This window comes from Acinonyx jubatus, chromosome E3 (assembly GCF_027475565.1).
Source record: "Acinonyx jubatus isolate Ajub_Pintada_27869175 chromosome E3, VMU_Ajub_asm_v1.0, whole genome shotgun sequence".
NCBI lineage: Eukaryota > Metazoa > Chordata > Mammalia > Carnivora > Felidae > Acinonyx > Acinonyx jubatus.
This window is the reverse complement of record NC_069398.1, coordinates 28,741,114-29,011,805: the sequence shown is the minus strand read 5'-3', so window position 1 is coordinate 29,011,805 and position 270,692 is coordinate 28,741,114. Positions and strand designations below refer to the sequence as shown.

General features: G+C 50.5%; 19 protein-coding genes and 2 long non-coding RNA genes across 81 annotated transcripts in view; 11 read left to right on the top strand and 10 right to left on the bottom strand.

Annotated features, from left to right (window-relative positions):
• LOC106987438 (paired immunoglobulin-like type 2 receptor alpha) overlaps positions 1 to 8,757 on the top strand; it is a 17,311-nt gene extending 8,554 nt beyond the window's left edge. The window contains exons 3-7 of one of the 2 annotated variants that reach the window (XM_027042117.2): positions 2,947 to 3,141; positions 7,036 to 7,066; positions 7,593 to 7,642; positions 7,872 to 7,903; positions 8,073 to 8,757. In XM_027042117.2, the coding sequence (XP_026897918.1) occupies positions 2,947 to 3,141; positions 7,036 to 7,066; positions 7,593 to 7,642; positions 7,872 to 7,903; positions 8,073 to 8,207 (443 nt within the window). In that variant the 3' untranslated portion in view covers positions 8,208 to 8,757. The remainder of the gene's footprint in view (positions 1 to 2,946; positions 3,142 to 7,035; positions 7,067 to 7,592; positions 7,643 to 7,871; positions 7,904 to 8,072) is intronic. The other variant, XM_053213727.1, reaches the window with a different exon arrangement.
• Positions 8,758 to 8,947: 190 nt separating this feature from the next.
• Positions 8,948 to 40,058, bottom strand: ZCWPW1 (zinc finger CW-type and PWWP domain containing 1). 11 transcript variants are annotated; one of them, XM_053213723.1, is made up of 20 exons: positions 39,554 to 40,053; positions 38,032 to 38,078; positions 36,959 to 37,006; positions 33,490 to 33,548; positions 32,526 to 32,749; positions 32,026 to 32,104; positions 31,090 to 31,177; positions 30,423 to 30,580; positions 30,119 to 30,241; positions 22,847 to 22,963; positions 21,987 to 22,107; positions 21,152 to 21,227; positions 20,629 to 20,733; positions 20,463 to 20,546; positions 19,376 to 19,459; positions 18,462 to 18,528; positions 17,923 to 18,023; positions 10,629 to 10,689; positions 9,969 to 10,103; positions 8,948 to 9,440 (listed from the first exon to the last, which is right to left on the bottom strand). In XM_053213723.1, exons 4-20 carry the CDS (start codon positions 33,515 to 33,517, stop codon positions 9,112 to 9,114), a joined length of 1,980 nt encoding a protein of 659 aa, XP_053069698.1. In that variant the 5' UTR covers positions 33,518 to 33,548; positions 36,959 to 37,006; positions 38,032 to 38,078; positions 39,554 to 40,053; the 3' UTR covers positions 8,948 to 9,111. The 11 variants fall into 11 exon arrangements, with proteins under 11 accessions (XP_053069698.1, XP_026897910.2, XP_026897909.2 ...); XM_027042109.2 differs by lacking the exon at positions 38,032 to 38,078 and having other exon boundaries at positions 30,119 to 30,238; positions 39,554 to 40,058; XM_027042108.2 differs by lacking the exon at positions 38,032 to 38,078 and having other exon boundaries at positions 36,922 to 37,006; positions 39,554 to 40,054.
• A 166-nt stretch (positions 40,059 to 40,224) lies between these two features.
• Positions 40,225 to 45,999, top strand: MEPCE (methylphosphate capping enzyme). The gene is made up of 4 exons (XM_027042105.2): positions 40,225 to 43,180; positions 44,751 to 44,969; positions 45,148 to 45,274; positions 45,397 to 45,999. Exons 1-4 carry the CDS (start codon positions 41,510 to 41,512, stop codon positions 45,447 to 45,449), a joined length of 2,070 nt encoding a protein of 689 aa, XP_026897906.2. The 5' UTR covers positions 40,225 to 41,509; the 3' UTR covers positions 45,450 to 45,999.
• An 818-nt stretch (positions 46,000 to 46,817) lies between these two features.
• PPP1R35 (protein phosphatase 1 regulatory subunit 35) lies at positions 46,818 to 48,046 on the bottom strand. The gene is made up of 4 exons (XM_027042120.2): positions 47,704 to 48,046; positions 47,371 to 47,623; positions 47,156 to 47,292; positions 46,818 to 47,069 (listed from the first exon to the last, which is right to left on the bottom strand). Exons 1-4 carry the CDS (start codon positions 47,938 to 47,940, stop codon positions 46,896 to 46,898), a joined length of 801 nt encoding a protein of 266 aa, XP_026897921.1. The 5' UTR covers positions 47,941 to 48,046; the 3' UTR covers positions 46,818 to 46,895.
• A 2,635-nt stretch (positions 48,047 to 50,681) lies between these two features.
• On the bottom strand, positions 50,682 to 68,105 carry SPACDR (sperm acrosome developmental regulator). Of its 9 annotated transcripts, XM_053213736.1 has the most exons (9): positions 67,779 to 68,105; positions 67,274 to 67,597; positions 63,301 to 64,433; positions 59,854 to 59,982; positions 58,016 to 58,232; positions 56,577 to 56,705; positions 53,973 to 54,193; positions 53,178 to 53,278; positions 50,682 to 52,663 (listed from the first exon to the last, which is right to left on the bottom strand). In XM_053213736.1, exons 1-3 carry the CDS (start codon positions 67,830 to 67,832, stop codon positions 64,200 to 64,202), a joined length of 612 nt encoding a protein of 203 aa, XP_053069711.1. In that variant the 5' UTR covers positions 67,833 to 68,105; the 3' UTR covers positions 50,682 to 52,663; positions 53,178 to 53,278; positions 53,973 to 54,193; positions 56,577 to 56,705; positions 58,016 to 58,232; positions 59,854 to 59,982; positions 63,301 to 64,199. The 9 variants fall into 9 exon arrangements, with proteins under 9 accessions (XP_053069711.1, XP_053069708.1, XP_053069709.1 ...); XM_053213733.1 differs by having other exon boundaries at positions 53,178 to 54,193; XM_053213734.1 differs by having other exon boundaries at positions 50,682 to 53,278.
• Positions 68,106 to 68,122: 17 nt separating this feature from the next.
• Positions 68,123 to 69,148, top strand: LOC128313693 (uncharacterized). The gene is made up of 2 exons (XR_008294736.1): positions 68,123 to 68,277; positions 68,977 to 69,148. It is a non-coding gene; the product is annotated as an uncharacterized LOC128313693 (long non-coding RNA).
• TSC22D4 (TSC22 domain family member 4) lies at positions 69,085 to 79,608 on the bottom strand. Of its 2 annotated transcripts, XR_008294735.1 has the most exons (6): positions 79,117 to 79,608; positions 77,644 to 78,677; positions 75,370 to 75,536; positions 70,373 to 71,893; positions 70,161 to 70,209; positions 69,679 to 69,766 (listed from the first exon to the last, which is right to left on the bottom strand). XR_008294735.1 is itself a non-coding variant. In XM_027042113.2 (5 exons), exons 2-5 carry the CDS (start codon positions 78,403 to 78,405, stop codon positions 69,557 to 69,559), a joined length of 1,188 nt encoding a protein of 395 aa, XP_026897914.1. In that variant the 5' UTR covers positions 78,406 to 78,677; positions 79,117 to 79,602; the 3' UTR covers positions 69,085 to 69,556. The 2 variants fall into 2 exon arrangements, 1 of the variants encoding a protein (XP_026897914.1); XM_027042113.2 differs by lacking the exon at positions 70,373 to 71,893 and having other exon boundaries at positions 69,085 to 69,766; positions 79,117 to 79,602.
• Positions 79,609 to 82,592: 2,984 nt separating this feature from the next.
• NYAP1 (neuronal tyrosine phosphorylated phosphoinositide-3-kinase adaptor 1) lies at positions 82,593 to 91,162 on the top strand. 4 transcript variants are annotated; one of them, XM_053213238.1, is made up of 7 exons: positions 82,593 to 82,749; positions 84,025 to 84,176; positions 85,735 to 86,090; positions 86,562 to 88,079; positions 89,002 to 89,220; positions 89,433 to 89,542; positions 90,125 to 91,162. In XM_053213238.1, exons 2-7 carry the CDS (start codon positions 84,109 to 84,111, stop codon positions 90,380 to 90,382), a joined length of 2,529 nt encoding a protein of 842 aa, XP_053069213.1. In that variant the 5' UTR covers positions 82,593 to 82,749; positions 84,025 to 84,108; the 3' UTR covers positions 90,383 to 91,162. The 4 variants fall into 4 exon arrangements, with proteins under 4 accessions (XP_053069213.1, XP_053069214.1, XP_053069215.1 ...); XM_053213239.1 differs by lacking the exon at positions 82,593 to 82,749 and adding an exon at positions 82,801 to 82,984; XM_053213240.1 differs by lacking the exon at positions 82,593 to 82,749 and adding an exon at positions 82,992 to 83,807.
• A 10,970-nt stretch (positions 91,163 to 102,132) lies between these two features.
• On the bottom strand, positions 102,133 to 128,953 carry LOC128313656 (uncharacterized). 2 transcript variants are annotated; one of them, XR_008294655.1, is made up of 4 exons: positions 128,268 to 128,953; positions 124,180 to 124,327; positions 104,373 to 104,501; positions 102,133 to 103,218 (listed from the first exon to the last, which is right to left on the bottom strand). It is a non-coding gene; the product is annotated as an uncharacterized LOC128313656 (long non-coding RNA). The 2 variants fall into 2 exon arrangements; XR_008294656.1 differs by lacking the exon at positions 102,133 to 103,218 and adding an exon at positions 113,552 to 113,697 and having other exon boundaries at positions 103,475 to 104,501.
• Positions 128,954 to 129,474: 521 nt separating this feature from the next.
• On the top strand, positions 129,475 to 151,083 carry AGFG2 (ArfGAP with FG repeats 2). 2 transcript variants are annotated; one of them, XM_015085716.3, is made up of 13 exons: positions 129,475 to 129,856; positions 137,761 to 137,854; positions 138,724 to 138,839; positions 139,905 to 140,058; positions 140,640 to 140,805; positions 141,486 to 141,611; positions 142,328 to 142,360; positions 147,204 to 147,324; positions 147,488 to 147,570; positions 147,742 to 147,822; positions 148,829 to 148,957; positions 149,515 to 149,600; positions 149,892 to 151,083. In XM_015085716.3, the coding sequence occupies exons 1-13, from the start codon at positions 129,636 to 129,638 to the stop codon at positions 149,949 to 149,951; spliced, it is 1,470 nt and encodes a 489-aa protein (XP_014941202.1). In that variant the 5' UTR covers positions 129,475 to 129,635; the 3' UTR covers positions 149,952 to 151,083. The 2 variants fall into 2 exon arrangements, with proteins under 2 accessions (XP_014941202.1, XP_014941203.1); XM_015085717.3 differs by lacking the exon at positions 142,328 to 142,360.
• A 2,672-nt stretch (positions 151,084 to 153,755) lies between these two features.
• Positions 153,756 to 157,815, top strand: LOC106987435 (insulin receptor substrate 1-like). 2 transcript variants are annotated; one of them, XM_015085718.3, is made up of 3 exons: positions 153,756 to 155,730; positions 155,943 to 157,075; positions 157,438 to 157,815. In XM_015085718.3, exons 1-3 carry the CDS (start codon positions 155,334 to 155,336, stop codon positions 157,444 to 157,446), a joined length of 1,539 nt encoding a protein of 512 aa, XP_014941204.2. In that variant the 5' UTR covers positions 153,756 to 155,333; the 3' UTR covers positions 157,447 to 157,815. The 2 variants fall into 2 exon arrangements, with proteins under 2 accessions (XP_014941204.2, XP_026897888.1); XM_027042087.2 differs by having other exon boundaries at positions 153,757 to 155,730; positions 155,943 to 157,815.
• Positions 157,816 to 157,963: 148 nt separating this feature from the next.
• On the bottom strand, positions 157,964 to 159,829 carry SAP25 (Sin3A associated protein 25). 7 transcript variants are annotated; one of them, XM_027042092.2, is made up of 6 exons: positions 159,363 to 159,829; positions 159,087 to 159,187; positions 158,881 to 158,987; positions 158,630 to 158,807; positions 158,413 to 158,510; positions 157,964 to 158,331 (listed from the first exon to the last, which is right to left on the bottom strand). In XM_027042092.2, exons 1-6 carry the CDS (start codon positions 159,827 to 159,829, stop codon positions 158,044 to 158,046), a joined length of 1,239 nt encoding a protein of 412 aa, XP_026897893.2. In that variant the 3' UTR covers positions 157,964 to 158,043. The 7 variants fall into 7 exon arrangements, with proteins under 7 accessions (XP_026897893.2, XP_026897898.2, XP_026897896.2 ...); XM_027042097.2 differs by having other exon boundaries at positions 158,413 to 158,471; XM_027042095.2 differs by having other exon boundaries at positions 158,630 to 158,783.
• On the bottom strand, positions 159,345 to 171,330 carry LRCH4 (leucine rich repeats and calponin homology domain containing 4). 6 transcript variants are annotated; one of them, XM_027042079.2, is made up of 18 exons: positions 171,028 to 171,329; positions 167,340 to 167,484; positions 167,045 to 167,171; positions 166,557 to 166,662; positions 164,409 to 164,545; positions 164,148 to 164,263; positions 163,906 to 164,005; positions 163,571 to 163,661; positions 163,403 to 163,479; positions 163,209 to 163,270; positions 162,973 to 163,098; positions 162,773 to 162,886; positions 162,570 to 162,682; positions 162,355 to 162,438; positions 162,057 to 162,142; positions 161,786 to 161,923; positions 161,610 to 161,687; positions 159,345 to 160,280 (listed from the first exon to the last, which is right to left on the bottom strand). In XM_027042079.2, exons 1-18 carry the CDS (start codon positions 171,245 to 171,247, stop codon positions 160,176 to 160,178), a joined length of 2,025 nt encoding a protein of 674 aa, XP_026897880.1. In that variant the 5' UTR covers positions 171,248 to 171,329; the 3' UTR covers positions 159,345 to 160,175. The 6 variants fall into 6 exon arrangements, with proteins under 6 accessions (XP_026897880.1, XP_026897881.1, XP_026897878.1 ...); XM_027042080.2 differs by having other exon boundaries at positions 162,773 to 162,841; positions 171,028 to 171,328; XM_027042077.2 differs by lacking the exon at positions 159,345 to 160,280 and adding an exon at positions 160,651 to 161,295 and having other exon boundaries at positions 171,028 to 171,330.
• Positions 170,506 to 181,776, top strand: FBXO24 (F-box protein 24). Of its 6 annotated transcripts, XM_027042083.2 has the most exons (11): positions 170,506 to 170,724; positions 171,660 to 171,808; positions 174,017 to 174,115; positions 174,220 to 174,403; positions 175,433 to 175,671; positions 175,914 to 176,148; positions 177,197 to 177,355; positions 177,617 to 177,738; positions 178,003 to 178,134; positions 180,670 to 180,840; positions 181,173 to 181,776. In XM_027042083.2, the coding sequence occupies exons 2-11, from the start codon at positions 171,770 to 171,772 to the stop codon at positions 181,533 to 181,535; spliced, it is 1,743 nt and encodes a 580-aa protein (XP_026897884.1). In that variant the 5' UTR covers positions 170,506 to 170,724; positions 171,660 to 171,769; the 3' UTR covers positions 181,536 to 181,776. The 6 variants fall into 6 exon arrangements, with proteins under 6 accessions (XP_026897884.1, XP_026897883.1, XP_053069466.1 ...); XM_027042082.2 differs by lacking the exon at positions 170,506 to 170,724 and having other exon boundaries at positions 171,410 to 171,808; XM_053213491.1 differs by lacking the exons at positions 170,506 to 170,724; positions 171,660 to 171,808 and adding an exon at positions 171,986 to 173,687.
• An 843-nt stretch (positions 181,777 to 182,619) lies between these two features.
• On the top strand, positions 182,620 to 187,786 carry PCOLCE (procollagen C-endopeptidase enhancer). 2 transcript variants are annotated; one of them, XM_027042089.2, is made up of 10 exons: positions 182,670 to 182,904; positions 183,725 to 183,833; positions 184,277 to 184,535; positions 184,760 to 184,834; positions 185,437 to 185,561; positions 186,112 to 186,248; positions 186,539 to 186,786; positions 187,037 to 187,114; positions 187,247 to 187,417; positions 187,549 to 187,786. In XM_027042089.2, exons 1-10 carry the CDS (start codon positions 182,810 to 182,812, stop codon positions 187,713 to 187,715), a joined length of 1,464 nt encoding a protein of 487 aa, XP_026897890.1. In that variant the 5' UTR covers positions 182,670 to 182,809; the 3' UTR covers positions 187,716 to 187,786. The 2 variants fall into 2 exon arrangements, with proteins under 2 accessions (XP_026897891.1, XP_026897890.1); XM_027042090.2 differs by lacking the exon at positions 184,760 to 184,834 and having other exon boundaries at positions 182,620 to 182,904.
• Positions 187,787 to 187,938: 152 nt separating this feature from the next.
• On the top strand, positions 187,939 to 192,844 carry MOSPD3 (motile sperm domain containing 3). Of its 4 annotated transcripts, none has more exons than XM_053213499.1 (6): positions 187,939 to 190,248; positions 190,742 to 191,006; positions 191,243 to 191,318; positions 191,548 to 191,777; positions 192,354 to 192,518; positions 192,618 to 192,844. In XM_053213499.1, exons 2-6 carry the CDS (start codon positions 190,805 to 190,807, stop codon positions 192,647 to 192,649), a joined length of 705 nt encoding a protein of 234 aa, XP_053069474.1. In that variant the 5' UTR covers positions 187,939 to 190,248; positions 190,742 to 190,804; the 3' UTR covers positions 192,650 to 192,844. The 4 variants fall into 4 exon arrangements, with proteins under 4 accessions (XP_053069474.1, XP_014941221.1, XP_053069473.1 ...); XM_015085735.3 differs by having other exon boundaries at positions 187,939 to 190,264; XM_053213498.1 differs by lacking the exon at positions 187,939 to 190,248 and adding an exon at positions 190,441 to 190,511.
• Positions 192,845 to 195,613: 2,769 nt separating this feature from the next.
• On the bottom strand, positions 195,614 to 210,236 carry TFR2 (transferrin receptor 2). Of its 6 annotated transcripts, XM_053213485.1 has the most exons (19): positions 210,203 to 210,236; positions 209,038 to 209,098; positions 208,544 to 208,793; positions 208,246 to 208,432; positions 204,281 to 204,421; positions 204,097 to 204,208; positions 203,868 to 203,990; positions 203,378 to 203,494; positions 203,107 to 203,246; positions 202,602 to 202,765; positions 201,484 to 201,593; positions 200,864 to 200,980; positions 200,717 to 200,780; positions 200,551 to 200,618; positions 200,388 to 200,464; positions 200,222 to 200,306; positions 199,906 to 200,133; positions 199,413 to 199,553; positions 195,614 to 196,370 (listed from the first exon to the last, which is right to left on the bottom strand). In XM_053213485.1, exons 2-19 carry the CDS (start codon positions 209,068 to 209,070, stop codon positions 196,086 to 196,088), a joined length of 2,442 nt encoding a protein of 813 aa, XP_053069460.1. In that variant the 5' UTR covers positions 209,071 to 209,098; positions 210,203 to 210,236; the 3' UTR covers positions 195,614 to 196,085. The 6 variants fall into 6 exon arrangements, with proteins under 6 accessions (XP_053069460.1, XP_053069459.1, XP_053069461.1 ...); XM_053213484.1 differs by lacking the exon at positions 210,203 to 210,236 and having other exon boundaries at positions 209,038 to 209,335; XM_053213486.1 differs by lacking the exon at positions 210,203 to 210,236 and having other exon boundaries at positions 208,544 to 208,766; positions 209,038 to 209,335.
• Positions 210,237 to 210,589: 353 nt separating this feature from the next.
• On the bottom strand, positions 210,590 to 223,545 carry ACTL6B (actin like 6B). 3 transcript variants are annotated; one of them, XM_027042091.2, is made up of 14 exons: positions 223,394 to 223,544; positions 222,847 to 222,923; positions 222,477 to 222,642; positions 222,097 to 222,197; positions 216,832 to 216,929; positions 216,067 to 216,161; positions 215,894 to 216,000; positions 215,157 to 215,246; positions 214,939 to 215,000; positions 214,712 to 214,826; positions 214,493 to 214,573; positions 214,301 to 214,396; positions 213,994 to 214,080; positions 210,593 to 210,892 (listed from the first exon to the last, which is right to left on the bottom strand). In XM_027042091.2, the coding sequence occupies exons 1-14, from the start codon at positions 223,416 to 223,418 to the stop codon at positions 210,812 to 210,814; spliced, it is 1,281 nt and encodes a 426-aa protein (XP_026897892.1). In that variant the 5' UTR covers positions 223,419 to 223,544; the 3' UTR covers positions 210,593 to 210,811. The 3 variants fall into 3 exon arrangements, with proteins under 3 accessions (XP_053069469.1, XP_053069470.1, XP_026897892.1); XM_053213494.1 differs by having other exon boundaries at positions 210,590 to 210,892; positions 215,894 to 216,161; positions 223,394 to 223,545; XM_053213495.1 differs by lacking the exon at positions 222,847 to 222,923 and having other exon boundaries at positions 210,592 to 210,892; positions 215,894 to 216,161; positions 223,394 to 223,502.
• Positions 223,546 to 230,528: 6,983 nt separating this feature from the next.
• Positions 230,529 to 235,753, top strand: GNB2 (G protein subunit beta 2). Its single transcript, XM_027042098.2, has 10 exons — positions 230,529 to 230,693; positions 232,996 to 233,141; positions 233,363 to 233,401; positions 233,520 to 233,626; positions 233,957 to 234,020; positions 234,104 to 234,266; positions 234,361 to 234,427; positions 234,699 to 234,900; positions 234,991 to 235,207; positions 235,276 to 235,753. The coding sequence occupies exons 2-10, from the start codon at positions 233,085 to 233,087 to the stop codon at positions 235,380 to 235,382; spliced, it is 1,023 nt and encodes a 340-aa protein (XP_026897899.1). The 5' UTR covers positions 230,529 to 230,693; positions 232,996 to 233,084; the 3' UTR covers positions 235,383 to 235,753.
• A 318-nt stretch (positions 235,754 to 236,071) lies between these two features.
• Positions 236,072 to 247,213, bottom strand: GIGYF1 (GRB10 interacting GYF protein 1). Of its 6 annotated transcripts, none has more exons than XM_027042071.2 (27): positions 246,546 to 247,211; positions 245,647 to 245,808; positions 245,506 to 245,566; positions 245,285 to 245,396; positions 245,061 to 245,190; positions 244,857 to 244,952; positions 244,581 to 244,692; positions 244,360 to 244,468; positions 243,957 to 243,997; positions 243,564 to 243,734; positions 243,059 to 243,312; positions 242,830 to 242,938; positions 242,207 to 242,344; positions 241,944 to 242,041; positions 241,567 to 241,738; positions 241,266 to 241,432; positions 241,048 to 241,148; positions 240,847 to 240,960; positions 240,663 to 240,763; positions 240,424 to 240,506; positions 240,173 to 240,316; positions 239,835 to 240,062; positions 239,371 to 239,558; positions 239,109 to 239,269; positions 238,857 to 239,014; positions 238,635 to 238,764; positions 236,072 to 238,541 (listed from the first exon to the last, which is right to left on the bottom strand). In XM_027042071.2, the coding sequence occupies exons 4-27, from the start codon at positions 245,317 to 245,319 to the stop codon at positions 238,489 to 238,491; spliced, it is 3,093 nt and encodes a 1,030-aa protein (XP_026897872.1). In that variant the 5' UTR covers positions 245,320 to 245,396; positions 245,506 to 245,566; positions 245,647 to 245,808; positions 246,546 to 247,211; the 3' UTR covers positions 236,072 to 238,488. The 6 variants fall into 6 exon arrangements, with proteins under 6 accessions (XP_026897872.1, XP_026897874.1, XP_053069453.1 ...); XM_027042073.2 differs by having other exon boundaries at positions 239,371 to 239,555; XM_053213478.1 differs by having other exon boundaries at positions 240,847 to 241,148.
• Positions 247,214 to 251,444: 4,231 nt separating this feature from the next.
• On the top strand, positions 251,445 to 261,482 carry POP7 (POP7 homolog, ribonuclease P/MRP subunit). Of its 3 annotated transcripts, none has more exons than XM_027042101.2 (2): positions 251,445 to 251,713; positions 260,799 to 261,482. In XM_027042101.2, exon 2 carries the CDS (start codon positions 260,809 to 260,811, stop codon positions 261,229 to 261,231), a length of 423 nt encoding a protein of 140 aa, XP_026897902.1. In that variant the 5' UTR covers positions 251,445 to 251,713; positions 260,799 to 260,808; the 3' UTR covers positions 261,232 to 261,482. The 3 variants fall into 3 exon arrangements, with proteins under 3 accessions (XP_026897902.1, XP_014941225.1, XP_014941224.1); XM_015085739.3 differs by having other exon boundaries at positions 251,445 to 251,814; XM_015085738.3 differs by lacking the exon at positions 251,445 to 251,713 and adding an exon at positions 260,368 to 260,561.
• The last annotated feature ends 9,210 nt before the right edge of the window (positions 261,483 to 270,692 follow it).

Below are 270,692 nucleotides of genomic sequence, written 5' to 3'. Positions count from 1 at the left end.
ATCTCATGAAAAGGACATCGAATGCTGGACTGTCCAGTAAAAAGGAGAAAACAGGGGTGTGAGAGTTCTAAATCCTTGATTTCAATGGTAGGAAGTAAATCAACAATACTTCCAACCATTCAAGCAACAACAGTGTATGCTTGTGATTTAGAAATACAAGGTTAATGCCGAAAGAAACAGCTAAAAGGTTTTAGCACTAAAAGGTGCTAAAACAGTTGACTCTGTAGAGTGGGAAGGGGGTGAGAGGCTTATGCAGGGGCTGCTGTCTTTATATACTATGGAATGTGTGGACTTTTTAACTTACGTGCCTATATAACTTTGATAAACATTAAATTTTGAAAATAGTAAAGGTACTGGTAATACTTATACTGCCTTTTTTAAAATGTTCAAACAATACAGAAGGGAGTCGAATGAAAAGTCTATTCCTCCCTCTGCACTTTATCTCCCCAGCCACTACTTCTTTCTGCGGAAATGTCCTCTCTCACAGATACAGATACAGATATAGATACATAACACAAACAGAATCAAACCACATTACTATTCTGCTCTACAACTTATTTTTATTCCACTATCTTTCCAGTTCAGTACATGTACAGTTATGCTTTTTTTCTTTTTTTAAAGGCTGCAGGGAGGTGCAAGAGTGGCTCAGTCAGTTAAGTGTCTGGCTCTTGATTTCAGCTCAGGTCATGATCTCATGGTTTGATTCCTGGGTTCAGGCCCCACATTGGGGTCGCTGCTATCAGCTCAGAGCCTGCTTCAGATACTCTGTCCCCTTCTCCCTGCACTCCCTGCTTGCATTCTCACCCAAAAATGAACAAACACACACACACACACACACACACACACACACACAAAGGCCACAGAATGTCTCCATGCCATAATGTATCACAATGTATCTACTTACTCAGTGTCCTATTTAAAGATGTTTAGTAGGAATGCCAGCTGGTGCAGCCACTCTGGAAAACAGTATGGAGGTTCCTCAAAAAACTAAAAATAGAACTACCCTAGGACCCAGCAATTGCACTACTAGGCATTTATCCACTGGATACAGGTGTGCTGTTTCGAAGGGACACATGCACCCCCATGTTTATAGCAGCACTATCAACAATAGCCAAAGTATGGAAAGAGCCCAAATGTCCATCGATGGATGAATGGATAAAGAAAATGTCATATACAATGGAGTATCACTCAGCAATCAAAAAGAATGAAATCTTGCCATTTGCAACTACGTGGATGGAACTGGAGGGTATTATGCTAAGTGAAATTAGTCAGAGAAAGACAAAAATCATATGACTTCACTCATATGAGGACTTTAAGAGACAAAACATAGATGAACATAAGGGAAGGGAAATAAAAATAATATAAAAACAGGGAGGGGGACAAAACAGAAGAGACTCATAAATATGGAGAACAAACTGAGGGTTACCGGAGGGGTTGTGGGAGGGGGGATGGGCTAAATGGGTAAGGCGCACTAAGGAATCTACTCCTGAAATCATTGTTGCACTATATGCTAACTAATTTGGATGTAAGTTTTTAAAAATAAAAAATAAAACAAGTAAAAAAATAAATAAATAAAGATGTTTAGCTTGTTGGGGCATCACAAAGCTGCAAGGAACACCCCTAAATACAGGCCTTTGGACACTTGCCCAGCATTTCCACAGGATAAATTTCTAGCATTGAAAGCACTGGGTCAAAGGGCACACCTGGGTATGTTACACTTTACAAATGCACTCCCAAAGGTTGTACCTACCTATCCTTCCACTGCTCAATTACTGGGTATTTTCCTCCACTCAGATCAGTAAAAAACCCAGCCTTTTGTTGTTTCAACCTGCATTAAAAAATATAGATAGATAGATAGATAGATAGATAGATAGATAAATTAGCATCAGGGTTATGTTATCATTTTATGAAATGAATTAGAATTGCCTCTTTCCCATATTTCCCTGTGTTCTAGAATCCATCTGGGAATTACTTGTTCTTTAAATTTTCACTAGAATTTACCCATAGGGGCAGCTGGGTGGCTCAGTTGGTTAAGCATCTGACTTCAGCTCAGGTCATGATCTCACGGTTCGAGAGTTCAAGCCCCACATCAGGCTCTGTGCTGACAGCTGGGAGCCTGGAGCCTGCTTCGGATTCTGTGCCTCCCTCTCTCTCTGCCCTTCCCCTGCTCACAGTCCTGTCTGTCTGTCTGTCTCTCTCAAAAATAAACATTAAAAAAAATTTAAAAAAAAAGAATTTACCCATAAAGCCTCCTGAGCTTGGAATCTTTATGATAGGTAGTTTTTAATAAGGCTCTCATTTTCTTTTGTTTTTTTTTTTTTTAAAGTTTATTTACTTTGTTTAGTAATCTTTACCCCCAGTGTGGAGCTCAGATTCATGACCTAGAGACCAAGAGTCACCTGCTCTTCTGATTGAGCCAGGCCAGTGCCCCAAGAGTCCTCACTTCTTTGTTTACCTATCAGTGAAAGTGTCTTACTTCTTAACTCCATTTTCAGAAATTTTTGTTTGTTTCAGAAAATCATCCAATTCAGAGTTTTTTTAAGTTTATCAACCTATAATGAGCATACACTCACAAATGATTTCAACAAACTCTTGTTAGGTTTGCAAGAGTCTTGTCTGTTTTATTTCTTTCTTGTTTTTTGTTGTTTGTTTTTCCCCTAAATAACCACTCCCTGCACTTATTATTCTCTCTGTTGTCCTGTTTCTAATAAATTTATTCCTACATAGGTTTCATTAATTTTTTCCTCTGAGTTTTCTTAGGGCTGGCTTCTTTCTGGTTTTGGTACTTTTTCTAAGGAATTGACTATTCCATTCATTTTTTTAATTTCTTCTCGGAGTTCCTCCCCACCCTTAATATTCCCCAAACTAGGGAATGAGATATAACAGTTTCATCCAAATACCTCAAGCCTCCAGAGGAGAATCTGCTAAATTCTCGTGTCTTCTCAGCTGCCCAGGCGACCACCAAGGGCACCACCACCGCAGCCACCATCACAGCTGACCTCAATGTCGTAGAGGACAATGGGAGCTCAGCATCTTCACCCCTGAGTGTGGGAGCTGCAGTCGGTGTGGCACTGGCTGGTGTTGTGCTCATAATAGCAGTTTTGGGACTGATTGTCTTCCTCAGGTGGAAGAGAAGCAAAGGTAAGTGGTTCTGGACTATGCCTCCAACTTGTCCCCAAGTTTCCCAACTGAATGTTTCCCAGAACCCCAGGTCATCCTGCATTTAAAAATGCAGATCCCTGCTGGCCTTGAGGTCTGGGCTTGGGAATCTGCATTTTTAAAGATCTCAACAAGTGGTGTCTATGTGTGATCCAGTTTGAGAACCATTGCTCCAGACCAGTCCTGCCCCACAAATCTGATCATTTTCTAGTTTTTGTCTCTTGACTTAATCATTTATCATCAATCTTCATCTTTTGTTTTTTTTTTTATTTTTTTTTTAACGTTTATTTATTTTTGAGAGAGAGAGAGACAGAGCATGAACAGGGGAGGGGCAGAGAGAGAGGGAGACACAGAATCGGAAGCAGGCTCCAGGCTCTGAGCCATCAGCCCAGAGACCGACACGGGGCTCGAACCCATGGACCGCAAGATCGTGACCTGAGCCGAAGTCGGACGCTCAACGGACTGAGCCACCCAGGCACCCCTAATCTTCATCTTTTGATTCACGGGGAGGGGAGGGTCAGCTCTTGGAAGAGTAAGGAGAGAGCAGAAGGGAAAGGAAGTTGGCTCAGCTCAGCAAGCATTGGTTGAGGGCTTATCTTCCAGGGTCTGGCTTATAATTGGAGATACAAGTGTAAATAAAGTGTGGGTCCTGCTTTCAAGGAACTCAGTGGCAGAGGGAGAGGAAAGGAAATGACTGCCTCATTTGGAAAGAGCTGTGGTAGTCTAGGACAGAGGAGGGGAATCATGGAGAACTTCCCATAGGAAGTGACACTACAGAAAGTCTCAAAGAGTATAAGAGAATTAGCCAGGCAAGTGGTGAGGGTGGTGAAGATGTCACTGTCCCTGCAGGTACGGGAAAGCAGTGAGAGAACTCTAAGCAGCTCCATGCAGTGGAGGAGGCTAGAGATGGGAGAAGAGAACCTCGTAAATCACACCCAAGAGCCTCTGCTCCCAGAGGCAACATGAAACAGTTCATGCAGATACATAAGTATGGGGTAGAGGCGCCAGCGGTGGGCCAGGCCAATCTAAGGCAGTAGCAGTGTAGGTGGAGGGATAGAGCCAGACTCTGGAAGAGTTCAAGAGAGAAAATCAGTAGGATTTGGTGATCAGGCTGGTGCAGGGGCAAGGGAGTGGGAAGAACTTGGATGAAACCACCAAGCAAATTAGAGAATACAAGAGGTCAAAGACCATGTTTGGGGGCGGAGGGTGGGTGGGGAGTGGGGAATAATGATTCTTTAGCTTGGGACATGTTAGACATACCTGTGTGGCATCTGAGCCTAGAGGTTCATCAGAAATTTGGATGTATGCATTTATAGCTAAAAGAGAGGACAGAGCTAGAGACATTAATTATTTACACCCCAACACCCTCCAATACTAATTTGAAATTCCTCTAGAGAAAGATTTCAGTGAGAGGAGATTAGCCCTATCAGATATTAAAGCACAGAGGTGAGCAGCATAGAATCTAGACTGCCTGCACTCAAATCCTGGCTGGGGAAACTCTAGTGCAATGGTTGTATTACTCTGTGCCTCAACTTACTCATTGGTAAAATGAGAATAATAATAGTACTCACCCTGGGGGTTGTCATGACAATTAAATGTAATTCATTGAGAACAGATTCTGGCACAGAATAAGGACTATGTGAGCACTAGCACCTGTAATTATTAAGCTGCAATAACTAAAATGATTCGATGCTGTCATATTCATACACAGATAAACCAATGTATTAAAAGAGAAAAGCCCGAATATAGGCAGGATAAAACAGGTCAAAATATATTCAGGAATTTAGTAGGTTAAAATCTGGCATTTCTAATCAATGGGGAAAGATGAGTAATTCAATACATGGTGATGGAACAATTGAGCAGCCATCTGAGAAAATAATATTATCTCATAATTTGCACCAAAATAAATTCCATGGAGATCAATCAAAGAGTTAAATGTGGGGGGAAGAACCTAGCACCAGAAGAAAGCATGTGAGACTATTTTATAACCATGGAGTGTTGATGAGCTCCCTATATATGACATAAACATAAAAGCCATGAATAAAAACATTGATAAACTCAAAGGTATAGGAATTGTTTTTAATTCTGCAGAGGAAAAATCACAGTGGTTGTCTCTAGAGTCAGGATGCGGGTTAGAGATGAAGAAAAATGTGACATAGTCATTGAGGAAATGGAAGACAGTATTTAAGAATTCAACTCAGATGAGAAGCCATAAACTGTGTAAAAGCATCACCGCATGTTTTTCCTCATGCAGGTTAGAAGCCTCTGGGACTTGTTCATTAGGAGTTACGTTCACCTGCTGGCACCAGAGACCAAAAGTAACAGGGCTTAAATAAGACTGAGTTTATTGTTTTCCCTCATATAAAAGGATGAGGAAACAGATAGCAGAGGCCATTGTCCTTAGGCACTCAGACTTCTATTTTCCTGCTCACTATCCTGGCCACTGGCTTTTATCCTGAAGGTTGCCTCATGATCCAAGATGGCTGCTCAGACTCCAGCCATTATTTTTGAATCCAGACAGGAAACAGGAGGAAGGAAGGGAAAAAAGACTATGCCACAGCTGTCTGTCCTCCTTTTAAAGAGGCTTCCTGAAAATCTTACCTCCAACTTCCCTTTGAATCTTACTGGCTAGGATGTACTCCTGTGTCCCACATCTATCAGTAGGGCAGCATACTGCCACCCCAAATAAAATCAAGGTTCTGTAACTAAGTAAGAAGAAATGAATGGTGGGGCACCTGGTTGGCTCAGTCACTAGAGCATGTGCCTCTTGATCTCGGGGTTGTGAGTTTGAGCCCCACGTTGGGTATAGAGATTACTTAAAAATAAAATCTTTTTTAAAAAGTAAGAAATGAATGGATATCAGGTAAGCAAATAGCATTCTCTGCCATCAGCCACATCCAGAATTAGAGCTGTGTCACCTAAGTGTGGCATAAGGATAGGGGAACACAGGCAGTCAAGGAGCTAGTGAAAGGGCAGGAGTAGAGAGTAGAGGATCATCAGGGAGTTTGGACAGCCCAAAAGAAAGTGGATTATCAGAGGGTCAAAACAGGCTGATGGTAAAAGAGAGCTGGAAGGAAAGAAAGTTGTAGCATAAAAATGATGCTGGCATTTAATATTTCAGAGTTCTCAATCCCAGGGATAAAAAGGAGTCCAGGGTATGGCTGAGTGGAGTGGAGGTCACTAGAGTTGGGGGGACATAGGAGTCCCCTGTGTTCAGAGGTCTGTCCCTGTCAATGATGGGACCTCCCAGGATAGTGTTGGGTGGTGGAGGGGATGTCTGTGAACCAGGGGCTGATCCTTGGGAAATGCTGTAGACAGACTCAGAAGGACAGGAGGGGAGATGGTGGCAGGGGGACAGCAGAGGTTTCAGTGGCAGAGGGTGGAGAGAAACTGGCTGCAGTGCAGACACAGATTCCAGCCATGAGGTTCAGGAGAGGGGAGAGAAACATGGAAAGCCAGTGTATCAGGGCATGAGAGAGCTGTGAGTCTATGATAAGGGCCAAAGGAGGGGGAGGAGGAGGTGGGTGGGCCAGGGCTCAGCAGTGGAAGGAGCAGGTGGAGGGATGGGTGAGGAATTCAAGGAAGGGGAAAGGAAGCAAAGGGAAAGGCTGAGAGAGAGAGAGAGAGAGAGAGAGAGAGAGAGCGCAAGCAGGCAAGAGCGATTCTCTTGATTTAGTGTTGAGGACAACCACGGAACAGGGTTGGGCAGCCTCAGAGTGCCAGCAGGTGCCACTCAAGAGTCCCAGGTGGGTCCAACAGAGCTGTTCCGCTGCCCTGACCTGTCTAGGGGTGGTCTCAGAGCACACAGAGCAGGAAGGCAGGGAGGAGAGATGCCTTTTGTGGATGGCACCCTGACATGCTGCTGTTTCCCTACAGGTCTGCAGACTAAAGCCAGAACCGTAGCCGGGTGAGTGCTTGTCCTGTTTGGGAAACAGGAAGGTCCTTATGGGGACAGCAGCTCTCCTCCTCACCTTCCAGTGGGCACCTCTTTTCTCAGAGCCACTTCCCTCCTCAGCTTCTAGCCTCACCTCTCTCTCCTCCACCACCAGGCCTTCTCCCTCTTTCCCTCCCTCCAGAGCTCTCTTCTTCATCCTCCCCTTTCCTCCAGCCCATCTTCCCTATTCTATTCTTTCTTTCTCTCAGCCCCTTCCCTCCCCTCTCTCCCTTCCCACCTGGGCACCGGCCAGAAGACCATCACCACCTTCTGATGGCTCTTCCAACAAAGCCGCTTCTCCGGGATGATCTATCTTCAAGGGAGTCTCAGGACCTCTACTGGCTACACGGCAAACTGCCTCTCAATCTTCTCCCAGGCCTCCTGAGAGCCTCAACCCTTGGCTCACCTGAGTGTCAGGGGGTTGCAGAGCTCCCACAGAGGTTTGAACCCACTTCTGCCCAGCCTCTAATGCACTTCCCGCCCTCTCCTTCGCACACAGGGAATCGGTCCAAAACACTGAGGAGAAGTATGAGAACATCGGGATTACAGGTAAATTCTTACTGTGACACTCCCCTCTCTCCACCTTGGTTCGCCCTTCCTCACACACCCCCTGCCCACACACCTGCCTCAGCATTCTCCTCTTTCCCTGTCCCACCCATCCCTCTGGCCTGACCCTGGTCTTGACCTAGCAGATGATCTCACTCCCCAAGGCCCCCCGTGCATCTCTCTGCCCTGGCTGACATGCCACCTGACCCCAGCACACCTTGAATTTTTCTAGGACAAAAAACAGAGCCCAAGCTGGACCCCAAGGTAAGCAGCCCAGACTAGAGCCTAAAGGAATTAAAAAGAAGTTTGGAGAAGGTGGGGTAGATGGAATAGAGGAACTGTGGTGTTGGTGGGGCACTCAGTTACGGGGTTACTGCTCTAAGTTGGGGACAGCTCCCCTTCCACTCACGCCCTTCTTCTTCCTTCTCACCAGGGTGAAGCCCAGGATGACGGTGGCATCCTCTATGCCTCCCTCACCCTCTCCAGCTCGTCACCAGCAGCCCCTCCCTGCACCCCTTCCAAGGAGAGCCCGCAGGAGACCCTGTATTCTATCGTAAAGGCCCAGTGAGCGGGATTGAATGGGGACTCACTGAGACTAAGCTGCACAGAAGGTCACAGCTTCTAGTAATAACCCTGGCCAGACACAGACAAAAGCCAGTGGGTGTGGAAGGCCACCAAGGACCAGAGAGAAACAGAGCCATCTGCTTCCATTCCCTCTTCAACTGCCCAGCCCTTGCCCACAAAAATAAAAGTACTAGTAGGATTTGCCTGAAGGCACCTAAGGAGAAACTGATGGCATCTTCTGTCTTTTCCTTCTCGCCAAAAATGAGCTGTAAAAGTAGCTCACACCCAAGATCCCTCCTCCAGGGCTGGTGTTCAGTGACTGCCTTCAGGCCAGGTGGGGGACACCAAACACTGGCAGCCAGCCCAGAGCCCAGACTCTGCCCCCTTATCTAACCATTCTACTTCTGCTACCATAACATGTACCGCGTTAAGTGCATGACTCATGTAAGCATCACCAACAACCTTATACAGTCCTGGATGCACTCACCGGAGGCGTGAAGAGAAGACCCAGAATGGTTAGTGCTTTTCTCAAGGCCACACACCTAGTAAGTGGCTGAGCCAGGTCTGAACCCAGACCTGCCCTTCTCGACGGCCTCCTCCCAGGACTTGGGTCTCACTGCCTTCCCAGATCCCTATACTGTGCCGGCCTCCCACCAGAAACAGGGACATGCCACAGGGATGGGGGGGGGGGGGGGCGGAGAGAGAAGCCAAGGGAAGCATGTGGTTAGAGACGAATGGAACCACTTAAGCCAGTAACCTGTTTTATTAACACATAAACTGCAGAGCCGTGACTTTAGCCAATTGACCTGTAGCTGAGGAACAAACCCCACACGTAGTAGCTTCTCAGAGACCCTCTGAGGGGCTCTCTCTGCTGCTCCTGTGGAAGTGGGTGAGGCAGGAGCACACAGCTATTCCTCAAAGAAGGTCGTGGTGAACTCCCCAGGGTCATCTCCACACTGTGGCTCCTCCAGCTGCTCCGGCTCTTCTCCAACATCTTCCAGGAGTTGCTCCAGGTCCAGGTCACTGGAGGCTTCATCGTCATGGAGGACACTTCCAGCCTCCTGAGGACACTTTGAGCCTTCTTTCCCCACCATGGGACAAGCCCCAAGATGAGCTGGTGGGGTCGGGCCCTTTGGCTCCATCCCAGCTTCTTTGTCCTCAGGGAAGTTGGTTCCTGCAGCTTTGCTCTGGGGAGCTTTAAATTTTTTCTTAGGGCCTGGATGAAAAAGTGATAAAACTGAGAGCCCTATTAGGCCATCTGTCCTGGCTTTTTACAAGTCAAACCCCTACATTCCTGTTTACAAAAATATCTCTAGGAAATATGATCTTTCTCAATAGAAATAAAATGGGCTTTGAAGTCAGAAAGACCTGGATTCTAGCCATATGCTAGTCATATGCCTGTCATGGGTCTTCAGCAAATTATAAACCCTTTGGGCCTCAATCCCCTTATCTCTAAAATGGCAAATGTCCAGTCACAGAGATATTGAAAGATTCAAGGGAGCCAGCAAATGTCTATCTAGCCAGCCCACAGCAATACTCGATAAATGTCTGTTCCCCCCTCCTCACCATTCTCCTGTGCTTGGATCAAATCAAACGAATAACCATTACGTTTCTACAGTGTGTACTGCACTCTACCATCTGAGATGCTTAATTCTTGTTCTTTTTAAAAGTAACAAAAAGCTATGAAGTTAAGAAATGATCCAGGGAAGGGAGACACAGACTTGAACCTCATTTCCCATAGTTTTTCCCAGGACTTGAGCCTTACCTGGCTGGTCAGGCTCTGAATTCCTGTGTCCTTCTTTCCTTCCCATTATGCGTACAGGCGTTGCTGCAGATTCATTTCCCAGAGATCTCTTCGTTGTCTTCCTTTGCAGGATCCCATCTCGTCCATCTGCTATGCCTGCATCACCCCACCAACAACCATGAAGGACATTTGTTTCTCTCTCTCTAAATGACAGCTCGGCAAGGGTCCATAGACTTCCCACAGTTAGTCTGTGCCCCACATCCTCTGCTCATTCTCAATCTAGTGAGTTTTTTTGGTTCCTTCCTTTTCCCCAAATATTTCTCTCTCTCTCTCTCTCTCTCTCTGTCTCTCTTGTTGTTGTTTGTTTGTTCTGGATCTTCTTCTCTTTATATTTTTCCTCATAGACTGCCTTCTCCAGGAAGCCATCCTTCTTGGCTAAGAATTTAAGACATTCTTTCCACCTTTAATCTAATATTTTATAATCAGTGCACAGAAGCGAGGAGATGTACTCGCTTGGCAGAGGACAGCTTCCCTGATGACACAGTAGGAGCCTTGACCATTTTTGCAGATTTTAAAGCTGAGACAGGCAGTTAAGATCCTGTGACCTGCAGACCCTTCCCATTGCCTATTTCTGCCCTGCCTTAATGGTAGCACATACCTGTTCCCAGCTGGCTTGCTTACCTCTTGCCTTGGGGCTTTTTGTCTGAATTTTGGCTGGCTTGGGACTGGGCAAAGTTGAGTCCTGAAAATGGGAGAGAAAAATAAGAAAATATAAATTAAGTCACATAATTGTGTTTTTAATAGAGTGGGATGCTACAGAAATGATGGGTGGGGTAAGGGAAATCAAATTGGATTCTGTGAGCCTGATACTGTTTAAATCAATGAAAACAAAGATAAAAATGTTCATCTTTCCCAGGGTGCCTGGGTGGCTCAGTCAGTTAAGCATCCAACTTCAGTTCAGGTCATGTTCTCATGGTTTGTGAGTCTGACCCCTGAGTTGGGCTCTGTGTGACAGCCCAGAGCCTCAAGCCTGCTTCAGATTCTGTGTCTCCCTCTCTCTCTCTACCCCTCCCCTGCTTGTGCTCTGTCCTCAAAAATAAACTTTAAAAGAAAAATTTTTTTAATGTTCATTCTTCCCATTCTATTTGATATTAGTCAGTACAAGGCTTTATGTACAAGAGAAGGAAATAAAGCTAGGCCATTAGCATGGCCTGGTAAATTAGGGGCACATGGGTGGCTTAGTCAGTTAAGTGTCCAACTCTTGTTTTTGGCTCATGTAATGATCTCATGGTTCATGGAATTAAGCCCCATGTCGGGCTCTGTGTTGACAGCACAGAGCCTGTTTGGGATTCTCTCTTCCCACCCCCTCTATGCCCCTCCCCTGCTCGTTCGCTTGTTCTCTCTCTCTCTCAAAATAAATAAATAAACTTTAAAAAATGCTGTAATAGAAATGAAAAAAAATGCCTTTGATGGGCTTATTAGTAGATGGAACACAGACTAGGAAAGAATCTCTGCACTTGAGGATATCTCAACAGAAACCTTCAAAGCTGAAAAGCAAAAGGAACAAAGAATGAAAAAAAAAAAAAAAGAACAGCATATCCAAGAATTGTGAGACAACTATAAAATGCATAATATATGCACAGTGGGAATACCTGAGAAGAAAAAAAGAAAGAAACCCAGGGCACCTGGGTGGCTCAGTCGGTTGAGCCTCCGACTTTGGCTCGGTCATGATCTCACAGTTTGTGGGTTCGAGCCTCGCATCAGGCTCTGTGCTGACTGCTTGCTCAGAGCATGGAGCCTGCTTCGGATTCTGTGTCTCCTTCTCTCCCTGCCCCTCCCCCACTCGTGCTTTGTCTCACTGTTTCTCAAAAATAAATAAATGTAAAAAAATAATAATAATAAAAAAAGCAAGAAACCCAAGAAATATTGAAAACAATAATGACTGAGAAGTTTCTCAAATTAACGTCAGACACCAAACGACAGATTCAGGAAGCTCAGAGAACACCAAGAAGGATAAATGCCCAACAACTATACCTAAGCATATTATTTTCAAACTACAGAAAATCAGAGATAAAGAAAAAGCCTTGAGGATTAAGGTGCACCTGTTGTGATGAGCACCAAGTGATGTACAGAAGTGCTGAGTATAATAATGTGTACCTGAAACTAATATTACACTGTATGTTAACTAACTGGAATTTAATAACTTAAAAAAAGAAAAAGAAAAAAAAGAAAAAGCCCTGAAAGAAGCCAAAGGAAAAGAACACCTCACCTGATATGCTAAGGAAGGGGAGAAAATGGAATTATATAAGGTGCTCGATTAAAACCACTTAGGGCAGAAAAAGAGTGGAAGACAAAAATAGGAAGAAAGAACAAGGGCAACAAATAGAAAACAGTAACGAATATTATAGATATTAATCCAACTATGTTAATAATTACTGTGAATGTCAATAATCTAAAAGCACCAATTAAAAGACACAGATTATCAGGATTAAAAAACAAGACCCAGCCATATGTTGTCTACAGGAAGTCTACTTTAAACATAAAGCTATAGAGGCGCCTAGGTGGCTCAGCTGGTTAAGCGTCCGACTTTGTCTCAGGTCATGATCTTGCAGTTTGTGGGTTCAAGCCCCGCGTCGAGCTCTGTGCTGACAGCTCAGAGCCTGAAGCCTGCTTTGGATTCTGTGTCTCGCTCTCTCTCTGCCTCTCCCCTGCTCATGCTCTGTCTCTCTCTGTCTCAAAAATAAATAAAACATTAAAAAAATTTTAAACATAAAGCTATATATATATATATATATATATATAGAGAGAGAGAGAGAGAGAGAGAGAGAGAGAGAGAGAGAGAGAGGGAGAGATTATAAAAGTAAACAGAAAAATACACCATGCTCGCACTAATCAAAAGAAAGCAGGAGTAGCTATGCTAATTTCAAACAGAGCAGACTTCAAGACAAGGAGAGTTATCAGGGATAAAAAGGGCATTACATAATGATAAAGAGGTCAATTCTCTAAGTAACAACAGCAGAATACATATTCTTCTCAAGTTCACATGTAGCATTCGCCAAGATTGACCACATTCTGAACCATAAAACAAAACTTAATATATTTAAAAGAAGAGAAATCATTAAATGTCTGCTCCTGGACCATAACGGACTTTAACTAGAAATCAATAACAGAAAGATAACCAAAAAATTTCCAAATACATGGAGATTAAATAGCATACTTCTATATAACACATGGATCAAAGAAGAAATCTCAAGAGAAATTTTAAAATATTGAACTAAGTGAAATTTAAAATATGAACTAAATGAAAAGGAAAACACAATTTATCAAAATTTGTGGGATACACAGAAAGCAGTACTGAGAGGGAAATTTAGCACTGAACACATTCATTAGAAAAGAAGAAAGATCTAAAATCAACAGTCTAAGTTTTAACCTTCGGAAACTAGAAAAAGAAGAACAAGTTAAATCCAAAGTGAGCAAAAGAAAAGAAATAATAAGAACTGGAGTAGAAATTGATGAAATTAATAACAGGAAATTAGTAGAGAAAATGAATGAAACAAAAACCTGGTTCTCTGAAAAGATCAATAAAATTGGTAAGCCTCCAGCCAAGCTAACTAAGAAAAAGAGAGGAAACAAATGACTAAAATCAGAAAATAAAAAGGAGGTCATCACTACAGAGTCCAAGGACATTAAAAGGATAATAAAGGAATACTATGAATAATTCTTTTCTTTTTTTATTAAAAAATTCTTTTAATGTTTATTTATTTTTGAGAGAAAGAGACAGAGACAGAGACAGAGCACAAGCAGGGGAGGGGAAGAGAGACAGAGAATGTGTAGCAGGCTTCAGGGCCTAAGCTGTCAGCACAGAGCCCAATGCAGGGCTCAAACTCATGAACCACGAGATCATGACCTGAGCCAAGTCGGACACTTAACCAACTAAGCTACCCAGGTGCTACTAAATAATTGTTTTCAAACAAATTTGATAACCAATAAGAAATGGACCAATTCCTTAAAAGACAATCTGCCTAAACTCACACAAGAAGAAACAATCTGAATAGGGTCTGTATCTATCTATTAACAAAATTGAATCAGTAATTAGTAGTTATCCTTCTAAGACAGAAAGCACCATGCCCATGGATTCACTGGTAAATTCTACCAAACATTTAGGGAAGAAATTCTGCCAATTCTCTATAATCTCTTTCAGAGAAAAGGAGCAGAGAGAATACTTCCTAACTCATTCTATGAGGCCACCATTACCTGAACATCAAAACAGAGACATTATGAGAAAAAAAAAAAACTACAGAGCAATATCTCTTATGAAAAGAGATGCAAAAATACTCCATAGTGATGGCCAAAAATATTAGTAAATTGAATCCAACAATGTATAAACAATTATACACCATGAACAAGTGGAATTTATTCAAGGTATGCAAGACTGGTTTAACATTTGAAAATCAATTAATGTAATCCATCATAACAGGCTAAAAAAGAAAAATCACATAATCATATCAATAGATACAGAAAAAGCATTTGACAAAATCCAACACCCATGCATGGTAAAAACTCTCAGTAAACTAGGAAAAGAGAGTAACTTCCTCAAATTGATAAAGAACATCTACCAAAAACCTACAACTAACACTATACTTAATGCTGAGAAACTAGAAACTTTCCCACAAAGATCAGGAAGAAGGCAAGGATGTCCCTTCTCATCACACCTTTTCAACATCATATTGGAAGTTCTACCTAAAGCAGTAAGACAAAAAGAAATAAAAGGTACAGATACTGGGAAGGAATAAATACAGTTGACCCTTAAACAATGCAGGGGTTAGGAGTGCTGACCCTTTGCACAGTGGAAAACCTGTGTATAACTTTGGACTCCCCCAAAATTTAAGCACTAGTAGCCTACTTTTGACTAGAAGCCTTACCAATAACAGATAATTCACATGTATTTTGTCCATTATATATTATATACTGTATTCTTAGAGTAAAGGTAAAAAAAAAAGAAAATATTAAAACCATAAGGAAGAGAAAATACATTTACAGTACTCCAGTGTATTTACTGAAAAAAATCCACACATAAGTGGACCTCCATAGTTCAAACCTGTGCTATTCAAGGGTCAACTGTAAAACTGTCTTTGTTTGCCCATAACATAATTGCCAATACAGAAAATCCAAGAGAATTGACAGAAACTCCACAGCTATTAAGTGTTTATAGCAAGGTTGCAGGATACAGATTAATATACAAAAGTTAATCACTTTCTTATATACCAACAATGGACACGTGGAATTTGATATTTAAAAACACAATACCATTTTTATTAGCACCGAAAAAATTAAATACTTACATATAAATTCAACAAAATATGTACAAGATCTATACGAGTAAAACTACAAAACTCTGATGAATAAAATCAAAGAACTAAATAAACAGATATTCCACATCTGTGGATAGGAAGACTCAATATTGTTTAGTGTTCATTTTTCCCAGCTTAATCTAATAGGATCAATGCAATTCCAAACAAAATCCAAGCAAGCTATTTTGTAGATATCAACAAACTGATTCTACAGTTATGTAGAAAGGCAAAAGACCCAGAATAGCCAACAAAGCTGGAGGACTGACCCTAGGCAACTTCAAGACTTACTATAAAGCTATAGTAATCAGGACTGTGGAATTGGCAAAAGAACAAATAGGTCAATGGGACAGAATAGAGAGCCCAAAAAATAAACCCACATAAAAACAGTCAGCTTGGGCACCTGGGTGGCTCAGTTGGTTGAGTGACCGACTTCAGCTCAGGTCATGATCTCATGGTCTATAAGTTTGAGCCCCGTGTCAGGCTCTGTGCTGACAGCTCAGAGCCTGGAGCCTGCTTCAGATTCTGTGTCTCCCTCTCTCTCTGCCCCTCCGCTGCTTGCTCTGTCTCTCTCTCTCAAAGAATAAATAAACATTAAAAAATAAAAAAATAAAAATAAATTAAAAAAACAGTCAGCTGATCTTTGACAAAAGAGCAAAGGCAATGAGTCTTTTCAACAAATATGGTGGAACAACTAGACATCCACACACAAAAAAGTGAATCTAGATATAAACCTTACACCTTTCACAAAAATTAACTCAAAATGTAGTATAGATCTAAGTGTAAAATGTAAAACTATAAAACTCCTAGAAGATAACATAGAAAATCTAGATGACCTTGGGTATGACAATGACTTTTTTTTTAACGTTTATTCATTTTTAAGAGAGACAACATGCAAGGGGCAGAAAAAGAGGGAGACAGAGAATCTGAAGCAGGCTCCATGCTATCAGCACAAAGCTCAACATGGGCTCAAACCCACAAACCGTGAGATTATGACCTGAGCCAAAGTCAGACGCTCAATCGACCAAGCCACCCAGGCACCCTGACAATGACTTTTTATATATAACACTAAAGACATGATCCATGAAATAAATAATTAATCGGCTGGTTGGTAGAAGATACACCTGATAAAGGACTGTTATCTAAAATATACAAAGAACTCCTAAAACTAAAAAAAAAAAAATAAACAACCCAATTTAAAAAATGGACCAAACACTTTAATGGACAACTCACCAAAAAAAATATACAGATGGCTAGTAAGAATATGAAAAGATGCTCCAGATCATATGTCATCAGGGAAACGTAAATTAAAACATCAATGAATACCAGTACACACCTATTAGAATGGCTAAAATCTGGAACACTGACAATACCAAATACTAGCAAGGATGTGGAACAACAGGAAATCTCATTCAATGCTGGTGGGAATGCAAAATGGTATAGCCACTTTGGAAGACAGTTTGGTGTTTTCTTACAAAAGTAAACATATTCTTACCATACAATCCAGTAATCAAGCTCCTTGCTATTTACTCAAAGGAGTCGAAAACTTGTTCTCACAAAAACCTGTAAGCAGCTGTTCATAGCAGCTTTATTCATAATTGTCCAAATTTGGAAGCAACCAAGATATCCTTCAGTAAGTGAATGGATAAATAAATGTGATACATCCAGAAAATGGAAAAATTCAGCAAAAAAAAAAAAATATATATATATAATATGTATATGTAAATAGGTATATATATTATGTATATATACACACACAACTAGCTATCAAGCCATGAAATACATGAAGGAAACTTAAATGCATATTTCTCAGAAGCCAGTCTGAAAAGGGTACATACTACATAATTCCAACTATATGATGTTCTGGAGTGGGCAAAACTATGGAGACAATAAAAAGACCAGTGGTTGTCAGGGGTTGCGGGGTGAGGGATGAATAAGTAGAGCACACAGGATTTTTAGAGCAGTGAAAATACTCTGTATGATACTATAATGATGTATATGTATCATTATATATTTGTCCAAACTCAGACTATAACAACACCAGAGTAAACCCTAATGTAAACTATGGACTTTGGTTGATTACAATGTGCCAATGTCAGTTCATCAATTGGAAACAAATGCATGACTCTGGTGGGTGTTGATAATGGGAAAGGCTATGCATGTATGGAGACAGGGTATGGAAACTCTGTACTTTCCTCTCAATTTTACTGTGAACCTAAAACCACTCTTTAAAAAGTCTTTAAATATTTTTTAAAAAATCTATATTTCATATGCTTGAAAATACCCAAAGGAAACAAGTGAATGAATATCTTAAGTGTGTACACAGGGGAGAAGAGAGTGTAAACAGAGGCACCCTGCTATTCTCTGAAATTGCTCTAGTAAGAACCAAAAACTACATTAGGAACTGGGATGATAATCAAGAAATAAATTCCTAGAAATGTGAGACATTAGAGAGAATAACTGAGGAAAAAAGAGGGTCTTCTTCCCTGAAGACCCCTAGAAGATAAGACCAGCTAGTCAGGTCCACCCTGAGGCAGGAATAGGATGGTTCCATAGTAAATATAAATCCATGCTAACCAGACGTCCTACAGAAATCTCCTAAAAGGAATCCCCAAGATCACTCTTACTTTTTCCTCTTCTTCCTCCTCCTCCACCTCCTCCAACACGGCCTCTTCCCCTTCTTTCTCCAAGCGGGAATCTGGGCTGTTAGCCCCAGTAACCGTTATGTCTAGAACAGGAATAGGAAAGAAAGGCTAAAGAATTTATCCAATAAATTAGATGATGAGTTAATTGAGCTGATCCCAGAGAAGCAGTCTTCTAACTCTGCCTCTCATGTCCCAGTGGCATTTCTTCCACAAAACACGGCCCTAGGTTATCATGGTTCCCACCTTTTCCAAACACCCACCACTCTTTAACATGTGCCCTCCCTCCCCATCCTCTTTTTCTCTCCATTCTTCTCTTCACCCATCCATTTATCCATCCATCCCTCCCTCCCAGATACTTGGGTCAATGGCATTCATGGAGAGCCTCCTATTAGAATCCAGAACTAGATGGATGATATCGGATATAAAATGAAGTTTCAGTTCTGCCCTCATGAAGGACCATCTCCCTCTCTACATCTTCTCCCCACCTCCTTCACTAATCCTTATCCTCTTACTGATCCTACCTTTTCCTTCCCGACTATTGTCAGATCCATTGTATCGGCTCCGGAAACCAAATAAGTTAACCCGTTCCTGAGGGAACCAAGAAACAAAAGCATCATCCACTATTCTCCCAAGGATGACTTTTCCCCTCTGTCTTCAAGACTTTAGTTATGGGGGTGCCTGGGTGACTCAGCTGGTTAAGCATCTGACTCTTGACTTTGGCAAGATCTCACAGTTTGTGGGCTTGAGCCCCATGTCCGGCTCCGTGCTGACAGCACACAGCACGGAGCCTGCTTAGAATTCTTTCTCTTTTCCTCTATCTCTGCCCCTCTCCTGCTTGAGCTCTCTCTCTCTCAAAATAAATAAATAAACGCTAAAAAAAAAAAAATACTTTAGTTACACACTTTATATTCATATTCCATAGCATTTTCACTTAAAATTTCATATTCTGTTTATCTAAATTTTTACGAAGATTAACTATAATACATTATAACATTATTTTTATATTATATATTTACATTATGTTATATAATTATATGCTGCAATATATTCTTATAATAATCTCTTTTTCCAGTTTACTTATAATTGTAATTCTCCACTGCACACCCAAAGGCAGAATTTGAGGGTAAACACTGCATAAAAGAGAGGTTAAGACTCATACATCTGAGATCTAAAGTTAAATACGGAGGTGGGATGCCCCCTACTACAAACTGTCTCTATGTAGGATGAGAGAAGATCCCATTTGCCCCAGGGGTAGAAAAAGAATAAATGATTTAAGGAGCTAAAGTAATCTGTCCTGGAAAGAAAAGACTAGTTCTAAGACTAAGACTGGATGATGGGGAAGGACAAGCCACTTTTCTTTAGTAGACAGTATATGGTTTGCTTTGTGTCCCAGGTCCCAAAGAGGAGCAGGTATGTAGTCTGAACACTCTCCCACCTGAATACTGATCTGTTCTGCCTCCTGAGCCATCGTCAGGGCCACTCCCAGTTTCTGACTGCAATCCTTGTTCCTGCACCTTTTCTGAAATAGAAGATTAGAGTCAATGATAAATAGTAGAGAAATAATTCCAATAGACTGCTACTCACCAGACATGATCTTTTCTGGCTCCTGATATTGACATGATACTCCCATTCTTAATCTTTTGAGCTTAGAGACATAATCTCCCTTTATCACCCAACACACTTTTCACCAATTCCTAGCAATATTGTCAACCAACATTTTGGTGGCCTCTCCAAAGTAAATCTCATGGAAATGTGAAAAGGCAAGATTAAAGGAACTCAGGTAATTCCACTTTTGAGCTTCTCACATGTTTCTTCAGATCCAGCTGCTTGATTTAACACTCACTGCCTGATTTTCAAAAGCCCCAGAGCTGGTAGGCCTCTTCTCATTTCTTTCTTTTTTCTTTTTTTTTTTTAAGTTTATTTATTGAGAGAGAGAGAGCACAGAGGAGGGGCAGAAAGAGAGGGAGAGAGAAAATCCCAAACAGGCTCCATGCTCACAGCACAGAGCCCAAGTGGGGGCTCAAACCCATGAACCATGAGATCATGACCTGAGCCAAAATCAAGAGTCAGATGCTCAACTGCCTGAGACACCCAGGCAACCCTCTGCTCATTTTTAAGGCTGACTGAATCCAAAGTGATTACAGGGAAGAAATATTTTTAGTTAATATTTTTAGTTTCTCAACCAGGAGAGGTTTTGCCTCCCAGAAGATACTTAACAATGTCTAGAGACAATGTTTTTGGTTGTCACGACTGAGTCCAAGGGCAGTAGCACCCTTTGGCTAGACACCAGTAAAGACCAGAGATGCTGTTAAACATCCTAAAATACATAGGACAGACTTCCACAACAAAGAATTATCTGTCCCAAAATGTCAATAGTACCAAGACTGAGAAATCTGAGTTAACCTGTCCTCATTTCTGCCACACCTGCCTTGGCTAAACTGTAGAAAACCACAGTCTTCAGGAAGGCCCCCCGCCTGCAGGCAAGGAAGGAGACTATGAAAAATCATTATCCTGCTGCAAACCTGATAGAAAGAAGAGTCCCTCATGAATAACCTCACCCTTGCACACTTGGTCAGACATGGGACTTTCTCCCAACACAGCTTCTCCTGGAACAAAATCAGGTTTAATATAGGGCAGATTTAGTTTTCAAGTTACCTGTATCACAACTGACCCCCAAGGGCTGCTTACCACTCCAGCTAGCTCCAGGGACAGTTCCTGGAAGTTCTTCAGCATGTTAACTGGGATCCAAGCACGAGAAACTGTCTCTCCAAAAAATGTCACGTGGTACTTAGACTGAAATAGAAAAATGGTTTTCATATGGCCCCTAGTCCTTCTCTTTGCTTTGGCCCTCCAACCCGAAAAGGTGGAGGAAGAACTGAGGATTCACAAGGAAAGAGGTGTTGGGCTTCATCTGATGCCATAAACCTGACCCACCCACCTCAGACTGCTGTTCTTCCATCCTGACATCAAGAATCCCAACCAAAGCATATTTATCACAATCATAAATGTCCTGGTAATGACTAAATAATTAGATACAAGTTTGTATTCTATATGTGGGTACTTGTTTCTGTGTTTGTCACTCTAGCTAAGTGTCGGTTTCTACTCATGTTTTCTGGCTATGTCTATGTTTCTAACTCTGCACATCTATTAGGATGGATTTGTTCATTATTTTGGCCCGAGCACCTACATACCCTAAGCCAGGAAAACTCACCGGCAGGGAATCAAGATGAGAAGCAAAAAGAAAATATTCCCCTAGGTCAGGATCAGATTCTACCATGCCTGGCCACCTGGAGAAGACAGATGGGTTTAGGGAACAGAAGAGGAAGGGTTTACATGGTTTAGAGGAACAGAACACAAATTCACCAATACACATGTACATAAAAGAGCAATATGTTTTGCAAACAAAGGATCTTAAAAATAGACCTCCACCCTTGGTGATCTCCCCCAGTAGTCACTACCAAATGACTAAAGTGACTTCTATCAGTATACAAAGAAGCTCAGAATCTTCCAAGTAAGAGTATATATATATTTTTTCCAGTAGGCTCCATGCTTAGCATGGACCCCAATGTGGGGTATGAACTCAAGACCCTGAGATCAAGAGTCAAATGCTTGACCAACTGAGCCACCCAGGCGCCCTCTAGTAAGAGTATCTTAACCTAGGCTTTCCATCAACCCTGAGAAAAAATCTTCTGACTAGGACATCTCCAAAGAAGAAACTATCCCACCCTTCTTTGTCCTCTCTACTTTATATATCTCTCATATCTCAATGTTTTAAAAATGCCATAAAGCCACCTTCCTTTTTCTTGCCCACCCAGAGTAGAATTGTCAGATGCTTTTTTCCAGGGAGATACCACCTCCACTGTGAAACCTTTAGAAAACACGTTCTTTCAAAGCCTCCCAGCTTGGTACTTTATCTTTTCCCTCATCCCATGTTCTTTCTAAGGCAGGTACCATTTCCATTATAAATGCTTTCTACTTCTTTCCCTCTTTGCTTGAATCTACCACTCCCAAGTTCATGAAGGATGTTCTATGCCATGGTGCCCTACCAAGGATAACCATATTGCTTGGCCCAGATGATAGATCCTGGAATGTAGGAGGCATAGGCCACATCACTCTCATGCCCTATCCAGGACTCCTCAGGGATGTCACAGCGATTATACTTCAAGTCTGCCAAAAAAGAGAAGGAATGAAGGGAAGGAAAGAACCTCATCAGGTAAAAATCTAGACGAGGGCAGGAGAGAGGACAAGAGTATGCACCAGGTGGGACCAAAAGGGCACTGGGAGACAGGTATGGACAAAGAACAAAGACCCATGGAGGAAATGCAGCTACAGCTAGAATAAGAGTGCTGCCTCCATGTACGTTACAGAAAGAGATTCCAAACTTCTGCCTGACCCACATTATTTGACCCTGCTTCCATCTACATAACATCATGACAGCAATTTCTCTGAGACTCTGTTACCTCATCCTTAAAATAACTGGGCTGGGTTAGATCATCATACTCTTCCAAGTGGTTTCAAACATTTTAGAATTCTAAACCACTGGCTGTCTCTCTCACCCACTTTTCCCCATGGATCCCATATCCCTTCTTATCCACCAACCCAACACCAATAACCTAATCAGGACCAGCAGGGTCAGACTAATGCTGAAGAAGATGGAATCCACTTAGAATGTACGTTTAGATTCCAGGCCCTTCCCACAATATAACTCTTCAGGGTGTTTTCTTCTAGCCCATTATGTCAGATTCATCTTGATATGACAAGGAAGATCCCTTCCTCTCTCCCAAACACTACAAGGACCCCTGGGATTATAACTACATCTATGACATATTTAATCTAAGGGATACATACAGAGAAAGAAAGGAAAGAATAAAAACAAACAAACAAAAAACTCTCCAGTCCATTCTACCTGTATTCTGATCACAGGACCAATTATCTGGAAGCACTGAGGGGTCAATGTTCCCACAAAGCCGCCTCCACTTCTCACAGTTTGGGGAGGAACACTGGACCCAGACGAGACACTGACCTGCAACAGAAAAAAAAAAAGTGAGACAAAAATATGCTCTTCCTTCTTCAGTCCAACTAAAATCAATATACCTTCACTAAAATCATAGAGCCTTAGGGGCCAAATAGTCTAATCCTAGATTTATAAGTGGGAAAACTAAGCTCAGAGAAGATAATTGACTTGCTGAAGATCAATCTAACACAGTGGCAGAGCTGAACTTGGATCCCAGGTCTCACATCTCAATCTTTCTCCTATACCATACTATCATCTCTCCTTCCCCCCAGGAGAAAAAGCAAGTGTTTCCCATATTGACAGTTCTTTTTTTTAATGTTTGTTTGTTTGCTTGTTTGTTTGTTTTTTTATTGAGAGAGAGTGAGCAGGGGAGGGGCAGAGAGAGAGGGAGACAGAGAATTCTAAGCAGACACTGTGCTGCCAGCATAGAGTCCGATGCAAGGCTCAAACCCACAAACCATGAGGTCATGACCTGAGCTGAAACCAAGAATTGGATACTTAACTGTGCCACCCTCGCACCCCAATGTATTAACAGTTCTTGAAAAGGTTGGCTGGCACCTTTCTGGCTCGTGCCTCGTTCTCCACTGGCCTGTCACTACTGGAAAGTTCTTTTGAAGGGCTAACCAGCATCTTTCGTGTACAACATCCAGAGTTACTATCTGAATCTCAACTGATTTACCTGTCACCAAATCACTGCAGTGATTGGTAGCAGTCTTTGGAACCAACAGTCCTGAGATTACCCTCCTCCAAAAGACAGAGATAAGTCTATCAACTCAATCAACTATTTACTTCAGGCCTTGATCAAAGGCCAAGCATTCCTTTTATCTATTACCTTCCAAACCATTATCCCCACCAACATCTTCTAAGTTGACCCAATTTTCCTCACAGCCTCCCCTCTCTCCATCCCAAACCTTTCCACTATGTTCTTTGGAATTCTAGACAAGAGCAACAAAAAGTCCACATATCTTCAACTTTTCTGAACATCCACCTCCTTTTTGAAACCTGGTGATGCACCGATGACACTGCCCCTGCCCAACTCCACCCCACCCACAGCTCTCTAAGTGGAGTCTGTTCCCTCTCACACACCCCAGGCCAGAGAGTGGGGTCAACATCATCCTTACTCCTCATCACCACTTCCAGACCTTTACTATCCTTCCCATAAAAACCCTCCCTCCCTTGAGATCTATGCCATGGGACTATGTCACCCTCTCATCTCCCTTGGAAAGATGCTGGCATCTGGTTCAGCCTTCTCCTCCTCCTTCCACCTCCTGCCCTCATTCCAGACAGCCACTGTTTTCATAGGAGTAACTCAAAAAGCACCCCATTCTCTGAGTTCCTTGACCTTTTCCTCTATGCCACCTCAGTAACGCACTCCACTTCAGTGGTGCACTCCCCCTCCTGCATGCCCCATCCACTCATCCTTAGAAACCATACACTCCCCTGAAGCACTGATCCAAACATTCCTCTCTGATGAAAATGCATGGTTTCCCATCTCACTTGCTCAAAGACCCTTATAGCGACTTTCACTTTACCCAGGTCACCAATCTACTGGCCTCTAACTTCCTGCCAATCTAGTGGCAACCTCCTTTCTTCACTCTGTTCTTACTCAGGTTTGACTCCTTAGATTCTAGTGCAGACATCTTCAACTCTCTTGCCCTCCACTTTTTCTCCCACTCAGCTGGGCAAACACAACCCAGAATGAACACATGCTACCTTGTCTGTGCCTACATTCATAGAAACTGAGCATTGCTAAAGAAGCAGAGCATAACCATGCACATAGGTATACACCCTAGGATCATAATTAACAACACCAACCAACATGTTTCTCCACGTAAGTTCATTCTCCCGCTGTCAAGTTTTACCTTAAATGCCTGAACATAAGGGATGCCCTCCATTCCACTGAAATCATCCTTCAGAGAAGCAGCTGACTTACATTTGGGTCCTTTCAAAGTATCTCATATTTAAGGTTTTGAATTACTTTATTTTGAAAAAAAAAGTACCGGTTGAGAGTGATACATTAGTCTGAAAAGACAGCTGCCCAGCCCGGGATGCATACATGCGTGCAGCACCACAGCTGCCACTGGGGGCCACGGAGACCCACACCTCCCAGGCTGCTCATAAGCGAGGCCTGCAGCAACCGGCAGCCAACTGTGTCACTCCAGGCCTGCCTTCTTCCACGCTGCTGCCCCAACCCGAGATGGCAAGAACATCCAGCCCAAACAAATCTGTACCTTCTGCCTCAGCAACCAGAGAAAGTTGATCAAGGACCAAGACAGAAATACTATGATTCAGAGTTGGAAGCTAATGCGCTGGGCTACCCAAGAGAGCCCCCACGGACCTGACTCATGCACAGGCCTCCTGTGAGGGCGGCCACCAAGCCACCCACCAGCCCTGCCTCTGGACCAATGGACAGACAAGTGGCAGCAGGACTCTCACTGGCCAAACTGGCCCAGGTCCACTGGAAGCTTCTGTACTGGCTCCCTACCTGGTTTTCTTCTGGTCACTACAGGCTGGCATCTTGTATCTTTGATATGATAAATATAAGTCTGGAAACTTTGTATACTTAAAAGCAAAACAACACTGTCCAAAACAAAACAAAACAAAACAAAAAACAGCTCCCAGTAACTGTTTTTGATGTTTATAGAAGTGATCTACCAAGACTAGAAAAAAAGAGTGGGAAAAGGGGCCAGAGACCATAAAAGTAAACACAGATCAATAAAATAAATGGTTGGTTGTGAAAAGAATGAATATTCCTGAGAAAATGAATAGGAAAAATGAATCCTAATGAGGTAGAACTAAGGATTTGTGGCTTGAGATAAAATTTCCAATAAAAGAACACACAATTCTTTAAAGTTTCCTTTCATGGGCTCCTGGGTGGCTCAGTCGGTTAAGCGTCAGACTCTTGATTTCTGCTCAGGTCATGATCTCATGGTTCATGACATTGAGCCCCACCTCCTGCTCTGCACTAATCGGAGTCTGCTTGGGATTCTCTCTCTCCCTCTCTCTCTGCCTCTCCTCTGCACTCCTGCACGTACACACACTCTCTCTCTCCCAAAATAAAGAAATAAACATAAATAAAATAAAGTTTCCCCTCAAACAACTTAGAAGAGAGGATGATGTGCTCCAGAAAACTGCTTGAGGCTCATGACGCAGTTCTATGATAATGAAAACTGATGTCACAGACAAACTACGAGTATTTCAGTTGACACCAGTTTCCTTGGGTTCTATGATCTCCCCCTTCTTCATTTCCCCGCTCCCCCCATTTTTCTGGCAGCTCCCTCCTCATTCTCCATTCCGTCTCTAAACCCTGGGGTTCCAAAGCCCAGTCAGGGCCTTAGTTCCCCATGCTATACTTTTCCTGAAGCAAACTCACCCACTCCTATAGGTTTGAAACCCATCTTCATGTCTGACCACATACAGATGAATGATGCATCTAGCTTTTGTTCTGAGTTCCAGATTCCTACAGCCACTTTACTCTTTGAAATCACCATTTGGATGTGTCACAAAGAGCTCAAACCTAATGGGCCCAAACCCAAGTGCTTGATCTTATCTCACAAATTCGTTCTTTCTCTACTTTTCCTCACCCCTCTCAAGTAACTGCTCAAGCCAGAAACTGATCATCTTAACATATTCTTGCCTCTCTCTCACCTCCCCCCACATCCAATTCATTACCAAGTTCTGACAAGTTTACATACAAAACATATCTTAAAACCATCCACTTCTGTTTCCACTTTCAACATCCTCATCTAAGCCACCAAAGTCTCTAATCCTAGGACTCACTTGTCTACTCTTGTCACTACATACTTCATTTTTCAATTAATCACAAAGGGAGTCTTTTAGAACATTAATTTGATGATGTCAGCCCCACTCGGAGCACCTGGGTGGTTTAGTTGGTTAAGTGTCCAGCTTCAGCTCAGGTCATGGTCTGTGAGTTTGACCCCCGCACCAGGCTTGCCGCTATCAGCACAGTGCCTGCTTTGTATCCTCTGTCCCCTCTCTCCCTGCCCCTCCCCTACTCACTCTCTCTCTCTCTAAAAAATGAATAAACATTAAAAAAAAAAAAAAACACCTCATCAGTGGCTCCCAATGCACTTAAAATTCTTACTTTGTACATTAATCCGGAGCCACTTTCTTGCCTTACTTCCCCTTGGTCTCTGAACTCCAATCATACTGGCTTCCTTTCAAAACCTGGAATATGCCAAACTGCACCTTCCCTAAATTCTTTCTCCGCATCCTACTCCTCCTTCAGATTTCAGCTTAAATGTCATTTCCTTACAAGTGTGTTCCCTGACTGGCCCAATCTTGATTAGGTCTCTGTTATTTCCTGCCATGACATTCCATTCTTTTCCTTCACTTCACCCAAACGGATTGTATTTATCAGATACCGCCCCTTCTATTTCCTACTGTGGGAGGACTCATCTCTCCCTGACAACTGTAAGAAACAGGAAGAGTGGTTCATTTATAGCAAGAGGCTTACACATTCACGACAATCACAATTCGACTCAACAAGCACTGCCAAAGGAGTGGACTTTCCATCTCCCAGTGAAAAATCCAATCCTTGCCCTCATACCAAGAGGTGCAAGAGATGGAATGGCATCACCCAGGCTGCCCAACTTCCCAAATTAGACGTACATCTCTGGCTCCTTATGTTACCATGTTATTATAACACACAAAGTAGTTTATTGCCTTGGACTATCTTGTGTGATGTCTACATAGTCTTCCTAGAGTTTTCTTTCAAGTATGCACAAGCCTGTTTTTGGTGCAAGCCTGTTTCCCCCCAGATTGTTAAGTGTATTTATTTTCAAAATTTTAAACTTACTAACATATTGTCTAATATATTTTATTTCTCATTTTAAAATTTCCCAATACTGGGGCAGCTGGGTGACTCAGTCAATTAAGCATCCAATTCTTGGTTTTGGCTCAGGTCATGATCTCACTGTGAGTTTGAGCTCTGTGCTGGTAGTACAGAGATTCTCTGCTTGGGATTCTCTCTCCCCCTCTCTCTCTCTCAAAATAAATAAAATTTAAAAGAAAAACACTTTAAAATTTCCCCATATTACCATGGTTATTTTCTATATTTGTTTATCACCTGAAACACTAAAATGGTAAATTCTATGAAAGAAAGGATTATCTATTTTTTTCACCACTATATTTCCAGTACCTAGCACAATGCCTGGAATAGAACATAAGGCATTAATAACTATTGTTAAAAGAATAAATAAATCTATATCCATGTTTATCTGCCCTCCATCCAATGTCAAAGGCTAAGGTGTCCTTTCTGAGTAAGAATAAACCCTCTGGCTCTCTTCTCATTCCCTTCACTCTCTCCTCCTTTATAAATAATTTTCCCTCAACTTATTCATATGCTCATAACACACAGGCCAAGTCTCTTTTTTTTTTTTTAAAGAAAGCTTAAAGGGGTACCTGGGTAGCTCAGTCGGTTAAGTGGTTAAGCATCTGACTTTGGCTCAGGCCATGATCTCACGGTTCGTGACTTTGAGCCCCGCATCAGATTCTCAGCTGTCAGCGCAGAGCCCGCTTCGGATCCTCTGTCCCCCTTTCTCTCTGCCCCTCCCTCACTCAATCTCTCTCAAAAATAAATAAACATTAAAATATAAAATAAATTAGGGGCGCCTGGGTGGCTCAGTTGGTTAAGCATCTGACTTCAGCTCAGGTCACGATCTTGCCGTTTGTGAGTTCAAGCCCTGCATCAGGCTCTGTGCTGACACTTCAGAGATTGGAGCCTGCTTCAAATTCTGTGTCCCGTCTTTCTGACTTTTCATGACTTCCTACCTGTAATATCGTTGAGCATTTTCAAATTTTTATCCTCTTTGATGTCTCTGTAGCAGCACAAGGCTAAACACTCCCTCTTTCTTGACATTCTCTCCTCCCCTGGCATCTGTGATGCCATACTCTCCTAGATTCTACCTTTCTGAGTTTTCTCTTAGTTCTTAGTTTTCTTCCTGTGCAGCTCTTCCTCTGCTTAACCCTAAACATTATGTTCCCCCTAAACATTATGGGTTTTCTATTCATTGCTCTTCTCTTTGCACTCCACACCCTCCTCTTAGAAAATTTCATCCATTCTTACTGATGCAGATGATTCCCAAACCTGTATTTCCAGCCCAGACCTCTTTCTTAGATGCAAAAGCTCATCACAGACCCTCTAACTTGTCCAAAGCTAATTCACTGTCTGAAAATGTGCTCTTTCTTCTATATTCTCCATTTCAAATAATGGTTCTTTCAAGCACTTAGGTCAGAAAACAGGATCATCCTCAGATCCCACTGGTAACCATATCATACTGATCTTTCCTCCTAAAGATCTCAAATGTGTCTCTTCCTCTTCACTGCTACTGCCTATCTTCCTTGTTTAGATCACTATTTCTGTGGTCTAGTCATGCTCCCACTAATCCATCTCCCATGCCAGTGGCACAGTGAGCTTTCTAAAATACAAATCTTACCAACTTTCCCCTAAAGAGGCCAATGGTTCCTCTTTAACTTTAAAATAAAATTCAAATTCCTTAGCCTGGCATGTAAGGCCTTTTATGATCTGGCCCTTGCATACCTATAACCTTATCTCCCCCTACAACATTCTATCCCCCGCAAGGTACCTAAAAGCTACAATCATTAGCTCTCCTCCATAACTTTGCCAATAAATATCACTCTGACCTTCATCCCCACCTCAGTTCACCCTACTAAATGATACTTCCAACACATGGCTCAAGTACTATCTTTTCTTGTTGCTTCACTATATACTAATTTGGATATAAATTTTAAAAAATAAAAAATAAAGTTAAATCAAAAAAGAAAAAAGTAGTATCTTTTCTTGGAGACTTTTTCAAATCTACTCCCACCTTGTAGCTTTCTTTTTTGCCTTCCTCACAAGCCTATTTCCCTTCCAACAGGCATATATTAATTTATTCTACATTTACTCAGCACATCCTAAAATGCCTGGTACACAGTAGGCATCCAACAACTATGGATTATATGACTAAATAACTGAATAAATGAAAGCCTTCTCTTCCACAGCAGCGTATCTCTTACAAGTAGCTGTGAGAGATAAATTATTGTGTTTGCAGAATTTCCTCTAGCAACCTAACCCTTGCCTCTGTCCTCCATCTCCAATTTTCAAGCCCAGGTAGGTTTTCCAAATCATGCTGAACTCACCAAAACCACTGCCTTCTCCTTTTTGTTGGTTTCTGATCTGAGAATGATTTTGAACTGTTTTTTTCAGTTGAGCTTTCTGTCTGGGCTCACGTCCACTTTGGGCTTTCTCCATTTTCTCATCTTCTGGGAAGATAAAACAAAACACTCTATAGATAGTGAGGGCCAGTGAAATAAGGAAGAAGGATCATAATCTAATAGTTTCAAGACCTGGGTTGAAAATTTTCAGCCTGCCCACTGTCCCATTCCCTAATTTTGTGGAATAAGTACTTGAGCCAGATGTCAAAGTATATCTGACTATACTTACGGGCTCCTTTCTTTCCTTTGTTTAAGGAAAATCTATTGAATTTCTTCTCAGAAGGTGGAGGATCTGGCTGCCCTGGCTTAGGTGTCTCTATCACAGAGGTCACTCCAGCTTCCTTAGTGGCTGAAATCTCTAGAATATGAGGTACCATTACCTTCTCTCTGAAAATAAGATTTTCTTTTTAATGAAAAGGCAAAAAGGAGCCATTTGTCATACCTTTGTTTGAAAAAACCCAAGGATAAAAGTCAGGAGTATAGAAAAATCCTAGGCTCTCCACAGCCTCCAGAGGCCATCTTACCCATCTATCTGCCTACTCTTCCCAGTTCAAACAGGTATCTGTCCTGAGCTGAGAGAAATCCATAGAGATACGAAAATGACTAGATAGACTTGGATCACCTGGGTGGCTGTCAGTTAAGTGTCTTACTTCACCTCAGGTCATGATCTCATGGCTTGTGGGATTGGGCCCCGCATCCAGCTCTGTGCTGACAGTTCAGAGCCTGGAGCCTGCTTCAGATTCTGTGTCTCCCTCTCCCTCTGCCCCTCCCCTGCTCACGCTATCTCTTTCTCTCTCAAAAATAAAATAAAATATAAAGAAAATGACTAGATAGACAACCATTTACCAATGCTAAATCTACCCTGTGATCAACTTGCCTCACTGGGATAAACTTACCCATCAGCATTATCATTATCAGTAGAAGAAGCAATTCCTGGTTCCTTGTCTAATTGGGTACGTCTTATGGGCTGGGCACAGGAAGTCTCTGAAAAATCAAGGCTAGATCCCATCTCTCCCAAAACAAAATACTATAAGCAGAGAAGCAATTAAAGAAAATAATGACTCCATTATTTCCAAACTGCAACCTTCCGTTAAAATGATGCCTAGAAGAGTCCATCTTTGGAGTTTTGTCCGATAATAGACCTTTAAGCCTTAAAATTCTCAGGAAAAACTACAAATCTGTATCTTTTGGCAAGTCTTTCCAGATTGATCCGCCTTGCTCCAGGATAGCCAAGTAATGTCAATTTTATTTTGTGTACATAAAAGAAATCTTATGTAATGTGTTTTAGACCATTTGTTCCTCAAACTTTCTCTTGGAATAGAAGTACACCTAAGAATAGCTGAAAACATCAGACTATTCTCCTTAGCCTCAGGACATATGGCAAAATCCTCAGGGTGTACACTGTAGAGTTCTTTATTCCAAAAATCAAATCCCTGAGCATATGTTAAAACAGTATTGGAAACAAATACACAAGGGTAGATGGAAACTAAGTTCTTCAAATCTAGTAAATACAATTTATCTTTTCTAAGTAGATTGTAAACATGTGAAAGTGAATTTAAGTTACACTTAAAAAAACTATCTGAGACTATATTTATATTCTGAAGTCAACGTAATCTATTTCAACTTAATCTATTTTTCTAGAAGTCTGTACCCCGTAAGGTAGTTTAGCTATAGTCCTGTTGATAGATGAAATATTTAAAAATATTTCAAAGCCATCTAATATTTCCTTACTTATAGGAAACTGGAGGGAAGGAGAAAAGCTGTCAATTTACTCTACCCCTTCAGATAACAGTTTGTCTAACTGAAACTCTTTCTCTCACTATAAGCCATACCCAAACACTCCTGGAGGGACTTCCGTAGCACAATCTGGACAATCTCCTCAAATTCTGCATTGGTGAGACTTAATTTTTCCTGCAGAGATAAGGGCAGAGAAGGAAAACCATTCATCTTTTCCCAGGTCTCCTCTCTGACCAGCCTTTAGATCAGCCAGTAAGTTCACAAGGCTGAGAGCATGAAGGTATTGTCCCTAAGGATTCTATAAACTCTGTCTCAGATTTCCCGGGAATAAAGGAGTCAAAGAAAAGGAAAATTTTATAAAGCCTCTGACCACCATTTACTTTCACCTCCATTCCACCTCAATCCCTACCCACCTATTATTTCCAGCTAAAGGCTTTCTTCAAAACATTTTTCACCTCTTTAAGAAAATAGAACCCCCAAGAAAGGAATAAAAAAACTTAAAAGTACAGGGTAAAGTTCCCCTACATGAAAAGACTGTCTAGACTGGATGTCTAGAAGAAACTGTCCCACTAGAACCCATCAATGAGACTGATACCTTTGCTTTCTTCTCTGCTTGCTTGTCTTTAGCCTTTCCTTTTTTCTCCTGGCCACTGCTTGGACCATTTTCTGTGGTTGCTTTCTCCTCCTTCTTCTCTAACCTGTCCTTTGAGGAACTGATCCCCAGGGTCTCCTCCTTGGGTGAGTTAGGGCTATAGCACATCAGGCTATGCATTTTTTGTACAGGTGGGGCGAAGGTTTTCTTTGACCCCTTCCCATGTTCTGAAAGAAATTTGATCATCAAATGGATTTATGAAACATAGAGTCTAGCACAGAAAATGTCTGCACTGCCCATTGACTGGCCATATCAGAATTACCTGAAGAGAGCTTTTAACAAAATCAGATTACTAGGCCTCTCCTTTCCCACCCCACCCCACCCCTTAAATTCTAAATAAACAGTTGGGAGTGAGGCTGAGGAATCTGTCATTTTGCAAGGCCACCTAGATTATTCAGCCAAGTTTACAAACTACTGAGTAATTAAAAGGTGACAAATATAAACATACAGAAAGCTGAATTATTCAAATGTGAAATTTTAAAAATTTGTTCATTTAACTTTAAAGAAAATTTTACAGGAAATCAGGAAGTTGAAAGAAAAAAAAAACTAGTGCAATGAAAATTACACTGATCCTCCCAGGTATAAACAGTATCTCTTTCTTCTGAGCTTCCATAACATTTAATACTTCTCTGCTGGCATTTATCACATTCGAGTTTGTATTATAAATATTTAAATGTCTTTTGTCTCCCTATGAGTTTATATATTTCTTGAGCTAGACTGCTTCTAAGTTGTATATATTTCACTCAAAGTTTCTAGAAAAGTAGTAACTTTAACAAAGTGTATACCAAATATATATAGACTGAGCTTCCCTTTGGTGGGAAGTGTATCTACATTACCAGGGACTGAGAAAGAAGGAAAAAATGAGGGAAATGTACAAAAAAATGAATCTCCCTCATCCTTGACTCACCTTCTTTACTCTGCAACGTTGCCATCATTTAGCTCAGAAGCTACACTTTCTTTGTGCCTCTGTTAGAAAAAAGAAATTAACTGCTGTGACTTTGATTGAACTTGATTTTAAACTTTCTTCTCTCTCTATCTTGTTGGGCTTAGGATCTTTACCTGGGACTGCTGTACTACATTTTCTGCCCTCTTGTACTTTTACCTCCTCAGCAGTGCCAATCACATGCCAGGGGATAATGAGAGTTACTGTTTTAAAGATTAGCAACATTCCTTCATGTTTTAAGTGCCTAAAGTCATGTCCAATGTAAGGTCGGCACTTGTCAGTAGTGGTAGTGATGTGTTAAAAAAAATTCACTGAGTAAATGTTGAAGATCTTATTGGCTTCATTCAGTGATTCATGAATTGGGAAGCATCTGACCTAACAGACAGAAAGAACTCTGAGGAGCTGTACAAAATGAAAGACTTTTAGGGGCACCTGGGTGGCTCAGTCGGTTAAGCATCCAACTTCGGCTCAGGTCATGATCTCGTGGTTTGTGGGTTAGAGCCCCATATTGGGCCCTGTGCTCACAGCTTAGAGCCTGGAGCCTGCTTCAGATTCTGTGTCTCCCTCTCTTTCTGCCCTTCCCCCGCTCATGCTCTGTCTCAAAAATAAACATTTAAAAAAAAATTTTTTTAAATGAAAGAGTTTTTACAGGCAGAAGGGAGCTGGAACAAGGAAGTTACACTAGGCAAACAAGCAAATTACCTATTGCAAGTCTACTTTCCTATAGGAGATGATAGGGGTCTATTAGGCAGATTACCTAAATAGTGCTGATCAAGTGATTCCTGATTGACTATAAACCAAAATTCTATTTCTGGGAGAGCCAAAACTGTTTAGTCTTCGTTAGAGGTCCCTATGCATAAAGAACCCCCTTTTTAACCCCCTTTTTAACATCACTATAATCTTTACTTAGATCTTCTAGTCCAATAAATTTTCCAATGTGCTAGATTCTAGCAATCCCTATTCAAGGATCAGAAATATTTGGTAACCAGCAGCCATCCCCAGAGAAGCTAGTCATAGGCATCTAATACTTTCCACTCTATATCCTGAAACTATCTATCTACTTGCAGATGTTCTATGCTACATCAGTATGCTTCATTATCACCATCAAAATCGTGACTAATAATAATAGGTGACACTTACTGAGCATCAACCATATTCTTTATCCTTTACATATGTCATCTCACTTAATTCTCCCAGTAAATCTATGAGATAGGTACTTTTTTACACTTGGAGAAATTTAGGCTTAGAGGGACTTAGAGATAATAAATAGGTAACTGATAAATAGTAATTCAGGATTTGAACCCTCCTGATTTTATTTTTTTTTTAATTTTTTTAACGTTTATTTATTTTTGAGACAGAGAGAGACAGAGCATGAAGGGGGAGGGTCAGAGAGGGAGACATAGAATCCGAAGCAGGCTCCAGGCTCTGAGCTGTCAGCACAGAGTCTGATGCGGGGCTTGAACCCACGAACCATAAGATCATGACCTGAGCCGAAGTCAGACACTTAACAGACTGAACCACCCAGGTGCCCCTGAACCCTCCTGATTTTAAAGTTTACACTATTAACTATGGTATGCTATATCCCAAGAGTCTAATTCAGTGCTTCACAACCATTTTTATATTATAGCACATGTGGAAAGCACACATTAAAAGTACACATTGAAATACACAGAAAATTCTGTTTCCAGATACTTTGGATTTAAGGACCAGGCCTTTCACAGTGATAGACAACTGAGGGTTGGGAATGGGGAGACATCTAGTCAAACAAAAGGCTGAAGAGATTTGTCTTCACACAGTTATGAGCCATTCGTGGCCCAGCAGAGTGCCAAGATTCCTCTTGTGAAGTTGCAATAATTTATACATTTTTTTCCAGTTTACACTTCCACTATTGATACTATTTCTACTAATTAGAAGAAAAATATGTTTGTTTTATCAGCTTAAACTTCTTATAACTCTTCTACCCAGTTTTCTTTAGGCTTAAAGCATATAAGCCATTCTTATTTTTATAACAAGCATTGTACCTCTGGGAGGGTCCGCAGAGGTCATAAAATGCCAGCTCACCTTTTTACAGATCAAAAAAATAGGCAAAAAGCAGTTAAGTGATTTTCCCAAAGCCTCAGTGTTAATACATGGTAGAGACAGGATGAACCCAGACTTTTGCCTCTAAATTCTACTAATAACACATCTATTCCTCTCAATGATCTTATTTCTGGCTGTTGGTTTTGAGTAATTTGAAGGCCCTGGACCTGAAACTCAGTCTTCCAACTCTATCATCTCCCATTAGAAACAGACACAAAAGTAGCATAAAATGGATCTTATATATGAGATATCTATCTATCTATCTATCCATCTATGTCCCTTTAAAGGTGAAAAATTTAAGACCTTCAAATGACCAAATTATAGTGAACATTTGGTTGCTCAGGGTATAGAGTTCCTCTCTCTAGATCCCAAGGTGAATTCAAAAGGTACTGGGGGCTTGACTTAGTGTGTCCACAGCATGGCTAAATGTATTTTCAAACTATCTTTTGATATTTTTTGTTCCTTGTCTTCTATAAATGTGAATAATTCAGATGTGCTGTTCTGCAGAAACTACCTTTCCTATATATTGAGGGCAACATATTTTTTTCACTGTTTCCATCTTAACTCATCACCACCAACCCCCTAAGTCTATTTACTCTAGGAAAAAAGGCAAGTGGGATATTGAGGGAGAAACACTGCAGCAAATTGGTCTTCTTTCTGATAATTCTAAATAGAAGCTAAAAACTGAATACAGTTAGGCTGAAAATGAATATTAATTTGATCAAAAATGACAAATACATTTTCTTCCAGACTCCAGAATTCTAAAAAAGATCATGAGAAGTCCCTATGAAGGTAATATAAATTACAAGATGAGCTATACTAAAAGGGGAAAAGCAAAATGAAAATTAGTGTATTTGAAATGACAAAATTTGATGTTTTTAAATGTATATCTACCTAATATGCTTAAACTTATCCACAAACTATCTATGGAAGAATACACAAGACACTAACCTCTAGGGAGTAGAACTGGGTGGCTGGGGGTGCTTTTTAACACACCCCCTTCTATATCTCTAGCATTTTGTAACATGCCTATATTACCACTTCAAAAGTGATTTTTTTTTTTAATTCCAAATTCCTTAGAGTGTTTTGATCCACCTAAAAATGCAAAAATTTTCCAGTATTTAGGTTCAAATCATTATCTAAACCTATACTGACCTCTCTAGGCCAAAGTGTGTTACTGGAGCTCCAACCAACTGGATAAAATCATGGATCCTTAACAAAATAAAGTAAATCTATAAGCAGTGATACATAATAGTTCCCCTTAATCTAGAGTGGAGGATGTGATGAAGAACATTACTTTTAAAGAAAATCTCTAACCTGGTTAATAGAGAAAGAAAAGCCAGGAGTCACTCACTTTATGACAACTCAAGTCTCTGGTCCTCTGTTCCAGATGAATTTTCTCCTTCCACATAAGGAATATTAAAACAAAGCACAAAGAGAGAGAGATATTTTTAAAACCAGACAGTTAATAAGCACACAAAATACCACCAACCTTCATTCTGACTAGATACTAAATAACTGGGGGCTCTAGAACATTTGAGGGGTTTTGTTTTTGTTTTTACTTCAAACGAAACAGAGAGGGAGAAAATTCAATAAAGTTTTAAGTATGAAAGTAAAAGAAAGTTCCATAAGTCAGATCCACCACTCAACATAAGAAAGGAGGATGAATAAGAACAGAAAAAGAACTTAGAAATAATGAATAAAGGGAACCAAGGTAAGGCGAATGAGGTGTTCCAAAAAAGAGTAAGTTTTCTTTCGCTTAGAACACTTGAAAGCCATCAGTGATTTTAAGTTGAAATCATCTCCTTCAGCAGTTTTCAAAGTGTGATCCAAAGACCCCTGGGGGCCCCCTCCCTGTTCCAACTGCTTATCTGTATTAGGCTGGATTTTCTCATACATTTCAACCAAAACAAGATATCATAACAGACTGAAATCAGAAACAGATGAAAATCCAGCTGTCTTCTATTAGCCAGACATGAAAGAGACTTGCAAAACTGTAAAACACCACCATTCTTTGCACTAAATTTTCTTTCATTTAGGAAAAATATGTTTTCCATAAAGTTATTTAGGTCAACATATCATTACCATTTACTATTAATTATAACTTATGACTTTAAAATAATTTAAAATTTTCCCCGTTTATTATAATATGTTAATATCAACATAAATAAAACCAATTATTAACCAATTATTAACCAATCTTTGGAGTCCTTTGTAACTTTTAAGAACACAAGAGGGTTCTGAGACCAATAAGCTTGAGAACTGATCTAGCTAAACAACAATTCAGTCTTGTCAATATTTTTCCAAAACCATTAATCCCCCTCCCCCCACTTAGAATGTGTTCACAAATTTCTCTCTCTTAACTACCCAGTTATTCCCTCTTTATATTGTTCCTGGACTCCTTGGTTGAAGAGAATAAAAGCAAACCTGTTAGAATTGTCCTCAGACACACAGTCCACACAGACTCCATGAACCTAGAAAAGTATATTTAAAATCTCCTTTATGTTTGGGCGCCTGGGTGGCTTAGTCAGTTAGGCTTCCAACTCTAGTTCATGATCTTGAAGTTCATGGGTTTTGAGCCCTGCCTCAGGCTTGTTGCTGACAGCTTGGAACCTGGAGCCTGCTTCAGATTCTGTATCTCTGTCTCTCTCTGCCCTTCCCCCACTCATGCTCTGTCTCTCTCAAAAATAAACATAAAAATTTTTTTTTGAGTCTGATTTCCTTTTGGCATTAATGTCCAATGGCACGTGGACTCCTGCTTACTTTCATGCCACCATTAAGGGTCTCATACTCTTCTTACCAACTGAGCTGGTCAGGCAACTCATGCCACCATTAAGAACCATAGAGTTTATTTCCTTCCCCCGCCTTTCCTTTTTTTTCTTCCTCAGCAAGCATGATTTCACAAGAGTGTAAAAACAGGATTCCAGCTACTTTCACTACCCATACCTAACATAACAAGATATTTACTGTGGTAACTACCTGAACTAAACCTTGTACAGAATCCTATCAATAAATTAATGGGAGGGGGGGGTGCCTGGGTCGCTCAGTCAGTTAAGCCCCCCTCCCTAGATTTCGGCTTAGGTCATGACCTCACAGCTCATGAGATTCAAACACCCTCCACCCCACCTCCCCATCCTCACCTCAAGCCTGCTTGGGATTCTCTCTCCCTCTCTGCCCCTCCCCCACACGTGCGCCCACGCATGCCCTCTCTCAAAATAAATAAGCTCTTTAAAAAATAAATTCATGGTGAACTAAAGCTTATTAGTTCAAAGGGCAAGGAAGCACAAAGATATGGCCACTAAGCACCAAAACACAGGCTTTCTTTCCTGAGTGCTGATATTCTAAACCTTGCTGTCTGCCGACGGCAACACTTCCACAGGTGCCCCTTACCCACCTCACATCCGCCTTTGTGTGTTGTTTTCTCATTCCCAGGAACCCCTAAATCCCCGCTCCATCTCCCCTCACATGGGTGCCAAGGTCTGAAACTCTAACTCCGCCTTTCAAACCTGCGGTTAGAACTCTTGGTGATCCCCATTTTCCCTCTTTTCTCTCACCAATTCTCTCTTAAGGGCAGCAATTAATATCGGAGTTACCAGAGTCAAAAGTCCTTGATTCCCCTCAATGGGTAAAACAGTACCTTTCTAGCTTCTCTTCCACCTCAAGAACACCCCGCCCCAGGAGATTATTTCCCTCAGCTTCCCGCCTGCGCCCGCACCCCCACCCCTGGAGGAAGCACCAGGATCCTCATTCCCGCTCACTCCGTCCTTGCCCTCCAGGATATTGGATTACTTTGGTTTGTTGAGGGTAGGTTTGCGGGCGGGGGGGGGGGGGGGGGTGGAGATTCTAAGGAGGGGTAAGAGTTCGTTGTCGCCCTCAAAACTTCTCCTCAGGAGACAGAGGACTAGCAGAGCCCAGCCCTTTCATCTACAACCAGAGAAGAGCCAGCTACCTTCTGGAGCAAGGAGGGCCTAAAGACGAGGAGCAGAGTGAGCCACTGCAGCAGTTCTGCAAGCCCCCCAACCTCGGCTCAGTTTTCCCGCCAACAAGGTAAGGCGCGAGGCCACGCACAAGCACCGTTCCCACCCCAGGGGAGTGGTCCGGGGACTGAAGCGCAAGCGCAGCTGAAGCTGCTTCTGCGTTTGCGCAGCTGTCATTTCCGCCATCTTCCAACCAAATGACACGTAAAACTACAAATCCCATAATCCTCGATGGCCTCACTTTCTTAGGCGACAGGAGCAGCGCCTGATCGTTCGTGAAGCACATCTTCCGTTTACTAACTTTTCCGTCTGTCCCATACTGCCTTTTCCTTCCTCCTTTCGTTTCTTGATTCCTAATCTAACTTTTAGTTTCCTCCACGCCCTATATTGATATTTTAGTTGAGACTATCCGCAAACCCACTCTCGCCTCTCCCGCTTTCTCTGCCACCAGGACCCGCTCCCTAAGCCCTGGCGGCAGGGAGAACGCGCAACCTGTGGAAAGGGCGCCGAATAGCTTCTTCCCCATTGGCCGAGGCAGGGGGCCCAAAGCAGACCAACCCTCTTCCCCGCCCACACTCGTTTTTATATAAGGCTGCACGAAGACACCGTGTGCTTGGGAAGGCCTGCGTGCGAGGTGGCGGTGGTAGTAGGGGGTGTGCTGCTATTGGTGGCCGTGGTGGGCGTCGGGTCGCAGTCCGAGGGCTGGGGGGATCGCACACAGGCGTTGGGTGGTGGGAGGGGGTGTTGGTGCCAGGGCTGTAAGTGTGGAGGCGAAAAGGAGGGCGTGGTGTCCTCAGGTGATCGCGATTGGGGAAAGGCGGAGGAGCGAGAGAACGACTCGGCCGTTTCGGGGGAAGAGGAAGTTGGACAACATCGGCTGTTTTAGTGCCTTTTTTTTTTTTTTTTTTCAGTTCAGCAGAGAATATTTCTCAGGGGGGTGAGTTACAATGACTTATTGTATTTCGCTGAGGACAGTTTGTAGGAAAGCCGTCTGTACGCTCCTCTCCTTCTCTTCCTCTACTTTTAGGTTTACCCCTCCGTTCCCTCGGAAGCCTTTCTAAGTAGGTAGGCGGGGGTGGAGGGGTGGGGGGGGACCAAATATGAATAATTCATGAGGTCCGCCCCGCTCTTTTGGCCACGCCCCTTCTGATCGTGCTGAAGCGCTTGCGTGAACCAAATCTGAGGAAGCGACGTAACAGTTCCCGCCTCTAGGGTGGAGGGCGGGGTGTCATCTCCAGCACGTGCTGTTTCTACCCGCGCAAGTCCAAAGGGTGTGCGCAGGCGCTGCCCGCCAGGGGGAGGAAGGAGGCGGGGTAGGGAGGTTGCTGGGTTTAGAGCCGGGCGGAGACCGCTGAGACTCATTCCTCAGGAACAAGGGTCGGGTGTCAAGGAGACCTTTTCACACCAGCTCCCCGTCCCCCGCCTACGGTGGGTGGGATCGCGCGGCAGAGACAAAGGATATCAGTAGGGACGGACATAGCTGCGAAGGGAAGTAGGGTGTCAATTTGGGGTGGTGGGCTTTGGGGAGGGCTGAGGTGGGCTATATTTAAACTCCCAGAGCCGTTAAGTTGGTTCGTACTCTGATGCGCGCGCAACCAGGGTGGTGGCGGAGTGCGCATGCGTGGTTCAGGGGCAAGAGGAACGCGCTCTAGCAGTGCGCGCTCGCGGCGAAGCGATAGTGGTAGAGGAGAAAGAGCTCGGCGCACGCGCGGTTGACTCCTCGAGTTGTTCGGTTCTCGCGGGCATCTTGTTTTGGTCTCGCGGGCGAGTGGGGCGCGCTTCGGGGGAGGCGCGAGACCAGGCGAGAAGAGCAGAGCTGCGCGCGCACTCGGGGAAGGGAGGGGGGAAGAGAGCGGGCTCTAGGGAGGGGGTTAAGCCCCCTAGTCCCCTCTTCGTTGCCCTCGCCTGGGACGGAATAAGGGGAGGAAATGATCGAGATGGCGGCGGAGAAGGAGCCGTTTCTGGTGCCGGCCCCGCCGCCGCCGCCGCTCAAAGATGAGTCGGGCGGAGGGGGCGGCCCCACGGTGCAACCGCACCGAGAGGCCGCCTCCGGGGAGCTCTGCGGCGGGACGCAGCGTGGGCCGGGCCCGCGCGCTCATTCGGCGGGGGCCCCGGCTTCTGGGGCTGGCAAGGAGAGTCCTGGGGCTACATCCACTCGGGGAGGCCAGTCGCAGCAGCATCGAGGGGACAGCCCCCAGGCGCAGTCGCACGGGGAGGCCCGCTTGTCCGATCCCCACGGGCGAGCCGCTCCCCCTGACGTCGGGGAGGAGCGACGGGGAGGGGGCGGAACAGAACTGGGTCCCCCTGCCCCTCCTCGGCCCCGTAATGGCTATCAGCCCCACCGGCCCCCTGGGGGAGGTGGGGGCAAAAGGAGAAATAGTTGTAATGTAGGAGGGGGTGGTGGAGGCTTCAAACATCCAGCCTTCAAGAGGCGCAGGCGGGTTAATTCGGACTGTGATTCTGTGTTACCCTCCAACTTTCTCCTGGGAGGCAATATCTTTGATCCACTGAACCTGAATAGTCTCCTGGATGAGGAAGTGAGCCGCGCACTCAATGCAGAGACCCCTAAGTCATCTCCACTTCCGGCCAAGGGGCGAGATCCAGTGGAGATCCTCATCCCCAAAGATATTACTGACCCGCTCAGTCTCAATACTTGCACTGATGAGGCCCAGGTAGTACTTGCATCGCCACTCAAGACTGGTCGGAAGCGGCATAGACACCGGGGACAGCACCACCAGCAGCAGCAGGCATCTGGAGGGAATGATAGCCACTCTGTACTTCCCACAGCCCCCCTCACTCCCTCACTCCATGGGGAGGGCGCCACGCAGCAGCAGCGGCATAGGGGCCAGAACCGGGATGCCCCCCAGCCCTATGAACTCAACACAGCCATCAACTGCAGGGATGAGGTCGTGTCTCCCCTTCCATCTGCCCTACAGGGTCCCTCAGGCTCCCTTTCAGCCCCTCAAGCTGCCTCACTTACCTCTGCACCCCCGTCTTCCTCCTCACGACATCGCAAACGTCGCAGGACTTCCAGCAAGTCAGAGGCAGGGGCCAGGGGTGGAGGCCAGGTTCCCAAGGAAAAGGGCCGGGGGAGTGGGGGAGGCCGCCACCACCACCACCTCTACCCACTACCTGCAGCAATCTTCAAAAAGCAACAGTGCAAGTTCCAGTATGGGAATTATTGCAAGTACTATGGTTACCGCAATCCTTCCTGTGAGGATGGGCGCCTGCGAGTGTTGAAGCCTGAGTGGTTTCGGGGTCGGGACGTCCTAGATCTGGGCTGCAATGTGGGCCACCTGACCCTGAGCATTGCCTGTAAGTGGGGCCCATCCCTCATGGTGGGCCTGGATATCGATTCCCGGCTCATCCACTCTGCCCGCCAAAACATCCGACACTACCTGTCAGAGGAGCTGCGTCTGCCACCCCAGACTTCTGAGGGGGACCCAGGGTCAGAGAGTGAGGAAGGGACCACAACCGTCCGAAAGAGAAGCTGCTTCCCAGCCTCACTGACAGCTAGCCGGGGTCCCATTGCTGCACCCCAAGTGCCCTTGGATGGAGCAGACACATCAGTCTTCCCCAACAATGTTGTCTTCGTCACGGTAAGGGGGTCTGAAGGCTCTTGGGATAGGGGCCAGGTGTGAAGATGAGATTAAATAGGAACAAAACAGAGGAAAGTTATGACCCAGAGGGATTTCTGCATGCACTCCTTGCTGGGAGAACCAGATCAAGAGAGGGGTCTGAATCTATGACTGCCTCTGCTGAGTGGCACTTTCCTATAGTCTGGAAAGCTGGGGGCTCTACCTGGGCTCCTTTGTCATGACTGCTGGCCCCAAGATGGGGTCTGACTCCTTTTGCCCTGCTCCCGGTCTGGCCTGTAATCCAGACTGAAAGTTTGCTCTCCAACCCACAGAATGAAGGTGCATGAAGGGATAGGTGTCAGACATGGAATGTCTTGGGGTGGGAGGAGGAGGAGGGTAGTGGCTGACTAATATTTTGAGAGGGACTTAGATCCAGATTTGGTTGAAGAGTGTTGGTGATCAGGACCCGAAGTGTCTTGGCCTTAGATCATCTCATGTTGACCCTAGATGGTGGAATGGGGAAGAGTCAAAGTCCTCTGCAGGAGGAGGGGGGTATTGTGTCTTCAATGTCTGTCTGCTGACTGCACATAGCTCTCCATAAAACATTCCAGTTAGGCCGTCTGCAGGAACAGTTGGCAATGTGTTGGGTTAAGCCTGCAAGAATGGACTTTGCAGAGGGTGTTGATGAGCTTATCATCTAGAAAAGGTTTCCTAAGGGATGGGGCTCTTCACTTCTCTCAGAGAAAGGAAACAGGCCTGGAACTCTGCCAGCTTCAACTACAGGGAAGGAACTACAGGTTCCCTTTCAAACCTGAGTTAGGTCCTTTTGCAATGTTGAGTCACTCAGCTGACTTGAGTGGTCTCCCAGATCAATGTTTGGTGGGAATAAGTACTGGATGGAGTCTCCAGAGAACCTGTGTTTTTTCTGTGAAGTTTCACACCAGTTTTGGAGACCTTGTGGGTAATTTGCTCAGTTTAAAATTATTCAGGCTCCTTTTTTATGTTTGGCTTACCACCAACAGAAAAGGGCAGGAGGGTGGAAAGCAAGAAAATGAGACTTGGGGCCCCCAAGCTGGCTCAGTCGATACAGCATGGGACTCTTGGTCTCCAGGTTGTGAGTTCAAGCCCCATGTTGGATGTGAAGCCTACCTAAAGTTAAAGAAAAAAAAAAAAAACTTGGGGAGGGGGGCGGTGCCTGGGTGGCTCAGTCAGTTAAAGTCTGACTCTGGAATTTGGCTCAGGTCATGATCTCACAGTTTGTGAGTTCAAGCCCCGTGTTGGGCTCTGTGCTGGCAGTGCAGAACCTGCTTGTGATTCTCTCTCTCCCTCTCTCTCTCTCTGCCCCTCCCTGCTCGTTCTCTCTCTCCCTTTCTCTCTCAAAATAAATAAACTTTACAAAAAGAAAAAAAGAAAATGAGACTCAAAGAGGGCACCATTTGGGAGTTAGTCTCACAAGTGTCAGAGAAGATTGTGGCCAAGGGCTAAGGTGAGGCTGTAGGACTTTCTGTCTTAGAGGCTACAGGGTGGGTTGTGTGGGGGCAGTGGTTCTTTTATTGCCTCTGTTGACCTTGCTCCCAATTCTTGCCCTCAGGGTAACTATGTCCTGGATCGAGATGAGCTGGTGGAGGCCCAAACACCCGAGTATGATGTCGTGCTCTGCCTCAGCCTCACCAAGTGGGTGCACCTGAATTGGGGAGATGAGGGGCTAAAGCGCATGTTTCGCAGGATCTACCGGCATCTACGTCCTGGGGGCATCCTGGTCTTAGAACCCCAACCTTGGTCATCTTATGGCAAGAGAAAGACTCTTTCGGTGAGTTGGGATTTTGGTGGAAATTGGGATATCCTTCCTTTAGTTGAGACAAGAAAGACCTCAAGGAAGCAGAAAGAGAAGTACTTTCTGAACGAGGTGAATAGGCCCCCTGGGTGGGCATCATTCCACGCCAGGGAAAAGCCAGCAAACTGAAGTGGTCCCCTGCCCTTTTCCCTAGGAAACAATCTATAAGAACTACTATCGAATCCAGCTGAGGCCAGAGCAGTTCACTTCCTACCTGACCTCCCCAGAGGTGGGCTTCTCCAGCTATGAGCTTGTGGCTACACCCCACAACACCTCCAGAGGTAAGGTTGGCTGATTGGTGAGAATGGGGAGGGATGTCGAGGCTGGCCCTGAAAGAAAGCTACAGACCCTGTGGAGTCTTGAAGTCCTGCCAACCCCTACTAATTGCATACTCTCTCCTCAGGCTTCCAGCGTTCTGTGTACCTGTTCCACAAGGCCCGTTCCCCCAGCCACTAAGTGGCCCCCTGAACAGAAAGTGTGAAGAAGCTACCCACTGCTCTTAAGGACCTGGGGGAAAAGGAAAGTACCCCAAGGTCTTTCCTTTTTGGCTCCAAAAATCGTTTCCTTTCTCGGATCTACAAAGAAAGCTTCTCCTATGTTGCTGCCCCAGCCTCCTCCCTCCACCTCTGCAGCAAGCCCATCCGTGCTGGAGTTACTGACATCTTCCTCTCCACCCTTCCCCACCACCCCCCAGCTTACTGGGCTGGATGGCATGGACTGTTTGCTGACCTGTTCTCCTCGGGTATGGGAGGTGGGGGGTATCAAGTTCTCTAGCCTCTTCCTTCTGTTCTCCAAAGGAGATTCCCATTTCTCCTCAGCCCTTGTCCCTAGCTGCGTTTCAGTGGACCACAGATAGATGGACTGAGGGTTAAGAGGGGGAAGTTTGGCAGGGAAGCATGCAGGTACTGTGAAAATCGTTCCCTCTGCTGACCCCCATTGGGAGAGGGGGTTGGGTCTGGAATGTAAGAACAGCACAATAAATTGATGTTCAGGGCAGTGGCCCCCACGCTGGTTTCTGGCACTTTCTAGTTGGTGGGGAAGGGATGGTGCTTCCCAGTAGAACCTGTGCTTCCTCTGCCCAAATAGAGTCTCAAGGAAGAGGACAGAGTTTTCAGTGAGTGTTGAATGCTAGTGACATCCACACACACAACTCTAGTCTGGAAGAAGGGGTATAATGTGAATTCTTAAGTGGAAATTGAGAAAAGAGGCCATCTCCCCTCCCCAAAAAATCTCATTGACAAAAATTATTTTGTGGGAGCTTTGGACAGAGGCAAATTTACAACTTAGGAAGAATGAACAGTGGAGTTGAAGTAGAACTAGAAAAAAGGCAGTGTGGACCAGACTGCCCACCTGCTCCAGGATTACCCACCCACCTGTTTTGTAATGTGCAACTAGATGAATAGGCAATTTAACATGAAGCTCTTTAGCAGCTTGTCAAGCTGTTTCTGGAACTTGGAATATTCATTCAACAACTATTGAGCTCTCGTGGATGTGGTGAAACAAGCTGAGAAGGCTCTAAGAGGTAGAAGCAAGGAATTAATTTAAATAACTGGGTGTGAATGGCTAGTTGCCTTGCAGGCTCCTTGAGTCTTTAGGGAAGAAGGCCTCCCTAAAGGGTTACAGACGGAGACCCACATGTTAAAGTGACCCGAAATAAGTAGCGCAAAGGAACAAATGCAGTGTCTGTGACTGAAGGGGGTGGGGAGGGTGGGACAGTGTTAACTTGCTAGCACTACCAAGTTCCTTAAAGACCAAAAACTTGACTTCCAGACAGCTTCCAACCTGAGGCTTGACCTCATTTTAAGGCTCCCAAGAAGAGTCCCATTTGTTAGCAAAGCCACTTTATTCTGAAAAAGGTTTTAACACAAATATACGAACTAGCAATCCCGGGAGCCTTCACGTCTACGCTTCCCATCGCCTCAGTGTCCGGTGCATGAGGAAGGTATCTTCTGAAGGGCGGGGCCGGAGTTGGAGACGCAGAGGAGGCAGACCGTCCACGGTCAGGTGTGGAGACTCATAAAATAATGTTTCTGGGTCACAAAGGATGGTCATGTCTGGCCCTGGCCCAGGTGGCTCCTGTTGGGAATTGGGAGCCCAAAGTGAGGTTACACTCGGGAAGGGGAGGAGGGCACAAGGCCGAAACTCAAGCCCAGGTCCCTCACCTTTGGGGGCGGGGCTCGGGCCTGCGGTGGTAGGAGCGCCAGTTTCTCCCTCAGCGCCGCGTTCAGAACCTGTTCCTCTGGCACCTGCAGGCTCACCAGGTCTCGGAAGAGCCGCTTGGAGCGCGGCACGTTCAGCCCTGAGACCGCAGGGGGAGCGGAGGTGAGCGGCGCCTCTCAACCCCACTCCCGCGCCCCGCCGGCCGTCTCTCTCTCACCCTCGGCCACGCTCTCCTCCAGGCCGCAGCGGGTCTGGAACGACTTTCTCAGCTGTTCCTCCACGGCCTTCGCGGCATCGAACTGGCCCTCGGCTGCAGCCCGCGCGGCCTGCAACTCGAGACTCAATGCCAGGCTGCTCTGCTGCGCGGGCGCCCCCAGGTCCTGCGGCGCCGAAAGCTTCTCGCTGGGTGCGGCGGCGGCCAGCAGCGGCTCGGACCGCACAGGGGAGAGCGGTGCCAAGCGAAAGCGTACCTGGGAGCAGAGAGTGGGGCGGTGAAGAGGTGAGCGCGGGCTCGTCTGTGGGCTGGCGGGCAGGCCTTCCCCCAGCTCACCTGCCGCCCCTTGCGGGCCCCACCCCGCCGGTCCGCCCGCCCCTTCCGCCGCCCAGGGCTGCAGGTCGGCCGTTCGGGGGTCTCGGACCGCGGGCTCAGGCTCAGGCTCAAGTCCAGGCCAGGCTCGGGAACTGGGGCTCTGGGCTCCGGGGCGCGCGGTTCCGGGGGTGGCCCTGGGGCCGCCACGGCCTCCTCCCCTTCGACCAATTCCAGCCCTGGCTCCTCACAGCCCATCATCTTGGTCTGGCTACCAGAGTGCAAGGTCTCTGGAGGCCGGGGGTCACAGAACACAAACTCACCGCCCCCTCTCCCCCGCCCCTCCCCTTCCAGAAGCCGCTACCGGAAACCGCTTGCCCCTACCCAAACAGGGCGGAAAGACCAGCCCCTGCCCCACCCCATCGGCGCTTCTAAGCGTCATTTCCGTTACTCCCCTCCCTGTCTCCCCGAGGGCTTCCGCCCACAAAACCTCGGCCCCACCCCTAAGCCAAAGTTTCAGAGCTGGAGCCCGTGGAGGCCCTACGGGTCCTCACGAGGACCATTTCTTCTTTGGAAACCTGGATGTGGCGTCTTTTTCCTGCAGTCTTGATCTGACTTCTGCTCGAAGCCGGAGTGTGCGTGTGTTAAGTCTTTTATGCCAAATGGGACAGCTTTAACTAAACGGTCAGGCGCCCCAACGTCGGCCCTCCCTACTCGGTGCCTTCACAGCATCTCCGTGTGTTTCGTCGCCTGCCAACTGCGACGGGAGCTTCCCAGTATGAGTGAGGGAGAAGCTCTCTGACCCCCCAGACCCGACTTCTTCCCGGGACTCTGGGCGTTCATGGTTGCCTCGGCAAGAAGTGCCTCGTTCAGCCTTGCAGCCGTTTGTGACTTTTTCCCCTTCGAGGGCTCTCTAAAATATTCGTCTCTTTAAAATCGGTGTCTGTAGGGGCGCGACCCACTCTTGATTTCGACCCAGGTCATGATCCCACGGTTGTGGGATCCAGCAGGGGTGGGGCTCTCCGCTGAGTGTGGAGCTGCTTGAGATTCTCTCTCTCCCTCTGCCCCTCTCCCCTCCTCGCGCACAGTCTCTCTCTCTCTCAAATAAAAAATAAATAAATAAAAATAGTTACCTGTATGTTGAGTACAGTTTTTAAAAAGAAAAAAAAAAGGCTCGGGGGATTGCAGGGCAGGAGACTGGATTGCTTGCCCGTTTCCTGTGTTCCTTGGGGCAGGTCCTCTCAGTTCTGTGAGCCTCTTTTGTCTTGTGTGAAATGTGCTAAGTTGGGCTCATGACTCTTGAGGTTCTCCCCAGATGGGTTATTACTCCGTCAACAGGCACGTTTGTCTGCCACTTTGCAGTTTGAGTGTTTTCACATGCTTTATCTTACTGAAAACTGCTGTGGAAGATCCGGTAGAAGGCATAGATAGCTACGTGCATTTAAAAAAAAAAAACGAAAAAAATATTTCTGAGGATCTCAGGGGTGAAACACTAGAGGCTATCCTGTCTTCAGCAGGAAAGTATACAAATTCCTCTACTATTCATTTGTGACAGGGAGTGGGGAGGTACAAATGTAAATTCCTGCGTTTTTTTTTAAGTGGAAATATAACTCAAAAACTTTGTAAGAAGGAGCGAACAAAATGAAAGCAAAAGAGGCTAGACTTTGATATACTTTGTTTTGTGTGTTTGACTTTGAAGCCTATGTTTTCCATAGCTATATGACAAAAATTAATTTTTAAAAATCAGTCCCTATGGGGCATCTGGGTGGCTCAGTCCCTTAAGGTCAGACTCTTGATTCCGGCTCAGGTCATGATGTAACAGTTAGTGAGTTCAAGCCCCACATCCGGCTCTCTACTGTCAGCACAGAGCCTGCTTTGGATCCTCTCTCCCCATCTCTCTCTGCCCCTCCCCTGCTCATGCATGCTCTCTTTCTCTCAAAAAATAAAAAATATGTTTTAAAAATCAATCCCTAAAAGTTGAAAGTAAAATGAAATAAATGAACCTAAATGTGATTCTACATGGTGGCCTAACTTAATACGGAAGGGAACTTTTCTGAATGACTTGAAAACACATAAATTTAACTGTACATCCCAAAGATCTACCCTAAGGACAAAATTAACTGCCATTAAAAAAAAAAAAAAAAAAAAAAAAAAAAAAACACACCTGCCCTAAAGTCTTAAGTTATATTCAGTAGTCATGTGGGAGATAGGTAAAAATGTGTAGGACAAAACATACTTATGTTAATAGTATCAGAACTGGGATTTTCACCTAGTAGAAAAGAGATATAAAATCAATGATGTCATGCAAATTCTCTGCCATATTGAATTTAGGAAGTATCTTATGAACCCCTGGTGTATTGTGGTTTAAATTGAAAAGTGTATCCTAGTTCTGTCCACTGAAAAGCCGTTAGAAACAATGATGGACCCAGTAAGCACCCATGGCCCCCAGAATGTGGTAGCTAATTCCATAGCCCTGAGCACTTCAAAACTCATATACATGGTTATAGCAGCTTTATTCATAATAGCCAAGAACTTGAAACAACCCAAATGTCCTTCACCAGGTAAATAGTTAAATTATGGAGGTACCTGGGGGGTTCAGTTGGTTAAGTGACCAACTTCGTCTCAGATCGTGATCTCCCGGTTCATGAGTTCGGCCCCACATTGGGCTGTCTGCTATCAGCCTAAATAAACAAACAAACAAACAAATAAATGTTAAACTATCGTATATCCATACTATAAAATGCTACTCAGCAATCAAAAGGAACATACTATTGGTACACAACAACTTGGATGAATTAGCTAGGTTATGCTGAGCCAAAAAAATAATAATAAAAGCTGGGGTGCCTGGGTGGCTCAGTCGGTTAAGCATCCAACTTCAGCTCAGCTCATGATCTCACGGTTTGTGGGTTTGAGCCCCACGTTGGGCTCTGTGCTGACAGCTCAGAGCCTAGAGCCTGCTTCAGATTCTGTGTCTCCCTCTCTTTCTGCCCCTCCTCTCTCAAAAATAAATAAACATTTTTAAAAATGCATCAAAATCTCCTGGATGGCATGTTAAAACACAGAATGCCAGGCTCCAGCAAAGAGTTTCTGATCCAGTAGGTCTGTAGTATGGCCCAAGAAATTGAACTTAAAAAATTTTTATTTTATTATTTTTTTAAATGTTTATATATTTTTGAGAGAGAGAGAGAGAGAGACAGAGCATGAGCCAAGAAGGGGCAGAGAGAGAGGGAGACACAGAATCTGAAGCAGGCTCCAGGCTCTGAGCTGTCAGCACAGAGCCTGACACGAGGCTCAAACCCACAAACCATGAGATCATGACCTGAGCCGAAGTTGGACGCTTAACCAACTGAGCCACCCAGGCGCTCCCCCCAAGAAATTGCATTTCTAATAAACTCCCAGATGATGTTAATGCTGCTGGCCCTAGCCCACATTTTGAGAACCACAACTGGTAAATGGTGATGCCTCAGCCTACCTTGGCCCCAGGGCCTGACTACCCAGGCTCTTACCCATAACCCCTAGTGCTTCCCAACCTGCAAGTGGGGCAGGTGGCATGAAAGAGGTCTTTGGGCAAATACTATTTGGGATGTACAACTTGGGGAGAAATGTGGCAGTTCCCCCCAGACTTTGCTGCTCCCCCCTCCCACTCCCAGGTAGGCCCACCCAGAAGCTACTAAGCCTTTGGCCTAGGGCTAGTCCTGGGCCCTCTCCTACTTCTCAACTCCTTTCCTGGCTGATTTCCACAGCTCCTAGACCAAGCGATCAACAACTGTGAGTGTGTGCATTTGGGTGAAGGGTGGTGTAGGAGGCTGAATAATGACCTCCCAGAGACATGAGGCCCAATCCCAAGTCTCCTTAAAAGAGGGAGGCAGCAAAGAGGAGACAATGTGAGAGAGATCAGAGTGGCCACCAGAGGCTGGACGAAAGCAAAGAATGGATTCTCCTCCGGAGCCTCTGGAGGGAGCACAGCTCTCCTTGCACCTTGATTTTGGCTCAGGGAAACTAATTTCAGACTTCTGACCTCCAGAATCATGAGAGAATGAATTTATGTTGTTTTAAGGCATTGAGTGTGTGGTAACTTGTTATGGCAGTCCCAGAAAACTAATACAGTTGGGGGAAAAGTCTGGGCAGCACCTGGGGCTTGGGTCACCGTGTTCCCCAGGATCTCACCCACACTCTCACCTTGGCAGCATCCCCATCCCTTGGGGGGCTGAGATTGGAGTCCCCTTGGTGAGAAGGATCTGGTCATGAAGGACCATCTTGTCCTGAGAAGGCTTCCCCAGGCTCCAGAGAGTTACCAAGGGAAACAGGTAAAGACAGGAGAAGGAAGAGTGGGACGCGGGAGACAGACAGGTGGTGTATTGGAGGCACTGGGAAGGGAAGCCTGGTGTTGGCATTATAGAGGAATGACTCACTGGGGTCCCTCCATGTAGGGAAAGGGATGGGGGCCATATCAGCACAGAGGGAGGGGCCATTAGGGGAAGTCTTGTGTGAAGAAGTTAATGGTGAGGGTCTCTGTCCAGCAATGCCCATCCAATGGCCTCCAACATCTCAAGGTCCAGGGAGTGGCCACACAGCTGGTCACTGATCATGTCCAAAGCATCAGGCAACCATGGCAACCAGGAAGCGTGCTCAAGAAACTGAGGCCTTAGATACTGAGTTTTAGGAGACCAAAACCTGGGCTGCTAGCAGAGCCCTAGGAATTAGGACCCAGCCCCCACCCTACCCCTGACAAGCTCCTCTCTGCCATGCACTGTGTCAGTCCTTAACCCAAGAAAACCCCCAAATGCCCAGCACATTTCCTATCTGCATCCTAGGCTGAAGAAAGGCGTGTTGCTCTGGCACCAATGAGCTGAGCAAAGATCTGGAATTGGGTTGGTTCTAGGCTAGAGGGATGGAGGGGCCACAAGCAGGAACCAGGTAGTCCAGCAGGAAGTGAACTTGGCAGAGAAAGAGGCCTTCCACACTGCTGTCGCCAAAGATGTGCCTGTGGGCACAGATATCACATCTGCTGCCCCAGGTCCATAGTCCATGCTTAGGGACAGAGAGAGGAATAGGAGGGACTCACATCCCAGAGAGGACTGGGCCTGGGTCCAGAAGCCAAAGGACTCCCCCCCACCCCCACCCCCTCCAGCAACACCATCTCTTTCCTCTTTAGGCCTTAGTCTTCTCATTATTAAAGGTGGAGGTACTATATTAGTTGATCTCTGAGCAGCTTCTGTTCCAGGCAGTACATCCCCTCCCCCAAACACCACACACACACACACACACACACACACACACACAGAGTTCAGTCTTTTGCCACCACCCAGGGGCTGGTCCCCTCCCCTTGGCATCTCCTGCAACCAGCCCCTTCCTCTCTCCTTCCCAAGCCTCTCACTTCTCCCCAGGACTCTAGCATCTCCCCTCCCCACCAGCCATGGCAGCCTCCCCAGTCAGCCCCCAGCCAGGAGTGGCAATTCAGGATGACTGGATAGATGTGTCCAACCAGCCAGGCCTACCAGGCACCGCAGGAAGCAGCGAGTATCCTGATGCAACTTAAAAGTGGCAGGTCTGAGGATGGATGCTGGAGATCAACTGCTTCTTGGCAAAAGAGAAAACCCTAGAAGCATAAAGTGGGTGCAGTGAGAGCTGGAGCGGTGGAGCAGGTCAGATCTCCTGCCAGGAGCAAGCTCTGTGCTTTGGGAGTCATCCAGTGAGCAAGGAACTGAGGTAACACAGGGCACAGGTCAAATGGAGGAACAGGAGAAGCCCTGGAATGGGAAGCCATCATTCCAAGAGAGCCCCACCATGGCCCGAAGCTAAGCTGGGACATTGGGCACCAAGACCAGGGTTCCCCAATCTGATCAAAATCTCCTCTTCCTTCTCTACCTTCAGGCCAGTGGTCCCAGCTCAGGGTGTTCCCCTTACCCAATGCAGCCTAGATATCTCTCCCCTCCTCCACTTCCAAGAGACTGGTCCTCCATATCCTTCTCTTCCTCTTCTCTAGATCCTAGGCCAGCTTCTATCACTCCACTCCCAGCATCATCTCTGCCCCACTTGGCGCTGGAGGCATCCATGCAGTGAGCTGGATGTTCCTGAGACCATATCCATCCTCTCCAGATCTTCTCTGCCCACCCTCAAATCTGCAGGGTGCCCAGTGTGGTTCTGGGAGGGTGGGGGGGAGTCCTCTTCATAGCCCTTATAATATCAGCTTGGAGGATCAACATGCCTGGTTCATAGGGCTCATCCATTTGTCCTGTACTCCCCAGAAATCCCACCAGGAAAATCTCATCTTGCTTACAAGACACTCTCACCTGCAAGGGGTAGTTATGCTTTGGCCGATGAGGTGACCCCCAACACACACACATGTAAGCATGTACTTGTTAACAGGTACAGGTCCCACTGAGGAGCAGCATCAGGTCATGTCACAGAGCACTATCCATCAGAAGAGAGTAGATCCCTTGGGCCAGGCTCTATGAAAACCTCCATGGTCCTGTAGAAAGCCAAATTCGGTGTAGGATGGCAGATGCACCTGCTGGGAAGAGGAGGAACAAACTTGGAGAGATGGTGCAGGGACACTGGGGCAGCCCACAAGGCAATTTTGTGCAAATTAGAAAAATGTGCCCCTTTCCTGAAGCCCTTTACTGCTATGTGGTGAAAAATTGCCCTAATGGTTCCATACATGTCTGTTGATTGTAGAGTTGTGCAGTGCACAACCGACACAACAGTAACCGTTGGCCCTGAAGGACGGAGAGAGAAGGAGGAGGGGCCCCTAGGTTCAGTCAGGGAAATGGGGAAAGCAGTGATCAGTGACATCCAATATCACTAACTGTGGGATCTTAGAGGTGTTACTGAACTCCTCTAAACCACAATTTACTGATTTGGAAACCAGCAGTGATGGCCTTAGGGCCTAAGAGACAGTCTGCCTTCAGGACTAAATGAGGTGATGGATGCAAAGCTCTGTTAGGCATGAAGTGCGAGCTCCGGTGATGGTGGACATGGCAGCAAGAACAGTAGAGCAAGAGGGCGAGAGAGGCTAGCTGTTCCCGGGCAGGGGACAGGTTTCACTAGCTTGTTGAGAAGGGGTGTGTGTCTGTGTGTGTGTGTGTTGTGTTGTTGTTTTGGCTTTATTTGAGAGCGCGTGCGCGCGCGCGAGAGAGCTGGGGGTGTGGAGAGGTGGGGGGTTGGAGCGAGGGGCTCGATCCCAGAACCCTGGGATCAAGACCTGAGCCGAAATCAAGCCTCAAGACGCTCAACCCAAGCCCGGAATTGTTTTAACTAGAAATTAACTGTCCGGTGGAACCAGTGTCCAACGGCCGAAGTTACCACGGTGGGCGGACCCCGAGGACACAGGGCAGGGGCTCCGTAAGGGCCGCGGCGAGGAGGGGCAGGGGCTCGGGTCTGAGGCTCACACAGGGACGCCTCCCTGTTCGCGGACACTGCCAGGAGGCCCTCCCGCCCCTCCGCCGCCGTGGCCGCCGCCCCTCCAGGCCGCTGCCAGCTCCTACCCTGGGGCCGAGGAGCGGCGAGAGGGCGGTGGCAAAGCCTCGGCGGATCGGGCGTCCGCGCACGCCAGCGCCACCTGGAGCTCAGGAGAGCGAGGTGGCGGATCGCGCAGGTCCCCCAGCTCGGCGGCCGGCTTGGTGCCGCGCTGTCGTTCCACCCGGACATCCCACCCGGAGCTTGGTGCCCTGGGGCCGGGTCTCCCCGCACCTATACCAGTCGGACCGCGGGAGGAGGCGGCAGAGACCCCCGGGGCGGCCAGGGCCTCAGGGGTTGTGGGGTGACGTCACGGGGTTGGGCCGGTAGCCAGGTTTGGCACGCACTGCCTTCATTGTGTACCCTTCCTCCCCTTTCCTCAGTGACTTCAGGGTAAAGTGCAAATTCCTTCAGTTTCCAGCTTTATATCACCTTTCCCACCCAAAGGAAGTCCCCAGGACCCCAGGCTGGAGCCTTCAACTACCCAAGGGGCCTTCCATGACCTTTCCCCAGGGCAGCTTCTGGTGCATGGCCCCCCCCATCCAACCCATCTCAGGTTAAAATATAATTCCCAGGCCTCACTTCAATCCTGGCTTTGAGGCCAGGGATCTGTATTATTTTTCTCCTTTTTAATGTTTATTTAGAAAATTTAATGTTTATTTATTTTTGAGAGAGAGAGAGAGAGACAGAGTGTGAGCGGGGGAGGGGCAGAAAGAGAGAGGGAGACATAAAATCTGAAGCAGGCTCCAGGCTGTCAGCACAGCCCAAGGCAGGGCTCCAACTCACAAACCATGAGATCATGACCTGGGTTGAAGTCAGATGCTTAACCGACTGAGCCACCCAGGCACCACAATGTTTATTTATTTTGCCCCTCACAAGCAGAGGAGGGGCAGACAGGCGGGGGGCACAGAGGATCTGAAGCGAGCTCTGTGCTGACAACAGTGAGCCCCATGTGGGGCTCGAACTCAGGAACCAGGAGATCATGTCCTGAGCTGAAGTTGCCCACTCAACAGACTGAGCCACCAGGTGCCCCAGAATCTGTATTTTTAACGAGTTCCCAGGTGATTCTGATGTGTCTGAAAGCTTCGGAATCTAATGGTCTGCATTCCTGCTCAATATGGCAGTGGTTCTCAAACTTCGTCTGTCTTGTTAAAACAGATGGGTGGGACCCGCCCTCAGAGATTCTGATTCAGTGGGTCTGGGGTAGGGCCTGAGAGTCTACATTTCTACCCATTTTCAGGGTGCGGCTAGTACAGCTGGTCTAGCACCACACCCTGAGAACCACTTCTCTAGTGTGTTTAGAAGACCTATTCACCTGCTGCCAATTCACCATGTATCAAGCCCTGTGCAAGGCACTTCACATTCATGCAGCCGTGTGACATTAACTATTTACTGTATTTTCCAGATAAGGAAAGTAAGATTCAGACAGGTTAACTCACTTGCTCAAGGTCACACAGCTAGGAAGGATGGGTTTTTCTGAGTTGGCTGTATCTCTTGTGCACTGCTAATTATCTGCCCTCTGAGGGTTTTGCTTGTCTCTAGAAGTCAACCCCAGCACTCCGTGAAGCCTGAAAAGGTACAGGAGAGGGCTTTGAGTCCCGTTCCCACACTGCCCTGGGTTCAGGGGACTGATTTTGCTGGGTGCCAGGTTCTCTGCTCAGAGAGTTCATGAGGAAGGGACTGAGAAGCCACCTTGTGTAGTGCTGACCCCTACTGCCATTGCTCCCGCTCACATCGAGAATGGAAGATCCTGACTTCTCCCTGATTGGCTCCAGAGTCTCCTGGACATTCACCAGGGAATGGGAGGAGGGAAGGACACAGAAAAGGATGGAGGCAGGGCCATCAGAGAGGAAAAAGGAGAGGCAGTGCCGCACAGGTGCCCCGGCACCTGTCAGTACTGCCTGGAGGTATTGCCCCAATAAGTCCTGGGTGGCAGCCTGTCCTCAGGGGCAGGGACACACAAGTGGAGCCATAGCTGTGGATGGGGTGGAGAGGAGAGCAGGTAAAGGACAGTGTGGTGAGGGAAAAAACAAATCTGAGTAGGCTGTTAGGGACGAGGAGAGTTCTCACCTGTGACTCCCAATTCCTGTCTATTTCACACCGGGCTTCTCCCTGGTCACCTCTGAACCCCCACTTTCTGTGGGGTAGACCTGAGACAAGGAGTCAACAACCCGTCTGGACAGTGCTTAATCTCCCCTGGCTCTTCCTTCCAGCCCCAGACTTTGTGTTTCTCCCTGCTTGCTTCTGGGTCTTAAAGGTTTTCTTGGGGAGGGGAGCACAGTCAGGGAGCCAAAGGCAGGACCCCAAAGGGAGTGAGTCTGAACCCTGAAGCCCATCGAGTGGACAGGCCAGGACCAAGTAGTGCATACCCAATGAGTCAGCCTTCCCTACCCCAAACATCCATTGAACACCTCTGCGTGAGGGGCACTGTGCTAAGGTAAGCCTGGGACCCCGGGACACTGCCCAGGGAGGGGGCGGGGACTCAGGGAAGTCTTCTCTGAGGGAGGGGGAGAGAAGCTCTGAAGGGGGAATGGGAGCAAGCCAGGTGAAGAATGTGGGGGAACAACTTTCAAAACTGAAGAATCAGCATCTGCAAAGGCCCAGGGGCAGGAGGAAATAAATGGAAACCAACTAAGCACACTGGAAGTGACAGCAAGGGGAAACCCAAAGAGATGAGGTCAGGCAGGTGGACAGGGACCACCGCCAGGAGCTGAGGTAAGGGGATTGGATTTCATCCTAAGGGCTACAGGACACCCTGAAAAGGACTTACATGAAGAGACGACATACTCCAAGTTGCACCGCAAAGATCTCTCTAACCCCATGTAAAATTCCAAAACTGTATTTGTTTGGTGAAAAATAAGAGTAAATAAGCTCACACCTGTCAGAATGTCTGCCACCAAAAAGACAAGAGGGGTTCCTGGGTGGCTCAGTTAAGCGTCCAACTTCAGTTCAGGTCATGATTTCTCAGTCCATGAGTTGGAGCCCTGTGTCGGGCTCTGTGCTGACAGCTCAGAGCCTGGAGCCTGCTTTGGATTCTGTCTCCCTCTCTCTCTCTCTGCCCCTCCCCCACTCACACTCTGTCTCTCTTTGTCTCTCTGAAAAATAAACATTAAAACATATTTTTAAAAAGACAAGAGACTATAAGTGTTGGTGAGGGTGTGGAGAAAACACAACACTTGTGCACTGCTGATGGGAATGTCACTTGGTGCAGCCACTATGGCGAATGGTATGGAGGTTTCTCAAAAATTAAAAATAGAACTACCATGTGATCCAGCAATCCCACTTCTGGAGATTTATCTGAAGAAGAAACAAAAACACTAACTCAAAAAGGTATCTGCACCCCCAGGTTCATCATAACATTATTTTTTTCATGTTTATTTATTTATTTTGAGAGAGAGAAAGTGAGCAGGGGAGGGGCAGAGAGAGAATCCCAAGTAGGCTCCACGCTGTCAGAGCAGAGCCTGATGCAGGCCTTGAACTCACCAACCGTGAGATCATGACCTGAGCCAAAACTAAGAGTCGGGTGTTTAACTGAGCCACCCAGGCGCCCCCATCATAACATTACAATAGTCAAGACATGGAAGAAACCTGAAGCTCACTGATGGACCAGCTGAGGTAAGGGGATTGGATTTCATCCAATATATATGATGGAATATTATTCCACAAAAAGAAAGGAAATCCCGCCATTTGTGACACCATGGATGGACTTTAAGGTCATTGTGCTAAGTGAAATAAGTCAGAGAAAGACAAATACCATAAGATCTCACATCGATAATGAATAAACTTTAAGAAATTAAATATATGTCAAGTAATTTTTTAAAAAGTGCCATCTCTATGTGGGAAAGCTGAACAAATGGTATATAGGCACTCAATATTACATTATTTCTGATGACTGCATGTGAATCCACATTCTTTCAAAATAAAAAGTTAAAAAAGAGGATTGTGTTAAAACATTTGCAACTCATATCACAGAAAGGCTTAATGCCCTTGATATATAAAGAGCTTCTAGATATCAATAAGAAATAATAATAAAAACAAACATGTATTCAGCACATACTATGTGGCAAGTACTATTCTAAGATTTTTCTGTGCATTAATTCATTAAATCCTCACAACATTCCTACATTACCTCCATTTTGCAGATGAGGTGACGGAGACACAGAGAGGTTAAGTAACTTGCCCGAGGCCATACAGCTGGTAAGTGGTAGAGCCAGGACTTAAAATCTGGTAGTCTGGCTCCAGAGTTAAGGCTCTTAAATTCGATATTAAACTCTGTGGGCCTCTAGAAAGGACCCATAACCCAGCCGAATAAACCTGTCAGGGCATATAAATAAAGGAAAAACAGCTGGGCCTATTTTTACCACATGGGTAAATGTAGAGGCAGAGAGAAAGCCAGAGAAGGGTAGTACAGACCTGCCCCTGCATCCTGGGGACCAGCCTTCTTAGGGCCTCATCTGTCCCAGCTTGGGCCAGACACTGTCACACCTCAGTTGTGCCCTTGCACAGACTCCTTCAACACAAAACATTGAGCCTGTCTTGCAAAACCCGCCCCTCTACAGCCACTCACTGCAGGAGGCACTGAGGGAAAGGGAAACAGGCCATGACTCAGCTTTCGCAGGGATACAGCATCCCAGGTGAGGTGGGCAGACAGGTGTGGGACAGGAGGGCTCAACTCGTGAAACAAAGAGGTCTAAGAAGGGAAGAGGAGATCCCTACCCTTAGGCCATTCCCAGCACCCCAGAATGACCCCACGGGACAGATAGGCAGCTCCAGCAAGGGGCAGACAGCATTTTCAGCCCTGGGATGTACAATCTTCTCCTTCAGTTAATCTCAGTCTTGCCGCTCCTGAGGGAAAAATGGAAACAAGTGAAAATATAGCTACAGATACCCGCAAGTACATACAGGCACACACATCTGTGTACATGCAGCTACACACACACCCTGTCTGCATGTCTGAGAATAACTGAGGCCAAAGCCTTCATGCCTGTAGGGGAAGTGAGGGCTGGCTCTCCTTCCTCAGGGCTCAGATATGACAGCGGATGAGGGTGAAGCAGGGAGAGTGATGTGGGTGAAAAGAAGATCTGGTGTCCAGGGCTGAGACTTTTGTCTCTGGGTTCAAAGGTTTAAACCAAGAATGTTTTCCTTGGGTTCAACTCTCTTCGCGGCAGCTTTGGCCTGTTAGGAAACAAGGTTGAGGGAAGTTGAAGGCACCATGTGTCTCCCCAACCCTGAAGGCTATGTGGTGGATAAAGAGAGCACAGGACTCAAAGCAGAACCCCTGGAAGCTGGCAGGGAGCACAGCAATCAGTTGCTTCAATCCATTATTTTCTTGGAAGAGCCTGAGGCCCAGTGAAGAAAGGTGACCAGCCCAAGTCCTGCGGTGAAGTGGTAACAACACTGAGTCCAGAACCAATGGCTTTTGACTCTCTGTCAAGTGCTCTTCCTGGTACTCGCTGCACATGGCATTCTTGGTCATTTCCAAAATGGCATGGTGCCCACAAGACAGCTGGTGGGAGTGTGCTTCCCACATAATAGGTGAAGGTTTACTTTCTGTTTTATTCAGTACTGTTTGGGGCCATGGGGATGGTAACCATACACTGTCACTCTTAACTGTTACCATAATAATAACAGCCTACATTTATTGAGTCCTTATACTGTGCTGAGCATCACTTCCTGGATCTTCATGACAACCCTGTGATACAGGTACAACTGCTTTCCCCATTTTACAGATGAGGAAACCAAGGCTCAGAGAGGTTAACAGATTCACCCAAGGTCACACACAGCTGCCTCGCAAGTACACTGGTAAATAAATATAATTTCAGATACTGTTAAGTACTAGGTAAAGATAAAGCATGGTGAAAGGCAGAAGATGGCCAAGACGGTGGGTCTTTCCTGATCTCTAGGTTGTCAGGGAAAGGGTTCCTGAAGACGTGGTGACATTTGTACAGAATCCAGACTGGCAAGGAGCCCACCGTGCCAAGATCTGAGAGGAGGGCATTTTAGACAAAGGGAACAGTTTGGATTTTCTTCCAAGAATGATTGAAAACTACTGGAAGGTTTCTGCAGGGGTGTGACACGTTTTGCTGTGTGGCAGAGCTGGACAAAAGATTTGGAATCTTCAGGAAATCCGATGATCTTGGAGGAGAAGGGGAGATGGGGCAGAGAGCAAGGGCATGTGGGACCAGCACTCCCATTTTGCTGCCCAAATTCCCAGGGCCCTTCTAATAGGATGGGTAAGCTTTGAAAAGAAAGAAGGACGGTGGTCCCAACTCAGACTATCCCTAGTCCTACCACATCTGCCTCATGGGGTGGAACAGATTTGATGGAGGAGAAGGGCCTGGGGTCTGATGGGGATGGGAGGGGAGGGTGTCCAAGGTGGGAGTTTTTCACAAGACTGTCATCAGGAGGCAGATTTCTGTGGAGGTCACTCTGTCCCACACTTCTTTTTGCCAGGAGAGGGCTGGGGTGAGTAAGCATCCTTCCCCACAAATCACTACCCCCAGGAGATTACTTCTGCTTCCCTCCCCATTGGGAAGTTCCTCTCCAGGGCTCTAGGCTGGATTATTTAGGATTTGGAGGAAGGAAGCCACTTGGGTGCACTGAGACATCTGGGAAAAGCAAGTTCTGTGGACTTGTCTTCCATCCCGCCCCTTTCTCTCAAGCAAGTCTCTGTTCCCCTGTTTGGCCAAGTCAAGACAGGACTCCATCATGTCTGGGGAGGGACAGAGTGGTGGGAGGTGCAAACAGCTCCCTTGGCTGCTGGCTGAACTCACCTTCTTCCTTTCCTCCCCTCCCACTCCCAGGATGTTAAAGAAGCCAAAGAAAAATGAGAGCAGTATTCCTTCCCACAAGCCCACAGGCTCAAGGCTGGAATGGCTCCTGGGCCTGTAGCTACTTGCAAGGCTATTTGCCAGTGACCCTCAGGGGCACCATTAACCCTGCTCCACCACCCTCTCACTGAAACCTTAAGGTCCCCAGTAGGAAGAGGACTTGGAGGGGCTGATCCTGAATCTTAAACAGTGAGGCAACCATTCCAACCTCTGGACACAGACCCTGTACCAATGCCATTCAGGTCCAGAATGGTTCCTGGCACATAGGGAGATGTGAGGAATAACTGGTAATTGAAAGCTCCAGAAATGAGCCACTGTGTATCAGCCCGTTTTGAGGCCACACCTGAAAACAGGTTTTGACTTCATGCTAACTAAAGTCCAGACAGATTCCCAGTGAAGTCACTTAATGCACTGAACACCTGCAGTGTAACAGGTATGTGTGTGTATGTTTAACATGTATGTTACATGTCCCCTCTGAGCTGGACTCATTAATTGGATCAATGAAAGCGGCATGATCTTATTAAACATGACCCTTCTGTCCCTGGTTTCTCTTACAAAAAACGGAAGCAATAATACCTCACCATAAAGCTGCTATGAGAATTACTTAGAACAGGACATAAAAAATAGTTGCCATAGGTGCTTAATAAGTGGTGGCTGGTATCACTGTGGCTGTAAAGGTTGAGGTGCGGCTGACAGCTAATAGGCTCAGGGTAGCAGAGCTATAGGACTGGGCAGCCAGGTGCAGTTCCCGACTTTTGGGAAAGATGCCCCGGATTCCCAGCAAGGGGGCCCAACTCCTCCAGAGCAGTGAGGGATCGGGAAGCGGTGAGGGGAGTAGTTTGCTGACTCTTCTAGTGAATTGGGCGCTTCCAGCAACCCTCCCCGTTGCTCCTCACTACCCCCCGCCCACCCCCTATCCCCCAATCCCCGCTTTGCTCACGCCCACCGCCTATTCACGACTAACCTCTACGTGAGCAAGACCTAGCAACACAGCCAGCCGTACCCTCCCTCCTCCTCCCCTTCCCCCCTACCACCCCGCCCCGGGGCCTCTGCTGTCATCCTTTCCTCCTTCGCCAAGCCACCCCCAAGGCCCGTGAACACTGAAATCCCCTAATTTTGCAGACTTGTGACATATCCCTGCTTTTCCTTGGGGAGCCACCTCTGCGCCTCCGCGTGGACCAGCAAAAGGGCGGACTAAGTCCGAGAGGGGACCTGCGGTTCCATGGTCTCCTTCCTCTTGCCTCCCGCCACCCCCCCCCCCCCCAAGCCTCCTCCAAACCGCCTCGACCTCCCGCCGGGTCGTTCGCCCCGGGGCGCCAGGCTGACACCCTACCGGGAAGCAGGACTCTCGGCCCTGGGGCGCCTTTGCCCAGCCGCCGCACCACCCCAGGTCTCCCCTGCGTCCCCGCGCCCCCGCCCCGCCCGTGGCACCGCTGGGAACCCTGGGAGGTGTAGTTTTGCGCCGCTCTCGGCAGGGGCGCGGCCAGCTGGGCCTGCGTGCCTTCCCCACCGTCTCGTGTCCGGCTCCCGGGTAGGAGTCTTCGGACCCACCAACCTCGCTGCGGCGGAGCCCTCGAGCGCCAGAGGGGCTCGTCAGTGCGCTGGCCGCTGGAGCCGGCAGTTTCCAGCAGATCTTTGCCCTCCGGCTTTACACAACCCACTTAACCTCTGCAAAACACCCATCTTGTAAGATTGCCCGGGAGAGCATGGGCTCAGGACCTGATGCGAGGTGGCGTGTCTCTGTAAAGGGTGCTGCTGCACTCCCGGCCTGGCAGGGTTGCCAAAGGCAATTCAGCCCCTGGAGGTGGGTTTGGGCCTAGGGCCTGGATGTGTTGATCCCCCCAAAGCCCCCTCCCCCAAGCCCACAAATTTCTCCCACGCATATTTGGGGCAGGACCTGAGGTGCCCCCTCCGAGTTCCCCTCATTGCTTCTGGCTATTCACAAACACACTCTCCATTTACTCAGAAATATCTGATATTTATTTCCCAACTTTTGATAATTTTTTTTTTTTTTTTTTTTTTTTTTTTTTTTTTTTTTTTTTTTTTTTTTACAAATTGAATAAATTGAATGAAGGGGAATAAGTGGGACCCCACACCTGGGCTTAGGCTCCCGATGAGAGAGGTGACAGTATGAAAACTTCTCACACACAACTCCTGGCCTGCTGTCCTAACCTCTCCTATCAACCTTACCTAAGACTGAGGTGGGGCTTTTTGAGGATGTGGGGATCCCCCCTAAAGGGGACTCCGGGCATCCTGTTTCAGGCCCTGAGCCGTGTCAGGCTGGGAGCCAGTGTGGGCCCGGATGTGGCGCCGCCTCCGCCTCTCCTGCCTGCGGGCCAGCTGTCGCAGTTGTCTCCGAATGACCCACAGTATCAGGTACACTTCCCGCAGCATCTCAGCTTCCGACGTATCCACCGGGGACCCAGAACTCATTTGGGAGGAAATGGAGGTAGAACTCACAGATGACTATGAAAGAGAGAGAAATGTGCATAAGTAGCTTGGTCTAGGGAGAAACCGCTGCTGGAAGCACTGCCAGATAAACAGCAACCGCCTTTCTAGTTCCACCTCCTCCATCGGACCTCGCTCAGGCACTGCCTCCTTCAGGAAGCCTTCCCAGACTGCATTGGATGGTCTTTGTCTCCACCCTTATGTTTGGCCCATCTTGTGGCATTTCGTACACTATTTGTTCTGTGCACCTGTCTGCCTTCTACACTACAATGTGAGCTCCTGAAAGACAGGGACCATGTCTGACTCACCGTGGAGTCCTCACTAGGGCTTCATGGGGATTGTGTTCAAATGAAGGTCAGAATGGCACCCGATCTCTATCTCCAGTCCAGAGCTCCCTCCTCACCTCCAGGCCTGTATATCCCACTGCCTCCTAGATACCTCCGTGCAGATGTCCTACTGGCATCTCAACTCATCTTGTCCCAAAGCCCTAAACTCCTTACTTGCTCCCCTGAGTGTGCTCTTGCTCCTTCATTCTCCATCCCAGTGAATGGCTCCAGCCTGCTCTGACTTCTGTCTCTCTCCCTTCACCATCATCCAGTCAACCAGCTGGTGCAACAATTCTACCTCTTAAAAAAATTGTTTTCTAATTTTCTTAATGTTTATTTATTTTTGAGAGACAGAGCATGAGTGGGGGAGGGACAGAGCAGGGTGGGTAGACCCAGAATCTGAAGCAGGCTCCAGGCTCCGAGCTGTCAGCACAGAGCCCGATGCAGGGCTCGAACTCACAAGCCGTGAGATCATGACCTGAGTGGAAGTTGGACACCCAACCGACTGAGCCACCCAGGTGCTCCCCCCCAAAAAAAATCTTTAATGTTTATTTTTGAGAGAGAGAGAGAGAGAGCTCATGTACAAGGCAGAGGAGGGGCAGAGAGAGGGAGACAGAGGATCCGAAGCAGGCTCTGTGCTGACAGCAGACAGCCCAATGCAGGGCTTGAACTCAAGAACCACGAGATCATGACCTGAGCCAAAGTCAGACACTTAACTGACTGAGCCACCCAGGTGCCCCAACAATTCTACCTCTTAAATATCCTGCCTCTCCTCTAGTCCTTTTCTGACCTGCTCTCTCCACAGGGCAGCCAAGTGAACTTTATTATTATTATTATTATTATTATTATTATTATTATTAAATGCTGTAATACTTCATTTAAGGCCAAAATAAATTGGTTTGGTAGTGATCTAGACACTTCCCTTTTTATTATTTTTTATTTTTAAATATTTTATTTATTTATTGGGGGACGAGGGGCAGAGAGAGGGAGAGAGAATCCCAAGCAGGCACCACACTATCAATTCAGACCCCAATGCAGGGCTCGATTTCACGAAATATGACATCGTGACATGAGCCAAAATCAAGAGTTGGATGCTTAACCAACTGCACCACCCAGGCGCCCACAGGCACTTCCCTCTTTAAAATTAAGTTTCTGACTTTGAGATAATTATAGTCACATGCAATTGCAAGAAATACCAGAGTCCTCAGATATTCTTTACCCAGTTTGCCCTAATATTAAAATCGTGCAAAACCACAGTATAGTATCATAGTCAGGATACTGACATCCATAGTCCACTGATCTTATTCATATACCTGCTCCCCCACCTGTTGCTTGTACTCATTTGTGTGTGTGTGTGTGTGTGTGTGTTGAATTCTACCTGATTTTATCTCACATACACAGGTTCACCTATCGAACTGCCACAGTCAACATACAGAACATTTCTATCATCACAAGAATTCCTCATGTTGCCATTTTATAAACAACCTACCTCCCCGCCACCTCCGCCCCCCCCCCCCCACCGCCAAACCCTAATCTCTGGCAAGCACTAAACCAGGAATCGAGTCTTCATTTCTACAATTTGTTATTTCAAGAGTGACATATAATACAAATAGAATTATACAGTATAGCTATAACCTTTGGGGATTGGTTGTTTTCACTCAGACTAATTCCTGAGACTCATCTACTTCAATAATTTATTTCTTTTTATGGCTGAGAAGTAGTCCACAGTATGGATATATCACAGTTTAACTGTTCATCCAGTGAAGGACACTGGGGTTGGTTTGGGCCGTTATAAATAAAGCTGCTAGGAACCTTTCATGTAGAGATTTTTGTGTGCACATAGTTTCATTTATCTAGAATAAATGCCCAAGAGTACAATTGCTTGGCATAAGATAATTACATGTTCAGTTTCATAAGAAACTATCCAACCGTTTCCAGAATAGCTACCACATATGACAGCAGGCAAGCTTTCTAAATTAAAATCTGATCGTACAAGGGCTCCCATTGCTCTTAGGGTCAAAGCCAAACTCCACAGATGGCCACTCACTCTGCCTTGCACAAGTTGGCCCTTGGCCCTAGGATTGCCCATACCCATCACCTTGGGCCAGCACCTCCCTACCCCAGCCCACTTGCTCTTCTGTCTTCATGGAATGCTCCCCCCACTCCCTCCTCAACCCACCTGAGGCAGGCCCAATCCTTCAGGCCTCAGTTTCACCCTGTCTTCTTCTAGGAAGGCCTTCCTTGACTTCCCAGGTCTGGATGAGATGTCCCTTCCCTGGGCTCCCGCAGACCACTGAGCTCCCATGTCACACCCTTAAGACACTGAGCCCGCAATGCCTATGACTTTGTCTGTAGCTCCCTTGGCTCCCTTAGTCCTGTTCACCTTGTATTCTCGGTTGCCTGCCTCAGTGCCTGGCACTTAGGAAAGGCACACAAAATAAATGCTGAACAAGTGATGGGAGGGAGGAATGAGTCATAGAGGCTCTGGGAGGGTGGGAGGACCATTGGGAACTAGGGAAATATGGTGCTAACCTTCCAGCTGCACATTTGCCAGCCGCTCTGCAGGGCCGAGACCATGAGCATGGAGACAGACCTGACAGCTGTCCGGGGCAGCTGCAGCAGGGATCGGGCCCTATGACCCGGCTCCACCTTAGCCCTATCTGTTGCTTTGGCCAACTCGCAGGCATCAGCCACCTCGGGGGACTCCACCATCTTGGAAATCTTAGCCTCTTTGCAGGGCTCAACCAACTTGAAAGTCTCAACCACCTTGGGAGTCTTCTCCACCTTCAATACACTTTTCTGGGAATCATGGTGTTCCAAGAAGGTTGACTTAGCTTTTTGTTTCCAGAAGAAAACCTAAGAACCAAGACAGGGAGAGGAAAGACAAGAGGGGCACAGTGGTTGGCAGAAAGGCAAGCACAGAAGGAAAGGGGCAATAGGTGTCCCGGCCTCCTCCCCAGATGGGTTCCCGTGACCTCCAGGAGCAGCGCCTCCAACCCCAGCATGTCATGAGGATGGAGCATTCTCTGAAACTCACCCAGCAAGTAATCTTTCGCCAAATCCATCGGAAGAACCTCATAACCACCGCCATTTCTCCCAATACACAAGCACCAAGTAGGGGGCAGGACAAGCATTTGGTACAAAGGGTGGAGGGGACCAGGTTGCAGGCCAGTGGCCACCACCTAAGGGGTCTCTTGGAAGCTTCAAGTGCAGCCAAGAAGAAAGAAATGGAGAATCTAGGGGGAAAACTTTCGCCGACAACTCATCCTAAGCCTTTCCTCCCCTCCCTGAGACAGGGAGAGGAGTCAAAGTGGATGAGAACTCAGAGGAAGGCAGAGTTCTAGCCCATTGTGAGAGCCTACCTACCCCTGACCCCACCCCCCGAGGCCCTTCCAGGATCCCTGGAACCAATCCTGGAGCCCTCAGTTCTCCTTCCCCCAGGTCCAGGGAAGGGAAGCTAACATTTATTGAGCACCTGATACTCACTGGGCATTTCCCAGGTATGATGTCATGCAATCATCACAGCAACCCTTCCGGTAGGTATTACTGTCAGAGCCATTTTACCCGTAGGGAAGCTGAGATTCAGAAAAAAACAAAGAACCTGCCCAAGGTCATAAATGCAGGGAGCCAAAGGGTGGGAAGTCCAACCTGGGTCGGCCTCCAGTGTCCCACTCTCCCTCCACAGGTCCCCTTTGGTCTGGGGTCAGGGTGCTCTGAGACAGTTGGCTGCTGCTTCTCCCCCTTCCCCACTAGATGGGGTCCTTCTCTCTACCTGTCTCCGCAGCCTGGGATGGGAGCCCAGCCCAGGCTCTCAGGGAGGGGCCTGCTCACCCACAGGGCCCGTCCTCAGCCAGCTGGGGGTGGAAGCCACAGAGGCCAGCCAGGCCTGGCGAGGGCACCATGTGCCCGGGGAGCCTGGCCCACACCCAGCGCTGAGACAAGGGGCCCATTCAGGGCCCCCGGCCCCGCCCCCAAGCCACCACCGGGATCCAGCCCGCAGAGGGGACACGCTGGGAAGCTGGGGGTGGATCCTGCACAATTACCAAAGGCCTCATTGTTTCCCTGCCCCCCCCAGCACGTGGGCTGACGCCCCCCTCCTCCCCCCTCCACTCCTTCTGTCTTGCCTGCCTGCCCCTTCCCAGGACCCGGGCCACTGGCTTCCCCACCCTCCCCTCACCCCCTTCCACAACTCTTTTTCCGACCACTCTGTCTGAGCCACATTCAAACCTTCCCAGTCTGCACAAGATCTCTAAGGGAGCCCACAGCCTCAGTCTTTCCCCCACGAGTGGAAATGCCACTGCAGGCCCCATCTGGACACAAGCAACGAGATGCCAACCTCCAGATTCAAGTTTCTTCGGATTTTTTTTAATTATAATTATTATTTTAATAACAACCTGAATCCCAGAACTCGCAGACTGTCCATATTCCCTCCCCTGGGCAGAGGAGAGGGGGTACTTTGAGGGAATGAGGTGGGGATGGGGTGTCTGCCAGGGAGACTCCAACGCCCCCAGCCATCTACTGCCAGGGGTCCCAGAACACTGACACCTCGGGAGGGAGGAGGGCTCCATCTAACACCCCATCCTGAAGCCCTCCCTCCTCCTTCAAGGCCTGGAGATGCCGCAGCTCAGTCCCTGGGCACTAGGGGGAGATTGAGGAAGAGTTGTGGGGGGCGGGGACAGGCCAATTCTGAGCCTTCAACTCCCATCCCCAGGGATCAGGAGGCATTAAAGCTGCATAGGAAGAGGGGGCAGGCAGCTGGCACAAGGCCTGGCAGCTGTGGGAGCCCCCAAAGGCACATTGTGAGGGAAGGGAGGCTCAGACGGAGGGCCCATTGGGCGCAGGGGGCCCAAGCCGCGGGACCCCCGAGGAAGGCAGCTGGGCGAGCTGCTCGGGGCTGGCCAGGGCACGCAGCAGTCCATTCTCCTGCTCCAGCGCGGCATTCCGCTCGGCCAGGTCTCGGATCTGCTCCTTCAGCACCTCCACCTCTTCCCGGACCGCAAACATGAGGTGGGACTTCACCAAGTCCTGGGGGCCCGGGACAGGCAAAGGGTCAGGGGTCCCAGGCCACCCCAACTGCCCAGTGCTTCCAGGGTCTGGGTGTGAGAGATGCCCCTGCTCCCAAATGATGAAGGACCACAGGAGAAGCAGCAAAGCAGGGAAGCGGTGGGGAAGGCGGGGGGCACGGAGCGGAAAGAGGGGACAGAGACAAAGTTAGGGCTTAAAGACAGAGATGGGGGCTGGGTCAGAGACCAAGGGAAATCAGGAGTTCAGGTGGAGACAGGAGGGGGTGAAGAACCCAAGGGAACCCAGCTGGGAGTCAGATGAGGAACTGGGAGTTAGTATTCCCTAATGAGGACAGCAGAGGAGGGGCAGCAGGACATGAGCTGGGACTACCTGGGACCAAGATGGCTTCTCTTACCATGGCTTGTTCGATCTTGTTGTCAATGCCAACCAGGCTTCCGGAGCCGCTGGGGAGACACAGGGAGATGAGAGGTGAGGGGGAAGAGCAGGTGCCAAACCAGGTGTCTGGACACCGCAGCCAGCTGCCCTCTGGGTCCTTCTCAGAGCAGGCTCTGGCCTCCTCCACAAGCCCCATTCACTGCAGCCTCCCACCCACACCCCTGTCTGTACCTGTGACAGTAGAGAATCAGGGAGAGGAGGGTTTTGTCCATCCCCCGGCGGGGTGAGGGCCGCTGTCCAGGCCCCCCCAGGCCCCGGTGAGGCGGGGGTGCAGATGCCCCTCGGATGGGGGATGCTCCCCGAGGAGAGCAAGGAGAGGAGACACAGCCCCTTTTCCGGGGAGGCCCTGGAGCCATCCCCACCACTCGGGTCTCATACGATGACACCAGGGACTTGACAGAGATGCCTGGCTGGGCCATTCCCAAGGGAAAGGGCTTTAGGCAACCCCCAGAGGGAGAGGGCTGTATCAGATGGACTGCCTGGGGGGCTCAGAGCCCCCCGGGGCAGAGCGGGGTCTGGCTGGTGCCAGGCAGACGGAAAGGAGACAGTGCCTAGGGGGTGCTGGTCTGAAAGATATACACCGCCCCCCAGGGCAAAGCCTGGCTGCTATTGGCTCCTCAGGGACACGGGGACCCCCTCCCACCAACCTCCATGGTGGGCGGGAATTCCCAGACACGATCAGTGCCAATGTCCCCTTCTCACCCTGGCACCAATCCCAGAGCAGAGGGAAGGGGGCAGGCTGAGGGAAGTCAGCTGGTGGGCTGGGTCGGGGGAGGGACTCTGGGGCCTGAGGCTTGGGTCAGAGAGGGGTGTGAAGGGTGAGGGACAGCCTGGCCTAGGGAGACGTCCCCACTTCTCCACCCATCCCATCCCCTCTGAACTAACACTGGTCTCCCTCAAGCCCTCAGCTCCACTCTGCTGGGATGGGGGTGGGTGGTGTGGTGTTTCGGATTAACTTGTCATCTTCCTTGGACTTGTAAGCACCCCCTGCCCCAGACACAAAGCCCACATCATGGGTGACCCTGGGGCCTGGCCAGAAGGTCTCTGAGGGAGAAGAATGGAAAGGTTACCAAAGCAATGAAAACAGAGCCCTGATAAACAAGCACAGCCTATGGATCTGGAACCGGGGTCTCGGGTCTGGGGTCTTGGAGGGAACAAAGACTTGAGGGGAGGTGGGAAAGTGAGGCTGGAGATGGGACATGGAGAATTGGAGCAAGGGTTTTGAAGGCCCTTGGGAGCCAATGATAGGGGAGAGCAGACCTGGCTGCAGTTTGTTAAGCGGCCACCAGAGGTCGACTCAGGCCTGGCCGAACGGTTCCAGGGCCGGCCTCAGGATCCCTCAAGCAAGTCTTGCCCCTCTGAGGCCAAGGGAGGCCAAGAGTCTGCACAAGTCTTTCCGCCTCGCCCTATCCCCTAAGTCTCCCTCTTGTCACCACTTGGGTCTCAGCCTCCTGCTTCATGCCCTAGCTCATGACCCGCACCTGACCAACCTCTCCCTCAGCCACCTCAGCCCTGGGGCCACCTCTACACCCAGGCCCGCCCCCCCTTGTGCTGCAGGATCACCCATGATCCTGTCCTCCAGCCCTCAAGCTTTGCCCCCCTCAGAGTGGGTGATCTCAACATGTGGCATCCTGCACTCCTGTGCTCCGGTTGCAAGCCCTTTCTCCTGATGGTCGGTTCCAACTCGCTTCCCTGTGGGGGGAATTAGCACTCAATTCAAGGTGACCCTTGGATGAGGCCCTGAAGCCAGGAAGGGAGCACAAGGGAGCTGGGAATTTTCCATTTCCTGTCCAAGCTCTGGGTGCAGAAGGCGCTGACAGGTGGAGTAACCAAGGGGGTGACAGGGCCTGAGAGAGCAGGACAGGGTGGGATGGGCGAAGGACACCAGGGACTCCTGGGGTTGGGGGGACAGGACAAGTTTAAGAGTGGAGGGTGAGCCAGCCAGCTGGAGAGCCATGGCAATTTTCAAGCTATTTCAATCTGAGACACCTGGGTGGAGCCTGGGCCACCACAGGTCACCGCCCCCTGCCCCCCTCCCCAGTACACACAAGACACACAGAGACCAAAGAGGGGAAGATTCACAGGAATCGGAACACTGGCCTTGCTTGGCGGACACTCAGGTAAAGATGCCAAGTAAGTTGTTTGTTCTTGCCAGAAATAAAGGAATAATACAACAATAAACATTTGTTGGCTGATAGATGACTATCTCCTGTTTGTCTAGTGCCGGAGAATTTTTGACAGCACTTTCCACTGTCACATTCTAACGTTAATACTTCAAGGGACCAGGACTCTGGCCGGCAACCCAAACGCTCCCCTTGAGAGCGCCCAGAGCAAGCAAGCTGCAGGCACTGTGCCAGAATCCCTGGGCAGGGCCAGGACCAGGAAGCTTGAAGTTAGCTGGGTGGGATCAGCCCCCACCACAAACCCAAAAGGCGACTGTGTGAATTAGAACAAAATGCCCCCCTTTTCAAGACACTTAGTGCCATCTTTCAGAAAACTCACATGACTTCCAAGTTTTGACGACAGTGATTTCAAATGTGAGTGGCGCCCCCTGGGGTTGTGCATGCATGGTATGCACAACTGAGGACTCTGGCTCTGTGGGACCCTTGGGTCTTGGGGCAAGGACAGCCCTAGAGGCTGGTCTTCCTTTTTGAAGGTCAAATGAAACATCCTCAAAATGAGGACCAGATGAAGAAGCGGGACACCTGGAAGAGGTGGAAAGGTTCTGATTCTGGGGACAAGGGCCAGCTCTACTCCCTAGCTATGTTCGGAGGAGCCCGCAGGGGATGGGCCTGAGGCCAACAAAGTGGCATCCGGCTGCCCTCTCTATACTCCCTCCCGGATCTGTGGTGCCTTTGGGGTGGGGCCAGGCCAGAGTGTGGGGGGGGGGGGGGCAGGGGGGTTGGCTCCTTGCCCAGCTTGGGAGAGCTGTCCCTGCCTCTGTCCTGGAGAGAAAGGGCATCCTAGAGAGGGCTGCCTCCTCCTCTTCTCTTGGGACATAGGCATCCCAGTAGGAGAGTGGAGAATGTGGCTTTGGGGTCAGACCCAGGCTCCGAATGCAGTCCTGTCACTTACTAGCTCGGTGACCTTGAGTAGGTTTCTAAAACCTTTCTTCTCTGAGTCTCAGTTTCTTCATCTGGAAAGTGGGGATCATGGGGTTGCTTTAGTGAGGTGAGAGGTAGCACCTGACCCAACGGAGGCACTAGATAAATAAATGTACTTTTTCTTTCCCAAGTCCCTGGGATTCATTCCCTATAATGCCTGGAATCCCCATGCTGGCCATCTACCCACACATTCCCTCATCCACCCAACTATTTATCCATCTATCCACTTATTCAAGTACCTTCCAACTGCCAGGCCCTGTTGTGGACACATGGTTCTTGCCACCCAGCAGTACATGAGCAGTCTGAATTCACCAGGCACCCTCTGTTCTCCCATCCCCAGATTCTGAGATTGGCAGGCACCCCCCATTCCCCATCTGAGATCCAGGCACTCAACTCCCCAGCCCACTTTCTCTTTGAAAGGGAGGTTCCATGCCACTCAGACCCTGTTCTCCTGCCAGCTCTGGGCACACCAGAGAGGTGAGGTGGGGGCCACATGGCTCATCCCAGGGGACCAAGGGGAATGGCCCAACCCAATCCTACTGGCCCAGCAGGGTGGGGCAGGAGAGGGGCTGGGCTGGGCCAGAGCCCCAGAGGCTTGGAGTGGAGCAGGATAAAGTGAAGCCTGGGTGCCTGACCGGTCAGACTGGGGTGTGGGGAGGGAGTGGGACAGAGGGAGGAAGGGAGGGAGGGGACAAGCCAAAAGAATAGAGCTGAGGAGGCTCCTGGAGGCAGAGCCCTCTAAGAAGGAGAAGTAGGAGGTTGGTTCTGAAATCAACATGGGTGGGGAGGGACAGGGAGCCCTCATGCCAGGGAACCTCCCAGTGGGAGGGAGTAAGGGTGGGAAGCTCTGAGAATAGCAGCCATGGGGGCAGGTGACTCCCCGGCCCTGGCCAACCTCACACCTCTCCTCATACATTCCTGAGAGCGGGGGAGCCCAGAAGCAGCAATGCCCTGCCCCACTGTGTCCCTCACTCTGGAGGAGCCACCACCAGGCCCCTCGCCCTCCATCCCACTGGCTCCTGGCCACCCCTTCTCTTTCCTCTCTGCCTCCTGCCTCTCCCCAAGGCCACAAGCCCTTTTCTTTGGTGAGACTTAGTCCCTGATTCGGGGTGGGGTGGCGCCATGAAAGACACAAGCAGGCACGAGAGACTCCCTTCTAGAATAGGTCTCCCCATCACCCATAAAACTCAAGGCTAAGCCCCACCCCTTATTTCCTTCCAAACAGGAAGTCCCTCCCCCCAGAGCCTCAAACAGGAAGTCCCACTCCTCCCTCCAAAATAAAAGTGGTGACTCCCCAGCCTTTCTATCAGTCCCCAGCCAGAAGGGAGCTGCGTGCCTATCTGACTCGCAATTTCGTTCCTCCCTTTTCAGCTTGCTGACATTCCTATGTTGAAACCTGGCCCTCGAAACAGGAAGTTCTGCCCACCGTGCCGCCAAACTGAACGCACATTCTCCCCTGAAGGGCAAACTCCTGCAGATCCTGCTCTCCTGTGCCTCCCCTGTGCCCCACAGCCATCCTCTCCAGATTCTGGCTTGGTGGCTGCAGGGAGGACTCAGCCCTCCTGGTGTTCCGAGCACAGAGAGCAGAACCTCAGGGACGTGCTTTCTTGGCACTAGAAGTCCTAGGATCCTAAAGTAGTGTACACAGTGTCTAAGGATGTTACCTCCAAAGGCTGGCGTTCCATTCTCCTCAGTAGGGAGAAGGAGGTGGGAACCCAGAGGAGACCCACTCCCTATTTGCCTCTCCAGCGCACTTGCCAGTAAATTCTTAGGGTTGGCCAAATGATCGCTAAATCTGCAAGAGCTCTGGAATTTGACAACAATGACTCCCTTCAAACTCTAAAAAAAAAGTCTATGATTTGACAATCCTAAGCCAGGGAGTCCCACCCAGCTCTCTCCACAGAGAGGGAGTGGGTCCCAAATCAACTTTGCCCAGTGGTTGTGCCCAGGCCAGGTTTCACTGTTGAAGAGGTCCTCTCCAAGTTCAACTTGGGGGAAGGACACCTACCAGGCAGTTTCATGCAGTTGGCCCAGGTGCTGGGTGGAGATCCAGAGCCCACCTACCTATCATCATCGCTGTCCAGGTGGCCACTGATGGCCAGCATGGAGCGGGCCAGGCTGAGGCTCTGGGCTGCTGCTGCTCCAAAGGGGTCTGGAGACTTGTGAACCAGACTGGCATCGGGGAACAAGTAAAGGGCTGGGGAGCCGGGGCGAGAGTCGAGTGGGGGCACCTGGAGGCAGAGAGGTAGGAATCATCACATCAAGCGCAAGAAAAGAACCGGCCACCTTACAGCTTGCCTAGTAGTCTTCCTCATCTCTCCCCACATACATCCGTTCTCTTCCGAGGACCCAGGAGTCCTGACCCAAAGCCCTTCTCTCGCGCCCAGGTCTGGTGGAGGCATTAGGCAGGTATCAGAGGCAAGGGAAACAGTGTGCATCCCTAAGACTGGGTGTGAGCAGCTTCCAAAAAGTGGCTCACGGGGTACTAGAGTACTAGAGAGGGGGTCTGGCAGGCACTCCAGTACCCTTCCACCAGCTGAACCAGGACCCCCCAATCAGAGGCTAGTCGGAGAGTGTCTGGGCCTTCTGTCATCTGACTTACTAAAGCAACTCAAATGTCACTTCCTCAGAGAGGCAGTTCCCCATCACTGGACTAGTGAATTCCACTGAACTGTTCTATGTGTGTTTTTTTGTTTGTTTGTTTTTTTATAGCACCTAATAGTATCTGAAATTAAAGTATTTTTGCCTCCCTGCTACTAAAAGGTAAGCTCTAGAGGGTAGAGCTTATAGTTTGTTCAATAACTATTTGTAGAATGAATGAATCCTCAGAAACTGGTCCTCCCCCCCGCACCCCCCCCATCTTTTCTAGTCTCTACTCTCAAACTTCTCAGATTCAGGTGAGGTTCTGCTCCTGCACTGGGCCCTGGGGGTGGGGGGAGTGGTTAGGTTGCGGAGATGGGGGGGGAGGTGGAGCCTGGGCATGGACCCACACAGCCCAACAGGCGCTGGGGGTGGCTGCAAAAGGGCGGGGGCCACAGGAACAAGACGCCTCTGTGAGGCCCCAGGAGGCCCCTGCTTCTCGGAAAAGCCAAGAACAGAGAGTCCAGAGTGGTTAGAAGGACACAGCAGAGGAAGGGGGCCCAGGTGGTGTCCCCCCGCCCTCCTCCCAGCCTCTCTCCTGAGAGAGGGGAGCCAGACTTCGGGGCACGTGCACACAGGATGTGGGTTGAGGAGAGGGGTCTGGGGGCACTAAGGACAGACGGGCAGGGTCTGCAGGTCCAAGGGAAGCTTGGCCAGGGCTTAATGACAGAGGGACTGGGGCAAAGGGGACTTGCTTTGTAACAGCATGGGGACAGGGACCAGTAAAGGAAACAGCATCTTCTCCCCTGGAGTAAGAACTGACTCAAGAAAAGTAGGGGGCGCAGCATGAGAGATGTGAGCTTGAGGCCAGGAGGGGGTGGGGGAGCCGGTCCTGACCGGTCCTGACAGGGCCCAGACATCCAGTCCCAGGTTATTTTTATACTGTGGTTTGTGCCCAAGGCCAGGAAGGGGGAAAAGTTCTCATTCTCACACTCCCTGCCTTTTCTTCTGCAGTCCAAGGTGTTATTTTCTCCTTCAGGACAGACACATCCATCCCCCACACTCCTGGCTGCCCACCCCCACCCCAGGGACCCAAGTGTCCTGCCCCCCAGCCCAGACTTGTTCCTCTTTTGGAGACAGGAAGCAGAAAGAGCAAAGGATTTAACTCTCTCTGGGCTGCTTCCTGCTTTTCTCCCATTCCCCAGTGGCCACCCCCAGTTATCAGTCGTGGAGAGGCCTAGATGCAGGGTCCCAAGACACACAAGTCAGCCAGGGAGACAGTGGGACAACCACTTTCTACCCCTCCCTGCCAACCTCGGAAGCTCCCAGAGGCCCAAGCACCCAGCCCCACCTAGGACCTCCACCCTCAATGCCTGAAGCCAGAAGGGGTGAAACCAAGACAGAAGGTAAGGGCCAAAGTGAGGAGGCCACATCTCTGTGATGGAGAGACAGGACTGGGCTATTAGGAAACGGAGACCTGGGCCAAAGGTAACAAATTAAAGGCTAAAGAGAAAGAAAGAAGGTGAAGAATGTAGGGGAAGAAGGAGCCTGAGAAAGAAAAGAAAGGCTGTGTGGGGAGAAGGATGGGCTTCCCAGGGAAAGGGCAGGAAGAGAAAAGAGAGGCTACCTGATGGGACAGACAGGTGGAGAGAGGGTGGCATGGAGGTGGAGGCAGGAAGGCCCAGGCTGGGGACCCAGGCTGAGATGGGCAAGCACCACCCCTCAGGTGTCTCCCCCACCCCAGAACCCAGCTCTTACCTGCCCCATCTCCTCTGGAGCGACCAACTCCATCCTCAGCCGCAGGGCTCCATCCTTTGACCGGGACAGGGGAGGGGTCCCTGTTGCTGAGCCTCCAGCCTCCGCTTCCACCCTCAGGGATGGCAGGGGCGTGGCAGCCCGGGATGGGCCCGCGCTATCCCCAGTCCGGGGCTCTGGGGGGCGCTGCTGGGGTGGGGAGGCTGACAGTGGGGGTGTCTCCACCTTGGCCTTGCCAGGCATTGCCAGCTGGCCCAGCCCCCCGGTTAAGGAGCGGGCCTGAGGTCCAGGGGAGGTGGGGGGCGGACGGAGCCAGGAGGTGGGGCCCTGAGACAGGCCTGGCTGTGGAGTTGGGGAACCCAGGCCCAAGCTGGCCAGCTCCAACCTGGAATCCAGAGATCTGCCCCCAGTGCCTCCTGAGGCCCCTCGAATTCCCTCCAGGAGCCGGCCAAAGCCTGGGGGCTCCAGGTCTCTCTCGTAAACATCCACACACGTCCAACGGCCTCGGCGGTAAGGCTCTCCCAGGCCGTGGGGCAGCTTTACCACCCGGAAACGGGAGGCAGGGGCCCCAGGCGGTGGGGAGCCATTCCGGGGGGTGCTCTTGCCCCCCTGCTCGGGGTTGGGCTCCCCATTAGGCAGGCGGGGTGGGGGCCCAGTGGGGGTGGGCAAGGCAGGGGGCTCAGAACCCCCTGGGCTCCCTGGGCCCTCATAGTCCGTGGTGACGCTGGTGATTTGGAAACTACTCTTCTTCTTGCCCCCACTCATGGTCCCTGGGGCTAGGACTCGGCCAAGGTGGGCGGGGGTGCAGCTGGGGCTCCTCGAAGGGGCTCAGGCACCCCTGGAACAGGGGGGCCACATGGCGGGGGCATCAGGGCCCCTGGGGACATCTGGGTCCGACATGGCCGGAGGGCCCTGCAGGAACTGGGGGTGCTGGGTTGGTGAAGGGAGCACAGGGCAGGGGAGGCGGCAGGAGGTGGGGGCAGGGGCAGGTTTTTCCTGCCGCTGGCGCTGCCCAACTCCAGAGCTGAGTTTGCAAACTGGAAAAAGAGAGAGAGAGAGAGAGAGAGAGAGAGAGAGAGAGAGAGAGAGACTGTGAGAAAGCAGTGGGCAGGCCACCTCTGGGGCTTCCTCTCTGGGGAGCAGAATGGGGGAGGAAGGGGAAACCGCCAGAAACCCAGAGACAAAGAGACAGAGACGAAAGAGACCAGGAGATCCCAGCAGTCCCACAGAGTAGGAAGAGGCAGCCCAGACCCAAAGTTGGGCATTTCTTCCCTGGGATTCAAACTCGCAAGACCCAGTTACCCGAGGGCGGGGGGCTCCAGAGCCTTGGTTGAGCAGGGGTGAAGCAGTTTTTCAGCCTGGCCCCGCCGCTGAGAGGCCTCTGCCGGGTGTCCGGGCCCCCGCACCCCAGCTCCCCCATCCCGGGGGCAGGCCCTGCCCTGCTGCCCCAGCGCCCCGCCCAGCCCAGAGCCATACCTCTCGGCCTCGGCCACCGAGCTGGGCCGGGGGTCCCGGCCGCCTAAGATGTCGGGTTGTCCTTCCCCTGGGGCCTCTTGGCCCCAGCAGCGCGGGGGGCGCCGGCGGGAATCAGAGGCTGTCCAGTTCTCTTCGGGGACCGCACTTTGCCCCACAAGGCATCTCGGTAAAAAGTTTGCTCTCCGGAAAAGAAGGATCCCCCGCCTCCTTGGTGGAACCCAGGCGCGGCCTCTGAAGCCCCAAGGGTCTCCAGACCGGTGCGGGAAGAGGCGGCTCTGCCCCCCCCTCCCGCCCCCCGCCCCCGATCCTCCAGGTGGAGCCGCCTGGGTGGTTGGGGCGAGTGGGTCTCCCAAAACTCCTCCGCGTGGCACGGCTGGGTCTCTCTTCGCTTCTCGGCTCCTCTCGGTTCTGTCTCTCTGCCTTTCTCTTTCTGGGCTGTTGACAACCCCCACACCAGGAAGTCCTGCCTCCTCGGGCCTGCTGACTGCTCCTCTCCTCCTCCTCCTCCTCCTCCTTCCCCTCTTCCTCCCCTTCCTCCGCCCTCACCGCCTCCTGGGGCTCCTGGCCAGCTGGCCCGGGGCCAGGCCTGCCAGCACCGCTGCTGGTGGAGTTGCTGCTGCTGCTGCTGCGGCGGCGGCGGCTGCTGCTCCCGGGGCCCCCAGAACCGGCTTAACCCCACACCTGCTGGGCCGTAGCCCAGCGCTTCCTCGGAGGGAGGGGCTGCGGAGGGCGGAGAGAAAGGGGAGGAGCTTGCGGGTAGGCCAGGGATTCCCTTACTTGTAGGCACTTGCTGCCATTGGCCTACCGATCCACAGAAGAGTGGGAAGGAATTTACCCGGGACTCTACTGGGTGCCACCCCATGAGCACCCAGTCAGTGTTTGGGTGCTGCTGCAGCTGTTAATGTATCTTTACTGGTTTCTACAGTAACGGTATGAGGAAGGTCCCGTTACCCTTCTCTGTCCTTATTTTAAAAAGTGGATTATTATGACAATCTGCAAACATGCCCCCAAGTAGAGAGAATGTGATAAAGTCCCAGGTACCCATCATGCAATTTCCACAATGATCAACTCACAACCAACCTTGGTTCATCTATACTCCCAATATCTTTTGTTGCATTGTGCTGGAGTATTTGAACCAAACCCCAGGCACCGTAGTATTCCTCTTTTTGGATGTGGATATTGAGACCCTGGAGGTTCAGAAGGCTGTCAGTGGTGCAGCTGGGACATCCTGCACACTCAGGTGTGCCCTTGTCTGGCCCTCCCGTGGAGAAACAAAGATGTGCTCAGAAAGGTGCCCACTTGGACTTGCACTTTCTCTCCAACCCTGGTCACATATACATGTGTGCGTATGCACACACAGCTACCCACACAGATGCATCTGAAGACAAACCCAGGGGGCCTAAAGCACCCCACCTCTCCCATCCCCTCCCTCCTTCGCCATGGAGAATCCTCACACAGGCTTGAAGGGTTTACTGAGTGCTAGGTGTGAAAAAATAAGCCCCCAACCGCCATTTTCTCTTTTTTGGCACCCTCAATCAACCATCTGAGCAAAAGCAGTGTCTAAAGGCCACAACTGCCTTCACTCTTGGGCTCATTAGGAAATGGATTCTGATTCATTTTGGTCAAATAGAACTATTCTTGAGCACATTAAAAATTCCTCATATTGGTCGGCTTTACATAGTTATCTCATGGATTTTCAAAACATGAGGCTAAGCTGCAGGGTTTAGCTCCAGTGTTTCTGCCGAGGTAACTGGGGCTCCTAGGCATTCGGTTATCTGCCCTAGGCCTCGGAGCTAGTATTTGATGGCATGGAGACCAGGACTGGCTGACACATCCCCTTCTTCTTCAGCTTTAGCTCATGGAAATTTTTAACCACTCTTCAGGGTTAGGGGAAAAAAATAATGCCTCCTGCCTCCACGTTTATATATTTATTCTGTATTTCTTTATTAAAATGCATCTGCACTCTGCCTCTATCTCTCCATGGTAATAATAGCTACCACAGCCAGGTCCCAGGTCCTTCCAAGTCCTGAGGTCCAGGAAGCAGCCGCCCACACAAACCCCCCACTCCTCAACTCTCTCCCCTTTGGCAATATTCAGAACACCGCCCTGCTGCTCCGCCCCCAGATCCTCCTTCCTTCAGCGCTGACTCGCTACAAACTATTCGAAATTTATCTTTGGACGCTCCCCGTCCTACCAACTCAGACACTCAGCCTCAACTTGGACTCCTCGGTGTCTACAGGCGTTTTTTGCATGCTACAGTGTTTATTGCATGAATACATAAAAATTCATTCACACTAAGGTGTAAATGTGAAAGGGCTGTTATGTATTTTAATGGGTTACCTTTTGGGGGGGGACAATAATACCCCTTTAATGTATTTTACGACTTACAAATCTCCTTGTATTAATTCTTTTGCTGCCCCAACAACTTTATGGAAGTAAATATGAGATGAGGCATCTTTCAGAGAGGTTGTGTGATTTGCCCAAAGCCACACAGCACATCTGCAAAGATCTGCCATATAAGGTAACGTGCACAGGTTCCGGAAATTAGGGGTGGATATCTTTCGGGGGTCCCTTTTTCAGCCACTTAGGGGTAGAACCCAGGTCTTCTTGCAGCTAATGTGTGGCAAAGGGATTTCCGAGGGAGGATTCCTCCGAGCTGAAGAGAAATATGATGGGGGACTGAGGAAGTGGGCGCGAGCTCGCGACCCTGAACGGCCGCCTCGTCCGCACCCGGACCGTTGCTACGGTGGTCCCAGTCAAAGGTCGACCCCTGGGGCACCCAGGACCTGGCGGGCGCCGCTGCCGAGTCAAAAGTTACTGGGGAAGGATGATTTGGGCTTCGGGGGCGGACTGGAGTAAGCCTTTGGGCTCAGGCGGTGAAACGAGGTCCGGGCGCCCGGGAGTCTTCAGGGATAGGCGAGTCAGCTCCGGTGCCCTCCCCGCACCTGGGGGGGGGGGCGGCAGGAAGATGGGGTGCAGCCAAGGGAGCTCGCCCCCTGCTGGGCAGAGACTCGGAGGGTCGGGCTCGCTACTCTCCGAGCCCCTCGGCCTGGAAAGCGGCACCCCCTGCCGGCCTCGTCACCCCACTGCACTCAGGGCCCCGCAACCGCAGCCTCGCCCCGGCCCCACGCGGGGTGCGCACCCGGGAAGCGCCGAGCGCGCACGGGGTACGCGCGGGGGTGCAGGACCCGGGCTGCCACCGGGGGGCGCCGCTACGCGCTGCGCCCCACTTTGCTCCGCCGGGGCTTTGGACACCGAACCAAACACCGCCCAGCCGTGCAGGGGCAGAGGGGCAACGAAGAGCGGACGCCTCAAAGCGGGGGCGGGCCGGCGCCAGGTCCCCCGCGCCCTTTCTCCGAGTCCCCCCCCCGCAGGCTCCGCGGGCTCGGCGTCCCCCGTGCCTCCCACCCCAGCCTGGCGGCGCAGCGCGGCGCGGCCGCTCCCACTCCGTCCTTGGAGGGTGTGGAAGGGTGGGTTTGGGGCCGGGGGCGGGTCTGGGGGCGGACCCGGAGGCGGGGCTGTCTCTGCGGCAGGGCCCAGCTCGGCTCCCCCCGGTCTCTCTCTGTCTCTCCTCCTCCCTCCTCCTGCTCCGGGCGGAGCCCGGCATGGGGGGGCCGGCGCCCGGCAGGCCAGGTACGGTGATGTGGAAATTGGGGAGCCTTGGTGCGGGGAGGTTTGATGGGGGGACAGGGAGTAGTGAGGATTGGCGGGGCGAGAGACGGAGAAACCCAGGGTAGCAGGACAAGGGAAAGGGGAGGGGTGCCCGGGAACCTGGGGCCCTTGGATGGAGAGGGGAATGAAGCCGCCAGGTTTGGAATAAACAGGGAAGGGAGAGGACGGCAGTGAGGAGGGGCGCCTAGGAGGAGAGGTGAGGCCGACGGTGAAAAGGAGAGTGTGTTTGGGGGGAGGGAAACCAAAGCAGGTATGGAGGCCGCAGCTCAGAAGGTAGCTGTGGGGCCAGACTAGAGACCCCGCGGGTGGGATTGAGGGCAGGGATTGGAAGAGGGAAGCCGGGAGCCTCCCAGATCCTGGAGGAGGAAGAAGGTGATTTGGGCCATCATGGAGAGAGGTGGAGACGGTCACCGAGGGGCCAGGGTTGCAGGAATAGGGGTGGACCGAGGCCCGGGCCCAGGAAGAGGACCGGAAGGGGGACCTGCCCGCAGGGAATGGAAATAGATGTTTGGGTAGTATTGTAGATACCCAACTTGGAGTGCCCCCACCCCTTCCCCAGCATCCCCACCCTGCCCTCATGACACCCCCTGCCTCGGGGCCCAAGACGGGGTGGGGATTCAGACTGTCCCCCCTTCCCCTGTGGGGTGTGATGTACGCAAATAGGCCCCAGTATAACTCCTTGTCTGTAGGTATGTCCAGTTCTGTGTAGCCGATCTGTGTGTGTCTGGAGGTCTCTGTGTGCTGTGGGTGTGTCGGGGGTGTTTATGTCTGTATGTGTCTGCCTGATGCTAGGTTGTGTTTACCCATGCCGATCTATGTGTCTGGTCCTCTGTTTGTAGATATGGGTTCTGTGGCCTAGTGGTTTGTGTGTCTGAATGTGTGTTTGTGTGGCTGTGGGGTTGCTGTACATTTGTGGGGCCTGTCTGTGTGGTAGATCAGGATGTATTTACAGGATGGGAATCTGTGTCGAGCTGATCTCTCCAGAATGTGTGTTTGTGGCTCTGGACATCTTTGTCAGGGTGTGTGACTCTGTGTACACATGTCCTCCTATGTCTGTCTGTCTACGGGTCCTAGAGGCAGTGTTGGGTTTTCTGTGCTTCCATCTGTTTTCCACTCTCTGAGGACCCAAGTCACATCTCCGCTTCTCTCTCTCTCTCTCTCTCTCTCTCTCTCTCATTCATTCCTGGCCCCCACCCACCCCACATCTTCCTTTTTTTCCTTCTCATCTCCACCAAGTGGATCCGGGACCCAGGGAGGGCCGCCCCCCGGGCCTGGTGGCGCTGAGCAGGGCCCCCCAGCCCCCACCTCCTGCCCCACGACATGAACCTCCTCTACCGAAAAACCAAGCTGGAGTGGAGGCAGCACAAGGAGGAGGAGGCCAAGAGGAGGTAAGGCTGCGGTCCCAGATTGCCCTCTGGGCTGTCCCACACCTCTGCTTCCCTGGTGGCTGGACCACATCCCTCTGCCCTTCCTGGCTCCAACAGCCTCGTCATGAGTCTGATCTTAGAGTCTGTGCTCAGTACAGAATTGCTGGCATTGCATACACCCTGTCCCCACCCTGCTCCTGGCTCCTGGCTCCAGCCCTCGTCCTGGCCTCATGGGGGGCTTCTGGCTCAGGAGCACCCTGTTGGCTCTTCCCCACCCCTGGAGGCCCGAGTCACCCCTTCCTAACTCACCTCTGGCCTGTAGTCTCCTTTCTGTCAATGTGGGGCTGGCTCCAGGCGCCCCTGTCACCTGACCTTGGTAGGGGCAGACCCTGCTACCGTCATGGTCCAGGGACTGAGTCATTTCAGGGGCACCAGAGAAGATCCATTTGCCCCCCTCCCAGCCTCCTCTGCTGGGGGAGATGAGGGGGCCAAGCGACAGGGTTTGTGTGTGTGTGTGTGTGTGTGTGTGTGTGTGTGTGTGTGTGTGTGGTGGGAGACGTGAAGGCTGGGTCCTGCAGAAGAGCCAGGGCTGGGGACCTCTCCCTGCTTGCCCTCTCTCCTTGCCCTCCCAGGGACCTGGATCCTGGCCTCTCTGCTCTCGCTCCCCTCTCTCTTCATTCCCATTGACTGCACAGCCTCTTGGAGCCTGAGTCAGAGCCACCTCCCTGCTCCCTTCTCCCTCCTTGAAACTGTGGAGTTTAATTCTTTTTGTTAATTAGATTAATCAGAGCTATGACTACAGTGATCTCTCCCTAATGAAGGGTTAGTAGACCGGGCCTTAATGAGAGCCCACCCCACAGTGGCTCTCCCCTTTTCCCTGCCAGCCGCCCCTCCCTTCCCTCACACAGAAGCTCAGGGACAGTGAAAGGGAATGGGGGTGAGCCTGGGAGGTTGACAGAAAGGACAGCACCGAGGGAGAGGAAGAGAGAGGGGAAGGGAGGAAAAGGATCAGCAGGAGGAGGCCGATGCGGCTGTACGGCCCTCATCTGGGAATGGAGGCGCGGTGTGGTGTGGGAGCACAGGCCGTGGTAGCCGGACGTGACGGGAGGCCGGAGACCAGGTGTGGGCCAGCATGAGCCTGGGAGGAGCAGGGCCGTGATGGCAGGTGTATGTGCCAGACAGGGCTGTGCTGCCTGCGTGTGCATCTCTCTACCTGTGCATGAAGCCGTCCACACGAGTGCCGTGTGCCAGATATACCCAGGCTGGGATCACACAGCTCCAGCGATACTCCTCTGCACACATACTCATCCCTTCTCTCATCCCTGCTCGCCTCTCCTCCCCAATCTCCTTGTCTTTTTTAAAGCCTAGGGATTCTGCCTGATGTTTCTAGTTTAGTGCCCTGGACCTTCGGGCAGCCTCCCATCCCTACCCCAGGCCCCTTCCTCCTCTTCCTTCTCCTCGAGGCTCCTCCTCCTCCTCCTCCTCCTTGGAGGCCACAGGGTTGCACACCCCTCTTACGGTAGAGGAGGGGGAGGCCCAGGCCTGAGGCCCAACCTTTGTTCCATCTTTCTCTCTCCAGCTCCAGTAAGGAGGTGGCCCCTGCAGGCTCCGCAGGGCCCGGGGCCGGCCCAGGGCCTGGGGTCCGCGTGCGGGACATCGCCTCGCTGCGCCGCTCCCTCAGGATGGGCTTCATGACAATGCCAGCCTCCCAGGAGCACACCCCCCACCCCTGCCGCAGCACCATGGCCCCACGCTCACTCTCTTGCCATTCAGTGGGCAGCATGGACAGTGTTGGGGCTGGGCCTGGGGGGGGAGGTGGGGGTCTCACAGAGGACAGCAGTGCCCGAAGACCCCCTGCCAAGCCCCGGAGACATCCTAGCACCAAGCTCAGCATGGCAGGGTCGGGGGCAGACATGCCCCCAGGCAAGAAAGCAGGTGAGATACCCCCAACCCTTCCAGGGAGCTGGGGGAGCTGGGAGGATCCATTCCAGGCCAAGAGAGGCCTACAGGGGAGGGTCCATTCAGGGAAGAACCAAGGAAATGGAAGGTTCCATTCTCAGAGGGAGTGGGGGGAGGGTTGTTTCTTTTTGGAAGGGCCTGAGATGAACCATTCAAGGGTAGGGGAAGCTCCCTGAAAAGCCCATTCCTGGGGAGGGGGTGGCCTGGAAGGGACACGTGAAGGTGGAACAGAATTTAGGGTGGGAGCTGCAGATTCCAGGGAGTTCATTGGAAGGATGACAGAGCTGGCTGGTAGCAAAGGAACCTATGTGCTTTAAGTTGAGGAACGTGGGGGAAATAAAGAGGCAGATATGTCCTTGCAGATGGGGTAAGAGATGAGAGGGGGTCTGCCCATCTCCTTCCCCCACTAAGAGCCCAGTTTATTTTTCTCTTTCCCATTCTGCCCAGGCTCACAGAAGCCAACCCCAGAGGGCCGAGAGTCCAGCCGGAAGGTTCCTCCGCAGAAGCCCAGGCGAAGCCCCAACACTCAGCTCTCTGTCTCCTTTGATGAGTCCTGCCCCCCAGCTCCCTCTCCTCGAGGGGGGAATCTGCCCCTTCAGCGCCTCAGTAGGGGGTCCTGCGTAGCTGGGGACCCTGAGGTGGGTGCCCAGGAAGAGGAGCCCGTGTACATTGAGATGGTGGGGGATGTCTTCAGGGGAGGAGGGCGAAGTGGAGGGGGCCTGACTGGGCCCCCTCTTGGGGGCAGAGGCCCAACCCCTCCAGCTGGTGCCGACTCGGACTCGGAGGAGAGCGAGGCTATATACGAGGAGATGAAGTACCCACTGCCCGAGGAGGCAGGGGAAGGCCGGGCCAATGGGGCCGCTCCATTGACCGCAACCTCCTCGCCACACCAGCCTCAGGCCCTGCAGCCCCACACCCACCGCCGGCCAGCTTCAGCCCTCCCAAGCCGGAGGGATGGGACACCTACCAAGACCACTCCTTGTGAAATCCCCCCACCCTTCCCCAACCTCCTCCAACACCGTCCTCCACTCCTGGCCTTCCCCCAAGCCAAGCCTGCTTCCCGAACCCCTGGCGATGGGGTCTCAAGGCTACCGGTCCTCTGCCACTCGAAGGAGCCAGCGGGCTCCACCCCAGCTCCCCAAGTGCCTGCCCGGGAGCGGGAGACGCCTCCCCCGCCGCCTCCGCCTCCTGCTGCCAACCTGCTGCTGCTGGGACCCTCAGGCCGGGCCCGGAGCCACTCAACACCGTTGCCACCCCAGGGCTCTGGCCAGCCCCGGGGGGAGCGGGAGCTCCCCAACTCCCACAGCATGATCTGCCCCAAGGCGGCAGGGGCGCCGGCAGCCCCTCCTGCCCCAGCCGCCTTGCTCCCTGGCCCCCCCAAGGACAAGGCTGTGTCTTACACCATGGTGTACTCGGCGGTCAAGGTGACCACGCACTCCGTCCTGCCAGCTGGTCCGCCCCTGGGTGCTGGGGAGCCAAAGACGGAGAAGGAGATCTCAGTCCTCCATGGGATGCTGTGCACCAGCTCGAGGCCCCCAGTGCCTGGGAAGTCCAGCCCCCACAGCGGGGCCATGGGCGCAGCAGCTGGGGTCCTCCACCATCGTGGCTGCCTGGCCTCTCCGCACAGCCTTCCGGACCCAACCGCAGGCCCCCTGACTCCCCTCTGGACCTACCCAGCTGCAGCAGCTGGGCTCAAGAGACCCCCTGCCTATGAGAGCCTCAAGGCTGGGGGGTTGCTGAATAAGGGCTGTGGAATGGGGGCCCCATCCCCCATGGTCAAGATCCAGCTTCAGGAGCAAGGGACCGATGGGGGTGCCTTTGCCAGCATCTCCTGCGCCCATGTCATCGCCAGTGCAGGGACACCAGAGGAGGAAGAAGAGGAGATGGGCGCCACGACATTTGGGGCAGGCTGGGCTCTACAGAGGAAGGTCCTGTATGGAGGGAGGAAGGCAAAAGAGCTGGACAGTGAGTGAGGGGTAGGAATTTGGGGGTGGGGGACTGGGGATGCCTGTGATGATTTCAGGGAAGTGTTGGAAGGGTTATTTGGAAGCCACAACCCATTGTCCTGAAGTGGGAAGTTTTCAAGGAGACCAGAGAATAAGGGCATGCAAGAGACTGAGGGGAGGGGGTCCCCACATGTTCACTGGAGGGGCAAGGAAGATCTGCAATGGGAAGGGGCTGGAATCTGGCCCCAAGAGTAGCCTCCTGCCCGGTCCTGCTCTACTCCCTGCCCTTCCCTTTGCTAGGCTGCAGGGGTGTGTGTTTGTGAGTGTGCGCACACGAAGGGCTAAACACAGCTGCCTCCCAGCTGTTGCCATGGCAACCCATCCAGACAGGAGGGAGAGGAGAGGGAGGCCCCTACCGTTGCCTGGCAACGCAATGCTCTGCCAGGCCTCCTCTTGGAGCTGAGCTTAGTTCACTTGCAGCCCTTCCCCCAACAACCTCCCCCTTCCCACTTCCTGGCTCAGGATTTGGGATCTCCCCCTCCTGGGGAAGACCAGGGCTCCTGGTCTCTGTTTCAGATGGTGGTCATTCTGGCCCTATCAGGCCAGGAGGGGCTCTGGGGCTAAAGCTGGGGCAGGGGAGTCCCCTTTGACCACAGAAAAGGGTTTGACAAGAGCAAATATCTGCTTCTCAGCCCAGGGATGGTACCAGTGGGTGGAAAGGAAAGTGGCAGTAATGGGGTCCTGTGTGTGTGTGTGTGTGTGTGTGTGTGTGTGTGTGTGTGTGTGTGTGTTTGGGCAGTGTGAGGTAGGGTCCCTGCCTTCCCAGCTGTGACTTCTAAAGGGGCAGTTACTTCTGGTTCCTGCATGCCATGGTGTGTGTTGCTGGGGGGACAGCAAGACCCTTCTCATGTGTAGGCACTGAGCTCCCCTTGTCATCCCAGCAGAGATCGAGGATGGTGCCCGGGCCTGGAACGGCAGTGCCGAGGGTCCAGGCAAGGTGGAGCGTGAGGACAGGGGCCCTATGGCATCAGGGATCCCGGTGAGGAGTCAGGGGGCAGAGGGCCTGCTGGCCAGGATCCACCACGGAGGGGACAGAGGAGGGAGCCGCACAGCCCTGCCCATACCCTGCCAGACGTTTCCTGCCTGCCACCGCAATGGAGGTGACACCCTTCCCACACCCGGACACAGATGGGGCTGGATGGGGGAAATCTTTCTGGGTCCATGTCCCAGGCCCTCCATTTTACCACCACATGTCAATTCCCTTTCCTCCTCTGCTCAGTCCTGGGCAGCCTGGAAGGGGCTGCCCTCTGGGAACTTTGGGAAGGGAACCTGGAGGCCCCGACCCCTCCTCACTTCTCATTTTCCACCTCAGACTTCACGGGAGGCTACCGCCTGGGGCGCTCCGCCTCCACCTCTGGAGTCCGGCAGGCCGCGCTCCACACACCCCGGCCCTGCAGCCAGCCTAGGGATGCCCCAAGCCAGGTGAGGAGGAGGAGGACGGAGTTGGGTTTTCTTTTATTTGTGAAGGAGCAGGTAGAGAAGAAAGCCTGGGTATGGAAAGAAAAGTAGGAGGTCAGCCTGGGGCTGGCACAGTCTAATAGGGGTTCAGAGGAGAGTTGGGGCAGGGGGGGAGGCAGTGATCCTGGGAAGAGCCTGTGTTAATCAGATGGACAGCCAGGCAGGGCCACCACTGGCCTGCTGTGTGCCTCTGTGCATTTAGGAAAACGTGTCTCTTTGGGGTGGGATGGGGCGGGACCAACTCAAAAAATGCATTCTGCAGTTTGTTAAAGGTGCCCATTCCTCAGGGTGAGACAGGCCCAGCCTGGCCGGTACCCTGTGAGGCCAAGGGTGCAAGGACTGGGTTCCTGTCACCCACTCCCCACCCCCAGCTAGAGGGGAGAGGACAGAGGCCTTGGGGGGCATGACATGAACTTGTTTCTGGGGAAAGGCATCGGTCTTTGCAGTGGGGGACAGGACCTGGTCACTCTGAGGTCCTTGACCGCCCCCCCCTTATTCCTTTCTCCCCTCGTCGCGGGCCGGCGGCGGCGGGAGGAAGGGCCACAGACCCACCCCGCGCTGCCGCTGCCGCTGCCCCTACCGCCTCAGCCTGCCCGTGAGCGCGATGGCAAGCTGCTGGAGGTGATAGAGCGCAAGCGCTGCGTGTGCAAGGAGATCAAGGCCCGCCACCGCCCCGACCGAGGCCTCTGCAAGCAGGAGAGCATGCCCATCCTCCCCAGCTGGCGGCGGGGGCCCGAGCCCCGCAAGTCCGGCACCCCACCCTGCCGCCGGCAGCACACGGTCCTCTGGGACACTGCCATCTGAGGAGGCCGGGAGGCCGGGGCACCGGACTGGGGAGCGGGGCGGGGGTGCCAGAGACTTGCCTTGAAAGAGGGACACTTGAAGGACCAGGTGAGAGAAAGCCAGGGAGAACCCCTGCCTTCCACCCTAACCCCCGGAGACGGGGAGTGCGCCAGGCCCACCGGGCTTGGGGCGCCAGCCGCGCCCCCTGAGATTTGGGGGAGGAGGGTTTGTTTGAGGTTGGAAGTGAGGGCCTCCGCTGCTCTCCCAGCTGGGCGAGGTAGACTCCTCCTCCTGAGAGGGCAAAGGCCAAGCCAGAAGTCATCGTTGGGGAGGAGGGAAGGGAAGGGAGGAAGGAGGGCGGGTCAAGTGAAGGACGGGGCTAGAGTGTGAGGTAGAGGGGCTCTTTTATAAGAGCCGGGAGTGGGGAGGGGGTATTTATTTCATTATTTATTTTAGTTGGGAGGGCAATTCTGGGCCCTTCTGACCTACTCCTGGGCAGGGAGCAGACAATGGTGGGCAATTAAAGGGAACCAAGTTGGCGCTCTCCCCAGTGCCTGAAGGCCCCACCATCCGCGCCCACCCCCAAGCTGGGGATCAGTCTGGAGTGGGGAGCCCATTGAGAGAAGGGAGGGAGGGGCTCCGGTGAGCTGAGGGCTGCAGACTCATTACAGTACTTACTAATGGCCAGAATTTGGTAGTGAGTGTGGCCTGCTGTGAAACAGGCATCTTATTTAGCTCTGGGGTGAGGGTCTAGCACCAGGGATGGGCGGGATGATGGGGAAGGAGGGACATTTTAGCGGGTGGGGGGTGGGTAGGGTATTTATTTAAATTTTAAAAAATCAGAAGAGATGTCAGGAACTTTTTTTTAATTCCTTTCTTTTCAGAATAATATATTAAAAGACTAACGATCCTAGAACTGGCTTCTTCTATTTCAGTGTGCTCCGCTTTTCTTACACCTGTTTCTTTTCCCTCTTGCCTCATGGTTGGTGGGAGTTGGAGGTGGTGCAGGGAGGGGTGAGTGGCTGTGGCAAGTAACAGGGAGAGGTGGAGTTTGAGGTAAGTCTTTGGGAATGCCACCATGCTGTGATTCAGCAAGCATTTACTGAGCCAGCATCTGATATGTGTTTGGCAATACACTCATACAGAAGGAATATTCAGACTGAAGCCTGCCCTCAAGCAGCTTATAGTCTACTCAGGGGGAGGAGACACCTGGGACAACACCGGACAGTGCTACAGCAGTAAGGGGGCTGGGAGTGGCTGGAATAATCTAAGGCTTCCTGGAAAGTGAGCCTAAAAGGACAGGTAAGGTTTGGATGAGCGAGGGGGAGGAGGGACTGTCCCAAGGTCACAGTATGATTGTCTGCAGAAGAGTAGGAGATGGAGGTGGGGCAGGCAATGTGTGTAAATAATGCAACGGGCAATGAGTCAACCATGATGAAGATGGTTCGGAGAGATGGGCATCAAAGCAAGATGCTCAGCCTCAAGAAGCAATCACGGGAGAGGATAAAAAGTGTCTGGGAGAATGGAGGGCAAGGGACAGTTTGTAAGATGCAGCTGAAAGAACAGCCCCTGGTGGGGAATGAAGGAGCCAAAGGGGGGATCCTTGAAGCCCAAGTTTGGAGCTCCTATGATTGGGTAATGAGCACCTTGACAGAGCAAAGCAAGATTCTTTGGAGGGAAGAATTTTGGATTGGAAGCAATGGTTAATATCCAGGCTGAAAGGTTTGTTACCAGCTAGAACAGTGTGGTGGATGGCACAAGAGATGTTTTTAAGCAATCTGAAGATGAACATTTTTTTTTCTTTAAAAAAAAAAAGATTTTATTTTTAAGTAATCTACACCCAACGTGGGGCTTGAACTCACAACCCCAAGATCAAGAGTCACATGCTCTACCGACTGAGTCAGCCAGACACCCCAAGAAGAACATTTTTTTTAAAAAGCTTTAACAGTTTTCTATTTATTTTCATTCCTATTAGAGAAATTATAACCAGGCACATGAAAGTATTTGTTATTTCATGGATATTGTTGCACAAGATGAGGCTAAATTTATTTCTAATGAGTTGGTTTAAAGAAGAATGTTAAATAATGGTACAGGTATGATACACAGAATATGGAAAATTATGACAGAGTATGAGAAATTTTGGAATTTGGGAAACACCGACTTAGAGAAGAAATGACAATAGTTTGGGAGAGATGAGAAAACTGTAGATAGTAGGAGTCTTCAATATAGAAATAATACTCAGGGCTGAGACTGAGTTTTATACAGGAGAGTGTGGATGAAGATAAGCGTTAAGAAAATATGAACAGGCAATAGCTTTTTACATTTTTTTATTTTCTAAATTGACATATATCAACATATAACATTGTATTAGTTTCAGGCGTCCAACATAATGATTTGATATAGATATATATTGTGAATATTGTGAATATATATTGTGAAACGATCATCACAGTAAGTGTAGTTAACCTCCATCACTACACTGTTACAATTTTTTTTCTTGTGATGAGAACTTTTAAGACGGACCCTCTTAGCAACTTTGAAAGATATAATGCAGTCTTGTTAACTATAGTCACTATGCTGTACATTACAACTCCAGGACTTACTTACCTTATAACTGGAAGTTTGTACTCTTTACCATCTTCATTCATTTTGCCCACCTGGCCAACACCACCTCTGGCAACCACCAATCTGTCCTCTATGTTTGTGAGTTTTGTTGGTTTTTTTGTTGCTGTTTTAGATTCAACATGTAAGTGAGATCATAGAGTATTTGCCTTTCTGTCTGACTAATGCCCTCAAGGCCCGTCCATGTTGATAGAAATGTCACGATTTCCAATACCTTAAAAAAAATTTTTTTTTAATCTCAGAGAGAGAGAGAGGGCAAGCCAGGGAGAGGGGCAGAGGGAGAGAGAGATTGAGAGACAGAGACAGAGAGAGACAGAGAGAGAGAGAGAGAGAGAGAATCCCAAGCAGTCTCTACACTCATCATGGAGCCTGATGCAGGGCTCAATCCCATGACCTTGGGACCACAACCTGAGCTGAAATCAAGAGTTGGACACTCAACTGACTGAGACACCCAGGAACCCCTCAATACCTTTTTAATAATTAGTTAGAAAATTAATGTAAGTAAACAGCCTGCTTATAAGAGCAACCAAAATCATAAAGTATCTTGGAGTAGCTTTAATAAGAAATGTGCAGAACTTCTATTTGATCAATCAATCAAACTAAAGTCCTGGGATGCCCGGGTGTCTCAGTCAGTTGAGCGTCTTACTTCGGCTCAGGTCATGATCTCACAGTTTGTGAGTTTGAGCCCCGTGTCAGGCTTTGTGCTGACAGCAGAGCCTGGAGCCTGCTTCAGATTCTGTGTCTCCCTCTCTCTCTGCCCCTCCCCCATTTGCACTCTCTCTTTCTCAAAAATAAAGAAACATTAAAAAAAATTTTTAAATAAATAAAACTAAAGTCCTTTGAGTTACTTAAACCAGGAATATTTGCATAAGCAGAGCAATAACTTGTCAGTGAAAAGACCGCAATATAAAAGATGTCAGTTTTCCCTAAACCCATGAATTCAATGCAGTGTCTAAATTCCAAAAGGATAAGTTGAGAAACTTGACAAAACAATGCAAAAGTTCATCCAGAATGATAATGAGAAAAACTGGAACATTCTGAAACAGATAACTAACAGGGGAAACTGGCCTACCAAATATTAAAAGTTGAAACAAGAGCACAGTGTACTGAGATTGGTACAGGACTGGCACACCCATCAGAATAGAATCCAGAAATAGCTCCAAATGCACATGAGAATTTAGCATATATATGATAAAGGTGGTATTTTAAGGATGGGGGAAAAGATTATTCAGGGGTGTTTTTTTAAACTTTCTTAAATGTTTATTTATTTTTGAGAGACAGAGACAGAGAATGAGTAGGGGAGGGGCAGAGAGAGAGGGAGACACGGAATCTGAAGCAGGCTCCAGGCTCTGAGCTGTCAGCACAGAGCCCAACGCGGGGCTAGAACCCAAGAACTGGGAGATCATGACCCAAGTCGAAGTCGGATGCTTAACCCACTGAGCCACCCAGGTGCCCCTAGTGGTTGTTTCTTGAGCAATTAGCTACTCAAGGGAGAATGGGAGAAGCTGGATTTCTATTTCATTCATTATGCCAAAAGATTTAAATGTAAAAACAAAACATTAAAAGCAAAAAGTGGATGAACATTCTTATAACCTTGGGATGAGGAGGTCTTTCTAAAATGACATGAAAACCAGAAGCGACTGAAAGACTTTTAAGTTCAAACACGTTCTCAACTAAAACTTCTATCTGGCAAAACTAAACTACAAATATTCAACTGGGAAAAGGTTTCTTTTTCTTCTTTTTTTTTTTTTTAAGATTTTATTTATAGGGCGCCTGGGTGGCTCAGTCAGTTGAGAGATGGACTATTGATTTTGGCTCAGGTCATGATCTCATGGTTCAGGGGATCGAGCCCCACATAGGTCTCTGTGCTGACAGCACGGACCCTGTTTGGGATTTTCTCTCTCCCTCTCTCTCTGTCCCTCCCCTGCTGTGCTCTCTCTCTCTCAAAATAAATAAACATTTAAAAAATGAAATGAAATAAAACTTAAAAATTTAAATTTTATAAACAATTTTTAAAAGATTTTATTAGTAAGTAATCTCTACACCCAATGTGGAGCTCAAATTCCCAACACCAAAATGAAGAGCCATGAGTTATACCGACTGAGCCAGCCAGGCACCCCATGGGAAAAGATTTCTAACACATGAAACAGATTGATTCAGTATGTGAGAAAGATGTGTGACTTGATAAGAAAAGGAAAAAACAACCCAAACAGAGGACATGAGCAGATAATTCACCAAAGGCACAAAAATTACCAACACACATGTGCAACTATAACAGTACATGATGCAAAATAGAGCAATAATCAAATTTTTTTGCCTGTCAGACAAAACTGAAGAAAATTCATAGCATCACTCTGGTTATTATGCAGGAAACAAGCACTCGTTTGTAAACATAAATACAGCTTTTCTGGTGGTCAGTTTGATACTATTTATTGAAATCTAAATGAAAAAAAAATTTTTTTGTAATGTTTATTTTTGAGAGAGAGAGTCAGAGTGTGAGCCTGGGGAGGGGCAGAGAGAGAGGGAGACACAGAATCAGAAGCAGGCCTCCAGGCTCCGAGCTGTCAGCACAGAGCCAGACCTGGGGCTCATTTCTGGAGGGCATCTCAGTGGTAATTGTTATTTTTAATTTTTAAAAAATGTTTATTTTTGAGAGAGGAGGAGCAGAAAGAGAGGGAGACACAGAATCTGAAGCAGGCTCCAGGCTCTGAGCTGTCAGCACAGAGCCCAATGTGGGGCTCGAACCCGCGAACCCTGAGATCATGACCTGAACTGATGTTTAACTGACTGAGCCACACAGGCACCCCAAAATTTTAAATGTACATAGTTGGGTATTTTTTTGTTTGTTTTTGTTTTTTTGTTTTTGAGAGAGAGAGAAAGAGAGAGCACCAGCAGGAGAGAGGTAGAGAGAGAGAGAGAGAGAGAGAGAGAGAGAGAGAGGGAGGGAGAGAGAGAGAATCCCAAGCGGGCTCCATGCTCAGCGCGGAGCTCAACTCAGGGCTTGATCTCACCCGGGTGAGATTATGACCTGAGCTGAAATCGTCGGACACGTTACCAACTGAGCCACGCAGATGCCTCTAAGTATCCATAGTTTTGACTCAGATTCCATTTCTACGAATTTATCCTATGGAAATAGTTACACAAGCATTCAAAGCTAAATGCACAAGCGTGCTAACTACAGCATTGTTTGAAATGATAAAAAATTGGAAACAACCCCAATTTCATCAGTATGGCACTAACTTATGGTAACAATGGAATATGAAGCTGTTAAGTAGAATGCAGAAGATATTGATGTTCTAAACACAAGAAAGTTCACAATAAATTAGTAAGTGAATAAAGAAAAAATTATTCATAAGTTGCAAATTTTTAGAAAAATCATTTGTAAATTTTTGTGTAGATCTGGAAGAAGATACATTAAATAGTTGATGGTGATTATTTGAGGTCTGAGAAGATAGGGGGCTTAATTTACTTTTTAAAAATTTGTATTGCTTAGGGGTGCCTGGGTGGCTCAGTTGGTTAAACATCCAACTTTGGCTCAGGTCAGGATCTCACGGTTTGTGGGCTTGAGCCCCGCATCAGGCTCTGTGCTGACAGCTCAGAGCCTGAAGCCTGCTTCGGATTCTGTGTCTCCCTCTCTTCCTGCCCGTCTCCCACTCACCTCTGTCTCTCTCTCTCTCTGTCTCTCAAAAAGAAACAAAAAAATAAAAACGTGTATTGCTTGAAGTTTTATGTGTATATCTCCATTCTGAAATCAGAAAATATATTTATCATTAAAAAAAATAAGTAGTTTTAGGTGTTTAAGAAAGATGAAAGTGAGTGAGTTGTGCTCAGTGACAAGAGGCAGAGGCAGGCATGAAGCATCAGCCTCACGGAGCTGGCATGTGAGTCTTCAAATCCCAGATCAGCACTCAAAGCCAAGTTTCTTGCTTTCAGATAGCATGCACCTCCTTGAGGGGTAGGGACAGAGATCAGAACATCAGCAGAGCTGGAGGAAGGGCAAGAACCAACAGAGTTAGGGTAGGAAGGGCTCAAGCTACGGCAGGTGCTTGAGGCTGATGTGAGTCCTTACACTACCTAAGATTGGAGACCTGTGAAGAGTCAGCAGTTTCAAGAACTTATGCTGTGCTGGCACTATATAAATTTCACATGAAGGATGGAAGGATGAACACACCCTGGGTAGTCAGCCCAGACCCAGCCCTGCCTGCCTGATACCTGGTAAAACTCACGTGGACTCACCTGGGACTACATGTCCCCTCCAGGAGTCACAAAGGCATTTCCAACACTGACTTTCTACCCTTGGAGACCCAGCACAGCAGGGAACTCTAGGACAGTACATCCAGAGGTGAGAGGGGCCGGGAGCATTCAAGTCAAGAGGGAGACAGGAGCTGCATGGAGAGACCCCCCACTGGAGAGGTAACACATTCAAACTCCAGGGGAGAGAAAAGAAGGACTTCAGAAATAATATTCTACCTTATTTCTCATGGCCCATATTGCCTACTGAGATCATATTTCAGGTCGAAGAGAGATTTCTATCAAAGGTAGCTAGGGTCATGTCAAAAAAACCTGGGAGCAAATTTGAAAAGGCTCCCAATGGTCAAAGGATGGGATAATTTGAGCATCAAGAAGGGTAAAAACTACAATGGAATGAAAGACAAATAGGGTTAAATTCATTAGCTCATATTGACACAAAAAAATTTCTCGCCTTTGGAGGGTGTTAGAGAATCAATTCATTATTTTGAATTATAAAGCTTCTCTATACAGAAATATCCCAGCTAATAAATGAAGACAGAATTTTAGATTTAGAATATCACCATGAAGTAATGGATCCCAAGTTTTAATGTTGAGTTTCAACAACAGACAACATCCCATATCACATGATAAGAGACAACCAGACTTTACATGCTTCCTGATGAAAGAATGTGCCTATGACACCTATGAAGTGTCCTCACCCACACCCCCCAAAACTTAGCCTAGAGATATGATCAAAGCCTGTAGATGCCACCATCAATTAGGGGAAAAACAGAGGAGACAGGAACGTGTTGAACACCATCAAATGCAATCAACAAAATTGAGACTGTGGGAAACGCCCCAGGGCAAGCTACCTGGGTTCTTTAACAAATATATTACCAGGGGAATAAAGAGATGGAGAAGCAAGCTGTAGATTATAAGAAACTAAAAAAGACATGTCTCCCATTGCAATCTATGGACCCTATTTGGATCCTGGTTCAATCAAACAAACTTAAAAAAACAAAACAAAACAACAACAACAAAAAACCCCAAGAAAAACAAAAAAAAAAAACCCTAAACAAATAAATAAACAAACTAACACTTGCTCCTTGCATTTATGAGACAATTGGGAAAATGACCACTTGGGATTTTGATGATATTAAGGAATTATTATTAACTTTTTAAGTGTGCTGGTGTATTGCAGTTATATATTTTTAGAGTCCTAAGAGAGATAATCCTGAAATATTAATGGGATAAATCTTTGGGGTCTGGAATTTGTTTCAAAATAAAACGGAAATGGAGAAAGTACATGCCAGAAAAGACAAAACAAGAATGGTCATGAGGTGATCATTGTTAGGCTGGATGAATGTTCTGTCTGCACTTGGGTCTATTTGAAAGTTTCCACATAAAAAGTCATGTGTGTGCGTGTGTGCGTGTGTGTGTGTGTGTGTTTTAAGTCAATGTGATGAGTCAAAAATTTTCCTCTGAAAAAAATGAGGGTTGGGAGCCAATGTTCTAGGAAACCCCTCCCAGAACTTATTCTCTCTCCAATTAAAAATAACCTTTTATTTTTATGAAGCAATATTCATTGTAGAAAGTTATCAAATACTGAAAAGCAAAAATAAAACATCATATTTCTGCCACCCAGAGGTTACCATTTAACAGCTTACTGTATAATGTTACAGGATTTTTTCTATGCATATGTTTTTTAACAAAACAAGATCATCCTGCACATGCTGTTTTGAAAGCTGCTTTTCCCCATTAGTGGTCTCCACCTCTCCGTATCAATAGATTTTCATCTTATCTAATACCCAGGCCATATATACATTTTCCTAATTGTGCCCCAAAGTGTTCTGGTGTCTTAATGTGGCTGCCATAACAAAATGCCATAGACTAGTTGGCTCAAACAACAGATGTTGATTTTTCATGGCTCTAGAGGCTAGGAAATCCAAGATCAACGTGTTGGCCAATTTGGTTCTTGGTCAAAGTCCTCTTCCTAGCATGCAGACAGCCACCTTCTTGCTGTATCCATACATATCAAAGAGTGAGAGAGCAAGAGAGAGAACAAAGTGGGGGGAGGGTCTGATTTTTCTCTCTCTCTCCTTTTTTTTTTTTTTTTTGAGAGAGAGAGAGAGAGAGAGAGAGAGCGTGCGTGCAAGAGAGCACATGAGTTGGGGGATGGAGGGAGGGGCAGGGAGAGGGACAGAGAAAATCCCAAGCAGGATCCACACTGTCAGCACAGAGCGAGATGTGGGGCTTGATGTCATGAACCATGAGATCATGACCTGAGGCAAAATCAGGAGTCAGACACTCAACTGACTGAGCCACTCAGGCGCCCCTCTTTCTCCTTTTAAGAGAACACTCATCACATCATTAGGGTCCTACCCTCATGACCTTACCTGAACCTAATCACTTCTCAAAAGTCTTACTTCCAAATGCTATCACATCAGAGGTTAAGGCTTTAATGTGTGAATTATCGAAGTAGATTCTATCCAGACCTGGGAGTTGCATCTGGTTGTTTGGTTCTTCCTCCCTTCTAATTTGTCACATTCTCTTTGCTTCTTTTGCTCCCATAACTCTGACTTGTAAGATAGCCCGGTCCATTTGTATTAAAGAATGCCACACTCCCTGCATATGCTTAGATGCCTCCTCTGGGTACCTCTACAGTTTACAGGTACTGGGGATTGGGGCCTCTTGTCCCTTCTTAGTCAGACCCAGGTGCCCGTAATGCATGTGCCTTCAGAGCGGCAGACCATTCTGATGCTCTAGTTTCCATTGGTCCTCTGCCATCTCCAAACTGCCCCTAGGATGGAGTGAGGAGCATGTTGGCTGGGGACTCATCTGCCCCAGGGCAATTTTCTGCCACCAAAAAATGGCTGTGAGTCAGAAACCCTGGGCAGGAAGCACCAGACATGGTGTCACCGCCATCTAAAAAAAATTTCCACTGACCAAGTGGTGACCTTATGCTGATTGTGTGTGACATTCCTGCCTTAAAGCCCAGGGATGGGTGGGACGGTGCGATGTACACATTCCAGAAATTTCAGAGTAATGAGGGGAAACCTTCTGGAAAAATTAGAAGCTAGAGGGAAATTTTTAATTATATGTGTTATTGATTTCCCTGCCCGTTAAGATCTGAAGTCATTTTGTTCGTTGAGTAACATAAAATGTATTCTTGTATTTGGGTCATAAAACTGTCATGGTTGGTCTACTTAGAGATATGTAAATCTAAAAGTGAAGAACATACCCCCTCCCCCCATTTTGAGGTTGGGGCTGAGTGAGAAAGTCAATGGGAGAAAAGTATTCCCCTCCCTCTCCATTTTTCGGTCTATCTCTCCCAGCTAGGAGGCCCTATGGTAAGGGAATAAAGGTGGTTCTAACAGGAACTTTTTAAGGGGAAAAACCCACATGCCCAGGGTGGGAGGGGGTCCCTGACAACAAATCAGACCTGGGGAGGGACAGTCAGCTTCTAAAATTCTCTCCTGGGGTGTGGATGTGAGTCATCCACCTCTTTTCCACCTAACCTTGCCACCCTCCATCATTGCTCTGAAAGAGGCCTGCCCCCCAGCCCACACCTTCTGCCATGGATGGAGCATTTCCCTTCCTTTGTCATTCTGAAGGAGAGGGAGGGGGCATTGCCCTGTCCACCAACAGACCACCGCTCTTTATACTCAGGAGGGGGAACCACTGAGAATTTACAGTGTTGGGGGTGGAGGAGGGTACAAGAGGACAGCAAGGAGGCCAGCCATTGCTCCTGGAGGTGCAGATGAGGAGGCAGCACAGAACCACTGGACCGGGTGCACGGAGAGGAGGACTGACAGGGCGCAGTGATGGAAGTGCCCTGCTAAGGAGGCAAGCAGCAGCCCCTCCCACAAGGGTGAGTGGGATGAGCCCAGTTGGCTAGAAAGTGACCTAGGGATGCTTGGTGCCCTGGGTGGGCCCAGTGGACACGAGTCCCCAACCCTGCTGGTATTGCAACCCAAGAGAAAACTCTACCACTCGGGTGGTGTGCTAATCAGTAGTTAGAGCATGGTTCTCCACTTGGCGATTTTGCCCCCTAGAGGACATCGGGCAATATTATTTGTTGTCACAACTGAGGATGGGGTTGCCCCTGACATCTAGCAGGTAGAGGCCAGAAATGCTGCTAAACTTCCTACAATGCACAGGACGGCCCCTCTCAACAAAGAAGCATGTGGTCTGAACTGTCAATAGCATTGAGGTTGATAAACCTTGACTTTTGGGGTCAAGAAGCCTTGAGTTAGAGTATCTTGACACTTTGAACATGGTACTTTGACAGGGGTGCCTGGCTACTCAGTAGGTGGAGAATGTGACTCTTCATATTGGGGTCTTGAGTTCAAGCCCCACATTGGGTGTAGAGCTTATTGAAAAAGTAATATATATTTTATATTAAATTATATATGTATTATATAATCATAAATTAAAAGCATATATTATATAATAATAAATAGAAAGTATATATTATATATACGTATACATATATATATAGAGAGAGAAAGAACATGGTACCTTGAGATTTCTACTGTAAAATCTAACATCTTTATTCCATTCACAAATCTGTGTGTTTTTGTTTTTGAGTGTGCCAGTAAGACTTCATATTTCTTTTCTTTTTTTTTTTTAACATTTATTCATTTTTGAGAGACAGAGTGCAAGAAGGGGAGGGGCAGAGAATGGGAGGGGGGAGGGGAGGAGACACAGAATCCGAGGCAGGCTTCAGGCTGTCAGCATAGAGCCCGACGTGGGGGTAGAACCCACGAATTAATTGTGAGATCATGACCTGAGCTAAAGTCGGACGCCCAACCGACTGAGCCACCCAGGCGCCCCAAGATTTCATATTTCTAATTCAGACTGTTAGGGATGAGGAATTACACAAAACCTTCCTAAAGTTCCAACCTTCATCATTTGACTGGCACTTGAAGTTTACATTATTTTTTTGTTAACCATTGGCTATTGACCCCTGATGGCAGGCACAATGCAAGCTCTAAAATCACATTTCTACTTTTAAAAGTCAGCTTTATTGACTTATAATTTATATACAATAAAATGCATGCACCTGAAGTCTACAGTATGATGAATTTTGACAACTCTATATACCTGCAAACATAAGTTTAAAAAAACTATGTTTAGATTTATGGAGTAACGGTTAGAAACACAGACTTTGAAGTTGATCGGACATGGGTTCAAATCCCAGCTCTGCCTTCTAAGCCTTGGTTTTCTCATCAGTAAATTGGACTAATAAAATCCACCAAAGGGGTTATCCTGAGGATAAAAATGACCCGCTTGAAGTGTTTAGCTCAGGGCTTGCCTGGCACGTGGAAAAGTGTGTTGTCAGTGGTCATAATAGGCATGAGTATCAGTATCCTCACCATTTCCTGATACACTTGGCTAATAGAATCCTTTTTTTCTGTATCTACGTGTCTTCCCAGGATGAGCACACTTTCCCCATGGTTACAGTAATTGTAATTGTATATACACGTGCAATTTCCAAACTAATATTTCCAACTTCTCTCCTGGGCTCCAGAGGAACTGGGCAGTTTCCCCCTAGGCCCACCTCAAAAACAACATGTCCCCTCAAACCACCCATCGTGACTTGGACTGTCCATCTCAGTCAATGCCATCCCATCCAGAAATCTCTTTGCAGAAGTACCTGGTTCCTTTCTCCCTCACACACACCGCTCATTCATTAGGATATCAGTTTAAGTGCTTCAAAAGAGACCCAAACAACAATGGCTGAACCTAAAAGGGAGGTTATCTCTTGATTATATAAGCATCTAGACATAATCAGTCCACAGAGGACCTAGATGATCCAGGATAATCCAGGCTCTTTCTGTTTGGTTGCTCTGCCTTCCAAGGGTATTGCCTTTGTTCTACAAGGTCTGAGTGACTCACTCCCAGGTCTAGTTTTCATGTAGCAGGATGCTCCTTGCGTACAATGCAGCAGACTGCATTTAATCCTCATGTCATATGAGAGGCAGCGGTTTTGTTAGGTTGAGCTGTGTAAAATTGCCATTTTTGTTGGTCAAATATGGTAGGTTATTGGCAATCTTATTCAACCTCATAGTAGCTCTACTTTACAGATAAGGACTCTGACGCACAGAGAAGTCAAGTAATTTGCCCAAAGCCACACAGCAAGTGAATGGAAGAGAAGGAATTCAAATCTAGAGTCTCCCTCAAAGCTGGGCCAATGGAAGATTCTTCAGAATGAGCAAGGCTCGGTTCTCCTGTCCCCAGTGTGCAACAATGAACATTGGAAAGCTACACAGCAGTTCAAGACAGAAACAGCAACAGCTTAATATGGCTGTGTAAGAATGTCACAAGACCATCTATGAATTTTTTTCCCCAAATGAGTGATAAGACAAGACATTCTTTTTCTTGAAGAAACAGAGACAGAGCAATGGTCCCAGAGTAGTGTGGCTGAGAAGACTCTGAACAAGAGGGGAGATTTCAATTGAGTCTTGAAAGCAGAGGAGGGTTAGTTCCATTGTGTGTGTGGTGGTGGGAGTGATGTTCAGTGGTGATAAGCTCATTCTAGGATATTCTACAAAAGCTTGAGATGTCATCTATGAAGATTTGAGTCTCCATCATTATTTGATTGTGTGCGCACACATGGGAGTGTATACCTCCATGCGCACACGGGTGTATACACTCCCATGTGTATCTGTGGATTTCTTCCTGTAATGTCTCCCCACGTTGTCACTTTGCATGTGTGTACCTAGGTTTGTCTTTTCGTGTTTCCCTCTGTCTTTCTGTGTCTTGGTGTTGTTTTCTCTTTCTCCCTGCCCTTCATCCCTTCCTTCCTTCCTTCCTTCCTTCCTTCCTTCCTTCCTTCCTTTCTTTCTTTCTTTCTCTTTCACAAACTCTCTCTCATCATCGGTCTCTCCCAGTCTTTGCTTTATAATTGGTCTCATATAAATCCTAAGTACATTTTTTTACTATTCATTGCACATATTAAATAGTTTGATGTGCCCTGCCCCTAATTTAAAATGCAAACGGACAGAATGTTCTATCCTTCCACCTAAATTTCTCTTCCATTTTATTGTTCCTTCCCCTGTCCTTTTACTGAATTAATTTGTTTTTATCTTTATCAAGTCAGACATGCACAGGATTTTAAAAGTCAAAGAGTAAAAGACAAGAAAAGCAAGCTCACCTCATTACACTCTGGACCCGCTTCTCAGATTTAATCGTTTTCAAGTCTTTCAGCCATTTCTACTGGTATGTACCTCCTTGTTTCTCAGTAACATGCTTGTACAGCCATTTCTTGATTTTTTTCAGCTTTCTGTACAATTTCATAAAACAGAAAATGAGAATTTAACTCTTATACTTCCATCCCCAAACACAACTCTTCCTCTTCCTCCCTGAAAAAGTTACCCTCGGGTGCCCCGCTGGCTCAGTGGGTGGAGCATTCAACGCTTGATCTCAGGTTGTGAGTTCAAGCCCCATGTTGGGTGTAGAGATTACTTAAAAATAAAATCTTCAAAAAAAAAGTCATATCCTAGTTTTTAATCAGAGAAGAATTCAGTGTTTGTAATAATATTATTATATACATATTATTTAACCTGAGCCATGTCATAGACTATGGTTGTATTTTCTTTCTTGGAGTTTTCTTTCCCTAGAGTTAATTGTCTCAAGTTTTTGTTTGTCTGCTTTCTAGGAACCTAACAGGAATTCAGTCCCCAGCAGGTGATCCATCAGCTTAAGCTTTTTCTTGGAGACCTTTGTCCTACAGCTCTTCATCTTCCTGTTACACTCTAGAAGGCCTGTCTGTCTGCTGCGACACAGCTCTCACCCTGGGACACCAGTTACCTCTCTCCCTGCTCCTATTCCTGAGTCCACGGTTCCTCTTTCTTGGATTAGTCCTTCAATTTATGGAAGCCCATACCCTTCCTAGGAAAGTGCACCAGGGAGATTTTTTTTTTTTTTTTTTTTTAGATTTCACATACCTGAAACTGTCCTACCCTAAGTGGATTGACAGTTTGGATTGACAGAATTCTTGGTGCGCAATCATCTTTCCTCAGAATTTTTTTTTTTTAATTTAGTAATCAGTCTCTTTAAACAATAGTTTTTCAACAAAAATATGCTAAAACTAATATTGTGCTTCTCCATGGAAGGTTTGCTTTTTAAAAATTGAGCTATAATTGGGGCGCCTGGGTGGCTTAGTCAGTTAAGTGTCTGACTTCCGCTCGAGTCATGATCTCACAGCTTGTGAGCCAGAGCCCCATGCTCTCAGAGCCTGGAGACTGCTTCCAATTCTGTGTCTCTCTCTCTCTCTATCTGTCCCTTCCCCAGCTCACACTCTGTCTCTCTCTCTCAAAAATAAATAAACATTAAAAAATATTGAGCTATAATTGACATAGAACATTGTATGAGTTTTAGGTATACAACATAATGATTTGATGTATGTATATTTCCTCAGAGTTTTGAAGGCATTGCTTTATTGTCTTTCTTTTTTAAGTTTTATTTATTTAAGTAATCTCTACATCCAATGTAGGGTTTGAACTCACAACACTGAGATCAAGAGTCACACACTCTTCAACCAAGCCAGACAAATGCCTCTACTTTTCTTTCTTTTTAAAAACTGTTCTTTTTGTATGGAAACCAATTTGACAATAAATTTCATATATTAAAAATAATAATAATAATAATAAAATAAAAAATAATAAAAAATAAACACACAAAAACTGTTCTTTTACTTTTCAATAATAAAATAAAATAAAATAAAATAAAATAAAATAAAATAAAATAAAATAGTTCTACTTTTCAATAATATTGTTGAGAAGTCTGAAGTCATTCTGATTCCCTATTATTTCTCTCTATACACTTGCAGGATCTTTGATTTGGCTTATGTGCTCTGAAATTTCAAGATTTCTTTGTCTTAATATAGATTTATTTTAACTGTATTAAATACATATGGGGCATGGGATCTCTCCACCTAGAACCTAAGTTTCTTTGATTCTGGCAATTTTCCTAGAGTTATTTTATTTTATTTTTGGATAATTTCTTCCCATCTAATTTACTCTTTAAAACTATTGTTTTTTTGATGTTGGATCAATCTCCTAAATGGATTCTTGAATTTTCTTATTTTTTTCTCTCTTATTTTTTATATCTTTGCCATTTGTTCTACTATCCAGGGGGTTTTTCCACCTTTTCTTACCAATCCTTCTACTGAATTTTTCATTTTCAATACCCTATTTAAAATTTTTAAGAGCCTTTTTTTTTGGTTCTGAATGTTCCTTTTTTAATGGTCTTCTGTGTTTCTTCAAGGATGAAATATCTAATCTTATCTATCCAAAAACCAGCAACATTAATTTTTCTTTCTTTGAGGTTTTCTACTCCAGCTTCTTCCAAGGTCATTTTTTCTCTTTGTTGCTTTGGTTTCTATCTTTCATGTCACAGGCCGGTGTGACCTTCAACTCTCTATTTATATTATCAATATCTGAAGGTCCTTCTCTTGAGCAAGTTGGTTACTCTAGAGAGAACTCCATCAATCATCAGTGGAGAGTGGGGGAAGAGGAAGTCATAATTCTGGCTTCCAGCAGTTAGAAAGGTGAACAGAGGGAGAGGGGCTGGCTGGAGGTCTCACTTGCCCTGTTAAGCCTCCTGCCCTCTGCTGTGTTACATCCTCAAGCCAAGAGTTCCTCTTGTTTAAACCTCCCCAGAAAGTCAATATCACATCTTAAGCTTGGACTTGGGGAGAAACTGTTATCTTGCTCAGAGTGGTAAAGGGGAGCGGAGAATCTTTACCAACTTTATTTTAATTGTGGCAAAATGTACTTAACATAAAATCTATCATCCTGACCATCTTTAAGTGTACAGTTCAGTAGGGTCAAGTACATTCACACTATTGTGCAACCAATCTCCAGAACTCCTCACCTTGCAAAAGGGAAACTGTACCCAATAAACAGCAACTCCCCCTTCCCCCCTCTGCAACCACCATTTTACTTTTCGTCTCTATTTTTTTTTAATGTTTATTTTTGAGAAAAAGAGAGAGAGAGACAGTGTGAGCTAGGGAGGAGCAGAGAGAGAGGGACACAGAATCCGAAGCAGGCTCCAGGCTCTGAGCTGTCAGTACAGAGCCCAACATGGGGCTTGAACTCACGAACTGCGAGATCATGACCTGAGCCGAAGTCGGACGCTTAACTGACTGAGCCACCCAGTCTCCCCACTTTTTGTCTCTATTTGACTACTCTAGGAATAATGCAGTATTTGTCCTTTGGGCTTATTTCACTAATATAGTATCCTCAAGGTTCATCCACGCTGTAGCAGGTGTCAGAATTTTCTTCCTTTTTAAGGCTGAATAATATTTCATTGTATGTATGTACTGTATTTTATTTATCCATTATCTGTTGATGGATATTTGGGTTGCTTCTATCTTTTGGCTATCGTGAATAATGCTATGAGTTTGCACGTACAAATTTCTTATAAACTTTTATTTGATCTTTTTGTTCACCCCCATTTGCACTCCCACTTTCAGGAATGACTGGTATCTCTAACAAGGGAGCCCTTCTGGGGGCACCTGGTGGCTCAGTCGGTTGAATGTCCGACTTCAGCTCAAGTCATGATCTCACTGTTTGTGGCTTCAAGCCCTGCGTCAAGCTCTGTGCTGACAGCTCAGAGCCTGAAGCCTGCTTCAGCTTCTGTGTCTCCCTCTCTCTGCCCCTCCTCTGCTCACGCTCTGTCTCTCTCAAAAATAAATAAACATTTAAAAATTTTAAAAAAAGGGAGCCGGGGCACCTGGGTGGCGCAGTCGGTTAAGCGTCCGACTTCAGCCAGGTCACGATCTCGCGGTCCGTGAGTTCGAGCCCCGCGTCAGGCTCTAGGCTGATGGCTCGGAGCCTGGAGCCTGTTTCCGATTCTGTGTCTCCCTCTCTCTCTGCCCCTCCCCCGTTCATGCTCTGTCTCGCTCTGTCCCAAAAATAAATTAAAAAACGTTGAAAAAAAAATTAAAAAAAAAAAAAGGGAGCCTTTCTGGGGTACTGTGATGCCAGTCAGCTTTCTCCTGGGCTCCCCCACAGCTGGCTTAGGTCTCAGCTTTCTCTGGTCTGCTGTGATCAGAGACCAGTTACTGTGACCAGTAACCACTGTCCTTCCACTTTTTAACTTCGAAACATTTTGTTGCCATTTTCTCCTTTCTGTTTTCTTTGTGAGGGGTTTATGTCTTAAAAGAAAATTGTTTACTGTCATTTTAGTGGGGTTTCAGGAGGGAGACAATGGAAACATGAGTGTACCTCCATATTTACTCAGTCTCTAAACTGTGTTACTTTTAAAAAATTATTTTAGAGAGAGAAAGAGAGCGGTGGGGAAGAACAGAGGGTGAAAGAGAGAGAGAAACTTAAGCAGGTGGAGCCCAACTCGGGCTCCATCCCATGGCCCTGGGATCGTGACCTGACCTGAAATCAAGAGTCAGATGCTCAACTGACTGAGCCACCCAGGCGGCCCTAAATTGTGTTATTTCTGAGTAATATAATTTCTGATTTTCTTCCCCCAAAAATCAGTGGCTTCCAATATTTTAAATATTATTTTCTTAGTGTAAATATAGATGTGGTTATGAAAAACAATTTGGCAGTTCCTCAAAGAATTGAGTGTAGAGTTACCATATCACCCAATGATTACACTCCCAGGCCAAAAGGATTATAAGCATATGTCCACACAAAATGTATCCATGAATGTTCATAGAAGCATTATTCATAATATCCAAAAAGTAGAGACAATTCAAATGTTCTTCGGCAGATGCTTGAAAAAAAAAAAAAAAACGGAACGTGATATATCCATACCATGGAATACTGTACAACCATAACAGTGAAGGTACAATATGGATGAACCTTGAAAACAGCATGCTATGTGAAAGAAGCCAGACACAAGAGATTACATATTGTATGATTCCATTTATATGAAATATCGAGAACTTGCAAATCTATATGGAAAGAATGTAGACAAGTAGATTAGTGATTACTAGGGGATAGGAAGGAGGGACACATGGGGAATGACTGCTAATGGGTACAGAATTTCTTTCTGGTGGTGAAAATGTTCTGGAATTAGATGGTAATGATGGTTGCATAACACTGGGAATATACTCGAAACCACTGAATTGTACATTCATTTACCACCATTTAAGATGTACCACCATTTAAGATGGTGAATTTTATGGTATGTTAATTATATCTCGACATATATATATATATATATATATATATATATATATATATAATACATGAAATATAAATCTACTATATTTATATAATTATATATAAATCTATTATATATTTATATATTATATAAAATATAAATCTATTGGGGCGCCTGGGTGGCGCAGTCGGTTAAGCGTCTGACTTCAGCCAGGTCACGATCTCACGGTCCGGGAGTTCGAGCCCCGTGTCAGGCTCTGGGCTGACGGCTCAGAGCCTGGAGCCTGCTTCCGATTCTGTGTCTCCCTCTCTCTCTGCCCCTCCCCCGTTCATGCTCTGTCTCTCTCTGTCCCCAAAATAAATAAACGTTGAAAAAAAATTTTTTTAAATATATATATAAATCTATTATATTTTATATAATATTTATATTATATATAAAATATAAATCTATTATATTTATATATATTTATAATATATCTCAATTTTTTTAATGTTTGGGTTGAGAATAGGAGTGAAAGCTAGGACAAAAAAAATTTAAGTCAGGGACATAAAACTTCAATAGTGCATCAAATTCTCTTAGTCATGGATTGAGACAGTCATGATCTTGAGTTCATGAGTTCGAGCCCCACATCAGGCTCTGTGCTGACAGCTTGGAGCCTGCTTCGGATTCTGTGTCTCCCTCTCTCTCTGCACCTCCCACACTCACACTCTGTCTCTCAAAAAATGAATAAATGTTAAAAAAACAAAGAAGCTCTTTAGGGACTGATATGGAAAAATTTCAGATATGTTGGGTTGTTTTTTTTTTTTTTTTTTGCTTTGTTTTCTTTTGTTTTTGCTTGTTTGTTTTTTAAGGGATTTTATTTTATTATTTTTAAGTAGGCTCCATGCCCAACATGGGACTTGAACTCACGGCCCTGTGATCAAGAGTCACAACTGGGCCAGTCAGGCGTCCCTCCAAATACACTGTTAATGAAAAAAGCCAGTTGAAAAAGCAGTGGGCTACACGTTGTATACAGGCATATTTCAGAGATATTGCGGGTTTGGTTCCAGACCATTGCAATAAAGCAAATATTGCAATAAAGTGGCTCAAGTGAATTTTTGGTTTCCCAATGCATATAAAAGTTGTTTATACTATACTGTAGTCTCTTAAGTGTGCAACAGCATTATGTCTTTAAAAACAATGTATATACCATAGTTTAAAAATACTTATTGCTGGGATGCCTGGATAGCTCAGTCGGTTAAGCATCCAACTCAATTTCAGCTCAGGTCATCTGCACATGGTTTGTGGGATCCAGCCCTTGTGGGATCCAGCCCTATGTCGGGCTCTGAGCTGACAGCGTGGAGCCTGCTTCAGATTCTCTCTCCCTCTCTCTCTCCCCCCTTCTCTGCTCGTGTTCTCTCTCTCTCTCTTGAAATAAATAAACATTTTTTTAAAAATAAAAACACAAATACATTATTGCTAAAAAATGCTATAACCATCATTTGAGCTTTCAGTGAGTCATAATCACTGATCACAGACGACCCTGACAAATATAATAATAATGAAAAAGTTTGAAATAGTCCAAGAACTAACAAAATGTGATGCAGAGACATGGAGTGAGCAGATGCTGCTGGAAAAGTGGCACCGATAGACTTGCTCAACACGGGGTGACCATAAATCTTCAATCTGTGAAAAATACACTATCTGCAAAGCACAATAAAGCAAAGAACTATAAAATGAGCTATGCCTGTATATGCCAAACTGGAGCTCTGGTACACTTGATTTCTCCCAGATAAGGGAGCAGAGGTACAGCTGTGGACCACACAGTCTGGAAATTAGGGAGAGAGATTTTTCACAATATCTCCTTAGATCTTTTTGATTTTGAATGGTGTGGCCATATTGCTTATTTTTCAAAACCAAATTAAACTGAAACTTTAAGAAGGGAGCGTCCTCCAAATACGTTGGAATCTATAGATTTAGATTCTGTCTCCTTAACATCACTTTCACCCATCCAGTCGTCTCTCACAAAACCCTTGAGGAGGTCCCTACTGCTTTTTACATCAATTTCAAATTCATCAACATGGCATTCACAGACCTCATGATCTGGCCCTTTTCAGCTTTCTCTCTCTGCCTTCTTTTCCAAAACCTCTAGTTCTGGGCTGCCGACTTCCTTCCAACTCTCCAAGGGAGGCAGGTTTCTCACTTCCATGACATTGTTCAATTTTTCTCTACTCGGAGCCCCCTTCTTCCCCTAACCTCTCCAGTTCAACTCTACCTTTGTTCCAGGATTCAACTCATGTGTTACTTCTTCTAAGTACTTCTTAGTACTTCTTAGTACTTAGAAGTACTTCCTGCCCCTCCTCCGAGGTGAGTTAGACAACACTTCTCATTTGTTGAGTCTTGTCTAAAGACTGATTGTCAAGACTTTTGGCCAGGACCCCTACTAGGTGCTTGTAGATACAGAAATCAAAAACATAGCTTCTGCTCATAAGAAAACAGCCGATTAGTAGAAAGGTACCCATTAGGATAAGATCAGTGTTTCCTCACGAGTTCTAAGACCCCAGACTGGTGAGTTAACTTGAGTGTGGAATTTTCAATCTTTCAACTGACTGAATAGTTCTGCCTTCCTCCCCTGTCCTTCTAGGACACTGTGCACACAGCAGCCAGAATATTATCACATTGTAGTACAGAACTCAATTGTCCTGTTTATCTCCTCTACCAGATATCATGCTCCAAGAGTGGGGAGTAAAAAAAAAAAAAAAAGTTTACGTCAAGTTGGTGGAATTATAATCAGGTCTTGAAGAATGGAGATAATTCCAGCCCTTGTTGTAGATGTGGAGGCGGAGGGACATTCCAGCTGGAGGGAACGGGGTGAGCAAAGGAGAGATGTGGCAAGATCAAAGAAGACACATGGTTCCCTGTGGCTGTAATGAAGGATGAGTGTATGTGTCTGTGCAAGTGCTTGCATGCTGGGGGAGGGGGTTTTGGGAGAGCTGTGTGAGATAAACTGGGTTCACATTATTTGAAAGATCTTGAGAAAAAAAGTAACACAATCAGATCTGAGTTCTAGGAAGGAAACTCGTGGTGATTTAGAAGATGGATAGAATGGAGGGTCTTAGTTGCACTGTTATAACAGAATACAGTAGATTGGAGGGGGAGGGGTGGTTATATACAACAGACATTTATTTCTCACAGTTCTGGAAACTAAAAAGTCCAAGATCAAGGTGCTGGCAGATTTGGTGTCTAGTGAGAACCCACTTCCTGGTTAATAGACAGCTGTTTTCTCACTGTCTTCACGTGTCAGAAGGGACAAGGGAGCTCTCTTGGGGCCTCTTTTTTTTTTTTAATGTTTATTTATTCATTTTTGAGAGGGGGTAGGGGCAGAGAGAGAGGGAGAGAGAGAATCCCAAGCAGCTCTGCACACAACTCCATCTCATGAACTGTGAGCTCATGATCTGAGCCGAAATCAAAAGTCAGACATCTAACTGACTGAGCCACCCAAGTGCCCCTCTGGGGCCTCTTTTAGGGCACTATCACATTCATGAGGGCTCTTCTAAAAGGGCCCACCTCCCAAAGGCTCCATCTGCAACCCCATCACACTGGGGGTTAGGATTTCAACTTACAAGTTTTGGAGGGACACAAATTCAGTCTACAGCAGGGAAAGAGATAGGCAACAGGGAGATCTGGTAGGGGTCAGCAGGACTGGTAACTAACTGAACATGGAGAGTTGGGGGGAGATTCTTGCTGGACCTTCCCTTCAGTCTCCATGTGCACCAAATCCCCTGATATTGACTTTACCACCTCAACTGCCACTGCCTTGGCTTAGTATTGCCCATCTTGGCCTCTGGTCCAAGGCAGGCTATAAATCTTCATGCCTTCCACTTATACAGTCTACACTGCTAAAGAAATTATATAACCTTTATATAATATACATATATATTTATCACCTTTATCAAGATATAATTCACATTGGGGCGCCTGGGTGGCTCAGTCGGTTAAACGTCCGACTTCAGCTCAGGTCACGATCTCACGGTCCGTGAGTTCGAGCCCCGCGTCGGGCTCTGGGCTGATGGCTCAGAGCCTGGAGCCTGCTTCCGATTCTGTGTCTCCCTCTCTCTCTGCCCCTCCCCCGTTCATGCTCTGTCTCTCTCTGTCTCAAAAATAAATAAACGTTAAAAAAAAGATATAATTCACATTAAAAAAGATATAATTCATATACTATACAGGGCACGTGGGTGGCTCAGTCGGTTAGGCATCAGATTCTTGATTTCGGCTCAGGTCATGATCCCAGAGTTGTGGGATAGATCCCGTCATTGGGCTCTGTGCTGGGTGTGGAGCCTGCTTGAGATTCTCTTTCTCCCTCTGTCCCCCTGCCCCAATAAAACAAAATTAAATTAAACGAAAATTTGCATACTATACAATTCACTCATTTAAGGTATACATTTCAGAGGTATTTAGTATATTCAGAGTTGTGCAGCCATAACACAATCAGCTTTAGAACATTTTTATAATTCCCCAAAGAAATCCCACACCTTTTTGCTGTCACCCCCCCAATGTTGCTATTCTTCCCAGTCCTAGACAACTACTTATTTACTTTCTGTCTCTGCAGATTTATCTATTCTGACATTTCATATAAATGAAATCATACGAGTGGTCTTTTTTGTGCCTGGATTCTTTCACTTAGCATGTTTTCCAGGGTCATCCATAGTGTCAAATAATACCCCGTTGTATGGATATACCGCACTTTGTTTACCTGTTCATCAGTTGATGGAAATTTGGATTGTTTCTACTTTTTTTTAAGTTTATTTATTTTAAGAGAGAGAGAGAAAGCACAAGTGGGGAAGGGCAGAGACAGAGAGAAGGAGAGAGAGAGAATCCCCTCTGCCAGGATGCAGCCCGATGCAGGGCTTGAACTCACAAACTGTAAGATCATGACTTGAGCTGAAATCAAGAGTTGGACACTTGACCAACTGAGCCACCCAGGCCCCTGCCACTTTTTTTTTAAATTGAGTACATTTAACATACAGTGTTATATTAGTTTCAGGTGTATAATATAATGATTCAGCAAGTCTATACATAATTCAGTGTCCACAGTAAGTGTACTCTTAATCCCCTTTATCTATTTCACCCACTTTTTGATTGTCATGCATAATGTTGCTATGAACATTCACGTACACATTTCTGAGTGGACATATGTTTTCAATTCTTATGGGTATATACCTAGAAGTGAAATTGCTGAGTCCTATTTGAGTAACTAACTGCCAGACTTTATCCAAAGCAGCTGCACCATTTTACATTCCCACTAGGCAGGTAGGAGGGTTCCCATTTCTCTGCATCCTCACCAATACTTATTCTCTACCTTTTTTGTTTTTATTTTTTTAATTTTTTTGGTAACGTTTATTTATTTTTGAGACAGAGAGAGAAAGAGCATGAATGGGGGAGGGGCAGAGAGAGAGGGAGACACAGAATCAGAAGCAGGCTGCAGGCTCCGAGCCATCAGCCCAGAGCCCGATGCGGGGCTCGAACTCACAGACCGCGAGATCGTGACCTGGCTGAAGTCAGATGCTTAACCGACTGTGCCACCCAGGCGCCCCCCAAGTGCACTTAAGAAGAATATACATTCTGCAGTTGGTGGGTGGAATATTCTATAGATGTTTGTTGGGTCTAGTTAGTTTATACCATTGTCCACATCTTGTATTTCTTTCTTTTTTTAATGTTTATTTATTTTTGAGAGAGAGACTGAGCATGAACAAGGGAGGGGCAGAGAGAGGAGGAGACACAGAATCCAAAGCAGGGTCCAGGCTCTGAGCTGTCAGCACCAAGCCTGAGGTGGGGTTTGAACTCACAAACCATGAGATCATAACCTGAGCCAAAGTCGGACGCATAACCAACTGAGCCACCCAGGCACCCCAACACATCTTCTATTTCTTTGTTGATCTTTTGCCTAGTAGTTCTCCCCATTATTGAAAGAGAGGTACTGAAATCTCCTACTATTTTATTGAATTATCTGTTTCTCCCTTTGATTCTGCCAGTTTTACTTCATGTATTTTGGGTCTCTATTGTTAGTTGCATATATGTTTATAATTGTTATATCTTTCTGATGGATTAATCCTTTTATCATTATAAAATGACCCTTTTATCTCTAATAACATTTTGTATTTTCTTTTTTTAAAGTGTATTTATTTTGAGAGAGAGAAAGCATAAGCAAGACAGAGCGACACAGAGAGAGGAACAGAGAATCCCAAGTAAGCTCTGTGCTATTAGCATGGAGCCTGACGCAGGGCTCAATCTCTCGAACCATGAGATCATGACCTGAGCTGAAACCAAGAGTTGGATGCTCAACTGACTGAGCCACCCAGGTGCCCCAATTTTTTCTTTTAAAATCCCTTTTGTCTGATGTTAGTATGGTTACTTTATCTTTCTCTTTTGCTATTTTCATGCTATTTCCCTTTTACTTGAAGCCTTGGGCTTTGAGTGATCCTAAGTGGACCCTGTCCACAGATGATTGGACTAAGGGCTGGCTAACAGAGAATCTGAGTCTAAAAATAGCCAAATTAATGAGATTCTCACTGCTTAGGGAGGTGAAAATGAGAGAGAAAAGGATGACATGAGAGAGGCTATGTGGGCCATGAGAGACAGAAGAGACAGTAACCAGCCCCCAGCCCAACCTCAGACTCTGATTTCCAATTCCAGCCCACATATATCCTTACAATATGCCCACACCCTTTTTTCCCCTAAAATTTCAGAGTTGGCCCCATTTTTCGCAAACAAAATACCAAACTACCCTAACAAATACTGAATTTTATTCCAGGAGTAGAGTCGCAAACAACAGAATTTCAGAAGAGATATAGAAACTTCTGTAATAATTGAGTGGAGAAAAAGGAAGGGATGATCTCAACATCCCCTCAGGGAAAGTTAGAAGTCCATCGATTGATAAAACAGTTACTAAAGTCTTGGTATTCAGATGCTACACCCATTGAAAGTAAAGCTTTGGTGGACTTTATTGCCATTCCTTTAGAGCACATAAAATCACCTGAAGTACTTTTAAAAGCCTGGGTGCCTGGATTGCATCCCCAGAGATTCTGGTTTAATTTTTCTGGGGCAGGCCTAGGGCATCAGGATTTTTCAGATCTCCCTAGTTGATCCTAAAGTACATCAACATTTGAGAACCACTGCTTGCTAGACATTCTAAAGGAATAAGGAGTATAAAGGCTGTAGGATTAAATGGACATTTTTTACAGCATTAGGTAATTTGCATCAAGAAAGGAACAAATAGGGGTGCCTGGGTGGCTCAGTCGGTTGAGCTTCTGACTTTGGCTCAGGTCATGATCTCGCGGTTTGTGAGTTTGAGCCCTGTGTCGGGCTCTGTGCTGACAGCTCAGAGCCTAGAGCCTGCTTTGGATTCTGTGTCTCCTTCCCTCTCTGCCCATCCCCCACTTGTGCTCTGTCTCTCTGTGTCTCTCAAAAATAAAAATAAATAAATGTACAAAAAATTTAAAAAAAAAAAAAGAAAGAAACAAATATTAGTCTCAGAACACCTGAGTACATAACAACATTCAAGGCCAGTTTGTGGCCCTGCAACAAGAACTATCTTTTACTATGAGCCAGTGGTTGGAAACCACTGAAAATTAGATCCCTAAAGTGAATATTGATTATCTTCTATTTCTTGAGTGGTGGGTTTACCAGTGTTCATTTATTTTTACACATAATAGTTAATATGTGTAATATGTATTCTTTGTATGCCTTCAAATATGTTACCACAAAAATTTTCTGCCAAATATTTTACAATAAAAAGGGATACAGTAAATCGCCAAATTACTGCATTTGTTAAGTTCACAACTGTGCTGGGTTTCTATGGTTAAAATCAAGCTCTTGATTATCAAAGACCAAAATCTTGGCAGTTGGAATAGCAATATCTTGAGAGGATGGAGCTCCCCAGTCTCCTGGGCCCCTCCAGATAATTTCTACTGCATTCATGATTACCAAGCAAATGTGATGAGTCACCTCATAATGAGGAACATCTGGTCATAGGAGTTTGGAAATACCATGAAACCAAGGATGGTGTGCAAAATCTGAGCAGGGAAAGGAGGAATTATAGGCAAAAAGAATTGCAGGAATTTTCTAAGGAGCTGTTGCAAGAGTGACTATGTGGACTTGAAGCCTGTGGGTTCATAATCAAGGAAGATGGAATAAATAAAGGAGGGTAGACTGTTACTTTATTTCCTTCTTCCTTTATTTCTCTCTGTCTCTGTCTCCGTTCCTTCCCTCACCCCCATTTTCCTTCTCTTCCTGCATACATTTTGGCTGATTATACTTTGTCAAGCTGACACTGAAGAGGCTAATGGTTCTTGGCACATCGTAGATGAATAAATACCAAAGACTGAAGGAGAAAGGAATGACAGTGTGTTACCACTGCTGTGGCTGCTTCCCCCACCTACACCTCATCTTCTTCAGAAAAATTCACTACTGATGAAAAACTAAGTAACAAAATCTCTTTTGGGGATGACAGATGGGGAATGTGAGCAAGGGGCAGGTCACGGTAATAGTTGCTCCAGCCAGGAACAGGAAGAAAGGCTTTTAACAAAAATGAAATTACTGATAACACTGGGAAAGGAAGAAACTAGGTGGTTAGACCCAAGGGGAGGCAGGTCTTAAAGTAAAGCGGGTGGACCATCCAGTCTCTGTTCTTTGCTAAAGCCAACCTGACATTCTGCCAATGGCCATACAGGTTGTTGAAATACTGAAATGCTTTCTTATCAGTTGGTAAATTGCTACCTAGAGTCCCCTGATGCCTCACCCCCATCTACCTGACTCCAGGCCACCAAACCTCCCTCTCATCCAGCAACTAAAGGGTTAACATCCAGCACAGCTGTTGGCCTCCAGGAATCTGACTTAGTGCTAAAGTCTTGTAATTGACTGGTGACCATGTGGTAACCAGCTGCTAAATATTTTGAATATCACCCCTAACTGTGGCCACAAAAAAGCAAAAGCCAAGGAGGTGTGGTAATTCGGTGCAAGAAATGGCCTAACACACTGAGTTGAGGTTTTGGCTTCTGCTTGAAGTGTTGGCAGGAACAGAACAGATAGGCAGGCCTGGGTTCTACTCGGTTTGTACAGCAAAATAATCCTTAGTTCAATGAACAAAGATGTAACTCAAGCCAGCATGCTACAGAGTCACAGGCCCTCTGGCCATAAAACCATCCCTGAGTCAGTTATTGCCCCAGATCTCCTTAAAGAGGAGGATGGAAGCCTTGCAGGAAGGCTGCTTTGAAATCATTCAGTTCTCCAGATTGGTTCCTAGCAAAGATTAACAGGCCTTGAAAAATAATCGAGGGTTACCTCAAGCTTCATTAGGTATATTGATATATGATAAAAGTATTCTTTCTGTTTCTGTTTACCCACACCATCCGGCAGCTGGCAGGTGTACCAGCATATCTTCACAGGGACCTAGTCACTTGATCTAGGGTGACCAGCTCTCCAGTGGGCATGTGATGGTCTGAAAATCCCAGGAAACCACTGGTCAACAGGGATGGTTGATCACACTAATTTACTTCTCCATGAATGTCACCTTAAGCTACTACATTGATGATATCATCCTGATTGGCCTTGAACATTAGGAAGTAGCATGAATCTTTTGGTATCCTGCTGAGACATGAAGGCAATGGGGGTGTGAGGTAAAACCCAAAGAAATACGAGGACCTACCATATTAGTGAAATTCTTAGGAGACCATGGAATAAAGTACAGTGGAATATCTCCTTTGAAGTGAAGGGAAGGGGGAGGAAATAAAGAGCAAGTTGCTACATTTTACACCCTTTCAACTAATAAGGAGTTTTGAAAGCACCACATACCTCTATTCTAACACGACTTTTTCTACTGCAAGAAACATTCACTCAGTGGAGTTCAAGTAAGGGAAATAGTTGAGACAGACCAACTATCCTCGATCTGAGGCTATAGTGGGGTCAGGCTTAGTGCAGGTTGAAACTCAAGGAAGTTCTGGATCCAGAAAAACTCCAGGAATAGGAATTTATGGATTTACTTCTATCCCAGATGGTTTATGTGGCTTACCCACTATCTACCACCCCAGTTAATGTTGGTCTCCTTCCATCTGATTCCACATTTCTCACCTGAAAACCCCAAGAAAGAGAATCTAATTGCCTTTTCTTTTTTTAAATGTTTTTATTTTTAATAAAGTTTGACATGTACATAATTTAAAAAGTTAAATACTTCCAAAGGCTTGTTAGAAAAAAATAGGGGCACTTGGGTGGCTGAGTCAGTTGAGCATCCCACTCTTGATTTCAGCTCAGGTCATGTTCCCAGTGTTGTGGAATCGAGCCCCTCATCGGGCTCTGTGCTGAACATGGAGCCTGCTGGAGGTTCTCTCTCTCTCTCTCTCTCTCTCTCTCTGCCCCTCTCCCCAACTCCTCTCTCTCTCTCTCTCAAATTAAAAAAAAAAAAAAGGAAAAAAAAAGAAGACCTCTTTTAATCCTTCTCTATTTCTAGCTCCTCAGAAGTAAGCACCTTTTTAGTTGTTATAGATGATTATTTTGGTATCTGGTATTTAGCTCCATATTTCCAAATAATTGGTTATATTTTGAATTACTGATATTTTTCAGTTTTCCCATGATCTATTAACTTAGCACTGTGCACAGTAAGATCTAGCTTTCATTTCCTAGTCACACACACACACACACACTTCCCCTGTCACTATCCTCTGAATATACATTTGTTATGTAGTTAGAAAGATATTTAGAGTTATATTTTTATAGCTATGTAAATCTATTCATGATTGAGCCATATGTTATAATGTTATTATTTTTCCATTTGTTTTCCTTGGAGTTAATAATTGCCTTGTCTTTTTTGTTTGCATAGTTTTCTAGGTATTTATTCTTAACGGAACCCCTGATGTATAAATGTCTTTTCGTTATTTTCAAACATATGGAGAAGACTGTCACAGAAATAAAGGTGTGTTGCTGTGCCTGACAGGTGAAGGGAAATTATTAAGTCTTCTATCAGTTTCATTGTCCTAAAGAAATCCTTCCTACAACCTTCTGACCTTCTCCACTCTGGTCTGGCTGCTGTGCAGTCCTCCGCACAGCTGTTGTCTTGCAATCTCCCTTCACCAGCACCCTTGGGATTCCCTTTACCTTTCTGGTGTTGGATATCTTCATTCATGGATCCCAAGTCTTCCTCCTTCTTGCTTAATCCCTTCACTTCAGTAGTATACTCTACCAGTAACTTCTGAGAAAGAGTGCTCAGTAAACATTCAAGACTGTGTAGCAGAAACTGTGACTCATCCCACCCATGTCTGTCTTCTATTTTTCCATAGTAATAGAGGTTTTAGCTGGGCACAAGATCATCCAAAATAAAGTCTATATTTTTACATTTTCTAGCTTCCCTTGCAGCTAGGAATAGCCATGTGACCAAATTCTGACCAAAGGGATGTAAGCAGAAGTGTTATTTGGCAGCTTCTGAGAAAGTTCCTGAAGAAATAGAAGACAAATGTCCCTTGTTCCTTCTTCATCTTTCCTTCCTCCATCTGGAGGATGCAACCATCCTGGACCATGAAGCTGAGAGCCATACCCTGGGCATGGCAGAGTGGGGACTGGAATGAAACTGGGTTGCATGGAACAAAGCCACTCTAGTGACCTGTATTTTTATGTGAAAGAGAAAAAAAATTGTAACTATTGTTTAGGTTTTCTGTCACTTGCATCTAAACTGACATTAATGAAAATATCTTTATTCTAGAGTAATTCATAATTGTATGTTGGCTGTGTATGAAATTGCAGGTTGGAAATCATTTTCCTACAGAATTCTAATGCCTTCTAGCTTCCAGAGTTTCTATTATAAGTTCTAATTTGGATCATTTGACCATTAGAAACTTATATGGTTCTTTTTTTTTTTTTTTTTTTATCTCTTCAATTCTAAAGTTCACAAGGATGTGCCTCGGTGAGGTTCTTAGTTGTTCTTAATTATGCTGGGACACTTGATAGGTCCTTTATGTCTAGAAACTCATGCCCTTACATTCTGGGAAATTTTCTAAAAAATTTTCAGTGATACTCTTCCCTCCATTTTTTTCTCTTCTCTCTTTCTGTAAGATCTATTATTCATATATTGGATCTCTTGGGACTGTTCCTTTCATTATCTCATATTTTCTTCCCATCTAATTTTGAACTACTTTTTAGGAGATTTCATGAACTTTACCTCTTCTGAGGTTTTCATATTTTGCTTTCCAAGGGTTTCTCACCACACCATGGGTCATATTTTCCCGCTTCTTTGCATCTATGTTTTTTTTTATTGGAGGCCAGACTCTGTGAATTTTACATTTGGGTGCTGGATTTCTTTGTGGTCCTTTAAATATCTTGGACCTGCCTGTTGGGATGTAACTAAGCTATTTGGAGATAGTTTGTGACTTTTGTTACCGAGGACAAAAGCAGCATTTAGTCTAGGGCTACTCTAGCTCTCCTGCTAGGCAATACCCTTTGGAGTATTCTCAATGTCTTGTGTATTATGAGATTTCTCCATTCTGGCTGTTAGGAATGTGAACTATTGCCAGACTTGTGCAATCTCCACAAATCATTTCGCTTGTTCCTTTCAGGTAGTTCATTATCCAGTCTTGAGTAGTTTCTTCATATACATATGATGATAAGTAGTCAGCTCAAAGAGTTGGGATTAGTGCTCTAAAGATCTTAGGAGCTCTTTCTCTGTCTCTGCAGCTCTCCCTGCAATATTTTGTCCTGTAAACTCGAGCTCTCTTGGTCTCAGTTCTATCTTCTCAATTCTAGGTGGTCTCTGCGTGGATTGTCCTCTTTGCACTGCAGACTGGGAATTCTCTCCAGGCAGCATGCTGGAGCAATGGTAGGACTCACCTCATTCTTTTCCCTCTTCTCAGAGATCACTGTCCTGTGCCTACCCATTGCCCAATGTCTGAAAATGACTGTTTTGTATATTTCGCTCATTTTTAAATTGTTTAACATAGGAGGGTGAATGCAGTCCCTGTTATTCCATCAGAGGCAGAAGTCTCCTTGCGTGTCTCTTCACATCAGACAGTTTTAAAGGCCACAGGCCATGGTATAATTTGCCTGTCTTAGGATCATGGGTCTTCTTACCCTCCAATCAGTTGTGACCAGGGACCATTCTACTGCTACAGTGGGTTACCCACTCAGTGTGGACTAGGGGAAGACTGGTTGATTTCCTTAAAAGAATCTGTGGGCATGGAAGGGTCCATGTCCAACATGCGTAGAACAACCCTACTGAGGAGTCCTTCTTTGGCTCACTTAATTGTTAGCCTGAAAAAAACGTCCATTTGAGTGAGAAGAAGAAGAAAAAGGAAGTTTTTAAATTAGGCTGCAGAGCAGGATGCCCTTGTGGCCTTGCCAACCCAGTGGTGCTGGAGGTGTCTAGTTGACCAAACAACTGGCATGCCCTACAGAGAGTCACAGTGGGGGGCCCCTGGGGTTTTGAAGCAAGACCACATTTCAACATACAAGTATGCTCTTGTCAGGAAACATCCCCTAGCTTGTTGCTTCTGAAATCTGGTATAAATATCTGGGATGAAAAGTTACCATGAAACCTGAACTCTACCTCACATCAAAAATGGGCAATCCAGAAGCTTTCCGCTATTCAGTAAATTTCAAATCCTGAATGCCTAAGTTACTTGAGTATGTTGTTTCTGTCTTTGTACCCTTCCCCCTTCCCCAGTCAAGCATTCTTTTACTTGCCCCATTGTTCCTCATCCTCAACATTAGCCCATGGGAGGGAGCCCACCTATGATTAATTAAGCAAGGGTAAATGATTCTGGCCAGATCTACAGATGGTTCTAAGTGGTATATGGTACCACCCAGAAGGAGACGCAAAATTGTTATACAAAAAGCCCATGGAAAGTCCCATTTTGAAGATGGCAGCATAAAAGCAGCATTTCCCCTTTACCTTCTTGCAACAATCCAAGAGCAATGGGGAGAATTAGAAATGCAGGTGGAAACACTGCCAAAAGTAGTGGAGTTCTAGCAGAGGTGCATGTGGAGGGAAAGGTGGCAAGTCACTGCTATTCCAGATCTCAAAAAGAGCCAGCAATACATTTCTTGAAAGGTGAAGGGGTTGTGAGATCAAGCCCCAAGTCAGGCCCTACGGAACCTGCTTAAGATTCTCTCTCTCTCCTTCTGCTCCTCTCCCTGCCTCATGCACACTCCCTCTCTCTAAAATTTAATTAATTAATTAATTAATTAAACTAAAGGGGGAAAATGTCCCTATCACCTGAATATTTTTTTATTATTCCCTTTTAAAAGAAACTCATGAGCCAATAAAGAAATACAAGAGGCGCCTGGATGGCTCAGTTGGTTGAGTGTCCGACTTTGGCTCAAGTCACGATCTCACAGTTTGTGAGTTCGAGTCTACATCAGGCTCTGTGTTGATAGCTCTGAGCCTGGAGCCTGCTTCAGATTCTGTGTCTCCCTCTCTCTCTGTCCCTCCCCTGCTCATGCTCTTTCTCAAAAATAAATAAACATTAAAAAAATTTTTAAAAAGAAATACAAATAAGAATACAAAATACTTTAAAATAATAGGGGTGGGGCGCCTCGGTGACGCAGTCGGTTGAGCGTCCGACTTCAGCCAGGTCACGATCTCGCGGTCCGTTAGTTCGAGCCCCGCGTCAGGCTCTGGGCTGATGGCTCAGAGCCTGGAGCCTGTTTCCGATTCTGTGTCTCCCTCTCTCTCTCTGCCCCTTCCCCGTTCATGCTCTGTCTCTCTCTGTCCCCAAAAAATAAATAAACGTTGAAAAAAAAATTTTTTTAAAATAAATAAATAAATAAATAAATAAATAAATAAATAAATAAATAAAATAAAATAATAGGGGTACCTGGGTGGTTCGGTCGGTTAAGTGACCAACCTTGGCTCAGGTCGTATCACAGTTCATGGGTTCGAGCCCTGTGTCTGGCTCTGCACTGACAGCTCAGAGCCTGGACCCTGCTTCAGATTTTATGTCTCCTCTCTCTCCGCTGTGCTCTCTCTCTCTAAAATAAATAAACATTTTAAAAATTAAAAAAAAATAAGTACAACATATGAGCATTTGTGAGGTACAAGTAAAACAGTACTCATGAAATATTTTTGTCTCTAATAAAAAATTACAATAAATAAAAAATTACAATAAGTAAGCATATAACTCAAGAAATTAGATAAAGAATAACAAAATAAACCAAAGGGGGTAGAAGAGATAAATTAATAGAAACAATCAGAAATTAAGTTAGAAAATGAAACACAGCCAAATTACTAGATTAAATGGGAAAAGACGGATGCTTCTTTTTTTTTTTAATTTTTTTTAACATTTATTTATTTTTGAGACAGAGCGAGAGCATGAATGGGGGAGGGTCAGAGAGAGGGAGACACAGAATCCGAAACAGGCTCCAGGCTCTGAGCTGTCAGCACAGAGCCCGATGCGGGGCTCGAACTCACGGACCGCGAGATCATGACCTGAGCCGAAGTTGGCCGCTTAACCGACTAAGCCACCCAGGCGCCCCTCTTTTTTTTTTTTTTTTTTAAAGTAATCGCTACACCCAATGTGGGGCTCAGACCCACAACCCTGAGATCAAGAGTTGCACGCTGTACCAACTAAGCCAGCCAGATGCCCCTGGGTGCTTCTTCCATATGATAAAATACAATTTATGTTAGCCAAAAAGTCAACATCAAGACGTATGGAGAAATAAAGATATACTCCCATTAAAGTAAATAATTTTAAGATGTTAACTGGTGTATATGTCTCCATGGGGCCTTGCCTCTCCTCTGCCTGCTGGAACGGACGTGTTCCCTCCTCACTCTGCAGGCATCAGTGAGCATCCTCACGAATTCTGCTTATGGGCCACCTGTTAGCCCCCAGCCTTTCCCATAGTACATCAAAAGACACAGGTGATATTTTGTTAAGACCCCTTTATAAGGTTCCTATGCCTTGTCCTAGTTCATGCCAATTAAAACTCTAATTAGTAAATGAGAAGTACCACCAGACCCCAGGCAGACAGTCATAGCCAGAGAAACTACCACTTGGTTATAGAGTTCCTTCTGATATTTCTCTCCTTATAGAAGAAAAGATGTCTACTAGTATCTAACAAGTTCTAGATGTTCAAACAACTTAATTAGACAAAAGAAAGTAATTGGGGACAAAAAAAAAAAAACCAGGAGAAGTTAAAACTATCCTTATTTGAAGTTAACGTGATCTCTATCTGGAAAAATGAAGAAAATCAACTGGAAAAAAAGTATTATAAACAGTAAGTTAAGGGGCACCTGGGTGGCTCAGTCAGTTAAGCGTCTGACTTTGGCTCAGGTCATAATCTTGCGGTCCGTGAGTTCAAGCCCCACGTCGGGCTCTGTGCTGACAGCTCAGAGCCTGGAGCCTGTTTCAGATCCTGTGTCTCCCTCTCTCTCTCTGACCCTCCCCTGCTCATGCTCTGTCCCTCTCTGTCTCAAAAATAAATAAATGTTTAAAAAAAATAAACAAACAGTAAGTTAATTCAGTAGGAAGCTGGACATAGTCCTGAAGCCCTAATGGACCACCAGGCTTCTTGGGCACCTGTCAGGAATGTCGTGGCAGGTCAACTCTATCGGGTCCCTTCTTTCACAGAGGGTGTGGTGAATTCTACACTCTGGAAGGAACATTTATTCTGTATATGGGTTTTCTTTCCCCACAGGTCATGCCTCTGTTTTGCCACTCTTGGAATTACTGACTTTACAGAACACAGACAAAACTGTCTCCAACCAAGGAGCTCACTTCCCAGGGACAGGAATGAGACAGTTGGCAAGCCATGGGCCGTTATCAGATTTCCCATCCACCAGAAGCAGCTGGCCTTACAGAACAATGAAATGGTGTTCTGAAAACAGATCTGGCAGTAGCCAAGAGACTGCACCTGTGAGGCTGGGACACTTTCTGGTAGAAAGTGACATGTGATCTCAAACAGTGACTGAAATGCAGTGTCAGTTCTCCCTCGGCCAATACAGAGGGCTGGGGTAGGGGGTGGAGGGTGGCAGCTCTTAGTATTTTCTCTTTAAAAAGATAATGGTATGCTTCCCATACCCCAAACCACTCATGCTGTGTGGGTGTAACTGTCCAAGATGAGGTGCTGTCATCAGGGAACTCAGTAAGGGTTCCACCTGGCCTTTTGGAATTCCTCCTCCCACTAGGGCAATTGCAGCAAAGGGTGTTCCTGTACTAGCTGTGCGACCCTGATTATAAAGGGGAAGTAGGGTTGTTAGTCCCTGATAGGGCCAGGGAGGGGCAGAGGTGGTTGCCTCCTTTCGCTGGGCATCGCCACACCCAGAGGCACAAATTAACAGAAAACCATCAAAATCCATATTAATGTACCAATTTTCCTCCCCCACTATTGTACATATCAGGGTTTGGTGGTAGCTAAGTCTACCAATTCGCCCCAGGTTTCAGAACAGTAAGAAATAACTTTTGGCTACCGAGAAATAGAGGAGGAATGGGCAGCACTTTGAGACAGTGAACTCTGAAACTTAGAAGGAACATTTAAAGTGGCCTGAGATGTCACATCTGTCTTATCTGAAGGTGATTTGACGTTGCCTCCTTTTGGGGTCACTGAAGTACTTTGTGGCTGTGATAACAAACTACACATTGGGGTGCCCAGGGCATAGTTCCGGGCCCGCTTCTGTCTATATGCTGTACCTAAGCAAACGCATCCAATTCTGTGGCTTTAAATAACTCCTATATACTGATGACTCCTTCACCTACATTTCCAGCTCTGGCCTCACCTGCAAATCCAGACTATATATCTATCTGCCTATTTGATCAGCTCTTTGGAGGCCTCACAAGGATCTCAAACCAACATGTCCAAGGCAAAGCTACCAATTTCTGTCTATCAGCATCCCCTAACCTGCTCCTGCTACAGTCTCCCTTTTTTCAATAAATGACACCGTAAGCCAACCAGTTGCTCAAAACAAAAATCTAGAGCTGCTTTGCCCAATATGGTAGCCTCTAACTACATGTGGCTATTGAAATTTAAATTTAAATTAATTAAAATTAAATTAAAATGTCAGGTTTGCAGTTTTACTAGTCACATTTTAAGTGCTTGATAGCCAGTAGCTGCTATTGGACAGTCAGATACAGAGTATTTCCACCAGCACAGAGAGTTCTGTTGGACAATGCTTCTCTAGCGAGGTTGCCAGGGATTCCTCTTTCCCTTACCTCCACATGTAATCCATGAACAAATCCTATGGATTTTACCTCCAAAACATTCCCAGAACCAACCCATTTCTCTCCAACTCACTCCTGCCACCCTGGTCTATGCCATCTATGCCACCATCACCTGGACTGCTGAACTCACTTCTTAATTGCCCTAATTCCAACCTTCCCCACCTATAACCATTTCCCCTATTGTAAACAGAATGATTTTTTTTTCTCAGAACTGAAAATCAGATCATGGCTTGCTCCTGCTACAATTCTTCCAATGATTTCTGTGGCAGAGACTGTAGTTTATGTAGTTTATCTTTATGTCCTTTCTTTCTTTCTGCCTCAATAATGGAACTTCTGAAATTTAGGTGAGCACATAGAACACCAAAATAAAGAACATATTTTCCAGAGTTCCTCCTTGCACTTAGGTGTGGTCATGTGACCAAGTTCTGACCAGTGAGAGCCAATGAAGTTGTGTGCAGTCTCCTGGCATGTCTTTAAAAAGACATGCAGCAGGTATGATGGCTGAAGCTGGAACAGATCCCAAGGTGAACTTGGGAGTGGAGGTAATGCCCTGTGAGCAACAAGATAGAAGAAGCCTGGGTCCCTGTCATGGTGGAGCAACCCACCAGCCCTGAAATGCCTACCTGGATTTCTACATGAGAAAGAAATAAACCTCATTTTGTTTAAGTCCCAGTTATTTGAGGTTTTCTGTCATAGGACCCAATTCTAACTAATACAGCTTCCCATCATACTTAGAAGGATATTCAAACTCCTTACCAAAGCCTGGAAGTTTCCACACGATCAGTTCTCACTCCGGTACAATCCCCTCCATTCTTCCCTCAGTCATCATGCTCCAGTCACTCTGGTTTTCTTTTTTGCTGCTTCAAAACACTGACTTTCTTCCTGCCTTAGGGGCTTTGCACCTGCTTTCCCTCCGTTTGGGTTGCTCCTCCTCAGATCTTCTCATGGCTAACTCCTTTCAGTTATTCGGGTCTCAGCTTAAATATCACTGAGGGACATCATTAGAGATGGTTCCCGTAGCCAATCTAAAATACCCAGTGAGTCACTCTCCTTTACAATACCTTATTTTAATTCTCTGCATAGAACTTATCACTAACTGATGAAGAATTTCAGTTTGTTGTCTGCCTCCCCCTCCTAGCAGGTAAGCTCCATGAGGATAGGAATTGTAATGGATTGGTTTACTGCTGGACTTCCACTGTCTAGCACAATGACTGAAATCTATATTAGACACTCAATACGTGTTTGTCAAATACTATTCCACGGATAGTGTGCTGGTAAAAGCAGGGTTTCTAAAGTCGGACGACTCAGATCAGAACCCTGGCTGGGCCATTCAACAGTTGTGTGACCTACGGGAAGTTGTATAATGAAATCTCTGTAAAATGAGATTTCCTATGGCATAAGGTAGGAGTGAATGAAATGGCACTTATAAAGCAAGCACTCTCTCTCCTTCTCCCTCCCTCCCTCCGAGAGCTCCCTTCTTTTCCTCCTCCCCTCGGCCCCTCATACGCCATTCCTGGTCCCTTATATGCCACTTCATTCTGCTTTTCGTACCTCTCTGCACAGTCTAGCGGAGGCTATGCCTTTGAAATGTGGCGGGAATCAACGTCATCAGTCGGGAGGACCAGGGCTGCGCACGCGCGAGACACCTACTCTTTCTCGCGCGCTAACTTTGCCGCCGCGGCAGCCAATCAGAGTTAACGTCAGAGCCAGAGTTCCGAGGACTCACCAATCGAATCTGGGAGGCGGGCCGCCGTGGAGGCAGTGGCGAGAGGGGGCGGGGACGGGGAGAGGGCACGCACGGTTCTAGGGGCAGGGTCTCTGAGGGCCAATAGGAAAGGCCGGAGGGTGAAGGGGTGGGGCGTGGCGTTGGCGGCTCCCGCAACCCAAGGCCGTCCAATGTCGGGCCAATCAGAGTGAGGAGGTGGGGGGAGAACAACCAATCAGCGTGCAGAATAGGCAAGGCAAGGGGTTGAGGAGTCTCGCGCCGACGTCGCCGGCTCCGTAGTTTCTGTCAGGGGAGCCAAGCGTGCGTAGGAGGCTGAGGAGGCGGGAAGGCTGCTGTGGTTGAAGGGACGATTGCTGACTTGCGGGGAGGAGGTCCGAGGGTGCAGGCAACCATGGTGATGGCGGCGAAGAAGGGTCCAGGCCCGGGTGGAGGGGTCAGCGGGGGAAAGGCGGAAGCGGAGGCGGCCTCGGAGGTGTGGTGTCGCCGGGTGCGGGAACTGGGCGGCTGCAGCCAGGCCGGGAACCGCCACTGCTTCGAGTGCGCCCAGCGCGGGGTCACCTACGTGGATATCACCGTGGGCAGCTTCGTCTGCACCACCTGCTCAGGCCTCCTGTGAGTGGACTGGCACGGAGGGTGGGGAGGGGGCAGGACCGGGAAGGGACAGCGGAGAGTCGGCGTTGGGGACAGCGGGGATCTGGGGCGAAGGGACAGGGCCAGAGCTGAGGTAGTGGCGGCGGGGAGGCCTGGAGATGCGCCTGATGTGCTGAGAGGGTCCCCCGCTGCAGAGGTGTCATGGGGAAGGGAAATTGGCAGGGGAGACAAGACACGATTGGAGTCGCGTTGCAGGAGAAAGGAAGGACACCGAAGAAGAAGGGAGAAACTCCCTAAGGGAGGAGAGGCGAACCGAAAGTGGGGAGAGTTGAAGGGAAGGTGGTTAGATATTTAAAGGGCCAGAGAATGACACCCACCTTTCAAGGGAACTTTGGGGGGGGGGCAAGTAGGAAAGAAGTAGAGTGAACTGGGCCCTAGATAAAGCATACTTTTCTATTAGCTTGTGCCCATCCTGGAGTGTGAGATGGAAAAACCAATTTAAAATAGATAAGTTAGCCCAGTTGACAGCATAGACATAGTGACTAGGTAAGGAACCATGTTCCAGTGTTCAGGTGCAGGCCCTAATGTCGCAGGGTTTGGGGATGCTACCCAGAGGTAGATTTCTTACAAATTTTAAGAGATGGGAGCTGCTGGGTTGCCCTGTTAGAGAGCTTAATTTTTCCAGAGGTTTGGGTATCTGGATGAGCCATCCTTAAGTGTCATAGTTTACACCTTTAAGCTTCTGGTTGCCATGGCTTGATCCTGGTAGTAGCATCTGGCATCTTTGTAGGTTTGGGGGAGTTTTGTTGTATAATCTGCAGTGCTACACTTGGCACTGGCACTCGATTTGGTCATGCCTGAGCTAATTTAGAGCCACAGTTCTAGGCCAGAATTCTGCTTATAGAGTAGGGTTCTTTTTCCCCTTAGGGAATTATTTGGTTAGATGCCTGGTTAGCATTCGATACCAGTGCTGTATCTCTCTTTTTCTGTGAGTTTATTAAGGGATTTATTTGGACTTGTTTAGTATTGTTTTAGTACATTGGTTTGTTTGGTCGGTTGGTTTCAGATTTAACAAGGGGTGCTTTCCTTGTTTCTAATACCATTAGGAGCCAAGGAGCGGGCAGTATTGTTCTTACATGACAGATGGGAGAACAGAAGCAAAGAGAGGTTTAGTAATTTATCCAATGCCATATGGGGGTTGCTGTTCTCAGCATTTCTTGTTGGATATTAGTTATGATCATGGCAGACCAGAAATGAAGATCCAGGTCTCCTAAGATACAGTGTACGATTATTTCTGTTTCGTTTTTACCTCCTTTGCCAAACTTCTATGTTCTGATCAACCTCACTTGTGTGTTATAACTTTGGTCTTAGTGAACGTCATTATGGCTCTTGGGACAATGATTAGAACGCAAACAGGAATGTGTCAAAAGATAGAGACTTAAGTGAAGCAAAAGGATAGACTTGAGACTGGGACGAATAGTCTGGGGAGAGAAGGAGCAACGTTTAGGAATGTTTATAGCAGAAAGAGAAAGAACAGATTCTTGAAGATCCTGTTATGAAAAGGAAAATCTGATTATAGAGTCTGGAAGCAGGGGGATAAAATTGATGGTATATCAGAGTCTAGGTCCTGGGAAGAAAATGTTTGGAAATAGTGTTAATTCATTCCCACAGCTAGCTGCGCAGCACAAAAGATAAATCACTGACTAAATGGGAGGGCTGACACCATTATCATTATTTTATAGATCTTGGTTTAAAGTCTCCCATAGATAACATTTCACTTCTATAATGAGTATTCCCTCAATCAGGACAGAAGGAGGGTCAAGGGATCTGGCACACATTAAAAACCTGATTTTCTTTTGCTGGAACGGTTCTCTTTAAATATCAGTGCACAAATTGCAAAATTTTACTACTTTTCCCCTGTGCTCATTATTGTTGGTTTTTAGTGGAGGATCAAGAGGCTGGGCCAATAAATGAGGCTGAACTGAAGGCATGTCAAGATTATAAGGAGAGAGATATCAGAAGAAACTTCTTCAAGAAAGCTGTAGTTTCCCTGGCTGTGACTGTCTGCCAGGGTTCTGATGGTGCTTCTCATTTGCTGATTGGAGTTCTAATTAGCATGAACTAAGTAGGGCAAGGCATAGAAACCTTATAAAAGGGTCTTCACAAGGTGTTACGTGTGCCCTCTGATGGACCTTGGGAGGGGCTGGGTGCTGGCAGGTGAGCCAGAAATAGAATGAGTGAGGGACGCTTACTGCTGGCTGCAGAGTGAAGAGGGGACACACACAGTTCAGCAGGCAGCGGAGGGGCATGGCTCCCCAGTGACACATATACCAGTTAACATCTTAAATCCACATGGTTGCCCACAGATTAGGATTTTGTGGTACTGGGAAGTGAAAAATGTGGAGGTGGCACATTCAGTCAGTCAGTCTGGCAACACATTTATTGAGTGCCTGTTAAGACCCGGACACAGTTTTAGGCACTGGAGATATGGCAGTGCACAAAATTGACAAAGTACAATCTTCATGTAGCTTACATCATACTGGAGACTATGGACTCGAATTCAATCATTAAATATATATTTGCAGGTAGTAATAAGTGCTGTGAAGTAGCATGGGCTGGAGAGTGATGGGAGCTTGTGTTGAGCTATGATGATGAAAAGAGTATATTCTTTGTTAAAAATGACGAGGATATTGGGGGCAGGGAATTCAGATACCACACTTAGAACCACAGCCAGAGAAAGGAGACAGGGAGACTGGCTTTATTTTGAAAGCCAGCTTTCTGCTGAGTATGTTACAAATATTCCACCTCTTAGAGCAATGGAATATTCTGGGGGCAGTGTGCACAATCACCCGAGTTCCCAGCTGGCTACACGTGCTGAGGTAGCAAAGTTGACTGTTTCAGCCAAAGTTGAATTTCCCAGGATCTGGAGAAATTTTCGATTTTAATACTGGTGGGTGGGTATGCCTATGGCTTCATTGCTACATGTGTGAGCTCTTTCTAGTTTTCTTTTTTAATGAGAACTATTTTCTCAGCTCTAGCAGAAAACTACAGCGTTGGTGTGAGGGACTGAGAGAGAAGCTGCTAGTTTTTGCTGTTTCTAAATTTATGTACATGCTGCCACAATTGTAGGTCCCAAATTTGACCTAGTTTTATTCATTTGGTTTTCATCCAATACCTAGTTTCCTTAACCTAGATATAGATTTCATGTCCCCAACATATACATATACTTGTTTGTTTAGTTGTGTCTAACTCTCCTACTAGAGAATGATGCTAGATTGCTGCTAAAAAGTGCTTTTTCCAAAGCAGTGCCTTAAATGTGTTTTCTTGTTCTGGTTTGACTGGATGCCTCAATGGATAAAGCACTTTTCTTTAGAAAGAAAATAGATCTTGAGTCCTGAAATGTCTTTGACATCAGGGATGGGCACTACCTTTGACACCCAATTTTTTCAACAGAATATGTGGCACACTTCCCCAACTGGGCTGTTTGGGTCCATTCTTTTTAATCCATTGACCTTCTGATCTCAGTAATAGATACTTGTCTTCTCTACTTCTGCACAACTTTATTCCAGTAATGGGATTAATTCAGGATTCAGGTGGACAAAGCTCTAGGCTGGGTGCCAGGAGATGTGCTTGACAGCTCTTTACTTGTGACAGGTTCCTAACCTCCTTGTGCCTTAGTTTCCCCATCTGGCTTGCTAGTAGTGATTCCTAGTTGAAGCAGATTTTTTTAATGTTTATTCATTTATTTTGAGAGAGAGAGAGAGCACAAGTAGGGAGGGGCAGAGGGAGAGAGAGAATCCCAAGCAGTCTCCATGCTGTCAGCGCAGAGCCCAACGTGGGGCTCAAACTCACGAACTGTGAGATGATGGCCTGAGCCACAATCGAGAGCTGGACACTTAACCAACAGAACCACCCAGGTGCCCTCCTAGTTGAAGAACTTTTATCTCCATGGAAGAAAAGGCGTAGTGTGGTGTTAAATAATTCAGTACTTTTCCATCCATCTGGGTTAGAGAGGTAGATGTGTTCATTGCCCCTGTGTTAGTCCCATCCCTTCACCCCTCCCACCTCACCTTCCATCCAAAGACATAAGAAGAAGAGGGAACAATGTAAAAGGATTGAGAATAGGCCTGAAGAAGAAAGCAGAGGATTCTGTGTGCTCTACACGAGTGGACAGCTGTTTATCATTGTCACTAAGGAAGAACTACAGGAAATGGCTTGAGGCAGGGATTTTAGATTAGGAAGAAGTTTCCTAAAATTAGTGAAATTGAGCCTGGAGAAGGGAAATAGGGGAGCTTTCCTATTAGGGACTAGTAAGAACCTCTAATAGGGACTCTTTTGGGTGATGTTTGGGTCCAAGAACTGCAGTGGTTTCACTGAACCCTGCTCAGAGGCAGAGGACTGGAATCCAGAAGCAAGAAACCCCCTCTGGGGTGTTTGAATTTGAACATGAAATATTCAGAAGTCAGGAGTTCCCAAGTCCAAATCTGGTACAAATGAAAGAACTTGGGTGCTGGGTGGAACTGTTTTTTTCCATTGTTGACCTGACAGAACCTTCTTATCTGAGCAGCTGAGCAGGTTCAAGACTTTCATGAAGCAAGACAGAAGTAAAATATGGGCCATTGTGAGGGTGATGCTCACAGAAAAACAAAAGGTGTGGTATTTGTAGAAACAGCAGTATGCTTGATAGAATCAAAGGGAAGGGAGAGAGAGGCAAGGAAAAAGAATTGGGCGGGCTTTCAGGTCCTTGCAAGTCACTTCACTGCCAGTAATTCAGAGCACTTCAAATGCTGGTCAGGTGCCCTGTGAAAGAGAAACTGAAGTTAAAGAAGGCGTCATGACAGGGCTGAGGCTTGAGTCCTAGTAATGTACTTGCTCTCAGTTGGAAAAACATGCCCTATTCTGGGCAAATAAGTTTATCTCTATGTTTCCCCAACACCTCCTGGTTGGAAATAACAGAACAGATTTGCTGCGATAACCGAAGGGCAGTGCCTCCTTCCAGCTCTCACTTCTTTTGGGGAGAACCTGAGAGTCATGCTGGGGAGACCGGGTGCAAGTTGGAGAGCTGGGTCTGTTTGATTCCAGGCCAGTGACTCAGATATGGCTCACTGCATGACCCTGCTATGACCCCAGGGAGACCCAGTACCCCTAGACCATTCGATTGCAGCTACTGGGAGGAGAGGGGCTCTTGTTTCTAAATTGCTTCTGTCAGCCAGCGATGGCCTCTCTCTGATTCAGAAACAAATGCTCTGACTCATAGGCCATGTAACTAGGTCCTCTTTCTTCCTGGGCTGCAGAGTGTTGCGTTGTAGAGAATTTTCCCTGCCCCCAAACTGTGGCTCTAGTTATACATAATCCAGTCTACAGACATCAAGGTCAGAGCAGTGCTTTTTGTACTGTGCTATGGAAACATCCTGTTCCTTCAGATTCATTTGGCCCAAAGCACCTAAATCACTTATTTTCTCTGCTTTCCCTTCATCCTATCTTCTACCCCCCAGCGACACCCCCCCCCCCCAAAAAAACCCTCCAGTCCAAGCTCAGCCATAGGAAGTTCTGTTGTTCTAATCATCCCCTCTAGACTGATGAGTGAGTCAAGTCCCTCCCCTTCCCCCTACAAGGAAGCACACCTCCCTGTTTACACTTTGCTAACAGTTCCTGGTTGTCCTTTCAGGAAATGTCAATGACCTTTTTGTGATAGGCTTAGAATCTGTTTTTCTAGAGTAAGCGTAATATATTTTACTTTTCCCGTGACCATTTCTCTTCCTTCCCCCACTGCTGCATCCTGGTGCCACATTCTCCCTGATCAGGCTGTGTGTGCCTGAATGGCACCCAACTGTGTTGAGACGTACCTTTGTCCAGGCTCTTTGGGGCCTTGTAAGCAAGGTCCTGGTGATCAAGGATTAGGTCCTATGTGATATATATGATATATAGTGATAAACAGCTGTCTATTGTATCTCCCAAAGTGCTTACCATAATGCCTTGTATTTTGGCAAAGCAAATATTTGTTAGTGGGAGGTGGAGCTGGGATCATAAGGATGGAGAGATCTGCTCTAGCTAGACCTCAGAGCAGTCTGGCATTCTGAGAGGGAAGGCCTAGCTAGGGATTAAGGTTAGCAAGGGTAAGGGAAAGGATATAAAAGGCTGTCTGGACTCAAAACAAAACAAGGCCATTATAAGAGAGGCTTTGGGAGAGAAAACTGGAATATCTCTGAAATGTGATTAGAAGAGAATCTTCAGGGCAGATCAAGTTTAAGAGCTGTTGTTTGACGTGTAGTTACAAAGCCTTGCTTTTGGATTTCACTGCTCTAATCTTTCCTTGGGGCATCAGTCCTCTTTGATACTGTCTTTTAAAGGAGTATTTTGAGACCCTTTACTTAAAAGCCTAGCAGCAGATTGCTGAAACTGCCTTTGATTGTAGCCTTCAGTGTCCTGTCCTTTGTTAGAATCCCATAATCAGTAATTTATCATACAAAAGGGCTGCACCCTTCACTGTTCACTCTGTACTGTGTCACCTCTCCCCTGTTCCCGCCCCATTGCCATAGCGTACACTAACACGTGTACTGCCATTCTTCTAGACTTGCAAGGACGCATTTAATCTGTGTGTGCATGCATAAGCATGAACGTGTGTTCTCCCCACTTTTCTCTAGGATTTCCATTTGGTAAATTGTGTTATCTCTTACTTCCCTCTTTGCTTTCCTGATGGCATCAACCAGGACCCTATGCTAGAGTTACTTTTGTTTTCCCATCTTGATTTGCCGATTTTTCCCAGGAGACCAAAAGTCTGAAGAGACCTCATCAGTTGAGACTGTCTTTCCTGCATGTGCCTGGGCTCTTTCACATTGTGGTCCTAGGGTCTGATTTATTTGTTTTGGCTTGGCTGGTTTTGTTTTCATCTGATGAGTGCCGTTGGTCTAGACCAGAGTAAAACTTAAGGGAAAGGGGAACCTGGCTTAGCGCCAAGTTTCTCTTGTTAGAACACTCCAGAGGGCAGCTGAGTGGGGGCAAGGAAGCCTTCTTGTCTACTGCAATCTCCACAGGGCTTCCGTGGGCAGAACTAGACTTTTCAGAGAGTTAACAGAACACACAGAGCTAAACACAAAAGCATCACTACAGGATATATGTTCCTGACTCATGCCAATCTCCTATCTCATGGTTGAACCTGACTTCCTCCTGCTTCATTGAAAGATCTAGGGGGCGCCTGGTGGCTCAACCAGTTAAGTGCCTGACTTCCACTCAGGTCATGATCTCACAGTTCACAAGTTTGAGCCCGGAGCCCCATGCCCCGCATTGGGCTCTGCACTGGCAGCTCAGAGCCTGGAGCCTGCTTCAGATTCTGTGGCTCCCTCTCTCTCTGCCCCCCCCCCCTTTCATTCTCTGTCTCTCAAAAATAAATGAAGGCATTAAAAAAATTTAAAAAAGAAAGAAAGATCAATTGATCGATCTAGAACCCAGAGTCTGGACTATTTCTTTTCCCAGAGATCTCTTCCTGAAAGAGAGGGACCCTGTTCATCTCTACCAACACACTTTCTGCCTAGACAAAGAGGAGGGGCAGCCAGGTCTAAAACAGTGGTAAAACAGGAAATGGGAAGTGGGCACATCTCAGAGTTCCCAGAAGTACCCCCAGCCTGCAAGTTGAACACAGAACCTTGTCAAAGTAGAGAAGGCTTCTGGATGGACGGACTCTGCCTTACTCTCCAGAATGAGTGGGATCACAACACATTCTGGACTCTGTCGTCCCTGTCTCTGATTAACAACCTCCCAAACGTTCTTGCTTCCCATCTTTCCTTGAATTAGGAACTAGCTTCAGTCAGGAAATTCTACCTGAGCTTAATTTATGTGTTGTTTTATCCTTTCTCCCTCCCCCTCCTCCCATAAACAGACCTGAAGGCTAACTGCATTGTACTTCTCTTTCTGTTTCTCTCCCACAGGAGAGGCCTGAACCCCCCTCACCGAGTCAAGTCCATCTCCATGACAACTTTCACTGAGCCTGAAGTAGTATTCCTGCAATCCCGTGGAAATGAGGTGAGCTACCACTGACGGAACAGTTACTGGTGTAGTTGCCCCATTGGCTGGGGTGAACTTTGCGTCCAGATTATAGAAAAACCCTACAGCTTTCTTTTTTGGCCAAGTTTCTTTTATTTTTTAGCCTAAAATGTGTCTTACCTTACGTATATTTATATATTCATGGAGTCTTAGTTATACAAATTGTGATTTGTCTAGGCCCTTGTTAGAGGAATCAGGGAAAGGAGCAAAATCTGTGTGGGGGTGACCCCTGGGTACTCACAAGGAAAACTGTCCCTTGACATTTAGAGCTCCACACTGATGAGCATTCAGAGTTGCCTGGGCCAGCCCCTCTGAGTAAGATCTCCTAGAGCCAGCTCTCCTGACCTGAGCCTCAGCACCCTGGGTTTAAGTTCATGTCATGTACTTGAAAGTGAGTTAAACCCCTTCCCCAGTTAAATCTGCTGGTCGGAAGATGCTGTCTTTGGTGTTAACAGTACTCCTAGCTTGCGGGTGATTGGTTTACTTGGGGTGCAAACAAGGGAAGGCCTCTGGAGGGTGTTCTGGAAGCCACAGCTCTGAAAGTTATCCCTGACCCCACCCCCATCCAGATTTAGTGCTCCATAATTCTCAGGGCCCTCTATTTTCTTTTATAAGATGTGTCATACTATGTAATGATAAATCTATTTTTATTTATCTAAGGCAGGACCTCCCCATTAGATGGTCAACTCTGTGAGGACAGGGATCATGTCTGCTTTGTAGGTATACCCAGATCCTCACCCTGTGTCCGTGCTCAATAAATATGTATTGATGAATACATTGGAAGTGGTATCATTCCCATTTCATGCTTTCTGCCTCAACTCCTCTGTCACCTGACTGCGTTCCTTTAGGTATGCAGGAAGATTTGGCTGGGTCTTTTTGATGCTCGGACGTCATTAATACCAGACTCCAGGGATCCTCAGAAGGTGAAGGAGTTTCTCCAGGAAAAATATGAGAAGAAGAGATGGTAAGGAGGAGGAAAGAGATTGCTATATAGAGACACATGTCCAAGACATTCTTTGTTTGACAGGCTAGTTTCCAGACTTGAATTGGGGCTTCTCTCAAGAGGCCAGGCTTGGGTTGAGTGTGTTCCACCCAGATTCAGTTAGGGCCCAATTCTGACTTCAAAGAAATAAAGCTACCTAAAAAGACAACTTGTTACTGGTCACTAACCTTGAAGATTTGATGCCCCTCTTTTGGGGAGACATTAGACTGCTTGGAGGGGGTGCTGGACCTGAGGGGGTGTGGGTCAGATTTATAGCTCAGCTGGGGCCATAGATGCAGAGAGGCGGCTGGAAGCATGTCCGAGAGTTTTGTGCTTTTACCCCATCGTTTCATCCATGATTTATCTGTGTGTTCTGTTTTCCTGGTGACAAAAACAGCGTCTCTCTTCTCCCTTGCCTTTTCTCTCCCCAGGTGGCACTTCCTATTGTCTGATCTCAGTTCTGTGTGCATGTTGGGGGGTACCTATAGGGTGGAGAAGAAAACACAGACAGCAAGGGGATTGTTGTGGACATAACAGCATTTTGGAGTCCCTCCTGGGGTGTCCTCTGGCTATAGAACATACTTCCAAAGTAAAAGACCACATGCATTGGAGTGGAGGGGATTTTATCAGAAGTAGCAGGAGCTGGCAGGATAGATTGTGAGCACTTAGAAGATGAGGTGGCAGAAACTTTTCTGTGGGACTAAGGAGGAGAACCTGCAGAAACACCTAGGAAATAAAAAGGAAGTTGGAAAATAGGATTGCCTGTCCAGCAGCATTATTGAGGGGTTATCACTTGAAACCCAGATGGTTTGATGTCAGAAAGAGAAAGGAGAGAGGAGAGAAAAACAGGCACAAGTCAGAAAAGAATGAGCACCTGATGGTAAAGAGGACTCTCAAGATGGGCAAAATGTGCTGAGTTACAAAATTCAGTTCAAAAAAGAGAATTAGTGGGAAAAGGAAAAGGGACTTGGACTTCTGTCACCTGTGCTTCCCGGGTGCCTAAGCTGAGCATGGCCCATGATGTCACCTGACTATTCTTTCTCAAAGGTATGTCCCCCCAGACCAAGTCAAGGGGCCCGCTTATACCAAAGGCAGTGCCTCCACCCCCATCCAGGGCTCCGTCCCAGAAGGGAAGCCCCTGCGGACTCTTCTAGGGGATCCCGTGCCATCTCTGTCTGCTGCTGCCTCCACCTCTAGCCAGGTAACTCTCAGATCTTCCCTCCGAGACTGGTTGGGGTTTTGGGAACCAGGGCTATTGGTTTCCTTAATCCAATCCCCTGGACTTAGCAGACAGCAGTATAGGAGATGTGAGTTGGCTCTCAGCCCTGCCGTTACCCATGTCTTAGATTCCCCTTGGACTCCTATGTTTTGGAAGAAAGAACCCAACAGGAAGTGATATTTAGGGAAGTCAGAGTAACGGCTTCAAACCTGACCATTGCTCCAGGGAAACACAGAAGGGGCCGGGACACTGCCTGAGCACCTGGGAAAGATGAGGCAGTAACAGGTCCAGGGGGACCACTGGCCACATCCCTGTATATCTCAGACTTGCCTTCACTGACAGGCTCTAAAATGTATGGCTCTGGGAACTGGTATACTGAGAAGACAGAGGAGTTAGGCATGTGAGGGGCTAAGGCAGCTTCTGCCCAGGAAAGTCTCTCAGTTGAGGGCAGTTTCTCCCTCTCTTCTCTCTCCACTTGCCTATCTGGGGGCAGCCTAGGGAGTCATGTGGGGGCCGGGTCATGTCTGGTCCAAGTGCTCTATGTCATGCCTTCTCCTCTCAAGTCTGTCAGTCAGTCTCAGCCTCGGACGTCCCAGCCCCGGAGCTCCCAGCCACCTGCCCATTCCTCAGTCAAGAAAGCCAGTACTGACCTGCTGGCTGACATAGGTGGAGACCCCTTTGCTGCTCCCCAGGTGGCACCAGCTTTGGCTGCATTCCCAGCCTTTGGGGGTAAGTGGGACTTGGGACAAGAACATTCTTGCAATACATGCACACAGGACACGAGGAATTCACGCCCTTGCGGTGACCAGATTTCACCTGGCTCTAGCTTACTTCACACAAATGAATGTGACGGGAATTGTGGAGCCTCAAGGCCGGGAGGGTTGGGGCCAAATGAGTATGGCTGGGATTGTGTTTGCAAGTTTGACCAGAAAACGTTACAGTTGGGGACTCCTAGCACTTCCTTTTAGAGCACTGGAAATAGCCTTTTTATTACTTTCTTTCTCTGTTAAAATGGGGGCTGAGGGATTATCTTGTTTTCCATTTCCCCTGCCCTCTTCCCAAAGATCAGCAGTAGCCAACAGAGTGTTGAATAAAGCGGTGTCTAGTTTCCATTTTTCCTTTCAAGCCCCTTCCCCCACCAGAACTAATTTTTTTTTCACATGATTAAGCCCGAATGAGGCCTTGACAAAAATGTTAATGCCTCATGGAGTAAGGATAAAAGATGGCGGGGAGTGAACCTGGAGACCTTTGAGATCCCCTCTGCTCAGCCCCTGCCATCTCTCCCTGAAGAGGACCCTGTAGAAAGGCAGATGGCCCATCAGTGGCCTTTGGCCTTTGGAATTAGTGTATATTATATCGATTATATGAACATGTTATATATGCAGCCTTTATATCCCCTCCACCTGTAGGCCAGACACCTTCCCACGGAGGCTTTGCCAACTTTGATGCCTTTGGCAGTAGCCCTGCCTCTTCTGCATTTGGAAGCATTCCTCCAGCTGGCCAAGGCCCGTTCCAGGCCCAGCCAACACCCACAGGTAAACTTTGCCTTGCTCTCTCCAGATCCCCTTCTCTCTTCCAACTGCATTCAGTTTTCCACATCCATGTATTGCCCTTCATTCACATCTGCACCAACCTAGAGAACTAGGCAAAGGAGACAGGATGAAGAGGAGAAGCCCCGGGAAAGGAAGAGAGGGGTCTAATGAGATTCTTGCCAGGAAGAAGGGCGCTTCTCCATTTTGTCATGTAAGGAAAGCAGCTGAATTGCAGCAGGAATCGTGCAGGGTGTGTATAGGAGTTGTGCAGGGTGTGCATAGGAGGTCAGAACCAGGAAGCTCGGGAGTCCCAGTCCTCAAAAAGTCGAGAGTGGATGTGACCTTTCCTGTAGCATGCTCTGAAGGCTCATGTTGTACACTGCCCAAAAGGTAAGGGCTGGGTCAAAGTGCAAGCTGGTCTCCAGAAATTCACCCATCCCTGTTAAAGCAGAAGCCTGTAAACTGTGTTGTGTTGTTTAGCAGTTGAAAGAGACCCTAAAGGCAGCTGCCCTAAAGCATCTGGTTCCTCCCTAAATCCCCAGACATTAAGTCTTCATAGCCTTGGGGCTGGCCCATTACCTTTGCACATCCTGGACACAGGGGAGGGCAGCCAGAGTGCTGTAAAGACTCAATATCTAGGGAAAGCCAGTGACTGATGCTCTCTCTTTCTCCCTTCCCCCACCTACCCGCCCTTCCCCCTTCTCTACCCTCACTGCCAGCCAGTCGGATGCTAACTGGAAGTTACAGCTTTGGTGAGTTACTCTTCCCACCTCACAGCCCACCCAAGGTAGAAGCCTATCTCAGGTCCTCTGGAGCCGAGAGCTTTGAGGTCTGGAAGGACCCCTTCAAATTTAGCCATTTTACAAATGAAGCAGTTCTGTAATTTCCCTGCTGTGCAGCCCACAGCGTGGCAGAGCTCGGCCCAGAGCCCAGATTTTTCGACTCTCACTCTGCCCACATCCTTCCCACTATGCCACCACGAATTGTCTGGTTGCTTTTGTTATTTTATTTTACTTTATTTTATTTTATTTTATTTTATTTTATTTATTTTATTTTATTTTTTGAATGGGACAAGGAGAGACATTTTATATTGATAAAAGTTAAAATTCATAAAGACATTCTCACATTACGAACTTAAAGTACCTGACCAGGGTAGCCTTGAAAGTAATAAAGCAAAAACCGTTAGACACAGTGAAAATATAATAAAGCAACAGAGAGGGGGCCTACAGCAGACTCACAAGATTTTAATAGATAAAGTAGATAGACAAATAAGGAAGAAAATAGGCCATTTGAGTAACACTTGAACAAGTTTGACCTAATAAATATAAGTAGAACTTTGTAATCAAAAGATAGAATTTCCAAACACAGAATCATTTTATACTTTGACCATGGACTAGGAGACACCACATAAATTTCTTTTTTTTTTTTTTTTTTTTTTTTTTTGAGAGAAAGAGAAGGTACGAGGACGGGAGGGGCAGAGAGAGGAGAGAGAGAGAATCCCAAGCAGGCTCTGTGCCATCAACACTAAGCCTGATGCGGGGCTCGAACTTATGAACTGTGAGATCATGACCTGAGCTGAAACCAAGGGTTGGGCATTTAACCGACTGAGCCACCCAGGCGCCCCAACACCACATAAATTTCTAACAAATAGAAATTGCATACGTCACATTCTATACGATAAAAGGTGTCCTAAAACAACATATCCTGTAACAATGCTTCATGTCCTTTAAGGCATGAAACAAGGAAAAGATAATTACAATATGGAAAACAGACAAAAAGCAAACAACTATCATGTGTTTTTTGAAACTCCTATCAATAAGGAAGAATAGGATAACGAGCAAGGGAAACAAACAGAAAAAACCCGGGGGCATGAAAATGTTCCCAGCCTGACTAATCAGAAAAAATGCAAATCAGGGTAAGATAATAATTTTGCACATTATACCCACAAAAATTTTAAAGATTGATAACGGTGGGTACCATGTGGAAATATTGGCCCTTTAATCTGCTCTCAGTAAGAATGTAAGTTGGTACAAGAATATTCAGAGTAACAAGAGGGAAGTGTTCCTGGGAATGAGAGCTCAAAAGGAAACAGCCTGTACAAGGTGGTTATAAAATTGGTCCGTTCAGAAATGCATTCCTGTCACAGTCAGTTGCTTTAAAAAGAGAGCTTAAACGGTCAGCCTTTAAAAAAGGAAAGAAAGAAGGTGCCAGCCTCTTAGTCCCCTCCCTGGCTGCACCTGAGATGAACTTTTGTCCAGTGTCTGGTCATCTCAAAAAACAGACGGTCTGCAGCCAGCCAGAGCCAACCAGCCTCTCCGAGGCTCCTGCCCTTGCTAGGAGCATCCCCACATCATCTCCATGAGGAAGGCAAGATCTCCATTTTGCAACTGAGGAAACCGGCTCAAATTGGCCCGTGACTTGGCCAGAACCGAATGGCTGATGGGTGGCAGATCCCATTCACTGTGATCACACCATGATCACGAGGATGGTTCTGTGAATGTGATATAAAGAACTATGGGGTATGAAGTAGGGAGAATTGGGTGAATGGTGGGTGTCTTTTCTGACAAGCCTGGTTGTATTTTTATATTTCTGAGGGGGAGTATGGAGAAGGGAGGTTTCTAAAACTGCAGTTGCCCCTGAAACTGCTGGAAGGCATGTATACCAATCCAGCTGCAAGGAGTGAGGCTCTGGAGGTGTAGAAGAAGCAAACCAGAGCTCAGGTATTCCTAAGTCGGCCCCCTTTCTGAGAATGGGCCGAAAGTGCAGCATCGTGGCCGCCTGAGCAAGGGCTGGCTCTGCCCTCTAGTGTCCGCAAGGAGGCACAGCTCGGCCTCAGGACAGAAAGACAGCGCCTCCTTCAGCCTGGGAGCTCCCTGGCAGGAAGGCCCCAGAGCAGGACTGAAGAGTCTGACCTAAGTGCTCACTCAGAAATTCCACGTACCCTGAGTCATAGCCAGGGAAAGGCCCAGGCGGCCCTGAGAATCAGAAGATTCAACCCTAGCCTGCTGGCCTCCCAGCCTTCCTGACGGTCATGGAATGCAGAGGACTGACACCAAGTGTTCTCAGTGGCGTGATAGCCTAGCACTTGTTCCTGTAGAAAGCCCAGGGGTTGAAGAAGAGAGTGGCCGAGGCGAGCACTGGCACTCAGGAAGCAGCCCATCCTTGGAACCTCGCAGCCGGCAGGCCCAGGGCACCTGCCTTCCCTGCTGGACTCAGCTTCTCTGATCAGAGCCGGAGATGCCCAGCGCAGGGAAGGTCCCCTTCACAAAGGGCTTTGGGAAAATACAGCCCTACCCTTTAGGGAAGGAGGAGCAGATAGCTCTGGGGGCCTCAGAAAAAAGCCCCAAACTTAGGAGAAATCAGGCTGAAGCTTGAGGGGGGCAGGGACAACACAGATTTGAGAATCAGCCTGGCTTTGCCGTTCCTCCCTTGCCTTATGACTTTATCTTTTCCTTTCCCTCTCATCTCTGGGGGGAAAAAGTTTCTCCCCTTCTTTTCCTTTCCCTCTCATCTCTGGGGGGGAAGAGTTACCCTTGCGTCCTTCCCTGTCTCTACTGAGTTTTTGCCATCAGCTTTCTTATCTGAATCTCATCTCTGCCCTTTCCACTCTGCTACCATATTTCCCTTTCCGCACAAATATGCACCAAGTTGCCCAACCTACAAATGTTTCTGCAGCCTCATCCAGGCTCGGCTGCTGTCTCCCCTGCTCTCCACAGCCATATCTCTGCGAAGAGGAGCCTGTAGCCTTCACTTACCCATTTTTTTTATTGTCCTATTTTCTGTTTCTCTCTCTTTTTTTACACACCTTATGATATAATATGCATACTGTTCTGCACCTTGATTTATTTTTTTAACTGAACAGTACTGCTAGATTCTTTTTTTATCAGTACATGTTTCTTTATGGCAGCACAATAGTCCTGCTTATGTATATACCATAATTTATTTTAATTAGTCCCATTTTGGTGAATATTTAGGATGAATGATGACTGTTTAGTCTTTTGCTATTAAACAGTGCTGCAGTTAATAACCCCGCATGTGTCATGTTTTGCACATTTGCAACTTCTCTATCTGTAAGAAAATTCCTGGCAATGGAATTGGTCTAGTGGGGAACACAGCTGATACAGAAGTAAACAAAAATATGTCACTGCAGAGATATCAAGTGCTGTGAAGGCAAAGAATGAGGTGTTATGAGAGGAAAACCAGGCTGTAATTCAGACCGAGGTCAGGGAAGGCCTGTCTGGTTCCTTTAAGCCGGAAGAGTGAGTGGGACCATGGGTGGGGCCTTTGTTTAAGGCAGACGCAGAGTACGTGGGAAGGCTGGAGCTGAGAGTAGGGCGGAGGGAGGGGGGGCTCTTGTTCACTTGTATTTACAATCTGAACCAGCCATCACGTTTCCTTTGAGACCTTGTCTTGTTTCTGTTGACCCTGGAAATAGTTTCTTATATCAGAGGCTATGATAGTACGTCACATCTGTATTATGCTTTGCAGACTTCAGAACACTTTCACTCACCGCAGGGGGTCTTCACAGCCACCCTATGAGAAGGCAAGAAAAAATGGGCTCAGGAAAATAAGATGGTTTGCTAAGGTCACAGCAGTAGCAGGGGGTAGGGCCCCAACTAGACCCCGTTTCTCCTCACTCTGCCCATCACACAGTCATTCAGCAAACAATTCCTGAGCACTGTCCCGTGGCAGACACCATGCGAAGTTTGTTTCCTTCGGTACTAGTCTTCCAGCACTTAGAAAAAGCAAGCCTTTTCCATCTGCAGCCTCATGTTACCATCACAGCAGCCCAGAGTGGTTGACAGGATCCCACCATACAGCCGAGACAGGCACACAAATAAAGAGGCTTTCTCCAAATGACAGGGCCCCAGGCCTCTTCCCAAGAGATGAGATTGCTCAGGATTTCTTGGACTTGCTCCTCAGGCTGTTTTGTAAGCCTCCCACGTGATGCTTTTTCTTTTTAGATGTGATGACCAGAGAGGGCAGGGGAACTTCCAGTCAGCCCTGCTCAGTGAACCCCAGCCCTGATCGAAGCTCCTGGCCTAGGGTGGCCTCCTGAGAGGGGGCGGCTCTGGTGGGAGTGGGAGCCCTTGATGATAGCTGGAGATCTGTGTTCGGCACTGGTCTCCACATTCCAGGAGCCAGCAGCTCCGAGTGTCTGGGCCTTTCTGCCCTTCACGGCTCCTCCCCCATCCCCTCTACCTGCCCCTTCATTCCTGTGATTGATCCATAAATGGAAATGCTGGTTTGAGGAAAGGACAGACTTGTCCACATCTTGAGGAAAAAAATGGGAACCTTAAGTCAAACTGGAGCAGCAGGGACAATGACCTGACACACACAAGAGCCGTTTTCTCTCAGCACTGGCAGCTTTGACCGCCAGGGAGATTGAGAAAGGCTGAGTAGCATGTGGCCTAGAATTCTCAGTGGGAGTCAGGGCCCTCTGAACCAGATGATCCAGGGGGAAATGGCTCAGAGAACCCAACCCCTCATGCCATCACTCTGCTGCTTACCCCCTGCTCCCCCACCTCCGTCTCGTCTGCCCCTTCCATCCTGCCTCACTGAGCACTCCCTGTTCTATTTCCTGTGATTGCCCAGGGAGCAGCCACGTGACTCCATTTGGTGCCTCTCCTCTGGCACCTGCCAGTCAGCCCAACAGCCTCGCAGATATGGGCAGCCTCCTGGGGCCCGGAGTGCCAGCTGCAGGTGTTCCTAGCAGGTAGGTCCAGACCTCACAGAGTCTTAGGGAGAGCCTTGCTTTTCCCAGCCTGCTTTGCTCCTCCCGTTGGGCAGGACAGGGTTTGCCATCTCCCGGTCCCTTGCCCAGCCTCTGTCCTTGGTCCTGGGTGCCCTGCATGCTGACTTGTCTCCCCATGTCACAGCATCTTCGGGGTGGCCGGCCAGGTCCCCACGCTCCAGTCGGCCACAGCTGGTGGAAGCAGCGGCACAGGGCTTGCCTTTGGAGGTGAGTCTTCCTGAGGGGACCCAGAAAAGGGATCCAAGGCTGAGAGGAAACAGGGAGGAGGGTGGAGAGAGAGCACACCAGATTTAGATGAGTGCTGTCATCTCAGTAATAACTAAATGAGAAGAGTGACCCTCTCTTTCTCCCACCTCTACCCCATGCCACCCTGAGCAGCCTCCACCAACCCTTTCACAGCGCCTGCTCACCCCCAGCTGCCTCCCACCAACCCGTTCCAGCCCGATGGCCTGGCCGCAGGTAAGCCCCAGGACTGTGCTGGCCCTGGCTCTCCTGGGCTTGGATTCCTCTCTCCCTTCTCTCTCTCTCTCTCTGTCTCTGTCTCTCTGTCTCTGTCTGTCTGTCTCTCTCTCTCTCACACACACACACACGCACGCGTGTGCGCGCACGCATGCATGCACCCCACTGTTGGGAGGAGTGGAGCAGCCTCACTAGGCAGCTGTGGTAGTCCTGAAAGTCCCCCTCTTGCCCTTCACCAGGCCAGACCCCGTGTAATTTCCAGGCCACCTAGTGGGCAAAGAGCAGAAGCACCCAAGTCCCAGAATATATTTCAGAAAACAGAATCCTCCTTACCTGAGCTAGTTCTGAAGGTTTAATGACAGATGTGGCAGCCACTCTCCTTTCCTGCCCCTGGGCAGTGTCCCGCCAGGCCCCCAGCCTCTCTCCCTCCTGTGTCCCACCTGCAACCTTGCCCCTGGTCCCGGCTCCTGTCAGCTAGTGCATCCCGCATTCCTCCCCAGCCTCAGCTTTTCTCTCTTCCAAGGCCTGCTCACCCCACCACCTGCCTTTTTGTTGTTGTCATAGCTGTTCTCAAAATCCTTGAGGCCAGGAAGACAGACTGATAACGGCTAGCAAGCTGCCCACTGCTGAGTGCTTTACACCCGTTATTTGCTTTCCACAGCAGCCCTAGGAGAGAGGAGGACTCCAGTTTTATAGTTGAGAGAACTGAGGCACACAGAGGGCTAATCAGTTGCTTTAGTTGATGCAGTTTGACAGGTAGCAGAAAGCTGCCCCTGGTTCTGTGCCCCACCTGTGCCCTCCATGCCACAAGCTGTGGGTACAGGAAGAAGGCAGGTTTTGCCAGGTTGCATGGAAGTGGAAGGTTTCAGTCAGAGTACTTCTGCGGGGTACCTCTGGTTAAGGAATAACTATATCCCATGGCCCCAATTTGGAGAGATTTAGGAAGAACTGTTCTCCAGCCTGCCTTCCAGAACTTCGCATGAACTTCATGTCCCTCATTCCACAGGGCCCAGCTTTGGGATGAGCAGTGCTGGGCCTGGCTTCCCGCAGACAGTGCCACCCACCAGGGCCTTTGTCAGCACCTTCCCACCACCGCTGTTCCCCCCACAGACCTCGATGACTCAGCAACAGAATGGTAAGGGATTCAGACCATACCCTCCTCTCTTGCCCCCATTCCCCACCCCCAGGGGTGGGGTTGGGGGGGGGTGGCAATGAATATTAGGGATATTTGGGAGCCAGACATCTGAGCTAGTTCCCTTTTGGACCATTAGGGGGACCAGAGAAGCCACAGACCTTCCTGTGTCCTCTGACTGCTCTGTACCCTTATTCCCTGACTTTAGAAAGGCCCAGTCTTTTTTTTTTTTTTTTTTAATGTTTATTTTTGAGAGAGAGAGAGAGCACAGGCAGGGGAGAGGCAGAGAGAGAGGGAGGGAGAGAGAATCCTAAGCAGGATCCTCACTGTCAGTGTAAAACCCAGTGCGGGGCTTGAACCCACGAACTATGAGACCACGACACAAGCCGAAGTTGCATGCTCAACCAACTGAGCCACCCAGGTGCCCCTAGAAAGCCCCAGTTCTGCTGCCACTGTGTGATGTAAAGGTGCCCACCCAGCAGGGAGGCCGGATGCGCCTGGTCAGCACCAACGTGAGGGGCAGGGTTTATGGCAGCCTAGTTTTTACTCTTGCTTCCCAGGCTCTTCCTTCAGTGACTTAGGATCAGCCAAACTGGGGCAGAGGCAACTCAGCCAGCCATCTGGGACATCCACCAACCCCTTCGTGGTGAGTGCCAGCACGGCCTCAGTGTAGAGTATGGCCTCTCTCTGAGGGCCGGGGACAGAATCCTTCTGGAACAGAGCAGTGTGGGATGGAAACCCTGCCTTGGCCAGGCAGGAGAGTGGGTTAGTCAGTGGGCTCACACCCCCGCACGTCCAGCTCGCCTCCACTCACTGACTTGCCCACAACCCTCACCACAGTAATTCTGGGGAGAAAGGAATCCTGGGCTGCATCTTTTCTGTGGCCTCCGGCTTTTCTCCCCTAATCCTCTAATTTGTGGTTGTTGTTTCTTTCCAGACTGGATCCTCATCAAGCCCGTTTGCCTCCAAACCTCCAACCACCAACCCATTTTTGTAGCACTGTGTCCTGGGGGGGGGCCTCCTCCCTGTCCTCTGGGGCCCCTTTACTCCCAGGAGCTCTGGTGACCATTTGCCTGTGGCATTTTTGTGGGTCTGAGACCAGAATGGGCCTTGTTTTGTAGGGAAGGGGTCTTGGGGATGGTGGAAGTGCTAATGCTTTGCTTGGGGCTTGCAGATAAAAGGGCAGCTGCCCATCAGGTGCCCCCAGGGCTTCCTCCCATCCTCCCTCCAGCCCCAATCCAGGCAGGAGGCCCAAGAAAAGAGAAGTCAGGGCTTAGCCTAGAGGAGCGATGGCGTTTGATTTCTCAAATTATTAATTATGATGACAATAATCCTCCTGTCTTGCCCTCAGCATACATATATGCTCCCTTCACTCCCAACCCCGTGGGCAAAGGAAGCTGTGGGCACAGACTGACCAACATACCCCTATGGGAGCAAGCCTTCCCCCGTGTCCACAACATCCGTGCTGGTCTCCTTGTGGACAGAAGCACAGTGGGAAAAGTAGGGTCAAGGTGGAGATGAGGCGTGGTGTTGACCTGGGATGGTGATCAGACAGGCTGAGAAAGCTGTGGGCGGGGGTGGAGGTGGGTGGGGGGCAGCTCAGCCTCTTCTCCCCACCCCCACGGGGCAAGGAGGCCCTCCATGTTTTTGCTTTCCTGGCTCCCTCCCTCATCCTGGTATTCAGGATAAATAGTTTTACCTACATACTTAGACATGCCCAATTCCTGCCAAGCACTTTAGTTAGCTGTGGTGTCATGTTTGGATACCAGTGTTTTATATTTATACATAGAGAATTTTCTAATATAGTCTATTATACACACACAGACACACACACACACACACACACACCGCCATTCTGCTCCCAGACAGCTCTTTTACATGGGGAATGGAATGAATCCCCATCTGTGCCTCGACCAGCAGAGCCGGAGCTCCAGAGGGTGGTGGGGAGGGTAGTCACAAGTCCTGACCACCCCAGAGCCTGGGCTTTTCCAGGGAAAGGCTTTGTGCAATTGGCTGGGTTTTTTCCTTTCTTTTTCCCATGTGCCTCCCCCACCCCACCACAAAATTCTCTGCACCAAAGCTGTTGCAGGCAATGTTGGAAAAGAACTGCATTTGAAAGAAAAAGGAAATGGCTCTAGCTGTCTTGGTTTGGGTCAGTTTGAGGGGCCCCAACGTGGCTGCTGGGTCAGTGAAGATGATGGCTGCTGTTGGGCAGGGACTAGAATTCCTTTCTGGACATGGCTGGAGTCCCCATGTGCAGTGGGAGTTAGGTGGCTGCAGGGAGGGGGTGATGGGGGTGGGGGGGTGCCAGTGGACAGAGGAGGAAGTGCCAGCATGGAGACAGTCTCATCCGAGTAGACCCAGTAGACCAGTGGACTACTCCCAGGTCGGTGCATCCTCAGCCCCTCTCCAGACTGTTTTCACCTGAGGATGTTATGTCAACAGCCATGGTGTCTCTGCTGTTTGTGTGGTGACAAGGTAGCCAGCGTGGGTTAAACACCTCATGTGGCAGAGGAGAGGCCCAGCACTCAGCCTTGCTGTCAAGAGAGGTTCCTCCCTTTTCCACATTGCACAGGGACTCTGGCCCTGCAGCTGTTCATTCTTGGGATTCACTGGATCTTTCTACCCAATGTCCTTTAACAGCAGAACAGCAAGGAGAGATGGAGACTGTGTTATCACTTTATTTACTTTGAGGACTTTTCTGGAAATATTTCCAGCTGCTGCTATTCACCCAGCCAGGCATGGCCTCCCCACCTTTGCAAGGCTCAGAACCCATCCTGTCTTGGGTCTGTGTTCCCACTCCCCAGCCCCTTCTCTCCTTCCATTGCCTGGTGGCTCTCCCAGCGTGGACCACCATCCCTTTTCCCTGGGTTTTTCATGTTCTGTCCCCTTCTCCCAGTGTTTTTCTCTGTCCCCCTTGATTACCCCTCTGTCCCTGTCCTTGTTTTCCATTTTCTCTGCTTAGAACCAGGAAGGGAGGAAGCTGGTCTGTTGCATGGTAGGAGGAGGAGCCTTTTCTTATTTTTCCCCAGCCACCCCCAACCCCCTTTCCTAACCAAAAGCACTGAGGTTTGGAGGTGACATTGAAAGGGCCTGTGCTGTTTCAGTCACACTCCTATAGTTTCTCAAGGGTCTCCTTACTGCCTGGTGCCTGGGCCCCAGGACCTCCCTGCAGTCCCCCTCCCCACATCCCGGGCACTCTGTCCAACATGGACTCCAGCCAGCTCACTGGCCACGGCAGGGTGACCAATCAGAGAAGTTACACTGGGTCAGCCTTCAACCCCAGGACAGAACACTCGAGTTCCCTGGGCACAGGCCAAGACTGGGACTGCAGCTGCCTCTCTTGGCGCAGAGCAGCCACAGTGCTGCCTCCGTGGGGCCTCCTGTGTCCAGGCGAGCAGCAAAGAATGGAAAAATCCCTGGCCTAACAGAAAATGTCTAAATGACTGGGCTGTGTTCCTCCTACCTCACCCCCCCAGGACGCACTTACACGGCCCTGCCTGGGGGGTTACAAATCTGAACCCCATTGCAGGCACACCATGGAGCTCACCCAGGCTCCCACCGGGCTTCTGACCAAGTCCTCATGTCCCTCTGGCCAGTGCTGTGATCACACTCTGCAGACAACAGTCCTCTGGCTTGGCCCCAGCCTTCAGCAGGTCACACGCCCCTGTTGGTGAGGAAGCAGGAGCCAGTCCCCAGGATGGCTGTGAAAACTCCTTTCCTTCCAGACTGGAGCTTGGGAGCCATGGTGAGGGAAGGCTGAAGGCAGGAGATGGCGGTGTCCCTGCATCCCTCCTCCACAGAGGGGGAAGAACTCCAGATGGGGGAGAAAGGGGCTGATAGGAACAGCCCAGCCTTAGGACCCCATTCTCCTTGTAGGCTCCTCTCGCTGGTAACAAGATTCTTCCACAGGGATTTAGAATGTGGAGATCCCATCCTGCCGCTACCCTGCACCCAGCAGAGGGATGCACAGGTAGACCCCTCAGGTTGGGAGAGGTGTTCTCACCCAGCGGGGTTGAGGTTCTGCCACTTCCTGTCCCTGGGGAGCAAGTGGAGTTACCAGGGCAACAGGCTAACAAGATCTTGTCTGGGGAGGGCCAAGGGCAATGTTGTTGCTAAGACAACTGATTAGGCCAGTTGTTTGGCTCCAGGCTTTTCCTGGTAGCCAGCAGGCTAAATCACCTGGCACTGATGACTACCCCACACCATCACCGTTGCCCAGAACCCAGGTACTCAAATCCCTGCTGCTTTCTGCTCTATCTGTACCCAGCACTTAGGGGTTCAGTGACACAAGGTGGTCTGGAGCTGGTCTCTGTGACAGCAGCTGTGAGTTCACAAGGACTGGGGTGCTTCACGGTGGGCTGGCTGATGCGGAGTGGAAGGAGTAGGGATGAAGAGGCCCTCTGTGGATAGCTTGAAATCAAGCCTGGAGAGTAAGGCTCCAGGCCAGGAGCACAGCAAGTCCGTAGGCCCTATGGGTGCCCTGTTCCTCAAAGCAGCACTGGGAGGTGGAGGGACCTGCAGATCTCTTTTGTGTCCTTGCTACTTTGCACCTGGTACATGTGTCAAGGCCACACTGGAGACAATGGCTTTGAGCACAATTCTGTTTGGGGGGCCACTTATGGAGCCATCACATACCTGCCTCTCCCTGACCAATACCCACCAAAAGTAGTGGCTGCCACTGGCCCCAGTGCTCACATGCTCTCTGCACCTCTCCTGCACTTGAGGGGGGGGGGGGGGGGTTGGCTGAGCCAGAGGTTCAGGGGGGACCTGGGCACCACCTGCCTCTAGCCAGATGCCCATCCTCATGATGACGGTTGGCTCCCTGCATTTCACCCTCAACATGATGGTGAAAAGATATTTGAGGATCCTAGCTTCCACACAGTGCACCATTGGCTTCTCCAGCATTCCAGAAGAATCTGGGGAATGGAGAGCATGGGTGGGAAGACCTGCCCTCCCAGCTCAGGCTGTCATGTCCTATGGACTAGTCTGAGAAAATGAACAGGCTTCCCTTGCTTCAGTGTTCTTGCTGTATCTTCTTCCCTACCTAATAGCCCTCCTCCCCATATGCCATCTACCCCCCCCATATGTCATCTTTAATAGGGTTAAGACTCAGTTGCCCACATCCCCTCCTCGACCCTTGGCTCCCCCCACCCTACCCCCACCCTTAGCTATCTTACTTGCCATGAGAATGATAGCACAAAGTCCTCAAAGGCTCCCACCCACGTGTCATCTCCTGGTGGTGTGTCTTCTAGAGTGTGTGGTGACCAGCGCCATCACCCCAGCAGGAGTCATGATCCTTGAAAGGGTCAGAAGTGGGATGTAAAATGTCTGAACCCCAACTCCATCTCAAATCTCTTAGGATGGGGTTCCCCCACCAGAGAGTCTGCACCTCTGATCAAAGCCTTCAGCTGGCCCATGGTAGCATTTTGGGACAGTGGTGGTGAGAAGGGGCTGAGGGCAGCGGGAGGGCAGTGCCCCAGAGAGAGGGTGTCTTCTTCCCTGGGTTCTCCTTCAGTGTCCCCTTGACTGGAATTCTGGTGGAATGGTCTGTGCACAGAGACCAATCCAAAAGTCTTCTCTGAAGACCCCTCCTATCACCCTAAACCCAGAGAGAAACTGAACTCCAGCTCTTCTGAAATCAGCACAGCCCAATGATTGGTGGCCCTGGCCCCTAGGCTGGCTTGGGAAGGAAGGGTACAGAACCATTCCTGGGTGGGAATGGAGGACACAGGTTTTGGACGCCTAGAGCCCCAGTAGCCAGTGGCAGGAGCAAAAGGCAGTGCTGCAGTAAGGGCGGTCCCCTAATCTCCAGGACTGCAGACTCCTGCGCCTTTGCCTCCGACACAGTTCCACTCACATTTGCCTCACTTGGGTCGTCACTTCCTTGGCAGTCAGCTCGGATTTGTAGAGACGCCCACACACTCCCCGCCCCTGCAACCCCAGCCCAAGGGTGGTTGGGGTGGGGTGGAGGCCACCTCTCCCAGACTTCATTCCCACGGCCTGGTGTCCAGCGCTCCGGTCGCATGAGGGTTAACCTCGTGGGGGTGGGGATTCATGAGCGGTCGGCAAAGGGAGGGAGGGGACAGGAGGCGACCCAAGGCGCGGGGAGCCGGCCGGCTGGCCTGGGTCAGGCCTCAGAGGCCGCTGGAGCCCCGTGTGTCGCAGGCCACCGGGCAACCACTGGGGTACACGCAGCGCGCTGCGAGGGATCCACCGCAGATCCCAGGCCCCAAACTTCAAGTCGGAAGGGGTGAGACGCTGGGCATAAAGACAGGTGGCAACCTGTCTGGACGCTGCCCTCCTCCCTGAGGACCGCCACCTCCACCCTACTGAATCTCAGCCCTTACTCCGGCCACTATATTGCCTTTGGCCCGTGATGAAGCGGGGAGGCGGTGGTCCCACGGCGGCCCCAGAGGCCGAGCTGGGCGACGTGCCCCTGGTACTGCCGCGGCCCAGGGCCTGTCCCGCTGACGTGCGGCTCTGCGGCCACCTTCGGAAGCAGAAGTCCCAGCGCCGCCGCTTCTTCGTGCTGCGCGCGGATCCGCCGAGCCTAGAGTGCTACGAGAGCGAGAAGAAGTTCCGCGCCGGCCGAGCGCCGCCCAAGCTCATCGTGAGCCTGGCGGGCGCGTGCACCATCAGCACGCGCGTGGACGCGCGCCAGCGCCACCTGATCCTCCTGTACACGCGTGACCGCAGCCTGGGCGTGGCGGCGGCCTGCGAGGCGGAGCAGCAGGCGTGGTACAGCGCCCTGCTTGAGGTGCGCGCGGCCGCGGGTGAGGCCCGACCCCTTGGCAGGTGGAGACGCGGCGGGGGGCTGGGAACCGGGGGTTGGGTGATCGCGGGTTTTGTTTATCCTAGGTTGTCCCAGCAAGTCTCAGATATGAAGTTCAAACATGAAGCGTTAACACCTCTTTAATTCTTGGGGCACAGTGACTCCAACCTCCGGACCCAGGAGCCCTTTGTGATCAGCCCACTGTCTCTCCAGGTCCCAGCTTTCACGAGGACCCCAGGGCCTGGATCCTTGCTCCATTTCAGGACGTCTGGCCCGTGACGCTGCGGCCCAAGGGACTGGGGAGGACACGAGGCCTGGGCAGCGGCCGCTATCGCCTGTGCCTGGGTTCGGGGGTGCTGAGCCTGCTGCGGAAGCCCAAGGGCAGAGGCTCTCGGGACACCCAGGCTTCGCCGCCGCCGGCCTTGCGCCTGTCGCTGCTCAGCGTGCGCCGCTGCGGCCACGCAGACTCCCTCTTCTTCCTGGAACTCGGCCGCTCGGCGCCCACGGGCCCCGGGGAGCTGTGGCTACAGGCGCCGGATGCCGTGGTGGCCCAAAGCATTCACGAGACCGTACTGGCCGCCATGAAGCGACTCGGGGATGATGATGCCGGTGGCAGGACTGAGCCACTGCCAAGGGATCCCCCGACGAGCTCTTATAGACCCTCTGTCTCCCAACCTTATGCGACCCTGGCCTCGGCAGCCCAATCAAGCAGCCTGAGCCATCGCGGGAGCGTGGGTGAGAGGAAGGAGAAAGCAACCCCTGAGACCCTGGCGGCGCTGGCGACTGCAGCTTCGCACCCTGGGGAATTGGAGCGGGGCGGGGGCTACGTAGCCATGGGAGCTGGGAGCAACTACGAGGCCATGGGGGATGGCCAAGCAGGTGGTTACATGGTGATGGCACCCCCGGGCCTTGCGGCGTTTGCCCATGCCCCTCCCCACGAGCAGCTCCAGGGGTGCGGGGGCACTGAATACGTGCCCATGGGCCACTTTCTGCCAGGGTCCTTTTCCTTGAGCTCCCTGCCCCGTTCCTATACGCCCAGGCCCAGGAGGCCGGGACCTTCTTTCCAAGGCCCCCCTCCCGCCGTCGGGGAATGTTGGGGACCGACAGGGGCTCATCCCTGCTTGCAACCACCTCCGGAGCTAGGAGAGTATGTGTGCATCAGGTACGTGGCCCCACACCACTTAGGAATGAGCACTGCCATACAAGACCCGGCCAAAAACCGCCTCAACTATGTAGACCTGGACCTGGTCCCTCCATTGGAGGCTCAAGGCGACACCCCGGGGTCCAGCATTCACCACCCACACAGCTACGCCCGCATCGACTTCCAGAACCTCAGGGAGGTTCGGGTGAGGAGACACAGGCAGCCCCCTCCAGTCTAGCTGACAGATGGATGGGGAGGAGGAGAGAGAAAACAGGACAAATGCCTTCCTGCCAGCTCCCCTCAATTCCTCCCTTCACCCTTCCAAACCTGGAGGGGCTCTTAGGCACCCCCCCCCCCCCCCAGCCCAGGACCTGTGACTTGCAGAGCTCTGAGCTGCCCTTAGGCCTATTGCCCACTCTGCTCCTTCCAGATGTGGTGCCTGGGGAATCTTCAGGAAAAGGTTTCCCAAGAAGCTGGATTCTTTTAACGGATAAAATTCTAGAGCCACCCTCCCCTCTTCCTGCCCACAAACCCCCAGCAAAGCCCTGATCCTTTCTCTCCTGGCAGAGTTCCTGAAGCATCACTCCAGATTCCCAGGCTGGTTGACTTCTCTTACGTGGACCTGTTCCTCCCTACCTGCCTTGTGTCTCCTCCCAGCCAAAGAACTAATCCCCAGCCCCAGGGCTGAACTCCTAGGACCCCAAAGCAAGAGGGCTGAAAGCACCAGGTACCTTCCCTCTACTGCTTCCCAAAAGTGCTGTGCCACCCCCTTACTCCCTGATTTCCCTCTCTCAGCACCAGCCATGTGTTCACACAATCCTCCCTTCTATGGAGCCTGGCAGAGCTGATAGACTTCTTGCTTCCAAATACTGTCTGGGGGACTGTACTGTGGATCCCACACACACCCTGCCCTATTAAAGGTGCCCTCCTTGGTCAGCCTGGAAAGGTCTTAGGTCCGTGGATTCCCCTGAGCTACTGTAGGGGTGACCAATGAGTAACAAGAATTTGAGGGGAGGGCAGCCTAAGCTGTGTAGAGGAAGAGACCCCACCCCTGTCTCCATGCCCCACTCTGCTACTCACTACAAAGAGCCTGTTTGCAAACCAACACTTTTATTGTCAACAGAAGCTGTCTAGGGGAGTAGGGGACCCATTCTGCACCCAGAAGGAGTATGTTCAATGTGTGTCTGGGGTTTGAGGGGCAGATGGGTCAGTGCAGTGAGAACAGCTGGGGCCACCACTGGGGTCTGGGTGATCAGATACAGGGTCTGGGGGGCCAGCAGGGGGCGTGGGAGCCTCCAAAGCCACAGGTCTAGGAGGCCCCTGGCTCATCTGCAGGAGGCCAGTCAGGGCGATGAGCTCAGGCCCACTGAGCCAGGCAGTAGGGCAGCCAGGGGATGGGGTGCGGAGGATCCAGGGAGACATGATAGGAGGTGGGAGCAGCAGCTTCAGAGAGCCCATCACCTGAGGAGACAGGAGGGTGGAGTGTCTCCTCCCAAGCCCTGCATGAAAAATAGGCGACGCCAGGGCAGGAAGTGCACTCACCTGTTGAGAGGCCTCAGACAGATACAGGGGAATACGCTGCCCACATGGCAGCAGAGGGTCTGAAACAAAGACATCTTCACAGCACATCACTGGGAACCCTGGAGAGGAGAAGCTGGGAGGGCAGCAGGCTGGGGTTCTCACATCGGCAAGGGCTGCACTGGTTCCCTGAGGAGCTCGTGCAGGGCCACTCCAGAGTCCCTGGGCCCAAGCAAAGTACCTGCATCCCTGGGCTCATGCTCTCCATTCTGATGTCCTGTTGCAGGGGCCAGGGACCTGAGGTCCCGGCCTGAGGCTGCCTCATACAGTGGCCACAAGGAGGGATGACACAAGGTCCGGCCTGAGAAGGAGGTGCCAGGTGCACAGCTGGGCCCCTGTGAAGGGAGCATGACAGAACACTGGAGCTTGGGCTCCCTCCGAAGGCACCCCTGCCCCACCCCCAGGACAGAGCCGCAGGCACTCCCAACTCACCCACACCAGCCGGGGTCCCGCTTTAGCCTTGTCGTTGGGATCCCATGGTGCTAACACGGTCATCCTTGAGGGGGCCACCTCCCAGGCCATCTGAGGGGAAAGGGCTACTGGGGCGGGGCGGGGGGGGGGGGGGGAACAGAGATTAAAACGGCTCGGGAGTCGGTGGAAGGGTCCTGTGGGGTAAAGGCCGCAAGGCCTGAACCTACCTGGGGTTCCCGGGGAATGATCCACAGCCAGGCCTGGGGGAGGCCGGGACAGCAGCAGCTCTCTCCGGGTCCAGGAGGGCCTTCGGGACCGGGGCTGCGGGCTGGGAGCGGGAGGTACTGAGGTGCACCGGTTACAGCCTCCCCCGGTACTTCCTGGGCAGGGCCGAGGGTGCCTGGCGCATGGAGTCTGGGCACAGCCATTCTTCAGGATCGGCAACGGAGATCTCCGCACACTGTGGGCCCCCTGTCGGACTTCCCTCCCGCCCAGCCCCTCACCTGTCCTGCGGGGGGGTTCCTGGCTCCTCCAGGGCTTCCTCTCCAAAGGTCGAGGTCTCCCCGGGGTCACTGCCAGCCGAGGAGCCATGTTCCTCGAGCGCCTGCTCTTTGCCCGCGTCCCACCGCCGAGGCGGCCCAGGCAACATGACGCCTCTGGCGGGGGAGGGCAGCGCAGGCCAGCCGCTCCGTGCCCCGTGTCCGCACCGTCCGTGCCTCCCACCTCGCCCCTCGCAGCCCCACGAGGCCCCCTCACGGCCCTCACGGCCCTCACCTCCCGCAGCACCCCGCCGAGCTCGCGGGGCCTCGCCGCCACGCCGACGCCCAGCGCGTTTCCGGACCACGTGGCGCGCGCTCCCGCCGGGATCCCGCGGACGCCCCCTGGCGGCGGGGGTGGCTGGGCCCGCGCTTGGCAGCCGTTGGCTATGGAGGGGCGGCGCCCGGTGCGGGGAACTGCAGAACCCCAACATCAACGCGGAGGCGACCCTTTCCCCGCGAAGCACTGCTTTCGTTCACAGACGGACGGACACACACACACACACACACACACACACAACCTGAGGGGCAGCCTAGAGGGCCCGACTTCTTTATTGCACTTGACACAAGACCCTTGGCCACACCCAGAGGCGGCCAGGCACCTTGCTGGACTGGGCCTGCTTCCAACCCCTCGGGAGGGCCGAGGGGCGCCCAAGGAACAGGGCCAGGCCCAAGGCCGCCCTCACCAGAGTCCTTGCTAGAAATCAGAAGCCGGGCACGGCTGTCTTCTCTGTTCCTGGGTTGCAGGCCAGGTCGGGGCCCTGCGCCCCTTCCTCAACCCTATGGCCTTTCCAGCAGTGCGTGGACGACAGCAGCGATGTAAGGGAGGCCCCTTCCTGGGGCCCCCTCCTCTTCCAGGATGTGATGGGGCTGGCACAGGGACTCCTGGGGGGAGGGGCCCGGGTTAAGTTCCCTATGTCACCCTGTTCTCTCGGCTTCCCTGCCCTTCCTGGGAGCAGGGTGGGTGAAACCCCAAAGAAGCCTGGGCAAACAGGGCTGACGGGATGGCCCAGGTGGAGGCAGCAAAGTTCAGGGGCACCCTGGACATGGCTTGGGACAAATGAGATGCAAGGAAGTTGCCAGCAGGTAACAGAAGGGAGATGACACAGGGGGCCAAGGCTCAGGGGAGGAGAGACCTGTCATTTCCAGAGGGAAATGCTGGAGTAGGCAGGCTGGCACACAGAGCCCAAGGGGCACAGCCAGGACTGGGCCTGGCCACAGCAAGAGCAGACGCAAACACACACACAGAGGCGGCCACGGTCTGTACAATTTATACACAGAGACAGGGACCCAGCCTGGGCCCCTGCAACTCCTACAAATATAGAGTTCTCTCTACAAAATATAGATAATTTAGCTCCCCATAACAGTGGGGGGACCGGGGTGGAGGGGGACGGCACAAGGAAGAAGGTTGAGTACCCTCTGAGGGAGCAGAGGGAAGGGCAGGGCCTGGAGGGAATGAAGGCACCATCAGCATGGAGAGGTGAGGGGCACGGGAAGGGGCTACAGGAGGGTGGCCAGAGGCTGGGGGCCCAGGGTCTGGGGGCACCAGAGTGGGGCCTCTGAGGTCAGTGTGTGTGAGGGGAGAGGGTTCACTAGTGTCTTTGGTAGGGGCTGAAGGCACCACTGGTAGGGATGGGGGTTGCACAGGAGTCTTATAAATAGAAATAGGTGGAGGGGGCAGGGGAAAGGGTGACTTCAGGTCCTAGGAACCCAGGAGCCGAGTGTAGACGACATAGAGCAGCAGCATGAGGACCACGTAGAAGAAGATGAAGCCGCCCAGACCAGAGGGGGGCCAGAGGGGTGGGGGGGCCCTGCCCCCCACCCGCTTCACAGCCTCCAGGGTGGTCCACAGCCCCTGGGCGGTGCCCTGGAGGAGATCCGAGGGCGAGCACAGGTCAGCCTGGGAAGGGAGAGTAGGACAGATGGACAAGGACAAAGAGCAGACGTCAGCAGCAGCAGCAAGACAATCCCTCCCCACCCCCTGCCCTCACGTGCCAAGGCCTGAGCCACACCAACATGCAGAGTGCAGGGCACGGAAGCATGCAGGGTAGGGAGGCGTGCAGGACCGGGACTTGTGGACATGCTTTCTTCTGGGGAGCAGACACCCCTTTGAATGGAACCCTGACATCCACACGGAGTGCTCAGCTGAGCCCAGGACATCGCCACTCTATAGTAGGGACTGGCCCTGGGTTCCTGAGAACACCGCCCCCATACCTCAGGCACCCCGATTTTTCGGCAGGCTTCTAAGAAACTCTCCACATTTTTCCGAGACTTGAGAGCACTAAGTTTTGGCTGCAGGAGGGCGAGAGAGGAAAAAGAAGAGAGTAAGAGAGGCCCTGGCAGTCCTCTGCCCCATCCACTACTTCCCACCACCCTGGGACCCCACTGACCACAGCAGGCGAGGGCACATGGATGAAGGGCACGGAGCGGGGCCGCAGCTGGTTGGCCAGCTGACAGAGGATGACCCCATTGGCCAGAGCCTCCGCCAGGTCCTCAGGCAGGGGCCGCTGCAGCCGGGACTCCATTACCTAGGGGGCAGGAGGACGACGGGGGAGCAGTCAGGGTCAGTGGGGACTCCGGCCCACCCCTTCCATCCTCCTGAAGGCACCCACAGGGTGTGAAGTAGCCCCTCCCCGCCCCCACAGATCCCACCTCTCTCACCTGGCGCAGCTGTGCCATCAGCTCCTTCTCGTCCAGAAGCTGAGGGGGTCGCCGAGGCCTCACGGCAGAGTCTGGTGAGGAAGGGCCTGGAGAAAAAGGAGGAATGTGAGCTGTCTCTACCACCCACTGCCGACTTTCTAGCTGGGTCACCGTGTCTGGCACCCACATCTCCTGCCTTTGTACTTGTGGGGATTTTCAACACAACGGGACAATAGACTGGAGAATTCCCAGGCCAGAAGGGGTGACCGCAGCCCAGGGGTTAGTGCTGGCTTAGCAATGGCGACAGGGGGAAACCCACCTGAGCCACTCTGAGAGGAAGAACGGAAGAGGAAGCTGTTTGGTCTCTGAATGGAGCCGAGCGGCCGGGGAGCAGGCACTGTCGCTGGGGGCCAGAGCCAGGGGGCAGGTGAGAAAGACACCCCCTGGAGTCCCATGCTTCCCTCAGACCACCAGGCCCCAGCCACCCCCTCACCTATACAGTCCCCCATCCTCTTCCCATAGTCCCTGTCCAACCTGGTCCAGCTGCAGGAAGGGGCTCCTGGGAGGCAGGGGTGGGGGCAGGGGCCGGGGGGGCTCCCTGCCCCCCTGAAGCTCCCAGTTGGGTGGCACTGGACTTGGGCATGCCGCTGAGGACAGACACACAGCAAATTAGAGGGGGTCCAGGGAGGGTGTGCAGGGAGATGGCTCAGGGAGGTGGAGTCGGGGAGGACACATACTTGTAGGTGGCCTGAGTGGATGAGGCCGCAGGACCTCCGCCAGCAGCCCTGACCCCCAACTTCACAAAACTGGAAAGCAAAGGAGATGTGGGGTCGGCAGTGCAGGCAGCGGACCTGCAAACCCCGAGGGACAGAGTAGCTCACGAGGGCTCATTTCCACAGCCCCCTAGCCCCACCCCGCCCCTGCCCTCTGCCCACACCTGTCCTTCCGGGGGACCCCCCACGCTCCGCTGTGCTGCTGCTGCTGCTGCTGCCGCCGCTCCCGCTCCTGCCATAACTGCAAAGTGTCCGGGCGTCGCCGCTCCTCACCAGCAGGCTCCTCCCGCCTGAGGGGTAGAGGCAGGACCAGTGAGGCAGAGCAGGGTCAGGAGAGGAGGGAAAGTGTAGGGTGACGGGGTTAAGGGAGGAGATGCTGGCTCAGGTGGCTCTGGGGTACCTGCTGTTTGGTGCCTTCTCTCCGTCCCCTGCCACAGGGCTTAATTCTGGTGGCCGGGGCTCCTGAAGAAAAAGCAGCAGAGGGGGTGAGGGAGGATCTGTTCCCCCAAGACTGTACCGGCTCCCTCCCTCCGCTCTCCTGTCCCACAGGGCACAGCACACTACCGGGCACAGGGACAGGGGCCGGACCCTCACCTCAGCAGCACCTCGCTCCTCGTCCTCCCCAGGCACGTGGCTGTCAATGAAGTCAATCTGCTCAGGGTCTCCGTCAGCTGGAAAGGCCAGGGCACGTCAGCAAGCAGGGGGGAGCCTTCGGGGACCTGTCCATTACCCCAGTCCCCTTATCCCGACCCCATCACTCACCAGAGCCATCCTCCCTCCGCTCCCTGGGCCCTCGAGGCTCCCGGGCCAGCTCTGAGATTCGGAAGGACAACTCCGAAAATTCATCCGTTGACTTTAAATGAAGAAATGCAAAAACGGGAGTCAGCTGCTCAGCAATGCTGGGGGCTCATGGGGTTCAGGCCCTTGGGGTCTGCGGCTAAGCCAGCCCTTCCTTGGAAACTTGGGCAAGGGAAGAAGACCACTCCAGCCACCAACTGTCACTCTGATATTCAGAGGCACCAAGCAAAGGGTCCTGGCTCAGGAGGTTCTCCCCGGGGGCGCAGACCCCCAACGTCCCTCAGAAAAGAGGCTCTTACCTCATTTCCAGACCACCTCTTGCTGCCGCTGTCAACACTGTGGAAGCCTGAGTCTAGCCCACCATCGTACCGACGTCCCGGAAATAAGTCCTCAGCAGGGCTAGTGCCAGCCAGGGAGAGCTAGTCAGTCCGATATCAGGCAGTGACCCCTCTCATCTTCCCACCAACACCCGTGGAGTCCATGCGGCCAGGAAGGGGCAGCAAGTATCCAGGAGCGTCCTTTCTTCCCACTTAGAACTTACCAGGGACTGAAACTCGGGGGGCGGGAAGGGGCCAGGTCCCCCAATGCCGACCCCCCACGCCGCCCAGCCTCTGTTGACAAGTACTTAAAGATGTGAAGCTTCCCCTTCAAGCAGATCTAGGTATAAGGGGGCACAAGGTAGGGGTTAGGGGAAGGGAAGGGGGCTCCCCCAGATCCCGAATGGCTGCTAAAGGGAACCACTTCCCAACGCCTACCCACTCTCAGCTCTGTCTCCATGGTCTACCCCAAACCCACCCCTCACCTGAGCAGGTGGGCTTTGCAGGGGGTTGCTGTCCAGCAGAATGACCTGCAGGTGCCTGAGGCGGCAGAAGGAGACCGGGATGCGGGAGACACGGTTACAGGAGAAATCCAGGCGGACAAGAGGAAGATCCCCCAGCTCTGGGCGTGGGTGAGGAAAGAGTCAGGAGCCTGCCCAAGGGGGGGGAGGGTCTTGTGCTCACCTCCTCTGCCCTCTGCTCTGGCCAGCTGGCCACCCCGGGGTCCACCACAGGATGCCCTGACTGGCTGAGAGCACTCCCCAGGAACAACCTACCTGGTTCCCTTCCTGGTCAAATATGGCCCCCTCCAGGCCCCCCTCCCTTAGCTCCTATCCATCTTATGTGCTTCTCTCCTTTTCCCCACCCTGCCCACTGCACACTTCAACCGTTGCTCCATCCCCAAGTGACCATCACAGACCCAAACCAAACTGTGACGTTGCACAGGTCAAAAATCTTCCATGACTTGCAGCCAAGACTGCTACGGGTGAGTGGCCTGTGCCCTGCACAAAGGACCCAGGCAGGAAGGGACTGCAATCCCACCTGAACTTCACTAGCTAAGCCCTTTCGGTCCCAGGCAAGGCTGTGCCCACCCACAGGAAAGGGTGCCTTTTTCTATTTCTCAAACACGCACAGTTGGATTAGTGGTAGCCAGAGACACAGAATAAAAATCACCACTCCCTGGCCCAGCACGGTCAAGGTGTTCATGATCTGGCTCAGCCCACATTTCCCATCTCACTGCCCACCCTTACACCACATCAAACAATCCTCCAGCCCCTCGGCTTCTGCACCTTTCCACCTGCTGTTTGCTCAGCTGGGACAATGTCATTTTTGTGTCCATCTTTCAAGGTTCAGCTCAAGTGTTGCCTGCTCCACAAAATCTTTCCAGACACTTCGGTTAGAATTCCCTGCTCCTTCCTCTGTGTCCCCAGAGCATTTTGCTAGGGTCTTTTTTATGGCCCAGAGAGCATCCTGATCAAATGCTTGTTTACACTGCTACTGACTCAGAAGGAAAGAGAGCCAGTGTAGGAGTAAGGGGAGCTCAGAGAAAATGGGTGACCAGCTGACTCCCTCCCTTGTTCTTTAAGAACAAGATGAGCAAAGCTCAGGTCCTTCTCGCCTGGCCATGGCTTGCCTTTCTCACCACATCCTGCCAGACTGTGCTCCCTCCCACCCACATGCTTTGCCCCAGGATGCTTTGCCTGGGATGCAGAAGGAAGGAGAACTTTCCTTCACAGGTCGGCTCCTGCCATGCCTCTGGGGCAAAGTCTTCCTCAAACTCCCTGAGCAGAGCCACGTGCCTTCCCTCCAGCTCCTGCAGCTCTTTAAGAGTCCTGTTCTAGCACTTTCTTCCACTTCTCTCCCCATGAAGCCAATACAGTTTAACAGTTGGCCCCAGATCTGAGTGACATCACACACATCTACCTGACGCCCACCTAAAACACAGGAAACACACGACAATGCTGGCTGGCTAAGGGCAGGGGTGCTTGCTTTGGAACAAAGGCTATCAAAGGTTGGGGTGGATCACAGCTAGCTCGTTAAAATGGGGCTGCTTGGGCTCTGGCACGTGGCTCCACTGACTCAATCTCCGGGGAGGAAGTACAGGACATCATCCGACTTGAGAGCTCCCACTGGGTGAATGAGGACACCGGGTGATGCTGAAGGCCCCTTCCAATCCTGGGATTCTACAGGGTACCAACACACTCACTCACTCTCCCTTCTGTGCCTTGTTCCACATTTGTGAAATAGAGCTAATAACCCATGCCTGCCAGCCTCAGAGGGTTGCTGGTTAAGAACAAGTAAGTTAGGGGGTACTTGGAGGGCTCAGATGGTTAAGTGTCTGACTCCTGATTTCGGTTCAGGTCATGATCTCATGGTTCGTGAGTTCAAGCCCCGCATCGGGCTCCACGCTGGCAGTGCGGAGCCTGCTTGGGATTCTCCTTCTCTCCCTTTCTCTCTGCCCCTCCCTGCTCACTCTCTCTTTCATTTGTTTTACACACTGCAAAACCCTAGGCAACGAAGGCATCGATGTTCTGTGAAGAGTCTTTGTCTGCGACTTCTCCAATGTAAACAACACACACACACTCTTTCTCTCCGCACGCCCCCCCCCCCCCCCAGCTCCTCATTCTCCTTACCATCAGGGAGGGTGCTGAGCTGGTTTCTCCGAACACTGAGGTCCCGCAGGGAAGGGAGGCTACACAGCTCTGTGGGAAGGGACTGCAACTCATTGCCGCTCACATCCTGCAATGAGGAAAGAAGCAGGGCAGGAGCCCTAAGACCAGGAGCATCAGGGGCACCTGCTGGTTCAGTCAGCTAAGTGGCTGACTCTTGATTTCGGCTCAGGTCATGATCGCACAGTTCATGAGATCGAGCCCTGCGTCAGGCTCTGCGCTGACAGCGCTGACTGCTTGCAATTCTCTCCCGCTCTCCCTCTGCCCGACTCTCTCTCTCTCTCTCTCTCATAATAAATAAATAAACATTAAAAAGAAAAAACAAACAAACAAGAGCATCAGAAACTGCCTCCTGTCTCTGGCCACCTCCAGGTGGTCCCCACCTCTCCCCAGCTTCCCCCAAAGGTGCCTGGCTCGACAGCCCCTCTCCTTGCCCTGCTCCCTATGCTCACAAGCTGCCGCAGGCTTCCCAAGGCGCTGATGTCGGGAGGCAGGGCTCCCAGTTTGTTGTTGCTGACAATGAGCACCCGGAGGGGCAGCTGGCAGATGTAGGGTGGCAGCGATGACAGCTGGTTTCGGCTGTGGAGGGGAGAAAGGCAGTGGGCTCACTCCCCAGGCATGGCATCCCAGGGTTGCCCTCTTTTCAGGGTCACCAGGAGGGGGACTCGGGGTACTGTGCACTGGGACTTGGGGCTGAGAAGAATAAGCTCCCCACCCTGCACCCCCTCCCCAGCCACGCCTTCCTACCTGAGGTTGAGGTAGGTAAGGGCCGTGAGATTCCCCAAGGCTGGGTTCAGGCATCTCAGGCAATTGTGATAGAGGCTCAGGCCCTCCAGGGACACCAGCTGGCATGCCGCCTCCGGCACCTCGGGGAACCGGTTCCGGGAGAGGTCTAGGGGAAGCAAGTATCAGAGGAGAGCTGTGGAAAGACCCAGCCCTGGACAAAAGGACCGTGAACTCTCCCAGAGCCAGCTGCCCAGAAGTCTGCCTCCCCTTCGGACCTGAAGAATCAGACCTATAAACCTGGGCTCCCTGGAGACAACAAAGCTTTCTGCAAAACTTGAGCATGTTGCAAGCACATTACCAGAACAGCAAATGAAAGGCAAAGGCCACAGGGTCACTGGGCTGGAGAACCCCAGACTTGGGAGAGCAAAACATGAACACCGCCTTCAAGTACACAAATGAAGGGCTATCCTGGAAAGGGTAACTGGCTTCTAGAACTCTTGTGATTCCTGTTGTTCTATGGAGAAGGGCTGGTGCTCCAGAGAAAATAGCAAGGTAATAGAGTGGGAGGCTCGAGATAAGAATATTGTCAACCTCTGGAGGAGACCACTGAGAAAGCTCATCCCTCCTCAGGGGCCTTTCCCCCAAACTCAACCTCTTTTCAACACAGGGGAGAAACCAAGGGCCATTAGAGTCTGGCTCTAGAGATTAAATAAGGCTCCTGACATACTGGACAACGGCGCTTCATCAGCCCCTGGGATCAGCAAGCCAGGTCCAAGAGTCTGTGAAGTAACAGACTCCCAGGGACCAGGAAGGGAGGGCAAGCTGATCAACCTGGAGGTGGGAGCTAGAGTCCTCGGGTCCCTCCCATCAGGATACACTGTGCTCAGGACTGGCCTCCTTCCCACCTTCTTCCAGCCCCACCAGCCCCGCTCTACTTCCTCTCTTACTGACCCAGACTTCAGGCACTCGGCTCTTTTGCAGGATCTTGGTGTGGGTGAGGGGCAGAGAGGGAGGAAGAGAGGATAAAACCTCTCACCACCCCTTATTCTCAAGGGGTCGCTTGCTACTCCAATGAAAGGAGTCAGGCACGGGGTTTCCGCCAGTCTGGGGACGGTAATTGCTGAGAGCCCTGCAAGCAAGACTGGATTTCTGCTTCCTCTCCTCGCCTGTACTGGGAGGGGCCCAAGGCCTGCTGTGGGATGTCTCTGGCAACAGAACTTGGGTGAGCTTTTTAGACAGCCCTCCCCAGGAAGGGGTGAGCGAAAGCCATTGGGAGGGAAGCTGGGGTATATCCCCCAAGGAAACGAGTCTCACGACAGGAAATGGAGTAGAAACAAGCTGTCGGGTTCTCTCTCTGGTGGGCCCTATGTGTACCAGGCTAGTAACAGCCTGGGGCACCAGGGATCCTTCTTTCTCCCTCTCTGCTCACAGTCCCGGAGCACAGAGAGAAGACCTGTCAAGGGAGAAGACCCAAGTTCTGGAGAGGGTGAGAGGGCCAGATGCAGGCCTCCTCCGCTCACCTTCCACCTGCCTGCTCTCCCTGCATCCCCAAATGCATGTGTGTGCAAGCGCGGGTGCCATGGATGAAGGGGGTGGAGAGGACAAGCCGGCTGAGCGGTGACAGGGGCAAAAGGGGCAAAAGCTCGGGGTGGAAGGGGGCCCAGGCTGGAGGAGGCAGGGCACAGGAGGCACAGGATGTGGTCTGTGAGAGAATGAGCTGCACTTCTCCTTTGTGAGGGCGGCCCCTCCCCGCCATCTCAGGGTTCACCCTACTTTCGGGGGCCCCAAGGAACAGAGTCCGAGGGATATTGGAGACCTGTGCCACAGGAAATATGCAGAGAAAACAGCGGGGCAGAAAGAGCTGGGAAAGCAGCAGAGGGCTCAGGATAATCTGGCGGAGTGTTGAAGTGTTTAGTCTGGGTTGGAGGGCAAGGAGGTATGGAGGGCAGGGTATGGGCAACCCCAACTGTTACTTCCCCTTTCCACCCCAAACTATAAGCCTTCTGCTTGGGGAGCAGGGTCAGAGAACATTTTGGACAAGACAGATTCCACCTGGCCTACAACCTGAGCCCAGAAAGGACTTAGGATTTCTGCGTGGAGAGCAGGACAGGGAGAGGTCCTCAGTAAGCTGGGATTTTCCCACTTCGTCACACAAGCTCACTCAGGAGAACTAACTGCCTGCACCCTGAGCCGGAATGCTGGGGGAGGAGGCGGGGAGGGGGTAGGAGCTGGGAGGGGCCAGGGAGTTCTTGGTAGTTTTCCCCAGGAGTCCACTCACAGAGACAGAGCCCTAAGGAAGTAAAGAGTAACATTTGGTCTTTGTCAAAAAACAAGCAAGGGGGAGGGGAAAGGGAACAGACGGCGAGTGTCACACAGCTGCTGAGGTCAATCTGGAGCTTGGGGGTTAGGCGGCTGGGGGAGAAGGAGAGGGAGAGGAATGGCTCTTGGGGCTCACCCATTCCCTGAACTCACTTGCTGCATGGTGGGCAAGTAAGTTTCCCCAGCAACCCAAGAAAAGTGGAGAGGTTTAAACTGGTTCTCCCCAGAACAGTGGAGGAAAGAGAGTGTCTGTGTCCACTTGGGTGTTTGCAGGTGAACAAGCACCTGCTAGAGGAGAAATGCATTCAGTCCCTGAGCAGTGTTTTCAGGAGGACACTCAGCCAACCCCAAGTCCCACCCCTGGGCTAGGCTGGGGTGGGGCTTCGGGAATGCGGTCCTCTGGCCCACTCCCAATCTCCACCCCCCAGCTGCCAGCCCAAGGTCATAGGTTGTTGCCTCCTGAGCAGCTGAAGCCTGACTCACCTGTCATGGTAGAGTCCCCCACACCCCACCATCAAGAGACACCAGGGAGGAGGGACATGATTAGAGCGATCTGTGGGGTGGAGGAGTGGAAGGACAGTGGGACAGTCTCTAGCTTCCCAGAACTCCATGCCAGGAGATAAGATTTCCTTCCTTTCAGCAACTGCCTCAACTCCCTCCCCTCCTAGGGAAAGCAGACACTGAAATGGGAATTCTAAGGTCCCTATGAGGTCACAGGCTCCATTGTGACCTCACACACGCAAGAAGGAGGGGGAGTCTCAGATAAGGGGGTCAGGGATAATAGGTGGAAGAGCTCGCGGAGAAAAGAGTTAGGGGAGGTGTAAGATTTGCTTCTTTCCCATAGGCTTGCTGGGTGAACAGTGGAGAGGGCCAGGGGGCGGGACGATAAGCAAACAGAAGCACCAGGTTGTTAGGGGCGAATCCTAAGGAAGAGGGAGGCCTACGGCTGCTCGGATCTAGGTGGAACCGGGAAAGAGTTGGAGACGAAGTGGAGAAAGAGAAAGGAGTCATTAGAGGGGCTCTTGGGGGCTGCTTTAAGGAACGATCAGAACTGAGGTTGAAGAGGTCATGCAAATGAGCCAACCAGGTGAGGGGCGGGACCATTCTACAGGTGCGCAGAAAGGCAAATAAAGAGAAGCAGAAGACGGGGAACTCTCACAACACTCGGTCAGGGCGCCGGACGTTCGGTGCAAAGGAGAAATGGGTTCATTGTCCAGGAGTTCTCAAAGTGGGGAGGGGGAGTTAGCAGGCTTATGCAAATAGTCAGGGTCAAGAAGCTCGACGGTCAGGTGAAGGGGCGGGCCAGACTCCCGAGACCGGTGTGAAACAAGCTAGGGGCGGGGCTATGCAAATGAGGGTCCCAGCCCGGGACTAGGCCGAGTGCACTCACCAGCCTGGGTGATGTCTGACAGGTCGTAGCTGCGGGCCGCGCCCCGGGGGAAGTACTTCAAGCGTCGGTTGGACAGGTTCAGGGTCCCGGTGGCCACGGCCTCCTCTAGGGCCCGCTCTGCACTGCGGCTCCCGGGCAGACCCGGAGACCCCGGAACGGAGGTCGTGGCCGCCGCCTCCTCACCCCCGGCGGCGAGTGGGGCCGCTACCGCCGCCGCCATCCGCTCTCGGCGGCTCCCGCTGCCTGACTGACGGGACCGGCCGTCCCTCCTCCCCCCTCCCCCTCCTTGGAGCCGCCGTAGTCGCTTCAAGGGGGAGGAAACGCGCTCAGGGACACGGCGGACCAATCGCGATCCGAAGACGCGTTGCAAGTGGCTAATCAGAACCCGCCGGGGGGTGGAGACTATAGCGCAGGAGTGAGGCGACAGAAGGGAGGGGGCTAGAATAGAGCGCTCGCCAACGGCCGGCGCTCCAGGCCGGCCCGCCCCGCGCAGCCGCGTCCAATCGCAATGCTTAGGGCTGGAGATGGAGCCAATCAGGTCTAACCAGGAGACGGGGACGCCGGTGCTCAACTAGAAGGGATAGAGGCCGAGACCTCAAGCCGGGTCTCGGGTTTTTTTTTTTCCAACGGAGACCAATCGCAAGCCGGATACAGGCGAGTGACTGTCAAGAAGGCCAATTAAATCTTCCGGAGGGAACCGGCCCGGCCTCTTCTCTGAGGGACGGCTGTACCTACCAATAGCATGGGCGAGAAGGCGGTCCCTTCGCCTAGCAGGAGGCGGGTGAGCTAGATCTTTGAGACGGAGGTTAAAGAACGTGAGCGCTGCCGTTCGGGCGGGTTGGGAACAGTGCAGGGTCTGGAGAGGCGAGTGCGAGCTGCAAATGTTAGGGAGCGAGCCTGCTTTGAGGGCGTGAAGGAGGGGGGTGAGGTGCAAGGCGAAGCCTGAGACCAGCGGGGAGGGAGGGGGTCGTTGCAACTGAAGGGACCGTGGAGGCCTTTCCGGCTGCGGAGTCTGAGGACCTGCGGCGGTCTCCGGAGCTCTGGCGGGCGGGGGGCTTCCCAGAGACTGGAGATGCCCAAGGCAGCTCCTGAAGGGAGGGTTACCGGAGACCGGGACAGCTTCCAGAACTACCGCCCGGCTGGCCAGCCTACCTCGAGGAGCGCGCCCCGGCGGGAACTGTGATGACAGGACCTGAGACGGGGGAGGGGAGTTAGTCCATAAGGGACCATCTCATTCGGAAGAAGCCCGCCGTTTTAACAAATGAGGAAACTGAGGCGGAGGGAAGTTGAGGAGTTGGCTAGAGCAGAAGCCCGGTTTCCCAGCGACTTCTACGTGGGCTTTTTCTATTCGCACCGTCTCCTTTGCTTCCTGAGCTGAAATAGTGGGGACCCAGACCCAAGAGGAAGCTGAGGATCCTTTTTCTGTGTGCTGAGGGATCTTAACGTCCTTTTAGGTGGCAAAAGGACCTAACACATTAACATAGTCCATTTACCACGTTAATAGTTGCCTGATCACAAACAACTAAAGGTTCTTGTGAATCACATCTCAGAGGTTGAGATTTCCTAAACATGTATTGAATCCTTAAAGTTCCATCCGCAGTGTCTCAAACTAGTTGTTTACTAGTCACCATGAGTAAGGGAGTTTGGGTGGTTGACTGATAGCTGGCGCAGTAAAGGAAAGTCTGTAATACTAGGCAACTGAGGGCTGGATGTCCAGGATTGGATTCCTTTGCGTTCCTGGAAGAGCTGGTTACTCCCTTTGGTTTATTGGTGTAGATCCTTTGCCCCTACCTGGACAGACATACCCTGAACTCCAGCTGTTTCTCCTATATGGCGGCCCTCTCTCCCCATAAGACTAAGTTAAAAGGTTAGACCCTGGGAGATACCCTATGCTTTCAGAGTAATTCTATCCCTTTCTTCCACCTTAATAGGTTGTCCTTCATACATGCATTGACGTTACTGTCCCAGGAAATCTGCTTTTGGATGTGTTTTTGTAAGACTAAAGAGTCGGTGCTGAATTATTCCCACTTTCATCTAGTGCATGCTTCCCTCTAAGCGAGTGTAGCAGGGTCATCTTTCCTCCTCACCTGTCAAACAGTTCATATTTTTTATACTTTTTTTTTGGGGGGGGGGTTAGTTTATATTCTTAGGTAGTTTATACTGTTATCCTCTTACGGAGTTTATACAAATCCCCTGGAGGCCCTGGCCTGGTGAGATATGAAGAATTCACCAGTGTTTCTCTACAGAGCAGAGTGCTAAAGGGCCTCAAGGGGAGGAACCTCACAACTGTGCTCCAAAAGTAAAGGCCTCATCTAGCAGTCATTCACACTTTCTTTCTCCTGGAGGAGGGGCTCATGCATATCCCATGAGCCACTGGGTGGCTAGAGCCAAGCTAGAACCCAGGAACTGTCTAAGAAAATCCTGGCGGGGTTGGGGAAAATAGGTCACAGTGGCTGGACAGTGAGGTCACAGAGAGGTTTGTCTTCCCAGACTCCATGGGGGAGGGGCCTAGAAGGCTGAGGGGCCCCAGAGGTCCCCCAAGCCCAGGCGGGGGACATGGTGTGGGAAAGGCAGCAGAAACGGGGGCCAGGGAGCTGACTACGGGGGAGTCAGGGGGCCCGGAGGATGAGGGCAGGGGCAGAGACGGGGCAGTCAAGATGGTGAGGAGAAGCCGAAGAAGAAGGCTGCAAAAATTCACCGGGCTGTGCAGACAGGAGGAGGGGCTCAGGGTGAGGGGGTGGGAGGGTGAGGCAAGGGAAGGACAAGAAGATGGCAGCAAGAGATCAGGGGAGGGGTTCTTTGGAGCTGGTGAACCCAGAAACACAGCAGACAGGGAGGGGTGTCCCATGGACCTAAAGAGAAAGATAGGAAGATTTGAGGGCACAGAGCCATGAGCCCCTAAGAAAGAAGCTAATGAAAGGCTGACAGAAGGGAGAAAAGGAGGCCTGACTCTCATGGAATCCCTGTGCTCTCCCTTCTCCTTGGGTAGGTGAAGCGGAGCTGCCCTTCATGTGGCCCAGAGCCTGGGGGTGAAGAGAAGAAGGGCAGAGGGAACCCTATTTCTGTTCAGCTGTTCCCCCCAGAGCTGGTGAGTCATCCATGGGGAGGGATTCCAGAATAAAGGGCAGGGGACCAGAGTGATGAGGAGCCCCCTTGATGATTCCTGCTTCCTCCCTCCTGCCCACCCCCCAGGTGGAGCATATCATCTCATTCCTCCCAGTCAGAGATGTAGTCGCTCTGGGCCAGACCTGCCACTACTTCCGTGAAGTGTGCGACGCTGAGGGCGTGTGGAGACGCATCTGTCGCAGGCTTAGTCCTCGTCTACGAGAGCAGGGCTCTGGGGTCCGGCCCTGGAAGAGAGCTGCCATTCTTAACTGTACACCTCCCCAGAACCTCAGTTCTCTTTGCCTCTATCCTGTGCCTTATTATTCTGGGATCCCTCCTGTTCCATAGAGTTGCCTCGGCATTCCTAGCCAACCTGCCAGGGCCCCTTTCTCTAGAAGAGCCTGTTAGATTCAAACATGCCATCCATCTAGGAGGTCTGCAAGCCTCCAGCTCCACCCTCTGATAGACGTCCCACCCGGAGCCCCCGTTACTAGCATCCCTGCCAAGTCAGCCTCCGTATTCAAACTCTCTTCCAAATCCTACCCCGGTCATCTCCTCCACTCCCCAAACCTGGAGTTTTCCCTCCTCTAAACCAGGATTTCTCAACCTGCCACTGTTGACATTTGGGGCCAAATAATTATTTGGAGTGAGGGGCTGTCCTGCACATTGCAGGACGTTTAGCAGCATCCCTGGCCTCCACCCACTAGATGCCAGTAACAAAGCTCCCCCCAGTTGTGACAACCAATGTTCCCTGAGGACAAAATCACCCCCACGTTGAGAAACATGCTCAGAAGCCCTCCATTCCCAGGGAGCCCCTATCCAAGTACCTGACTGCACACACTGGAGATTCAGGGAGATCCAGATCTGATCCAGATAGCAGATCCAGAGCTAGGGGTGAGGGCCGTTACTGGCCTTTCTCAGCCATTCCTTTTTGCTCCTCTGTCTGCTGCTTTTCTATGTACTATATTTCCCTTGATGTCTCTGATGCAAGGTTGGACTAAAGAAGCCCTCACTTAGAAGCATGTGTAGTGCCCTGGGCTTGGGGTAGGGGGCAGAGAACTAAAGTTCAGGCATAAGGGATTATTAAAGATAGCCTGTGTAGGGGATTATTAAAGATATCTTCTAAGCTTTCCATATGTCATTTAGAAAAGTCCCTGTTCCCCAGTCCTGCTGCTAAGGGAGCTGCTATGGGAGCTGCTAAGTACCCGGCTCTCTGAGAACTATAGTTTGCCCAAGCTCTGACAACTCTTCTTTGTGCCATCCTGACCCCTTGAGCCTTCCATCTCCTTCCCTTCTCCAGACACGAAGGGCCTGTATTTCCAGGCATTTGGAGGCCGCCGCCGCTGTCTCAGCAAGAGTGTAGCCCCCCTGCTAGCCCATGGCTACCGCCGCTTCTTGCCCACCAAGGACCATGTCTTCATTCTTGACTACACGGGGACCCTCTTCTTCCTCAAAAATGCCCTGGTCTCCTCTACCCTGGGCCAGATCCAGTGGAAGCGAGCCTGCCGCTATGTTGTATTGTGTCGCGGAGCCAAGGATGTGAGTAGCAGAGCCCTAGGAGCTGAGACCCCACCCCTCCTCCGGGGCTCCTCCAGGACCCACACCAGTCCGGAGGTACTCTCCTCAGGACGTCTGCCCTCCCATATCAGGAACTGAAAACTAAACCCTCTTTTCCCAGCCCTGAACCCAAGTATCTCATTTCTCACCCCAGGATCCTGTCACCCCCAAGCCTCATTCCACTCTAAGACCCAGATCCCAGACAGCTTCATCTTTTCCTATAGTTTGCCTCGGACCCAAGATGTGACACCGTTTACCGTAAATACCTCTATGTATTGGCCACCCGGGAGCAGCCAGCAGTGGTAGGCACAACGGGCAGCCGGGCCTGTGACTGTGTCGAGGTCTATCTGCAGTCCAGTGGGCAGCGGGTCTTCAAGATGACCTTCCACCACTCCATGAGCTTCAAACAGATTGTGCTCGTTGGTCAGGAGAACCAGCGGGCTCTACTGCTTCTCACAGGTGTGGCCTAGAGCAGTGGTTTGCAAATTGTTTCCTACACGTGGTTCAGGACCTGCTGCAGGGGAGGGGAAGGCCTTTCTGCATGCCACCTCATCCTGGTCTCAAACCAAATAGCTTTGCTTTTTGTCTGTCTCATAGACTAAGATTCTGCTTTTTTTTTTTTTTAAACAACTTAAAAAAAAATTTTTTTAAGTTTATTTATCACCTGTGCACAAGCAGGGGAGGGGCAGAGAGAGAAGGAGAGAGAGAATCCCAAGCAGGCTCAGCACCATCAGCGCAGAGCCTGATGCAGGACTTGAACTCAAAAACTGTGAGATCATGACCTGAGCTGAGATCAAGAGTGGGATGGTTAACCAGCTGCATCACCCAGGCGCCCCAGATTCTGTGTATTTCATATGAATAAAGGGCCCTGCTGCAAAAAAATAGTTTGGAAACCACTGTTCTAGTGAAAGCCTGATTTTCGAAATTCTAATCTTCCTCACTTCCTTCCTGCTAGGCACTTCACTTAATACCCCAAACTTACCCCCACCTTGCTGATTGTCACATACATGTATACATTTTTTTAATTTTAATTTTTATTTACTTAAGTAATCTCTCCACCCAGTGTGGTGCTCAAACTCACAACGCTGAGATCAAGAGTCATGCGCTGTTCTGACTGAAGCAGACTGGTGTCCCTGTCCCCTATATTTGACCCTACTCCCAAGCCTCAGACCCTCTGGACTTCTTAATTCCAGGCAGAGCCCCAAGTCCCCAGGCATCGTTCCTCCCAACACTCAAATTGGATTCTGGCAGATCTAACTGCTGGTTTTCTCTCCACTCATCATTCACACTGAAGGGTTTCCCTGATTCATTTTTGGTGGTACAGGGCTAGAGTCTGGGCAACTTGAGGTCACGCTTCCTGTATTTCACCTCTACCCTTTTTCTTCCAACCCCACTCTAGGCCAATAAGTGTTTAATCGCTATGGCTTAGAGAGTCTATTGGGAAGTTAATGTGGATATTGGGAGGTCCCCTCCCCCACATCATTGTCTGCCTCTCCCCATCTCCCAGAGGAAGGAAAGATCTACTCTTTGGTAGTGAATGAAACCCAGCTGGACCAGCCACGCTCCTACACAGTTCAGCTGGCCCTGAGGAAGGTGTCCCGTTGCCTGCCTCACCTTCGTGTGACCCGCATGGCTTCTAACCAGAGCAGTACTCTCTACATCACAGGTAAGAACCACCTTCCTTCTTCTCCACACCCTCATCTTAAACAGACTTTCCAGATATGGACAGCCCCTTATACTTACTCTAGCAGTGGACCCCTTCAGGCATCCTAGTGAAAAGATGAGGTTAGGTTCCCAGATATCATAGCTGGTACATTTCTAGTGGGTGTGAGACTCCCTGGATCTTGTAGCTTTCATCCTAGGTAGGGCCTTATCGCTAGGAAATGGGTGCCCAAAGCTGCTGAGCTGAGGGCTCCTGACCCCCCAGACCAGGGGGGAGTATATTTTGAGGTGCATACCCCAGGGGTGTATCGTGATCTCTTTGGGACCCTTCAAGCCTTTGACCCTCTGGACCAGCAGATGCCGCTTGCTCTCTCGCTGCCTGCCAAGGTAGGATCCTGGAGGGATGGGACGGACCAAGGGGCGGACAGAGAGGGATTTAGGGATTAAAAGGCACCAGAGGTCTGAAATATGAGCAGGAATCAAATGATTGATCAGGGAGGGACAGGGGCCCAGAGAGAGAGGGGCGAGGTAGCGGGCAAGGCCAAAAGAAATCAGCTGGGAATGGCAGGTTAGTGGCTGGGAGATTCTGGAGCTCAGAGTTCCTCTGGAGGGAACTGAATGCCTGCCTTCTCTTTCTGTCTTACTTCCTAGATACTATTTTGTGCTCTTGGCTACAATCACCTTGGCTTGGTGGATGAATTTGGCCGAATCTTTATGCAGGGAAATAACAGATATGGGCAGCTGGGAACAGGGGACAAAATGGACCGAGGGGAACCCACACAGGTGAGATTCGTTTTCAGTTATTCTCATCGTGGCCCCCTTCCTCCAATCCTCTACACCTTAGACCTCTCCTCTTCTCTACTTTCTTTAGAACCCACTTCTTACTCCCTAGGGAAGTTAAGCCAGCCAGTAAATTATGCGCATGATACTGTTGTGTGTCTTTCCCAGGGTTGGCACTGTGAGGTCCATTCTGTGTGGTGCTTGCTGCCAGTGCAATAGGAATTTAGTGAAGCAGGGAGACCTCGGTGGGCTGGTATAACTAGAAGAGGTGAGATGCAATCACGGTCTGGTGGGTTAGATCAGATTCGTGTGGGTACAGGGAAAGGCATTCCATGTAACAGGGATGAGAACGAAGCTGCACATACCTGGGACCATGAAAGGACTGGTCTGAAGCAGAGAGGATGTTTTGGAAATCGGTAGATATGAGGTGATACAGGCAGGGGTGAGCCTGAAAAGGTATAGATTTTGGAAAGTCACTCCAGGTTCTGGAGCAAGAGAAGGCCCCCCCCCGCCACACACACACACAGATGACTGAGAACAGGTCACCTGGCCAGAGTGCACAGGAGGCCACTGAATGAGAAGCCCACTGGGAGACCATTGAGTGACAGTGGCACTTGGGACAAGAGCCTGGGGCAGTGGGAATGGAAAGGAATGGATACCTGAGATGTTTTGAAAGAAAATGATTAGGTACTGGAAACTGATTAGATGTGAGGAGATGGGTGTGGGACACAAGTGGCTGTCGCAGTAGACCCCTTAAAGAGAGATGGCATCACTAACAAATGTGGAAAGGGATGCTGGCTTGAGGAAAGAGGAAGAGCGTGAATTTGGACATTTTCTAAAGTGGAAATGTCTCTCTGGCATTAGATTCCATGTTGGAACAAGGCTGAAACAGACAGAAGCAGGGACAGGGGCACAAACTTGGGCAGGAGCTGATGCTGTAGGCAAAGGGAATGAAGAAGCTATCTCTGAGGCAGGAGGCACACCTTCAGGTGCCAAGTCCCAGAAGCCAGGGACACAGGGAGTGTCAAACAGAGGAGGTGATTAATGGTAACAGATAACATAGGAATATACCTGCCAACATGGAAATATGGTCAGGTCATATCTTTAGCTGAAAAAAAAATTATAAAATTATTTACATAGTACAACCCCATTTTTATTTAAAAGTCTGTAATTTGAAAACACACACACACACACACACACACACACACACATACACACACACACACACAGAGGCAGCAGTGAAGAAAAGTATCCAGGGATGCCTGATTGGCTCACATGGTTAAGCGGCTGACTCTCTTTTTTATTTTTAATGTTAATTTATGTTGAGGGGGGGAAGAGCAGAGAGAGAGGGAGAGAATCCCAAGCAGACTCCACAGGAATCTATTTAAATAAAAAATAAAAAGAAGAAAGAAAAAAGAATATCTAGCAAGATTTTTTTAAGTTTATTTTTTCAGAGAGAGAGAGAAGGTGCACAAGCAGGGGAGGGGCAGAGAGAAAGGGGGACAGAGGATCTGAAGGGGCTCTGTGCTGACAGCAGGGTGCCCGATGTGGGGCTCGAACTCAGGATCATGACCTGAGTTAAAGTAGGACACCTAACTGACTGAGCCACTCAGGCACCCCCAGCAAGATGTTAATAGTGGGTGGTAGGATTTCCAGTGATTTTTAAATTAATCTTTGCTCTCCAAGATTTTATAACATTTCTTTAATGACCATAAATTACATACCTATGTCTTCAAAATTAAAGCCCTCATAATCTCAGGAGAAAGCATGCAGGAGAGGCCCTGGGGTTTGGGAGCTGGAAAGTCAAGTGCATTTGGGGAGAACACATCAGTAGCTTAGTAAGCAGGGAAGCCAGATCACAAGAAGTTCAGGAAAGATGGGCTGTGGTGAGAACAAAAATGTGGTCAACCTCAGACTGGTCACATAACCAGTTCTGTTGCCTAAAAGATGGAGGTAGGAAGGGGCAGGAATCAGGTGGAAATGTTTTTGTTTTTGTTTTCTTTTGTTTTTGTTTTTTAAAAACAGAGTGGCCATTTTGGGAGACAAGGATAGGACAAGTGGAAAATGCTAGAGAGAGAAGGGAGGAATAAGTGGAAGGAAGGTCCCTCCTGAAGGCTAACCTGGAATTGTACAGGGAGGGAGGGAGTCTTTAAACTTCGGGAAGAGGAAACTTAGTCCACCTCCTGAGGCTGGAAGGCAGGATGAGCCTGGACTGTCACAGGTCTGGGGTAGTAGAAAGGAGCAGGTAGCAGGCCCTGGGCGCAGGCAAGTAGCCTGTTTTCTGAGGAGCAACGATGAGGAACCAACAGAAGTGCTAGACCCCATGCAGTCCGACACGGGCTGCAGGAGAACTAGGGAGGGAAAGATTGCTGCTGGTCTGCCTTCTGGCTGGGTGGGGGTTGAGGGGGTGCTGAGTCCCCTTGCTTCCCTCTCCTAGTTTCCTAGAGTCTTCCCTGAGCCTTTCTGTTGCCCTCCTCCTACTTGGGCCCTCAAATCCTCGGCATTCCCACCTTAGGGATCCTGGCCCTGTGTTCTCAGGTGCATTATCTGCAACGTCCCATTGCTCTGTGGTGTGGCCTCAACCACTCTCTGGTGCTGAGCCAGGGCTCGGACTTCAGCAAGGAGCTTCTGGGCTGCGGCTGTGGGGCTGGAGGCCGCCTCCCTGGCTGGCCTAAGGGGAGTGCCTCTTTCGTGAAGCTCCACGTCAAGGTCAGAGCCAGGACACACCAGCAGGCAACGGGGCAAGGGCAATAGAGCCAGGTGGCACACAGGACTGTAGCTGGGGCTCCTGCAAGGACCCGGCCCCCCCCCCCCCCCAGCACTACCCACCTCCCTTTTCCGCCCACACACCATGGCTCCTGGCTCTCTCCCTTAGCAGACCCCGCTCGCCCTCTCTGACCTTACACAACCTTGGGGCTTAGCCAGCCCTAGCTCACTTGCTGGCCCAGGGCTGGTCTGAGAGGGAGGAACACAACAGCTGGGGCTTCCTGGGAGCCCCTCAGTAAAGGCCCCTCTCAGCCACGCCCCTTCTCTCCTTTAAGGTCCCTCTGTGTGCCTGTTCCCTCTGCTCTACCAGAGAGTGCCTCTACATGCTGTCCAGCCATGACATCGAACACCATCCCACCTACCGGGACCTACCAGCCAGCAGGGTGGTGGGGACCCCCGAGCCTGGCCTGGGAGCTGGAGCACCCCAGGACCCTGGGGGGGCAGCCCGGGCCTGTGAGGAGTACCTCAGCCAGATCCACAGTTGCCCCACATTGCAGGATCGCATGGAAAAGATGAAGGAGATCGTGGGTTGGATGCCCTTGATGGCTGCACAGAAAGATTTCTTCTGGGAGGCCCTGGACATGCTGCAGAGGGCTGCTGGAGGGGTTGGCCCGGGCCCCGCAACCCCTGAGAGCTGAGCCCCTTTCCTAGTCTTACCCCTGGAGGGAGAGTCTGGCCCTGGGCCAGGAGCTAAGGAGAGTGGGATGGTAGCAATAAACATTGTATGTGCACATGGGGAGGGGTGGGAATTGCTAGGCTTGCCAGGGTGGGCAGGGAACCGTTTTGTAAAATGTTCAGGGGGCTGCCCGGGAGGGACCCCCAACCTGACTATCATGGACAAGAGATTTGATGGGCAAATAGAATAAAAGGCTGAAGTGAGGCCCTGTTTGGAACCCTGGGGCCTGGGAGGAAAATAAGTCAGGGGATGGGGGCCCCAATGCCCCCCAATCAGGAGGGCGATGGAAGGCAGGGGGATGGACGAGGAGGCAGAGAGAGCAGAAGTGGCTCAAGCATTCAGGTGCTGCTGAACTGACCACCTGAATCTTAGAGCTCTCTTTCCCCTCCCACTCCCAAGAGTGGTCCAGGCTTCTTGACTTGAAGTCCAAGCCCCACCTTCTGGAACAATGCAGTCAACATATGCTACTCGGTCCCCTTATGGATCCTCTGTCTGTCAGACTTACTCCCATCCTGAGGGGGCCACCTGCTTCTGACCTCGGTCCCTGTGAAGTCAGCCCCCTCCTCCCCTCTGTTTAACCTTCCTTCCCTCACTTTCTCCTCCATCCTCCTCCTCACTAAGAGGGATGCTCCCTTTATCCACATCTAACCCACTCCCGGATCTCCAAATATTTGGGAGGGAAAATGGGCGGGCAGAAAGAATTTTCTCCTTGGCCTAGTCTGGTCCAGGGATGCAAAGAAGACAGTAGAAATTTGAAGCAGAAAATCAGCTGGAGCAGGGGGTGGTCAGGAAGGGGGTGAGTGACTAGTTGTTGGGGGTCTAGGGAAGGACTTTCTACGGGTGCTGAGGAGGCAGGCATGGGGAGGATCATGAGGAAGGACCAGAGGCTGTGTTCACAGGATGCTTGGGTACTGGACACAGCAGGCTTCCAGATGACATTACTTGATGCCTGCATTACAGCTGAGAGTTGATGCTCCCTCTGCCCTTCGTTGCTCCACCCCCTACTTAGGTCAATATTTATGTGTCCTAGACCTAGAGAGGCCCCTGGACTCACCACTGTCCCAACTGCACTCTCCCTGTCCCGCCTTCCCCACCGCCCGCCCCGCTGGCCAGTCCCCACGCCCACACACCCGAGGCTGCCTCATCTGGCACTGATTATCCCTGCTGCTGCTGCTGCCGCTGCTAAACTCAGCTGCTGCCTCGGTCTCGAGGACCCCAGCGCCTCTCCCCCCGGCCATGCTGCCTGCTGCCACTGCCTCCCTCTTGGGGCCCCTCCTCACTGCCTGGGCCCTGCTGCCTTTCGCCCAGGGCCAGACCCCCAACTACACCAGGTAGGTCTCTTGGCACCTTCCAGATAGCTTGAGTGAGCTTCAAAAGCCCTGATTCTTGGGGGTTTTGCCTGTGGATCCTGTGGATCCTTTCACTAACACACCACCCCCCCAGATTTCCCACAGCCCCCACCCTCCCCCAGGCCCCAAGTTCTCCCTCCCTGCTCCAAGACCACTGTCTCCAGCGGGGCACCACTAGCCACCATTCCTCCACCCTTTGTCCCCTGCCCTCTAAGTTTCCCCATCCTCCCGGACCCTTGCCCCCCACCATGGAAGCTGAGAGCTCCAAGACCTTCAACTTGCCTGGTATCTGGACATCTGGATTCCAGGAGGGAATTAGAGATGGTGGGGGAAGCGAGTGGGAGACTTGGGAATCAGATACTCAAGTAGTTAGCAGGAACAGGAGCAGGGCAAAGGTTGGGAGCTGGGGGACCCTGGTCTCCAGGTTCAATATGAGGGCCATCACTGCTGCTTCTCATCTCCCCGCCCCCTCCCCCCCCATGGCCTCGTGGCTGTGTCCACATCTGGAAGTAGTTAGGCGGCTCCTGTCCCCGACTGCCAGGCAGGGCGCGAGGGGGGAGAGTGAGGAACAGCCCGAGGAGGATTCCGGGAATTCCTGTTGGGGTGGGGGTGGGGATTGGGGGGTGTTGCAGAGACAGCCACATGTTCCTGATCCTCTCAATCCCAGCCTGGCTGGCTGAAGCTGCCCCGGACCCCCTTTCTCCCTCATCCCCCTGGCTTCCCTCTCTGGCCCCTCACCCTCATTACCCTATCCTTCCCAAGCTCTCCTCCACTCATGGCTGCCCCCTCTTCTGTTCTCCAGACCGGTGTTCCTGTGTGGAGGGGATGTGACTGGGGAGTCTGGTTACGTGGCAAGTGAGGGTTTCCCCAACCTCTACCCCCCTAATAAGGAATGCATCTGGACAATAACGGTGAGAAAGACCCTCTCTTCGCTACCCCCTTGTTGAAGTCTCTGAGGCCTGACTGCTAAGAGAACCCGGGTCCACCCAGCCCCTGCCGCCCTCCTCCCTGCACCACTGCGCCCAGGGAAGTCCAGGCCCCCTCCCCTCTTCACTGATGGCAGCAGCGCCCACAGTAACATGTGGCAAAGTGTCCTCACACCTTAACTCCAGGCCTGCTCTTCTACTCCCAGTTTTATTTCTGGTCCTTGAATCTCCACAGACCCCAGGGCTTGTCCCCTGGGCAATGAGCTCCTGCAGAGCCCAGGCCCTCTGCTCTGCTCCCTGATGGCGTCCCTTCCTGTTCAGGCCCAGGCCCAGTGTCCGTATGAAACGCTTGGGGAAAGGGAAGTATCCTTTGCCTGGGTTGTGTGTGGCCTGACTTTGCAGGTCCTCTCCCCTGTCCTCGTCGTCAGGTCCCTGAGGGCCAGACTGTGTCCCTTTCCTTCCGAGTCTTCGACTTCGAGCTGCACCCTGCCTGCCGTTACGATGCTCTGGAAGTCTTTGCGGGGTCTGGAACCTCCGGCCAGCGGCTTGGACGTTTCTGTGGGACCTTCCGGCCAGCGCCCTTAGTCGCCCCCGGCAACCAGGTGACCCTGAGGATGACTGCGGACGAGGGCACAGGAGGACGAGGCTTCCTGCTCTGGTACAGCGGGCGGGCCACCTCGGGCACTGGTGAGACTTCCCTCACTTTCGCCTTCCCCCTCTCCTGGCTCCGCCCCCGGCGCAGGCCCCACCCCCAGCCTTAACCTACCCACCCCCCCCCCCAGACAAACCCTGCGCCCGAGAGCCTAGGGCCCCCACTACCTCCCTTACCCTTTTTCCTCACTAACTGCCCCTTCAGTCCCTCCTCCCCATCTTCTCTCGCCCCTCCCGCACCCACCCATCCCCTCTTCCAGGCCCCCCCCCAGGCGCGAGGCGGAAATGGGTCACCGACCCGCGGGTGGAATGGGCGGCCTGGGGTTACTGGGACGGTGAGTAACTGCCCGCCCCCGTCCGCAATCGGGCTCCCTCAGACGGGCGCGAGGGGGCACCCCCGGGCTGGGGGACTAGGTTCCCCCGACCCGGAGCCCCCTACACCCAGTCCAGGGCTCCCGATTGCGGTCCCATCACCCCCTCCTGGCGGCAGAAGCCTCCCCTAAAATGTTTAAGGCAGGGGCCTCGCCAAAGAGGCCTCTGGGGCTGTGCCCCAATTTGAGGGCGCCCTCACAGAGTGAGGACTCCCCAGCCTGCAAAGGGGACTTTTCCGCCAGGCGGGGGAGATGGGATCTCCCAGGGGAAGAGGAGCGAGGTGGCCGCGGGTCAGGGGGAGGGGCGAGAAGGGAGCGTGTCCAGCCAAGTCCTCCTCCCCCTTCCACCGCCTGACTGGGCGCCCGGCTCCAAGACTCCCCTGAGCGCTGGTCCTCCAAGCCCCCTCTCTGCTAACCAACCCCCTCTTTCCTACCCCTCTTCTCATCCCCTCCCGCTGAGACCCAGACGTCCGAGCTTCCAGCACCGGCTTCCAGCCTAGAGCTCTCCTCGAGCTGACCGAGGGTCTCCACCGCCTCCCACCCCCACTCCTTTCTCCCCTCCCCAGAACACCAATTTTGCGGGGGGCGGCTGGAGAAGGCCCAGGGAACCCTGACCACGCCCAACTGGCCCGAGTCTGATTATCCCCCGGGCATCAGCTGTTCCTGGCACATCATCGCTCCCCCGGACCAGGTACCGATCCCCAGCCCCGGCTGCCCTCGGGGACCCAGGCGGCGTCCTCCAGCATGCAGCCAGCAGAGATTAATTGACCATCTGCTATGTCCCGACCAGTGAGCTCGCGCTGGTGGGGAGCAAAACCAGACCCAGAACTGCTTGCACTCAAAAAAAAAAATGTAAAATTACACCTGTGACGGTCTTACGAGAGTGAGGTACACGATGCTGATATATAAACGGTGTTTGTGTGTGTGTGTGTGTGTGTGTGTGTGTGTGTGTGTGTGTGTAGGCGGTGGAGGTGGATGCTGGGTCTGTTCCTTGAGAATGAGCCAGGACTAGACCTGGCCGACGACGACGGCAACAGACGCCACTGAAAGGTTCCCCTGAGTGTGTGATCCTCCGAGTGGTGGTGAATGCTTTAGCGGGGGGAGGGGAGATCTCCAGGAGATGCGGGAATGGAAAGAGGAAGCTGTGGCGAGCTTCTGGGCTTCCGGAGGCGACGCGGAGTGGAGGAGGAGAGAGGTGCAGGGCTTCCGCGCCCTCAAGCCGCCCTGGGTCCTGCCGCCAGGTGATCTCGCTGACCTTCGGGAAGTTTGACCTGGAGCCCGATACCTACTGCCGCTACGACTCGGTCAGTGTGTTCAACGGAGCCGTGAGCGACGACGCCAAGAGGCTGGGGAAGTTCTGCGGCGACACCGCCCCGGGGTGAGGGGGCGGGACCTGGGTGGACGGTGGGCCGGGGCGTCTCCAATTCCCCAGGGGAAACAGTGGTGGGAACCTCGCGGCGGTTGGGAGGGGCCAGGCTTAGCTGAAGAGGCGGGATCTGAACCCGGAGCCCCCACACTGGTGGGCGGAGCTAGTAGGAAGCCAGGCAAACCCGGTCCGCGGATCCAGAGGCGAGTAGGTCCTGCGAAGCAAGGAAGCTGGTACAGTCAACCCCGGGCAGAGGTCACAAGGCCCGCCTGACGCATCCCCCGCTGCCCCGCCACCTGCAGTCCCATCTCCTCGGAAGGAAACGAGCTCCTCGTCCAGTTCGTCTCTGACCTCAGTGTCACGGCCGATGGCTTCTCCGCCTCCTACAAGACCCTGCCGCGGGGTGCCGCCAAAGAAGAGCAGGCCCAGAATGCCGGGGAGGATGCCCGGTCGGGTACCCCGATCCTCAGCCCGGGCCCCAAGCCCGGACTCCCATCTGAGGAGAAACCAAAAGCCTCGTCTGAGGCCCAGGCAACTCCGGGGGGCCCCGGTGAGTCTGGGAAGGGGGAGGAAGGGGACGCAGACTGAAGGCAGCCGTTTCAAAGGTCTCCTTTCTGAACTCATTCATTCACTCATACATCACTCACTGGTGCCTCCTCTGAATTGGTACTGGGTGCTGGGGCCCAAAGCTGGAACGAGCTCGGAATGGGTCCTAATCAATGAGGCCGTTATGGGGAAAGTGGCACTTCCTACCCGCTGCGTAGGTCGCCCTCCACAAACCACGTCCCCCTCCCTCCCAGATGTGCCCAGTGTCCCCTGCCCAAAGCAGTGTCGCCGGACAGGCACCTTGCAGAGCAACTTCTGTACCAGCAACCTGGGTAAGAAGCCCCATCTCCCAGCTTTGCTCCTCCAGCAGCTCTCACCTCCCTCCGGCCCTCAAATCCCTCCTCCTGGTTCCAGCCCTGAGCTGGCCTCCTCTCTCCTCACCGCTCACCCCCACTCTCCCACAGTGGTGACCGCAACAGTGAAGTCCATGGTTCGGGGCCCAGGGGACGGCCTCACTGTCACTGTCAGTCTCATTGGTGCTTACAAAACCGGTGGCCTGGACCTGCCTTCTCCACTCACTGACACTCCCCTGAAGTTTTATGTGCCCTGCAAGCAGTGCCCCCCCATGAAGAAAGGTAACAGATGTGGGTGAATGGGGAGGAGGACTTTGCCTCATGAAAATGATAGAATCTGAAGGACTCTGATGAGGAGGTATATCTACAAGGTCTCAATAACACACTCTCAATCCCTCCCTCCCCTCCCCCAGGAGTCAGTTATCTGATGATGGGCCAGGTGGAAGAGAACAGAGGTCCTACCCTTCCTCCAGAGAGCTTCGTAGTTCTCTACCGGTCCAACCAGGACCAGATCCTCACCAACCTCAGCAAGAGGAAGTGCCCCTCCCAACCTGTCCGGGCTGCTGGGTCCCAGGCCTGAAACCCAGGCCAGCTTCCCAGCCCCTAGCCCTAGGGACTCCTTTCTTATCCAAATAAATGTTTCTTGACTGAGGAAGGGGTCACATCTCCATTTCTATGGTTTGGGGGCCCATCTAGGAGAAATCATTCATTTGTTAATTGCGACAGAGGTTTACTGTAACAGAACAATCTTTCAAGAATGTAAGACCTTGTCACCTCTTTGCTCAAAACTCTCCCATATATATTTTTTAAGTTATTTATTTTGAGAGGGAGAAAAGGGACCACAAGCAGGGAAGGGGCAGAGAGGAGAGCCAGGATCCCAAGCAAGCAGGCTCTGCGCTGTCAGCACACAGCCCGGCCCGATGCGGCGTTTCAGTTCACGACCGTGAGATCATGACCAGAGCCACATCAGGAGTCGGCGCTTTAACCGACAGCCCCACCCAGGCGTCCCCAATCTCTCCCATATTGTAAACACACACACACACACATATATACACGTAGTGGTAACTATGTAGAGAGGATGGACATGTTAATTAGCTTGATTGTGGTCTTTTCACATTGTGTATGTAAATCCAAATATCAAGTATATCTTAAATGTATACAATTTTTATATGTCTAAGATATTTCAGTAAAGCTATCAAAAGAGATAAAGAAAACCTCCCATAGTTCCCCATTAGTCTCAAAATAAAAGCCAAAATCCTACTGTAGACTCTGAGGCTCTAGGTGATCTGCATCCAGCACCCCCCCCCCCCCCCCCATCTCATCTCTGTCTATTGTCTCCTTTGCAAGTGCTTTTCCAGTCTTGGTGACTCCATGACCAGTTCTAGTACCCTTCTGGTTGGGGGTTTTGCCTTTGCCATCTCCTCTATCCAGAATTCTCTCCACTGATTTCTCATGGCTCATTTCCTAACTTCAATCAGATCTCAGCTCAAAGTTCATCCTAGTCACTTATTCATTTGTTCATTCCAAATGGCAGGCACTGTGGAATGAACCAGAAAACAAAACAAAGTCTCTGCTCTTGTGGGGAGGAGAGCACATTCTACTGGAGCGGAAATACACAATAAAATAAACATGGTGTTGGGGCACCTCGGTGGCTCAGTCAGCATCTGACTCTTGATTTTGGCTCAGGTCATGATCTCACAGTTTGTGGGTTCAGAGTCTGCTTGGGAGTCTATCTCTGCCCCCACCCCATTTGCTCTCTTTCTCAAAAATAAATAAACGTAAAAAAATAAGAATAAACATGGTGTCAAGTGAAACTGCTATGAGAAAAACAGCCTAAAAGTATAAAGGGGTTCTACATTTGATGGGGTGCTCAGGGATGGCTTTGGGATAAAATGAACTTTGTTTTTGCTCTACTGCTAACCAATTATGTGGCCTGGGGTGAGATTCTTCACCTTGCTGAGGCCATTTGGTTTGTGAAAGGAGTTCACAAGGTTCAGTGGGATGATGCAAGTGGCAGGGTTGGCAAACCCTACTTCCTTATGCATATGTGAGTGATTTCTGAGTCCCATGAAGGAAAAGGAAACTCAGGAGAGGAGCCGTGGGCTGACATCCTGATGCTGGCAGGCTGGGTCTGCAGACCCAGCGGGGGTCCTGCAGGACCAGTCAAAAGGGTCCTTGGCTTCCCGCAGGAAGGAAATCAAACAGGAGCCAGCAGTAGGTGAAAGCAGTTTATTGAAGACAGAGAGAGAGAGAGAGATAAGGACTGGGTGTCTGGAAGACTTGGAAAGGAAAAGACCATGAGTCTCATCTTTTCTTGGGGTCTGGGGTTTTCACTGGCGATTGTACTCTGTGCACATGCCTTCTCAGGCATCCAGGAACTGGTCAGAACAAGGATAGGGTCCTTCTTAAGCCACTCGTTCCCTGAGGCCTGGGGTCTTGGCGTGGAGATATCTAGGGCCAGTAGTCTGGAATAGGCACTTGATGGCCTGCCGGGTCATTCCTTAGATATCGCCTATTGTGCTGGAAGACTCCAAAGATATCATTATCTCTTTGTCCCTTACAAGGAGAACATGGGTTTTTGCATTACGAGGCATGTGTTGAGTGGGGTGGGAATGCGGGGTCCTAGCAAGAATAGAAGCCAGAAAAGAAGCAAAGGAAAAACACGGCTTTTTTCCCTGGGGTTCCTTCAGTTTCCCTGTCTCAGTCTGAGTCCAACTGGAAGCAACCTCCCAACCAGTACTATGGAAAACGGCTATGATTGCTGCAGAGGCTTGTAGGAGAGCCTAGGACTAAAGTAAAGAAAGAGGGCTTCCCTGTGGGATGCTGATTCTAGTGATTTGGAGGTCTCATTGGGGAGGGAGGAACAAAGCCCAAGCTCCAATCAGCCGGGGTCCCCGTCCGGTACCTCTGAGTTCCATCATTCGAGCCGGAGTCGCCCGTCAAGTTTTACGTCACTGGGATCAAACCAATCACGTCTTTAAGTGCACCAATCGGCGCATGCTTACGGCGGAAATGAGGTCGCCCCAGCCAATGACAGGGGCCGTACGGCGGAAGTGTAGAAATGGTCTCTTGGGAAGATGGCAGCCTCAGTCCGGCCACAAGTTGATTGGCAGGTGCGGTGACCAGAGGGTAAGCCTTACAACCCAAGCGGCTGTTTGGAGGCTGAGGCACGAAAGAGCTGCGGGCCGAGCTCAGGGAGGGTTCGGAGGCACTTATATAGAGGTCTCCGGAGAGCTAGAGAAAGGGCGGCTCCAGAGGGGGCGGTGCGGCAGGCGAGGTCTGGCCGGAGAGCACGGACGCCCGGAAGGGGCGGAGCCTGCGGCGGGGCGGGTGGAGCTTTTGGAGCTCGGGAGCCGGGCCAGGAGACGAGGCCCGGGTTGGGAGCAGCTAGGGGCAGGGTTTATGGGGTGGGCGTGACCATGAGGTGGGGCCTGGGGCGGGGCCTAAAGGGACCCGGGCCGAGCTGGAGAGGGGAAGGGTTTGGGGGGACTGGGCCTGGTCTGGAGGAGCCTCATCTAGCGGGTTTCCGACGCGGCGGCGGCAGCATCAGACCAGGCCCTGTCCCCCGATCTCATTCCGACCCCTTTCTCCTCTCTCGCTCAACAGCTCTAGACTCCAGGCCCTGTCCCCTGGGCTCTGCCTTCGGATGTCCCACCGTACACAGCCTGCATGCGCCGTGGGGCGCCCCAGGACCAGGAGCTGGTGGGCCCGGGGGCTCCTGCGCGGGGGTCCCGGGGCGCCCCTCCTCCCTCGGGACTTGTCCCGGTCCTCGTCTTTCCCCCGGACCTAGTATTCAGGGCGGACCAGCGGAGTGGACCCCGGCAGCTGCTGACCCTCTATAACCCCACGGGAGCTGCGCTTCGCTTCCGAGGTGAATGGATGGGCACCTCATGCTAGGGATCTGGGTCTGGGGGCAGGACACCAGGGGACTGTGTGGGGCTGGAGGAGTGTGATGAGCAGGGTCAGATATCCAACTTTGGCAGACTGGAAGAATCAGGTCCTGTGCTCTGGGGTAGAAGGCAAGAGGGACTCTAGTGTCCCTCCCTGGGCAAGCTTGTGTAGGGTCTCTGAAGCAATGGTCGGTCTGTGTGTGCATTTATCCCTCAGTTCTGTGCACAGCACCTGCCAAATATACGGTGTTTGACGCAGAAGGATACGTGAAACCTCAATCCTGCATTGACATGTGAGTTGGGATGGTTGAGGGGACTCGTGGGAGCCAGGGGTTGCAGCTACCTTTGTCTGAATTACCGCGCCCATGCCCTAGGGCTCAGACCTGGGTCTCTTCAACCTTTTCCCCCACCTCTGTCAGCATCCCTAAGGGAAAAGCTCCTGGGAAGTGGGCCTGGATCCACTTGGATCACTGCCTGTCATTCACTTCCTCACAATGGGCCTCTCTCCTATTTTGGGACCAGTGTGATTCGCCATGTGGCCCCCATTCCCAGCCATTATGACGTCCAGGACCGCTTCCGCATTGAGCTGTCTGAGGAGGGAGCTGAGGGTCGAGTGGTGGGGCGCAAGGACATCACCTCGATTCTGAGGGCCCCAGCCTACCCTCTTGAGCTTCAGGGACAGCCTGACCCAACGCCCCACCCAGGGCCTCCTTCCTGGACAGCACCACCCACGGCCAGACACTTCCCCGAGAGTGAGTTGGGGGATGGGAACTTGAGTTCTTGAGCGTTACCCTGGAGATGCACCCAGTTGGAGTGGAAGGGGTCTTCTGGTTCAGTCTTTTGCTTTTTGGCAGAAGCATTCCTAGGAGTTGAGATTTCATATCAGGTTAGGCAAAACACAGACTTTTGTAGCTTTCCCTGGTTTCTGGCCTCTACTTAGAGGGAAAAGTTCTCCCTTGGCTCTAATTTCAGTACTTCCTATCATGTGCCAGCTTAGTTCAGTTCAATATGAAACCCATACTGAAGCACTATGCTGTACCAAGTTGTGGGCTGCATATGGGAGACAGAGTTCCTTGCCTGACAATCTTGTCCACAGGAGTCAGTAATGAAGGCAGGGTGAAGAGAAAAATATGCTGAGGGACCAGAGGATAGAAGGTTTCTTGTAACTGTGGGGACAGAGGCTCCAGGGAGGAGAGGACACTTGCAGTATGCCCCCTGGAAGGCAGTAAGAAATAGACACACCTCCCATCTCCAACTTTCATCCTGGAGGACGGTGGACTGGGCAGGAGGGAGGCTGGAGCTTCTGATGAGCCAGGTTTGTTTCCCAGACCCCCATCCACAACTGGCCACCAGCTCCTTCCTCCTCTTCTTGCTGACGGGCATAGTCTCTGTGGCCTTCCTGCTGCTCCCGCTCCAGGACGAACTTGGCAGCCAGCTGCCCCAAATCCTGCACGTCTCCCTGGGACAGAAGTTGGTGGCGGCCTACATCTTGGGTGAGCACAGTAGTGGCCAGGGGCGTGGGGGCCATGAGGAAGGCTAACAGAGCCCCAAGGCTGCTCATTCGGTCTTGCTCTTCTGTCCTCCTCCTCCAGGCCTCCTCACCATGGTGTTCCTTCGGACCTGAGCTCCCTGCTCAACTTTTACCCACCTCCTGGGGCAGAGATGTGGATGTGTACATGAGACAGCCACTGTGATGCCCCTGCTTTGTTTCAACTCCTACTCCCTCTTCTTCCTGCCCAGCCTCTCTCCCCAACTACCCAGGGATTTGTATTCATTTTCCAAATTGAATAAAATAAATTTTTGAAATTAAACTAAGAAATGTAGGAAACAAGCCCCTTTCTTCCCACTTCATTCCTCCAGTTCCTCCTCCCATCCTCAGGGGACTTGGGGCAGTGAAGGGACCCAGTGAGGGTTCTAGTCCTGGTGCTGCACCGGAAGAAAAACCTGTGTGACCTTGAGCAAGTCATTGAACTTTTCTGAGCTTCTATTTCTACTTCTAAAATGAGGGAATTGGGGAAGTAGACTTTTTAAAGGTCCCCTTTAGCTCTAAAATAGGGTCCTTTCCCTAGGCTGATGTACTTAAACAACAAAGAAACAAACAAATGCTGCCTAATTCCACCTGCTGTAGGTAGACATCCAGTTTCAGTCCTTTTTTTTTTTTTTTATTAAGTTTCATTTATGTATTCTGAGAGCAACAGAGGCAGCATGAATGGGAGAGGGGCAGAAAAAGACGAGGGAGAGAGAGAGAGAATGAGAGTCCCAAGCAGGTTCTGCACTGCCAGTGCAGAGCCCAACATGGGGCTTGATCTCATGAAACTGTGAGATCATGACCTGAGCTGGATGCTTAACCAACCAAACTACCCAGGTGCCCCATCCAGTCTCATGCTCTTGAGCCATCAGAGCCTCTTGCCAGGGTTTCCTAGATGCTTCCAATACCCAGAATCCTTTTCTGCCTTTTTGACCCTTTATCTGCTTTTGTCTCTTCCTTTATGACTTCAACTCCTGTGAGTCAGAAACACCAAGGTCCCTGCCAAGACTGGGGAAAATGGGATTGCCTGACATAACTTCCAACTCAACCAGGCAGGAGAAACTAAGGCACAGGAAAAGAATAGGATCCTCGAAAGGTAGGTGTCCAGCCCTCTCTCAGATGCAGGGCAAGGGAGAAGAAAGGAAGAGGGGCAGCCAGTGACACTGGCAGATCGTTGACTGGGGCAAAAATCAGCAAGACAATGTTAAGACAGACTCCGTCTGTTCTCTGCTTGTTGTCACATCTCTAATCCTCTTGCCTCCTTCTAGAAGGACCTTACTGATGACATACCCCCACTCCCCCAATCCAGGATAATCTCCCTATTAGTTTACTAGGGCTACACAGACGGGGGTGGGGGGGCACTTAAACACAAATTAATTTTCTGACAGTTCTAGAGGCTAGATGTTCAAGAGTAAGGTGGCAACAGATTTGATTTCTCTGGAAGCCTCTCTTTGGCTCACAGATTGCCCCCTTCTCACCATGTCTTTACATGGCCTTTCCTCTGTGTGTGCACATGCCTGATGTCTCTCCGTGTCCAATTTTCTTACAAGGACACTGATTGGCTTAGATTAGGTCCACCCTAATGGCTTCATTTGAACTTAATCACATCTTTAAAGGCCATGTCTCCAAATACAGACTGAGATATTGGGGGTTAGGGCTTCAACATATGAATTTGTGGGGGGGGGGCACATTTCAGCTCAAAATACTCCCCATCTCAAGATCCTCAACCCAACCACATCCAAAAAGTCCTTTTTGTTGGGCAAGGTAACATTCACAGGTTTCAGGGATTAGCACATGAACATCTCTTTTCCAGATTGCTATTCTGGACAAGGTGAAGGGCTGAGAAACCACTTTCGGAAATTTGTTCCGGACATTATGTCAGAGAAGCAAATAGTCAAGGAGCATCTGACCCTGGTCCAGGCTCCTGAGAACCCACCAAGTCAGGCTCAGGGGGCGTAAGAGGGGGGGAAGTTTCATCCTGGAACCCAGAGCCTGGGGCATCGCAAGCTGTACACTAAGAGGCCTTCACTCCCCAGTGTCCTGAGGCGCAGGGTAGGACCTGTCCACATCAAGAGAGGACCGAGTAGCCCAGACACAGGCCCTAGTATTTATGCAGCTGCCCTTGAGTGAGGGCCAGGGCTGCCGCCACCTGAGATGTGATTAAGGGTAAAGTGGTGCAGGCAGCATTTACACTTCCCTGCCCTCCTGCAGCTTCTACCTTGTTGGACAAAGACTGACCAAAGGGGACCCACGTGGAGAGGTCCCAGGGTGGGTCAGTCTAACAGGTGTGTGTGTGTGACCCCTGTAGTCTCCCAGGGCCTATTCTCAGGAGGCCCCATGTTTGGGGGCTAATGCTCTGTGGTCACCACCTTGAAATTCTTAATTTGTTTTACCTTTGAATTTATGTTTTGGGTCTACGGCCATGCCACCTTGAACGCGCCCTATCTCATCTGAATTTATGTTTTTGGAAGGACAGTCCGATGGGACAATGGAGAATGTGTGGGGGTTCTGCCGCCCCTGGTCATGTTCTTACCTGCCAGCTCCCTGCCCCCACCCAGAGACAACTGGTACCCTCCTTTCCCAGCAGGGGCCTGGCCCCAGGCACAGGAAAGTTCCAGGTCATGGTCAGGGTCTGGCACGTGCGCCATCCGTACCAAGGTGTGGAGCAGAGCCCCAGTGCCTATGGGGTTCTGCCCCAGGGTATTTCCGTCTGAAGATCCGGACATTAAATAGCAAATTAAAATCCACCATACAGGTTGAAAGACGGTAGGAAAGAAAAAGGTTTGTTCATACCTTTTGAACAAGAGGCCCTGAAAATAATGTATCCATCCCTGGTCTCTGGAGAAGCTACAGAGCCAGCTCTCCACCCACGATGGTCTTTGGAGAAGGGCCCTCCTTATTTCCTTAGGCAGCATCCTTACTTCCTCAGGTAACAGAACAAAGTTTTCCCCATGGAGACAGCATTCCTGTTTGCATCCTCTTTGGCCCCTCTGCCCAACCCTTCCCTGTCTCAAGGGAGGGAGGATTGGGTGGAGTGAGGGTGAGGAAGAAGCATAAAAGTGCTTATAAACAACAGATGCCACCAGGTGGTTTATTAAGGTCCAAACCCCAGCCCCTCCCACCACAGACCACCTGTTGGCTATAGGCTATGGTTCCAGTCATTCTCCCACTAAGAGGACTGGTCATGTCCCAGGACCTAGGAAACCTTCCCGAGTGGTCTCTAGGTGTGGGGGCCCCTTTCCCGAAGGGTAAAGGGCTGTGATGAGGGAGCGGATGCGGCTCTCTGATTAGCTGACAGTAATGCCGACACATTGTGGAAGTCACTCCTCACCTACTCCTACATTTCAGGGCCAGGGGTGTGGGTGTCTGCGCAGGCATCTCGGCTGGGCCCTTTGCAAGGACGGGAAAGGCTAATGAGAAACCGGTCAGCAGTGAGAGGTGGCACTAGGCACCTCTATCACCTAGAAGTCGCTCAAGCGGGAGAGCAGGAGCTCTCGGCAGGGGCATATGCTCGCCCTGCCCACCGCGGACCTCAGAAGTTGTTATCGATGTTCCAGACGTCCCCGCTAAGTGCGTTGGCTGCCCCCTGCAGCGTCCAGGTAAGCAGGGCCAGCTGGCGTCGGAAGCGGCTCTCCTGGAAGCCCAGGCCGGGAGCCACCCCGGAGGAGGCAGCCCTAGGGTCTCCGGAACCGTGGGAACGCAACAGTCGCACGTGGTCGAGCAGCGCGTCCAGCGTGTGGTCTCCGTGGCCCAAGAAAATGTGGCGGAACGGGGAGTCGGCCGGCGACACGTACTGAGACAGGAAGTAGAACTCCACCTGCGCCGAGAAGGGGTCGTGTCGGGTGGGGGTTCCGCCTGAGCGCGGGGGCCAGACTCGCGTAGCGAACATTGGTGAGCAGCTTCTTTAAGTCCCACCTCCCTTTGTCTACCCAATCGGGGGTAGCCATTCTTTGACGTCACCAGCAGCCGGGTAGGCAGCGTCCTCCTACTGTGTTTTAGATTCTATCCCATTCTATCCCTCTGGCCTCCAAGCCCGCATCTACGCCCTCCCAGTCTTCCGTCTTCACTCATTCACTTACCCAGCTAAAGCCTCAAATAACAGTCTATGGTCCTGCTGTTCCTCACTCTCCTACACCCCAGTCATTCCCCCTCACCGCCGCCAACGTCCACATACCAGCGTCAAAGGTCAAGGGGACAGGCCAGTGCTAATGAAGTGCCTGACTCTGTCCTTCCTCTATGACTCAGATGCTGATCATCTTTCTTGAGATGGCCTCACTCCCTGCCCAGTTCTCCCACCTTTCTTCCAGCCTCTCTGGGTTCCTTCTGCTCCCACGTATGGGCAGGCCCAAGGCTGGACCCCCACCCTCTGCTCCTCTCCTTACCTACAATCTGGTGTTCTTCAAGCCTGGCTGCTTACTAGAATCACCATCGCGTGGGTGCCACCCCAACAAAATTGGAATCTCTATGGGTGGTCTCACACGCTCACATCTTTTCAAGCCCTCCATGCCCCTGACTGCAGTCACGACCTCATGGGGATAATTGCCAAGTCTACTTGACAAAAATCATCCACTGAAATCCTGGCCTCCACCCTTCTGGACCTCCCCACCAGGTAAGGGGCACCTGGACACAGCCTCACACCCATGAGCACCAACTTCTTCTAAAACCTGACCCTTGCACCCACAATCCCTCATGAGTGCCAGGGTCTCCCCAGTGCCAGCCTCTCAGCCCGGAAGGTGTGTTCATGTGAATGGGGTGAGCTCAGACTGCCTGGTTTCTGATTTTGGCTCCACCACTTACTACGATCTTGGATAAGTTATCATTGTACAGTACTAGCAACCTCACAAGATTTGGGGGGTCCTGTGAGGGAAAACGCAGTCAAGCCCTAGCACATGGCAGCCCTCGAGAAATGGCAGCTGCTATCATTTTCCCCCTCCTCTTCCCTTAACACCCCGTCTGTCCATTTTCCTTCCAAATGTCTCCCATCATTCCAGTCCCCTCACCCACAGGTGGTATTTACTGCCACTCTCATCCAGAGCTCAGCCATCACTCCATTCATTCCCTCTTCACCATGGATGGTCTGGCCAAATCCTTCCTAAAACTCTGTTCTGCCCCCACCACCTCCCTGTTCAAACACCTCCCTAATTTCCTTGATGCCCAGACCCTAAAAATTCAAACTTCTTTTCCTGGCATTCAAGGCTCCCTTGATAGGTGATCTCTCTCCCACAGTTTGGTGCTCCTCTCCCCTCTGCTTCTCCACAGACTTCTGTTCAGGTTCTGCTGGTCCATGCCCTGCTCCCAAGGACAACCAGGCCTATCTCACTGCCATACCCTTACTCTGGATGTCTCTACTCTGAATGTCTTTTGTCTGCACCAACCCACGTTCTGTTTGTTCCTCTAGACGAACCTCACAGTCTAAAGCAGGGGTTAGCAAACTTTTTCTAAAAAAAGCCAGGTAGCAAATATTTTCGGCTCTGCAGGCCATATTGTTTCTGTTGCAAACACTCAACTTTGCCACCATAGCTAGTACAAAAGTAGCCATAGAGAATATGAAAAATCAATGTGCATGGCTGTGTTTCCATAAAACTTTATTTGCAAAACAGGCAGCAGGCCAAGTTTGGCCCACTGGCTATAGTTTACCAACCCCTGGTCTAGAGCAACAGAATTCCCTGGGTCTGGCCCAGCCATGTTGCTGGTTCTGAAGTTCTGAATCTTTTACTCTCCAGCCCTGAGTCTGAATCATGCCCCTGGCATACAGGGTGCCCTTCATTCCCTGGGGGGGGGGGGGGGGGGGGCATGTGGCAACTTGGGGGAGTGGGGTGGGTGAGGGGGAGTAGCATCTTTTTGTGTTCCCGGAGTCTGGCACAGCAGGGATTAAAGCAAGATCTGTGAATGAGAATGAACCATGCGTGTCTCAGTGGAAGGGACAAAGGGAAGGGGAGATGGAGAGGTCAGGAAGTAGGGGAATAAGAGAGGAAACTGAAGAGAGAGAAGGATGAGAGGGATCAGGAGAAAAGAGCAAGGATGAAAGAGCCAAGAGGGATGGGTTTGCGAACAGAAACAAGGGGTAAGTGGTGCCAAGGGAAACAGGCAGGGTCACAGGAGGGAAAAACAAATGGAAGACATGTCCCAAAACCAAGGTCCTGCATACACTCCGGGTTCCCTGTCCACACCACACTCAAGGAGGATGGTCCTGCTTAGAATTTTGCCCTGTAGACTTTTTCCCATGCCCACGGCCCCTACTTATCCCATTTCCCGAAATCAAAGCGTTGAGTTCTTGGGAATAAATAAATGGAAGAAAGTGGAGAGGTTGGAACAGGAGACAGAGCGTGAGTTGGGAAGTATTCAAAATGAAGTGGGAGGAATTGGCCAAGGAATCAGATCCTGTAGAACTTTACGTGACACTTCCCCCAGGCAGCTTCTCTGGGTTTCACCTATCTTATTACCAGAGGGAAGAGAGCTCTCCTTGCTCTGAATTTCTTAAGGCTTTACCCCTCCTGGCCATAAGCTTGTGCCTCTTGTACTGTGGACGATCGTGGACATGCTTTTTCTCTCCAGAGGAGAGGAGAGGAGAGGGAGGCAGTGAAGGGCTCGGCGCAAGGCAGAGGAGTCCCAGGTCTGCCACGCGGTCTGCCACGCGTCTGGCCCTCCCTGTCCATTTCATCACTTTGCGGGGCCTGTCTCAGTGGTCGCTCCAGCCTGGCCGGTCTGTGAGCGCTGTCCATCCAGGACTGGGAGCGCCCGGAAGACAGGGACGGAGCAAAGGCGGAAACAGGGGAGAGGAGCACAGGGCGAATGGGTCCTCGGAAGGGTGGCTCCAGGCCTTCAGGGAAAGGGAGAGGGCGCGGGGGCGGGGCCTCACCCGCATGATGCGCACGTTGTACATGCGCATCAGCCGTTCATCGCTCTCCTCTGAGCTGTAGATCTCCTTTCGCAGCTTCTCAGCTGCCCGGATGTAGTCCCCCCGCGCCGAGTACACCCACTGGAGGGTCAGCCCGCGGGCCTGAGGATGGAGACGCAGGCTGGGGCCGGACGCAGGGGCCAGGACCCCAGCCTAGGGTGGGGGTCCAGGTGCTGGGGAATGGGGCTGAGACCCTGGGGCTGGCAGGACTAGGGGGTATAGTGGAACAGAACAGTGGGAGAAGGAAGAAGATCTGGGCGGTTGGGAGGGTATGAGTTGGGTCCTAAGGGGTCTAGGGGTCTAGGGCAAGAGTAAAAGGACCAGGTTGTCAGAGGGGACTAGACCCTAAGGATTGTGGGGAAGAGGGGCCACACCTCTGGAATGGGCAGCACTTTGGGGGGATATAGCGCCCCCCCCACCCCCAGAAGCCAGGAGCAGGGTTGGTATCTTGGACCTTGAGGTCCCCAGAGAACTCGTTGAGGCTGCCGATGTGCTTGAGGACTACATCCCCGTAGCGGCCGAAGTCCAGAGGCAGCAGGTGATCGTGGCTGAGCCTGATGAGGAGTTGCCCAGCGAGCTGGGCCACAGCCTGGGCCACCGCGGGCAGGCGGCCCCGCAGGACCCTGTGTAGGTTCTCGTATGTGTCATCCTTCGTGTGCAGGAACGGGTATGCCTGGCCATCCTGCGGGGACAGGGTGCACGCTGGCACAGGGTCATTGTACAGGCAGGCTGAGGGGATGCTGCTCTGGGACAGGGCCAGGAAGTCTCACCTCCATGAAAGAGAACTCAACGGCAGGGACCCCCGCAAAGGCCGTGAAGGAATAGGCACTGCTGTCCATGGGCAGTGGCTGGATCCTGAGAGTGAGCAGGTTGGAGTGCTCTGTGGGTTTGGCTCCCCCCACAAGATGCCCTCCCTTGCTCCTCACCCCAACTTACACCTCAGCATCCCAGCTGTGATTGTTGAACATCACCTGCTCATAGAGGGTCTGCCCACTGTGGTTAGGAGAGTCCACCTGGAGGCAGGGTAGGGGGCACCGGTCAGGTAAGGCCCTGGCCACCACCAGCTTCCCTTCATCCCCTGCTCCTGGCCAGCTCTTGCCTGCTTCAGGATGTTCTCTATGAGGCTGATCAGAAGGGGGCTGGTCTTGGCCTGGAACTTGTCATCTCCTGCAGAGAGGGAGGAGAAGGGATGCCAGGCTCAAGGCTTGGCCCTGAGGGCAGGGTGGACCAGAGGGGGCCCAGCTGGTCACACTACCCCCACTCACCCAGCACTGCATTGTCCAGGCTCACATAGACTACGGCTTTGAGGTGCAGCACACTGAGGTAGCCCTGTGGATGAGGGATATGAGGTTTAACCACCCCCCCCCCACCTCTTCCCACTGCCTGACTCCCTGTCCTGGACCCCACATTACCTCTAGCCACTCTGTGGAGCCCACGCTCCCAAAGTCCCCTCCGTCCCAGCTGATGAAGAGAAGGCTCCTGCGAGGCCGGAAGCCTGGAAGCAGAGTGGGTTGGGAGCATGGGCTCAGCTGAAGACCAAGCAGAGACACCATCATTGTCTTCCTCTGTCCTACTTCCCTGGGGTCTCTCCTTTCCTCCCATCCAGCCCCCAGCCCAGCCCACCTCCCCTGGTCTGCCCTGACTCAACTATAACAGTGATGGAGATGGCTTTCGTATGGAGTCTCCTGCGTAATGCTTCACTCAGACCAAGGACTATTATTACAGTTGACTCTTAAACATGGGTTTGAACTGCTTGGGTCCACTTACATGCAGATTTTCAACGGAGCGGAGGGGTCTGCACCCCTAACCCTGGCATTGCTAAAGGGTCAACTCTACTTTCATGTTTAGATGAGGAAATGGAGGTAAAGTGACTTGCCCAGGGCCATGCAGCTGGGACATGGAGAAGCCAGGTTTGGCCCAGGTCTGAGTGGCCACTCTCTAGCCTGTGCTCCTGACTGCCTCTCTGCCCTGTCCTGGGCTCAGACCACAGCCCCAGCTACCCGGCCCAGGCCTTGACCTTACCATTGCTCACCATGGAGGAAAAGGTTCGCACCAGCTCCAGCAGTATGGCCGTCCCCACAGCAGACTTGGCTGCTCCTGGGCCCCACGCATCCCTCTGCGCCCCAATGACAACATAGTGATCTGCAGGAGGGGAGGTTTGGGGTCTATGTCCTTATACTGGCAGTACCCAGAAAGCATCTGGGAGGGTGTGTCACAGGGCCTCATCACCATTTCTTAGGCCTCTCAGTCTCCACTTCCCAGCCCTGCCATCCCTGCTGTCCCTAAAGTGACAGCACCTCTTCTGCTTGGCCCTGCCTGGATGGCCTGCTCCTTCAGCAGGGTGCTTGGAGTCATTCTGGATTCCATCACCTCCCTGGTCAGCCATGTCCTGCTGTTTGACAAGTCCTGACAGGTCTTCCTCCTCTACCCCTCTACCCCAACCACCCCCCCCCCCCAACCCCGGTTTCTCATCTGAGCTGCCATCACAGGCTTCCCTGTGTCTCTCCTCAGTGTTTGTAGATATCACACTCTTCAGCTCAGTAACCCACTTTGATTCGGGGGCGCCTGGCTGACTCAGTCAGTTGAGCATCTGACTTCAGCTCAGATTGTGATCTCATGGTTCATAGGTTCGAGCCTTGCATCAGGCTCTCTGTTATCAAGGTGGAGCCCGATTCTTCTGTCCCCCTCTCTCTCTGCACCTTCCCCGCTCATGCTCACTCTTTTTCTCTCTCTCTCTCAAAACTAAACATTAAAAATAAAAAAAGAACCCACTTAGATTCCTACTGCTATCTGCATCTAGTTAGGCTCAATATGTTCGTCTGCCTAACCTGAACTCCTTTTTATGCTATGACATCACCCAAAGCACACTTGCTCACCTCCTGTGCTAGGGAACTCACTACTGTGCTGAACTGCCCATCCTGTCTCTGCACAGATTTGACCATGGGGTCTACTCATTGCCACCCTCCTTGGTCCCAGATCAGCCTCAATTTGCCAGCCTCCCACCCTGCTAACTCCTGCTGCCCCCTCCCCTGGGCACCACCCCTGCCCACTCCCCCAGGGCCTCCTGCTCCAGCCCCATTTCTAGTCCAGGTTCATGAGCAATGGCTCCCCTCCTGCAGGCTGTGGGTGATGCTGGGCAGGCTAGCACACCTGGCTCTGAGCGGCCCTCGATGCAGCCAAAGATGTTGCTGATGGGGGTAGAGACCCTGTGGTTGTTGACCCCTAGATGCAAGCCTGGCCCAGGGCCCAGGCGATAAGGGGAGACTGGGAGGTGCCCCTGCCATTCCTGGGGGGCCACAGGGCCTTGGAGTTTCCTGGAGAGGGGTGGGGCAGAAAGGGTTGGAAGTGGCAGAGAGGCCCAGGCTATAGAAGAGCCCAGAGCTCCCCCTGCGCTCTTTCCCTCCCACCCTCTGGTTCCAGCTCGACTTCTGCAATGTGCCTCCTGCCTTGGACAGTTGTGCAGGTTAGGTCCTCAAAGGTGCCCAGAGGAAGTGGGTGTGATATCCAGCTGGAGTTCCACTCACTGGATGGCAGGCACTGGCATGAGGCTCTGCCCACCCAGAAGATTCATCTTTTTCTAGTTCACCCCAAAAGACTTTACAAACTAGTTCCCTCTCCCTTCCTCCTCCCCTCTTGGTCCCCACACGCCCCTCACCTCAGCAGGAGGGAGGCAATGTCCGCACTGATGGGCTGGGCTGGGATGTTAGGGAGGCCTGAGGACTGGACTGGAGGGAACTGGGTTTGATTAAAGGAAGGGAAGCCAGGCGTGTAGGGGTCCCCAGTTCCCAGGTGCACCTGTGAGGAAGGGGATGTCCACGCTGAAACTGTGAGCTGGGCTCCCAGGAGTAGCTTACCAGCATCATCCTAGACAAAGAGGTACAGTCTTGGGACCCCAGGAATCCACCGCTGGCTGCCCCCAGACTCACATGTCCATACACAGCCCTGTGGCTGGACAGGCCGAGCTTGTGTGGGTCCTGGGAGAAGTCTGCGGAATCAGGGTATATGAGCACTCCTCGGGCCCCAAAGTCCTGGGCACTGGCCACCTGGGGATGGGACATGGGTAAAAGGCTCCTTCTCCCAGAGAAAACCGATTTATAAGGGCAGGAGAAGGAAGTAAAAGTAAAGTGGAACTGCCTCTGCTCTGCTATTATGAACCCAGAGAGGCTGTGGGCACCCCCCACCACCCTCATCTTCCCACCTTCGCACAGCAAACCTCACCTTGCTCCACATTCTTCCCTGCTTGTTCCCCATCCCAACCTCCTGATTTTGTTCCCCACCAACACTTTCTTACCCGCTTGGTTCTTTTCCTCTTCTGACAGCCTCCTAGAGGCTTCTCATCTGCTGCTATCCTATCTTCGCTTTCCCCAGCCCTGCGCCCTCCGCGCTCCACTCCATCCCCCATGCAGGGACCCTCACCTTCTGGGCAAAACTGATCTCCCCCAGGCGCACCAGCAGGAGGCGCCCCGCCGGCTCCACGCCCCGGGCCCGCAGGTCCTGCAGGTCCTCTGGGCGCCCGTAGTGGGCGTACACCAGCTCTCCCTGGGAATGAGAAGGGCTGTGAGGCGCTGTCTCCCCGTCCCTCCTCCGCCACCCGGGAGAGGACGCTCGCTGCCCCCGTCCTGGGGGCGGGACAGGGGGCGCTCACCGTGGCGTTGCCCGTGGCGCTGTAGGGACAGTAGACATCGTGGTCCTCCAGCTGCAGGGGCTCCCCGAGCTTCCCAGCCGCCTCCACCCAATGCAGGGTATTGGGATGAGCCCTGAGGAGCGGAGGTGGTAAGCGCCCCCCGCGCGGCCCCCGCGCGGCCCCCGCGCGCCCCCCGCGCACTCACGGGTCCGGGAACTGCAGCCCCACGTAGTGCGTATCCATCCAGACGTGGTCCAGCTTTTGGCCCAAGAGCGCCACGCGGATGTCCTGAGCCAGGGCCGCCATGCCGGCCGAGCCAGCCACCCTTTTCCGAAGGCTGATTTGCCTGAGCGGGAAGAGGTGGGATTGGGGCGTGGAAGGGGAAGAAGGGGACTTCTGGACGCCTGGAGGAGAGGGAGGGAGGGGGGCTGATGCCAGAGACGTGGGGTCGCCCTGGGGCCTGGGCAGTGACGGACTCTCAAGTCTCTCCCTGACTCGACCATTACCATCCATCCCATTACCACCCGGGCTGCCAGCCAGCGTCTCTAAGGCCTCCTTCCTCCTTAGCTTTCTTGGTATCTTGTCCACCATGTCTTAGGTTATTACTGGCTCAATCCAAACTTCCCGATTTACTGCCTTTCCACACATATGCATACTGTCCTGTGCTTTGCCCCACATATGAAAAACACTTTTCTTCCAAAGGGCTAACTGGGCGGATGTGGCCCTCCATCTCCCCCACCCCTCCACCTGAGTCTCACAGAGCTATCTTAACATCGTGGTTCCAGGTGTCATAGTGGGGCCCCTTGTCTTGGAGACCTCACCCTGTCGTCTTCCATAGTCACCGCCTAACTAGTGAGCCTGTTGTCACCTGAGCTTCAGGCATGGCCTCCCTGACAACAGGCTTCACCTGCACCCTCTCCAAGGTGGACAGACTCCTCCCTCCTCAGCATCATCATTGAATACCCCTCTACCTTTCGCCTTGGCAGAAACCCAGCTGTCCCCTGAGACGCCGGGTTCCTATGGGGCTCTGGTTCTTCTACCACCTGCACTTGCAGTGGAGGCAGGCCCCTGGCTCCACGGTTGGAATTTCTGGCCATTACTGCTCTGGGAGAACTCTCTTCCTTTGAAGCCTGGACCATCCAGCTCTCCCACGCTCTGCCCCTCTTTCAGACAATCGGTCACTTGTCCACTTTCATCAAGGACTTTGGTACCTGGCATATCATTTTCATCTCCACTAAAGAACTCCACCAAGTTTCTGCACTACTTCAAAATCCACATGCAGGGTCACCTTAGTCTCAGCCTCCACCCTCTGAGCTCTCGCGAGGACCACTGCACTCCACGGTCTAAGTGGTTTTCTCAAGACCATTCCTGCCTCCCACTCCGCCCCCATCCAGGAGCTCAAGTATTTGTTTGAAACTGCATCCATCAGTGCATTCATAAAATAGATGATGCATAACAGTAAATTAGATGTACACGCTGCAATATATAGACCTTGAAAACATGGCGTTAAATTAAAAGAAAAATTTATCAAAATTAAAAACACACTAGAGAGACACTAGAGAGAGATGTATCTGAGTAGTGGGTCTTGGAGTGACTTTTTTTTTTTTTTTTTTACATTCCTCTTTATATTTTTCCACATGGCTTAACTTTAAAAACAATGAACATAGAGGATGTTATGCAAACATTAAATGTTTTGAAAATTCTACTTATCCATGTAGAACATTCCATATATGACAAAGCTATGTGTGTATTTAAAGGCGCACATCAAACACATCAGATGAGGTGCTTCTGGGTGAGGAGACGAGGGAGGAGGGCTCAGAGTTAGGGAGGGAAATTAAATAAGAAAATCTTTTGCTGAGGACACTGAACTACTGCCCCAGGAGTATCATGAACTCTGTTCTTTGCACCAACCTTAAAAAACAAAGCAAACAAACAAACAAACAAACAAAACCAAAAAAAAAACCACTAAAAGCTCCCCCTACATCTGATCATGATACTCTGTTGTTTCAAATTCTTCATTTCTCTCTCTTTCCTCTTAAAATCCAAAGCAGTTTGGGTAGCCATTAAGGCCTTATATGACCTGAGCCATATCCACCTTGACACTGCAGCTCCCCATGACCACAGGTCAAAATTCAAGCCCTGTGATGTGCCATTAAAGACTTTTCTGGGTCTGTCCTGTCTGGACCCCTCTGTAGTCATTCAGACAGCCAAATGGACCTTCGTTCACTTCCTCCAATAGGCCACCATTCTCACCCCAGGCCCTCTGCACCTGCTGTTCTCTGGCCTAAAATGCTTTTCCACCTTCTCTTGGCCTGGTGAACAACTCACCCCTTGGGGTCAGCTCCTCACTTCCTTAAGGAAGCCTTCCCTGACCCCCACTCTAAGTCAGATCTCCCTGGTTATAGTCATTGCAATGATGCTAGTAACAAATACATAGTCAGGAATGTGATTATTAGTTCACTATTGATTTCCCCCAATAGACTGAAACCTCCATAAGGACAAGGTCCAGACTTTTGTTCTCTGCTCTGTCGCCCCCACCTACTACTTAGCCTAGCACTTGCCACACGGTAGGTGCTCAAAAATATTTGGTGGACAAACAAATGAATGACCTCATCAATGTCACTGCCAGTTCAGCCATTTACTTCCCTGGTCACACCCACACTGCTCTTGTCATTACCCAGAATTCCGTCTCCAGAATATTTATCCACTGAGGATTTACTGAACACTAACTAAATGCCAGGCACTGTGCTAAGTGTTGGAGATGTCAGAATAAATAGGACACAATTTATCAGATAAATGTTAAAAGTTCCAATATCCCACTCTCTGACTAGAGCTTTCCAGGTTCCAGCTTGCTCCCTGACCCTCACTATACCTGCTCTTCAACCACATTGAGTACTCCAGACTGTCCAATTTCTCCAAGCCTCTCTGCAGCTTTCCCTTCCTTCTCCATTCACCCTAGAGTCATGCATCACTTCATCGCTCGCTCCCCCTCACTGCCACCCTCTTGCCCTCCCCACCCTCTGATGACATCCACAGTGCCACACCTCACCCTGCAACCTGGCAAACCACTTGTTCAGTCTGTACCCAGCCGACCGAGTGTTGCCCAAGAAAATAAGAAGCCCTGGGGCGCCTGGGTGGCTCAGTTGGTTAGGCATCTGACTCTCGATTTCAGCTCAGGTCATGATCTCACTGTTTGTGGGATCGAGCCCCTAGTCCAGCTCTGTGGTGACAGCCCAGAGCCTACTTGGGATTCTCTCCCTCTCTCTCTGCCCCTCCCCTGCACTCTCTCTCTCTCTCTCTCTCTCTCAAAATAAATAAAAATTAAAAAAAATAAAAAGCTATCTGGAGTCTACAGCAAAGTTCATACTCCATAACAAAGTAATATAAAAACATTCCTGTGAAAGTCAGGAAATAGGCATATCTCCAGTCATCATTACCTAAATTCACATCCTCTAATGCGATAAGCAATGAAAAAAGACAGAAAAGGTATAGACATTGAGAAAGAAGCTATACATCTCTCACTAGCTATAGCTTATATGACTTTCTACTTAGAAAACCCAGGAGAATCCACTGAAACCACTATTCCTGACCAAAGAGAGGGCTATTGGAGGCCTGACCTCTGAACCTACCTGGGCAGCTCCTTCCCAATAGGGAAAGTGACCTCAGGAACACAAGAGAAACACTGGCCTGCTTGGGCTGAGCTTCAGGCCTGCATGGTCTGTATCTGGATGGCATCTCTCACAAATTAGAGGGAAGGTCTATGCTCACAAATGCATTTGCTTGCTCATTTTTTCAGATTCCTTAAAATGTCCCTTCTCAGAAACCCCCAGAGCTTCCCACAGCCACAGGTCAAAATCCAAGCCCTGTGATGTGGCACTCAGGACTTTTCTGGGTCTGTCCCGCCTCCTGTCTGGATACTGGACCCTTCTGCTCTCACTCAGAGAGTCAGCTCCCACATCTCTTAAGGGTGCCATCCTCAGAGCCAGAACCCCTCTGCAACCTTATCTCTGGGATGCCCCCCCCCCTCCCCTCAGCTCCAAGTGCCTGACATCCTTCCCAGGACCACTCCCAGGGAGGCCAGGGAGGCAAGTGGAAGGCCTCAGAAGGGGCCCCACACCAGAGTCCTGGGCAGAGGGAAGGAGGCTGAGTTCCGGCAAGGCTGACCCTTACCTGATTGTGTCCTCCAGGTGCCCCTCCCCCAGGAACCTCAGGAACATGGCCTGGAGGTCGCTCCAGTACAAGGTGCCCTGGTGGGAGTCTGGGCCCGGCTCATAGTTTATATCCTCGCTGACCACCAACACGTCATCCCCGCATGTCTGGCAGGACCCTCGGAAGGCCACATAGCCCAGAAGGAAAGCTGGGGGATGGCAAGATGGAGATGCCCTTGTAATCCCCTCTGGATTCCAGAAATCCATCCCCAACCCAGGCCCTTCACTGACGGGGGAATGGGGTAGGGGATGACTCTCACCCCCAGTGAAGATCAGCAGGGTTGTCAGGACCAGGTAGGGGGCAGCCCTTCGTGCTGTTGCTGCCCAGAGTCCGAGGTTCTGCTTCCCTGCTCTGGAGCCCAGGTCAGGGCCCCTCAGCTCCATAGGGCAGAAGTGGATGGGTGGCTCAGCCCCCTCCTCCCCGTCTTCCTCTTCCTCCTCCAGGCGCCACTGCTGGGTGCCCTCCACGCGCTTGTAGATGGTCTGAGAGGGTCGTGGGGACAGCCTTTGCTGCACAGGGCACGGTGGGCATGAGATTGGGAGAAGAGGCGTGGGGGATAGGCTAGGATCTGGCAATAACAGTCAGTGACTATGGGGTGCCAGAGGAGCACAAGGCAGGGGAAAGGGTCCTGAGAGGCAAGCTGCAGGGGAAAGATGGAGGTGGGGAGGGGAGGGGCCAGCTTTGGGGTTTGGGAGGGGGCTGAAGGACCTAGAGAGAAGGCCTAACGTGTCCCCCAACCCCACTCGGTCTTACCGTTCTGTGAAGTAGACCCCAAAGCCGCTCCATGCTCGTGCCCCCTCCTGAGCCTCGCCGGCTGTTCCCCCAACAGTGATAAACCGTTTGTGGGAGCCCCAAGAGGGCCCCTTATCAGCCCTGGCAGGCAGCCTGAGCCTAGGCCGTTCTTGTCCCCCCCCCCCAAAGGGTGGGGGCACAGTCTTGGCCTCAGTCCAGCCTTCCAGATATGAACCCCCAGCCCAGGCCAGAGGACAAGGGGCTGTGCCCTCCCCTGCCAATCCCTCCACAGTCCCACTTCCGCCCCCTTCCTGCAAAACAATCAATTTTTTTACCTTGGGGCAGACTTTGGCCTCCTAGTTCCCATCAGGGGTGGGGGAAGGGGATTGATGGCTGGGGAGGGCAAAGATAAGGATGCCCTCTCCTGCTTCCACCCCTCCCAGTGTCCTTGGGGACCCCTTCCTAAGCTCCCCACTATGAAAACCTCACCCCCTCTCAAGTCATCTGGCTTGCAGGCCCACCAGTGAGTGCCCAGCCAGTCCCTGTAACACATTTGGTTGGCTGGGGTGATCCTAAGCTGAAGTTGCCTAAGTGGTGTGACCTGGGGGTTGGTCTGGCCATGTGAATGCCTATCTCATTGGAATCAGGCTGAAAAGTGGGTCTGGGGCTCCTGCTAACTTCTGGGGAGAGAGGGGCATGGGTGGGAGCATATGGTCAAGTAGGACCAGTGAGTGCTCCATGTTGGGGTTCTCCTGGATCTGTGAGTCAAGGCCCACCAGGCATTGGTGGGAAGTGTCCTGGTCAAGGCCTGGGCAGAACTGGGTGATCTTCAACAAGTCATGGTCTTCTCTGGGGCACCTGCGTCTCTTTGGTGACCGGAAGACATGACTTCTACCTCTTTGGGGTCTGGGCACCCCTGGAACACATCACGGGCACAAACTGCTAAGTTTTACCCACAATTTCACACATGGGATGCAGGTCCTCAAGCCCTACCGAGGATCCCAAGTAGCTCTGGAATAGAAGTGCTCAGGGGCCTCGTGTCGGGTCTCCCTTGGGAAACCTCAGCTCTTACCCAAATTGGGAGAGAGGCTCAGAGCTGCTGGGGCGCACCAGTGCCCCAGTCTCCGCCCCATTCTTGCCACCGCCAAGAGCCCGGAGAAGGAAGACGAGGCGCAAGCCGGCTCACCTGAGCTGCAGGTCCGGGGGGGCTTAGGCACCGCCTCCCACCTGAAGCCCGAAACCCCGCCCACCTAGGGCCCGCCCCAGCCCCGCCCCCCTGGCGAGCCCTCCGCTCCGCCCCTCCCCTGCCGCGGGGTCTAGTCTCCAGCATCCGTTTCCTGCCCCAACTCGGCTCCTCGCTAGGGGCCCACTAGAGCGAGTCTGCTGTGTCCTCGCTACGGGATCCTCCCTGGGTCCCCCTTGAAACCCGAGGCTTCTGCGGCTCCTGGATCTCTGTCCCCATCCGCAGACTTTGCCCCGGCGTCCACTGTGGGATCATCAAAGGACGTAGGTGTGGGCCTTCCTCCCCTCGCTTCCCCCCAGGCCCTTGACCCTACGCCCTCCACCCCCACCAAGCAGGCCAAACTTTTTTTTTTTTTTCTTAAAACATTTTTACTCCTTTCAACCCAGAAACATCACATCTAAGCGGAAGAGAAGGGAGGGGAAGAGACGAGGGCATGGGGGTGGGGGCTTCGATGTGCGCTTGCGGAGGCCGAGCCGGGAAACCCTCTCCCCGCCTTTTGGCGTCCCCTATCCCACCGCGGCGGGCGGGCGAGTGGGTGTTGAGGGGACGCCCTCAGGGGCACTTCCGCTCCACGCACTGCTTCCCTCCCTCCTCATATTCCTGCTTGGAGATCCACATCTGCTGGAAAGTGCCCTGGGGGCGGGGGACAACAGAGGCCTTCAGGACGGCCCTGGAGAGAGGAGGGGACGCCCCTCCCCACATTCCACCAGCAGGCCCAGCCCTTGGGAAACCCTCCCCCTGCCCTGCGATCCCCGCCTCTCCCGCCCATATCCCTTCCTCCTCCACCTCCCCAAGCCTCCCCGCCCTCCTTCATATTCAGAGGGTGAATACCCCTCCTCCAGTCGTTCAGTCAGAACATTGGTTCATTCATTCAACAAGTATTTATTGCGCACCTGTCTGCCCTGGGCCACGTGCTGTCTTCGAGGGGGGAGTGGAGCTTAGAGCCTCAGGCCAGCCAACCTGTCCCCCCAAAGCCCCCACCCCCCAACACCTCCTGCACCTTTCGCTCCATCAGGCCTTACAAACTTGTCAAGTCTCCTGCATTCCCAAGAACAATCTTTCCTCCACCCTCACCCTTCCTGCACCACCTAACTTCTGGTTGGAGTGGTCTTCACCACCCAAGCTGAACCTTGCCCCTTGAGGGTCTCCTGCACTGGGCATCCCAGACTGTCCCTTCTCTTTGATGGTTGCTTCACCTCTGCCTGAAAGCTAGTGCCTGTGTCCCTGGTACTGACCCTGTTTTCTGGGCGCACAGAACAAGCCTTCCAGAACCAGCTCCTCCACTCCTGGGACTTCTGCTCAAGCACTAAAACCCCACCCCTCCCCCCAGTCTCCAGTCTGCAATGTTCAGCACTGAGTACTGGACCCAAATACTCAGCTGTCTTTCGGACACCTCTTTCTGAGTCTCTTGGGACCTCAAACTCAGCATGTCCAAGACTGAGTTCCCCTAGGTCTGGCCCAAACCTGCTGGTGTGGTCTCTCTCACCTTCTTCTTCTTTTTTTTTTTTTTAATTTTTTTTTTTGATGTTTATTTATTTTTGAGAGAGAGACAGACAGAGCACGAGTGGGGAAGGGGCAGAGAGAGAGAGAGAGGGAGACACAGAATCTGAAGCAGGCTCCAGGCTCTGAGCTGTCAGCACAGAGCCCCACGTGCAGCTCGAACTCATGAGCTGTGAGATCATGACACTTAACCCACAGAGTCACCCAGGTGCCCCTGGTCTTCTCACTTTCTATACTAATGCTGTCTGATACAGTGGCTATTGAGCACTTGTGGATGTCGAAATGTGACTAGTCTGAACTGACATGTGCTCTACAGTTGTAAAATACACAACAGATATTGAAGACTAAGTCCAGGAAAGAGAATGTAAAATATCTCACTTTGATATTGAGCACCCATTAGAGACTCCTGGGTGGCTCAGTTGGTTAAGTGTCCAATTCTTGATTTTGGCTCAGGTCATGATCTCACAGTTTATGAGTTAGAGTCCCTCGTCGGGCTCCAAGCTAACAGTGTGGAGTCTTCTTGGGATTCTCTCCTCTCTCTCCCTCTTTCTCTGCCCTTCCTGCAGGTGCATGGCTCTCTCTCAAAATAAATAAATAAAATTTAAAAAATTATTGGTCACACCTTGAAATTATAATATTTTGGATATATTGGATTAAATAAAGTATATATATATATATTTTTTTTTTCTTTTAACTAGAGGTGCCTGGCTGACTCAGTTTTTAAGTAACCTCTGCACCCAACGTGGGACTCAAAATCACAACCCCAAGATCAAGAGTCGTATGTTTCTATGAATGAGCCAGCCAGGTGCCCCAAAGAAAGTATATTTTTTCATTCTTTTTTTTTTTTTTTTTTTTTTTTAATTTGAGAGAAAGAAAATGTGCAAGCGGGGGAGAGGGGCAGAGGGAGAGAGAAAGAGACAGAGAGAGGGAGAATATTAAGCAAGCTCAATGCTCAGCACAGAGCCCAACTTGGGGCTCGATCCCATGACGCCAGGATCATGACCTGAGCCTAAATCAAGAATCAGAATCTCAACCAACTGAGCCACCCAGGCACCCCAAAGTATATTCTTTAAACTTAATCTCACCTGATTCTTCAGGCTCTTTTAAAATATGGCTATTTAGAACATTTAAAGTTGTATATGTGGCTCGCATTACATTCCTGTTGACCACGGCTGCCAGGAGCTAGCATCCTGAGCCTCATCCTGGACTCCTTCCCTCTTCCCTCTTGTATCCAAATGCTGTCCACATCTGTCAGTTGGACCTGTGATGAGCTGCCACTTCCACAGCCTGATACCCACTCCTCTGTCAAACCCCACTCCCAACAGAGACCACAGCAGCCCTACTCAAGCCACTCACCACTCTGCTGCCCTAGTGAGTGAGCTTCCTAAACTCGGATATGACCGCGTCTGCCTATAGCAGACCTATAGCCTCTCCCTATAGCCCCAGCACCCTCTCTCTCTTTGCCACAGAAGTTCTTACTCAGTCTTCCATCTCAACTTCAACGCTCCTCTGAGTCCCTTCATGACCCTTGAACTAGGTCTGGTCCTCCCTTGAAGGGACATCCCTGCACTTTGTGGTCTCTTCCTGTTTAATGGCCTCAGCCTCTGGACTCTGCCTTCTCATGGGGGCCGGGACTAAGCCAGGCACACAGGTAGGCATGGCTGACATGTTCCCGGACCTCAGCTGACTTCACACTATCAGCCTCCTCTATTTCTGACCCTTGCTTCTGTCTCCTTGAGGGCTGCCCCTCTGAGGGATGTCCTTCTTGCTCTGTTGTGGCCCCGCTGTCCCCTCTATGTGGCTGACGCCCGTGAGACGAAGTTTGCATCTCCGGCTCCCTGCTCACCGTCTTGCCTGTGCCCAGTGACAGGTCCAGACAGGACCCTTTGCAGGGTCCCCTTGTGTCCAGCTCACACCCTGATCTCCTCATGCCTGACACAGTCTTCCCAAACATGCCTGTGACTGTCACGTTGTTTCCTCTCTCCAACCTCTGTGTCTCCCCTTTACTAAGAACAGTGGGTGCCCCATCTACAGTCTCAACCCCAACCAGTCTCTCCAGCCCTTTCCTTCTGCTCCCTGATTTGCCCCGATGGAGCATTCACTGGCTGCTCTTTCTCAAAAATATGTTTGTTGAATGAATGAATGAATGAATGAGGAGGTGGGCAAGGGGATGGGGCTGTTCGGGCCTGCCCCTTTCCCACAGTCAGTGCTAGGCCAAGCCCTGTCCATCTCACCAGCGAGGCCAAGATGGAACCCCCGATCCAGGGGCTGAACTTGCGCTCCATGGTGCTGTTGCTGGCGATGAGCTTCAGTCGCATGCTCTGGGGAGAAAGAGAGGGACAGGCGGGGGGGGGGGGGGGGGGAGGAAACACCTGGGTTCTGGGAAGGGACAGGGCTGGAAGTGGGGAAGACTGGGAAGTCACAGGGGGAGTGTCTGCTCTGGTGGCCAGAATGCCTGATGTTGGGGAAGGAGGAAGGACTAAGTCCTAAAGAGCTAAGCCACGACTGGAGTCCAGGGCCCTGGCCGCGGTGGGCTCTTACCGGTGGGGTCTTCTGGGAGAGCTCTCGATTGAGCCTGTCAGTGAAGCCCTGGAGCAGTGTGTTCCCGCCAGTGACAATGACACTGCCATACAAGCCCTGAGAGCAGAGAGGAGTGAACCTTCAGGGAAGAGCCCCTCCCCGTCTCCCCACTGCTCCTGGGCCCCTTTGCCCAGACACAGGCTTGGGCCTCACCGGGCGAATGTCGATGTCACACATGCCAATGCTGGTGGTCACCACGTGGCCCACACCCAGCATGGTGTTCCCCGACAGGCCCTGCCGAGAAAGGTGATCTAGGTTTCCAGCCTCTGCCCCCTCTCCCCAGACCCCGGCGATCCTTCCCAGCCTCCCCGACATGCCGGCATCCAGGGAATCCAATCGGCCCCCACCTCAACACCCTCCGCCCAGCCCAACCTTGACATTGGAGGGATCAAACAGGCCCTCAGGGATGCGGAGCCGCTCAGCACCGTAGTCTGTGTTGTAGCCATTGGGCATTTCATAGTGCACTGTGGGCATTTGTGCAGCCACCCTGCCCAGGAAAGAGTGAGACTCTGCCTGGGGGTGCTCACAAAGGACCAGAGGTCCCCTGAGAGTCCCAGGCCTGTCCTCTTTCCCGCCCTCCAGCAGGGAATGCCACTCACTGCTCATCGTAGGGAGAGTCTGAGACCTGCAGCACAGAGGCCTGGAAATCCTGGATCACCTCCTGAGGACCCAGGGAGGTAGTGAGGGTCTGGTCTCCCTCCTCAGCACCCCCAAGTACCCCCACCTGCAGGGCCTCTCTGTCCCTTCCCCTCTTCTCATGGTAGGGGATGAGGAGCTGGGGAGGGGCAGGGGCTATTTCGGGGGACGCTGTCCTCACATTGCACATGTAGTTATGCCAGGACTTGGAAACCTGGGGTAGCTTCTCCTTCTTCTTCCAATTTGGGGGGGCGCCTTCCCGTACGGGTTCCTGTGGGGCACAAAGCCTGTGAGTGCCCTTCCCCACCCCACACCTGCCCAGCCCACCTGGACCACACCTGTGCTCCTACACCGAACAGGCACTGGGTTCTTTGCTCTGTTGGCCACAAAAGGCAGCAGAAGAGAGAGAATAGGGAGAGCCTGTTCCCATGTCTGTCACTCATGCAGCAGTACAGCTATCTGAAAGGCCCAGTCAGAGGAAGCTAAGGGCATGGGGAATATAGTAAGAGATCAGACAGAACCTTAAGGGGCTTTTTCCTGAGCCGTGTTCCATGTGGGGGTCCAAGATGGACCCTTGCATGCAGTGTCTCACTTAACACGGCAGCCTTGCATGGTGTTATTCCACTTTGCAGGGGAAGAAACTGAGGTTCAGGAAGCTTCAATCTCATGCTGTGGGGTCACACAGCTTTTACATGGCAAAGGCACACCTTGAACCTGGGTCTACCACACTGACCCTCCTACATCCTGCTCCCAGCTGGCTGTATGGCCTCGGACATGTCCTTCAGCATGCCTGTACCTCTGATGCTTCGATTGTAAGTTGGGTCCTCTGGGGGCCCTGCTACACCCTTTTCTGGTATCTAGTGGGTCAGTGGGTCAACAGTCATAGGGTGAGTGCCCAGGACTCCCCAGAGACCCCACCTTGGCTGCAATCATGTAGGGTGGGATGATGTCAATGGCCATTTCCTGGAAGAGCTCCCGGCACTGCATGGAGATGAAGTCTCCTGCCAGAGGTGACTTGACAATGCCTGGAAAGGGAAGGGACGTTAGGGCCTTGTCCCCCAAGACACCCCCGAGCCCTACCGAGGCCTCACCTTGCTGTAGGACATAGCCGTCATGCACTGGGATGGCCGTGGTGTGGGTGGCCCCACTGTCCAGCACCAGGCCTGTGGAACGTCCATTTGCAAAGCTGGCATGGGATGGGTAAGTCAAAGACATGGTGGTAGTGAGGGGGCTGGGACTCAGGTCTGGCCTGGTCACCCTCTGCTCTCCTGGTCCAGCCCATTCACAATCTGCAAATCTCTCATTCTGGTTTATGACCCATGACTGGAGGAAAGCTCCTGAGACCCCTGTCACTTCTTCCCTGTCTGAATCACAACTTCTTCCTCTTTTTCTTCCTTCTGAGCTCCCAGTCTCTCTGGAGTCTTGGTTCAGTGTTCTATTGGCTCCTTGAAATGGGGGGCCATATTGCCCCAATGCCTAGCTCAGGAGTTAATGCAAGGTAGATCCTTAAAAAAAAAAAAAATGCTTGATTGGCTATTTGGGGAGGAAACTCCTCAGTGTTATATCCCTCCCTGTTCTCTCCAGTCCCAGCCCCTGCTGTCTACTTGGCCCAACTCTGTCCATCTGTCTGTCTGTCTCTGTTCAGCTTGATCCAAGGACTAGGAAAGAGCCACTGATTTGGCTGCCCCCGGGGTCAGAAGGCCCACAGAAGGCCCTCTGCACTAATGGGGCACAGAGTGGGTATCTGCCATCCAGGACACTAATCTGCACAGAATCAGGTCCAGCCTCCAGTTTAGCACACCATGAACCCCACCCTGGCCCTCCACCCAGGCAGAGCAGCTCAGCCCAGAGGATACGCGGTGAGCACAGCCGTCTTGCATAAGAAGAAGGCAGGAATGTTGTACTGCTCGAACATCAGCTCTGTCAGCTTCTCCCGCTTGGCCCGTGTATTCCACTGGGGAGAAAGTATAGGAGGGGAGGATTCAAAAAGGGGGAGGCACAGACCCATGTACGACACACACATGCACACGCGTGCGCACGCACACACACACACACACACAAAACTTGGACTGGGGAGAGTTCAGGCCTCTTGATCCACATAGACCTTTAGAATGTGAGAACTATGGAGAAATTTTAAAGATCACATTCCAATTCAGCTGAAGAAAATAAAACTCAGAGAGGGAGAATAACTTGCCCAAGATCACACAGAAAGCTCTGGGTAGAGCTTGGTAGAGTCATAGTCTCTTGGCTTCTGGCCCAGTGTTCTTTATTTTATTTTTTATTTTTAAGTAGTTAATTTAATTTACTTATTATTTTATTATTTTTTTAATGTTTATTTATTTTTCAGACAGAGACAGAGCATGAACAGGGCAGGGTCAGAGAGAGAGGGAGACACAGAATCCGAAGCAGGCTCCAGGCTCTGAGCACAGTCTCTGAGCCTCAGCACAGAGCCCGACGCGGGGCTTGAACCCACAGACCGTGAGATCATGACCTGAGCCGAAGTCGGACGCTCAACCGACTGAGCCACCCAGGCGCCCCTAATTATTTTTTTTTTAAGTAGGCTTCACACTCATCACCCTGAGATCAAGACCTGAGCTGAGATCAAGAGTTGGACGCTTAACCAACTGAGCCACCCAAGCACCCCTCAGTGTTCTTTATTGTACAATATATACTTCAGGCTCCTTTCAGCCTCCAATTTATCCCTCTTTCCCATTTTAATCATCTCAGAGGGAAGAAAGCTGGGAAGAGGATTTCTGGGTAAAAATTGTGGATTGAATACAAACATCTAATTTTATTCTCTTCCAAGATCCCAGCAAAAGTATAATAAAGGGGCAATTTAAAAAGACATAAACCCATGTCACCTGGCTGGCTCAGTCACTAGAGCATGCAACTCTTAATCTTGGAGTCACGAGTTCAAGCCCCACATTGGGCTTGAGAATTTGGGCTTGAGATTTCTTGAGGAAAAAAAAAAGACATAAACCCACAAAAGCCAACCAGCACGTGAGAAGATGCTCAACATTGTTGGCCATTAGCGAAATGCAGATCAAAAGCACAATGAGATGCCATTTCATACCCACTAGTGTGTTGATAATAATCAAGGGGAAAATAAAGGTATAGAGAAACTGAAACCCTTGTACATTGCTGGGGGGGAAGTAAAACGGTTCAGCCACTGTGGGGAACAATGAGTAGTTTCTCAAAAAGTTAAACATAGGATTACCATATGACCCAGCAATTCCACTCTTAGTTATATATCCAAAGACTTGAAAACAGGTACCAAATAAATCCATACATACAACTGTTCATAGCAGTACTACCCACAATAGCCACAGATGGAAAGTCCCCAAAAGTCCATGAAGGGAGAAATTGGAAAAACAAATTGTGGTATATCCATACAATGGAAAACTACTCGGCCATAATACAGAATAAAGTACTGACATACGCCATGACATGGATGAATCTTGAAAATATTATGCTAAGTGAAAGAATACAGACCCAAGAAGTCACATGTTGTATGATTCCACTTATGAGAAAGATCCAGAATAGATCTATTCATAGAGACAGAAAGCAGATTGATGGTTACCAAGGGCAGGGAGAGTAGGAAGAAACTGGTTAATGAAAATGGATTTTCTTGTGGGGTGATGAAAATGTTTGGGAACTAGATAAAGATGATGACTGCACAACATTGTGAATGTATTAAATGCCACCAAATTGATAACATTAAAAAGTTAATTTTATGTTATGTGAATTTTAGTTCAAAAAAGAGAGACAGGAAGAATCTTGGACAGACACCCTCAAGAGTTGGGAGTAACAAAGAAGGAGAAAACAACAAATTTTTGAAGAGCGGAAGCCAGATAGTTGAGTGGTAACTGACCGAACAGATTCAAGAACACTGACTCCTAAGCAGGTAATGGAAAAAGCCAAGAACAGCCTGTGTCAAATTGCGGACTTCTCACAGGGTTCAAGAATTTGTAGTTTCAGGCATCTCTGGCAGTTAAGGTTAAGGGAAAGCTTAAAAAAAAAAAAAAAAGAGTGTTTAAAGCCATTCAAGTAATAGCTCCCTAAACTCTCTCCCCAGTTCCATCCATGTCACTGAGCTATTTATTACCCATCCTAGCCTCAGCAGAAGACTGAAGTTTATTCTCTAGACAGAATAACACTGAGGGGCTCTGGACAGGTGGGACACTTGACACAGTTGGGAGTGGAGACACTAAAAACAGGAGAATTAAGTGATTCCATGCATATTAAATGCTGAGAACCTCAGCCCTATTCCCTCACTCCCAGAAAGGGGGTGACCAGGCCTGTCTGTAGGGTACAAGCTTTCTCCATGGGTTACATCAGAAATCTATAGATGCCAATTATCAGAGGCTGCCTAACAAACACCCCAGGCAAATCATCCTATAGCAACATCCTCTATCACCACAGCCAGTGAGTCCCCTCACTTCACATGGCTTTCAATCAGTGTTTTAGTCCACCACTTGTAAACATAAGCAGACAACCAAGGATTAGCAGAAATCTGAGAAAAGCCTCTAAAATGAGACAGAGACCCCCAGAAAGGGTAGAGAGGGAGTGGCTGGGTGGCTCAGTCAGCTGAGTGTTTGACTCTTGGTTTCGGCTTAGGTCATGATCTCACGGTTTGTGGGTTGCAGCCCCTCATTGGGCTCTGTGCTGACAGTGCAGAGCCTGCTTGGGTGTCTCTGTCTCCCTCTCTCTTTTCCCCTCCCTTGCTCTTTCCCACATGCTCATGCACTATCTTTCTCTCTGAAATAAATAAATAAATAAATAAATGGCAGAGGAAAAAAAAGCAACTTGGAAGAACAGAGATTATGAAAATTTCCAAAAACAGAAACAAAACTAATGATATCCTGAGTGAGCTAACATCATATTTCACCCATGAAGAAAGAATTGCATCTTCTAAAAAGTAACATTTGTAGAACCAAAAAACTCTTGAAAAGTAAAACTACAGAAGCAGAAATGAAAAACTCAATAGAAGAATTGAAAAATAAAGTTGAGGGAATATCTTGGAAATTATAGGAAGAGGGACACCTGGGTGGCTTAGTTGGTTAAGCAACTGACTGGGTCAGGTCATGATCTTGTGGTTTGTGGGTTCGAGTCTCGAATCGCGCTCTGTGCTGACAGCTCAGAGCCTGGAGCCTGCTTCAGATTATGTGTCTCCCTCTCTCTCTGCCCCTCCTCCACTTGCACTCTGTCTCTCTGTGTCTCAAAAATAAATTTAAAAAAAGTTAAAAGAAATTAGAGGAAAATATGAAAAGAAGGAAAATATAAGAAAAAAGATAAGAAAATTACAGGATGAATTCAGGAGGTGCAAAATCCAAATAATACTTTCCTAAAGAAAGAACAGAGAATATTAAGAGAAATTAATCATCAAATAAGGAACTAAAATTACTTAATCAAATAATTACTGAATTATTTTTTCACTGAATCGAAAGACATAGATTTTCAGATTGAAGGGACATAATGAGTATCTAGAGCAATGGATGAAAATAAACCAATATAATATTGAGAAATTATAGAACACTAAGGACAAAGTGAAAATTCTATAGGCTTTCACAAAGGAAAGCATTACATCAAAAGATCAGGAATTAGACATCTCTGCCTTCTTTATTGTTATTTTTCCTTTTATTTATGTTTTTGGTTGTTTTGTTTTGTTTTGTTTTGTTTTGTTTTGTTTTTTGAGAGAGAGACAGAGTGCAAGTGAGGGAGGGGCAGAGAGAGTGGGAGACACAGAATTCGAGGCAGTCTCCAGGTTCGGAGCTGTCAGTACAGAGCCTGATGAGGGGCTTAAACCCATTAACCATGAGATCATGACCTGAGCCAAAGTCGGACAGTCAACCTACTGAATCACGCAGACACCTCACCTCTGCCTTCTTGATGGCAACAATAGATGCTGGAAGACAATGCAGAAGGACCTTCAAGATTCTGAAGAAAAATGATTTCTAATTTGGAATGTTATACCTAGCTAAGCTATCAATCCAAGGTCAGACATGCAAGGTCTTAACATTTTTACTTCTCATGACCTTTCTAAGGCAGGTACTGGAGGATATGCTCCATGAAAATAAGGGAATAAATCAAGAAAAGGAGTGATGAGATACAAGAAACAGGACTTCTAACACAGGAGAGAGGTGTAGGGATGCCCTAAGATGATGGTGAAGGGAGATGTCAGGATGATATCTATGTTCTCTGTGTAGAAGGCAACAAGTCCAAAGTGGAGCAAATCACTGGGTTTTTGGAGAGATTTCTTCAAGAAGATGAAATTGATAGAATATCTAAAGGAATTAATGTTTTGAGAAAGGATATAGGTAACATAAGCTCATGAGTAATAAGCAGATGAATAATTTAGGGTCATATTATTAAGCAAATAGAAAACTAAGTCAAATAAAAACCAGCACAATTTTTAGCTTTAGGGAAAACAGAAAGTTGTGGAAGGAAAAGAAAAGTGACCATAGTTTATTGCCCAGCTCAGACCTTATTAGCATACATACACATAAGAGTGTAAATACTGAATAATGATTTTTAAAAATCTAAAATACAACTGTATTTGTATTAAAGTGTGTGGTGTGGGCTGGAAGAGGAAAGTGAGCTCAATGTTTATTTTCTATGGTGGGAAATCAATGCCTAAAACTAAAAAAAATCCACAGGCAGGCTTTTAGTGTGATATTTGGAGATATGGAAGAACCTGACCCCCCCCCCAAAAAAAATAGCTAAAAGAAAAGCCTCTGGAAAAGGGGAATGGGAGGAAGATGATATGAAGGCAGTTTTTTTCCTTAACATGTTTTACAAAGGAAATTGACAATGTGCATATGTAACACTGACAAAAAAATTTTAAGTTAAAAAGTCAAACAAGGACTTTGGTGGAGAAAACAGCAGGGATGGACTGAATGGGCAAAAGATAGGAGTGGATAGAATAGGAAGGTGGGGAGAAGACTAAACCAGGGAGGAAAGAAAGTGTTTTTGAAGATGGTGATGGTGGATTTGGCAGCAAAGTCTGAAAAGTTAAGTGGAGTGATTGATGGCAGAGGCTTTGGGAGGGGTGGGAGAGACAAATGGCAGAAAGAATGCAGGGAGTCCCTAGGGCTGGACTAGGGGCTGGATGAGGCACTTACCGGGGCCTCGGACATGAGCACTGGGTGCAGGTTTGGCTCAGACTTGACGTGTTTACTGTAGGTGTGATCCAGGATGGCACGGAAGCACTCCCAGTCCTCAACTGGGGCCAGGAGACCAGCGGGGAGAGATGAGAGTGGGCCGGTAGGGGTCCAGGGACAGGAAGCAAAGGAAGGAGGGAGGCCAAGTCCAGAGGAGGAGATGGGAGATCAGTTTCAGCAGAAATCCCCCCTTCCTAGGAATCTGTCGGGCCCCTGGGCTGGGAACCAGGCAGCTGTGGGCAACTGCAAGGTAGACTCTGTGGGTGTGGGGTGATGTGCCCCCGGTTGTGGTGTGTGGGCTTCGGGTCTGTGTCAGGAGATGGTGGGTAGGGGCTCCTTACTCATGCCATTCTTGAGGGGCGACATGACCTCAGCTCCATCCCGAGGCACATGCAGGGCGTTGGTGTCGATGTGGAAGATCTTCCCTTTCTTCTCTTTCTCCCCCTCCAACTCCAGCCCGCCCCCCTCCTCCGCGGCCAGCAGCCCCACCGTGGTGGGGAAGTCAGCCTGGAGGGGGGCATGGGCAGGAAGAGGGATCAACCTCTTGCCCCTGTCCAGGCCCATGGCAAGGCCCTCAGCCCACCCCTGGGTTTACTCCCACATTCCCGCTCTGCAGAGCTTCTCTCTGTGTTGTGAGAACCCTGGGTCACTGGGAAGCCTGGAGGGGAGTCCAGAGTCTCTCGGACTTGGGGATGGGGCTGGAAGGCTCACCTTGGGGCAGTCCTCCCCAGCGTACCCAGCGCGGACTGAGAAGGAGCCAATGTCAAAGACCAGCGCCCCCACCTCATCTGTGCGGGGAGACAGGTGTGTGAGGGGACCTCTCCCAAACTCTCTTCCCCTGGATAGCTCCGAGAGAAGGTCAGGGCAGAGCCACAGTCTCGCCACCTTCAACGCCGGCCGGGGTAGGTGGGAGCTCGGCCTGGAGTTCGGATCCTGGGAGTGGGGATCAAGCCTCCAGAATCCCTTCTTGCCCGGTGGCCTTATTCAGGCCACTCTCCTCGCCGGGAAAGAAGGGGCCAGGGGGGCCGGGAGGAGGTGAGTTGAATGATGGAGAGAGTGAGCCCAGTGCGCGCGAGCGACAGACCTGGGAGGACCAAAGGTAGGAGTGGCGCAGGACCCAAACCCAGGGCTGGACCCATTCGAGCGCCGAGGTGACAGGCCCTGGGGTGCCCAGAGCTCAGGTCGCGCGCGTGAGGGGTGCAGGGCTGCCGGCGAGGCCGCGACAGGCTAGGGAGCCTGAAGCCCGAGGCTAGCTCACCTCCGCCGTAGACGCCCCCGCTCATAATGCCCTCTCAGCGCTGCTCACGGCCCGTGGGCGGCGGCGGGATCAGCACCGAGGCGGCCGGACAGCTCCCGGGATCCCGGGCGGGGCGGGGCGCGCAGTGGCCAATCAGGAGGTCGGATCCCCCGCCCCCAATGGCGTCGCAGATTGGCTGCGAGGCAAGACAATAACCTGACCGGGGGCCGCTGCTTTAAAGGGGCAGACACCAAAACTTCAAGATTGTGGGGAGGATAGCAAAGACTTTGAGACTGACCCTAAGGGATAACCAGGTAGAGAGCTGGCTGGCGTACAAAAGAGATGGAAATCTTGTCCACCTGGAGATCAGGACGCCGCAGGATGACTGATGGGGCCCCTGCTTCCTTACTGTTTTAAATGGGGTCGAGGAGAGGACTCCGTAGTCCTGGAGTCTTCCATTCTCAGGCTCCTGAGCAAGGTTCCGTCATACCCAAGTCTGAATGAAATCGCCCGGTGAAGGAGGGAAAGAAAGAAGGGAAGAAGAAAAGAGAGAGGTACAGGAGGGGGTGTGTCTCCATCTTCTCCCTGTTTCTTTCCACCCTCGTCTTTCTAATGGCCCCTCTTTTCCTCTCCCGTCCCTGGCGCCTGGGCCCTATACATACACACGTGTACCGTGTTCACACATTGGTGCTGAGCTAACCCAACCTTACCTTCCTTTCCCCATCTATCTCTCCCCAGCTGTTCTCCTGGCCTGACACCACCTCCACAGCAGTTTTAATAGCAAAGGTCAGGGAGCTGCGTCTACAGACTCGCTTAGCTGAGAGACTCTTATGTGATGTGTGCCTGGTATGTATGTGCTTACACGTGTGGGGATATGTGTGCATGTGCATATGCATGTGTGTGTGTGTGTACATATGTGCATGTGAATATGTGTGTGCTGAGGGCACTTCCACCTACTTTCTGGGGTGGGGGGAGAGCATGGAGACCATGGATGGCACAGGAAGAGGGTACTGTGTGACAGCCAAAGCCCCTGAAGTTTCTCTGCTCACCAGATGCCCACTCTGGAAGAGATTCCACCTGTCTCCAGCCAAAGGACAGATAGTTTAAGATGGCTCGTTGATTACCTACTGACAACAGCGGCCCTTCACATGCCCAAGGTTGGTTGGGAGTCCAGGCCTAGCTCTTCAGTCTGGAGGCATTCAGGCTTAAGTGCAAGAGGTGAGCTGTAGGGGAGAGAGCTGACTCAGTGCTGGGAAATTGAAATATTCCTGAGTGAGTTAGTCATTGGCCTCCATAAATTGAGACCTGGATGAATTGGATGAGCGCCCTTGACCTCTTGGCACCTGCATTCTTCATCTTACAAAATTATTATTATTATTGTTATTGTTATTATTGCTGAGGTGAGGATTACAGGGACACTGGAGTGGAAAGTGATTCTATTCGTGACCTGCACCTCTCCTTTTGTTGACATTTGATGATGTTGCCTCACTTCCCCTGTAAATTCACCTTGTCAGTTCCCATCACCCCTCCCCTACCTCCATTAGGATCTCAGATTCAGAGACTGCCCCAAGTCAGGAGAAACCTCACTGATCCTGGATCCAGCCCCTGGATTTTACAAAGGTTTCTGCAGATTGAGGCAAAGCCCTGTCTTGGGTCACAGAGCCCACTGGGGCAGAGCCAGGACTAGAACTTACACCTCTTATCAGCCAGTTGAGAGATGACCTTATTTCATAACACTTTTGTGTCCTGGTCCAAGCTTCACTGTCCCCATCTATAGTACTGCTGGTGGTAAGGACTCAATCTGATGCCAGAACCAAGTGCTTGGCTAAGAGCTAGGCACACAGGACTAGTCAGTAAACGCTGGTCCTAAGAATGCTCTTGGGGAGTTTTTGAAGCTTAGGAAAGCTTATTATTCATAAGTTGGAAATCTGTAGTATTGTAATAAGACGTGAATGTTCCTCTCATAGTTGGTGGAAAAACTATAGCTAGCCGACTACACAACTGGACTTGATTTACCTCCTAGTCAACGGTGGCCAATTTTCATTTGTCATTCCATTGTATTATGATTGTGTCATATTATGTCAGTGGTTAAGGTAAAATATTATTACTCTATTTCACTGTCCATTCATTGATTCAACAAACATCTTTGTGCGAAGCATGGGAATAGTGAAATGCATAAGATATATCCCTGCTCTAGAGAAGTTTTGGTGTAGTGGGGAGCTCAGACATGCATGTAAGTGGGGTGAAATGGGGGCCCAGAGGAGGGAGGAGCTGCCTGTCTCTGAGAGTCCGGAGAGGCTCCTAGAAGTGAAGTTTGAGCCGAATTGTGAAGAACTAATAGGGTTCACTGGTGAACAAGGTGGGAAAGGTCTTCCACACAAAGACTGGCATGTGCAAAGTTCTAGAGACATGAACATTTGTGGCCTATATGGAGTTAGGAGCTCAGTCTTGAAGGAGGGTTGCATATGAGCTGGTGGCAGAAACCAGAGTTAGGGGGAAATAAGACTGGAAAAGTAGTCAAAGACCAATTTGTTCATGCCTAAACTCTATTTTTATTTAGCAAACACAAAACATCTGTTTTTAAGTTTTTTAAAACAACTATTATAAGCACTTTATAAATGTTAAGTAGTTTAGTTCTCATCATGATCTGATTATTATCCCCATTTTGTAGGGGAAACAGGCATGGAGAGATTATGTGACTTGCCCAAGGTCACTCAGCTGGTAAATGACAGAGCTGAGATTGGAACTGCGACATGTGAAAAGTATTGATCCTGGGGAAAATGTTGCTATGCTTCTATTAATTTCAAGGATGTTCTCAAGGTGTCTTGCAGACACCAGGAATAAAATGGCTCATATAACTTGATGTGACTCTCCTAAGGTTTCATATCTATCCTGGAAGATGGAGGGTTAAGTAATTAATTCAATAAAGTCATCTGGAGGTTCGCACATTCCAGGCCCACAGTCAGGTTGGCCAAACCTGAACACCCGGTAATGATGTCAAAAGTAGTAGGTCCAGGACCCTCAGACCCCACACCTTGGACATGATTTGGCATCTTGTGAGGGTCTGTTCCTTGCTTTGGTGGGCTCCCCCCCCCCCCCCGTCCCAGTCCTCTGCCAGATAAATCAAGTGTCTTGGCTTCACAGGGAGCCCCTGCCTAGTGCAAGTGGCAAGGGCCCAGAAATAAACAGTCCAGTAAAGGCTGCAATAGGGACAGAGCCAGCACTGCAGTGGGGCACAGACAACAGTGTGGTCAGGGAGGCAATATTCAAAAGAAGCTTGAGAAAATAAACTGGATTTCCCCAGCTGAAAAGGAAATAGAACTGGAGTTGGGGTGGAAGGCATTCTGAGAGGGGACAAGACCCAGCCCTGTGTGTTATGCAAAGAAGTTTGGGTCTTCTCCTGGAACCAATAGGGAACTAATGCACGGTTTTGGACAGCAAAGTTATATGATCTAATTTGCATTTTAGAAAGATATGTCTGGCAACTATTTGGTAGATGAATAGAGAGGAACTGTCCTAGAGGACAGGATATAGGCAAAAACCAGGGTAATAGCATTTGGCATACAGTAGAAGGGATGGATTTCAGCAATATATAAAAGGTAGCATTGACAAGATTTAGCCACCAGTGACATGGATTGCTAGCCTTATAGCACCAGCCATCTCCCTTTTTTTCTTTATTAATACCGTTTTAGCTGTGTGTGTGACGAAAGACCACCTTCCTTGCAACTGGCCAACCTCTGAGCAGAAGTTAGTGCTTCTGCTTAGCAGGAAAGAACTTGTGCTTTCCACCCTACCCCCCTTCCCAATGGACGAAATTCAGGTATGATTGTGGAAGCTGCTTGGGGCCCAATAGACACGGAGACGGAAGCTAGGGTTCAGCATGGCAGAGATGTCCCCACAGTCCTGGAGGATCTATTTTAAAGTGGTCTCTTCAGCCACTGAATTTTTGGGATTCTTTGTTATAGCAGCTTGGCCTATACAGTAACTTGACCACCTTTGGATATGGGGAATGAGGGAGTGAGAAGCTCCTGAGAGGATAGTGACACTGTTAACTAGGCCAGGAGATTCAGAGAAAGGGCAGGGTTGGGCAGGGTGGGGTGGGGTAGAAGAGGATTAATTTAGTTTTGAATGTGTTGAATGTGACATGTTTGTGATCAGAGGTGTGTAGTAAATGTTTTAACAATCAGCCCTTCAGGCAAAGGCAGCTCTGATCTGAAGCAACTCCCAATTTCCATGGTGTAACTACTCCCACCCTGACAATTAAAAGTTACTGCTATCAACCTGACTTCACTAAACAAGGAGTTGGGAAGAGAGGTTCACTCTGGGCTCTTGTGAGCTGGTCTGAACTGGCACAAGCTGACTCCAGCCCACCACTGTCTGGGAACATCCAGATGATGATATTCAGGCTGCAGTTGGACATACACCAAGTCTACATCTGGGGAGAGATATCTGGGCTGGAGATGGAGCTTTGTGAGGTATGAGCAATTAGGGGATAGTTAAAGTCACAGTAATAGAGGAAGTCACCAGTGAGAAAAGGAGGCTGACGTTGGGATCCTGTAGAAACTATGTTTACAGATGCCCTGCGGAGGAGGACGAGAGGACCAAGGAGAAGCCTGAGAAAGAAGAGTTAGAGGAAGGAGGAAGTGTCCCATGACTCGTGAGAGTCAGGGTCTCCACATGTCCTCTAGGGCTTCTGCTTTCTCAGAGAAGTTGGTCGTCCACTGGCTACCTGTATATCCTTCTCCTCCCCCAAACCCCATCCTTCCCATTATCATCTAAAGAAGCTCCTACCAAAACCCAAATACCTTTATTTCAAATTCTCCTCTCACCACTGCCCCACCTTTCTACACCCCCTCCAAGACAAGATTCTCAGAGCTTTGGCCACTTTGTCTCCACTGCCTCATTTCTCACCCTCAACCTATTGCAAGAAAAGCATTCATTGCAAGGGCTCCTGACAAAGTCACTCACGGCCTGCCTGTTTCTCAATGTCACGCACACTTCCCAGTGCAGGCTTGCCTCATCTCTCTGCAGCATTCAAAACAGTTTTACCATTCCCTTTTTGGAACATTCTTTTCTTTTGGGTTCCAGAACTCCACATTCTCCTGATTTTCCTGTTAGCTCTCTGGCTTCTTCTTTGGCAGCTTCCTCTGCTCTGCCTGACCTCTAATGTTGGAGTTCCTCAGGGCTTGGTCTTAGGCCATCTTGTCTTTTCCCTGAACCTCTTTATGACTTCATCTGCTCTAAAACGCCACTCATTCTTAAGGCTCTATTCCAACTCATACTCTTCTGCGGAGCCCCAGACCTGCATTGACAACCACCCTCTGAGTATTCTTCTGAGCACCTCTCCTAGGCACTGCAAACCTAACATGTCTCAACTTAAAATTTTTGATCTCCACCCTTCCCCCGCCAGTGTTCTGCTCTTAGTCAATGCACTTCCAAGCCACCAGCACTGATCGTCATTCCAACGATCATCTACCACTGCCTCCTCTGTAGATTATAACCTCCCTGCAGGCAGAGGACGGTTCACAGTTCATGGTCATATCCTCAGTGCCCAGGACGGTGCCTGATGCATCATTGGGACTTAGGTGAATATTTGCTGAACGAGTTCAAAGAAGCGTATTAGCATGGAAAGCAAAGCAAGAGGAAGCACTGTCAGATGTACTACAGAGATTAATAAAATTGGGTTCTAGTCCTAGGCGGCCAGTTTTTTCTTCCTTCCTTCCTTCCTTCCTTCCTTCCTTCCTTCCTTCCTTCCTTCCTTCCTTCTTTCCTTTTCTTTTCTTTCTTAATGTTTTATTTATTTTTGAGAGAGCACAAGTGGGGGAGGGGCAGAGAAAGAGAGAGAGAGGATCTGAAGTGGGCTCTGTGCTGACAGCAGTGAGTCTGATGTGGCGCTTGAACTCATGAACCATGAGATCATGACCTGAGCCGAACTAACCGACTTAGCCACCAAGGTACCTCTGGGCTACCAATTTTTTAAGTGACTTTGGGGAAGTCACTTTGTCCATCTGTAGACTGAGAGGAAACTGAAGGAAATTACCTGTAAGGTCCCTTCTAAATGCTAATGCCTAATTGACATCTATCATCTACTGCTAATATATCCTTGAACTGGTGAGGGCACATACATGGGATTTGTGCATAAGACTGACTTTGTTTTCTTATTTTCTTAAAAATAGTGTGCTGTGAAAACTTTTTGTAATGCCTATAACAAGTGTCTGTTTTGATACTTTCACTTTTCAATTGGATGAGGACTCAATGAAGGCTATTCGGTGACTTGAACCTTCCAAAGCATGTCCACAATCCGTCAGACTCTCATAACAATCCAACGTGACTTGCAGGGCAGACAGGAAGGCAACACTTTCATTCTCATTCCTTTACAGGGAGGGTCCACTGGAGGGTTACTCAAGAGGTTAGTATTGGTATCCCTGCACGTTAAGTCGCTAAAGCCACCCTGGTTCATATCTCAACTCTGCAGCCCTAGGAATCTGTTTCCACTACTATAAAATGGGGACAATGCCAGTACTTAAATTCACAGCACTGTCGTGAGGACTAAATAAGTATGGACCTCAAAAAATAGGAGTTGTTATTACAGTGTCATACAGCCCGGTAGAGTTCTACAAAAGCCCAGGGGGCAACGCTGGGGAACTTCCTGGGCATGGATGGCTCCTCTCATCATTTTCAGGTTCAGGGTCCCGCACCATTCCTCGGGGACTTTCAGAAGCGTCCCTCTGCAGCCTCAAGGCCGACTGCTCCGTCCCGCGCGGGTAGGGATCTCTCGAGCTCCGTCCTGAACCTTGGAGGGGCGTGGTCTCACTGGAGCAGGGGCGTGCCGAACTCAGAACTGGGGCGTCAAGCTCCCCTACCCAGTCTGGAGCCGCCCAATCTGGGAGGGTGGGTCACGTGACCAGAGAGCGGTTTCTCCACCCCCCCCGTGCCGATACCATCTCTTCCAGTCCAAGGGGGAAATGTCCTGCTCCTTTTCAGAAAACGAAGCGTTCTTTTTGGTCCGTTTTGCGTCGAAATAGTGTGGTGTGATATCTTTGTTGTGACGGGGTTAGTTCTTGCCCCTTAAGTGGTCTTTTGCCTTCTGGCCTCCCCCAACTAAGGAATTGGTCTCGCCCAGCCGGGCCCTGGGCGCGGCGGCGACGGCCGCGTCACTGGCGGGCGGGATCCCTCCGCTCTGGGGAGAGCAGCGCTGGACGGTTGAGTTGGGGTGACTGAGGAAATCCATCCGCGTCGCCGCCGCTGCCGCCTCCGCCGCGGAGGAAGACAGGACCTCCCGGCTGCTCTAGCGACCCTTCGCAGAGTCCCACCGCCACAGGTACCTCCGCTGGCAAAAGGAGTCCTTCTCTCCCCCAGCCCCAAATTTCCGTGGGGGAACCTCTCTTCCTTCTGTCTCCTGGTCTGGCCTCTCGGGAGCGGACGTAGCACCCTAGACCTCCCCTCCCTTCCTCTGGCTCCGTCGCTCCCAAACCCGGAAGGGGAACTGGGGTGGGGGGGGGACCCTTGTTCCCAGTAATGCACGCGCTCCTTGCACCGTCCGAGGCGTTTTGCCTGACCCCAGACCCTGTCGCAGCCCCTCCTGCCTCTTGCTCCCTGAGAAGTTTGGGGGCCAAATTCCGGGCTTTTTGTAGGCCCCGTCCCGCCCCCTTTCCCCCCCACCCATCACCGCCCTCTCGTTTGCCCCTGGGTAGCACCCCTCGTGTCCTCTTTGCACCTCTGGCGGTATTCGCCTTGCAAAACTCCAGAATCTTCAGAGAGGCAGGCAAGGCCGCGAGGCCACCCTTCCTTTCGCCTCCACCCTACCCTCAGAACCCTTGGGTTCTGTCGGTGTTTTCTGGCCATATTACCCTAGACCGGAGACCTCGGCACCCTGCTCCCTCTACTAGCCCTAACCTCAAGCCCAGCTCCTGGGCGCCCTCACCCCACGCCTAGCTTTCTTTTGGGCAAAATGGAGGTCGTGGGGGCCGAAGGGCCAGGCCCATTGCGCTTTGCAGCGCGGCACCGGCCCGCGCCTTCCAGCTGCCAGATCCGGGACCCTCCCATGTCCCCTCCCCTTCGCCCCGCCAGACCCGCGGAGGCGGTGGCACCCCTATTTCTCCTTGGGGCCCCGGCTACTGTATGCCCAGAATCCGGGGGCAGCCGAGGGGGCTCCGGCGAGTGATGGGGACTGAGGGCTGGGAGCGTCGCCCCCGCCCCCAGCGGCTTCTTCCTGGCCTGCTTCCTTCTGCCCCCAGCTTCTGGCGTTGCCTCCCGGCCTGGGCTGCTGGCGGCTAGAAGGAAGAGGCTTTGTCCTGAGCTAGGGCGGTGGAGTGGGAGACTCTGCCCCCCCCCCAACTCCCCGCTTTTTTGGAGGGGCATCCCCCGGCGCGAGCGTAAAAAGCTGAACTGACAGAGGGGAAATGTCAGGGGGAAAGAGGAACGCCCAGGGCCTGGGGGAAGTGGGAGCTGGGTGGGGGACGCCTGGGTCGGCAGAGTGCAGTGTGCAGGGCCTGATCACACAGGTGTCCAAAGAGTGGGGCAGGACTCCGGGCCCTGGAGCGGAGCCAGCCTAGCCCCTGGGGTCCCGGCGCGGAGCCCAGGGACTGGGCTTCTGGGGTGCCGAGGGCGCGAGGCCGGGCCGCTTGGGGCCGCCAGCTCTCCCGCCCGCCCGCGCCTGGGAGAGAGCAGCTCCGCGCCTCGGGGCCGGGGACCTCTCCTCGGAGCACTAATTACTCGAGAACGGCTCCCACGGGCTTACTGCGGGCGCGCCGGGGCGGGCGGCCTCGGCGCTGGAGGGAGCAGCGACTAGGGGCTGCCTTCCCCTCAACCTTCGCCTCCGCCCGCCGGGGGCGGCTAATGGGGCGCAGCCGGCCCGGGGATTATCCGGGGTGAGCCGTCCCGAACCTATTAGCGCCAATCGGCTTTCCCAAATCCTGTAAACAGCCACCCTGGCCGGTTCTGGGTCGGGGCGGGAGGCTGGGTCGGGCGGGGGCGATGGGGCCGGGGGTGGGGTCACCCACCCTACAGGTCTCTGCCGTGGATGCGGTTGCCTTGGCAACAGGGCTAGGGTGGGGGCACTTCACCAATGAGGTGCTCTCAGTCCGGGTGACGGTTGCCTAGGCAACCCCACGAACAGCCCAGCTTCCCCCTCTGGTCTCCCCCACCCCAGTCGAAGCTGGGGTGTGTGTGGAGGGTGTGCGGCGTGTGGGGGTGAATTTAAAGAGGCACCGCCCCTTTTAAAATTAGGTGCTAGGAGGGCGGTGTCTGTGCGGCCCGGGAGGACGCCAGGTTTGTTTTCTAAGGGACTCTCCCCGCCCCCCCTCCTCCGGCCCCCCCCCCTTCAGTTCCTGCCGCGGGTGTCCCGCCCGAGCTGCTGTCCGAGGGAGGGGTTTCCCCTGCGCTTCCTCTTGCACTTCCCGCTCCGTTTCCGGGGGGCGGAAGATTGGGGAAGTCAGCTCTTCCTGGGCAACATCCCTTCTGTGCCAGAGACCCCAATTCAGCCTGGGGGACCGCGGCCGCCGTTGCTGTCCCCTCCCCCCTCCGACCGGCGCTTACCCCTTCCGGGCCGGGCTTCAACCCCGCCTTTTTCCCCCCTTCTTCTCCGGCGGCCTTGGGCCTGACGTCAGCCCTGCATCCCCCAGGCCTCGGGCCAGCGGCGAGGAGCTGTCTCCCCCAGCCCCCGTCCCGCGGCCCCCAGCCGCCCCCAACCCCGCCCCACGGGCCCGGCGCCATGAGTGAGCTGGAGCAACTGAGACAGGAGGCTGAGCAGCTCCGGAACCAGATCCGGGTGAGGGCCTGGCCGCTGGGCTGGGGAGGCTGAGCAGGCAGGGCCAGGTGGCCTGCACGTACTGGGTGGGGGGAGGGATTCGTGTGTGTGTGTGTGTGTGTGTGTGTGTGTGTGTGTGTGTGGCTATCCTAGTAGCTCGCTGTCTTCACTCCCCTGTCACCTCTTTCCCTGTCTCCTCCTCGCCTCTCCTCTCTGATGGTTCTGCCATCCATCTCTTACAGGATGCCCGAAAAGCATGTGGGGATTCAACACTGACCCAGGTGAGATGAATCCAGGGCTGGACTTGGGGTTTAGGGAAGGAGCAAGTGTTAGAGGCATACTGCTTGGTGGGCCACACCACCTTGAACCTCCCTGAGCCCATTCTGCTTCTACCTCCAGATCACAGCTGGGCTGGACCCAGTGGGGAGAATTCAGATGAGGACGCGGAGGACCCTCCGCGGGCACCTGGCAAAAATCTATGCCATGCACTGGGGGACAGATTCAAGGTGTGGTGTGCGAGTGGTTGGGGCTGTGTGCCGAGCTTTTGTGTTGCCCTGGGCTGAATATAGCAGGCAGAGTGGGGTGAGGGTTGCAACCTTGCTGATCTGGTGGGATGAACAGGATCCCCATGTTGTGGACATATTTGGGGAGGCCATGGCTCCCAGACAGTCCCAGGGGATTGGAAATAGGACCGAATGAACAGGGACTTCTGGGCTGCTGCTGGAAGTAGTCTCAGAGGGCCTCCCACCAGATGGGTGAAGGGGGAAAGGTGTCCTGCCTCCGAAAGGAGCTTCCTACCCTGACTCCTCTGCCTCTTCCCTGCCACTTTTTAAAAGGCTGCTGGTCAGCGCCTCCCAGGACGGGAAGCTCATCATCTGGGACAGCTATACCACCAACAAGGTAGAGGTGGTGCCTGAGGCTGGATGGGGCTGGGCTGCAGGCCCTGGCTGGCTCTGACCTTGGGCACTGCTCCTCCTCTCTAGGTCCATGCCATCCCTCTGCGCTCCTCCTGGGTCATGACCTGTGCCTACGCGCCCTCAGGGAACTTTGTGGCCTGTGGGGGGTTGGACAACATCTGCTCCATCTACAGCCTCAAGACCCGTGAGGGCAATGTCAGGGTCAGCCGGGAGCTGCCTGGCCACACTGGTGAGAGGGACCTGGCAGGGCTTGGGTGCTGTTGCGGGGGGAGGGGCTGTGCTGCCCTCCCTTAGAGACCCGGCTGACCAGCCCCTTTCCCCAGGGTACCTGTCGTGCTGCCGCTTCCTGGATGACAACCAAATCATCACCAGCTCTGGGGACACGACCTGGTGAGGCCCTGCCAGGGCTAGGTAGTCAGGGCTCACCAGTACTTCCTCCCTGGGGGGCCCCTGCCTTGGTGCTTAGCATGTAATACATGCCCTGAGAGGGTGAGGGGCTTCTGAACACTCTGCCTCCCTTTCCTGTGACCCAGTGCCCCCCCCCCCCCCCCCGGCCATGCCCCTTCCTTGGAGGAGGCTCTGTCAGGGCTGGGCTCACTTGGAGGGGAAGGGGGGCAGGGACCTCTCTCTGACCCCTTCCTTCTTCCTGTCATCTCTCCAGTGCCCTTTGGGACATCGAGACAGGACAGCAGACGGTGGGTTTTGCCGGACACAGTGGAGATGTGATGTCCCTGTCACTGGCCCCTGATGGCCGCACCTTTGTGTCAGGTGCCTGTGACGCCTCCATCAAGCTGTGGGACGTTCGGGATTCTATGTGCCGACAGACCTTCATTGGCCACGAATCAGACATCAATGCCGTGGCTGTAAGTTCTGGACAGAGCTGGGCCGGCCTGTCTCTGCCAGGCTCCTGGCCTTGCTGTGCCCTCATCCCACTCTGGTCCCATGTCCTGCAGTTCTTCCCCAATGGCTATGCCTTCACCACGGGCTCTGATGATGCCACGTGCCGCCTCTTTGACCTGCGGGCCGACCAGGAGCTCCTCATGTACTCCCACGACAATATCATCTGCGGCATCACCTCTGTTGCCTTCTCCCGCAGCGGCCGGCTGCTGCTCGCTGGCTACGACGACTTCAACTGCAACATCTGGGATGCCATGAAGGGTGATCGTGCAGGTGCGCTGGGGACGGGCGGGGGGCCGGGGCTGCCAGCTGGTGGGGGTTCTGATGTTCTTTCCACACAGGTGTCCTTGCTGGCCACGACAACCGCGTGAGCTGCCTTGGAGTCACTGATGATGGCATGGCTGTGGCCACAGGCTCCTGGGACTCCTTCCTCAAGATCTGGAACTAACAGCTGCCACCCCACTGAGCCCAGGCCAGGAGGGGCCCTGCCCATGCCCACACTACAGACCGGGAGCTTTGGGGCTGGGTGCACACCAAGCCCCCCTCCCTGGGCCACCGGGCCTTGGGTCCCTGCTCCCCTACCCAGGTTTGGTTCCTCCCGGGGGCCCCCACTGTGGAGATGAAGATGGGATAGAATGGGGGGAGAGGAGGGGCAGAAAGCCCTCATCCTTTTGCTGCCCTGGGGTTGGGGCCTCATCCCTCTGGAGGGCCAGAGGCAGGAGGTAGAAACTCCAGGGGCTGGCTTTTTTAAAACTGGTTTTATTTTAATTTTTATTATATTTTCAGTTTTTCCATAAAGGAACCAATTCCAACTCTGTACCTGGTCTCTACCCTTGTGTCTTTCTCAGTGCAGATCTCTGTCCCCAGGGCAGACAAGGAGGGGGGTGGGGGTGGGCAGGGGTTTGGGCCCTTGTAAGTAAGGACCAGAGAGAAACTCCCACTCCTTCTCCAGCCCAAGCAGAAGTCAAGCAGGAGGACCTGGCCAGCAGGGCCACGGGTGCTCCCACACACACACACACACACACAGCCCTCAGACTCTGGCTGGCTGACCACAGCTGCCCCGGCCCACAGCTCAGTTCCTAGCTCAGAGTTGTCTTTCCGATCACAATGCCCCTTTCCCCAAGACAAGACACAGAATCAAGAGGGGAGAACACACACCAAGTTTTATTGGGGGAAGGGGAATATTTACAGGGGCAGGTAGAAGAGAGGGGAGTCACACAGGGTGAGGGTGGGGGAGATTGTGGGTCCAAGGCAGACAAGGGGATACAGAACAGCCCCTGCACCCACCCCAACCCAGGAGGGTGGGAGAGCAGCTGGGGCCCAGGAAGACGGGTGGGAAAGGACAGCAATGGGGGTGGAGTCCCTGGGCTGGGGGGCTCAGGGGCTTGTAAACATTGACCACTCTCAGAAGGGGATGGGGGTGGGAGAGGGCCCCCCCTACACTTCCTCACAGGGTTAAGGCCTCTCCAGGCTCAAGGGCCCCCTAAGTTCAAAGTCTCTTTAGCTGGGGGGAAGGGGAAGGAAGAAACAGGGAAGAGTGTCACCCCCCTCCCCTGCATTAGCTGCGGCAGGGGTGGGGGCGGTTACATTCAGTCACAACAGTACTCCCCCCGACACCTCTAATGCCGCCAAATACTGGCGTGAGGAAGGGGGGGGAGCTGGGGGGCCAGCAGCAGCAAGACATTTCCCCCTGGCCCATCACCCCCTTATTGCTTTAGAGAGAATATTGTCTTTTCACGGACGCTAACACTGTTGAAACCAGGGAGAAGCAGGTGGAGGGTGCCCCTCCACCCCCGAGGCCAGCTTTATCCCCCAACACTGACCCAGTTGCCACTTTGGTGCAAAACAAAACAAAACAAAAAAAGAACAAAAAAAATGTGGTCTAAGAATGGATGGGGAAAGAAAATGGGCCACTCCCCATTTCCCCAGGGCAGGAAGGACAAATACATTCATGGAGGGGAGGCAGTGGCAGATTCCTGCCCTAATACTGCACTCTGAGCAATGAGGTCAATGGGAGAAGTTAGATGAGAAACCCAAAAGATACAACAAACTGTTAAAAAAAAAAAAAAAAAAAAAAAAAGAAAAGAAAAGAAAAACACACACAAATGGAGACAAACCCAGGCAGGTGATTGGGAAGGAGAAGTTGGTGAGCAACAGAAGGGTGGCCTTCCCCTGACCCAGGAGAGACAACACTTCTATTCTTGACCCCCGCACCTTACCCAACATTAAAAACGCATCAGGGGAGCAGGGAGGGGGAGAGGCCACCGGCTCCTCTCCCATTTGGTCAATGGGGGGGGGGGGGTTCAGAGCAGGGCTGGGTGGTCCACTTCCCACACAGCTGGCTGCAGGCGGGGGGAGCTCCATTCTGACAGCCCCCACACTGCAACCCGAAGCCCCATGCTGCCCACTCCCTTGGCCTCCTAGGCCCTCCTCTTGCCCCTTTCACAGGAGAAAACAGTCAGTAAGTGGTGCCTCTCTCTCCACCTCCCGGAGGAACTGCTCTACTCCCACCTCGCACGGGGTTGAGGCAGAAGGCGCAGCAGGGGCTTGTGGCCCAAAGAATACATTCATGTGGCAAGGCAGGGAGCTGAGGCTTTCAGCTTCACACCCAGGCCGTCCCCCCAAATGGCAGCAGTGGGGGAAGCCCCTCACCAGGGCCAGAGTGGAAGTTCTGTCACCCTGACGGCCAGAAGAGATTGGCACCGGCTGGCCCTCTCCCCCTCCCCACCGTCAGCCAGCACAGGATGGCAGCCTAGAGAGCTGAGGCGGCCCGGCCCATTTGTGCAACTTTCCCCTAAAGCAGCAAAGCCAAGGGGCTACTTTGGCCCCCACCACGGACACCTCTGCCACGGTCACAGCAACAAAGGGAGCCGTTCACAGCGGGTCCGGCCGGCGGGGCTGAGGGGGCCTCGCTGTGCAAACTGCTGGCACCCCAGCTTCCAGTTACCCCAATGGCCCACCTTGCGGGGCAGGGAGGGTAAGTGCAGCCTTGGGGGCCAGGCAGGACAGGTCCATGGGGCCTGTGTCCCCACTGCCCCAAAATAACAGTGTGTTTTTTTTCCTTAAATCTCCTAACCTTTTTTTTTTTTTTCATTTTCTTTTTTCTTAAAAAACAAAAACAAAAAACAAAACACACACACACACACACACACACACATACACAAAAAAAACCCCAAAAGACCTCTGTGGACCTTCCATTGTCACCCTCACTGTCCCTACAGGGGGAAGGGGTGCTTAGAGTCTAGTTTTTAACAATTTTTTTTGTCTCTCCTAACAGTTTTCTTCAATGCGGTTTAAAATGCTTTTTAAAAAAAGAAAAAACAAAAAAAAAAACCCCAAAAAACAAAAAAACCAAAAACCCTTCCCCCCCCAATCTGTAAAGTGCCTCGTGGTGGGTGAGTTAAGGTGCATCGTGTGGTTTGTAACAAGTGCTGGGGACCCTGCCCCTGCTTCCTCCTATGCTCCCGTGGGGAGCCTGCAGGCTGGGGACCCAAGGGTCCAAGCCGCTGCTGCTGCCCCTGGCCTACAGCCCAGGGGCTGGTGGGACGGGCTGGTCAGTAGTCATCCACGCTCTCGATCTCACCAGAAGGTCCGTGCAGGGAGTACCCTGAAGCCGGGGAGAAGCTGGGTTTGAGCTCTCCCCAGGCCCCCGCCCCGTACGAGTAAGAAGCCTCCTTCATGGCCGCACCCCCAAACTTACCCAAGATGCTGGGATCCGAGTGCAGCATCAGAGCCCGCCTCTTGGCCTTGCTGCCCTCCCCAGGGCCGAGTTTGGTGCTGTGGTTGGTCTGAAAGGCTGTCTGCAGGGAGCCGCCGCTCAGCCAAGCCTCCTGCGGGGCGCAGAAAGAAGCTGGGTCAGCGCGGTGTGGGGCCATCTCATCCCACCTCATCCCACCTGCCAGGGGAGCCAACGGAGCCTCACCTGCTGCCGCTGCTGGCTGGCTTTCTGTTTGGCCCTCCGCTCCAGGAACTGTTTGGCAAATTCTTTGGCTTCCAGCGTGTCCCCCAAGCAGGACCGGATATAATCGTGAACATCGTAGGGGGATTCTACCTCCTTGAGGATCGCTACAGCCATGGGCACTAAGGGGCAGGAGAGGCGGGCTGTCAGGGCCCACCTGATGCAGGTCGGGAAGCCCCGGGCCAGCCCGGCACCCTCAGGGGCTACTGCCCATACCGTCCAGGCTGCCTGTGGTGCTCAATGTGTGCAGCATCTGCTCACACCACTGGGTGAAGCCGTCCTGGGGCCTGGGGATGCCCTGGAGCAGCTTCAGCAGCTTCTCTTCCTCCTCTGTCTTTTTGCGCACAGGCCGGCCTGACAGGTGGCTGTACGAGTCACTGAGCAGGACGGGGACGAACCGGAGGCATGAAATCTGCTGAGGCAGGTCAGGGTCTCCCCCTCCCCCGCCCCACCGCACAGACAGACCCCCGGCACCCACCTGAGAGAGGGGCTGCTCCGGCTGTTCTTCAGGCCCAGGCTGCGGGCCAGGCTCCCGCTGCTCTTGAGGGTGTCCTCCCAGAGCCCCAGGCCACCGCTGCTGCCCCCACTCTTGTCGGGCCCGCCCCACAGTGGCCCAGCCTCAGACACCCACTGGTTCAGAGGAGCAGCGCCCAGGCCCCCGAGCTGCTACAGATGGCAGAAGTCAGGGTGACCCAAACACAGACACACGCACTCCAAACAGCTAGGTGGGGAGGGGGGCTCGTTTAGGTGGCAGAGCGCGGCAAGGTGAGGGCCGCCCAGAAGCCAGAGCCTTCAGAGTCAGGTCTGTACCTTGGGCTCAACCATCCCTCCCCCCGCTCCCCCCACCCCCCGGTCACCCTGGGAACTATAACTGGAAGGGGTTCCTGAGGGCTCAAGACCAGCCAATCGATCGGTGGGGGAAGGGACGGCCCGCCTGCTCACCACACGGTGGTTGGGGGCCTGGGCCCGCGACGGCTCCCGAGGCGGGGGCTGCTTATGCAGCTGCCGCTCGCCCTCCAGCTGCAGCTCCAGCAGCGTCTTCATGGACAGCCCCTGCTTGGCCAGGCCGGCCCACAACGGTGGCGGGGAGCTGGGTGCGGGGGACGCCGGGACGGCGGCCGCTGCCTGCTGCTGCTGCAGCAGCTTCAGCAGGAGCTCCTGCTGCCGCACCTGGAGCGGGGAGACGCGAGGAGACGCGGTGAGACGCGGGAAGACGCGGGGAGAGCACGTGGCCGGCCCCGGGCCCCAGCCCAGCGGGGGAGGCCCAGCTGGGCACCCACCTGCTTGCGCCGAAACAGCTCCTCTTCTTCCTGCCGCCGCTTCTGCTCCTCCTGCTGCTGCTGCTGCCGGCGCTTCTCCTCCCGCCGCTTGCGCTCCTCCTCCTCCCGCTTCGCCCTGAGCTCCACTTCTCTGCGCTCTTGGAACTGGCACAGGAAGCCAGCTCAGACGGCAGAGTGGGGGCACCCAGCCTTCCCCTGCGACGGTCTGGCCCCTGCCACCCCAGGACCCCAGCCCCCTGAAGCCCACTCACTTTGTGTTGCAGCTGGAGTTGTTCTAGAATTGGACCCTGAGTCGAAGAGTTAATTGGTATGTCCCAAAGACTGGCCTCACCGCCTGCAGGAAGCAAAGCAGCTGCAGGAAGCAGCTCAGAGTGCCACCGGGCTAGAGTGCAAGGGGGTGGGAGCAGACACAGAGCCCCTGGCCCGCCCCCCCCGGGATTGGGGCACTGGGGTTCAGAAAGTGGGGGCAGGGGACAGGCTGGCCACACACCTGACTGTGATGAGGCTGAGGTATGTATGTCCCAGAGGGGGCCCGAATCCGGCACCGACAAGGACCGGTTCATGGTCGGGAGCAGGTTCTGGTCCCCGCCTCTGAGGAGCAGAGCGAGGATTCTCAGGGCTGGAGTCCCTCTCGGCTCTGCCCACCTCCCCCCCTGCACAGACTGGCCCCGGACCTGGGCGGTTTGAGAGCTTGCAGCTGCTGTAGGAACGCAGTGAGCTGCTGCTGGGGCGGCGTCAGGTCCCCCAGAGCGGCCTTTTCCCGGAGCGCGCACTGCGGGAGCTGCCGGCTGCAGACACGGAGACTGGTGTCGAGCGGGGAGAGGCCACACAGCCGGCGCCCGGCCTGACCCACAAGGCCTTCAAGGCCCCCGTACCTGCCAACCAGCTGCAGAAACTGCTGGTGCTGCAGCTGCTGGTACAAGGCCGCGGCCGCCAGCTCCTGCTGCTTCTTCAGCCGCTCCTGGTCCATGTTGCCCTGAGTGGGGGCCAGAGCGCTTCTGTGCCTCTGACCTGGTCTCGCTCCGCACCACCCGCCGCCATCCGTCCGGCTCCCGCTTCCCCGCCCTGCTCCTCTCCAGGTGGACGTGCTCACCAGCAGTGGGGGTGGTGAGGGTCCTGGGGCAAAGGGCACGCGACCCCACATCTTGATCACCTCACCCAGTGGCTGGAAGCCCTCATCACAGCCCCGCTTCACAAGCAGTGCCATGGAAAAATAGCCCGCCTGGAACCACTCCGCCATCTCCTGTGTTGTAAAGGGGCCTGGACCAAGGGAAAGGGGACTTCGGTCAGAAAGCTACGCCCGGGAAGCCCTGAACGAGAATGAGGTCGTCCTCCTGCCCACCCACCCCCGCCCCCCGAGCTCCCACTGCATGGCTCCCACTCCCCACGAGCACCTTGGATCTCCCCCTGTGGGTCCTTGTAGAACCACTTCCGGGCCGCACCGTGGCTGAGAGGGAGGGCAGTGGCAGCTGCTGAGTGGCGCAGACCCTGGGCCTGCATGGCAGCCGTAAACTGCTCTTCCTCCAGGGAGCTGTCCTGCAGGGAGGCCACCAGCTTCTCTGCCTCCTGGGAGACCAGGGAGAGAGGGAAGGCTCAACGGCCCAAGAAGGCAACACCAAGACGAGGCCGAGGCTGAGGTCAGGGTGGAGCCGGGAGGTCAGATCACAAGGCAGACAGACGGGGAAAGTAGGAACTGGGTGGCGACAGATGGAACGGCCCCCTGTCCTCTGTAGGGGAGGATCCCTAGAACCTTCTTAGGCTTCTCCCACACCTGCTGCAGGTGCTTCAGGCCTTCATCATCCTCCAGATCTCCGGGTGGACCAGGGGGTGAGCCCACCCCGGGACTCAGCTGCATCCCCCTCATATCGTCTAGGAGCGAAGAAAAGAAGTGCAACAGAAGATCCCGAGACAGGAAGGAAACACCCCCCGCCCCCCATCCACCCTCATTCCAGAGGAGAGGGCTGTGATTCTAGCTCTCTCCCCGCCCCCTCCAAGGAAGGGGAGCGTCCCCCGCCCCCGTCAACCCCAGGCTACCTTCAGTCGCCGGCAGGTCTTTCTCTGTAGCATCGTCGCCTTCCCCGTTAGTTCCCCAGAGCGGGCCCAAGGTGGGCAGTGGGGGTGGGGAGCTGGAGTTTTCCTCCTGGGGAGGCAGTGGGGTCAGCTCCTTCCCTCCTGAAAGAGAAGGGCAATTACCAGAATTCAAAACCAACCAGGTGGAAGGCCTTAAAGATGACTTGGCATAAATCCTCCACCTGTGGCCAGAATCTAGGCCTCTGGACACTGAATCCTCCCACCTACCTTTGGTCGACCCCGCTAACATCCAACCAATCAGCACCACAAACCCCACTTTGCGACACCAGACACGTCGGGAGCGTGTCCGGGTCACCGCCTAGGGCTGTACACGCAACACCACTCTTGGCACCACATTCCTTAAGTCCTCCAAGGAATTTTCACAGGTCATCTTGATTACATCGGGGTTTCGCCTGGCACCCTGCCTTTCAGACAGCCCCACTGCGTTCCTCCCGCCTGACGACACCCGCTCTTCTCATAGGCCACGTTCTCCTGAAGGCGGGTGGACAGCTGGTGCCTAGCCTGGTGAGGGCCTTCTGCCTGCCCGCCTCCTCTCCTCCCCACCCCACCCTGCTCCTCGGGCTCACCCGCCTCAGGGCCCGCCTCATCTAGCGCTTCAGAAGGTTCTTCCTCCTCTTCCTCCAGGCCCTGGAAGTCGAGCTCCTGCTCCTCAGGAATAGGCTCCTTGGGGCCCTTCTGCACGGGGTTACGGAACCCGGTGGGGACGAGGGGCAGAGGATGAGTGGGAGAGGCCCCTGCTGGGGTAGGTCCCACCACCCGCCAGCACAGACCTTCCCCTCGCCCCCTCACGAATACCTTGAGAGGCAGAAAGGCCCCAGAGGCATCAAAGGTGCCCATCTCCTCATCCTCGTCGTCCAGGCACCATTCGGGAAGCCCATCCTTGTCCTCCTCAAAGCCGTCAGGCCCTCGGCACCTCCGCAGGTGAGCGCTGCCTCCCCCACCCCGCCCCTCCTCTTCACCACACCCTCCTCGATCCCCTCGAATATCAAATTCAAACTTGCGACGCCGGTCCCCGTGTTCCCGCCAGCCAGCAGAGCGGGGACCGCTATCTGGGCAGAAAAAGTCAAGAGAAGGAGAATCAGTATCCTGGGCAAGCTGGCTTTTGCTCTTCTGCTGCCCACTGGGGAACCGCCCCCCCCCCCCCCCGCGCCCCCACCGGGAACCGGCATCTCCAAGTCTGCCCTCCCACCCGCTCCACTCCAGGAAACTTTCTGTTCCCTCCACCCGGCTGCGGGAACACACCCTCAGGAAGCTCTTGCCACCAATGCCCCCCACAACACCCATCCGGCCCCAACCTCACCAGGGCTGGCTGAGCGCCAGCGGTCGCCATCTCGCCGGGGTCCTGCCCCAAGTCTCCAACTGCCTTCCTCCTCTTCCTCTTGCTCCTCTCGGAGAGAACGCCAATTCTCGCTATCTGAGCGGGCATGTTCCTTCCTCGGGCCAGCCCCTCCCTCCTCAAACCCGGATCGCGCTTGGAAACAGGGGAAGACATAATCAGTGGAAGGGCAGCCACGGTTCCTGGAAGACTCTTACTACACACCTCGTGATAAAGGAGGAGCCCAGCTCCAGGCCCTCCTGCTCCCACCACCTCCCTCAGGAAACAGCTTCCCCTCATGTGGTCACCCATTTCAGTCCTCCCCCCACCTCTCAGGGACCCTCAGGACCCGGCCATCGCCCTTGCCACTCTCCATACCTCCATCCCTCCTGGCCGACTTCTCAAACCTTCTCTCGCCTCTGTGGAAGGAAAAGGTGTTGGTCAAACCAGGACAGCTTCCCCTCCCCAACCTGCAGCATCTCTGCACAACTTGTCCCTTCTGCCCTTAGAAGGGTGGGGAGAGGGAGGGCTGGGGGGGGGGTGGTTAGAGAAAAGTCAGTCTTGGGAGGAAGCCCAAGGGGACACATTAGAACAGGAGGTCACAGGACAAATGGGAAGAGAGGAAGGCAGCAGGGAGTTGGGAGGCAAAGAGGAAGACTTGTGACCAAGGCTTATTCAGCGAATCCCCTGCTGCTCTCTAATGCCAAAGGCACAGAACCCCTCCACACGACACCAGAACCCGCCACAGGGCTTCTCTGCTCTGCCATGATGCTGCTAGCACCTGTCATCCCAACTCTGGCTACGCTGGATCTCCCGGGGGTTTCGACCAAAGGCCCCTTCGCCTTCTTCGATGCTTCTTTGGTAAAAGCAACTGTCACCACGGCCTCGGCCTGGAGAAAGGAGGAGATACACGTGGGAAGCCTGCCCGATCGCCTCTCTGCACCCTCAAAACCATGGGCCCCACCTCGGCCCGCCCCCGGAACACATGGTCACCCCCTCTACCTCGGCTCCGAGTGCTGCCCCTGCCGCGGGAGGCGCCACCTAGGGGGGGGCCGGCCCCCTTCCCCATCAGCCTCAGCACAGCCACACTGTTCACTGACAGGGAGAAGTTTCTCTGAGGAGGGAGCCAGGGGTGGGAGTGAGGACCCAGGCACCCGCCGCCCCCCCCCCCACCCCGCCCAGAACCACAACCTCCACCACCTGTCTTTCCAGCTTTGGCCCCTCTCTCCAAGATGGAGACCCAGCACCCTGCCCTGCAAGGCTCCAGCCCAGGCCCACCTGCTCCTCCTCAGTCAAAGGCTCCAGCGCCAGGGGCTGCAGTGGCTCCTCCTGCAGCACCGCAGCAAACTCCTTGTCCTGCAGCTCATCGGGTACCTGTCAACCGGGGCAGAGCGGAGGTCCCACGTGCTCCTGGACCCCCTCCACTGGCTGAGACCAAATGGGCAACAGGGCCACACACCCCACACTCTCGCCTAGCCCCACCTTGTTCTCCTTGACGTAGAGAGCCAGCATCTCTTCTCGCCCGTAGCGATAGTCAGCCAGCTTGTATTTGGGCATGGCAGGGGACGGGGGTGGAGAGGCCACACTGCCACCGCTGGAAAGGGCCCTCAGCCTAGAAAAGGGACACAGGAAAGGAGAGAAACAGGAATCCGGGCAGCCCTCTTCTTCCTGGTTTCTCTGAGCCATCCAAAGCATGTGTGACTCACCACTCAGGCCCAAAATTGAGGGTCTCTGCTGCCATTGTGGAGCCAGGTGTATCCTCAAGGTCCGAGGGGCTGAAGGGACAAGGGGGGGACCTGGCGTTCACTCTCCAAACACCTGTGGAGACACGGGGACACTAGGCCTCGGAGACAACACATCACACACCTAGAGAACCACAAGAAGAGAAGAAATGGAATCCCGCCTAATGGACTCTGAAAGGACTCACCTAAGCCAGCCACGTGCCACTCACACCATGAGTTAAGTGAACTGTCGCAACGGGGGAAGACCTGGGGGAAGGAAGGAAAACAGGGCAGCTGGAGCCCTTTCCAGCTTCAGCAAAGGGTACCTCCCTCTACCCCAGACTTACTAGGCAGCCTTGCCCCAGGAAGCAGGTAGGGCCGGGCCGGGCCGGGCCGGGGCTCTCTTCAGGCAGGGGCCTGTGCTGGAATGAACCAAGGTCTCCAAGCTACAGGACGCTGACCTGACTACAGTGGTGTCCAGGTAGGGAGCTTCACATCAGGGAAAGATCCTTACCGAGAGGCAAGAAAATAAAACTGGGGTTAAACTAATGGGCCGGGTGGGTCTCCCCACCTCTGGCCCTCCTCTGGCCCACAACATGGGGAGATCCACAGCTGCGGGAGGCTTCTAGTTATCCGGCGCAGGGAGCCACGGACCCTGCTCTTTCTCATCTCTGTCCCCCCTGCTAGGCCTCAAGACCAGTTAATTGACCCAGCAGAGCTAACAGAGGCGCTGGCATTGTGGCAGAGCACGCCAGGTACCTCTCCAGGCCTAAGCGCCCTCGCAGGGTGGCGTGGTATTTGGGAACGGGCTGGTTGAGGCATGGGGGACACTCAGAACAAAGGTAAAACACAAGCAAGCAAGGAAACCAACAAACAAAACATCAGAGCCACAAATGCCCTAGAGACAAAAAAACATCAGTTATGGAAAGAATCACAAATGCAAACTAGGAGCAAAATTACCTCCCTCCTGAAAACTCTCAGGGCCGCCTGTTTGGCGGCTAGAATCCAGGGATTCCGTTTGGGGGGAAAGCCAGTGGAATGGGAGCGGCGGTGAGGAGCCCCTACCCCAGGGCCAAAGACAGGGCAAACGGAAGGCCACAGGCAGGTGAGTCCAGCCAGTGCCCCCTTGGCCTGGTTTACCCAACAGGAATCCACACTTTTCCAGGGATCGGGAAGAGCCCCATCACAACTACTAAGAACCAAAAAGGGAACATTATGCTACAAACTAGGCAAAAGCCCCTCTCACCATAAAGTAAAAATGAGGTTGACAGAAGTAGTGGCAGTGGCAGCGACCTGTCCTCCTAAGGAACAGCAGGAGAGGCTCTCAGGGGGCAGCGCATCCCTGGCGGTTCTGAGCAAGGATGGGTGGGTGAGGTCTCAGGGAGCTGCACAAGGGCTTCCCTCACTGGCTGGGGAGGAAGCCGGACCAGAGTGCCTCCACGGTTTCCATCAAGTCCAAGACTCCACGATTCTGCGAAGAAAGGCGGAAGGGTTTCTTCCAGAGGGGTCAAGGGGCAGTAGCTCTCACAGCTGCAGATGGGAAGACAAAGCAGAACACCATGACAGAAGTGGGACCCGCTTCCAAAATCCTGGTGTCCTAGGAGGAAACCCAGCTTTGGAGCTTGTCTAGAACAGGGTGGACTTGTCCCTGGCATGACCATCTCTTCTGCAACAGCCCCAACTGGACATTCCTGGTGACAGAGCACACCACAGCACACGTGGCTCTCAGGAGACACATGGTGTTGAAAAGGGGCACCTGGGTGGCTTAGTCCATTAAGCGTCTGACTTCGGCTCCGGTCACAATCTCGGTGTTCGTGGGTTCGAGCCTCTCATCGGGCTCTGTGCTGACAGCTCAGAGCCTGGAGCCTGCTTCGGATCCTGTGTGTGTGTCTCCGTCTCCCTCTCCCTCTCTCTCTCGCTCTCTCTCTCTGCCCCTCCCCCACTCACGCTCTGCCTCTCTCAAAAATAAATAAAAACATTTGAAAAGCTCTTCCTTTCACTGGATTCACGCAGGCCTCCCAGGACAACAGAGTAAGGTTCCTTCTTTCCACGCTACAGCCCTTACCTAATCTGCCCAATCAACCTTGAAGACACTATGCTAAATGAAACAGCCCAGTCACAAAAGAGCAAACACCACAGGATTCCTCTTGTTTGAGATTCCTTGAGCAGCCAAATTTAGAGACACATAGAACAATAGGGGCCAGGGTTGGGAAGTGTTTAATAGGTAAGAAGTTTCAGCCAAAATGGGACCAACGAAAGAGTTCTGAAGATGGGACAGTGGGGACAGTTGCACAACAACGTGAACGTACTTAACCTTGCAGAATCGTACACTCAAAAATGGTTAAATGGCCTGTTTTACCACCCCCACCCCAGCAGGAGGAAAAAAAAAAAAAAAGGTTTAGGGGGGAAAAAAAGAGACATTTGGGAATACCTATTACATACCGAGGTCCTCCTCACTCCAAAGAAAACACCCCACATTCCTGCAAACAAACCTCAGGAGAGGCTGTTCTGAGCCCCTTGCGATTCTTTCCAGAAGAGCCCCATCCTCATGGAAGGCCGCTGTGACATAACAGGGACAACTCACCCCCCTCCCTTCCAGGGAGTGGCAAAGGCAGCTCTCCTCTTCCGGCCTTCACCTTTCTGTCCTGGTCGCAGACTGGCAAACTGAGGAAAAGTGGTTCCCGGTGTGAGAAGCAGGGAAACTGCAGAAGCAAGGAAAGCAGTCAGGGCGGAGGAAGCAGAGGAGCGGCTGGAGGAAAGTCACGTCTCCGGGCTGGCCTGGCCACAGGGGGACCTGGTCCAGCAGCCGGTGGCTGTCGGGTCGTCCTTCAGACCAAAGGAAGCACTGCAAAGCAGCACACGAGCTGCCGGTGGTTCCCACCTTCCGACCAGGCGTGCTTCTGTGTCCTCTGAGCCAGGGGTTCTCAACTGGGGGCGCCTGCGCTCCAGGGCACATGTGGCAGTATCTGGATACGGTTTTGGTAGGCGTGACTTGAAAGGCGCTACTGGCCTCCAACAAGGCGCATGACAGCCCCCCACAACAAGAAATTAGTGGGCCCAATGCGGCGACAGTGCCCGGGCTGAGGACGCCTCCTCCATATCACAAGCGCAGGTAAAGCCTGCTCTGTGTTTACGGGGAAGAACAGAAGACAGGAGAAACCAAATTTCAGTTCAGTCTCCCCTAAAAGCAGGGAAATCTTTTCCTAATTATACTGTCCCTTGAGAGAAATCTGAAACCCTGCCAGGAGGGAAATCCTCAAGAAGAGATTAAAAAAATTGTGCAAAGTTCCTCTATCACAAACTCTCGAAGCCACCTGTTTGGATCCCTTTCCAGTGAAGGAAAGGGCCGGGACAGACAGCAGACAGGACTGGGGGCAGCACCCTTTCCTGGCTTCTTGATCTAAGCGTCTCCTCCAGGCTCTTTCCCGCTTACCCGCCACCCCTACCTTCAGCACCTGCCTGCCTCATCTGCCTGCCCGGCTCCCTCCAGCCCTCTGTCCCATCTTCTTTCTCAGGCCTTGGTATACCCTCTCCCTCCAAGCTTTAGATTTATTGCTATTAAAAGGCTGCCCCCTGCTGGAGTTGAGGGAAAAAGATATACTGGTCCAGGGTGTTCACAACAGGCTTGCAGGAACAGGAGGGAAGCCTGTTCTCTGGGGTTCAGAACTCTGAGAAGAAAAAGATCCCAAGAATGGGCAGTCCTAGCACACGCTAAGTTAACGTTATTTCCTCATTCCATCAACCCTAAAATTAGCCCCATTCCAGAGCTATGTGCTTTGGCACAGAAAGGTACCACTATTAACAGAAGTGGAGTCCCAAATTCCCCGACATCTGAGCAACCAACAACCGCCCAGTCCCAAACCTGTTGGGAAGTGACTCTGCCCTTTCTCAGGATGCGAAGATCCTCCAGGCCCGGGAGGGTAACTGAGAAAGCTCAGAAAGGGGTGCAAGCCCATGTTCCCCCCACCTGGTGAGCGATCCCAGCTCTCTCCTCTCTGAGCCATCATGACAAATAACGCCCCTTGGCACGTTTACCAGTTAAGTTTTCAAAGCGCTTTCACACTTTACCTCATTTGATCCCTTCTACCCACTTGCCCAGTCTTGGGACCTAGCCAGGGAAAACAAGGAAGGAAGGATGCAGCTGGCCCCACAGGGGACCCCATGTCCCCAGACACTCTGTTCAAGACTGGAGAAGGGATGCACTAGCAGCAGAAGCACCCTGAATACTTTGTGAGTTTCAGGCCGTTTTAAATTTCCTTTAGTTTTATAAATCTTTCACGTAGCAATCTCTTCTCCCTTGCTGTTTAAATTGAGACTACTCTTTCTACCCCTAACTCCAACCACAGACAACAACAAACTACAGTCCTTTAATTTCTCAAACGGCAACAATACTAATCTGTCCCCTGGCTTAAAAAGCCGGGCCAGAGGTCTAGGAACACAACTCACTTGACTGTAATCACCATATAGGTCTCCTAAGGCCCTGGGTCCCCAGACCAAGGCAGCAACACAAAATCCAGATCCATCTCGATCCTTCCCAATTACACACCAGACCAACAACTAGAAACTAAGACTGGAGCTGAGTGAGGGTGGGTGGCCTGAGACACACAGAGAACAGTACAGATGAAGGACCTGGAGAGCGAACTCCCACATCATGAGTGGCAAAGGGGACTACCCTGTCGGTGCCCATAGGGCTTCAGATGCAGAGGCGGGGGGTGGAGGGCTAAGGTGCAACTAACTGCCAACTCAGAGGAGCAGTGGAGAGATTGTGTGGAGGCTGATCTTTGGGCAAGCAGCAATAAGGAGACGGCAGTGAGACTGGGGCGGGTGGAGGAAAGAATGGGCCAACAACAATTGACTTAGCATCTCCCAGGGCCGGGGCCCTATGAAGGACCAGACCTGGGAGCTTACTGGGAATTCTAGTAACGGCCGGGTAAGAAATGCGAGATGAGGGTTGCTTTTAAGTTAACTTAGGAAGGAAGAAGAAGGAGGGGGAAAAAAAAAAAGCCAAAGTGTGAGGGGCCGTGGCCGGGGAGCTGCTGCATCAGAGGCGCTGGGCTGGGAAGAGCCTGGCCTGGAGACAGGAAAGACTTAGGTGTTGAAAACGGTCGGGCAACAGGGAGGAAGGAGACCCCAATGACCAAGCACTAATGTCGCTCGTGGAAAGGAGATTTAGGTGAAGACCCAGTGGAGGTGCTTTGGTTAAGAGGAAAGGCTTCCACGTTGGCCAAAGTCACGGAACGCCTGGACTTTCAGAGCCGCTGGGCCCAGCTAATTATAAGAGCCCGGAGCACGCTGGGGAAGTCTCCGGGGACCGCCGGGCATTAGGGTCGGGGGGCCCCGGGCGGGCCCGGCGGAGGATGCGGATGGACGGGAGGGGGCCGGGCAGGGCTGCCGAGGGGCCCGAGGGCGACCGTTAGGAGCGCGGGGGTGGGAAGGAGGCGGGCCGCCCGGGAGGACGGCGTGCCCTTCAGGGAGGGGGCGCCAGGTGCGCGGGGCGAGGGCGGCCGCCCCCCGGGAGGGGCCCGGCCTCCCTCGGGGCCGTGCCGGGGAAGGGCCGGCGGGAGTGCGGACGCACCGGGCGGCTGCGGCTGCGGCGGCGGCGGCGGCCTGGGCAGAGGCGCGGGAGGGTCCGTGCCGGCGGCCCGCGCTCTCGCTCTGGCTCTCGCAGGCTCGGCGCGGCCGCCTCGGCGTCGGGGGCGGGCCTGCCCCGGGCCCGGCGGCGGGCCGGGGTCCGCGGAGCCGCCGAGCGCTTACCGCGGCGGGCGGGCGGCGCGAGGCTCCGGTCCCGGGGCGTTGGCGGCGCGCGGCGGGCCGGGGGGCGGCGGCGACGGCGGCAGCGGCGGCGGGGGAGGGGGCGCTGGCGCTCCCGCGGCGGCCGCTCCTCTCTGTTTGTGTTTGTAGCAAGATGGCTGCCCGCCTCGCACCACGTGACGCGGACGCTGGGCCGCGGGGCCGCCCCCGCCGCCGCCGCCGCCGCCGCCGCCGCCGCCGCCCCCGCCGCCCCCGCCCCCTCCGCGGCTCCGGTCCCCCGCGACCCGCACGGCCAGGCGCCCGCCCCGCGCGCCCTGCGAGGAGCCCCAAAGCCCGCCGCCCCGACCCCCCCCCGACCCCCCCCGACACGTGACCCGGGGCCTGGCTCATCACGTGACGCAGGGCCTGCAGCGGGCCGGGGGTGGGGGTCCTCGGGGTGCTCCCCGGCTGCCCCTAGGCAAGTGACGCGTGACCGTCGCGACGGAGGCCGCCGCAGGTGGCATCGCAGGGCTCTGAGTTTCGCCAGTCGGCTTCCTCCGGGAAGCCCGCCTGGATTGAAGGAGACAACTTTTAATCCAGATGTGTGTTCACTCAGACGTTCTGGGATATATGAAATAAGTGAGGAACTAATCACTTGGAAACTGTCCGAGGCAGCACTGGCTGGTGAGACCTAGAGTTTCTATCTGGCGCCGCCACTGACTAGCTTCTAGACTTCGGGGGAAGCATCTGATACCTTCGGGCCTCGGTTTCTCGTTTGCAGTCAGGTATTCTTGCAGTTCTCCGCCCCACCCCTGACCCTCACTCCACTTCCTTCCCGGAGCGCTGAAAGAATTAAAATAGGTGAATATGAAAGGCTGTGAAAAGAGAGAAATTACTATGCAAATGCGAGTAGTAGATTGACACCTCCTTTGTTTAAAAAAGGGGTTTTCCAGAATCCTTGAACTTTTCAGGATGAAAAAGTGTTCTGGTGTTTTCACCTTTTTTTTTTTTTTTTTTACAGTTATTCCAGAATGTATACTTTGCTTTCCAGCTTCCTATAATAGCTGTTACCAAACACAATGTAATTCTTAGGATATGGAGAAGTAAAGTCAGACTTAGAACTTGAGTCCCTTGTGTTGTGCCATAAGGGAGCACAGACCTCAGGAGCTACCATAAGGCCCTTTGTTCCTGCACTGAGCATTCCCCAGGCTTCTGTGCACTTGTAGTTTTAGTGTCTGCTTTTTTCCGTTCCCTTGACTTTCTTGCAGTCAGGATTTCTTAGTGCTGCCAGTCTAGCTGCTTGCTCCCAGGCTGGAAAGTGGAATTATTTTAGAGCAAGGGCTCCCGTGTGGGTTTCATTCATTACTGCCTGTGGCTTTGGAAATAATCTCTTCCATCTCTGGATTGTGGGGTAAAGTCCTTAACACAGTGCTTGGCACAGGGCAGGTACTCCACCGGTGTTAGCTGGTAGGGGCTTCTGGTTCCACAGGTCCACAATATTCTGATTGTTAACACTGTATAAAATGTATCAACAGAATCTAAGCTTGGGTGAGAACTTATTACCTAAAGTTCATCAGCTTTTTTATAACAGTTGTTTTTTCTTAACTCAAAAGCTGTTGTCCTTGCTTTTTGTTTGTTTTTTAACTTTTCTAGATTGTGTCCTGGGTGGTTGAAGTTCCCAGCAGCCTAATCTCGGAATGAGTAAAGCCTTAGCGTGTTTTGTTAATTAGCAACGTGAGATTGCAAATTTTGGTGGAGACATGGTACAAGGGAAAAGAGGGACCTCTGTCGACCGGTAGCTGTAGGGACTGTAGCTCTGTGGACTCAGCTGTGCTGAGCTGGAAGAAAGGCAGGATTTGGGGTGGGTTTAGGAAAAGTGGGGGTCAGCTTTATAGTAGCTGCAATCTAGGCTGATGGGTAAGAAGAAAAGCAGAACTTCAGCTGAATGCTTTGAATGCTACCATAAAAATGTATTTGATCAGGGCACCAGGGTGGCTCAGTGGGTTAAGCATCAGATTCTTGATTTCAGCTAGGTTGTGATCTCATGCTTTGTGGGATCAAGCCCTGCGTTGGGCTCTGTGCTGACAATGTGGAGCCTTCTTGGGATTCCCTCCCTCTCTCTCTCTCTCTCTCTCTCTCTCAAAATAAGTAACTTTTTAAAAAAAGTGTTTGATTATAGAGTAGCACCCACTAGATGCAGCCTGGCAAGGAGCACAGACTAGACTCCAGAGTCCAAGATTGGAGTGATCACCAAAGGTTCCTTGTGTTCCAACTTGTGACTGTAGCCAAGTAATCTCCTCCAGCTGTAAAGTTGGGGAAAATGCTCTGGCTGCTGCCGCTGAAGACATGGGAATTTGAATCTGTTAAGCACCCTCTTTGAGAAAAGAAACTGAAATCAGAATTGTGTATCTCCCATACAGAATGAAAGAGAAAATTACAAAAAAATCACTTAGACCTAAAATGTTTTTGTTTATTCAGGTGCTATGGTGTAAAATGCGTTGGTCTGTGTTGTTTTAAATTGCTTTTGAAGTAAAGAAAGAGATTTGGCGAGATGATTAATCGAGATGAAAGGGAGGTGCCAGGTAAGTTTAAAGAGCCAAGTTCTGCCCTTTTTCCAAATGGCAGATTCCTCTGTAGTGATTACCTTCAATGAAATGCAAAAAAGATAAGGACCATCTTAATGTCACATCAGTTTCTTACGGTGCCTGGCCTCACCCACATAAATCATGAACCTTTATATTTATCTGGATGTCAGAGTTCAGAAACCACATTTTAGATCCCATGAAAAGACACATATCCTGAGTAATGGAGTGATCGTTCATAAACTGTTTATTGTTAATTGTCAGACAAAATGGGCCTCAAAATGAATTTATTGCATTCAGAATTATTTTCTGCCACGATCTAAGATTTTGTCTTAGCGTCTCAAGTTACGAATGACCTACTCGTTGCTGAACCCACTGGTCCATTATCTTTTTTTTTTTTTTTTTTTGAGAGAGGGTGCAAGTGAGAGGGGGCAGAGAGAGAATCTCATGAGGGGCAGAGAGGGAAAAGGCACTAACCCAAAGCAGGGCTCGAACTCACGAATCGTGAGATCATGACCCAAGCCAAAGTCTGATGCTTAATGGATTGAGCCACCCAGGTACCCCCACTGGACCATTATCTTATGCGGCCTGTCAGCAGCATAGACACAGCTGATCACTCCCTCCTCCAGGAAATGCTTTCCTTCCATAATTTCCAGGACACCATACTCCCTGGTTTTTCTTCCTACCTCACCAGCTGCTCCTTCTGCATCTTTTGTGGTTCCTTCCTTCTTCCTTAACACAATGCTCAGTCTTTCCAGACCTATCCATTGTAATGGGAGGGACTGCACAGGCTATGAGCCCCAATGCTAGACATTCCTATCTCAGCTTAGCCACTGCTTCCTTTGGAAAACCTTGGATCTCCTCCAGGTCACATTGGCTGTTCTTTCTTCCTGGGGGCCCCACTGAACCCTGTACATGCTCCCCATTTAGCACTGGTCTCACCATTTTGTTCATCTTGTTTGTCTTCCACACGAAACTGTGAGCGGCTTAGCACAGAATTCTGGGATGTAACTAGTATTCCAACAGCCTATCAAGTCTTGATCCACTTGTTACTGCTGAGAAGCTTGTTTGACCATTGACCCGTCGAAAGACACCTGGGTTATTTCCAGTTTGGAGCTGCTACAAATAAAGCGGCTATGGACATTGGTGAACAGGTTTTTATTTTTTATTTTATTTTTTAACATTTATTTATTTTTGAGACAGAGAGAGAGCATGAACAGGGGAGGGTCAGAGAAAGAGGGAGACACAGAATCTGAAACAGGCTCCAGGCTCTGAGCTGTCAGCACAGAGCCCGACGCGGGGCTCGAACCCACGGACCACGAGATCATGACCTGAGCCGAAGTCGGATGCTTAACTGACTGAACCACCCAGGCGCCCCGGTGAACAGGTTTTTAAATGCCTTTGAGTGTTGTTGCTGGGTCATAGGCTAAGCATATATATGGTTCGTTTTATTTTTATTTTATTTTATTTTTTATTTTTAAAAATTTACTTATTTATGTTTAAAGCTTATTTATTTTTGAGAGAGAGAGAGAAGGGAGGGAAAGACAGAGAGAGAGAGAGAGAGAGAGAGAGAGAGGAAGAGACAGAATCCGAAGCAGGCTCTAGGCTTCGAGCTATCAGCACAGAGCCCGATGTGGGGCTCGAACTCACAGACTGTGAGATCATGACCTGAGCCAACCAGGTGACCAATCATAACCTGAGCTCAACCGACTGAGCCACCCAGGTGCCCCTGTATGGTTCGTTTTAGAAGAAACTGCCCAACTCTTTTGCAGAGTGGCTAGACCATTTCTCGTTCCCACAAGCAGTGTGTGAGACATCCAGTTTCCCTGCTTTCTTGTGAATACTTGGTTGGTAAGATTTTTTTCTTTTAGACGTTCTGATAGATGTGTGGTGGTGCCTCATCATGGTTTTAATTTGAGTTTCCTCAACGGTTAACAACTTTGTATATTTTATGTGCATATTTGCCACACTTACACCATCTTTACCTAAGCGTCAGTTCAAGAGTTTTGCCCATTTTCTAATTGGGTTGTTTGTTTTCTGACTCTTGAATTTAGAGAGTTTATTCTGGATACGAATCCTTTGTCTGAAATGTAATTGGCAAATATTTTCTCCCAGTCGATGGATGGCTTCTCTTTTCATTCTACTAACGTGATCTTTCACAGGGTTAATTTTTTTAAAAATTTTTAATGTTTTATTTATTTTTGTGAAAGAGAGAGAGAGAGTACAAGCAGGGGAGGGGCAGAGAGAGAGGGAGACACAGAATCCGAAGCAGGCTCCAGGCTCTGAGCTGTCAGCACAGAGCCCGACACGGGGCTCGAACTCACAGACCGCGAGATCATGACCTGAGCCAAAGTCGGACGCTCAACCGACTGAGCCACCCAGACGCCTCTTTCTTTCTTTCTTTCTTTCTTTCTTTCTTTCTTTCTTTCTTTCTTTCTTTCTTTCTTTCTTTCTTTCTTTCTTTCTTTCTTTCCTTCCTTCCTTCCTTCCTTCCTTCCTTCCTTCCTTTCATGTTTATTTATTTTTTAAAGAGAGAGAGAGAGAGAGAGCACGCGAGAGAGCGAGCATGGGGGAAGGGCAGAGATGGAGGGAGACAGAGGATCCATACCAGGCTCTGGGCTCTCAGCGCAGAGCCCAATGTGGGGCTCCCATTCTTGAACCGTGAGATCATGACCTGGGCTGAAATCATTAGTCGGACACTTAACTGACTGAGCCACCCAGGTGCCCCAAGGTTCAATTCTTTATTCTTTTCTCCTTCAACTGCTTTTGCACCTTTGTCTGGCTGTATTTGTGAGAATCAGTTTCTGGATTCTCTATTCCATCTTTTAAAAATGTCTTTTAGGTTTATTCACTTATTTGGAGAGAGAGAGAGAACAAGCGGGGTAGGGGCAGAGAGGGGGGGAAAGAGAGAATCCCAAGCAGGCTCCACACTGTCAGCACAGAGCCTGATGCGGGCCCAAGCTCACAAACTGTGAGAGCATGACCTGGGCTGACATCATTAGTCGGGCGCTTAACCAACTGAGCCACCCAGGCGACCCTCTAGTCCATCTTATTGATTTGTGTGTCTATCCCTTGGCAGATACTACACTGTCTTGATACTGTAGTAAGTCTTAAAATAAGGTATTGTGATTCCAACTCTTTCAAAATTGCTTTACCTTGCTTTGCCCTTCCGTGTTAACTTTACAGTGAAGTTGGTTAGATCTACAAAATTCTTGCTGGGATTTTCATAGGAATTGCCTTAAACCTAGAGTTCAGTTTGGAGAGAATTGATATCTTTACTATGTTCAGTGTTCTAATACATGGACATCTATTAATTTAGATCTTTGAGTTCTTCATCAGGATTTTGTAGTTTTTAGCATACATATTCTTTGCATGTTTTGTCAGACTTATACCTAAATATTTCTCCCTCCTTCTACTTCCCTCACTCCTGATCCCCCTCTCTCTGGATTGTAATGGTACTGTTTTAAATTTCAGTTTCCAATAGTCATGTATGTTACCTGCAAATAGAGAATTTTATTTCTTCCTTTCCAATCTTTTCTTTGCTTTTTTACACTGTATCCTTTTCTTGCCTTATTGCACTGGGTGGGACTTCAATAGTGAGGATGGTTAGAGAAGACATCCTTGCCTTGTTCCTGATTTTAAGAGAAAACTGTCTTACATCTGTCTTATGTCATTAAATATGATTGTAGCCATCTGTAGAGTTTCTGTAGATGCTCGTTAACAAGTTGAGGAAGTTCCTTCTGTTCTTTTATGATTTTTATTTTTAAAGTAATCTCTACACCCAATGTGGGGCTGGAACTCACAACCCTGAAATCAGGAGTCCTCACTCCACCAACTGAGCCAGCCAGGTGGCTCCCTTCTATTCTTTTTTTGCTGACAGTTTTTCTCATAAATGGATACTAAATTATGTTAAATGTTTTTTTCTGCATTGACTGATATGATCATATACATTTTCTTCTTTAGCCTGGTAAATGGTAGTGATTGATTTTCTATTTTTTGAGCCAGTCTGGCATCTTTGGAGTAAATTCTACTTGGTCATGGCTTATCATTCTTTTTATATACTGCTGGATTCAGTTTGCTAGAATTTTGTTGAGGATTTTTTCACCTTTTTTCATGAGAAATATTAGTCCGTAGTTTTCTTTGTATAATCTTTGGTTTTGGCCTCATAAAATTAGTTAGAAAGTGTTCCTTCCTCTTCTGTAGAGAAGAGATTGTGTAGAATTTGGTAGAATTCACCAGGGAAACCATGTGGACCTAGATGTTTCTTTTTCTAAAGGTTTTTTAAAACTATGAATGTAGTTACTTCAGTAGCCACAGGACTATTCAGATGATCTATTTCATCTCCTGTAAGTTCCGTAGGTTGTGGTTTTCTAGGAAATTGGTCCATTTCATCTAAGTTGTTGAATTTGTGTATAGCGAGTTGTTTGTACAAGGATACCCTGTTTTACTGCACTTTTTACAAACTGGAGGTTTGTGGCAACCCTGTCTCTTGGCACCACTTTTCCAACAGCATTTGCTTAAGCCTGTGTCTGTGGGTCATTTTGGTAATTCTCACATTTCAAACTTCATTATATTTGTTTTGATCTGTTATGATCTGTAATCGTGATCACAACTCACTGAAAGCTGATGATGGTTAACATTTTTCAGCAGTATTTTTTAATGTTTATTTATTTTTGAGAGAGAGAGAGAGAGAGAGAAAGAGGGCAGGGGAGGGACAGAGAGAGAGGGAGGGAGAGAATCCCAAGCAGGCTCTGTGCTATGAGCACAGAGCCCGACTTGGGACTCAAACTCACCAACCATGAGATCATGACCTGTGCCAAAGTTGGACACTTAAACGACTGAGCCACCCAGGTGCCCCATCAATAAAATATTTTTATGTTTTCAACAAAGTATTTTTAAATTAAGATACATGCTTTTTTTAAAAAGATATAATGCCATTGCAAACTTAATAGACTACTTAACAGACTATGATGTAAATATAACTTTTATATGTACTGGGAAACCAAAAAATTTATTTGACTCACTTTACTGTGATATTCACTTTACTGCAGTGGTCTGGAACTGAACCCACAATATCTCCAAGGCATGCCTGTATTATTCTCTAAGTATCTTTTGCATATGCGGCTATCTTTAGTGCTATCCCCACTTTCATTTCTAGTAATCATAATTTGATTTTTTTTTTTTTAAGATTTTATCTCCAAGTAATCTCTACACCGAACCTGGGGCTCAGACTTACAACCCCATGATCAAGAGTTGCATGCCTGTTCTACTGACTGAGCCAGCCAGGCACCAGTTTTCCTTCTCTGGTTCTGACTTGTCAGTCTTGCTACATGCTTATCAACTTTATCGATCTTTTCAGAGAACTAGCTTTTCTTTTGAGTTTCTTTATTGTTTTTGTGTTCAGCTTGATTTTTATTCTTTTATTATTTCCTCACTTCTTTTTCCTTTGGCTTTATTTGGCTCATTTTCTAGTTCCTTGAAGTGGAAGCTTAGATTACGCTTCCATTCTTTTCAAAATACCATTCAGTGTTTCCAGAATACTCCTTGGTTCCTTGAAAAACAGTTTATCCATCAAAACTCAGCTCAGATGTCACTTTTGAGGCAGAATAGCCTTTCCTCCTCACGCCACATAAACCCCCAAACTTGTGATTAATGAAAATCTGAAACTAAAGGGAGAACTACAGGATTTAAATGATGCTGGGAGAAAAGTTCTCAAGAACCTGACCCCTTTCCAACCTGCAGTCAAATGGGGTCATAAAAATGCCAACTCACATGCGTAGGCTTAAGTTTACAAGGTTATTTTGGGTTTCCTAGTGGCAGAACACGAATTATCATCCGTATTTAAGTGTTGGGGCAACTCAAGCAGAGAACAGCTCTAGGTTCCCAATGCAAGTCTAACTCCTTTTTGAAGAGAACTCTCCAAAAACGATACCAATCTGGGCAGAGGAAACCCCTCCCAACTGCCATCGGGAGCCAGGAACCCGCAGGCGCTGCCTCGCCCTGCCCACCAGGGGGTGCACGTCCCTGCTGGGGGCGGGAGTGGGGGTGGACAGAGGACGATGAACTGGCGGGCAAAGGTTGAGAGGTGTGGGTTGGTCAGCATGCTCCGGGGGAGCCGTGAAGGCTGGGCCTACGTCTCGTAGCTTGGGTCTCCAAGGGCTGACTTTGGGGTCAGCCCTTGCAAGTGATAGGGGAAAGGGACAGGTCCCCGTGATCTACTGGGGAGTCCAGAGGTGGCTTTTTCTGCCCGGGTCCCGACCTCTCACTCAATCCCCTACTCAAGTCTCTGGGCAGCAGGGGCCTTGGGCAGGGGAGTCAGTTCTGCCAACTCTGCCGCGCCTCCTCTGACCAGAGAAACCGCGATGAACGCGGGAGTCCAGACTTGCCTTCAGTCCCCTTCAGGTTCTCTTGAACTCGCAGCCCTTTTTTTGGTCTTTGGCAGTCCCCTACCCCAAATCCTCCACGTCCTTAGAACGGCCTCCTGTCTCCCCTCTAAGATCCCGTTCGTGGGCCAGGAACTTGGACTGGCCTAGGAAAGCTGACTCTCCCGGGATTTGACTTAATACGTGCCCCCCGCATCCGCGCTCAGCTTGCGTGGCGTACACGTGGTAGAGCCCGTCTCTCAGATCTCTCGCGTTACTTAAACACGTCCCGCGGTTGCGCGAGCGCCCGAAGGGGCGGGGAGAACGGAGGCCGGGAAAGCGATTCGTGGATCACGCGGGCCGGGCCTCGGGGGGCGGGGCGCGCGTGCGCACTTGGCAGCCCTTTCAGGAGCCGGGAGCCGCCAGGGTGCCTGCGATCTCGCGATCCTGTTACGCGCGGCTTTCCTTCTCGTCCTGGGGCTTGTGGGTCGCGGGCCGCGCCCTCAGCCCGGGCGGGTCGACGCAAACTTGAGTGGTTCGTCCGGGAGTCGGCCGCGTGCTTGGGGAGAGCACTGTGGACTGGAGAGTGTAGGCGCGGGGGAAGGGGGCTGTGGAGGGACCTGAGGGTGGGGGAGATGTCCTGGATGAATAGGAACTGGGGGTGAGGGAGATACGCAAGTCCGAAGTGAGTGGGAGGGGACTGAGGCTGGAAGGGAAGAGGGGCGTTGAGTGCGCCCCCTCCTGTCTGCACCCTTTGGGCTAGAAACGGGGTAGGGAAGAAAGCGAAGTCGCTTGTCACCTCTCTGATCTCCCTCCCCGCGTCAGGGCGCACAGCATGGCGGAAAATCGAGAGCCCCGCGGGGCCGTCGAGGCTGAGCTGGACCCGGTGGAGTATACCCTTCGGAAGCGGCTCCCCCACCGCCTGCCCCGGAGACCCAATGACATTTACGTCAACATGAAGACTGACTTTAAAGCCCAGCTGGCCCGCTGCCAAAAGCTTCTGGACGGAGGGGCTCGGGGTCAGAACTCATGCAGTGAAATCTACATTCATGGCTTGGGCCTGGCCATCAACCGTGCCATCAACATTGCTCTACAGCTTCAGGCGGGCAGCTTCGGGTCCTTGCAGGTGGCTGCCAATACCTCCACCGTGGAGCTCGTCGATGAGCTGGAACCAGAGACTGATACCCGAGAGCCGCTGACCCGCATCCGCAACAACTCGGCCATCCACATCCGTGTTTTCAGGGTTACACCCAAGTAATCCAAATGAGGACAGCGTTGCCCACCTACCCCCAGATAGCTAGGTTCAGATGTGGCTCTCCTTGTACTGAATGTGGCCATGGACCTCCTACCAGAGCCACGTAAGAGAAATCCTGTTTCCCTTACAGCCCAGAGGACTCTGAACTGAGGGAAAGAGTATTGTCTCTTGTTGGGCCCAAGCCGTGGGTCTTACCGTCTTTGTGGTCTGTAAGCTTTGTCATCGACAATAAAAAATATCAAGTTGTGTTAGTATGCAGCTACCCACTGCGGCTGGCTCTCCCCTGTGTCAATTCTGTGTGTGCCTGGAAAGGGAGAGTAGGAAACTTTACAAGTATTTAGGTACAGGAGGGGACCCCAAGTGTTTTCTGCCTTTACAGAGAGCGTAGATAGTATTACAGACTGTGTAAGAAAACAAACTGTAGTGCAATGCAAAAACCGGAGAATCCCAGTGTTTGCTTTAACATTTTGTGTACTCTCAGAGGAAGGCCGAGGGATGAGGTGTTCCATCTTGCCTGCTTAAAGTGCAGCAGGATGGTTGTGTACTCAAGAAGCATTGGGCTTTCTGGTGGTGGTTCCCGAGACAGGAAAGGCGAGAATTTAAGGATGAAGGGAGCCAACAAAAACCGTGGGCCTTCCCTGTGTCAGACTCTATGATAGGGACTGTTTCATTTGATTCCCAGTCCTGCGGGGCCCAGGTGGTTCCAAGCAGTTGTGGTCCAAGAGCCCTTTAGACCCTTCTTGACGGGCTGCTCCAGTGGGAAAGGAGAGCTTCCTCCCTGAATTACTGGGCACACAGGTAATCAGTAATTTTTGTTTGGGTGTTTGTAAGAGGATCTGATTTCTCATGTTTATCAAGCTGGAGTCACTGAAAGCAATGTTTATCAAAGTGGGTGGTGATCCATTTGTGGGTCTTGAAATCAATTCACAGGGTCAGAGCCATTTAGAAAGTTTTTTTTTTTTCTTTTTCTATTTTTTTTTTCAACTTTTTTTTTAATTTATTCTTTTTGGGACAGAGAGAGACAGAGCATGAAAGGGGGAGGGGCAGAGAGAGAGGGAGACACAGAATCGGAAACAGGCTCCAGGCTCTGAGCCGTCAGCCCAGAGCCTGACGCGGGGCTCGAACTCAACGGACCGTGAGATCGTGACCTGGCTGAAGTCGGACGCTTAACCGACTGCGCCACCCAGGCGCCCCTTTTTTTTTTTAATTTTTTTTTTCAACGTTTTTTCATTTATTTTTTTTGTTCTTTTTCTATTAAAAAAAGCCACTGAACCGGTGTTTTGTTAGTGCCTTTCCAGTTAGGGGTAGGTGTAGAGTTACACATGTGCTACTTATGATATAAATTGTGTTTTTTACCATAGATCGAAGTCACAAGAGTTGGAAAGCCTCTGACTTAAAAGTAACAGAGGTTTTACTCTAATTTGCCTGAAGGCGGTTTGGTTTGGGGTTCTGAAAATAAGGCTTCTCATTTCTCAAAAACCCTCCCTCTGGCCTGGATATTCCTGTTGAGGGACTTTGATGCCAGGTGATTGACTGCCAGCAACTCGGGCAAGCGGACTCCTTACCAGACCAGTGCTTCATTCCAACAAACGTGCTGAGTGCCTACTGTGAGCCAAAGCCTGGGTTGGGCCCTGGGAACAAAATCAGTACAAAAACCCCTGCCTTCAAGGAGCTCCTCATTTAACTGGGAAGGTAGATACACAAATTTGTGAATGAGTGAGAAGGTGAGTTATGTAAGATGTAAGAGTAGCCATGAGTTGGGAATGTAGAGAATGAAATGGCTAGCTTCCTGCTGGAGTCTAAAATGGTTTCACTGTTGACTTGGGTATTGAAGGATGAATAGGAGTTTGCCAGGCAAAAGAGAGGAGAGGACAGACATCTCTGGCAGGGGGGTCAGCATGCACAAAGGGGAGTCATGAATAGGCAGCGTGTATTGTGGGACTCGGTGGCTAGAAAGCAGGGGGCACTGGGGAGACTTAAGGGAGACAAGACCAGAGACATTTCTTTCAGGTCCCCCACCCCCACCCCACTCCATAGCCACCCACCTTGTCCCCCTATCAGCCTTGACTGCAAGGCTCCCTTGCCCTGGAGCCCCCCAGGAGCAGAATAGAGAGCTTGCTGGAACTATGTGTCTCTCTGCACGTATGTGTTCTCATCTCTCTGTGCTCCTGGCCCAGGCCCAGCTGAGGTGGTGGCAAGCAGCCCTTTTGCATTTGGTTTGTTTTGGCAGCTACCTCTCCCAGCCTATTTGTTGTTTCTACTCCAAGTCCTCTCACTGCTTGCCAGTGGGGCTTCCCTCAGTGGCAGGTCTGCAGAAACAGCTCCTAGACATTGCTGCTGAAGGAAGAGCGGGTCCTGGAGCGTGCCCTTTAGTGTGTGGGGAGGTAGGGGGCGTGGGGGAGGCTCCTGCATCTGCTAGAGTCCATGCACCGTGGGCAGGGCAGGGCAGGGCAGGGCACTCCAGATCCCTCCTGTAGGGAGGCCAACCAAGACCTCTCTTCCGCTTCCTTCTGTTGACTGAAGCATCTTCCATCAGAGTTTGGGAAAAGGGAAGGGGGTGGGGCAGAAGGTGTGTCCCAATGGGGCTCCCCTCCCTTCTTTTTACTCAACAGCTGCAGAGGCCACCATGCATTCAAAATGACCTCTTACTTCAAAAGCAGATCCCCAGAGGCCAGAATTGAAATGCCTTATTTTGGAGGAGGGTGTAGACATTTGCTCATCACCCATAGCATTATTGAGCAGTCACTAGTTGCAGGGATCTGTTAAGCATCCCGCCTCCCAGAGAGGGTGAAACTGGTCCTATAAAGTCAATAGGGAGTGAGACAGATTTAAAAAGGCAAATAATTGGCATAGTGCTGGGAGCCGTCCCTGGCATTTAGTACAGGCTCCACAAGTCAGAAAAGCTACTATTGTTAATGTGAGCCATTTTGCAAAGAAATGGTTTTGGGCCTCTCTGTGGGCATAGGGAGGGGGGTGGAAAGGGGATTTGTGTGTTTGATTTACAAGGCCGGGTTACTAGTTCTGTTGGCTTTTACATTTGTGGCTTGCCTGGCAGAGAAGAAGACAGGCCCTAAGGACACATGAACTGGTTTGGACTGGGTGATGATCCTCCTGGGGAGGTCCTCATACTCAGTCTGGGCTGAGTGCAGGGTGCTTGGTCAGGAGTTGGGGGAAGAATGGCGTGTTCCTTAAACCCACAAACCTCTAGAGAAGGTGGTTGAAAAGTCTGTGATGAATGTAGTTTCTCAGGGAGCAGAGGTCCAATTGCACCAGGGTTTGGGGTGAGGCAAAGGTGATCCCACAAAGAAAGATGCCTGGATATGACCACTTAAGGCTCTGCCTTAATGGTCCATCTTTTCGTTAAAAAATTTTAATGTTTTTTTTATTTATTCTTGAGAGAGAGAGAGAGAGAGAGAGACAGAGCATGAGTGGGGGAGGGGGAATAGAGAGAGGGAGACAGAATCTGAAGCAGGCTCCAGACTCCGAGCTGTCAGCACAGAGCCTAACGCGGGGCTCAAACTCACGACCTGAGCCAAAGTCAGATGCTTAACAGATTGAGCCACCCGGGCGCCCCTTAATGGTGTCATCTTTGACTTGAATGTTGAAGGATGACTGGAAGTTTGTCCGCAAAAGAAATGCCATAATGGCATTATGGGTGCTTTTTACCTCCTATGTTTTGGTTTAGCCATATTTTCTAATTTTCAGTGATCACGTATCATTTTTGTAATAAGAGAACATTAATTGTTTACGAAGCGTGTTCCTTTGTTCTGTTCTCTAGGTGGGGTCATCAGGGGAGTTAGTGATCATACTGGTAAGATAACCTCAAGGAGAAGAAGTGATTTCATTGCCTGATCCAGTAACTAATAAATATCTGATGACTACATGGATGGATGTATAGAAGGACAGCTTGCTGTCCACTTTATAACAAGCCTCCGCTCTCTTGAGAAGCATCAAATATCTTGCCACTGGAAGTCTGCAAGCAGAGGGTGGGCCTTCACTTTCATGGGACCTCCTAGGTCCTTTCCGGTTCAGAGGCAATGAATTTTGTTGGCTGCAAGAAAAATATACTTTCCCGAAAGTACTAAACTTATTTGCTGGCTCCTGAAATAAGACAGAAGCAGAGAGGCTCCCTTGTATACAGATCAGGGGATGCCTATGGGGTCGAGCAACAGGTTCTTGATATTTGTTGGTTCTCAGTGAACCGTGAACAGCTTGGGAGAATATCTGCTATATTTGGATGTGCAGGAGTATGTCTAAGTTTTCTATAAACTTCCCTTGAGGTCTCGGCCTATATTCTTCTAAGTAGAAAGCGCCTATAATACTGCCCAGTAGAGGTCATACCAAATCCTCAAAAAGTCCCCGAGCCGCACGTCAACAAAATGAAATGTCTGTACTCACAACTGAGCGCCTGCAAAGGCCTCACACGGGAGAAAAAAACTACTCGTGTTGACATTGCCAGTCATGTTTTGCTTCAGTTAGGATTTTCTAGTCTTATTTTTGGACAGGAACATTACTCTGGTCAACTTAGCAGCTCTGTCTTCTGATTACAGGTTGGGAGATTACAGGTTGCTTAGGAATATTCAGCAGTACTAGTGAGCTACAGATCCTAGGATTCGTCGGACGCTTTCCACAGAAACCGAACCGGGGTCGTTCTGGAGCTTGAGGTGGAGGCATTGGTGCCCTGGGAGCCCACCTTCAAGGACTCAAACATTTGGGGGATTCAGGAGACAAGTGTTCAAGAAAGGTGGCCCATCATGTTTCAGGGCTTGTCTAGGGTGAGCCCAAAGGCCTCATTCAGTTCAAGATCCTTAGGGTTTCTCTGGGTCCCCCTAGGAGGAGACCCACACTGACAGGGCAAGGAATCCCCGGCTGACCCATTTGAGACATGTCTTGGTATCTGCCTCTTAACCCACCTGCAACTCCCACAGTGACTCCGTTTCACTCGGTTGTGTTCAGGGGTAAGTTTCTCCAAGTGCCATCAGTATACACACCCAAAGATACCTCCATCCACAACCCACTATTCTCCATTCTCACGACGTCTTCTGGTGAATTGCTTGGCATAGCAGACACGACACCAGACACGAGGTGCCCTGAGCCTGTGCCCAGCGCCCCAGAGCGAACAGTGGAGGAAGTCTGGAGAATATGCTGGAGATTTGGTCTCTAGGCCTCCCAAGTGAGGACAAGTAGGAGGGACAATAAAGCAGTAGTAACAGCCGGCACTTATTGATTACCCTGCTCGAGGTGTTACATAATCTCACGAGAGCTCTGGCAAGCAATCGCTATCATTTTTGCCATCCGTAGGCTCAGAGGTACAGTCACTAGTCCAAGTGGGCTGCTGGTAAGTGGCAGATCAGGCCACTAATCCGGGCTCCCTTGTTTCCAGGACAACCCCTGGAAGCCACTGGGCCACAGAGCTGCTAGTTGAGAGCAGAAACCTGGATGTCTGGTTCTACTGGCTATTTTATGGCCAAGAAAGCAACCCTTGCCTCAGTTTCCTCAAACTGACTTCAGACAGGACTTTCTCTGGTTCTCCAGCAGGGATCTGTTCTCCAGCATCCTTGCTCCCTTCCCAGCTCCCTAAGGGCCAGGAAGCCCTCCCCACCGCACCCTCCACAGTCCCTGGCCACCTCACTTCCCGGCACAGAACGTCTTCTGGGCCACTGGTTGAACTCTCCAGCCGAGCTGAGAAGCCACTGCTTGCAAAGAGGATGGAAGAGAAGCCCGGAGGCCCCCCTCTTCGTCCCCAACACGACTCCAGGCAGCTGGGGCTTCCTGCTGCCTTGGGGTCTGGGGCAGTTCAGGGGAACCGTAAATTTGCTTCTCCTTGGACTTTCAGTCTGGATTGGCTGACAGGAAGTCTCCATGGAACAGAGCCTGCCTCCACCCCCGCCATCCTCCTTGTCACCCCGTCCCTTTTCAGATCCTGCCTCAGTGGCTGCTGCTCAGGAAGTGGATGTAGGCCTCACGGGCCCCTGCAATCCCAGAGCTAGGTTGTCCAGGCTGGCTCCAGCAAGCACTCGGAGGATGAGTGGCTCGCCTCCCCACTCTAGGTCTCCCATTCTCTGGCAGAGGTGTCTGGAGTGGAAGGATTGCCTAATACCAGCCAGACTTAACCGTAAAGAGGCAACATGCTGGGTGCCCGGGGGGTACCAAAGTGAGCCAGACCTGCCATACACTGTCCTTTGCTCTTTTTGATGATCAAGTCACCCGTGCTGCATGACTCCAGGGAGTACCATTCCCAGCAAGTCTGTGAGTGGCACCCTCTGGAGTTGTACAGTGCTCAATCTTGAAAGCTGTGCATGTTGGCCCAGCCAGTAAGAGGCCTAAGCCACATCCATAAATGATAGAATTACAGAGGAAGGGGACAGCTTCCTGCTGGGGGATCAGGGAAGGCTTCATAGAGGAGCTTAAGGTTTGGGCTTGGGCTTTGAAGCACGATGTGGGGAGAGAGAGTGTGAGAAGGTGATCCAGGTGGAAAGCACAGAGTGAGCAAAAGGCAGGACGCATCTGAGTTCATGTGATGGAAGGAGTAGGAATGAGCAAAGTAGGAAAATAGGCTGGAAAGGTAGACACAGGGCAGAACACAGGCAGTCTTAGTTCTGAGGCAACTGGGAGCCATAGCAGGCTCCTGCTCAGGGGAGTGACACAGAAGAGGCTGTTCAATGGGAAAGCTAGTGGGGACTGACTGCAGAGGTTGGGGAGGAAACCCTCTGCAGTGGTCAGCGCCATGCTAGGAGAGCACAGGGAGGCAGATGAAGGGGGCCCTGGCAGGGGGCAGTGGGCATTGCAGGGGGGGAGCCCCGGGAAGCTTCCTGTTTTCTCTCTGCTCTTCAGGGTCCCCTGATGTCATGGGCAGATAGCTGGACCCTGCTGGGCAGTAGCTAAGAGCATTTGGGTTGAAGTTGGCACCCGAAGCACCCTCTGCCCTCTAGTAGGATTACCTCAGCTCAGGGGTTGGGTGTGGGGTGGACCAAGATCCTCTCCTGCACCTTCTCTCCCAAGCTGCCATCAGAGGGCTCTCTCCAAAAGCCCTAGAGGATGAGCCAGCACCGCCCCTGTCCAGCAGGCCCCAACACCTAGAAGCTGGTCCTTCTGGCCCATCTCCCCTCCTTTCTTGAAGGCAGGGGTGTAGGCACCTCCAACAAGTTGCTACGAAGGAAGCAGCAGGTCCCATAGCCCGAAATCCTCCTCTCCTCCCTTTCCTCAGGCAGTGTCTACCCACCCCCCCCAATCTGTCCCTGGCCCCCTCTCCATGGTCAGGTCAGGGCAGTGACGCAGGAGTCGGGGGAATGAAGAGCAGAGGCTGGGGAGGGGCGAGGGGTCGGGACAGAACGCATGTGTGGACGTGTGTGGACGTGAGCGTGCGTGTGCTTGTCCCACAGCTGGGATTTAGGAGGGAAGCAGAACCGGGCTCTGAGGGCCAGGCGGGGCTGGGAGGCTGCCTGGGTGCTGAGAGGGAAATTGGCACCAGGGGCATAGCAGGGTGTGCAGACTGGGAGCCAGTACAGCAGGGTTGAGGAGGGACCCCAGAACAGGCTGGAGGTGAGTGGAGGGCAGAGGGGCAGGATCTGAGCAAGTCAGACCCTCATTCCTTCCCACTGGAAGCAGGCCAGCCTCTGCTTCCCCACCTCTCCTGGTCACCATTCTGAGCCCCTCTTTGATCTTGCTCTCTCCCCACTTTATGGTTCCCTCCCTCACCTCCATGGGACTTTATTCATGTCACCCTCTCAGCAAGGCTCTCCTGACTGCCCATCTAAAATTGCAGCCTCCCCGGTCACTCCTGGTCACTTCCATGTCTGTTCTCCTTGGTCCTTATTGCCACTGGAGAGCCTCTTTTTTTTTTTTTCTTTTTTTAAGTTTTATTTATTTTGAAAGAGAGAGAGTGCATGCACACATGCAATACGGGGGAGGCAGAGAGGGACTCACAAGCAGGCTCCGTGATACCAGCGCAGAGCCCAACACAGGGCTCAAACCCACCAACCGCGAGATTATGGCCGTAGCCGAAATCAAGAGCCAGATGCTCAACCAACCGAGCCACCCAGGTGCCCCGGAGATCCCCATGTTTGTGTTTGTCATCTGCCTTGCTGCTGGAATGTCAGCTCCACCAAGGCAGGTGTTCTTGTCTGTTTCATTCACTGCTCTATCCCCAGGTCCCTGGCCACAATTAGGTACTCATATATATTTCTTAGAGGAATAGTCATTTCTTGAATGAATGAATGAATGAATGTTTCCCATTCTTTTCTTTTCTTTTTAAATGTTTTATTTATTTTTGAGACAGAGCATGAGCAGGGGAGGGGCAGAGAGAGAAGAAAACACAGAATCTGAAGCAGGCTCCAGGCTCTGAGCTGTCAGCACAGAGCCCGACGCGGGGCTTGAACTCACAAACTGCAAGATCACGACCTGAGCCGAAGTCGGACGCTTAACCGACTGAGCCACCCAGGTGCCCCTTTCCCATTCTTTTCAAACAAAATCCAAATTCTTTAGAGTGGCATGCAAGGCCCTTCCCAACTTGACCCCTCCCAAACCAGCCCTCTGGCCTTGTGTCCACCTTTCCCTTCCACACCCTCCCCCCTGACATGCCTGACCATCCCGGATCTTCCTTCTCCCCTGCTGTACTAGCCTCTTCCCCCACCTCACATCTCTTCCCATGGAAATCCTACCCACCCTTCGAGGCTGAGCTCAAGTCACCTCCTGCATCAAATCTTCCATGATTCCCCCAGCTAACAGTGAGCTCTGCCTCTTTCAAACTTTTCCACCTAGGCTCCACACACTCCAGTCCTCACACACTGCCCTGTGTACCCATCTTATCTCTATGGTAAGCTACAAACTCCAGGAAGCAGGAGCAAGGTCTCAAACACATCTTTTTGTCTTGCAAAAGTCAGCTGACTTGACAAAAGAAGGCACCGATGGCTTGAATGAGATATCTTTAGTATCACAGAACTGGTAAGGATGTGAACGAATATATATAACCATCTGTATTTGTAGGACTTTGGGACTGGGACTTTCATCAGCTCCATTTGATAGGTCAGGGCACTGAGGCTCAGGACTGAGACCTCTTTCCAAGGTTTGAGAGACCAGCCAGCCTTGGACTCCTGCTCTAGACAGCTTGCCCGGATGCTTCCTAGAAGCCCCAAAGGCTGAGCTGCAAATCTGAAGAGCCATCATTCTGGGGGATAGCTCTATTTCAGAGTTCTTAAGAATTCTGCCACGCAGACTAACCTATATCACAGGTCAGAGACAAAAACAACAAAAAGGATGTCAAAGTGCATGGCCTGTCCTGCACAACATACCAGGTGCCCGAAAGTTCCATTTCTGGGTTTTCAGAGTCCTGAAAAGTGATGAGTGGGGAGAGAAGACCCCCAGATTTCTTGCTTCGTGTGCCCCCATAAAATTCCAGACCACGAACAAATACTGGCTTCTAGAAGTAGCGGGATTGTGAGAGGAAGGCAACTCGCCTCTGCCAG

What these genes read in the sequence shown, in the direction of transcription:
- ZCWPW1 (XM_027042108.2), bottom strand. Translation starts at nt 33,517, where the DNA reads ATGATGGCAACGTTGCAGAGTAAAGAAG. An exon ending in CAAAGGAAAGAAAGGAGCCC is followed by an intron (nt 30,242 to 30,422) that starts GTAAGTATAGTC and finishes TTATCTTCCCAG; the next exon opens with AAGATGAGAAAATGGAGAAA. An exon ending in CAATAGTCGGGAAGGAAAAG is followed by an intron (nt 18,024 to 18,461) that starts GTAGGATCAGTA and finishes TTCCTGTTCTAG; the next exon opens with ACATAACGGTTACTGGGGCT.
- MEPCE (XM_027042105.2), top strand. Translation starts at nt 41,510, where the DNA reads ATGATCGAGATGGCGGCGGAGAAGGAGCCGTTTCTGGTGCCGGCCCCG. An exon ending in ACAATGTTGTCTTCGTCACG is followed by an intron (nt 43,181 to 44,750) that starts GTAAGGGGGTCT and finishes TCTTGCCCTCAG; the next exon opens with GGTAACTATGTCCTGGATCG. An exon ending in GCAAGAGAAAGACTCTTTCG is followed by an intron (nt 44,970 to 45,147) that starts GTGAGTTGGGAT and finishes CCTTTTCCCTAG; the next exon opens with GAAACAATCTATAAGAACTA.
- PPP1R35 (XM_027042120.2), bottom strand. Translation starts at nt 47,940, where the DNA reads ATGATGGGCTGTGAGGAGCCAGGGCTGGAATTGGTCGAAGGGGAGGAG. An exon ending in GGGCCCGCAAGGGGCGGCAG is followed by an intron (nt 47,624 to 47,703) that starts GTGAGCTGGGGG and finishes CTCTGCTCCCAG; the next exon opens with GTACGCTTTCGCTTGGCACC. An exon ending in CCCGAGCCCCGCCCCCAAAG is followed by an intron (nt 47,070 to 47,155) that starts GTGAGGGACCTG and finishes AATTCCCAACAG; the next exon opens with GAGCCACCTGGGCCAGGGCC.
- SPACDR (XM_053213729.1), bottom strand. Translation starts at nt 67,832, where the DNA reads ATGGCGGTGGTTATGAGGTTCTTCCGATGGATTTGGCGAAAGATTACT. An exon ending in GGCGAAAGATTACTTGCTGG is followed by an intron (nt 67,598 to 67,778) that starts GTGAGTTTCAGA and finishes CTTGGTTCTTAG; the next exon opens with GTTTTCTTCTGGAAACAAAA. An exon ending in GGCAAATGTGCAGCTGGAAG is followed by an intron (nt 64,434 to 67,273) that starts GTTAGCACCATA and finishes TCTCTTTCATAG; the next exon opens with TCATCTGTGAGTTCTACCTC.
- TSC22D4 (XM_027042113.2), bottom strand. Translation starts at nt 78,405, where the DNA reads ATGAGTGGGGGCAAGAAGAAGAGTAGTTTCCAAATCACCAGCGTCACC. An exon ending in CTGGACAGCGATGATGATAG is followed by an intron (nt 70,210 to 75,369) that starts GTAGGTGGGCTC and finishes GTGTCTCCCCAG; the next exon opens with CGGCTCCGGAAGCCTGGTTG. An exon ending in ACAAGATCGAACAAGCCATG is followed by an intron (nt 69,767 to 70,160) that starts GTAAGAGAAGCC and finishes CCGGGCCCCCAG; the next exon opens with GACTTGGTGAAGTCCCACCT.
- NYAP1 (XM_053213238.1), top strand. Translation starts at nt 84,109, where the DNA reads ATGAACCTCCTCTACCGAAAAACCAAGCTGGAGTGGAGGCAGCACAAG. An exon ending in TGCCTGCCACCGCAATGGAG is followed by an intron (nt 89,221 to 89,432) that starts GTGACACCCTTC and finishes TTTCCACCTCAG; the next exon opens with ACTTCACGGGAGGCTACCGC. An exon ending in CTAGGGATGCCCCAAGCCAG is followed by an intron (nt 89,543 to 90,124) that starts GTGAGGAGGAGG and finishes GAAGGGCCACAG; the next exon opens with ACCCACCCCGCGCTGCCGCT.
- AGFG2 (XM_015085716.3), top strand. Translation starts at nt 129,636, where the DNA reads ATGGTGATGGCGGCGAAGAAGGGTCCAGGCCCGGGTGGAGGGGTCAGC. An exon ending in AAATATGAGAAGAAGAGATG is followed by an intron (nt 138,840 to 139,904) that starts GTAAGGAGGAGG and finishes TCTTTCTCAAAG; the next exon opens with GTATGTCCCCCCAGACCAAG. An exon ending in GCCCGATGGCCTGGCCGCAG is followed by an intron (nt 147,823 to 148,828) that starts GTAAGCCCCAGG and finishes CTCATTCCACAG; the next exon opens with GGCCCAGCTTTGGGATGAGC.
- LOC106987435 (XM_027042087.2), top strand. Translation starts at nt 155,334, where the DNA reads ATGAAGCGGGGAGGCGGTGGTCCCACGGCGGCCCCAGAGGCCGAGCTG. An exon ending in TGAGGTGCGCGCGGCCGCGG is followed by an intron (nt 155,731 to 155,942) that starts GTGAGGCCCGAC and finishes CTGTCTCTCCAG; the next exon opens with GTCCCAGCTTTCACGAGGAC.
- SAP25 (XM_027042092.2), bottom strand. Translation starts at nt 159,829, where the DNA reads ATGTTGGGGTTCTGCAGTTCCCCGCACCGGGCGCCGCCCCTCCATAGC. An exon ending in GGAACCCCCCCGCAGGACAG is followed by an intron (nt 159,188 to 159,362) that starts GTGAGGGGCTGG and finishes TCCCGCTCCCAG; the next exon opens with CCCGCAGCCCCGGTCCCGAA. An exon ending in TGTCTGAGGCCTCTCAACAG is followed by an intron (nt 158,332 to 158,412) that starts GTGAGTGCACTT and finishes CTGTCTCCTCAG; the next exon opens with GTGATGGGCTCTCTGAAGCT.
- LRCH4 (XM_027042077.2), bottom strand. Translation starts at nt 171,247, where the DNA reads ATGGCGGCGGCGGTAGCGGCCCCACTCGCCGCCGGGGGTGAGGAGGCG. An exon ending in GAGAAGGCACCAAACAGCAG is followed by an intron (nt 163,099 to 163,208) that starts GTACCCCAGAGC and finishes TCTACCCCTCAG; the next exon opens with GCGGGAGGAGCCTGCTGGTG. An exon ending in TTCCTCTCAGAGTGGCTCAG is followed by an intron (nt 162,143 to 162,354) that starts GTGGGTTTCCCC and finishes CTTTTTCTCCAG; the next exon opens with GCCCTTCCTCACCAGACTCT.
- FBXO24 (XM_053213491.1), top strand. Translation starts at nt 173,523, where the DNA reads ATGGGGGAGGGGCCTAGAAGGCTGAGGGGCCCCAGAGGTCCCCCAAGC. An exon ending in AGCTGTTCCCCCCAGAGCTG is followed by an intron (nt 174,116 to 174,219) that starts GTGAGTCATCCA and finishes CCCACCCCCCAG; the next exon opens with GTGGAGCATATCATCTCATT. An exon ending in GGCTCTACTGCTTCTCACAG is followed by an intron (nt 176,149 to 177,196) that starts GTGTGGCCTAGA and finishes CCCATCTCCCAG; the next exon opens with AGGAAGGAAAGATCTACTCT.
- PCOLCE (XM_027042089.2), top strand. Translation starts at nt 182,810, where the DNA reads ATGCTGCCTGCTGCCACTGCCTCCCTCTTGGGGCCCCTCCTCACTGCC. An exon ending in GCGGGCCACCTCGGGCACTG is followed by an intron (nt 184,536 to 184,759) that starts GTGAGACTTCCC and finishes CCCCTCTTCCAG; the next exon opens with GCCCCCCCCCAGGCGCGAGG. An exon ending in TCATCGCTCCCCCGGACCAG is followed by an intron (nt 185,562 to 186,111) that starts GTACCGATCCCC and finishes TCCTGCCGCCAG; the next exon opens with GTGATCTCGCTGACCTTCGG.
- MOSPD3 (XM_053213499.1), top strand. Translation starts at nt 190,805, where the DNA reads ATGCGCCGTGGGGCGCCCCAGGACCAGGAGCTGGTGGGCCCGGGGGCT. An exon ending in AGCTGCGCTTCGCTTCCGAG is followed by an intron (nt 191,007 to 191,242) that starts GTGAATGGATGG and finishes TTTATCCCTCAG; the next exon opens with TTCTGTGCACAGCACCTGCC. An exon ending in CCTCAATCCTGCATTGACAT is followed by an intron (nt 191,319 to 191,547) that starts GTGAGTTGGGAT and finishes TTTTGGGACCAG; the next exon opens with TGTGATTCGCCATGTGGCCC.
- TFR2 (XM_053213485.1), bottom strand. Translation starts at nt 209,070, where the DNA reads ATGGAGCGGCTTTGGGGTCTACTTCACAGAACG. An exon ending in ATTGCCTCCCTCCTGCTGAG is followed by an intron (nt 202,766 to 203,106) that starts GTGAGGGGCGTG and finishes ACCCCTCTCCAG; the next exon opens with GAAACTCCAAGGCCCTGTGG. An exon ending in TGCGAACCTTTTCCTCCATG is followed by an intron (nt 200,981 to 201,483) that starts GTGAGCAATGGT and finishes CTTGGTCTTCAG; the next exon opens with CTGAGCCCATGCTCCCAACC.
- ACTL6B (XM_053213494.1), bottom strand. Translation starts at nt 223,418, where the DNA reads ATGAGCGGGGGCGTCTACGGCGGAG. An exon ending in GACTCTCCCTACGATGAGCA is followed by an intron (nt 214,827 to 214,938) that starts GTGAGTGGCATT and finishes TTTCCTGGGCAG; the next exon opens with GGTGGCTGCACAAATGCCCA. An exon ending in GTGACATCGACATTCGCCCG is followed by an intron (nt 214,397 to 214,492) that starts GTGAGGCCCAAG and finishes CTCTGCTCTCAG; the next exon opens with GGCTTGTATGGCAGTGTCAT.
- GNB2 (XM_027042098.2), top strand. Translation starts at nt 233,085, where the DNA reads ATGAGTGAGCTGGAGCAACTGAGACAGGAGGCTGAGCAGCTCCGGAAC. An exon ending in GGGATTCAACACTGACCCAG is followed by an intron (nt 233,402 to 233,519) that starts GTGAGATGAATC and finishes TTCTACCTCCAG; the next exon opens with ATCACAGCTGGGCTGGACCC. An exon ending in AGCTCTGGGGACACGACCTG is followed by an intron (nt 234,428 to 234,698) that starts GTGAGGCCCTGC and finishes TCATCTCTCCAG; the next exon opens with TGCCCTTTGGGACATCGAGA.
- GIGYF1 (XM_053213478.1), bottom strand. Translation starts at nt 245,319, where the DNA reads ATGGCAGCAGAGACCCTCAATTTTGGGCCTGAGTG. An exon ending in CTCAATTTTGGGCCTGAGTG is followed by an intron (nt 245,191 to 245,284) that starts GTGAGTCACACA and finishes TCCCTTTTCTAG; the next exon opens with GCTGAGGGCCCTTTCCAGCG. An exon ending in CCAGCCAGCAGCGGCAGCAG is followed by an intron (nt 238,765 to 238,856) that starts GTGAGGCTCCGT and finishes TGCGCCCCGCAG; the next exon opens with GAGGCTTGGCTGAGCGGCGG.
- POP7 (XM_027042101.2), top strand. Translation starts at nt 260,809, where the DNA reads ATGGCGGAAAATCGAGAGCCCCGCGGGGCCGTCGAGGCTGAGCTGGAC.